This window comes from Lytechinus variegatus, chromosome 1 (assembly GCF_018143015.1).
Source record: "Lytechinus variegatus isolate NC3 chromosome 1, Lvar_3.0, whole genome shotgun sequence".
In the NCBI taxonomy this organism is placed as follows: domain Eukaryota; kingdom Metazoa; phylum Echinodermata; class Echinoidea; order Temnopleuroida; family Toxopneustidae; genus Lytechinus; species Lytechinus variegatus.
In genome coordinates this window covers 54,008,984-54,293,795 of record NC_054740.1, presented here as the reverse complement: position 1 = coordinate 54,293,795, position 284,812 = coordinate 54,008,984, and the positions used below count along the sequence as shown (strand labels likewise).

At 35.8% G+C, this 284,812-nt stretch overlaps 11 protein-coding genes and 1 non-coding gene across 16 annotated transcripts in view; 4 read left to right on the top strand and 8 right to left on the bottom strand.

Annotated features, from left to right (window-relative positions):
- LOC121431038 (regulating synaptic membrane exocytosis protein 2-like) overlaps positions 1–29,772 on the bottom strand; it is a 50,078-nt gene extending 20,306 nt beyond the window's left edge. Inside the window, exon 1 of the mRNA XM_041628505.1 lies at positions 29,567–29,772. Within this exon, the coding sequence (XP_041484439.1) occupies positions 29,567–29,772 (206 nt within the window). The remainder of the gene's footprint in view (positions 1–29,566) is intronic.
- A 12,679-nt stretch (positions 29,773–42,451) lies between these two features.
- LOC121417005 (protein piccolo-like) lies at positions 42,452–84,614 on the bottom strand. Of its 2 annotated transcripts, none has more exons than XM_041610553.1 (12): positions 84,380–84,614; positions 77,851–78,007; positions 55,213–56,358; positions 52,692–54,740; positions 51,958–52,119; positions 50,643–50,738; positions 49,774–49,884; positions 48,209–48,393; positions 47,226–47,371; positions 45,619–45,848; positions 44,041–44,176; positions 42,452–43,046 (listed from the first exon to the last, which is right to left on the bottom strand). In XM_041610553.1, the coding sequence occupies exons 2-12, from the start codon at positions 77,855–77,857 to the stop codon at positions 42,953–42,955; spliced, it is 4,362 nt and encodes a 1,453-aa protein (XP_041466487.1). In that variant the 5' UTR covers positions 77,858–78,007; positions 84,380–84,614; the 3' UTR covers positions 42,452–42,952. The 2 variants fall into 2 exon arrangements, with proteins under 2 accessions (XP_041466487.1, XP_041466480.1); XM_041610546.1 differs by lacking the exon at positions 84,380–84,614 and adding an exon at positions 84,123–84,367.
- An 8,559-nt stretch (positions 84,615–93,173) lies between these two features.
- LOC121406476 lies at positions 93,174–95,916 on the top strand. Its single transcript, XM_041597487.1, has 3 exons — positions 93,174–93,260; positions 94,154–94,293; positions 95,494–95,916. Exons 1-3 carry the CDS (start codon positions 93,206–93,208, stop codon positions 95,740–95,742), a joined length of 444 nt encoding a protein of 147 aa, XP_041453421.1. The 5' UTR covers positions 93,174–93,205; the 3' UTR covers positions 95,743–95,916.
- Positions 95,917–97,248: 1,332 nt separating this feature from the next.
- On the top strand, positions 97,249–112,782 carry LOC121406475 (G-protein coupled receptor GRL101-like). Its single transcript, XM_041597486.1, has 14 exons — positions 97,249–97,381; positions 98,278–98,388; positions 99,031–99,199; positions 100,778–100,849; positions 101,770–101,841; positions 102,538–102,609; positions 103,336–103,407; positions 104,075–104,149; positions 105,833–105,907; positions 106,652–106,723; positions 107,214–107,291; positions 108,654–108,919; positions 110,835–111,150; positions 111,861–112,782. Exons 1-14 carry the CDS (start codon positions 97,303–97,305, stop codon positions 112,327–112,329), a joined length of 1,998 nt encoding a protein of 665 aa, XP_041453420.1. The 5' UTR covers positions 97,249–97,302; the 3' UTR covers positions 112,330–112,782.
- LOC121406645 lies at positions 108,005–108,124 on the bottom strand. The gene has a single exon (XR_005968842.1). It is a non-coding gene; the product is annotated as a U5 spliceosomal RNA (small nuclear RNA).
- A 4,500-nt stretch (positions 112,783–117,282) lies between the features above and the next one.
- On the top strand, positions 117,283–190,335 carry LOC121416977 (myosin-IIIb-like). Of its 2 annotated transcripts, XM_041610523.1 has the most exons (26): positions 117,283–117,707; positions 128,160–128,628; positions 130,152–130,217; positions 131,398–131,625; positions 134,156–134,270; positions 134,931–135,078; positions 135,794–136,029; positions 136,522–136,593; positions 137,142–137,280; positions 137,957–138,182; positions 139,081–139,254; positions 141,437–141,561; positions 142,880–142,999; positions 144,162–144,240; positions 147,692–147,897; positions 148,630–148,741; positions 161,526–161,786; positions 176,342–176,617; positions 178,942–179,052; positions 180,300–180,454; positions 180,981–181,212; positions 182,507–182,702; positions 184,216–184,292; positions 185,290–185,449; positions 186,278–186,451; positions 187,402–190,335. In XM_041610523.1, the coding sequence occupies exons 2-26, from the start codon at positions 128,515–128,517 to the stop codon at positions 187,569–187,571; spliced, it is 3,972 nt and encodes a 1,323-aa protein (XP_041466457.1). In that variant the 5' UTR covers positions 117,283–117,707; positions 128,160–128,514; the 3' UTR covers positions 187,572–190,335. The 2 variants fall into 2 exon arrangements, with proteins under 2 accessions (XP_041466457.1, XP_041466461.1); XM_041610527.1 differs by lacking the exon at positions 178,942–179,052 and having other exon boundaries at positions 117,284–117,707.
- Positions 131,632–133,588, bottom strand: LOC121416995 (heparan sulfate glucosamine 3-O-sulfotransferase 1-like). The gene has a single exon (XM_041610538.1). The coding sequence runs from the start codon at positions 133,006–133,008 to the stop codon at positions 131,749–131,751; it is 1,260 nt and encodes a 419-aa protein (XP_041466472.1). The 5' UTR covers positions 133,009–133,588; the 3' UTR covers positions 131,632–131,748.
- Positions 190,336–194,661: 4,326 nt separating the features above from the next.
- On the bottom strand, positions 194,662–218,686 carry LOC121416969 (RCC1-like G exchanging factor-like protein). The gene is made up of 12 exons (XM_041610511.1): positions 218,627–218,686; positions 213,336–213,818; positions 211,268–211,397; positions 207,656–207,784; positions 206,237–206,303; positions 205,126–205,177; positions 204,782–204,866; positions 203,711–203,821; positions 201,796–201,954; positions 198,826–198,999; positions 198,080–198,165; positions 194,662–194,999 (listed from the first exon to the last, which is right to left on the bottom strand). Exons 2-12 carry the CDS (start codon positions 213,774–213,776, stop codon positions 194,922–194,924), a joined length of 1,512 nt encoding a protein of 503 aa, XP_041466445.1. The 5' UTR covers positions 213,777–213,818; positions 218,627–218,686; the 3' UTR covers positions 194,662–194,921.
- A 3,324-nt stretch (positions 218,687–222,010) lies between these two features.
- On the bottom strand, positions 222,011–222,526 carry LOC121416961 (histone H4). Its single transcript, XM_041610499.1, has one exon. The coding sequence runs from the start codon at positions 222,499–222,501 to the stop codon at positions 222,190–222,192; it is 312 nt and encodes a 103-aa protein (XP_041466433.1). The 5' UTR covers positions 222,502–222,526; the 3' UTR covers positions 222,011–222,189.
- Positions 222,527–223,319: 793 nt separating this feature from the next.
- LOC121406474 (histone H3, embryonic) lies at positions 223,320–224,003 on the top strand. Its single transcript, XM_041597485.1, has one exon. It carries the CDS (start codon positions 223,478–223,480, stop codon positions 223,886–223,888), a length of 411 nt encoding a protein of 136 aa, XP_041453419.1. The 5' UTR covers positions 223,320–223,477; the 3' UTR covers positions 223,889–224,003.
- Positions 224,004–230,208: 6,205 nt separating this feature from the next.
- On the bottom strand, positions 230,209–257,085 carry LOC121416932. 3 transcript variants are annotated; one of them, XR_005970280.1, is made up of 10 exons: positions 256,664–257,085; positions 246,158–246,267; positions 242,616–242,741; positions 241,602–241,740; positions 240,561–240,727; positions 236,182–236,314; positions 234,579–235,215; positions 233,631–234,095; positions 231,584–231,922; positions 230,209–231,102 (listed from the first exon to the last, which is right to left on the bottom strand). XR_005970280.1 is itself a non-coding variant. In XM_041610467.1 (9 exons), the coding sequence occupies exons 1-9, from the start codon at positions 256,674–256,676 to the stop codon at positions 231,715–231,717; spliced, it is 1,998 nt and encodes a 665-aa protein (XP_041466401.1). In that variant the 5' UTR covers positions 256,677–257,085; the 3' UTR covers positions 230,209–231,714. The 3 variants fall into 3 exon arrangements, 2 of the variants coding, with proteins under 2 accessions (XP_041466401.1, XP_041466410.1); XM_041610467.1 differs by having other exon boundaries at positions 230,209–231,922; XM_041610476.1 differs by having other exon boundaries at positions 230,209–231,922; positions 236,188–236,314; positions 256,664–257,084.
- A 5,673-nt stretch (positions 257,086–262,758) lies between these two features.
- On the bottom strand, positions 262,759–279,215 carry LOC121416953. The gene is made up of 2 exons (XM_041610487.1): positions 278,621–279,215; positions 262,759–263,833 (listed from the first exon to the last, which is right to left on the bottom strand). Exons 1-2 carry the CDS (start codon positions 278,896–278,898, stop codon positions 263,152–263,154), a joined length of 960 nt encoding a protein of 319 aa, XP_041466421.1. The 5' UTR covers positions 278,899–279,215; the 3' UTR covers positions 262,759–263,151.
- Positions 279,216–284,812: the final 5,597 nt, after the last annotated feature.

Genomic DNA, 284,812 nt, shown 5'->3' with positions numbered 1-284,812 from the left:
AGTTTACCTATGGAGATCCAATTAGGGCACAATCTCTATCAGTACACTTCAATTTATAAACTCTTATGACACTAAAATCATTTAGAACTTTCTTAGAATGATACCACAAATATTTTCTTTATTATGAAAGGAAAGGGAATCAAAATATTGAACGTAAGAAATATACAATATAAGCAGAATTGTTAGCTTTTGGCTTCCCATAATTTGAGACCAGACTTAAACCATGGTTTACATTAAACCTGACTTCAGAAGACGGACCATCATGTCTATCTCTTACCATTCTCTCTCTCTCTGCCTCTCTTTCTCTTATACCTCCTCTCTCCTTGTTCCCTTGTGTTTTCTTCTTGTACTGTACCCCCTCTCTGACTCTCTTCCTCTCCATCTGTCTATCTATACCTTTCTCTTGTTCTCTCTCCCTCTCATCATTTCTCCTCCAACTGCATGTGCCTGTGGATTTTTTTTTACTTTTTACCTTTCTTGACACAACAACAGAAATGCATCTCTTCCCCAAAGCTTTTAACAATATCACAAAATATATAACACATGAAAGCTTTGAAAACTATATTCTTATATACAGTTGTTAACTAAATCTTTTTAGCCCTCCCAGAAACAGTCTGGGGAAACAGTACAAGACCATTATGACGTACAATGCTGTGTTTATAGGGCAATCATTTTCAAAACAATCTGTACTTGAGGTTTTTTTGTAACTACGATAATGACATAGTCCAGGCTTGCAGACAGCATGCTGTGTCTATGGATATAAGTGGAGAAGGTCGGGCTGTAATCATTATGAAACCACAAAAAAGTGCATGCCCATCTTGCATCTGATGGGGCTTAGCAGCCCAATAACGATAACGCCTGACGCAGAAACAGTGCAGAGGATTTAGGTACCACTCACCCGTAAAAGATCTGAACGAATCATTACAAATGAAGAATATATGAACTAAATCATAATTCACATACTTGGCGCGCAAGATCGTCGTAAATAATGACCAAGAATGCAAATTGAATCTCATGAAATAAATTTCAAAACTGTCTGAAAACAGGACTGTTGCATGGTGTAAACCTTGAATTTACCTCGTATCAATCCACCATGAAAACATTCACATCATCTTATCTGAAAATGTATACACTAGTTTATATTTACTTTTAATTATATTCTTACAGTTAATATAATTTATTTATAATTCTCATTTGGTCTCATTTCATATATTTGTCTATTCTCATTTCATCTGCCATCAGATCAGTATTGATGACCTATTGGCCCCTAACTCTGGATGGTATTCATGGTGTAAATTTTAACACCAAGGCTGTGGTCCTTTTAGAACACTTAAGTGTTCTCATTTACACCACACTCTAGGGTGTTCCTTTATTAATTTGTTAAAAAGCTTGACATTCAAGAGCGAGCACTGAAATAAATAGGAAATCACTCTCACCTAGACTCATCACATACATCAAGTTAATAATGAGAATGATATCAAATGGCTATCATTTCGGCACACGAGATAGCTGTATCACACGAGCTCTGAAATAGCCCCTCTTTGCTGTATACTGAAATGAGCAATATTCCTGCCCATGGTACCCCTGCATAGCCCTCAAGGCCATTCAATATGATATAATTAACTCGCCTTACACCTAGAGCAAATGATGTGGAATCTAAAACCACTATCTGACACCAACAATATATTTCTTTTCAAGTAGTTATTGTCCTTTGATCAGGGCAAGTAACATCTTTTCTGTCTATAATATTAGTGCTTTCATATTTTCCAAGCATTATCTAAATGAAAACATACATTTTCTTTGTAAGATTTTTACCATTCTCAATTGCAGTGGTTTATATCTTGTACATGTTCCCACAGATTACTGAATGAAATGTTTAGATTCTGGAACACCACAGAACGAAGACTTTCTGAAATAATGAAAATAAGAGTGTACAGGGATTTTTTTATAGAACTTTCTAAGGCATTTGAATCACTTTATCATATCATTATTTCAAAGAAACCACACTCTAAAAACAAATCAGTCAAAAATGACTGGTTAACAGGGTCAGCTGGGAGCAACTGTTATTCTAGTCATATTTGACTATTTTCTAGTCATATTTTACTAGAAAAGAGTTATTTCTGACTAGAATATATGTCAGAAATGTGAATATCAGTGATTGCCATATCAGTTGCTCCCAGCTGACTACTGGTCTAGTCAATTTGACTGATTTGTTTTAAGAGTGCACAGTCTGTGGTGTCACAGGTATTTGTTTTAAATGGTTTATATCTCATATTTTGTTAAAGAAAGCAATATACTATTTTAATTCATTTTTATCCGATTCTAAATCAATTGAGACTGGCATGACACAGGGGTCAATTTTAGGGCCTTTATTCTTTATCATGTCTACCAATGATCTTGTGAATTCTTGGCACTACTTTAATTTCATTTGGTATGCTGATGATGACACTGCTATTCTTGCCTCAAAGAGTAATTTAATTAACTACATACAAATGTTCATTCTAATCTCTCAAAAATCGCAACACAAAACACAAGAATCTAAAGGTACAGATATATGAGATCTACGCAAACGCCATGTCGTCACCCAAGTCTGAAAGTGTCTTCCGTTTTGCCACAAGCAAGGTTGCATCAAAGAGAAAAGGGCAAGGACAAACTCCAACAGGGAGGGGCATGCAATGTTGCATTGTCAACTTACCCTATTTTCATGTAATATGAATAATGTAAATGATGAAACCATATATGTTCTAAGCAAATGATGGCCTTCAGTTAGGCAATTGTTGTAAAAGGATTGATGACATTTCCTTTCATTCATTTCTAATATTACATGTACATGTATGTATAATTTCAAGACTTTTTGTCATTGGTGTGTTGTAACAAATAGTGATGATTTGACTTTATACACAACCAGCTTTTATCAGCTACATGGCAGGCTATATAACATCTTTATTAATTATTTTGCATATATACCCAATCACATTTACAGTATGAGATCTATTACAATATATATTTTTATATGTTTACACAAAAAACCTTTGAATTCATGAATATGTTAGCTTTGCATTTTACCCCATTATTTTATATTTGCAAATAATGACATTTAATAATGCATAAATGCATAACGTTTCATTGAACTTTTAGAACATTTTATAACCAGTGTAAACAAAATATACAGATTCCATATCTAACAGTGCAAACACATAGAAACATCAAGTCTTCAAACTTGGCACATTATTTGTTTTAGAAAAAAAAATAGTTTCGTGCCCAAACTGATTCATGCGTACATGGGATCATGGTTTGGTTGTATTTTGTACAAGCACCGTGAGGACATTTATAATGTATACAAAACCACTTATCTTCTACACCATTAGCGATATTAGAGTCATTTTAAAACTCATTTTGTCATGCACAGTACATGAACAATTAATATGATACATGGTATCATTCTGTTTTATCTATCATAACTTAGTTTTCGATAATGGTAATGATTAGGATAATGATAGTAACATAACAATAATAATAATAATCATTATCATTTATATAATTAATTTTCACTATTATTATCATTATCATTATTTATTATTTATTTCTATTATTATTATAAGATAAAAAATAAAGCTTATCCTAATAATAATAACGAAAGGAATGACACAGTAAATGATTCTGATTAAATATTCAAGTCTCCATATTACAGAAACAGCTTTTATTCATATCTAGCTGACACTATTCATGTTCTAACTACTCAAACACAGCAAAAACTGTGGTGTTAACCGGTGTACATAGAGGACCACACCAGTTATTTTACACCGGTGTTAAATTGGTGGTGTTAGTGTTACACCTATAGGTGTTATTACAACACCTATGGTTGTTACATTTACACTCTTTGGTGTTATGTTCAATCTCTCGGGTGTTATTTTTACACCTCAGGGTGTGGTCCTCTATTAACACCAATTGGTGTCAGTTTTAACACCACAGTTTTTACAGTGAATATTCTACTAGACTAACAACATCCTTAAAGCGTGATTACAATTGTGAAATACTATATCATTTTTCAATCGACCTATCGGCTGGTTAGAACATGAACTGACCAATGGTTTCTTAAAACAAAATTGCATGCAAAATAAATAGGGATTTTCCTTAACCAACAGGCAGTTGATTCATATTCTAACCAACTGTGGGGTTGGTTAAAAACATTTCTGAGAGTGTACAATCTGTAGCATCATTTTCTTTTTTTAAACAATATTTAGTTTGTTGAACCGTGTCAGTGTGAACACTTTGACTTCATTATTACTATAAGATATGAATCATTGAGAGTCTGGTGGAGGGCATGGTGATGATGATGATGATGACGAGGCATGGGATCGCTCGCTGGCTTTCTACAACAGCGGCATGGGGACACCAAGTGAGTAATTAAGATCACTGATGAATAGGCAAAGGTCAGCAAAGACTCAATGGAGATATATAGCATTATAATTAAGACCTGAATTGTAGGCCTAGTCCCATCTCCATAGATATGAAATGGGCTCGGCCACACAGACCATCCAGCGCCTGTAAGATTAATCCGCCGAGAACTGCATTCTGAATTTCACATCGTACTTGATCAGGGAACACCCGTTTCCAGGAGCCAACGGGGCTAACAAATCACTTCCTCTCCTTTAAACCATCTGACCGACATGCTTGCTTGGATACCACGGAGAGACAAGATGATAAGGAAGGAAATAGTCAGGAGGAAGAGGAATAACATTTTATCCCGTATCACTGGTATCTCCACTCTAGTCTGCATGCACAGACCTTTGTATTTTTTTTTTGCAATTCGCATGGTTAATTTTCCAGAGTCTGAAGCAGTGAGACTAGATTCACTATGTACTCTGACATCACAGACAGATAATTTGGTATCTAGTCTTCAATTTAGACACGGTATAATTCAATAAAGTATCAAATACAAGTCTGTGTTTGCAGACTAGCACCACTCTCTGTTTGGTAGTACATTGTACATTGTTTCAAGCCCTCGGGCACTGGCACATACCTAACTACATTTCATGTCCCAATTGATTTACAAAATTGACATGCATGCACTAGCTGCTCTTAAATGAGAGGATATGAACATTTCAAACACAGTCTGACAGTGCATATCTTTGATATTAGATAAATCCTCACCCAACATTCAATACATTAACCTACTGAAACATAAGAGTACAAATTATTTGGTAAGAATGTATATGCTTTTCTAAGCTGATCTAATGAGGTGGTTTCAATAAAACTGTATAGGAATGATTGGGTCACAATACAAGTTATTCACAAAATGACACACTTCAACACCTTTCTGGCTACAAAGGTCTGAGAGGTGTTTCACAAAGATTTAACTATGAATAGAAGTCACAGTTAAATTCGTGCACTTTATTCATAGTGCATATCAATCTATTAAATTGCACGATAGGTATCAAGAGTGCGTTGGCGCTAAGCATGAATTCAAGCCACACTTTGTTAAATCTTTGTTAAACACTTCCAAGATCAGACTTTACTCTTCAATTCCATCCCCAACCATCTCCTTGAAAAAAAAAACCAAGAGGAGACAACGACGCCCATGGTAAGAACCTATTTTCCATGTATAGCTATCTTAGTTAGATGTTAACATGTTGATAGCTAGGACACTGATGGAACAGGTTTCATGAAACAAATAGCCAGTTTTTTTTCACTGACGATTGTTATAAGCTACTGAAATCCTTGCATATGATTGGCTGAGAGCAAATCAGTCAATAAAAATAACTGGCATAACTCCTCATGGAATACGCCTTAGGTTTACCAAGAGTTCAGGGTTAAGTCTGGGGTTTGAAAATTTGGTTAGCGTCTTCAAACGGGAAGATGATGTCACTGCAATGTGTACCCAGAACCCTACGACCCCTGCTACCACCGTCCATCCCTGATACACAATCCTCTGCAAATACAAGTCCGCTAACTTCAGGCGAGAGTGCCCATGCCTGCCTGTACTACCGGACCCCGATTCTTGACTGAAGAAAGGGCCCTTATCTTGCCTGTACTGTTTGCCGAGGTGAAATTGGACCCGTGATGAATAGAAAAAACAGTGCGGAGAGAAAGACTGTGTGCTTTGGCGATGCGGGCAGTGTATCGGGGGGCAGATGGCAGAAACAGGTGTAATCATTTCTACGAGATTAAAAGCAAAGTTACATGAGACGGGTTACACGTCCTTCGTCAACCTTCCCATACAGTATATATTGATAGATAAAGCTGTATGGGTCAACCGATCCAGTTCAGATTCAAAGAAAACATGACATCTGCACGTATTCATAGACCAGCTTGAATAAGTCTTAAATCAGTGGGCGTGCAGTGATCCGATGCTTCTCTCTTTCATCTTAAAGAGGGTTGCGGGTTTGCATCCCAGCCATGGGGTGTTTTCATTCGGCAAAAGATAAATCCATGTTATGCTGCTCTCAACCCAGGTGAGGTGAACGGGAACCCTGCCGGATTAATTACTTGAATGGGCTCAGTACTTGATTCGGTAGCTTGAGCATAAGCTGGGGTGGAAATCGCACTTTATATAAGTCCAGCTATCATTGTCATTATTATTGTAATCATTATGTGCCATACATAACATTTGACTATTACTTGCATCTTTGTATCCAATCAGTAAAAATAACCTGTAAGTATTTCAATCTGTCTAGAATCAATAAAACAACAGCATTCTTGAACCTCATAACCTATAAATTTGTACAAAGTGGACCTTACACCCATGAGCATAAAGAGTATACATACGACCAACATCATTTCAAAGTATCCAATATGCTTTCCCTCCATCGTTAGAAAGTGTAACTTATAATCCTGTGAAAAACAAACAAGGCACATGTGTGTATGAATGAACACAGTCATTACAAGGACTTAAGTATGTAGGTTACAATACCGCCCCCACCCCACCCTCACACCCCTCCACCCACAACAAGATGACCAACACTTTCGGCAACCGCAAAAGACAAGACTACCCTCGCTCTACTTGAGTAGCATGATCTATCCACATCAATTGCAAGAAGGCTGTTTGGGTAATAGAATACAGAGTTTTATCCTACATGTATGTCCCCGCTTTTTACAAACATCCTAATTAAGGTGCAAAACCTGTCTAGACATTTTAATAAGATATATTGTTAATTGCCTTGATATGTGCTTAATGAGGCCTTTTGACTCTTGCAGCAGATTTTTTTTGTTATTAAAGGTCTGATTTGACAGCATGATCTGCATCAAATTGGCAACATTATTCTTTTTGAGTTAAAAAACAAGATGATTACAATGCCCACCCTCTCTCTTATTTTGCATCTTTTCCATGATACTCCCCTTTCCCTCCCCCATTACCCGTCCTCCCTTCCCCTTTCATTCCATCTTCTCTTTCTATATACCCTCTCATCTCTCTTGCTCATTCTCTCTTTCTCACTCTCTCTTTCTTACACACTCTCTCTCTTTCTGTCACTCTGTATCCCCCTTTCTACAGTATATACTTCAACTCCTTTCTCATTAGTCTCTCCATCTGCCTCTCACCCTCCCCCACCCCCTCTATCTCTCCCTCTCTCTCCGACTCTTCCGCCCTCCCTCTTCCTCTCTCGCTGTCTTCCAAACTAACCACCTATTTCACTGGAGCATGCATTGCTATGAATACACATCCATCAATGAATATAATAAATTACAACCTGGAAGTCGACTGTATATCTGCTCCCCTCTCTCATATATATATATACAGACCACCCCTTGAGATACCGTTACGGTGCCCACTTTAATTAACATTCCCCTGACAGTCCCGCCTTCTGGGTTGAGGTCACCAACATGGCATGGCAGCTGAATTATCTCCCTCACCATTTCGGCCACTTTTCCCACAGATCTTATCCCTTCCCTCGTAGCTGCAGCGAGCAAATTAATAATATATATATATATATATATATATATATATATATATTCTATTTCAGAGGCAATGGGTGAACCCCCAAAAATGGTGGACCACGTCATACATCATGCAGGCTTTGTAAACTCAGTGGGCTTGTTGGCGAAAAATCAATGTTTCGTTCTAATTTTGTAAGCCATAAGATTGGATTCTATACTACAATAATGATTATGAATATATAATGTAGCATTGCATTTGCCACTTTACCATGTGATGATTATTTGCAATAGGGAGGTGAGGCCATGAAATTCCACCCACTTTGACGGATATATTTTATACATTGATATATAAATATATATATATATATATATATATATATATATATTGCCATGGTCAAGAATCCTGCTACTTAACATACTTTTTTATACACAAAGGGTGTTTACTAACTTGCAGTGATATTACTTCTTTATATTTCTTTATGCCAAAAGTTCACTATTGTGCACGCAAACTGTTTAAGGGCCCTTTTTGACAAATATGCGTGCCAGTTATGCCTCATGCCAAAAGGGAGGAACCATAAATACGCTTCAGTTACGGCCCTTCTGGCATAAATACGCTTCACTAAACGCATATATATGCCGAAAGGCCCTTAACACGTTTTTTGCTCATAGCATTAAAACTTATCAATTTTTTCCAAAAATACAATAAAATATCATGTAAAATGTAATAACTCAACATATATATTGAAATTGACCTCCAAAACGAAGTAATCATCATCACAACTTACTTCTTAAACAAGCCAAAAGTGTAAACACGATTGTCTCAGAATTACAAAATACGGTTAAGGCCCTTTTGGCGTAAGGCCGACGATATCATAACATGTTATTGTAATGAAGATAAATAAACAAATTACAGATTACAATAGAACATATATATAAATGAAAATGTGAAAGTCATTAAAAAGCAGACCTTATATTCATAATCGCCTATTGAAAATAAATTGGAGTAATCTTAATCATTGATAAAATAGAGTAGGGTAATTATGACCAGTGATGAAATAGAGCTAATTAAGTTTTTGATGAATATGAAAAAAAGGAAGTAATTAAATCTTAAAGACAGAAGAGAATATCATTCGTTGTAGACAATAAAAACCAGTTTCCAAATCTTACATGTAGATTCACTACATTTCGATACACTTAACTTATGTGATCATGATCCTTATCATGCATTTGCAGACGGAATTGCAGATTGGGAAGGGAAATGCAAATCCTTAAGAATTAGTCGATGTCATATTCCGAAACCTTTGCTTGGCTATTTATACCCACGGGAAGTGACAAGCCGTACTTGCATAGCAGCTCAACTGGAGGCACAAAATAAAGCATCTACATTTCTAATTAGCATAATGGGGGATTACAGCCCAGGCATACACTTTATCTAATTTAATTGCCCCATCCAATCTAATCAACAATAAAGGTCTCGTTTGCAGCGCTGACAGTATACCTTTCATAGTGCAATGTTCAAAACGTGTCTGAAAATCTATATTTCAGTCATAAAGTAATTAATAGTTTGAAGCCAAAAGGTGTCTTTTTGTTTTCAAAATCATGAGTTGATATTAATTTGGATGAGTTTGAACATGATGTTATCTCAGGTTTTACTTCATTGAGCTTGTTATGTATATTAATGACATCTCACAAGCTCTTGTTGTAAGCTACTGAATGGTGCCATTTGATTGGCTGAGAAATTTTTCTGTAAAACAAGGCTCAGAAGAGGACTGTAAATTATGAATTTTTGTTTTGTTTGTTTTAAATACCCATATATTTATTTCCCTATTTGGCTGTTTATGCACAAAAGGAAAAAAAATGAATTTAGTAACCTGTGCATGCAGAAAGAAACTTGTACAGCCATCACCCAAATTACGGACCTGTATACTTTCATTCTTACAAATTATGTAAAATAGAGTAAAACTCATGGAAATGAAAGCTGTCACGGTCATTCCTGCCAAATGAGAATATCATATAATGTGCTTCGAGTGTGAATCACAACAAAAAATATAGTTGATTGCCTCAAATGAAAAAACAAAACAAAACAAAAACCAGGACAAATTGAAGACAACGTGATCACCATTTAATGATATTTGTCTGAGAATTCTATTTATGCGCAAAAATGCAGGTGGAAGACGGATATTTTAACGAGAAATGTTAATAAAGAGATGAGGATGCTGCCTGTGTAACCTTGCAATTATAATTATACAAATGCATAAGTGGTAAGTCAAGGGAGATCGAGGAGGGATATTGATGTCTTTGGTGCATGCCAGCTAATTACATGTTCCTGTCTGAACTTCCGGGGGGAGAGAGGAAGAGAGAGCGGGGGATAGAGCGATCAACGATGGGGAGAGAGAGAGAGCGGGAAATGGAACGATGGATAGGAGAGGGAAGGGTAGCAGGAAGGAGGGGTATGACAGAGACATCTATATCTAGAGAGAGAGAGAGCGAGAGAGAAAGAAAGAGAGAAAGAAAGGAAGCAAAAGAGGGAGGCTGGAATTAGATATGGGAGACAGAGAGAGAGAGAAAGGGGAAGAGCTGGGAAGGGACGGGAAGATAGAAAGGGCAATACTTATGGGGTGTTGCAAGAAACGTGCGATCAATCGCAAGTCTATTTTTGGTCCCTAAATCGATCATATGTCTTGCAGTTAATTGCAAATTAGTGATTGATTGCTAATCTGCTCTTCGAAACAAGAAGTGTAATCCAATTTGCTACAGCTAACGTTGATCTATCAGTTGTAAAATTGCAAGCGAATATTTGCAATTGATCACAAATATTTTCTTGCAACACCCCCTTAGAAAGGGAAGATATACCAAGTAGAACAATGATATGACAAATACAGTCTAGAATTGTTCTTTCATAAATGGACTGCAGATTGGTATATGAAATATGTACAGGTTAAATTTGCCAGAGGTACATCTGATATATATTAGTACATATAAACATGTCGGAAAGAATCAATGAAAAGAGAATTAGTAAATTGATGGCACGAAGCAAAACAAAGCAAAAGAGTTAAGATAGATGGATGGAGAAGCGCATGGACTGAAATGGGCAAGGTAAACAAGCATGAGGGGAAAAGATATATAAATTATAAGAAAGAAACCATGTATACCATTAATAGCCATAATGGCGGTGGTGTATGTCTGTTGGTATAGCGACAGCTGGAGTGCTCAGGCATGCACACATTCAAATGGGATGATACTAATTAGGGTCTGTTTTGCATTCTCTCTCTCTGAATCGGACACCATAGTTCGACTCTTATTCGCAGCCACCTCTTACACTTTCAATCCCATCTTTGGTAGATGATGTTGCATTCTTAGAATCGAATGAGTGAGTCTTTGTGTGTCATCCCGTGGCAAATAAAATGAAATATTGACAAAATACAGAATGGTATACCTGAACTAGGGCATCTAATAATAAGTGCCTACTTGAAAAATGGAGTACTAAACAAAATCAGAGATTACATATCTCAGAAACTTCGTGTTGCAAATGTAAAACATTTTTTAGTTAACAAACTTTGAATCAAAAATCATTTAAACAAGTGGATATTGCGTTCAAAATAATTTTAAAACAATAGAAATGATCTGACCATTTTCATGTGGCAAAGCTGTTGCTTTGTGTTTTCTAATTCTATGGCAGAAAAGTCTAATTTTAATCTAAAAGTAGCATTCCTGCATTTTAGAAGGGTGGTGTTTGCAAAGATGTTCTTTCTTTATGATTTTTTTTCTTTAGAACTGTTGGAAATAAAACAAAATTCCCATCTAAGATGTCTTACAAGCATAATGCAAAGCATTCATCTTTTCAAGATAATTAAGAATTAATTACCTTTTTATCTCACATGTAGTTGTATATAAAAACAAAATTAAAATTTTATGGAACAAAAACTGATCCCTGTACAAACAGAAATGTGTAATTATCTATGTCAATAACAACATTGTACAATTACCAAAAAGTAAGTCACTTGATTGAATTTGAGCATATTTTTCAATTAACAAAACAGCTGAAGCAGAGGCATGTTTCTATTTTAATATGTACGTGTTTACACAGTGTAGGGCACACATCTGCAGAAGGTCGGTCGACCTTCATTCGGAGGGAAAATATCTAAGGCATGATTTCATTTTTTTACTGCCTTGCCTAGAATAATGATTGCTAACATCAGTCCTAAGTTAGTATTTTAAAATTGTGCATTAAAAAGATATCAATGTCAGAACACATATCTAAATTTCCAATAGATCAAATCAAAATGTTGATAATAATTATATCAGCTTAACATGCACACAAAAATTCAATATAGGTGGGTCTAAGTACAATACTCAAAAAGACCAGAAGTCTATCATACAAACACTTAGTCTCTGTCTGTCTATATAGATCTGTGTCGGTGGGTGTGTGTGAGTGTGTTCATCATAAGAACTTCATATTTCTATTTGTTTATTATTGTAGTCTTCTTTTTCATTTTCCTGAAATAACCCCTTTGTCCCCTCCCACCTTCGTCTTGATTGGTCCATCTTCTCTAATAATTCTCTCTCTACCCCTCGCCTTGTCAATTTTTATTTCCTTTTTGTATTTAAATATATTGTGGGCTTCTTTTTCATTTTTATTTTTCACACAATAACGGTACCCATTTTAATCCCCTCCCCCTCCCCTTGACGATTCCATTTTTCCCTAAAAACGCCCTCTCTTCCTCGTTCCTTTTCCTGGTTTATTTTTTACAGGATTCTTTTCCATAATACATTTATCCTGCCTGCCCCATGAATTTCAATTTATCTATCTTATGTTACAACTCTCTCCCTCTCATTTCCTCAATTTCTATTATTGGCTTTAATCACATGCTTCTTTTTCTTTTTCATTTTTCCACGGTATATACTTTACATATCCCATTTACCTTCCCTCCCCTCTTTTCGTATCAACATAGCTATTTTACCTAACAAATCTCTTTATCCATCCCGCTTCCTCGGTTTTTCTTCCTTTTACTTTAAAAATAAGCTTCTTTTTAATTTTCCTTACTATACCCCCCCTTTAACTCTCCCTGCCCCTTCTTCTCAACAACTCCTATCTATCAACTTACCCTCTCCCCCTTTCTCAGTTCTATATGAAAAACAAATCATTACCAATTTCTTTCATTTTTCATCAGCATGTACCCCTTTTTCATCAGTTAATACCCCTTTAACTCTCCCTTCTTCCTCCCTCTCTGATAATTTTATTCCTTCCCTTTCTCAGTTCTTTTATTCTTTTTTTTTTCATTACTGACTTTTTCCCATTTTCAATCAGTGCATATACTCCCTTAACTTTTCCTTTCCCCTTTTCCCATTTTACTATAATTCTTGGTTCTATTCCTTTTGCATATTTTTTCCTAAACTCCAACCCCCCCCCCTTTGCCTTCAACAATTCTACCCTATAACCACCAACCAACCAAACCAACCCCACCCCCACTGCCCCTTTCCTCTCAACAAATCCACCCTATAGCCACCAACCAAACAAACAAACCCAACCCCCACTGCACCCTTTCCTCTTAACAAATCCACCCTATATCCACCAACCAAACCAAACCAACCCCTGCTCCCTTTCCTCTTAACAAATCCACTCTATATCCACCAACCAAACCAACCCCCCCCCACTGCCCCCTTTCCTCTAAACAAATCCACCCTATATCCACCAACCAAACCAACCCCACCCCCACCCCCACTGCCCCCTTTCATCTAAACAAATCCACCCTATATCCACCAACCAAACCAACCCCACCCCCACTGCCCCCTTTCCTCTAAACAAATCCACCCTATATCCACCAACCAAACCAACCCCACCCCCACCCCCACTGCCCCCTTTCCTCTTAACAAATCCACCCTATATCCACCAACCAAACAAACCCCACCCCCACTGCCCCCTTTCCTCTAAACAAATCCACCCTATATCCACCAACCGAACCAACCCCACCCCACTACCCCCTTTCATCTAAACAAATCCACCCTATATCCACCAACCAAACCAACCCCACCCCCACTGCCCCCTTTCCTCTAAACAAATCCACCCTATATCTACCAACCAAACCAACCCCACCCCACTACCCCCTTTCATCTAAACAAATCCACCCTATATCCACCAACCGAACCAACCCCACCCCACTACCCCCTTTCCTCTCAACAAATCCACCCTATATCTACCAACCAAACCAACCCCACCCCACTACCCCCTTTCCTCTTAACAAATCCACCCTATAACCATCAACCGAACCAACCCCACCCCCAATGCCCCCTTTCCTCTCAACAAATCCACCCTATAACCACCAACCCCACCCACCCATTCCTTCCTGTCTTTATCTCTCGTCTCTGCCTTCGTCCCATTTCTTCAGGGTGTCCCCAAACATTACGGCCAGATCCATATTCAATTTGGCGATACTGCGGTGATGCAGGAGGGAACGGTCACTCAAGTGCAAAGAAAGAGGTCCAGATTAGATGAGTGCTTCCTCGGAGAAATACCACTTCACGAAATGGGTTTAAAGGGTCATGTTCACCGACATGAAAACCATGTGACATCTTCCGAATACTACACTCTATATTGCAGGGATTTGAAATAAATTCAGTTGGACTGTATCCAAATCAGGATTCAGTTTGAAACCTCCAAAAATTCATATCCAAATCTTGAGGGTTTTAATTATTTTTTTTTTGTGATTCAAAATTTTCAAGATTTAAAAATCAATCTTTAAGATTAAAACTAAATCCACAATTTGATTGCTCCATAACTAAAGTATATTTGGATTAATTTCAAATCCCTGCATTTTAGAGTGTAAATGATGATAAACAGAATGATAAATCAGCAAATGAAAGGCTAGAGGAGTGGCCTCATTTTACCAAATGTTACAACCAACCTTGCTTTATGCTGAATCCAACAAAAAAAGTTTTGGATCAAACCATTTAAAGTGGTAAATGCAACATTTGGAAAAGGTTGTCAATCCAACAACCTTTCAATTGCTGATGTAACATGTCTATTTTTTGTGCTTATTTTACAATTTTATTGATTAAAAGAAAAGAGTTAGCATGAATCTTGCCATCGTAGTTGTGTTGACCAAATATGAAGTTTTGTTGACATGATTTGATTAAACTTGGGCACACAATCAACTAATTGGTATTTTTTTAATGAAATGGGCGTTGTCTTAAAGTGTTCAGAATTTCAAATCATTACAGATCTCCAAGGGGAGAGTAATCTGACAATATTTCACTCAAGCAAGAAATGGACAGCTTAGAAACTATCAATTTTCTGCAAAACTAATTTTGAAGATACTTTACAAGAATAAGATTTCCAAGATAAAATCATGTTTAAAAAGCCCTTTATCAATTCATCCTAGAATATCCACTTTTATTAAAATCTTCAAGGAAAAGTGAAAATGAACATGCTTTAAATAATTACATGATGTAGTGGAGAGTATGGAATACAGGCCCACTTAACAGAACAATTAACTTTGTCAAAAGTAAAAAAAAATGAACATCTGACATAATTAAAGATAAACCATATCTTTTAATGGTGTATATGCAACAATATCTCACTTTATGACAAAATGGAAATAATTAGCTCCCTAAAAAGTGAAAAGTAATTGAGGTTTGCCATGCATCTTGCTTGAGATCCCCAAGTGGGCACAACATGTGCATGAGATGCTGCATTCTGCCTGCAATGCATACAAAGATTATATTTATTGGAAGAATTCTTAGTGGTTTAATCCCTGGTATGCTTAAGATTCAATATAGTGTATATCTTAAAGGGGAATGAAACCCTTGGAACAAATGGGTTTGTGTGGAAAGAGAAAAATCAAAGAATAAGATCAAAGAAAGTTTGAGAAAGATCAGACAAATAATGAGAAAGTTATATGAGCATTTGAATATTGCAATCACTAATGCTATGGAGATCCTGAACAATGGCAATGCAACAAGGATGTGTGATGTCACATGTGAACAACTTTCCCTTTAATGGACTATATAATCCCCCAAAATGTCTCTTTTTGCTCTTTCTTATGGTGATACAAACTCTTTATCCATAATATATTCTTTGAAAATCTGTATTACAAGCCCTCCTTTAGAAAGGATTAATGATCTACTGATAGATGTGATAAAAGAGGCATTTTAAGTGAAATATATACAAAAACAATGGGAAAGTTCTTCACATGTAATATCACACATTTTTGTTGCATTGCCAATGAGAGGATCTACATTAAAATAATGATTTAAACTTCAAATGCTCATAACTTTCTTATTATTCATTCATTTTTTTCTCAAACTTTCTTTGATCTGTTTCTTTGATTTTTCTGTTTTCACACAAGCTATCTTGTTCCAAAGGTTTCATTTTCCTTTAATACAAGAAAGTCTATTCAGTCTATGAAGGTAACGCGATTCATATTTGACCTGATAAGTATCAAGCATGATTACAACAGTGGAACACAGATTTTTTTATTTAATCATGGATAAAATTACTGCCTATAATCTTTTTATATGGAATAAGAAGATAAAGCAGAATATCACCTTGATAAGAACTGTGCCTCAAAAATATAGCTGAAAAAGTGTCCAAACCATGATAAACTCATCAAACATTAATCTGTCATGCATTTTCATAGAAAGTAACTGCCAAAATACAATAACACATTTTATTTTTAATCAACAAAAATACATTTTCCACATAGTGTAAATATATAATCTTCATAGGTAAGGAAAATATCCAAATTCTTTTGAAATGAATTTATAATAAAAAAACATGTTTCTAACATTCTGAACAATTTATGATGCTCAGATAAATACATGTACGCAAATAGAATAAAACATATACATATATTTTTTCTTTGGCACAGATTGGGATAAGGACGGAAACTAAAGTTTGTGTATGTCGGCCTGCTGTATGAATTTATGCAATAGACATGTTTGTAACCTTTTGAAAAATGTATAATGCTGAGATGCTGTGACCTTTATGGTGGGAGTTTGGTTAATGAATATTTTACTTCTCCCTTCTATCGACCAGCTTCCACTTGATGAGGAGTAATGATTTATGTCTCATCGAATATAATCAATTGGACACTTTATAGACACCGACCAATCCTCCTTTGAAATATACTGAAGATAGTGGTTTGGGGTTTTTTGTGAATTTTCAACGTCAATTTCGTTAACATGATTAATGAATGAAAATTAACGTTATTGTGAAATTTTCCATACTTCATTTTAAAAGGATAAAGGAAAAAAAGATGATTGTATCTGTAATACCATAGAAGAGAGATGGACCATGGTGACAATATTATGACTGATTGCCAATTAAATTGAGAAAAAGAAATAAAAGAAGAACTTTGTAGTTTTCCATCATGATTATTTTAAACTGTAATGCAGAATGGAATCGTAATTGTTATGTAGAAAGAAGGGATTTTTGTTTCATGAATTGGAACAGTTTAATCTCTCTTGATTTTCCTTCAAAGTGTTATTCTGATGAGACCCAATATATCGCAGTTTGATATTTTGCAAAAAGACATATTAATCGCTATAAAATATTACCACGTGCATTTGTCTTTATTTCATTGTATTTTGTCAATCCTAAGGGTCAATAAAATACATATTTAAAAAAAAATAATATATAAAGATTTAAATTACTGGACAAATTATTCATCAAATTTTAATATATGTATTTCTTTTGAAATAATCATGGCATGTAACCCTGTTCATCGAAAATGAAAGGGAGTTTGGCTAAGTACCTGGGTAAATTGAACTTTCTCTATTTGATTATGAAATAGAGACGATATATCTAAAATATCAGTACGGAAAACATTATTGAATAAATTGTTATTGTTAATCCACTTTTTGTAACTCATGTCTAGCATGTATACTACACACATTAGGTTCAATATCCTTCATTCTAACAACCCCAATCTTTACATGAACTTATCAATTATTAGCTTTATAGTTTTACAAGAGCTTTTGGAAAATATTGACAAGTGCCATTAATATAATGAAAATAGACCAGGAATGCAGTCTGTATTTTTTCCAACTCCAACATCCTTTGTATTTTGTCAACAGATAATGACATGTTTTCGTTTAGCATATATGAATTATTTCTGATTCATCACACATAGTACTTTAGTATTCTCTTTATACAACTTTATAAGATTTCATTTCATTTGATAAACAAGAGAGACAAGAGAGACTACTGCAAGAGTGAAAGAGAAAAAAAAGACGATAGGCCTACGTCATGCGGTTTAGTGGTTACAGAGATATCCCATACTTTAATTGTTCACTTTGAAAAAAAAAATCATCAGTGGTTTTATATTTTCCATCCCTTCCAGTGCTGTGTGACAACTTTCTCTATGTTGGAAATATGTTCATTCAATTACATTCATATGGACATTATAATAAATGATAAATATCTAAATTCAAGCATCTATTCAGTGTGAAGACTCGTTAAAAGCCAGAAGCTTGACAAGCTTATACCTAGAATTGATGATTTAATTCCTCTTATTTTTTTCTTATTTTTTTCATTTATTTTTTTACCACTTGTGGGTGGAACACCCTATCAGCACATGCTGTTTTTCGTAGGGGTCCATACACACAACAATAAAAATGTACAATATACAATCAAACATGGTAATGACAAAATCTTATGACATAAATCACAAGTCAGATAACGACACACTATACAACAAACAAAAGCTACAGATATAAACATTATTCTTCCACCATATCCTATAGTCAGATAGAACCCAATTTGCTCAACTAAAAAATGACCATGGCTATACTTCAAACAGACATTCCATCCTTTAACGTTATACGAGCCAACGAGGAGTACCCACCAGACGAGGAGTATATATATATATGTATATGACAGTAAGCGCTGGCTCCGAAATTTGGCATCTAATTAGGAAGAGCTGCATATTTAATGGAAGACATGCATGGCCAGAGTATGGCTTCCCTCTTGTATACAGATTACTCTAGGGTTGACAGCCCGGTTTTTCGACCACCGGCTCAGCCGCTCAATAACGCCATGCAGCGCCTTGTCGGATATATACATGACTGTGCGAGTGTGAGCCTGTGTGTGTGTCAATTCCATGTACATGTAAGTGTGTAAAACCTAGCTAGGGTGGTTGAGTGTGTGTATGGGTGTGTATGGATGGATGGGTGGGTGGGTGTCCTCTTCTACAGCATATACATACATGAAGAGGAGCAAGCTAAAAACTGCATCCACTTTGCGAATCCATCCATCTCAAATTTACATGTAAAATGACAACTTTCTTAGGAAGTGACCATACATGTATAAAATTGTTAAGTCTTAACCCCCAACATATATAATTTGTTGGAAAAGTAAGAGATGACATTAAAATTTCAAATTGAAAGCATACAAATGATTGTAGTTTTTCCCCATTAATGCTTTTACATCCATGTTCCAATAATGCTCTAGAAAATAATGCAGTTTTTGACAGAAAATATTAAAGAAATCAGACTTGCATGCAATGAAAAATTCATAGTTCCAAATAACTAATTTCTTAAATTAGTTCTAGATTTGTAATGACTGAAGCCACAAACAAGTAATCCATCTAATAGCAAATTACATTCTACGTCAATAAAAACATTATTCCCATGCAGTTTAATATTACCAAATTAAGAAATTCATTGAGGCATAAAATAATGATGATAATAGCAATAATAAAATAATAATAATAATAAAATAATAACAATAATAATAATCATAATAGTAATAAAATAATGATAACAATTAATAGTAATAATAATAATAATTTGATTTATATAACGCTTTTTGCCAGAGGATAAAACAAACATGCAACTTTTATTGCCCTGGCTTTAGCTTGAGCTATGACTTTATGAACAGCGCTCGATCGGTGCATTTAAGCTATGACTTTATGAACAGCGCTCGATCAGTGCATTTCAAGGTATTTATCCTACTGGGTACCCATTATATGCACCTGGGTTGAGTGAGGCTGAAGAGAATAACTGGGTCACAACGATTATCAAACTGGGAATGCAAGAAAGTCACTGTGAAATAAACTAGTGACCTTATAGCAAGTTTTCTGCTAATGAAAAGATGTAGCTCTGATTTTTGGTAAACTAACTAAGATATCATCTTTAACTACATTAGAAAATAGTACCCACATTATGCACCCAAAGCTACACCCACATAATTATGCACCCACACACTAAACTATATCTAATACTTAAAATTGATTTTTTATAATACATCAGCTGAAACATTTCTGCGAGAACATTATGATAAATAATAACACACATTAAGAATGAATAATGACAAATTTCACATTCGTTAATGTTGAAGTATAAGTGACATTCATAATCATTCTTAAAACCGATTTAACAATTTGTTTTGCATCAACCATCCTTCTTTATCAGGGCTTTCTGATTCTATATGGATCGAGACTGAATGAATAAATAATGTGTGTGGGCTGGTGCTGTATCTTCAAAGTGTACATATAATCCTGCTTAAATAATTAAGGTTTCTTCTACCTATCTGAATAAAAAAGGGGGAAATAAAGTTATGTAAATATTGTAATCAATCTTGGATGGCAAGTTTTTTTTCCATTTTTTTTAAGCTTTAAGAAAGGGAATCTTGGAGATTACAGGTGCTATTTTGAATTTTCCTGCCCACACATTTCTTTTTTTTTCCATTCATTAAAAATACTCCCCCGTAGTCAATTAAATAGATGAAACCACACTGAAAGGGTTAACATTGGTAAGGGTCAAAATTAACATGACTGAAACAGGCTATAATTTTCAAAATTTTTAGGACAAGGATATTTTTCCATAGGGCACTATATTACAGCACAGATAGGGAAAAATGAAAAAAAGGAAACAAATGGGGAAATTTTTTTTAAAGGGCACTCAGAAAATTCTGAGGCAAATGAGTGGGGGCATCATGGTCAGTAATGCATCATTGGGTGTGGTCTTTTAAAGCCTTTGGATAGTCCTGCAGATGTATTGTTCTAAGGGCCTTTTCACATGTGAATCTTGAATCATCATTGTAATGATGATTGCAATTCGTCTTTAGAATCGTCAGACCTTTCACACGCTCACTCGAAAACTGTAATTTGAGTGAAACTGAACTGGAATTCACCTCCGGAGTAAAATTTGTGATTGTGATTAGCGTTTGTGATTCTAATCATGTTCTGGTTTGGTTTCACACGTGCTAAAAATTCGTCATTAGCTTATTTTTCACTGGAATCATCATTCAAATTACATTGTTTTTTTTTCCGTGTGAAAGGGCAGAAATTTTAGATGAATGACTGTAGGATGTACAACCACAGGTGCCATGTATCTTACAATTCAAATTAACAAACCTTAAACATGTCAATTTATTTGTAACGGATATATCTACATCAAGTTTATATCCAGTGCAATTTAACATGTGCGACAGGTGCATACTGCCACAATCTGCTGCTTAATAATGGAATTTCACCTTTGGTATATATATATATTTGTATTCTCTTATGACAAATAATCATTTATCATTATTTTATGTTTAAAAATCATATTTTGTGAATACGAAAGAAAATAGATGTTTAATTTGAATGGGAGATAGATTGATTGAATGAATGAATTAATAAATGAATGAACTAATCAATTAATTAATTAATAAGTACACAAACGACTTCAAATGTACTTTACTGCACATAAAATTTTAAAAGGCAAATCAAAATGGCATTTGGGGCATCAGAAATAAAACTGTGTATATTTATTCATTGAAAATTTCGTTAAAATTGTGGACATTTCATTAAAAAAAGTTTTCAACTTCCCTGTGGTTTCTTCATAAATTTTCAAATGTCAACTGTTACAAGCAATTTGTAACATTCGTATTCTTTAATAAGAAAAATGTTCATAAAGTAGATGTATGTCATGTATAATTAATAAAATTTGTGTTTTTAGTTAGACGAGTGTTTTTAAGTGATTTTATTTCATTCTGTTCTACACTGTAGGTCCTGACCTAATTATTATAACTGACTGCAATTGACAATTATCTTTCGATCGAGGGTATTTGAATTCCAGTTCATCGTGGCTTAGCCGTGAACCAGAATAGCCTGGTGGTTGAGTCGCTGCCCGGAAAGCAGTAGATGGCAGGTTCGAATCCCTCTGGTTCCAATTTTTTCTGACTTATGATCTTATGATTTTCATTACAGATCGAGCATACTGATCTTAAACAAATAGGAGTAATGCCGAAAATTTGTTAAACAAATTATTATAATTTCCTCCTATAAAAAGCCTCTTAATTTACAAACTTTACTTGTTATTACAAAACCATTTCAGTTATTCAATTCCTTGCTGCAGCATTTCAATCCAGAACCTTCATAATACAAAATAGAAAGCACTTGAAACCTAATTTCGGGGAACCTACATATTGAGGAACTTATAAATAACTCCACACACCCCCTCAAATCTTAAAGGACAAGTCCACCCCAACAAAAACTTGATTTGAATAAAAAGAGAAAAATTCAACAAGCATAACACTAAAAATTTCATCAAAATCGGATGTAAAATAAGAAAGTTATGGCATTTTAAAGTTTTGCTTATTTTCAACAAAATAGTTATATGAACGAGCCAGTTACATCAAAATGAGAGAGTTGATGACATCACTCACTATTTCTTCTGTATTTTATTATATGAAATATGAATTTTTTTATTTTCTCGTCATTGTCATGTGAAATGAAGTTTCATTCCTCCCTGAACACATGGAATTCCAATATTTTAACATTTTGTGCTTCAGGCAAGGAGGTCCTAATCATCAAATTCGTAAAAATTGACATATTGTATAATTCAAACAATAAAAAACAAAAGAAATAGTGAGTGAGTGACATCATCGACTCTCTCATTTGGATGTAACTGGCTCGTTCATATAACTATTTTGTTAAAAATAAGCGAAACTTTGAAATGTCATAACTTTCTTATTTAACATCCGATTTTGATGAAATTTTCAGCATTGTGCTTGTCTGATTTTACTCTATTGATCCAAATCAACATTTTTCTGAGGTGGACTTGACCTTTAAGGAACTGGGAGAGCATTGAATATGACGACTGAATATCCCCATGCCAGCCGATGTAATTAGAAATAGATACGCTCTGTAATCTACCCAAAGGGAATCCTTGGTGGAACTGAATCCAAAATTGAACAAACAAAATAAATGAACATCATATATTACTACCAAATTGGTACGACAGACAGACAGACAAGGATTACAAATTTTTGGATTGCAGATGTTTTTCAGACTAATGGTAGAATCCTACACATTTGAGGGAAATTGTACTCAGCTGATTGAAATTAACTTAAACATAGCACTTGCAGCCAATTAATCTAAATCTATATAAGAAAATGTTACAAAAATGAGAGGCAAATTAGTATTATGGAAAACAAAACACATAAATTTGATGAAAAATTGGTAAATTTCAAAAGAATTCTTGTCATTTTGTAATAAGATTTCCAGACCTTGATATGTATATCTGTTTAATGTAAACATATTTTCATGATGAATGTGCAGTGTTGCTGCTGCATTTGTTGGCGGCAGAACGGATGGGTGTAGGTTATGGCCACTCTAGGGTCGGTTGCCTTTTGTTTGAAATGCCCTGTAGGCCTATACTTTGTTCAAAATTGTGCTATGTGTGTATGATATGCTTGGTAATATGTAAATTATATCATTGTTAAAATGTTTATGCAAACATATGCCCTGTCAGAGGGAAATAAAAAAAAAATTAGTCTAAATCCTGAATTCTCTGATAGAAAACAAAACTTTTAATTCTTTTTTTTTGTTAGCATAGTTTTCTATTTCAAAGAACTAAACAAAAAATTGAAGAAATCAGGATTTCATACAATGTATTCCTCAAGGGTAAATTGTATACTGTATATTGTCAAGTTAGTTATAGTTTTAGTATAATATCATTTTCATTCATCACTGGACCAACAAGTACTGCACTAATTCTCTACATTCACTTCATTGTTGTATTCTGATTTTTTGTTGTTCTATTGTCAGGTCATATATAGATGAAAGACAGCTGTTTACTCATCTTCATACTTAGTACATCTATTCTAATAGATATATTAATTAATCAATATTCTTTTTTTATGAGTAAGAGATCAAGCCAACATTTATGAAAATTTTCCATTATTATTGAAAATGCAGACATTAGTCCTGACAAACAAAAATCTATATTTAATTGTCATATCTACCTACAGGATGATTCTTAGAATTACCCCTGTTAGGGTTAAGCCATATATATATTATGTAAATAAAAATAACTATAAACATATATCTTGTCTATGAATACTGCTCTTAGTATGGGCATCGCTACATAGACCCTATTTTATTGTTTTCATAAATTAATATTTTTAGGCCTCAGTTCAAAAGAAGATGTACATTCTCACTTTCTATTTACCAGTTTTATCTGACTTCAAATGACCTTGAAAATTGACCACAACCAATTCCATCCCCAGAACAAAGAAATTACAATGTGGAATGTCATATTGATCGGGGGGTTTACACTGTGGATAACCACAACAAAGAAAAGGGTTGCTCTGACTTTGCCTCCTACACTCCTTAAAGGGGAATAAAATCTTTGGAACAAGTTGGCTTGTGTGGGAAGAGAAAAATCAAAGAATAAGATCAAAGAAATTTTGAGAAAAATCAGACAAATATTGAGAAATTATGAGCATTTGAATATTGCGATCACTAATGCTATGGAGATCCACCAATTGACAATGTGACAAAGATGTGTTATGTCACATGTGAATAACTTTCCCTGTGAGGGACTATAAAATACCCCTGAAATATCCCTTTTTGCTCTTTCTTAAAGTGATGCAAACTCTTTATCCATAACGTAATAGAACTTTAAAACAAAGTATTACATGCCCTCTTATTGAAAGAATACATGATCTACTGATATATGTGATAAAAAAGTCAGTTTAAGTGAAAAATAAAGAAAAGTAATGGGAAAGTTGTTCAGAAGTGACATCACACATCTTGGTCGCATTGCGAACTGAAGGATCTACATTATGATAATGATCTAAACTTCAAATGCTCATAAATTTCTTATTATTTATTCAATTTTTTCTCAAACTTTTGTTGATTTTTTATTTTAATTTTGTGTTTTAATACCTGTAGCCTATCCTGTTTCAGGGGTTTCATTTTCCTTTTATCAATTTGGAACTGTGTTTTGCATATTTGGAATAAAATCTCAACTTCTCTCTCACCCTCTCTCTGGGCTTGAATTTTTATATATTTAGCTGGGTAAGGCCACTTTTATCATAGGGCACAAATCTTCAAGGTCTCAGACAGGGTACCATAACTGCAAGATTCAAAAGGTATACGTTTACATTGCTGATGTAGCCTTGATAATATGCAGGCCTTGTCAGAGCATCCACACACACACCCGCCAACCCAAACCTAACATTAAGAAACACGTAGTTACTTACTCTTTTCATTATTTTTACTAATAAATGAACTAACTTGGTTTGATATTCGATATCCAGTGAATCCTTTCTATCAACCCTCTTTAACATTTTTTTGTCTTCAAATATTAAGACTGTTGAATACCTTGCTTGTAGCACCAACCTTGATCAGGTGTCTATAGTCTCACAAAATCTAATTCTTTACTGTTTCACTCAATCCGTACATGTTTTACTACAAAGGTATCCAACATTTCAAATTCAATTCAATCACATGTGTGTAGCCGTCAAAAAATATCCAAAACACCAAAGCTAAACTTGTATTATCTGATATAAAATTTCTTTCTCTGTTTAATTCTGATTATATATAAAGATGGTGAAATGAATATATACATACATGTATAGATCTATGCCTTCAACACTACAGTGTGTTAATACAAACCCTACAATGGAGCCGGAGACCCCTTAAACCCTTCATTGATTGATTGATTTTTGTTACATCATTGTCCTCATAGAAAACTGCCTTTAAAAACATGTGTGCCATTCTCTACCACAGACCGGTGTAATAACGGCCCACTAATTAACACACGGTCATCCATCCAGAGAGTGGGGGAAGAGATGTAATGACAAAAGTTACCAGTTATTATAATCACTAACTGAATGAAATGGCCAGAGCTGTGTAAAATGGGTTAGGCTTTGTTTTGTTAGTTTCAGCTCTTTGGATATAAGAATATTGGATCTTGATATTTATCACAGAATGCCAAATTTATTTTCAGTACAGAATTAAGTTATTGGCAATAAAATATGATAAGCATCACCACTGCTAAATTTACTGCAACCTATATCACTCTTCTATGTCTAGCCCGGTATTAGACAGAAGAATGATAAAGGTAGAAGTATCACATGTAGTAACAATGGAAGAAGGAGTTGTTGCAGCTGGTAACAGTACAAGCACATCACATAGTAGTTGTAAAGGTGTGATATAATACACGAGATTTAAATACACGACATGTATAATGAAAGCATGAGTAGTATAGAGAGTAGTATAGCAACATTTGTAGAAGCAGAAGTAGTTGCTTTTGTTGTAACTGTGTATACTACTACTAATGATAATCATAGTATAGTAGTAGTAGTAGCAGTAGCAGTAGCAACGTAGAAGTATTGAAAGTATTCGTAGTAGTAGTAGTAGTAATAGTAATAGTAATAGTATTAGCATTAGCACTAGCAGTTGTATAAGTATTAGTAGTAGTAGAATTAGTAGTATTAGTAGTAGTAGTAGTATAGTAGTAGTTGAAGGAATAGGAGTAGTAGTAGTAAGGAGTAGTAGTCATTGTGGTAGAAGTATTAGTAGTAGTAGCAGTAATGACAGCATATTAGTAGTAGTAGTAGTAGTAGTAGTAGTAGTAGTAGAAGTAGTACTAGTAATAGAAGTAGAAAAAGAAGTAGTAGTAGTGGCAATGGGTAGTAGTCATAGACGGAATAGAAGTAAGAGTAGTATTAGTAGCAGAAGTAGTACTAGTAGTAGTAAGAGTAGTAGTGGCAATAGTAGCAGTAGTAGTAGAAATAAAACTAGTAGTAGCAGTAGTAGTAGCAGTAGTAGTAGTAGTAGTAGTAGTAGTAGTAGTAGTCGTAGTAGTAGTAGAAGACGTATGTAGTAGTAGTAATACTAGAAGTAATACTAGTAGACAAAGTAGTAGTAGTAGTAGATGTAATTATAGTAGTAGTAGTAGAAGTAAGAGCTGCCGCAGTAGTAGTACTAGTGGTTGTATCATTAATATTAGTAGTAGTAGTAGTAGTGTTAAAAACACATGTGCATGTTTAATATGTCATCTTCCCAAATTCTCTCTCTGAAGGAATAGGAGTAGTACAACTCTAAAAAATGAAGTGCTAATTTAGCTCTTTAAAGAGCGTGTATAGTGACTGATATGCACTTCGGAGTGCTGATTTGTCTAGTTCAAATTTGAACTAGACAAATCAGCACTCCAAAGTGCAGTCACTAAACACGCTCTTTAAGAGCTGAATTAGCACTTCATTTTTTAGAGTGTAGTATTAAGGAGTAGTAGTCATTGTGGTAGAAGTATTAGTAGTAGTAGCAGTAATGACAGAATAGTAGTAGTAGTAGTAGTAGTAATGTTGTAGAAGTAGAAAAAAAGTAGTAGTAGTGGTAATGGGTAGTAGTCATAGAAGTAATAGAAGTAAGAGTAGTAGTAGTAGCAGAAGTAGTAGTAGTAGTCATAGTAGTAGTAGTAGTAGTTGTGGTAGTAGTAGTGGCAATAGTAGCCGTAGTAGAAGTAAAAGTAGTAGTAGTAGCAGTAGTAGTAGTAGTAGTAGTAGTAGTAGTAGTAGTAGTAGTAGTAGTAGTAGTAGTAGTAGTAGACGTTTGTAGTAGTAGTAGTAATACTAGTAGAAGTAGTAGTAATACTAGTAGACAAAGTAGTAGTAGTAGTAGACATGATTGTAGTAGTAGTAGAAGTAAGAGCTGCCATAGTAATAGAAGTAAGAGCTGCTGTAGTAGTAGTACCAGTGGTTGTATCATTAATATTAGTAGTAGTAGTATAGTAGTAGTAGTAGAAGTAAGAGCTGCCATAGTAGTAGTAGTACTAGTGGTTGTATCATTAATAGTAGTAGTAGTAGTTGTTGTTGTAGTAGTGTTAAAAACACATGTGCACGTTTAATATGTCTTCTTCCCAAATTCTCTCTCTGAAGGAATAGGAGTAGTAGTAGTAAGGGGTAGTAGTCATTGTGGTAGAAGTATTAGTAGTAGTAGCAGTAATGAAAGTATAGTAGTGTTAGCAGTAGTAGTAGTAGTAGTAGTAATGTTGTAGAAGTAGAAAAGAAGAAGTAGTAGTGGTAATGGTTAGTAGTCATATAAGTAATAGAAGTAAGAGTAGTAGTAGTAGTAGTATAGTAGTAGCAGAACTAGTATTAGTAGTAGTCGTAGTCATAGTAGTAGTAGTAGTGTCAATATTAGTAGTAGCAGACGTATGTAGTAGTAGTAATATTAGTAGACGAAGTAGTAGTAGTAGTAGTAGAAGTAGTAGACATAATTGTAGTAGTAGTAGAAGAGCTGTCGTAGTAGTAGTACTAGTGGTTGTATTATTAATATTAGTAGTAGTATAGTAGAAGTAGTAGTAGTAGTAGTATAGTAGTAGTAGTAGTAGTAGTAGTATATTAGTAGTAGTAGTAGTTGTTGTAGTAGCAGTAGTAGTAGTAGTAGTAGTAGTAGTAGTAGCAGCAGCAGCAGCAGTAGTAGTAGTAGTAGTAGTAGTAGTAGTAGTAGTAGTAGAAGTAGTAGAAGTAGTAGTAGTAGTTGTTGATGTTGTTGTAAGATAATAATAATTGTAAGAATATCATGATTAAGGCATGTTGGATATGAATCTTTTGAAAAAGATATACATGTTCATGTACTTTATATAGCATGATTATATAAATCATATATGGTTTGATGGATGAAATTCCTGAGTAAAATATTAATGGTAGTCATCCAACACATCTACAAAATATGGCTATAGTATATAACAAACACTCATAAAGTGATGTCTGACAATCATTATGAAAATGAATAATCAAGTTCATAATGTTTATCAATATATGTCAATAATCAAAATGTTAAGATTCCTGGTACAATATATGGTTTATAGAAACAGCCAACATTCTGCAGGTCGATCTGGATGTCCACTAATATTCAAATATTGAAAGGGAGATGTTCAGGCATAAATTCAATGCATGGCTGAAAGCTGGTCCTACTAACATAAAATTGTTATTGTACACATTGCAAGCTTAGCGATTGTACAATAACTGAATATTGATCGGGAAAAGATGCGGTGATCCATATATTAGCATTCCCTCCGCTTCCATACACGCAAGAATGTATTGCACTCATTCTTGCCTCCCATGCAACGCTGTACAATGAATGGATGCACTCGCGCCGCGTTGTATATGCAGAACTACTGGACGGCATCCTAGTTCCTACCAGTTTGATGGCGCGCCAGTTGATATAACGAATGGAAAACGAACGACAAAAAAATCACCGCTTTGTACATGAATTGCATTTCCATTGATAAATTATTCAATTAGGTTTTAAATGAGTTTGGATAACAGCATGTCAAGCCTTATCTTACACTTCCAAGCTTTTTTTTTTAGACAGTTTCGCCAAAATGCACGCGCGAGTGTGATGCGGGTTAACTTCATAATGGGTGCAGAACAAGTGGTCGTAAATAAGTTGAACATCATATTACATCTTACCGAATTAGTTTGGCTTCTTTCTCCTCCTCGTTCTTCTGCCTGTCTAAAACAGCCAAAATTTGCTGCCTTTCCTCTTCTGTTAGATGACTTAAATCCAGATCGGGTAAAACCGGTGCTGATGGGGCGGCAGGCATCGTTGGACCGGGCGGGGATGGTCCCGGTGTAGGGGCGGCAGCGGGCTTGCTCATAGATTGCGGAGAAGCCATTTTTGCCGCACAATTCGCTGTCCCTGTCAGCCAAAACGGCTATATAAGTGTCCCCTATTATCACTTGAATCCTCGTCAATGCTTTATCCGTTCCATGCTTGATTTATTGCCATTTTCAGCCGATACATCTGGCACAGCATAGCAGGGCACTCTCGCCCTTCACCATTCATCTTCAGTAGACGAAAAAAGACATTCACTCGATCGTACCAACTAGTTACGCACACATCGTGCATACGATCAGCATTAGAGCCCACGCATTCTTTTCTTCTGGACGCCGACGCACACACAGAGAGAGCGAGCTCTCATTTCGATTCCTCTTCTCACTGAAATATTCATAAATTCGGTGTTCATGTTCATCAATAATTCATCACGTGTTCGCGTGTTGCCAATTAAGTTTGGACGCGTACATTCTACTCGCAGGGGTAACAGCCCCAACGCTTTCGAGGGGATTTGATATTGGCAGAATGACAGGTGTCCGTTTTATACATATATTTAGGAAAAAGACAATTATTAAAATCGTATTGACATTTATGTTGCATTTTTTGGGGCTCATGGTCGGCTTACATTTGATTTCAATCTACACGTTTTAAATCAAACCAAAATATATTGTTCAATTTTGTTTTTGAAGGCTTGAAGGCTTTTTATTTATTATTGTAACAGAATAATTGTTCATGATGAAGCTCAAATATTTGAAGGGGATCCAAATGTATTCATGCTAGCTGCAATTATTTTTCATTTTTATTTTCAAGCTGAGTCGAATAACTTATCCTCAACTAATATCAATGAAAATAAAACTTGGATATAGTCGGATCCAGGGCAGTCGAATTGTCCCCCCCCCCATCCCCCTTATTGATGACACCCCCAAGAAGGGAGAGAGAAAATGAAAAAAGAGGGGTAGAAAAAAAAAGAAAAAATAGTAGGAAGAATGTTTTTTGTTTAATAAGGTGAGGGGTAGAAAGGGAATAGTCAATCGCTCACATCATCAATATTAATATTCGCTCACGCTTCGCTCTCACATTGACTGTTTAATGAGATGTATATCATGTTCAATGTGATTAAATGGCGCTCAACATATCCCGGTTTTGAAAAAAAAAATAACATCCTGTTTTTTGTTTATATTTTGAAGTTAATATACAAGAAAACAAAAACAATACGCTCGCACATCAATCGAAGTTCATTATTTGTTTATTTATTACGTCCTGTGCATAATTCCCAATAAAATGTCGTGTTTTCAAGTCTCAATATAATTTTTATTTTCAAGCTGAGTCGAATTGTTTCTACCTCATAACTTATCCTAAACTAAGAACAATGAAAATTAAACTTGGATATGGCCGGATCCACGCCCCCCCCCCCCTCCTATTGACCGCACCCCCCAAAAGAGAGAGGGAATATGGAAAAAGGAGGGGAGAAAAAATAAGAAAAATAACAGAATTTTTTTTTTGATAAGGCGAGGGGTAGATAGGGAAATAGTCAATCTCTCATATCATCAATATTAATATTCGCTAACGCTTCGCGCTTACATTGACTGTTTAATGAGATACATATCTTGTTCAAGGTGACTAGATGGCGCTCAACATCTCCTGGTTTTGAAATCAAGAAGAAAAAGAATTAATATCTTGTTTTTTTTTGTATTTTGAAGTCAATATGCAAAACAAAAACAATATGCGTTTTGTTTGTTTGTTTTTTGTTTCTTCGTCCTGCATGGTCATAATTCTCAATAAAATGTCGTGTTTTCAGGTCTCAATATGAGAAATTCGTAGCTCGCACTCGCATCATTTAAATCGTGAGCTACCTACCCTCTTCATGATTTCTTAAAGAAAGTTATGAAAAATGCATCTGTTAGATTGTCGAAAATGATAAGCTTGTGCTGCATGCTCGCATTTTGATTTGTGAAATAAAGATCCTTTTGATGAATTCTTATAGAAAGTTACCCCTTTTTTTCATTTAAGTAAACTCTCGCATTCATTGTATAGTTACATAAACCTATATGCATCTTGTACATGATTTAAAAAAGGTCTACTGATCAATATGACACAGATCCTGTTCATGGATTTCTTACAAAATAGTCCGTGCAAGGTTATTCTTTTTTTTACGATTATTGAAATAAAATGATTCCAGTATCTAAATCTAAAAAATAAAAACAGCTCGCACTCTACGCTTGCATTATCTATGGTGACCTTAGAGGATACAAAAACCTACTTTACCATTTCACAGACGATCTGAATTTAGACATACTCAACTGTCTCAACACCCATCAGACATGAATATTTTTTGTGGAATATATATGCGGCGGCAGATCCAACCTTCGCCAATGGAGGGGGGGGGGGGGGGTGGCAGGCGGATTTTTTTTCCCGCCACATTTTCCCTGATCGGCCGCTCAAAGTAGATATGTGTTTGTTTAAAGGGGTAGTCCTAATAGTCACTTCTAAGCTTTATTTTTTTATAAATCAACATAAATATATAATAATCTCATAAGCCTTGTTTAAGCGGAGGGAATGCTAATATATGGATCACCGCATCTTTATTCACGAACTACTAGTATTCTTTTTTTCCCCAAGTATTTTGTCCTAAAATTTAAACATTTTGGGCAATGTTTGTGATCCTAAACGAAATGTGTATTCCACTGAATAATTCCTGCGAGCGCGAGCAGCAATATTTTTAATATATGTTTTGATTTGATAAAAAAATCTGTTATTGGCCTCTTGCAGTTAACCATGAAGAAGTTACATATTTCAACAATCAAATAATGCAAGCGCGAAGCGCGAGCAAAAATTTCTAATATTCGTTTTGATCTGATCAAAGTAAGTTAAAAAAAAAAAAGAAAGATCTGTTAACGGCTGCTTCCAGTGAACCATGTAGACGTTTGAGCCCCCCCCCCCCGAAAAGAAAAGAAATTAAAAAAGAGATGGTTGAAATATGATAAAATTATTATTGTTTCCTCATTGCGCAACTAGTGGTGGTCGTAGTGGTGATAGCACTTACTCCAAGCCCGTACGAGCTATTTCAACTTGGTTCTCCCAGGAAAAAAAAATGCGTTAAAATGGGTCGACATTTTCGTCCTCGAAAAATTGACAAAAAAAGTTTATCAACGCCCAGAACAGTCAATATCAATCTTGCTTATTCTTTATTAACCTTTTCCAAGGGGAGTGATGAACTACAATTTGCTTTTACGCAGAATTTGCGATAAGTATGGGACAAAAACCTTATGAAATGTACAAGGGACGTTTTGAAATTAATCTATCAGTAAATAGCGTTATAAGATCTCTCTTTGCTATTCCGATTGGGACAACAAAGGACATTGTTTGGTTAAAGGTTAAGAGGATGATTGATGATGTTAATTACGAAATAAACACTCAATCCTAAATTTTTGAAGAGGACTTACGTCATACCAACCTTTCTGACTATATCGGGTGTCTAGAAAACGGAAACCAAACTCTAATGCATTGTCATGAGAAAATGTGAAATCAGTGACAAGAATTCCATTATATTTTTGAAAACAAAACTACATGTAATAAGAATTTCAATGATACCTGTATGAAGTCTTTATGACCATGGATCACGAAACTTGTTCCTTTGAAAAATCACTGCAAAATTCAAACACTAAACAAATTCAACTGATATTTATGATAGAATATGAAATTTGTATGTTTTTTAATATATATAACCTTACACAGTTCAGATCAGGGTATATGCGTGTGTCTCTGTGTATGTATAGGGGGGGGGGTTATAACTTGTATTATCTACATTAGGTGTGGTGGTCAACAGAGGGGCATGGGAGTGCAGTCCATAAGCATGACAGCCCATTGACGTGACTTTGATTTCAATATAACTTTTCAAATTTTTGAAACATTGGTCATAATTCATAAATGAAAAGCAAAAATACAAATCATATTGGGCGATGCGACTGTCATTTCAAAGCCATCTATAGGCCACAATTTTACAATGAAATTATTGAAATGCAAGCCTTATTTCAAATAACCAGAACTTTGTTATTTCTAGACCATTTTCTGTAATTGAGGTATCAAATTAAAGAGCAGATATTGAACTTTTTAAAAATGTGGTATTCTTTTTGAAACCAAGATACAGCCCGCCAGATGACTTTTTGGTATCCCCCCTTCAAATTATTTTTCCTCACGCATGCGTGAATAAGATATAATGTAAGTAATTTCAGATGAAATAGGGGAGTCTAAGCTTTACAATGGTAGGTCATTTGCCTATTGTATTTGTGATTAAGTTATGATAAATCATCGATAAATCTCGTTTTTGTTTTTTGTGGGACGCATTGTAGTTAGGGTCCCTTTCTTCACAAACAAACTGTTTTTATTTCTTTTTGGGCTAAAGACATTTTCGTAGAAATTCAAAAGAAGTATTTTTCAACACACACAAATTTTTTTTTTCTCCTCCTTTCTTCTTCCGTCTTCTTCTCTGTCTTCTTCTTCCTTCTTTTTTTCTTCATTCTTCTCCCTTCTTCTGTTTCTTCCTTCTTCTTCTCCTCCTTCACCTTCCCACTAGATTCCTCCTCAAATAGTTCAGTGTTTCTTGTCACGCTATGGACGTTTAAGATCTACCAAAGATCTAAAGATGAATGGAAACACTGTTGCGATTTACGCCCTCTGCCGGTAAAAACCATATATTTCACTCAAGACAACACCCGCCATGCATTTACTTGCAGATCTTGTATTAACAATGGGTTCTAAGGACATCGTAGAAATATTCTAAGCTGGAATTTTCAATGAATAATTACATTATATTCTCATGAATGCCATGCAATGCCATCAATGCCACTCTTTAATCAGAGCTTTCTCTTGAAATATACCCCATAACCAACGATGTAAGGGAATCTCAAATTGAATAATGATTTTGATAGAAGTAGAAAATATTTTCTGGATATGGCTTCATCAAATTAATAAGAACGATATATAGATGAATGTAAAAATTAACCGAAGAATAATAAAACAAGAATCATTAAATATGACTTTGTTCAACATCAACTTGCTTCTACAAGACAATGAAAACAAACAATATCACTGAAACAGACCAATACTGCATAATCATAAATGTATCATTTATTCATCCCTCTGCGTCACCCTTTTTTCTCCACATATAATAAAGCCATTATATAAGATATATTTCTACTCAAAGAACTACATACACTACACATAGAATCAGAGAATGCACATGAAATAGGCTACTCTACCACAAAAGTATTGCAGATAAGATTAAGATTGAGTTAGTCAATGATATATATATCCTGGCAAGCACAATTATAATATTTTTTTGTGTGTTTGCCATAATTGCATATAGAGAAAACATAATGAAAATCAACAAAAAGCGTGTAAAGATACCAGTGGTGGACCGTGACCCGGAGGAGACAAAGCATGGGGGGCACTGTATTGTTTATGAACAATGCTGTGCCCCTCCCATGCTTTGTCTCCTCCGGGTCACGGTCCGCCACTGAAAGATAAAATAGGTCCTTGTACTGTTACACATGGGATGCATCCGTGCCCCATCTATATATATACTTGTGACTGTTAAATGTTAATGCTTGCGACTATTAGATGAATGTATTACTGTGTATCTATCAAAACATATATGCTAAACTGTTTGGCCCCTGGAGTAAAATGGAAGAAATATCAAGAAGAAAAAGTGGAGATTTAAGAAATATCATTATCAAATGAAAAAAAAATTGTAGACAGACACAGAAGAAGAATAAGAAGGAGAATGAAAACAGATATGTATGCCAAGATGAACATAATACCAAGTATAACAAAGCTGAAGAAACAAAAAACATTGACACATAGTAACTATAAACTCTGAATATAATGATTACAGTCTAATACTAACACTAACATTAGAGTGTGTAACAATGAGCATAATAAACTAAGGAGTATATAGTAAACAAAGAAATGCAACTGTTAACTCAGAAAGACAAACTAAAATTCCATAATAATCCATGATTATGAAATCATGGAAAAAAGTGACCGGAAAAACTAACTCATTTAAAAGCTTTTCATGTATGAATGTACACAATTTCTTTGCAAAGTTTATAAAAAATATATATATATCTAAAAAGACGGAAACAAAATGATATATTTCCAAGTTATATGATATAATATACAAGATATAATACTAGAGTAAATGTGAATAAGGCATGAACAGCATTAATGTAAATAGGAACTGCTATAAACATTTGATTATCAAAAAGATGAATTGAGTCTTTTATCATAGCTTTAGCTCACAAATGATTCTTTAATAACTTTTATGCTCAATAACCATTGTTGCATATTATGCTTGTTGTCTGGAACTCAATATATCCATTAGGTTATAACTGTCTTATAATAATAATAATACCACATAATAACAATAATAATAACAATATTGAAACCAATATAATAATAAACTAAATTCAAGCTTACATATCAAATTAATTTATTAAAGTGTGAAGTTAATAATAATTAAATTCTTGCTTTAATTATCAAAACTTCACATTTGATATTTATCATATTTTCATCAACACATTTAAAGCTTACATTACATTCAATACTTTTATGTTTATGCTTTTTTCCCTTTGCTCATTATTGCAACATTAATGTAGCATCTACACTATGCCTTCATTAGTACGGCAATACTTCCAAAAGTAACATAGAATATACGATACTGATTCATGTGTTTAAACCAGATGGATTCTTGACTATGTACAATCGAAATTCACATCTCCCTCATTGAAATTTGAAATACTAAGTATATTGCACCTTAACTTCAAAATAAAAATCTGATGAGATCATCACTCCCTTAGCTATTCATGAACAAACATGGATTCTAAAACGGACGTTCTAGCTAATGTGACCAGCCGTGATCTACATGACTTTTGACCTTCTGACTATGAATCAGATGAAATCTTTAACATATTTAATCCCCTATCCATCAAAGGGGCCTTCATTTATTATAAGGATAAGCAATTTTCATAGGCATATGCATGAACTCTGTGACCTTTGACCTCGACCTCATCAATCCTATTTTGGTCACATCATTGTCATTCCCATATGCAAATAGAGGTAACTCCGCCCAAGTCAATTTTTTTTTTTTGGGGGGGGGGAACCACTGAAATCTGTTCAACTTGGGAAAAATTTAACTTATAAGAGGTACGTATCATATGTTTTGAATAATGTTCATTTAAGACCAAATTATACCACCTATTATTTACCATGATATCCTTTAAGGTATTCATTATGATTTTCCTTCATGTTGACACATTCTTTTCTATATGCAATGATTTGTTTTTCGAATTTTTGTTCTTATATGATTTTCTTGATATGTTTGACTGGCAGAGATTGCAATTGACTTATTTCATTTTATTATTACTATCTTTTATTTATTTTATATATATATATATATATATATATATATATATATATGTTTGTAATTCTATGTGTTTTACGTTATGCAGGCCCCCTTGTAAAACAGTATTTAAATTACTGTTGAGATAAAACTAAATAAATAAATAAATTAATCAATAAATCTTGTTTAAAGGACAAGTCCACTCCAACAAAAAGTTGATTTGAATAAAAAGAGAAAAGTCCAACAAACATAACACTGGAAATTTCATCAAAATCGGATGTAGAATAAGAAAATGATGACATTTTAAAGTTTTGATTAATTTAAAAAGACAGTTATATGCACATCCCGGCTGGTTTGCAAATGAGGAGACTATGACATCATCTACTCACTATTTCTTTTGTATTTTATTACATTAAATATTCTAATTTTCTCCTCATTGTCAATCAAGTGAAACAATAATTCCTCCCTGAACATATGGAATTAGCATTGTAAAATAATGAAATATTGTATAATTCAAACCAAAAAAATCAAAAGAAATAGAGAGTGAGGGACATCATCGACTGTCTGATTTGCATGTCACTGAGTTGTGCATATCACTGTTTTTTTTTTAAATAAGCCAAACTTTAAAATGTCATTACTTTCTTATTTTACATCCGAATTTGATGAAATTTTCAGCATTATGCTAGTTTGATTTTTCTCTATTAATTCAAATCAACATTTTCCTGTGGTGGACTTGACCTTTAAAAATAGTTTTTACTTAGGCGATTATTTGACTTATGGAAGGTTGATTTTAATAGGCAGAGTTACCTGTAGGAGCTAAGGATGAAGTTGATCTGTTTCACAATACTTTAGTTATGGTGAGAATAAGATAAATCTATTTGCTCTAATCACCCGACATTTAACTCAGATAACTGTCACTCCCGTAAGGGTATACAAAGCACCACATTTGCACTAGATCTGTAACACAATTCTTCCATTCTTGCGAGAATGAAAACAGGATGGACAGACGATGACCAAAGGACATACTGCCTCCTGCAGCCACCTATGGTGAGAGGAGGCATGAAATTCAAAATTGAAAATGGATTTGAAATATGACAATACTAATTATACTATACAAATCATGCATCACACAAGTACTGATATCATTTGAATACAAATACATGGAGATAGTAAAATTGTTCTTTAGTGAAGTACACATAACTCTCTGAAGATCAAATTCATAAATACATTTAAAGGTGATACCAATCATTATTAGTACTACAGGGTAACATTTTACAATATTTATAAGATTATTTTGTTTATTGATAATTAGTCTGGCTTGCTGCTTAGGGTAACTCCATGAAGTATGTCCACTTATAGGACCCCCTAGAAGTGGAGCCTCCCTAAAATGATTTGTCCATTTTTGTGGCTTCACCTGGAAAGATGTATTGCTCTCAAACTATCGTGGCTTGACCAGTACATGAAGTGATATTCAAATGGAGAAAGATGATGGGGGGGTGTATGGAAAGTTTTTTTTTCAAAGAATTACCTTTCAAATAGTAAGTCCACCCCAACAAACAATTGATTTGATCAAAAAAGAAAAAAATCCAACAAACATAACACTGAAAATTTCACCACAATCAAATGTAAAATAAGAGAGTTATGACAATTCACAGTTTCGTTAATTTTACAAAACAGTTATAAGCACATCCTGGTCGGTATGCAAATAAAGGGGCTCAGTATTTATTTTGTATATCATTATATGAAATATAAAATATTCACATTTTCTCCTAAATTTCATGTGAAACAAAGTATTATTCCTCCATGAACATATCTAATTACCACTTTTATAACATTTTATGGTTTAGTTAAGTTGGTCCTTGTTATATCTGGAAAAATTGACAGATTACATAATTCAAACAATAAAAAAACAAAAGAAATAGTAAGTTGGGGACATCATCAACTCTCTCATTTGCATGTGACTGAGTTGTGCATATACCTGTTTTATGAAAAATAAGCGAGACTTTGATACGTCATAACTTTGTTATTTTACATCCTATTTTGATGACATTTGTATCATCATGAATGTTTGATTTTTTTTCTCCATTTATTCAAATCAACATTTTCCTGGGTTGGACATGACCTTTAAAACATTAAGAATGGCAAAATACTGAAACAACAAAATAAATTATGGCAGCCTTGTCAATTTGGTTAAGAAGCAAGGAAAATGTGAAATACACAATAGATTTCTTCTCTTCAATCTACGGTCACTAACATCGGATGACCTGATGACCTTCAATTCATCATACAAAATTGCAAAGAAAATGATACGATGGCCTGTATAATGAACTACAGTCAAAGTCAAACCATGCACTATTATGGCAAGCTATAAGTGTCAAATGTTTTACTACACTGTATGCTTATTGCCAGTTCCCATATCTTAATAATTTTAAAAACTTACAATTCAAAAATGGTTTGTTAATTCTTTGAGTGACATACTTAAAAGAATTATTGAGTAATGGAGATTTGCATAATCATATTTGTCCTTCAATTAAGCAACAACTTTAGACTATGATTTACATTGAACCATAGTTCAGAATATTGGTCGATTGAACTGAACATAGAATATAGCGTATTCCATGAGAAACACATGGGCCCGATTTTACAAAGGTGGTTTTGAAAACCCACGGTTGAGTCCATGGTTTATGCAGATTTCCTGTATAAATTACACTTATTTTATTGTGTATATTTAAAAATGTCAAATGCTGATGCATGCTTTTGTCCCAGTGCGCCAAATTAATGCATGTTGCTGTGGTTATTTTATTAATGAGTCCACTTTTCAAACAGTGGACTCATGAATAAAACAACGTATCTAACCATGGTAACAGGCGTCAATTCTGCGCACTGTGACAAACGCGCGCATCAGCATTGGACATTTTTTATACAAGCGCCCGATACGCGCTAAATTAAGCGTAATTTATACAGGAAATCTGCATAAACCATGGGTTTTCAAAACCACCTTTGTGAATTCGGGCCATGATGGTTCAAATACAAATCTCTGAGACCTTACTTTGGAAGTCTGTGACAAAAAATAAACCCCTAAGTACATTTCCTCATGTGACACTTAAAAAATAGTAGCCTCTACTAGGTGTACCTTTACAGCCTCATATACACACACACAGGCTTCTTCTAAGAGGTCCTGGCTCATTTATATTCACTCTGTATGTTCTTGATTGTAATGTTTGCCAAATAAACTGAACTAAATTGAATAGCTTCTGCACTGACTTGTACAACAGTCAGATCAATAAGTGCACTTTTTGTAAATATCTTGAGAACATAACTATAAATAATCAATATTAAAAAAAAATAAAAACTTCATAACAACAGTCAGACCAACACATGTAGTGAATGAAGATATCCTGAAAACATAATCAATCATTCACATTGATAAATGATAACATTTTTTCAATAGTTACCCCAGAATATAAGAGAAATAAAACAAATAATGCATAGTAATAATCATCCGAGTACTGATTTATTTAGTGTCAGGAAGCAAACACATATTCAACTCTGTGTATTTCATTAAATATTATTTTTCTTATTATCAATAAGGCACTTTTAACCTCACAAACTATCCAGCCACCAATTAGCATAAGGCAGTCATAAAAATGTTCAAAATTATAGATAAAGGTGCATTTCATGTCTATCATTTAGCTCACACAATGACATGCTTATGGGTAAAGACAGTGTAAAATAATCACCGTTGGTGAAGATGATGGGCAGACTATCACTTACGAGGCAAGCCAGATATAGCTATTTTTCCAAAGCAAAACTGGGAGAGATATCAAGTATATCCAGCTTGAAGAGAAAGTGATAGTTTGCCTCCTCACCTGTAATCAAGAGGTGATTACATGCTTTATATTCCGCATCGAGAACCACTACAAATAAGAAACTGATACCAATATGTCTCTGTATGAATTTATTTTTAAAATCAAGGTTTGCTTTGGAAAAAAGATCCATCGAGACGATTATGTGTGTGCGTAAACTGCACAAGCATCAGAGATCTTGCTCCAACAAGATTTATTGTGACCTCGCAAAGGAATTTTACCATCACAACAAAACAATCCAGGGGCAATGCACTTTTTTGGCGCGCATGTACACTGCATGCGCCCATCTAGGGGTCGGTTGCAGAAAGAGAGTTGCGTTTAAACGCAAGTCCCAAATGCACGCTGTTGATTGGTTGAAAATCAAGTTGCGCATGATTTTTAGAGTTGCGATTGATTGCAACTCTTTCTCCAACGGGCCCTAGATCTTGCACGATCGTCTCTGCAGGTGATGGACCCAAAAAATGGAATAGCAAAATTTGCGCATACTCCAACTAATTCAGAAAGCGTTATGATCCTATGGGCTGAAAAAGATCAGCAAAAACAAAAAGGCTCATCACTACAAGTGATGAGTGATAGGGAAACTACCTTTTATCATGTGACCGACTTTTGACCAATCCTATAGCAAGATTCTGAGTACATGGAATATAAAGAAGTATAATACCATACATTGTAATTATCAGTCTGTGTACAGAACAGGTTCTATGCATTGTCTTTTTATTGCATTTTTTATATATCTTTCTGCACCATTTAATTTAATAGCCCATTGAATAGATATAGTGTCAAGTTAAATTAATTCCAGGATAATGAAATAATGACTCCTTTTGTATTTGTTGAATAAGCATTGAGGTGTTGTACCTCAGTGGATAAGTCTCCAGACTTTGAACCACAAAGTCCGGGGTTCGATCCCCACCACAGCACTTGCTTCCTTTGGCAAGGTGTAAATCTACATTTGCCACTCTCCACCCAGGGCTATTTCATGAGTACCCGGTAGAAAGAAATTAATTGAATGCTCGAAATGTCCGATCAGGGTAGCCATGCTTAAGCCAGGGTAATATTATGCTGCAATTAGCCTGAGAAACATTGTATTAAGTGCTACATAGATGTTGCATATTATTATCATTATCATTATTTAGCCGGAATTAATTCCTTAAACATCAAAGACACAACTGAGCATAGGAATATATAATCAACATAAACTCCTTTTATCATTAAAACTATGGCTCTGATTAGTACCCCTCTAAAATAATACATTTACATGTTTATTCATGTAAAATTGGAAAATAATCTCTGCATAATACTTATTATCATGTAAATGCACTTGTCTAAGTTCAACAAGCTTTTCCATTATAAGAAAGCAATATAAAAGGAATTACAAAACTAATAAGTTATTAAATGAGAGGCTATATTAACCAAGATTCAACATTTTGGAAACTTGTATTTTTTTTGTCACCATATAATAGATTTTGATTCTCGACCTTTGACCTTCTAAAAGTAAGTTATGAATGCAAGAATGATAAATGATACTAACATACAAGTAAACCTGATGATTATTAATCATGATGGCACTTTGTTAGCAAAAATCATTCACTGTACCAAAGTGCAATGATCTGATTTATGAATACATTTGTGGCTAAAATTCTGCATCCTTATGATAGTCATTTTCAAGGCAAGAAACAATTATAACAAAAAATCCTGTTCTGTGACCCAATTTTTGTTATCGATACTCACTGAAATTTAGTGTCCCCCTACTGAATATGGTCACAACACAAAAAGCTGATGCCATGTTGTTTCATAACCTTTTTTTCTTACAAGTCTCCGCAGCTTATAAAGCCAAATTGGCAACATCTGTGGTTCTCCAGTTATGCAACATTTTGTGTATACATGTCCGGTCCCCAAATTGCTCAAGAATGTGATTTCATTTACAAATCCTCATTGAGGATGTTGTAATGAAGCTGAACGCTGACGACTCTCTGGTCTCATATATACATCTCCGTTCCATCATCATCCCCGTCTTCAGGATTATTGGTGGAAATCCAACGTCCGATGGAGGACGCAAGGGCAGCTACCCATCTATCATGGAGAAGTGAAAAAAAATTAATTGATGCGATATTCACATCATTCTCAAAATACATTCTATACAACATTTTCTCTTTAACTGAATTTATTGACCACACAATTAGAGAGTCATTTGCACTTTCATCAATTGAGAGCCCAAAATAGACCTAAAGGTATAATATCCTGATTATATGAGGATAATCATGACAATGATGGTGATGCTGATAACAAGGGTGATGATGGTGATTGTGATGATGATGAAGGTGGTGATGATGATGATGGTGATGGTGATGATGGTGATGATGATGGTGATGATGGTGATGATGATAATGATGAAGGTGGTGATGGTGATGATGATGATGGTGATGATGATGGTGATGATTGTGATGATGATTGTGATGATGATGGTGGTGGTGATGATGCTGAAGATGACGAGGAGTATAATGATGGTGATGATGAGTAGGAACATGGATAGGAGGATCATGATGGCATCGAGGTGATTTTATGGTGTTGATGCAATGGCAGTGTTGAAGACGGACAGTAAACCTGCCCGAAACATTGAGTTTTCCCATCTGCTCCAGCTCTACAACTCCACTTGCCAACTCAAGCCTGCCTTCTCTAACCTCTCTATCTCAAGCCAGCCTATTACTCAAGCTTTACTATTCTTTCTGGTTTATTGTCCTTTTAAGGACTGCACTCATATCTGGAAAGATAATCTACTTTCTAACCTCCACTTTGTCCATTTTCCTTAGTCCTTTCCAGGACTTTACACATGGTGTACCGTAACACTTCTGCGATTATGATGAAGATGATAATTGGTGACAAACATTATGATGATAATGATGAAGGTGATCTTGATAACAATAAAGATGATTACTGAGATGAAAGATGATTATCATGATAGAAATTGACTAAGAAAACATAATCACGATATCAAGGTTACAAGCAAAATTTGCTTTAAAAAAATCCTGATTCAAATAAATCTCCTTTATAGTGACTTCAGAATTACCTTTTCCGATCCGTGTCATGATCAGCAAAGAAGTAGAATTCTCGAAGCTCCTCGTCGGGTGGTTTGAGGATGAAGGCAAACTTCTTACCCTTCAGCTCTGTCTCTTGAAGGCTGTAACCATGGAGATGGACCACACCTAGTATGAAAATGATTCACATTAGGAAGAAATATAAACACAAGGTCTGTTAAGGGTCTGGACTTATGGAGCACTGCAAAAAAATTAACTTAAATCACGATTCAAGTGATTATATTTTCTTAATAATAGAGTATTGGTCAACTTTTAACATTATATTATTCAAGATTCAAGATTGTTTTATTGGTCGTTGTACGCATACAAAAAAATTTGGTTTCCAGAGGCTTTAACAATTGGAATACATAAAGATGAAAGTACAATTATATCACAACAATATTGAAAACTTTAAATGAAAAAAAAAGTTATTAACTTTCTGGGATTACTTTAATACCCTAAACATTAAAAATGCATGTGGATGATGATGATAGGTATGTATGCTGCTATAACATCCCCACATCCTAGCATATGCAGAATATAGTCATCAGTAAATTCAAAACACAACAAATGTAGAAGAAATAGTATACATAATATAACACTTGTATAAGACAATGGCGAAAGTTAGAGATGAGAAGATAACTGAAGAGAAAGAAGAAGAAGAAGGATAAGGAGGAGAGGAAGAGGAGGAGGAGGAGGAAGAGGAAGGGTAGGAAGAAGAAGTTGTACATTTGAGTTGTATAATTGTATAGAATTCGGAATAAAGGAGTCCTGATAAAGTGAAAGACGAGTGTAGGGTGGACACAACCAATATTTGTTGTGCCTGCATAATAGAAGCAAAACATTGCCACTGCTTATCTGATGGCAGCAGTAGCAGTGTCATTACTATCGCTGTTGACATCAAAATCTTCCTAATATCCTGATTTTTAAAATAGAGTCCTATTTCATAAGATCTGGACATAAAAGTTTTCAAGTCTCACGGGCCACGTGGCATGACAACTCCAATGTCTTTTGAGGTTTCAAACTTAGTACCGTGTCAATTGTCTTAGCCGTGTCCTTTAGCAGAAATTCTGCTATTAGGCAAATTTTCATAGCGGCTTTCCTGAAAGGCCGCTTGCAGGACTCCCTTGCAAAAGACAAGGCACTGACTTTTGATAAGGTATCTTAAATTATATTTTGGCAAAAGTTCCATTTTTGATGATTCATATCAATTATACTTCATAGCTAATAGCATATCCTTGCTGGGCTCTCAAAGACTTGTACCTCAAAATATAAGAAAATTGAGGGCAGCTCAAAGAAAGCTAAATGTCAGAAATATGGCAATGGAGACAACCTTAAATTATCTGAAAACAGTCTTCTAATTCCCGTAGAAAACTCATTCTAGGCAAAGAAGGTTGTCAGCTTATGTCATTACTCTAAAATCACGCTTTTTCTAAGTTTTCCTCAAATTTTTCCAGATTTAAACAGCCAAGCACCTAAACTTAACCCTGACAGATACCTAGCAGTGCCAAAGCTAAAGAGACTGAATAGTTATGTTTGGTCTGAGAACTGTGCTGTGACTTTGTAAATACCTTGTGCTTCCAACGCGTTCATCTCCTTGAAGTAATAGAGACAGGCATCTTTGAGGACGCAGTAGCGTCTCCGAGGATTCTTCATCTTGCCGTTCCACTTGGTAAGATACCCAGTGCACTCTGGGTCCTTTATGGACAGGGCCGGTATACTAACGTTGTGGGTACTGATATCGAGCCAGACGTCTGTCTTGTGGTTCGGGTTGGCTGCATCGTTGATCGCTTTGCCCCAACTGAGAGAAAGACATGAAGAATGAAAGGGGTCATGGGGTAATTCCTAACAAAATCAGATAAGTTAAACAATAAAATATAAACCAAAATCTGATGTAGAGTTAAAAAGATGACATTTCCTATCAAAATTTGAAAATTTTAACATAAAAATTCATCAAAATCTGATGTAAAGTTAAAACGAAGATAACATTTTGAATTTGTTATCCCTTCACAAAACATATATGCACAACTTGGTTGATATACAAAAGAAAAAAATTGCCGACATCAAACACAACTTATTTCTTTTTTTAAACTTTATGTCATATAAATGTATATCGACGAGAAACTTTTATAAGTTATAACCATTACTTATATCTTTACTTAGGTAATTCACATGTTGACCAAAATCTACAAGAAAGATACAATGCTTTGAATGTTATTTACAAAAAGCTTTAGGGATTTTCCCTTTTGTGGCAAACTGGAATTACCCATAGATGCAGTATGTCCACAAGTTAAACATTTCACCACTTGTAGAGTTTAAACATATTTACTTCTAAGAACTGTGCAAATAAAATGGGAGTACATTACAGATTATCAAACATCAGCTCATTGACTGATTGAAGCAGGGCAGGTAGACAAAATAGATAAAAATGATAAGAGAGAGTGGGAGAGAGGGAAAACAGAAATAGAGAGAGGAAAAATATAGAAGAACAGAGAGAATGTGGACAAAAAGGGAAGAGAGAATGTGAGAGATATAAAGGACTAGAGGAGACAGACAGATAAAGACAGAGAAAGAGGCAGAGAGAGAAGGGGGGGGAATATATAATCATACATAGGTTTTTAAGCATAGATCAAACAATTGATACCAAGGTTCTAATTCCATTTATTACATCAGAAGCGACAAATTGAACTTTACAATTGGAAGTTCAAAATCATTTACAATACAAAAAACTTCTGGGTCATGTCACACAAAGGTTAGTGATGAAAGTGTACGAATGATTTTCACATTTAATTGTACACTGTAGTCAATGCAATCAATTATAGTAAAATGTTCTATGATCATTGCTATTAGCTTTGTATTGCAGGCCCAAGGTAGTCTGCTGTGCAAACCCTTCACTCGAGTTAAGGGTCTGAATGTGCAACCTACTCGTGCCTTGTGTACTGAAGGCCCTCTCGCTCAGAACAGCATGTTTTGTATGCTAGTCTTTGCGTGGAGACACACTTGCTGATCAAAATTTCAATCAGGGTCTGTACCTGCAGACTAGGCCCCACGAGTGATTATAATCAATGGGAAATTCATGTTAACTTTTTCTTTGTCATGAATATCAAGATCTATACCTTCTTGAATTTCTCAGAAATTATGATGAACAATTTACAATGATGAACAATGAACAATTTACCTGCTCCTTTCTTCCTCATTGGAGGTGTAGAAGACATATGTCCTGGCGCCCTCTTTGGTTAATTTGAAAGAGAACTGCTTGCCAGCGTCCCTCGCCTTTGTTACTGTGTAGTTCTGTAGTACTATCGCTCCCTGGGGTAGGATATCCTACAACAGAGCATCCAAATATGAGAAAATGAATACGTGATTCATGCCTGTGTATATCACATCCGTACAATTGCGGGAGCATCGTGAATTTGATTCTTATATCTACCACGGAGTCACAGAAAATATTGCTACATATTTTGATGATGAAAAATGTGCACCATAAATCACATGTGTCTTGAGAGGAACAAATGTTGAGCGCAAGATGAAATCTATAATCTGATATACATGGGCAAAATCTATAATAAAAAAGTATGAAAAACCATTAATATGAAAAATCCCAGGCATGGAAGATGACAAAATTTGAAGGATGAAAATATCAAAATCACTGTTTACAGTTGTCTCACAAAGTAAGGAATCTCAGAGAAGGGAATGAATTTCTTAAAATTGTCATCATCGTCATCCTCGTCATCCTCATCATCATCAATCCAAAGTTTTAAAATCCAAAATTCTCCCTGTGAACTGGGGTAGCCGGGTTCATTAAATTTTAATAGCCTCTGGAGGTCAGCATATTTGGTTCATGACAAACAATATTTTGTGGTCATTTCAGACATCTTTTTTTTTCAATTTACTTGCAATATCAGTGCCAAAAATCTTGGCTTTCATTAAATGAAAGGTCAAAGGAGGTCACCAAAGGTCACGTTGGAGGTCATTCAATTGAACAAAGACTCACATCTTCGGTCTTGTAGTAGTAAATATTTTGTGGTCATTTTAGAAGGTTTATTTCACAATTTAGTAACACGTAATCTGAGCCAAACATTGTCTTGGCTTTCATAAATCAAAGGTCAAAAGAGGTCACCAAAGGTCAAGAGGAGGTCCATCGATCCAACAGAGACTCACATCTTCAGTCTTGTAGTAGTACAGGCAGTGGTCATGTTTCAGAACGAACCATCGTTTCCTCCATTGTTTGATCATACCGGTGCTTGCTAGCTTGTGCATGTATCCACTCATGATCGTCTGATCACTGCGGAGGTTGAGACTGTGGCATACCATAGTCCCGACAACAAGCACCAAGGGCTCAGGAGCTGCAACATTCAAGAAAATCATAAATGATACCATAATTAGCATCCTCCTCAAATTTGGACATTTCTACACCAATGTGAGGGCCGAACCTGACCCTAATTACTGCACCTTGGGCACTCTGCAGAGTGGATTTGACGCATTACAAATCACATTTATTATTATTATTATTATTATTATCATTACACGTTCAAGCAACGAGCACCAATGACTCAAGCCTCTCTCACCTCTCCAACACATACCAGCCTTCTACTCAAGCCTCTCATCTTGCCTACTACTTAAAGGTCAAGTCCACCTCAGAGAAATGTTAATTTGAATCAATATAGAAAAATTAGAACAGCATAATGCTGAAAATTTTATCAAATTTGGACGTAAAATAAGAAAGGTATGACATCTGAAAGTTTCACTTACTTTCACGAAATAGATGTACAGTTTAGTCGCATGCAAATGAGAAAATCGATGATGTCCCTCACTCACCATTTCTTCTGGTTTTTATTGTTTGAATTATACAATATATCAATTTTTACGAAATTGACAATAAGGACCAACTTAACTGAGCCATAAGATGTTTAACAATGGTAATTCTACATGTTCAGGGAGTTTATGAAACTTTGTATCATAGGTAAATAAGGAGAAAATGAGAATATTTTATGTTTCATATAATAAAATACAAAAGAAACAATGAGTGAGTGATGTCATCAGTTCCCTCATTTGCATACTGACAAGGATGTGCATATAACTATTTTGTGAAATTAAGCAAAACTTACAAATATCATAACTTTCTTATTTTACATCTGATTTTGAAGAAATTTTCATTGTTACGCTTGTTGGATTTTCTCTTTCTATTCAAAACAACTTTTTGTTGGGGTGGATTTGTCCTTTAAGCTTTTTCACTCATTTCTGGTTTACAGTCCCTTTAAGGACTACACTCACTTCTGGAAGATACTCTTCTTCTAACGTCCACCCTCTTACCTCTCTATTTCACGTCTACCCCAATCCACATTTCTTACTCCTTTCTAGGACTCTACACATGGTGTATTGTAAACCACTATCGCCACTGTTCCAACCACCATGCAAACCTCCAAACATCGTCCAACTACAGGCAACTCTGTCTGTAAAAGTAAAATTTACTGGAAATTTGTGGCAACGGGTAAAATCACATATTTTTCATTATCCAACCCCCCAAAATATGCATCAGATCACATACTGCGCACAAGAGAAGCTTGAAAGGACATGCATGTACATGTATTTTCTTTCTTGGCTTTTCTTTATTCTTACTCTTCCAATACCTAGGGACATGCAAGATCTTTTATGTGCGATGTGCTACAAAAGAACCAAGTATTATTATCATTATTATGGGGATAAAGGTAATCACTACAACATACCTTCAGTGGCTAGCTTGACCACTTCTGAATGGCGTACTTGTCTCACATCTTGACCGTTGATTTTCAGGACCATGTCTCCGATCTTCAACCCGGCTTTCTCCGCTGGACCACCTGAAAGACACGGAAAATATTCATTTAGTGTTTGATCGTCAACCATTCGGGGAGCATTTCATAAAACAAATATACAGAGAGCGATTTTCTCTGACAACCGTTATACACTCCTGTGGTCTATGATTCTCGTCTTTCAATCAGAGGGACGTGGGTTCAAATCCAGGGCATGTCATGTTTTCCTTCAGCAAGAATTTACCCAAATTGTGCTGCACTTAACCCCGGTTAGGTGAATGGGTACCAGGCGGGTGTTTCATAAAGCTGTTCATAAGAGCGACTTTAAGAATGACTGGTGATCCTTTCTTATGGTAAATGATATTCATCATTAATGTTCATTGGTGATTATTTAGCCCATAAGAAAGGTTCACCAGTCATTCTTAAATAGTCGCTCTTAATTACGAACAGCTTTATGAAACAGGCCCCTGGTAGGAAGAAATTCCTCAAAAGCTTGAGACCTTGGCAATAATAATAATAACATGGCCTGCTGTGAGAACGGTTTATGGAACTGCTGTAAAGGTCAAGTAGTTTCCACCGACTTATTTCTTATGAGCCAATTGCATGCAAAGATTTCATTAGCTTATAAACATTGGGTCGGTGAAAATCGCATGAAATGTACATGACAAAATAAATCTCACCTTCTCAATGAGTGGTGTGTCATGAAGTGTTATTCTTGGGCACCAAAGTCGATTTGTTATCACAAGAACAAGCCACGATTTTCAGCTATGAAATACATGACCTTTAAATAGTGAGCAGTACTTTACCTGGGTCTAAGTTCGTTATAACCACTGGTTTGCTCTTCTGTATCCTCAAGCCATAGGTTCCATCCTGTCGGTGAAGTTGTATTGTCCGTTCTCGACCTATAGGAACAGAAAAAATAAAGTTTGGCAATATAAGTTTGTCTGGTATCTTACAAACCATGTTTTAGTTTGTATATTCGGCCTGTAATTGATAAATGATAAGCATTCAATGCGAGTTTCCTAATCTGTACCAGCCACAAAGAAACGTTAGCACTAACAATTTGCTGATAGATGCCCTATTACAACTGGTAATGTCGCAGTGATGTCACAGCAATGCGTTATTTACGTCTTGGATCAACGTTTCACACCACAATCTGAACGATGTGACTGGACATACTATATTAGTGCTTTGTTAACCTTAAAGCATTTCTGTGCGGCTGATACAGGACTCCATAACACAGAGCTTAGAGAATGATTATAGAAAAAAATTTACAATTGATTACATTGAACACAATATACACTCGTCATTTAAATCAATCATAGTATCAATAGTTAAGTTTTGTAGTATACGACAATGATGTGGTAATTTATTTTACAAGGTGGCAGCGGTGGGATAAATAATCACACAATTGAAATGACCAGTGCCTCAAAACAGAAAAAAAGACTGATTAGAGAAAGTCATTGACTGTGCATCATGCACATTCTAGCAATTTGAAAAAAAAAATCATTCCTCAATCAATTTGTATTAAATCTTGAGTGAGAAAATAGAATGAAACATGAGGAAAAATATACACTTTATTGACAGGAGAGAGTAGGAAGAAAACACTTTCAAGAAACTTCCATCAAATTTGGTTGAAGAAGAGAAATTCATGAGAGTTTAAAAAGTCTCAATTTACTTTCTCTGGCAATCCTCAGACAATTTTCCTTCATCGTGGCAAATTTCTAAATTCATGTCTTGTATTTTTTGTCAACTCAACCTAAATTGTGTCCTTACAAACGGATAGTTGCATGGCTTAATCTGTCACTTTGCAGCAACATTACCGATTAGAAGATCGACTTTAAAAGGAAATAGAAAAAATTTAAATCTTTCATTTATTTCTCATTTCATCACCAATTTTAATGGAAATCATGTTATTTTATCTATGTTCTTGAATAATTGCATATAAAAAGATCTATGAAAGAAATTTACAAACAACATTAAAAACAACAAAGCCAGGGTCATAATATCTAAGTCCTTTGGAAGCACATATGGACATTTTTGTGATATGCACTATACAAGAACAGTGTTATTACCATTAAAATGTGAGCAAAGGAAGGGTGAATAATCAAAAGAACTCACTTATTCTTGACAACCGGACAAAGTCTTCAGAACCCTTCCTTCTCTGGATCCGATGAGGGCGCTCACCAAAGCTGGACTTGTACTCTTGCTCCGAGGCTGTAGTAGCCAAGGATGACTGCGAAAGATGGCTGACAGTGTCCTTAGCTTCAGCTGCCTCATCATCTAAATTTAATCGATTAGTTAAAATCAACTTTTTCAGTGATGAAATAATATTAGAAACTTATGATGAAGGAAAAAAAAAGTACAGGGGTACCTGCATCCCATTCTAATGAATAAAAGGTGTATTCTCTAGCATGGATCAGATTGAAGGTGAATATTAATAGTCCATTGACGTGGGACATTTATACCAATTGTGAAAACAACTTGTGGGGATCTTTTCATAAAACAAATGGTTACTTATTTTCAGTGATAATTGTAATAGGCTCCTGAAATCCTTCCATCTGATTGGCTCAAAATAAATTAGTCTTTGAAAACCTCAGGATATTTGCTTCGTGAAACATTCCTCTGATTTGTAATGTGATAATTGAAATTGCAAATGAAGAATAACCACGACTCGAGGAAATATTTGGATGTAATATTAATGTTTCAAGATATCATCACAATTCCACACCAACAATGACAAAATACTATACCTAATTTCTACAGTTTTTCTCAATCTAATACTCCACTGAGCCACAGAATTGTACAGAGAAGGTCTGTATAACTTAAAGGCAAGCAATGAAAATGTGACGTACCATTTTCTGGATCAGGTTGTGTGATCATTCTGATCTCCTTCTCAGTCTCTCTATATTTCCAGTCTTTCTTTTTGTAGCTCTCATCATAAATGTCGATCTTGTCATACATATTCCTAGTGTCGTCATCATCATCATCTTCATCATCCTCCTCACAGTCATCCTGACTTGAATCGAGGCTTGTGTTTTCTTGGGCGCTGGGTTGGCATGGGACCAAGGATGAAGAGCTGCTTGTTGTCGAGGAATCCCCCTCTACACGGGTGAATTCTGGAACCAGAGGTTCTGGCATTGTTGTGACGGCAACGGTCACTGCGGCCACTTCAGACCAGGGCTTGTTGAGAGCGTGTTCTGAAGGCTGTGACAGGAACTCTGTACTGTCACTTAGAGGTTCTGACTCGGTGATACTAATGGTGATAGACTGATTTTCACTAAGTGTGGTGAGGGTGTCTGTGGGTCCTGACATAAGGGTTGAACTGTCAGCAAGGACATCTGCTGAGGGACTTTCTTTCTTTTGTGCTGCATCTCCCACTGGCTCGATGGTAGCAAAGTGACGGAATTGTTGGTCATTGTTCCCTTGTTGCAAGGTCCTCACCTCTTGAGAACCGTCTGCTGAGGAGGTTAGGGAGGCCTGATCTGCAAAAGCTGTTTGTGTACACATGGAGGTTGATGGCATACCACCTATGAACACTTCTTCTTCTCCATCAGAATCAACACGAGTCACAATAGCTCCTGCTCCTACACCATTGACCGTATGATCCTCTCTGAATGAGTCACTGGTTGCATCAATGGCAGCCTCTTCATCATCATTGATGATGGAAGTGTTCTGATCGTCGTCACTTTGCGAGGATAGACTCCCGACCCGATGACTTAGACTGATCTTTGGTCGAGATGGTACAGGCAAAGAAACTCTTGGAGAGGGCATAGGTCTTACTGTATCTTCACCTTCTAAAGGGCCAGTGGAGACATCTGAAGTAGTAGATGCTCTCCCAACTTCAAGTTCTTCAGGCGTCGCCCCAGGACGCATCCTTGGGGGCTTGGATGGTCTGTCTTCATCAGAACTGGCACCTAGCTCCTCTTTACAAGCTGCAGCCGATTCATCATGAACATCTTCAATCACATTATTTTCTTCAGTCACTTCTTTCTTACCCTTCTTTTGATCCTTTTTAGGTTTTTTCTTGTGGTCTTTGCTTTTAGAATTTTCAGGAACACTCTTCTCCTGTCCGGCGCCTTCATACTGCTCATGGAATTCTCCTGAGGAATACTTCAGCACTCCAGGCTTCTTCTTCCTTGATAGTGAAAATACCCGCTTACCCATCTCATCAAATTCTTCCTCACTATTTTCTCCTCCAGAAGACAATTCTCGTCCAAGTGACCCTTCGACTTCTTCTCTTTTTTGATGTGTCTGATTTTCTTGCGTTTTCACTTCCTCAATTTCAGAAATACCTTCTGGCTCCCTGACTTCTAATTCTTCAGGGTAGGAAACAGGTATATCCTGAGCAGTTAATCCAACATGTTCATCTACCTTAGTCACATCAACATCTACCTGCACTTTCAATGGATCCTCAGTATTTTCTGTGGTGTCTTTGTCCTTTTCACTGGCTACAGGGTCTTCAACCTGACCTACTACAACAACAGAATTTGATGCAGACTGTTCCTCATTACATTCTTGAGAAATGTTATTCCCATTGTCAGAAACAATCTGGTCACTGTGCTTTGCTTCAATTTCATTCTCAATCTCACTTTTGTCTTGGACACCAGCTTTCAGTGACACAAGGACAATGTCTTCATTGTTCTCTGCAATGTGTCCTTCCCGTTCTTGCAGATCTGCAAAAACACTGAAGCGGTTGTTCTGTTCTTTCAAATGATCTTCATCATCAGGTCCAGTGCTATGTTTATGAAGCCTTGCTTCTTCTGCTTCTTCGTCTTCCTCCGGGATGTCCGGCTGGATCTCAAAGACACCGCATTCGTCCTCACTGTCTGAACCAAGACGGCTACTTCCCTGGCTGCGGACAGAGTTGGAAGATCTGTGGCTCTTAAAGGAACTGCCAGTGTCTATGGTAGATGAAAAAAAAAGAAACATACCAGCAGTAAAAACATTCATTCTTGATCCATGTATATGAACTCCCAAGAACAGGGAGTTGTTTGTTATTGCAGGAAAGGAGCTGTTCTACATTAATTTAGGTATATTTTACCAAACGATCATTAGTAGTAACATGTAGTCCAATTGTTTTGGTTCTTTAAAATAATTACTGATGGCAATATGTCTCATGGATGAATCTTTGGTTTTAAAATGTTTGTAACATATTCACAAACAAATCTGCAGTCCGTGATTGGCACTCTTTTTATCAAGTCATTATTTATTGATGAAAAATACTCAGGTGACCAAGAGTTTCATGGGCTATCAACTTACATGACATTATTTTCAAACATCTTCATCTTCTCTTCTGTAAGTGATTGATTTTCAGAATACATTTCATACATGTACAGGAAACATCAACTTGTAGAACCAGAAGATTATACTTACTTAATAAATCATACGAGTCTATAGATGATGCTTCAGAATTTACACTTGACAGAGATTTTCTAGGGGCAGGAACAGGAGGCTTTGGCAATTTTATAGGTTCATCCTTCCCTGAGGAAGCTCCACTTTCCACAAATGCATCATCATCATCATCATCATGCCGAGATGCAGGATCTGTTGAACTACTTTCCTGTTCTACGTCGGACGTAGGAACAGAGTTGGCAGTGATTTCGGATGAGGCATTCGCATTACAAGTGCTGTCTTGCACAGCTCCCAACTCTCTGTCAGCAACTCCTGATGATTCACTGGGTTGGGCTTTAGGAATATCAGCAGTCTCTAAGCTACTATCTGCAGAAGAACTGTCATTTTTGATACCATCATTGTAATGAGGCGATGGAAATTGTGAAGAGTCTTCGAAAATATCAGAGACATTAATGGGTAAATTGGAAGGGTCTGCAGCAGTACTGTCTATAGAATTACTCTGTGAATTCTCACAATGCTGTGGTTCCTCTGTAACATGGCTTTGTAAGCTAGCAGCATTTGAGTTTCTTAATACCTCACTAGTGAATTGAATACTTTGGTCAGCACCAGCTGGAATGTCTTTCCTTTCTTCAACAGGAATAGATATATTGTCTATATTTTTCTCCGGTACATTGTCTGATTCTGCTTTCTCAGTCTCATCTTTTGGTGGAATCCCTGAGGCAGCTTTACTGACAGCAGCTTCACTGACAGGGTCCCCAGAAGTATTAGTAGTACTGTTTCTCTCGGATATCGCCTCACTTGTTTTGGAACTTTCTTCAAGGTCCAAAGACTGTTGTGGTGAGGCAATCCAAGTTTTGCTCTTGACGAGAGGCTTTGGTTTGGGCTTAGATGCTACAGGAGGCGGAATTCCACCATTGGTCACCACAGGAGTTGTTCCAGGAGAAGTTCTCGGATTGGGCCTTGTTGATATCGCAGCAGAAGGTTTGGGGGAAGTGACTGGAGGCTGGCTAGGTTTGGGCTTTTGGGCGACTGGTGGTGGTGGTTTAGGACTTGTGGTTGGTTTGACTGTTGGGACAAGTATAGCATCGCTTGTTGATCGTCTTGGCAGTTTGGGCTTAGCAAGAGGCTTGGGAGCGGGCTTTGGAGGAGGGGTAACAACTCCTGCCCCTGAAAAAAATAAGGAACAAGGAAAATAAAGAGGTTTGAGCTTCGTGATTATTTACATTCAGATAAAAAAATAGGAAATTCAATTTCATACATATCACATTTGCAGGATGGTCAAAAAAAGGCATTTCACATTTCAGAGCCAAAAACTATCAGATACATTTTGATAGTCTAGATAAAAATAAGGACTGAAGTAATTTTCTGCACTCTCACACAAAACTTTCGTTTAATTCCTTACATAAAAAAAGCAAAAGTGATCAACTCAAATTGTGATGTGTTAAATGTTAATAACCTTACATCTTGATCAACTAAACCAATTAAAATGTCATAATTTGTATGTCTATCAATGATCCCAAATTCCAAGGTAATGTCATATAGACGGTGCTTATGGGACCTCATAAGCTCGAATCAAAATTCAAAACACAAACATAAATCACTCTAAACTGAATCAGGGATCAAGTAACCCTCTGTCCAATGCTGTTTCTCCTTCACTTCAGGCCTAGCCAGAGTGCAGTTTGACCCAGGAATTTTAGGTCAACTTCAACACTGTTGTTAAAATTAAAAGATACACAAAATTGATTTTCAATACAAGTGTACAAAGTAAAAGGAAAGACTACCACGGGCAGCACATAGTTATGGCATAAATAGATGGAAGTAGGCCAACACAATGACGTCATAGAATGATTCAAATCACCATTTAGTTCAAGTGACCTTTTCTGAATGTGACTCTGCAGAAACTTCTCTCCAAACACCCCCTTTTCCTTGTTTCATGTTTGTGATTCAAAATATGTTTATTTTACTTTTTTGACTAAATATGCAGAAACATTCAGTGTTTCCAATCATGATTCTAGGGCAAAAAGTGGTGCAAAGACGTACCCCAAGTTACTCAAAGGAAAGTTTCTTGTAAGAATACCAGAAAAATAGAATATATTTGTGAAGGTTTGAGGAATATTCATTAAAACATTAAGTTGTTTTAATTAGAATTTAAGGTTTTATTAAAATTTGTGACAGCATATACGAAAAAAAAAATGTTTCAGGAGTGGGTGTGATTTTTTTTTTTTATAATACCAAAGAAGGTACAAGAAAAAAAAAATCGAATTTTATTTAAAACGTAACATTACATCGATTATTTCACATGATATATCAAGAAACTACTCACATATGACGTCACAAATAAAAATAAATACATTCTAATAACTGTTTAACCTTTGATGGATTTTTTTCATTTTGTTTTTTCTGCTTCATGTATTTTTACAACAAACTTTTTGTTCTGGTGAACTTCCCTTTAAGTTTTAATCCTACGTCTGCTTTCTATGATCTCTGCAAGCACAAAAACCTACATGTAGGCCTATATTGTAAAGCTACATGTAGTCCCTCATTATTATTGTCAATGTCAGTAGTATAGTTCTTTATCAAACAATCACACGCTGGACTAATCAAAACAAGGTTACATTAAGACAACAGTCCACATCTTTTCTTAAAGGTCACATGAACCAAAGGACAAGGGTGACAAAGGGAATTTTCACCCAAACAGAGAGCTTTCTTTAGCTAGTTAAGTAGACCGTTGTTTAATTACAAATAATTCAAATACATTGTTTTAGATCCTGAACAATTGCAAGTAGCTGGAATTTAGTACATTTTTCTCAAATCCATAATTGATCATTTGACATAATTGCATAATTATAAAAATCAAATACTACATACTAGTATTACTGCATAAGCACTAATCCAAATCTCAGACATATATAATATGACAACAGGATATCCCTTTAAAGAATATTTTTATCATGTCAAAGCACTAAATACTACAAGTGCATACAGTACTTGAACTAGGATATGAATTAAGAACTTGTATCAAAGCTATTTATATTAGATTGAACAAGCTATGCCAGGAATTCAGCAACGCAACATTGTGGCCTCACCCAAACAAATCCTAAATGAAACCGAACGGAAAATAAATGAGTTGACTTCCTTCATTCTTGATATACAGGGGAAGTACAATATAATTAAAAAAAAAAAAATATGTTGTTGGATTCAGAAACACATTTAATGATTTCGTGATTTACAGACCGAAACTTCCTCCCGTTCATGAGTAAACATTGAATCATTGACATTTATTGATCACTTGTAAACATGACATTCAATGTTAAAGCCATTTGGTGAAGGAATGAATTTATATGTATAACCATTTTATAAGTTCTTCAACAGATATCAATATCCTACACAATATATCTGGGAAGAAGGGTGTGTTTATGCTTCTTCTTCAACTTAGGCAAAATGAGCATTCTGAAAAGAACATCATAAATAAATGTACCCTTCTACACACTATTTATGCATATTCTACAATAAACTGGAATCACAATCACACTTATTATAACGACATTTGAACATGTTGAGAATAGAATTAAAGATGCACTTATTGTTCCCCAGAAACACCATGATATAACTATAAGAAGTTATTCCATGAGAAAAAGGTTTCTCTTGTTTTTTTCTCATTGAATTGGTGATTATATGATGTTTTTAATATTTCTTTAAGTACAATTTTTGTCATGGATTGGCCTCACACAAGGTTTCTTCCTTTTGGCCATTGCCTTCCTCACTTTCTTTAAATTTGATATTCATTGTATTCACAATGTCTAATTTTTTAATGTATTTTTATCTTGATCTCTTGAGGAGAAATAAAGGAAACTTGAAAATAAAACAAAATTTCATGAGTAGAAAAAAAAACTTAAGTCCCATGTCATGTAACTGTAAAGTCTAAATGGCATGTGGATTTCTTTTTCAATTTCAATCTTTATGATAACAAAATTGCATTTGGGCTATTCCACGGTTACTCACGTTACATTTGGAGACACCTTGACTCATACTTGGACCTGTAACTCCATTATTATTGATAGGAACTTAACATCTTCTTATCACAACAAAGTACACAGTCTGACTATCCTTTGTATAAAAACAAAACTTGGGAAATTTTATTATGCTCCTGGCAAATCTTTGGAATGTGTCGGTTACTCACGTTACATGATTTGGACATGCATTAAATGAAAAGTCGGCATAAGTGAAAAGTCTCCTCATGCAAGGCTTTTATGAAAGTTGATTATATCCATTTCAAAGAAGTATATTAGGGAGACAAACTTTGTATATAATTAAAAAAATAAAGAACACATGGTTTTTACTTGGGGTGCAGATAATGTGGTTACTCACGTTACGGTTACTCACGTTACATTTTGTCCATATATGGTTAACAACACACATCTCATTAAAAATTCAATAATGTGTGTAAAATTCATTGCTAAGAACATCAAAAAGAGATTTTATACCAAAAATTGGAACAATTGGAGCTTTATTAGGGTGTAGGAGGGAAAGTATGATTTCGCTTACTAATTATGCATAAATTAGCATAATTGCTTAGTACCAATTTGCATGAAATAAATTACTGTATAGTATTGTAGATTATGTCCAAGACAACCTGCACGCAAATTTTCGGCGTGATCGTGCGGCCAATGGCCGAGATCTCAAGAAGGGCCTGGGAGGCCCCCCACCCCCCCCCCCCCCCCCGGGGCCATATCAACTCCCAAAATACCCCGGTCTAGATAGGGTTACAGGTATAAAGGGCATTCAATGTGTTGTTCGAACACTCGGAAGTTTGGTTAATCAAAACCAAGCCTTACTAATGCACTCTCGCATTGTGAATACTTCTACTAATATTCATTTTTTTGTGTGATTGTATGACTACTGATATTTTGATTAACAAAGAGTCACATCAAAGAGGTGTACCCTCATTTTGCTTTTAATTAATCAAAAATAACTTCACAACTCACCATGAGACTTAAAACTTGACATCCCACAGAAAATGTTACCGAACTGAATAATTTTTACTGGTTACTCACATTACATGATGGTTACTCACGTTACAAAGTTACTCACGTTACAGTTTTTCTTCATCATTTTTTAAAAAAAATTGTACTTTTTAATGATTTTGATAGTCATCACTGTGTCAAAGATAGTTTGAAGGAAGAGAATTTGAAATCCCACCAAATAACTGTGAAGAATTTTTCTCTCAGAAAACAAAGTCATTTTTTTCGGTTACTCACGTTACATCACCTCAACAGGTTGCAATATTCAGTTTTGAATGAGTACTACAAATTTACTTGAAAAGCTGTTGTGTATTTTAAGTAATTTGACCCTTCTAAACTTCAGAAATATATAAAGTGGTATGTTGTTGCAATAACAAAATGGTAATAAGGCATATTTCATTTTTCACTATTTTTCTTGTATTTTGGTACAAAATGGAAGACACAACTTTTGACAATTTTTTCCAAAGTATACATATGAAAATAAACTTTTTATTTCTTGTTCCTGAAACTATCATGTATGAAGGACTTAAAGTATTAAAAAATTCAAGAAAATATTGAATTTGAATTTTTAAGCTCATGTCCACCAACCTGTGGAATTGCCCATTTAATAGAATATATTACATTGGGTTTTGGCAAGCATGATTTCATAGAATCAAAATTGAATACATATAACTATTTTTTCATGGATTTTAAGCTTAAAGAGAAATTCCAGTAGTTGCAGTTAACACTGATTTCATGAGAAAGTCTGTAAAACAAGGCTTAATTGCAAGTATATCATCGAGGATCTAGATCTGGTACAGTTACATTAACTGGACTTTGTGAAATCTTGAAATCTACGCTGAAAAATGTTCACACCGAAAATCCCCAACACAGATAAGCGCACGTGGGACAATGTATAATTATTGCTCAGGGCGTCGGGCCCGACGCCCTACCCGAATCCCGTGCTTATTTGCTGATTTCTCAGCAATTACACAATTTCTTCCAGAATCCTTTGGCACATGCGTTTTATTTATACAAACAGACACTTTAGTGGTCATTTCATTGGATTCTGTACGAACTCATTTTGATATCGTTACCAAAACTAGCATTTACCTTTAACCTTCATCAATTCCAGGGGTGTTTCATAAAGCTGTTCGTAAGATACAAGTGACTTTACGCCTGACTGGTGATCCTTTCTTGTGCTATGTGATATCCCTATGTAATTGTGTTTTGACGTAAGAACATGTTCCAGTCGTGCGCAACTTTTCGAACAGCTTTATGAAACACCCACCAGGATTACTAGCATGATGTCAGGAATAACATCCCCTAAATAATAGGATTTTTTCCAAAAATAGAACAACTTATCCTTACAAACCTATAGAAATGACATATACCTCCCCTTTTCAATTATTCTCCATTACCAAGTATTTGAATAGTGTATTATAAAGCAGACAATCATGTTTCAGTAAGCTCTATGAGATCATCATACATGAAGATTACTGTAAAGCAGGAACTGTTCAAAGTTCACTTTAAATTTGGATTTGTAAATATGCTCTGAAAGAATATGGTTTGCAGAGCAGAGTAAACTTTGTTGCATGATAACTAACTTTGCAACCATGGCAATAATGAATCCACATTTCACATCAAATCTTTTTAAAAGCAAATGATTGTGATGATAATGATAATGGTGGTTGTATTAAATGAGGATTATGGTAGTGATGGTGGTGAAGTTGGTGGTGGTGGAGGAGGTTGATCAAGCTGTGGTGGAGGGGGTTGAGGTGGTGAGGTTGGTGGTGGTGGTGGGGGTTGAGGTGGTGGTGTGGTGAGGTTGGTGATGGTGGTGGGATGGGGGAGGTGGTGGTGGTAATGGTGAGGTTGGTGGGGTTGGGGTGGTGGTGGTGGGGTGGTGGTGGTGAGGTGGGTTGTGATTGATGGTGGTGGTAGTGGGTTGTCATGGTGATGGTTGTGGTAATGGTGAGGTTGGTGGTGTTGGTGGCTGGGTTGGTGGTGATGATGATGGTGGTGGGGTGGAGGTGATGGACTGGTGGTGGTGGAGGTATTTGTATTGGTGATGATGATGATAACAACACTAGTACTACTATAACACATAACTACTACTACTACTACTACTAATAACTACTACTACTACTACTACTACTACTACTACTACTACTACTACTACTACTACTACTACTACTACTACTACTACTACTACTACTACTACTACTACTACTACTACTACTACTACTACTACTACTACTACTACATTTACTACTACATGTACTACTAATACTACTACATGTACTACTACTACTACTACTACTAGTAGTAGTACTACTAGTCTACTACTACTACTTAACTTTTTTCCTTTGATAATAGTGGTCAGATTAGACTTGTATTGAAGGCCCATCTAGCATGAAAAATAAAAAAATAGTATATTTAAGGTACTTGCATCAATATCACCTTGTTGATTGAATTTCAACCAGGGTCTGTAGCAGCAGACTAGGTGAGTCATCTATCTTCACATTATTTTTCTAATGACATCACTATTCCAACTTTATATTGACCTATCAGGTCAAGTCAAAGGTCAAAGTTTCATTCCAATCCCACTCAGGTGATCATCTATCTACCTGATGATATATGTGGGCAGCATAGGACCTTGTACCACTTTACCACCCTTACCATCAATTATCAAACATGTCAGCTCATTGACTTGATTTTATTTTATTTGTTTTATTCATATTGGTCACAAAATACATAATTTTTTTAATTGATAAAAACAATGATAATATGTAGTATTGGGGATGAATCACATGATATTGTACGTAAAGTGTACTAAAATGTTTTTATTTTTATCATTTTAAATAACACTCCAGAATTTTGAGTGGCTGTTAAATAGTTTCCTCAAGACAATCAACCTCATATACAATGTAGAGGGGCCATCTATTCTAACTAACTTCAATATTTTTCTTGATGTTGCAATACTAGTCAAGGAGCAGTGAGATGACTTGAATATCACCTGCCTACATGTGTAACTGGATCAATTTAAAAGGTCAAGTCCACCCCAAAAAATGTTGATTCAAATAAAAAGAGAAAGATGAAACTAGCATAATACTGAAAATTTCATCAAAATCGGATGTGAAATATTAAAAGAAAGTTATGACATTTTAAATTTTCGCTCATTTTCACAAATCAGTGATATCCACAACTCACTGACATGCAAATCAGACAGACAATGATGTCCCTCACTCATTATTGTTTGAATTATACAAATTTCATTTTTACAGATTTGACAATAAGCCAACTTGACTGAACCATATAGTATCAAGCAATGCTAATTCCACATGTTTTGAAGGAATTAATCATCGTCTCACTTGATATTTGACAATGAGGAGAAAAGTATATATTTCACATTTCATATAATAAAATATAAAAGAAATAGTGAGTGGATGATGTCATCGGTCTCCTCATTTGCATACCAACCAGCATGTGCATATACATGTACATGTAACTGTTTTGTGAAACTAAGCGAAACTTTAAAATGTCCCAACTTATTTTACATCCGATTCTGATTAAATTTGCAGTGTTATGCTTGTTGAAGTTTTCCCTAATTATTAAAATCAACCTTTTTGGGGGGTGGACTTGTCCTTAAAAATTACAAGACAGCAGCAGATTCACAACTCTCACTGGAAACATGGATCCTACTAGTAGGATGCATGCTGGAAAGTAGGAAATATGTCCCATAAAGCAGAATGTGAACTAGAATTATACATGTAGGTCCAAGTCAATCCTTCAGTTGTCTTCTCCTAATTGAGTGTGAAGCATGAAATAGGTTCAGAAATGCCAGGGTCATTCATGGCCTTATCTTCAACACCAAGAAGTATTGGATTTCTCTCAAGTCCTGCATCAGTTATTAACTGGGTTTAATTCTAATTCGTCTAATGCCAATTCATCCAATTGCCAACTTGTCTACTATCATTTGGTCTACCATCAGTTCATCCACTCACCAATATGGTCTACTTTCATTTAGTCTTTTGCCATTCCGTCTAATAACCAGTTGGTCCAATAACCATTTAGTCCATATACCATTTGGTCTAATTGGACTAAATGTTTAATTGTGCAAAATGAATGAAAGTGAAATGGATATTAGACCAACTGGTTATGAGACGAAATGGTCAGATAAAATGGTGATTAGACAAAGTGATGACTGGACCAAATGGTTGTTAGACAAAATGTTGATGGACGAAATGGCATTAGACTAAATGAAATTAGACCATGTGGTGAGTGGATGAGTTACAGTAGTAGCAGACGAATTGGCAATTTACTATTTACAATTAACTGCAGTCTACTCATCTGCGATAAAGGCCAAGCCCATCCAAACAAATTGTTGTTTTCAACAAAATTAGACAAGTATAATGCTAAAAATGTCACCAAAATTGGAAATAAAATGAGAAATGTATAATTTGAGAATTTATTTGGCCTTAGAAACAGACATTTGTCTGCTGTCAAAGCTTAAAACTGTAGTGTTGTCTAAAACTTCATCCTTAGGCAAAAGGAGAGGTTCTGAGTCAGAAACAATTTTCGAAATGTAATTAGGCTAACATGACCTCCCTTGGATGTGGAGACATCAATACTCGACTCTTACAAGTCAGGTGACGAAATCCACCTGACAAATATATTACACAAACATCCACATCAAAGGAGGTGGTTTCAGACCGCCTCAAAGTTTGTCAGTTCCAGGTATTCTCTGATCGGGAAATTTACCCCAATCAGAAAATACCAGGTATTTTGGTAATGTGAAAGCAAACTACGCGTAATTTCCCCGAAAGAAAATACCCGCTATATAGTAGGTACTTGGCGAATTTACGAAAACTTTCGCGGCGATTTTTCCAAGGTCGCAGGTATTTTGGCAATGTGAAAGCAATTTACGGGAACTTTGAGCCCAGCGTGTCATTGGGCGCGGTGCCGTGGGTGGCTGCTGGGCTAGTGATTTTGAATCTCGCACCTTGCCTGCTTATTAGATCATACTGCGCATGCTCGTAACTTCAGGAACTTATCCCAAAGGGTATATGTTTCGGGGTGGTGTGAATGCAGGAATAATAATTAATGGGTATTTTTTAGCCTAAAAAAATTTCTCGTAATTTAACGGGGATTCTTATGATTGAGGCAGTTTGAAACCACCTATTGATAGTACATGTACCGGTAGTTATATTTGTGGAAATGAAAGTCAGTCTTTGCACACAGATTATTTCAAGGGGGGGGGGGGTTCACCCTGACAGAAAGTGTATTACAAATATAGCTGAAAAAATGATTTAAAAAAGTTGGTGAAGGTTTCAGGAAAATAAATCAAAGATTTAGAAAGTTATTAGAATCTACATTTTTTGATCTGTAATGTCATGTATAAGAAGCTGCCCTACATGTACATGTATTTGTTATGTAATATAAAATGCATAATTTAATTTAATGGTTCATGATGACTCATTTTTAAAATGTATTTTTTTCAGGAGCAGGTGAGAAATAATTTGTCTATTGATATAATGAAGGTAAAAATCTTTTCCAATTTTATGAGAAAACATTTTATTGATTTTTTTAAATACCACTCAACAGGTGACGTCACAAATAAAAAAAGTAAAATTCCAATAACTTTTTCTTTGATGGATTTTCCTCAAACCTTAACCAATATTTTTTATAATTTCTTCTGCTATTTTCACAATAAACTTTTGATATTTAATGAAGAATTTTCTTTCTTTTATACTTACATAAATTTAAATATTACAGTGTAATTCATTTAATAAAATGTGAAAGAAATATGCTAATGAGTCAACTTTCTCATTATACCACCAATACATGATCTGTGCAAGCTTGAGCATCATGAGCAAAGTGTGACAAGCATCAATCTGTAGCTGTTCTTGTACTTGAAGTGTTACATTGTATTTCAAGTCCTTGAAGTTTGTTTTCTCTTCATCTTAACAGCCGTCTTGTGACATGTTTACAACTACAGGTCTTCAAGAAATGAAGGCCTTAGAGGTTTGTTTACTTTACGTGAAGTCCTAAGGGTTGTCTGCACCAGCCCGAGTTTTCAAATTAGGGCGCTATTTCTGATCCAGCAAATTATCCGATCTGAACAATCTCGAGATTATTTGTAAAGGAGACGCAACTATTGCGCTACTTCGCAGGATTAATTTCGAGATTGCAATCCCAAGTCAACTTCGGATTATTTGCAAAATAGCACTCTATTTTACGAATTATCCAACTAATTCGCAGATGCAGACGCACTCGGGATTTTTTTATCTACAGCGTCAGACCATAATACATTGATGCCTCGTTCGATCAGCAGGAATCACTCTTCTTGCGATGGTGGAGACGGGGTTTCTTGAATCTCGAGATTAATCGCGAAGAGGGCCGATCGGGCTAAAATCTCGAGATTGAGCAAACTCGGGCTGGTGCAGCACCACCTCTAAAGGAGAAATACACCATGATGCATAACATAGTCGACAATAATCTGACAAAGATTCACAGTTTATGGATTTAGTGTTTAGATTGTGTGACGTCATAAGCAGCTCTCTTGTGTGTTATGTGATATGAACTCCATAAAATGCCATTTTCTCCAAAAATTACAAAAAAATTGTGCATTCATTTCTCAATGATATAATCAAGAAATCATGTATACATATGAAATGTTTCCAGTCATAAACCATGAAAAAAATAAATCCATGGAATTTATATTTCCATAGCCACAGGGGAGCTGCGATATATCACAAATTCAAACCTTGAAAAATGAATAACTCTCTTATTCTTTGATCGATTTTCATCAAACCTACACAAATTTTCCCTTAAAATTTCCTGCCTTTAAATGACACATAATTGTTGTCAGAGTGAAGTGGCAAGTTTTCCAACATTCTCACTCACAGCTGGAAAAGTATTTCTTTTACGTTTATTCCCACATGAGGGGAGGATCCTATATCCTAAATTTAGTTTGAATCAGAGTCTGACCATGACTCCAGCTCCATGGTCTGTATGATGAACAAAACAGACAACAAACAATAGGTCATTGCCAGCTGAAAGAGGTGGATATTTTAAAGTCATATACATGTAATCTAAAGTCATCAATTCAAATGCTTTGCATAAGGCATTAGCTGCAGATTCCTTTTGTCTTTTAGTTTTAGAAAGCATCAATAGCAGTGCTGTTTTTTTAACCTACCTATGTGATTTTCATCCCTGAATTGATTAGGCCTAAATCATTTTTGGGGGTGAGCTATAAAAAGGAATTCATGTCTTTTTGTGCCCCCCTCTAAATGCAAACATGTAATCCTGATTGTGCTTGAGATTCTTTAATGTAGTTGTACCCAATGTAAATGATTGAAGTAATAAAAATAAATAGCATTTATGAGGCGCCTGATTTATCCAGTTTTCTATTCAATGGTGCACTATACATAACCCCTGCTGTAGCCCCACCTGCTCAAGGTGCTTGGTGCATTCCAGGAATTAATCCTGCCGAGTACCCATTCACCTCACCTGGGTTGAGTGCAGCAATGTGGATAAATTTCTTGCTGGAGGAAAACACGCCATGGATGAGATTCGAACCCACGTCCCTCTCATTGAAAGACAAGATTCATAACCACTAGACCAAGACGGCCATACAAGTCCCGGTAAATACACTTGTCATATTATTAGCAGGCCTACATAAATTCTGACTACCAGGGGAGCATTTCATCAATATTTTTTTCCGACAAGTTGTCAGATCTGACATCTTTCCTAGACTCTGATTGGCTGAGAGGCATTGTTACTATGGTAACTGTTGGAAAATATGGGACTTGTCATCAGATAAAACGTCCGACAAGTGAAGTCCTTTCATGAAATGCTCCCTAGGTTCTGACATTTCACTCACAGCATGTCATTAAATACTACCATAACAGGGGCGCAGGTAAATACCAGTGTTTTCGTATGATACATTTTGGAACCCATGCATAAGTTGTTTAAAGCAACTTTTAATCCTGGCGGGGTGCACAGTCCAGATAAATGGCATGTAATGCTACAAGTTATAGAGGATATACATTTCAATCTTTGCCTCATATAAACATTGGCCAGCAAAATAAGCCTATAATCTGTAATATGCTTTTCACACTGCATTTCCTTAACCACATACTATCTTTTTTTTTTTTGGGGGGGGGTTCACACTTTCTTTCTCAACCCCATACTATTTGCGTACCCCGGGTTAACGCCTTAACCCCGGACTATCGCAGAGCTCATGAATATTGATGATTTTGCCACACAGAGTGTGGTTAACGTGCAATTTCAACTTCTGTGATTGGCTAATGCTTAGCCCCACTCTTCCTTAGCCCGGTTTCGTTTCACCATGTTTTCACACTGCATCTCTTAGCAGCACAATTGTGGTGCTACTGCTTGCATCGCAATTTAATAGCCAGCTAACCCTGCTTTTTGGCAGGGCAAGACAGTACTGTACTATTTACCGTCATGTGCTAGCCCACTTTGCTAAAACGTACAGTAGTGTAAAAACGAAATGGGCTAAGCTTACCCCAGGAAATTATGTGCAGTGTGAAAAGCACATAATTTTACAAAAAAGGAATCACACACACACAGAGTAAGTATGGCTGAATACCAACCAGTAAACAAATTCTTTACACTGTGAGGGGCAAGCAGTTCTTTTCACAAATGAATTAGTTGACACTAAGCAATACATAATAGTAATTCAATCTTTATATCATTGGTAATGTTGAATAAGACACAAATGAATAACAAGACCCTTCGGTGTAGAACCCACTGCATGTGTAAATGGTACATTGTAAAAATGTAAAGAGTATGCCTGAATAGTAATAGAAATATTGACATTCCCTTCAAACCATTAAACAATACAATGGTAACTAATGCAATGAGTATTAAACCCAACTTACCAAAATGACATTTTTTTTGTTTACAGATAAACAAGAATACAATATAGGCCTACCCACTGTTGATACTAGTAGGCCCATGTGGTTTATGTGGTATTATGCTATAATATGATAAACACTTGATTTGCATTTAGTACCTACTATTCCAGGGCCTTGATTTAGAAAAGTTAAGTTTAATACAGGACAGAATGTAGGATTGAGATCTATGTACTGTAATTATACATTTGTATGAAACATGGCCCAGATCTATTTTAAAAAATACAATTTTATGGAATTCAAGCTATAGTGTTTGACTGGATTAAGGATTTCTTAAATGAAAGACAATTTTATTTGTAAATTATAATGTTGTTCACTGGAACAGGGGCGGATCCAAGATTTTCCAAAAGGGGAGGGGGGCAAATTTTCGGAAGAAAATTTTGACAAGACAAAAACAAAGGTTTTCAACCACCAATAAAGGATATTTCGGTTTTACTCGGATGGTCCAGGCTGAAAATATTCATATCCTAATACATTGAGTAGAATTCACTGAGCAAAATGCAGAAAATTTCACCAAAATCAGATAACAAATAATAAAGTTATTGAAGTTTAAAGTTTAGCAATATTTTGTGAAAACATTTGTCATGAATATTCATTAGGTGCGCAGAGGATGTCACATCTCCACTTTCCGTTTTCTTATGTTATTACATAAAATCATAATTTTTTCATTATTTCATACTTGTGTGAATAATATGTCTCCCTTATAATGAAATAAGTTGCAGCAATAAATATTTTAATGCACTAAATCAGTTGTCAATCCAATTTTTCTAGTTCTTGGAGGAAAAAATTGAATAAACCTAATTTATAATAAAATACAAAAGAACAAGTGGAGATGTGACATCATCAGCCCGCCTATTGAATATTCATGACGACTATTTTCACAAAATATTGCTTAACTTTAAATTCAATAACTTTGTTATTTGTTATCCAATTTTGATGAAATTTTCGGCATTTTGCTCAGTGAATTCTACTCTATGTATTAAGATATAAATATTTTCGGCCTGGACCATGCAAGACAAAACAAACAAAAAAAGGTCTTCAATTTCAAAAGAGGGGGCATACCTCGGTTTTAATGCCATTTTTACATTGCAAATTTTAATTTTGCTTCTCAAAGGGGGGGGGGGCACAAGCCCCCTGGATCCACGCCTGCACTGGAACCATTGGACAGCAGTGGTCTGGCCCAACCGGCGCAGAAGATTTGTGACCAACACTCATGAAAAACAGTGCTTCTGTCCACCACTACTTTCAAATGAAAATTATTTCATAACTACTAATCTCCTTGCAAAGAGGAATTGCACTTGCATTCATTTCCATCTTTATTCGTGTTATATTTGCATCATTTACATTAATATTTGATAAATATTGTTATCATTGTTATCAGATTGTTATTACATTGATATTCCTTCACCTTTTGCTTTAACTCAGCCTGAAAAACATTGAAATGCCATGAAATAGTGACCACCACTAATATGGGTCTACATTAAGCTAGAACCATGGACCTTCTAGGTCGCTTGGACACTGCACATAATTGTCAGAAGAACTTCCAGTTCTGAATGTGAATGTGCATGCACATGGAGGTATTCCATCAAAACAGCGCTTGTTTTCCAATGACTGTCAAGGAATGTGAACTTTACAGTGGAAGGCTACAAAGCATGAAAATTTGTTTGTGTTTCTAAGGTCAAAGACAATATAGGACAATTCCCACAAGGCTTCAGTGAGTCAGGGCTATTGGCTGTGTATTCTCACTCTCCTTCATCAATTTAATTTATGATCTAACATTACTTTAATAATAATAATGATAAAAATAATAATATTTCAAAACAACTTTCAATTTTACCAAGGGTAGCCACTGCTTAATCATTGCTCTTCTCTATGCATTTTCAAAATTCCACGCCTTGACTTAATACAAGAAAGCAGAAGATTCCATTTTCCACTCTTTTGTACTCAGCCAGGGATTGAACCCACGACCTCCCATTCTTGAGGCAGGCGCTTTACCACTGATCCAATACTGTTTAAATTGTTTTCACCTCCAAATTTCATAAAGCCTGAAACTAAATTCATAAATAAAATTTAATAAAACACACTGGCAGATCTATATTTTAAAAATTTTCTGGAAGATCAATACTACAATTAAAGGAAAGGACCGTTTTCCTCAATAGGAAATTTTTACAAAAGGTGGTGCTGCACCAGCCCGAGTTTGCTCAATCTCGAGATTACAGCCCAATCGGCCCTTTTCACGATTAATCTCGAGATTCAAGAAACCCCGTCTCCACCATCGCAAGAGGAGCGATTCCTGCTCGGGAGAGGCATTGATGCATTATGGTCTGACGCCGTGAATAAATAATCCCAAGTGCGCCTGCATCTGAGAATTAGCGGGATAATTTGTAAAATAACTCGCTATTTTGCAAATAATCCCAAGTTGACTTGGGATTGCAATCTCGAGATTAATCTTACAAACTAGTTCCTCCAACATGTGATTAAAAGAACTGGGAAATTCCAAGCAAAAGTGGATATTTTCCAAAAAATTATATTGGCTTTATTTCAAATCTGGATCAATTTTTTTTAATCAAAACTCATATTGGCAATAAAAGGGGTACATAATTAGCAACAATTTTTTTTCTTACACATCTCCTCATAGGAAAATCCAAACCATACAAAAAATTCTATATATGGGACTACATAAATTGTTATTTACTTAATTTCAATTTAACAGAAAACTAAATTGCTTGTTTTGGATAATCTAATGGTCATCATTTTACACCCTATCAAAAGAAAATTTTAAAATATAAGTTCATTTTATGTTGCCTGTGTGTGAATATTTCAGATGTCACTCCGTAACCGGGTATGGGTTTATGTTTTAAGTTGTAAATAATGAAAAAATACACAATTTTTTAATGTACTGCAGCATATTAAAGCTAGAGCAATGTAGAATATAATCAATAACTCAACATTGTGATAGCCATTTAAAGTTGACAGAGTTTGAGCAATATATTTTCACCTCAAATATGCATGTCCACTTTACGTCACTCCGTAAACATGTTTATGAATATTCCTATCTCATTAATTCAGTGGATCAAAATAACAAATGTCATCATTTTGAAAAGTGGGTTTCAGCAACTACTGTCAGGTACCATTTCTTTGCAAATAACTATTTAAATATGGGTGATATCTTTGTTTGAATGCTAAAAACTTGTTTCTGAATGTCACTCCGTAACCGTGGAACTGTTTTATAAAAATCACGATTATTAAATCTTTCCCACAATAGAAGTTTCCCTTTAAGTAGCATTAAAAATGGCTATAGAAACCAATTCGGCTCAGTAATCACTCCCATGGGTACTCAGTGTCACAGACAGAAAACCTTTGTACATATATACATATTTCTAAAAACATAAATCATTGAATTCTTTATGATCAACATATCACTGAAAATAAAGGGGAATGAGATAAATGGTGAATTAAAATACAAGAGGAGCTACTTGAAATGTCGGACCACAAAGTGAGGTACTTCGAAAAGTTATTGGTCCATAATTTCAGCTTTAAAAAAAAATAATTTTGATTTATGAAAATGGTATCTGAGCATTTAATAATAAAGTATATTTTAATGAATCAAATGAAACTCTTTAAGAGATTACTTTAGATGAATTTAGAAACACTGATCATGAAAGAATCATGTTCTGGAATTAAGAAAAGAAGTTGTCAAATATGGGCAAAAATGCAAATACCATGGATCTATTCCAAGATCAAATTTGTATACTTTAGATTAGAATGCAATATGCCATATACATGTAGAATGCCCATATTGGGATGTGTATTTTGGAATGTAGGCCTAAAGATCACAAGAATCCCCATTAAATTTCGAGAACTTCTTCAGGCTAAATAATACCCATTATTTCACATTGGTCTGAAAGATACCTTTCCGGATAAGTTCCTAATTACGATCATGCGCAGTATGGTCCGATAAACAAGCAAGGCACAAGATTTAAAATCACTAGCTCAGCAGCCACCCACCGCGCCTGCATCCAACTACATGTACACGCTAGGCTAGCAAAAGTTCCCGTAATTTACTTTCACACTGCCAAAATACCTGTAACCTTCGAAATATCTGTAATTTTAACAAGTATAGGCCTACCTACTATTTAACAGGTATTTTCTTTAAGGGAGATTACGCGTAATTTGCTTTCACACGGACAAAATTACCTGGTAGGCCTACTTTCTAATCGGGGTAAATTTCTGGATCAGAAAATACCTGGAACTGAGAATTTTGAGGCGGTCTGAAACCACTTGGTGTTAATGTTTATAAGACCATGGAGGTAAACTTTTATCTCCATCTTTATGATAGTGAATCTTTGCCATTGATAAAATCTAGAATACATGTGTTCTCTCTGCTGTAAAAACATTGTGCAAGCCTGCAAAGGTAACGCAATCATGCCCAAACAAATGCAGCGAGAACGACATCTTTGAATTGCTTTGACACTTATAAACATCTTTTTCATCCATGATTATCCCAATTCAACCGAGTCTGATTGCGACCAAAATTGAAGACCAATGCTACTATATCGGCAATTACCTTCCATCATGGAGGTATGTTGATAGCTGGTTAAATTTACTGTCAAATTTACATGTATCACTGGTTAAGCTTTTAAAGTGCAATAATTGTAATGATATGGCTGAACTTAAGTTCTTGAAATTACCAAATGCAATATGCATTATTTTGAGAAGGGAATAGTTATAGTGAGAACAAAGTTATGGTCTTTATACAGAGATTTCACAGGCACGTAGCCAGGGAGGGGGGTGCCCCCCACAAAAAAAAAGAGGAAAAGGAGAAAAAGAAAAAGCGAAAGGAGAAAAGGGAAGACAGGTGTAGCTTTGTTGTTTTTTTCTCTCTTTTTTTGTCAAAAGAATAAAAAACGGATTAAAACGAAACCTTAATCTTCTCTCTTCATACAAAACACCCTGAAACCATAATTAAACATCAGTTCATCTACAGAATTGCTAGGAGCAGGGAATCATTAGTGAGATAATTTACTGAGATTCCCTTCTTGGATAAATTCATCACTCTCATAAACAGGCTATATACCCAGTTGTTGTGTGTCTGGACGATCAATTTTGGAAAGTCATTTGGAAAAATTTACAAGCGAAGTTTCATCAATTTTTAGTACAAAATGTTAGGAAATATTATAAAGAACAAAATAGAAAATTATTACAAGTATTGAATTCATATATTTAGAGTATTAAATCCAAAGACAAAAAAGAAGGCTTCAAAAGGATAAATGTCCGGGCACCCGACCCCCATCCTACCAACTGCACACTAGCTATGGTGGATATCTTTATGAAGGATAGGAGTCAGTCATATACATGTATGCTTGGGCTATTATACTCCCACAAAATATGTCATCAGGATAGAGGCCAGGCGGGTGTTTCATAAAGCTGTTCGTAAGATACAAATGACTTTATGCACATGCAATTGGAGATCCTTTCTTGTGCTTAGTGATAAATATCCCTATGTAATTGAAGTAGGACCTAAGAACATATTCAAGTCGTGCGTAAAGTTGGTGTAACTTTACGCCAACAGCTTTATGAAACACCCACCAGGGTGCTGTTTCATATAGCTGTTCGTAAGTTAAGAGCGACTTTAAGAATGACTGGTGATCTTTTTTTATGCGCTAAACCATCGCCAATTCAATATACCATTTACCACAAGAAAGGATCACCAGTCGTACTCCAAGTCGCTCTTAACTTACGGACATCACCCACCAGGGCCAACATACTTACAGAAAATGAAAATAATCCCAGAAATCCTTCAACCAGCCCTCAACTCATACCCATCTCACAAAGCATAAAATCCACAATAAAATCTGCACAGCATGCAGCAATCATGGCAATGGCAGACAATATCTCACAAGGCCCTTCGGTAGCAGCACTTGCACTTGTGCTGAAGTCAAGTCAACTCACTGCCGTTTGCAGTGGGACTGCTGAAGTGTAGGAGGCGGAGGAGTGATGACTGGGTTTTCAATCTGGTCATCAACTCTGAGCCTAGGATCATCACATATAGTCTCTTATTTCAGACCTCTCTGACTGTAGTCTACGTTCCACTCTTCTTCAGAAAGGGGGTGATCCTTCCATGTTACATGTAGTACAGTACAGCGAGCTGGTTTGGAGATTGCCAATTGGTCAACGGTCCACTGACTTTGTCTATTTCATCCTACATGTACATGGTTTAATCTACATAACACTTCCCTGGTTTAATCCTACTGTGTCTAAAACCTGTTTATCTACTGTACTTTAATATTGAGTGGCCCGTAGCCGCCCGTATTCTGAACTCAGGTTTAAATTAAACCCTAGTATAAAGTTGTGGTTTAACTATGGGGAGTCAATTGGAGCACAAATCCCCAACAGTACACATTCAATCTACATGTATTAACTCATATGACACCCAAATTGTTCAAAATTGTCGGGAATGATAACTGAAGTATTTTTCTTCATTATGAAAGCAAAAGGAAACAAAAGACTAAACATAAAGGGATATAATAATAATATAGGTTATTTATATTGCGCACATATCCAACTTGTTAGGTGCTCAAGGCGCTCCTATATTACCCGGCTAAGATAGGCGTTCATAGCGCACACAGCTTTTTAAGGAATTACTTCCTACCGGTACCCATTTACCTCACCTGGGTTGAGTGCAGCACAGTGTGGATCAGTTTCTTGCTGAAGGAAATTACGCCATGGTTACAATATAAACAGATTTTTTGAACTTTTGGCTCCCCATAATCTTAGCACAGAGTTAGACTGTGATCTAAATTAAACCTGACTTCAGAATACGGGCCATTTTGTCGAATTTCCACTCAAGTTAAAGGACCCATTTGACCTAATATCCATTTGGTCACATCGACTTACGCGGTACAGCGCAGTAATGTGTCAACTTCATTCCGAGCAATACTGTACATTCTATTCCATTTTTTTTAAAGGGGGGGGGGGGGGGAGTAGATGAACTGTTTTATTAACCAAATCTTCATTTGGCATAAGGCTATATGAGAATGAGGCTAACAATGGTAAATGGACCTGGACCAAGTTAACCAAACAGCAAATCGCCCATCACAAAGAGACCAATTGTGAAATTTATATAGCCTAGGTCTTTGGTTTTAACATAGGCCTAACCTAACCCCCCCCCAAAAAATATATATATATATATTATTAAGACCCCTGCTACACCGGATTTCCTAAGTAGTCTTGGGGTACCCGGAGACCAGTCTCGGGAGGCTTCTATTCCAGTGTAAACGCAAGAACCTACCCGAGACCCCTTCTGAGCTAACTTATATCGGACCACCTCGCGATGTGTTTCGAGACCAGTCTCGGGGCGCCCCATGACTGCTTTGGATTCAGTGTAATAAAATGCAAACCTGCACGAGACTGGTCCGAGACAGGTTTGCTTGATGTGCTATCATGGACCAATTATCCAAACAAACACAGCGTGCACTTGGCGCCCTGGCAAACCTTTTTTGACAGCTTTCTCAGGGCGCCCCGAGGACCCCCCCCCCCCCCGCAAAATTGAGAATTCATGGCATCCTTTTCTGTTATTTATATTTATGGGAGGAGAAAGATACATATCCATCTAAATGAGTCTGACTTCTTAGACTATAAATTAAAAACAAAATGCACTGAGACAAAGACAGAGAGAGAGGGAAAAAAGGAGAGATAAAGAGTGATAGAAAGGCATAGGCAAAGACAGAGTGTGCGTGACAGAGAGATAGATGAGACCTTTCGTTTTCTTTGACGTGCCATGTGGACGTACGAGATTAAGGAATTTTGGGAGCACTGCGCATGCGCGAAGTAATCTGTGACGAGCCTTCTCGTCCACTGACCAAATCTGTGACTCGTATTTGAGGGTTTTGACGTTCGGTGTCATAGTGCTCGAACGAGCGCTAGTTCGTACATGATGACGTCATCCCAGCTTGGCAAAAATGAATGAAGCTGCATCAACACTCGAGTTTCGTTGATTCAGCAGGGCTGGTAAACTGCAAATTACTGCTTGTTACCAGCTTTTCCATTACATTTAGCGTGTCCTGTTTTCAGACACTACATATATCCGATAGGTAACTGATGTTTTATTTCCAAACAACCGTGTTTTTCGGCTTTTTGCGCAAGAGTGCAAATGTTGCACCCACAGTCGCCCCACTGGTTCGTAGCGTGATGCTACGCCTGATTCTCCGGCCAAGCATCGGCCCACGGCCCGCTCGCTATCACGCTGGTATATGCTGTGGCGTGGTACGGGTACGTCGACTTAAATCGAAACTGTTTTCATCAATGTACGAACGTGATACTGAACGAGCGGTGTCACCACTTCCGGTGAACTAGGAATACGTTGCAGTCGCAGACAATCGAAATCTCTCTAGTGACAGCGGGTGGATAAGATGAAATTCAACACCAGTTTTTGGAATAGGATACTCCTCCACTGTTGAGGTAAAGGGGGCGTGGCTTGACCTTATTTTTCACCTGGCAAGGACCACCCATATATTGAGGAGAGGGGCGTTTGACTACCATACAACAGTACCCCCCCCCTTGGCCAGAAAAATAGGATAATTTTGGGAAAATATGATACATATATATATATACATATTTCAAATAGATATAAATGTAGAATTTCATTGCCATTTTTATCATTTTCATACATATCAATACTAATACACATGTAGTCATGATTTTTGATAACTCACCATTCATGTTGGTTTGTTTTCCTGTGTGATTCCAAGTAGAATATTGGTGATATTGAAACTATTCGTTGTCATCACAAGCATACAAACATCATAATACATATATTTCCATCTGTTGTTTATCATGCATCCAATGACTAGACATGTTTACTGCAAGTATCTGGAAAAGAAATATAACACATGGAGAAGCAAATTATTGCAAAGAGGTTGGATATGACATTAGAGTTTACTAGGAATTCTAATTTTTTTTTTCTTTCTAATCTTGTGACATCAAATGCAAACAGCTGCCCTGTATGTCAATATGAATTCCCATGAATAATAGTAAACAATGACTAAAGTTGTTTTTTTTCCTAAAAAATGAATGTATAGAATTGTGTCTCACAATATAATGAATGTACAGGTAAAATTGTCCCCAATTTTTTTTCTGAGAAAGTCACATTTCAATGAAACATTTACCGGTGAGCTGTTTTGCAATCTTTTCTTGACCTGTCTCATTATTCTGTGTTTAAAACTCACTTGACATCAGGGTTAAAGGGATGGTCCGGGCTGAAAATATTTAGATCTAAATAGAGTAGAATTCACAAAGCAAAATGATGAAAATTTCATTAGAATTGGATAATAAATAACAAAGTTATTGAATTTTAAAGTTTATCAATGTTTTGTGAAAACAGTTATATGCACATTGTCATGAATAATCATTAGGTGGGCTGATGTCATATCCCCACTTTCCTTTTTCTTATGTTATTACATGAAATCATAATTGTTTCATTTTTTAATACATGTTTAAAGGAAAATGCTAGTTTTGGTAACGATATCAAAATTAGTTCGTACAGAATCCAATGACATGACCACCAAAGTGTCTGTTTGTATAAATAAAGCATATGTGCCAAAGGATTTTGGAAGAAATTGCGTAATTGCTGAGAAATCAGCAAGTAAGCACAGGATTCGGGTAGAGCGTCAGGCCCGACATTTAAAGCAATAATTATACACTGTCTCACGTGCGCTTATCTGTGTTGGGGTTCTTCAGTCTGAACATTATTCAGCGTAGATTTCAAGATTTCACAAAGTTCGGTTTATGTAACTGTACCAGATCTAGATCCTCGATGATATACTATTAAAGGGGAAGTTCACCCTGACAAAAAGTTTATTGTAAAAATAGCAGAAAAAATCATAAAAAGTATTGTTGAAGGTTTGAAAAAAATCATCAAATGATTAAAAAGTTATTAGAATTTCAATTATTTGATTTGTGACGTCATATGCGAGCAGCATTCCTACATAGCGAATGGTAAAAAGTTAATGAAATGTTATTTTCTCCGAAAATTGAAAATGGTTTTCACTGCACCTTTTATATATCAATAGACAAATCATTTCACACCCGATCATGAATAGAAAACAAAATTCAGTCATCAGGAACCATACAAAATTTGAAATTCATGCATTTTATATTACATAACACATGGGGCAGCTGCTCGTTTATGACGTCACAAATCAAATACTTTGAACTCTAGTAACTTTCTTACTCTTTAACGGATTTTCCTCAAACCTTCACCAATATTTTGTACTATTTTTTCTGCTATTTTTACAAAAAAGTTTTCTTCAGGGTGAACTTCCCCTTTAAGCCTAGATTTACAGACTTTCTCACGAAATCAGTGTTTACTGCAACTACTGGAATTTTTCTTTAAATGACGTGTCTCCATTATTATGATGAAATAAGTTGGAGCAATAAAAAACTAATGCACTTCCCTCAGTTGTCAATCCAGTTGTTTTAGTTCTTGGTAAAAAAATTTTGAATACACCTAATTTCATATAATGGAATACCCAAGAACAGTGGGGATATGACATCATCAGCCTACCTAATGAATATTCATGAAGACATGACTAGAACTGTTTTAGCAGAATAATGCCAATCTTTAAAATTCAATAACTTCATTATTTGTCATCCGATTTTGATGAAATTTTCAGCATTTTGCTTTGTGAAATTTACTCTATTTATTTAGATATAAATATTTCCAGTCTGGACCATCCCTTTAACTTTCCCTTAATCTTTACAAAAAGTCAGAATTGAGGCACTGTGCTCTAACTATCTCAACAAAAGAAATATTCTCAAAACTGAAATAAACCAACCATTTGTAGACTTGAAGTGAAATGCTATTCTAAAACTTGATAAAATAAAAGAAAATCCTTGAACTTTTGAATAGGTTTCCTCATAATAAAGGATTGATAAACTGGTTTTAGCAGTAGTACCTTATTCCTTCTTTAATATACAATTTTGGGTGACTCATCAACTATTGTATGATTACAGTATGTTAACAAAGAGAATTAATTTCTCTTCAATGATAGCCCATAAAAGGCTTTACTATATGGACTACATGTATCCAGCTCATTGCATTTGTAGTTTTGTACTGTTCAAACATAAAAAATACTACAAACAATCAAAGGATTATATGTCAATTTACAAAAACAGGAATACCATGTTTTTGGAGCACAGACAAAAAGATTTTGAGGTGACAAGAAACTATTAATAAACAAAGTCTTGAAAAAATGTGTTCCTCAAGAGGGGGCGGCAGTATCAGTATACAATTACGAGCTATAAGAAAACATCCTGTTTCTACAAACATTCAAACAAAACATGTTTAGAATTGACTACAAGCACGATGATCATGATTTATTAATAGGCATTTCATAAACTCTGCACTGCTTATCACGATAACTTTGAAATATTCAGGAAGCAAAAGAGGAATTGAAGGAATAAATAATGGAATTTGTACAACTTAGCAAAATTTATTATCACAATCCCATAGAACAAGGTTACAGACAACAGACACATGTACAACCTACTTTACTAATGACATTTAAAAAAAACCAGTAAATCTGAACAAACAAAAGAATCTTCAAAGATTAATGACAAGCCTCCTCTGCTTTATAACTTTATTTCCTTTTTTTATAGCTTAGTCTGAATGGTTCTAGTTAAGTTGCTAGAATTTAAATTCATTCCCTGATTTAATGTACCAGTACTGAAGTGAATATTATGTTTATGACTGTACTTTGTTTGAATGACAGTCCTGTAAATATTTTACTTTGTAATGTTTGTTTGTAATTTTTGTGAGGAAAATAAATTCATAAATGAATAAATCTAAAATCTAAATCCAATTCAACTGATGGATACAAACATTGCATACATGTACATGTATTGCTATGGCCCAAATCTTTTTTGTTTATAAAATAATAGCTGCATATTGTATCAACTAATGAAACCATATATAGTACGAGATAATGTATGTACTGTACATAATAAGTGATAAATTTAGTCAACCACAAACCGCAAAAACTTGACAAAACAAATACAAATCTACAAACTGGCAATGAACTGGCACAAACCAAACATTAAAGATGGGCTACTGTCATCGCTTAAAGGGGAAGCTCACCTTTAATAAAAGTACATGTATGTTGTAAAATTATATAATGAAATACATTGGTGGAGGTTTAAGGGAAACCCATCAAAGATAAAGCAAGTTATTAAAATTTTGACTTTTTTATTTGTGACATCATATACAAGCAGCTGCCCCATATATTATGTGATATAAATGCATAAATTTCAATTTTGATTCATGATGATTTATTCACCTTTTAGGGGCCAGTGTGAAATAATTTGTCTGTTGATAAGCTGAAGTTACAATAATTTCTCATTTTCTGAGAAAATTACTTACATTTCACTGATTTTTTTTTCTACTACACGATATGATGGTGAAGCTGCTCAGATATGGCCACGTACATTCATGAGTGGATACCATGCGCGACCAAAAAAACATGTAAAAAGGATGTCTTTTTCAAGATAGGGCACGTTAAGTGCGTAATGTGATAAAGGTGTCAAAAACACTAAAATATTGAAAAAAGGGTATCTATTTCACTCGGAAAAATACAAGTGTTTAGGGTCAAATATGCGGGGATGATAAATCAAAATCAAAATGTTTTGTAAAACACTACGTGTTTAGAGTCCAATTTGCACGAGGTGTGGAAGGTGGGGGTGGGGCCGTACTAAACCAAAATAATGGTGTCTAAAGTATAACTGACGGACGTGTGACAAAACAATAAAATATCTCTGTACTTGTTTAGGGGTTCATTTCAGGGAATACTTGCTAAGAGTATCGTTTTGGTTCCAATACTTTTTTCAGAATATGGAAAATACATTGCTGTACTTGTTTAGGGGCTCAGTTCTGAGAATACTTGCCAATAGTATAGTTTCCAATACTGACCTTGTTAAGGGTAGGGTTTCACACACCAATACTTGTTAAGGGGTGCATTTTCAGAATATGGAAAATGCGTGTTTAGGGTGCTTTTCAAGACCCTGTGGTCGTGCATGGTATCCACCCATCAATGGAAGTGCCCCCCCCCCCCCGGGTGAGCCCCATGAAACAAAGTTTATTGAATATTGTATCAACCGATATTTATAACATGGCAGAACTTGAGCACTTTAAATATACTTTCTGGTAGGGTTTACTTACTTTTGAGCACCACTCTACATATGTGCAGTGTATTGGTTAAGAAAATATGCTAATGGCAGATTTTGTCAATAAATTGATAAAGCAACATCCTGAATTAGAGCTAAGTCTGTTTCCCTACTGAATTACTGATATAATCATCCTCCCATTGTTCAGCACAAAATGGTTGCGATTACCATCCCAGTTATAAATAAACTCATTTCCAGGCTACAAATTGACTTGAAAATAAAATGAAAACCAATTTAAAAAAAAAGGCAGATCTAACAATCATCTTCATATTTTGACAAATGACATGTTTCAATTTCATTTCAAAGTACCAGGCCTGTATTAAAGACTGGTTACACATTACATGCAAAACAAAAGCCAAACTGACAGAATAGGCTATTGGATTAATGCGAATAAAAGACAGTAATATACATGTACATGTATGATCAATGTTCATCAGGCTTGGCTGATAAACAAGGACAAGAAAAATACTTGTGTGTTGTTGTAACTTGTTATTAATGTTGCTTCAACAAGCTTGTGCACCAAATGATGCACAGATAATTAAATTTGAACAGATGAACAAAAATCAAGACAGAAACACTGAAAATTTCATCAAAATCGGATAAGGAAATAAGGAATAAAATAGTTATGACATTCAAGATTTGTATTATTCCAGTGAACAGTTCTATGCATGTCTTCATGAATATTCAATTAGCAATTAAACTGATGTTGCCATATCCCCACTTGTTCTTTTTTTTTTCTATTACATAAAATTATGTCAAATTCAAATTCCAATCCTTCAAGAACTAAAGCAATTGGTTTGACAATCAATTTAAAGCATTAGATATTTATTGCTGCAACTTCTGGCATACATGTATTTATACACAAATGTATAAAACAATATGATATCATGTAGGAAAAGGAAAGTGGGGATGTGACAACAACAGACCACCTAATAATTGTTCATGACATATGCATATAACTGTTTTCACAAACTATTGCCAAACTTGAAAATTAAAAAACTTTTGTTATTTGTTCTTAGATTTTGATGAAATTTTTTGGCATTTAATTTGCTTGTTGAATTTTACTTTATTTATTCAGATGTTATTTTCAACCCAGAATACCCATGTAACGATGTCTGGCATTTTTGCAAGGGCAGAAATCTCTCCCCAATGGTAGGGGGACAAGGGACTGGAAAAGTTTGACAAGCAAAAAAAAAGCAAAAGAACCCCAAAGTTTATCACCCCAAATGTAAGGTTGTTTTGACCGAAAGAAATTTTACGAGCAAAAAAAAATGATTATCACCCAAAAAGAAAGGTCATCTCGTCAAAAATACATGTTTATTTCAATTTTGAATGATGTATTTCTTTCCACCATGAAACACCAAAGATAGTAGGGGAGATATTTGATAGGCCCCCCCCCCTACTATTTTGAGTAGGGGACACATCCCCCCCTGTGATTCCTGCCCATGCATATGTGTAAAATCGCACATTATCCTATTACATTAATCAATATATTAGGCCTATATACCTTTCATGAAACAGTAAGCATCACTTTTTTGCCACTAGCAATGCCATGGGAGTTTAATCAATAAAGAGACAAAATGATTTCCATTTCAGATCAACAAAAAGATAGTATAAAACAGTGCAGAGCATCCATTCACAAATCTCTTACCATACCAGCCATAATAGTATACATTACAATATAAAAATGATTAACCCGAAAGAGAAATAGCTATAAATAGATGGCATTGGCTAAATACAGAAGAGGCCTACAGTCAAAACTACTTACTTTTAATTGTGAAAAGGTCTGGTACAGCCACGATTTGCCACTTTGGCATCCATTTCTAGTTTTGTAGCTTTACTCACTGCACAGGATTCATGTTTAATTGTCCTAAAAATAAAACTCTACCACTTCCGTAATAGCTAAGAATTTCGAGAAAATGCACATTTCGTCTGCCAACTAAAACTGCACGCAATGAATGTATTTATCATCACTGTATCTGCACAAAGTGCAGCGCAGTAGCACAATCAAAGTACAGAACTTACTCATCGCAAGCTTCAATGCACATCAAAATTAGTTTCACAATACTTCGAACTCTTTTCAATGGGACTTGCGTGGCGTTATTGTAGTCCACGAGCACTTCGCTCCGACAAAAAAAAAACACGCCCTATTGTAGCCACTGTGATTATTTTACCATTTATGGTATCAAAAACCAACAATGTACTTGGTTCGAAGTTCTTTCGAAGGGAGGCTTCGAACTCATATAAAGTTGATCTTTGGAATCGAGCTTTTGCGAGATAATTAGGTGTTCGTAGACTCCAACCAGGTTAATCACTAAATTAAGAGTGATCACAGCGATGAATTCCTGTTAATAAGATCAAACAAATACCTGTTGGTAAAGTCTAATTTTCTGCGGACAGGGAAATCCCCTCCCACTTCCAGCTTAAAGCACGGTCTTGAGAAGAGCAGGAGAGAAACCCAGTGATAAACATCCGGGAGCGGGTTGGGCTCAATTTTAAGGTAATTGATCAATTACATAATTAATTACATTTTTAAGTAATTGTATTTGAAAAAAAAGTAATTGACTTCAATTAATCTACTGTCAATTACTTTTAATTACATTCAATTACTTACTTTACAATAAACTTACTTTATGATTTGATTTCATGACCCTTTTCATGTCAACTGCTTCAGCATCAGAGAGAGTAACAGGCAGAATCCGTGCTCTTTAACGTAACCCTTCATATTGTCAGTTTCTCTGTAAATTATGTTGAAACAAGTTGTAGTACAGAATAAAGCTTGGTTTCAGTTATGACTTTTCTAGAAAGTAATTGTAATTGACAAAATTAATTAGTAATTGTAATTGAAAAAAAATAATTGAAAAGTAATTATAATTAAACATTTCTTTAATTACGTAATTGTAATTGAATGAAGTAGTTGAGCCCAAGTTCCGGGAGAGCACTTAACACTATCATTATCATACATGATGGTTACATAACACCATTAGGTCTTTTCGGTGAAACATTTCAGTGCCTCCAGAGATAAAACACAAATTTCCCGATACTGAATCTAAAATTTCCTGAAATTCATTTCATTTTCAAATTAGATTTTTAAAAACAAAATTCGGACATTATCAAATCAAGTCTAAACTTGGTCCAAGTGACCAAAATCAAGGAATTTAACCTTTTTTTTGGTTGAATGCACTTTTTAAAATAGCATCAAAAGATATTTCTTGAGCTACGTACACTGTTAAAGAATATTAGAAATTTTACAAAGAAAAATCGTTAATTTACAGGATGTTTACCTTTTAAAGGTCAAGTCCACCTCAGAAAAATGTTGATTTGAATCAATAGAGAAAAATGAGACAAGCACAATACTGAAAATTTCATCAAAATCAAACGTAAAATAAGAAAGTTATGACATTTCAAAGTCTCGCTTATTTTTAACAAAATTATGAACAAGCCAATTACATCCAAATGAGAGAGTCGATGATGTCACTCGCTCACTATTTCTTTTGTTTTTTATCGTTTGAATTATAAACTATTTCAATTTTTACTAATTTTACGATAAGGACCCCCTTGCCCGAAGCACAAAATGTTAAAATAATAGAATGCCACGTCGTGTTCAGGAGGAATGAAACTTCATTTCACATGACAATGACCAGAAAATAAAAATATTTCATATAATAAAATACAAAAGAAATAGTGAATGAGGGATGTCACAGTTACTCATTTGCATACCGACCGAGGTGTGCATACTGTTTTGTGAAATGAAGCGAAATTTTAAAATGCCACCCATAACTTTCTTATTTTTTGATGAAATTTTCAGTGTAATGCTTGTTGAATATTTCTCTTTTTATTCAAATCAAGTTTTTGTTGGGGTGGACTTGTCCTTTAAAAACAGACGACTCAATGATTTAACAAACCAAACGTATTTATGCAGTGATGTAACGTAGAATTACAAGTTATAATGTAAAACAAAGCAAAATAATTTGTAAAATTACCAACGAACTATATCGTGTTTTTACGTTGATTGCAGTGCATCCATAGTGTTCGTATTTGTAAATTATCGGCGTTGTGGCGTTACGACATGCGCCTGTAATCCAAGCTGTGGGGAAGTTATAAATTGATGCAGCAGAGGCTCGAGGTTCGAGCTCTGGTCACGTCTTTCGGATGGTGACGTTAAAGGTCGGTCCCAGACGTAAATAATCATATCTGATTGATACACGTCTGACAAAACTCAAATACACACACACACATTATCGGCGATTTTCATGTAAATTGAATATTAAATGGTGGGTTTTTTTAACAGTTTATTATCCATTTTTTTGTGTGCATTTTTACAGCCCATCGTAATTTAACAGTTCATTTTGTTGTGAGTATTGAATGCTGTTTTTTTTATTTATTTTTAATTTTTTTACAGTTTTACTTTTAACAGTGTACTTGTATGAGGCAAACAAGTCTGTAAACATTTCATGAATTACTGTAGTTGCAATATTCTGATTTCCTGGAATTTCCTGGATTCTTTCATTTTCCGAAAATTACCTGAAAATTCCGGATTTCCTGAAATTCGGGAAATTTTTCTTCAAATTGGAAACACTGCATCATTTAGTCAGGGTGGTGGGTGGGGCCGGGGGGGGGGTGTCCAGATGAAATGGTGGTACATTATCTTTGAACTATTGGGCATATTTGCACCTCGATCGTCCCACATCCCCAGGCTCGCCCCCAAATCCCCTCCTCATTCTAACTAATGTAATATACCCGAGTTTTTTTAAACATTAATTTTAGGAGAGTGTATAACATCGTTCAAATTTTAATGTGAAGATTTATCACTAAAAAATATCGGGAAAAATTTTTTTTACCACCACGAGGGTAATTGGTGTCCAACCAATTTTGACCGGCATTGTTTTACCCAATGTGGGAAGCACATTGTCCAGTAAGGTTAAAAAAAATAAGCAGCAATTACTTTAGAATGGGCAAAATTTTCATGGATAAAATAAAAATGCCCAATGTTGGTTGGACACAATGATTACCCTCGTGAAGCACTTTTACTCAATTTTTTAAAGAGTTATATAGGGTAGTCCGATCTGAAAATAAATAGATCTAAAAGAATAGAGTAAAATTCACCGTGGAAAATGCTGAAAATAAAGTTATTGAATTTTGAAGTTTATAGGCAACATTGGGGGAAAAATGGTTATTATGAACATTGTCATGAATATCCAATAGGTGGTGTGGTGATTTCAGGGCCACACTTTTCATTTCTTTATGATTCTATTGGAGTGTTGCAAGAAATTTACGATCAATTGCAAGTCGAAGTTTAGTCCCACAATTAATCATAAGTCTTATGATTAATTGCAAATTTACAATTGATCGCTGGTCTCTATCGTCTATCATCAAATGTAAATTGATTTGTTTTTGTTAAGATGTATCTCTCTTGTAAATTTGTGACTTAAATTTGCAATTAATTATAAATATTTTTTGCAACGACCCCTTATAATGGACCTTATGTTATTTCTAAATTTGTTTAATTTACGATTTATTAAAGTAATGACAATCATAGGCCTATAAAAAAACATAATCATAAAGTAATTCAAAAGCACATTACTGTATAACCTACACTGTTAGAAAATTTATCCCTAGAATAAAAAAAAGTTCCTGCAGCAGAGTCTCGAAAACATTTGTAATCTTACAGGAAATTTGTATTTGGTGTATGGAACCTTACACATTTCCTTTAATAAAACACCATCCCCCTTTTAAACAGACCTGTTCTGTTAAATTGCAGAAAAATTCCTGTTTTATCATTTACAGAATGATTCTGTTATCAGAGTTATATTGCTTTCTGCAAAATCTTTTTTTCTGTAAAATCAGGGTTTTTCGAAAGTGAGTTATACAACTAGCTTGATTTGAATAGCTATATTAATGGCCTAACCATTACGTTAATCTCTGGTCATATATGCCCTCTGGTCATATATGGTCTAGATTGTCCTACTTTGCTTTTAATTACATACGATTAAGATTACTGTAAATTTTTCCCAAGGGACTTACCATTACAAGCTTTGCTTTTTAAGAAGTCCCTCATTTTTTATTTTCATCAAAATGTGTTTGGAAAAAAAAGAATTATATATATATATATACTCCGACTATTTCCTACGAATTTGTTCATAAATTATTGAAGTATTCTTATTACACTTATTATGTTATGTACATTTAAACATACGTATATATATTTTTGTTATGTTTATTATCAGAAAATGGAAATGAAATAAACCAAAATGAAACTGAAATGCCAATCACTGAAATCATGTCTTTTCATGAATCCCATCGTACTTGCCTCTTTTCAAAATTGTGATATTTTAGACAAAAAAAATCAGATTTCCACTGAATTTTGACTCGGAAATTGTTCAACTCGCAGCTGCTGTTACTTTCATTTCGAGCCGAATATACTGCGGAATCCGGTTCACTTATACTCCAAATAAAGTTTACATTTACACGCGTGACGCCATTCCTAGAAGTCAAAGTTACTCCTCAGACCAAGAAGACTGTTACGATTTCATTATGCCCCGAAACAGCGCGGCCATTTATTCTTGATTGTAATAGGATTGTTTCAATCCATAGGGGGAGGGGGGGGGGATTGGATTATATAATATATATATATATATATATATATATATGTGTGTGTGTGTGTGTGCTTTATAGGCTTGTGTGTGTGTGTGTAAAGCTTTACATGTACAACAGCTTTTTGGCAACTCTTTTTTATTTAAATATTGTAAAGAAATGGATGAAGAGAACAATGGTAGGCGTAGGCTTAAATCAAGGTTCCCCAGAGCTATCTACCCTTCGGAAAAATTGGTGATGCCGAAAAAATGTCTCTGCCGGGAATCGAACCCGGGCCCCCAGCTTTGAACGCCGGTGCCTTATATATATATATATATATATATATATATATATATATATATACACATATACATACATATAATTTCGAGTCATGATATTTTGTCATTGTCGCTTTCAATAGGGAGTTTTTGCAAGCACTATACGCATGCTTGCAGACGCTTTCTGGAACGTAGAGAATCTATTGTCAAAGGCCCTTCATGACAAAGAGGTCTTTGTCGAAAATCGCATCAAAACAGCAGTGTCGTCCTGGTGGGTGTTTCATAAAGCTGTTCGTAAGTTAAGAGCGACTTTAAGAACGACTGGTGATCTCTTCATGCGGTGAGCGTAAGAAAGGATCACCAGTCGTTCTTAAAGTCGCTCTTAACTTACGAACACCTTTATGAAACGGCACCCTGGGCTCTGGACAAACGACATAACTGCAATTTTTCGTCGGCTCCGAATTTTAGGACGATCTGCTGTCCCGGTGCACCAAGTTTTCGACAAAGACCTCTAAGCTGTTCATTGTGATTTGACAGACATTTTTGATAGATTTACTACTTTGCAGAAACCGCCCCCTTGCGATTACAAAAACTTGCTATTGTCACAACAACCAAAGACGGTGATCCAATTAAAGCACTTTGTCGAGTGTTTCTTGTAATTGCTTTTATCAATCCTCCAATTTCAGAGCTCCTTACAGGCAAATTAAATCCTGTGTGTAGTTAATGAGACCGGTACTCATAACATTTTCAATTATGAAACGAAGTCGAGAGAGCAAAATGTAATTGAATTGTATACAACTACCCCATGGTAGAATCACTCATACTATTTGTCAAGGAATTAACCGTGCTTTTTTCTGACTATTGATATAAGTGCCGAAATAAAGAGTATGGAATTGATGAGTTTTTCTATCTAACAGATTCACTCCCAGCCTTTGGCGGCACGTTGGAGCGTATAAGTACAAGGGAGAGTGCACTAACAGTTTGCAACAGAAAAAAAAAATACCGGCAAGAAAAATAATAATTATAATAATCGCCACTTTGTGTATATATAGCGCTTTTCCCAGAATGGCTCAAAGCGCTTTACAGCATATTATTATTAACTAGCACATCAATGATGTAGAGCTCATCCGGCATCTCGCAACAAAATTTAACACAATTTTAATTCCAGCCCAGTTGACACTGTAGAGTGAATTATATTGGTGACATAAATTGAGGATATAGAATTGAAATTGATGAAGAAATGACATAAAAGCATTTTTTGTGATCTATAAATAAATTTGATATGAATTAAGTATTAATAATTATCGAGTCAAAGTTTCTTAACTCTGTGTAGAACCTTGGTGAACTTAATGTAGCTCTCAGACAAAGTCATGTCAGATGGAACAAAAATAATCAAAATAAATAAATAAGCCATTTTTGTGGGTTTTGAAAATATATGAATGAATTATAATATATTAGCATATTTAATGAGTTTCAAAATTTTATGTTGAAATTTTATATCACCACCTCCAGCCATCATATACAGCAAACAAAATTGAAATTGATCAACAAATGAAGAAGATTTTTTTGTGAATTATGTATAAATCTTGCATAAATTTGAATAAATAATTTTTCAGACAAAATTTTGTGTACAAGTTTGGTGAACCTCATAAAGTTCTACAAGATACAAGAAAAAAAATCGAAATCGGTCAACAAATAAAGAAGAAGAAACATTTTATGTTAATTTTTTAAAATATGCACAAATTAATTTCGCATAAATTAGCATAAAAATTGTTCTGGTCAAAATTTCGAAATTCTGTATAGAAGTTTGGTGAACCTCTACCAGATGGAAGCAAACAATTCAAAATCGGCCAACAAATAAAGAAGAAGAAGTATTTTTTGTGAATTTTGAAAAATGCCCATAAATTAGCATAATTAATGAATTTCAAACTTCTATGTAGAAATTTTGAATCCCCCACCTAGCGCTACATATAAAGCAAACAAAATTGAAATCGGCGAAGTAGTAGCATTTTGAAATTGTGGACGGACGACAGACGACGGACGCCACGCCACGGCATAAGCTCATCTTGCCCATCTTGGCCGGATGAGCTATAAAAATGGTGAGGAAAGTGGAAAGCGAAAGAGAGAGGGAGAGAGAGGGAGAGAGGGGGGGGGGGGGTGTAGGGTGAGAAATGAGGGGAATTATAGAAAGAGGAAGAGGGAAGGGTGTATGGTACACATTCGACATGTTCAAATTCATTCAAACATAACATTCTCCACTTGACAAAAATAAACGAAAATCAATTACAAAGCGAAACATATTATAATTATGAGAGTCGAGTATTATGACAGTATGACAAGGGGCCCGTTGCCTAAAACTTTTTACCTGAGAAAACTCAGGTTGTTTTTACCGGAGTTTTTTTCCTGTGTTAAAGTCCTTAAAGTCAATGGCAGAAATCAGACTAACCTTATTTTTCAGTTTTTACCAAAGTTTTCTCAGGTAAAAAGTTTTATGCAACAGGCCCAAGGAAGATCGCAATTTTTACTTGTCTCAAGGCATGTATATATTCATCAAGCACATTATACTCCAATTGTTTAGGTTGAAGTAGTGATTGTTTAGTCTCAAATAACAAAGAAAATCTGAAATAACAAAGAAATTAGTTATATTACAAGATTAATATAGTGATTAAATTCAATATCGGCATAAGGAGACAACAAGGGAGAGGAGAATACATAATAGAAATTTTGTCTGTTTCGGCATCTAAAAAATTGAAGGATTAGTAATGGTTAAATGCAATAAAAGATAAAATCATAGATTTTAAAAGAAAACGGAGAACTGCTCTAAAAATGAAAGAGAATGCGAAATTTATTTTTCTCACACAATTGACACTGACGAGGAGTGTTACGTTTCTTTTTAAAAATTTGAGAATCGGAAGCTCCGATTTATATATACATACATACATACATGTACACACACATACATACATACATGCATACATACATACATACATATATATATATATTATATGTATATATTGTGTGTGTATTAGATGCATTAATGATAAGAATGCTTTAAAGGTCAATTAAGTCCATCCTAATAGTCACCATGGCAATGGTTATTTTGACCAATCTTTTATAGAGTGTACTCTGAAAAGAAAGAGTCAAAAGTTAATATCCAATGTGCTAGTGAATAGCCTACATTGTCTAACCAACAAAAATAATTGTCAAAATCAACCAGTTTATAGTTAGAATCACATTTCTGTGGTTATAATTTACCGGAATGGTTGATATTTGACATTTTTATCGGTCGGACCATGGACCTACTGCTAGGTCCATGGTCAGTGATGGTCGGACACAATACTCAACAGCAGAATGCTCACTTTTAACCATGTTGACCAGTCCTTTTTGAGGGTATATAGAAAGCAAACATTTTGATCATGTAACCCAACTTGATACAAAACCTATTTGTAAGCTTTACTCTACCTTTCTCAAAAGAGTGAATATACTATTGGCGTCAAATGTAACCCCCCAAAAAAAAAATCAAGAAGAAGAAGAAAAAGTAGCAATTAAAAAAATCCATTACGGCAAAGAAACACATAATTAGAATTTACAAAACATATTTTTTTCGCAGAAATACGGCTCCTTATTGATGTCTTTGCATTAATATGTTTTCGTTCTTGAAATCAATTTCTTTTGTATTTTCCGACAAGATGATGGAAAGAGGAAAATAATGGTCATCAATCTGTCAAGCATCCTTAATCATTCCTGAATATTTTCTCAAGACCTTCGGTGGATTAACTTTGTTTCAATATTCTTTTCTTCCCTGAATATTTGATTTTCTTCATCGAATAACTTTCCCATTTTCACCGGTGATAAGAATTTGATATAAGCAAGGTTTTACATTATTCTTACAAAGAGACAAAATGCTTTATAACGGAAATACAGAGTGCTTTTAGTCATTTGCCTACCGAAGGCGGAGAGGAATCATTGCGTGTGATTCATAATAAGTTTGTGATGCAGTATGGGGAGGTCTGTACTTGGACTGGCAAGTTGTGTCTTATGGGTAATTTCAGTGGGTAAGCTATAAATTTGTTTTTTCTTTCGAAACTTTTTCGTATAATATCAAATTTCCTTTTCTCAATTTTTGTGTGGATCTTTTCGGGCTTATTGTCCCAAGCCCTCATTTATACGTCAGTGTGTCTTAGTTTGTATATGTATATGTATATGTATATACATATATATATATATATATATATATATATAGAAGGCCTATAGCATACTAAAGATGGGGTTGACCCACACCTGCATGGGTCCTGTTATGATAACAAATGCACGATTTCTACAAGAATCAGCCAATTAAATTCAAGGATTTCAGTAGCTTTTAACTGCGATCGCAAATTTATCATTATAACAAGTGTAATGAAACGGAATCCTGATGTCATTGGGGAGTTTTCGCAAGTAATTCACAGGCTCTTTCTGGAACGTAGAGAATCTATTGTCAAAAGCCCTTCATGAAAAAAACAGCCTTTGTCGAAAATCGGTGATTCAAAGCTGCAGCAGTTTCGTCCGTGGGCCTGTTGCATATAACTTTATACCTGAGAAAACTCTGGTAAAAAAACTGAAAACTAAGCTTAGTCTGATTTCTGCAAATGACTTTAACACAGGGCAAAAACAACCCGAGTTTTCTCAGGTAAAAAGTTTTATGCAACGGGCCCGTGACTCTGGAAAAAACTACATTATTTTCAAGTTTTCATCAGCTCCAAATCTTAGGACGATCAGCTGTCCTGATTCACCAATTTTCGACAAAGACCTCTCAGCTATATTCATTGTGGTTTGACGGGTATTTTCAATTCATTTACTATGTTATAGAATCCGTCCTCGATGCAACTGCAAAAACTCGCTAATTCCGAGTTGAAATGACTTCCTCAGATATTGCTGTTCACATTTTTTTTAAATCCGTGTTTTATAGGACTCGTCAAGGGCGAATGCGATGATTTCCACGCCGGTTTCCACGACTACTTCTCAACCTTGGTGTCACCCGACTATCCGGACCCCTACCCACCGGCCACCCGACGACAATGGCATCTTGAAATTCCAGAAGGTGTTCAGGTAATAATAAATGGTTTTCAGTGATATGACCACATTGATGACGCAATCTTTCCCCTTTTTGAATCTGGTCAATATCGGCTTACAAAATCAAGACAGCTAAGACATTTTCAATTTTCACCTATTTTCATTAAAAAAAAAACCGGTGATGGGCACATCTTGTGAATAAGGGAGCCGATCGTAATATAAAACAGTGTATCGTTCGTGTTTTGTTATTTGAAATAACTAATATTTCAATTTTCTACCAAATATGATAAAAAAAACACCCTAGTTTGTTTTATCATGACATTGACATAGTCATCATTTCTTAGTTTACACATTTTAAATAACATAAATGAAATAATGAATGTATATGACATCGTCAGCTCTTTTATTCGCATTAGGCTATAGGACGCAGATAATTTTATAATTATGACTCTTTTGTGGAACTATGTGAAATTTACAATTGTCATGATTTTAATATCTTACATCTGATTTCGACCTGTTCGATGAAATTCCAAGTGATATTCACTTTTACATTGTTTTCTATACAATCAAACCTGATGTATTATTGGCCACCTGTGTATAGCGGCCACCTGTTTATAGTGGACACTTTAAATTTCCCCGCAGGAAATTTATGTGTTTTAGGCTCTATCTATATCGGCCACCTGTCTATATAATGCTGCCAGTGGCCACTTATTTTGCGTCACTTGGTCAATATCCCACCCTCTATAGTGGCCACTAAATATCAGCTTCAACGAAACTTATGGCTCTGACAGTATTATATATAGTTGAATTGCTATTTCTTGCGCATGAAGCCGCAGCTAAACATGAAACTTACTCTTAAAATAATGATCATATACAACCAGCCCAAGTATTTGATATTTTGAAATAGATACATGTATGCAATATCATATTTAAATAATACTTAACTCATTAAAAATGCATATCAGTATAATCAGTACATTGTACAGTATATACAGTTTATGGTAAATTCAAAATGGTTGCCAACCTGTCTATAGTGGCCACTTTTGTCGTTTCTCTTCGGAAGCTACTATACACAGTTTTGACTGTATTTACTTAACTCAACTTATTGTTGGGGGTTGGGGTGGACTTGACCTTTGAAAATAGGTCTATTTGGTCGAGTAAAGTCAACATAACAGGAGATGCGATTTACACCCATCTATCCACATGTTAGAATAATTTCCCTTTCATCCCTAAAAGGCCCTAATTCGCATAAACGCTCTGGAGATCGAAAGAACGTGGGACTACTTGAGGCTGGAACACACCCACCAGACTGCACACGGCACCAATATTACTCGCTTCCCATTGGTCAGCGGTAATGTGACGTCAATGTTACTCCCGCAGGGAAACGTGATGTTAGACTTTTGCAGTGACGAGTTTGAGAATTTCGAGGGCTTCTCTTTTGATGTGCGCACGCGTGAGAGGAATGGCAAGTGTATAATACTTTAAAAACCAATCAGAATTATTCTCAGTTGTTCTTTTTGCCCTTTCCTTTTGCCCCCCTCTCTCTCTCTCTGACGTATCAGTTATAGAGGAGTTTTAGGGGGCTGTTTTTTGTGTTGACATTACATTCTTTGTTCGATAATTGTATTGTATTTTTCTTTCACCATTTGTAGAAAAAAGTCATTTGATGTTTAACCGATTCAACCCCAAAATAATTAAAAATTTGTCAGCTATCTTTTTTTTCTCCAAGTTTCCCCCTCATCTTATTTTATTCACTCATCTTCCTCCTCTTATTTCCATTTCCTTTTCTTTTCTCTTTTACCTTCTTTTTCTACTTTTTTTCTTTTTCCTCTTCTTTCCCCCTTTTTAGCTCCGCCAATGGGGGGGGGCGGGCCTCGGCCCGCTGGATCCGCCTATGCGCTCTTCTATAGTCTGATAAAGGAGAACATTACATCCAAAACTCAACAGGCGGTCAACCCTCTTTAAAATTCATTTACCCCCCTCCCTCTCTGTCTGTCTGTCTTTCTCTTTTTCAAATGTCTGTCACGCTATCATCTCTTCACGCATTTACAGCCCCCTTACGAAGATAAAAAAAGGTATTTTTACATCTTAAACAACAAATAAGACAGCAGCTCTGTTAGTATTCAATATTATCAAAACAGTAAAAAAAAAGACAATTATACAATTAAAAGTTTCATAAAACTGCACGGAGATGTTAAAAAGTATTGTTAGGAATATTATAATACTGATTTTTAATTATAATTCTTATTATATTGTTGGCTGTGCTTGAGTCCAATCTTTTCTCTCTTTTTAGCTTTCAGTTATATTTCAAAACACTTTTCGACGTAAGTTGTGAGCAGCAAGTGGAAAAGAAACTCTTGGTTCAGTTTATTCAGCTGTCTTAAGCATTTATGCAACAATGTTCTTTTCGCAAAAAAATAGCATGTTCATGTTAACATAATACTTTGTCGTTTTTTTCCTTTATTAATCATGCATTCATTAATAACTCTGCATGTTCGAAATCAGCGTTAATGGAAACGACATTCTACAAGCTTCCTTTTTATTGTTTTGATTTAGAATAACTCATCGCGCCATGATTGTGTTGTACAAAAATTATGGTTGGATTTATTTTGTGCTTGCAAATATTGTTGATATAGAAATAAGCCTTAAATCTTGAAAACTTTAATATCAATAATAATTATAATAATAATAATATGTCCATTTATATAGCGCAGTTACTTTGTGCATATACTCAACTGCGCTTTGGTATCATTACCCCGGTTGTAGCTGAGTCGCCATAAAAGTGTTCAAGGTAAGATCCTACCGGGCACCCATTCACCTCACCTGGGTCGAGTGCAGCACAATGTGGGTAAATTTCTTGCCGAAGGAAATTACGCTATGGCTGGGATTCGAATCAACGACCCTCTGTTTCAAAGTCCAGAGACTAATCCATTTGGGCCACAACGCTCCACTTTATAAACTATACATACCTTCTCATTTATTTTAGATTCTTTTGACCTAAGTTGTTACGAGCCCGACGTCGAGACCTTCGCCTGTGCTTCGGGAATGCAGTTCATACACGCCATCGCACGATGTGATAGTATTGTTGACTGCCATGATCACTCCGATGAGATTGGCTGCGGAGGTGAGCAAGATTAAGGGAGTAGGTGGGGAGGGGGGAGGACGAGGTCCTGTCCCCCCTAATTTTTTTGTTCATAACCTTTTTTTTTATTGTCAAAAAATTTGCTGGACCCCCCTATGGTTGATAACCATTTTTTTTTTGCTTGTCAATTTTGTTTCCTATATATAAGTACCCCCTAAATTGAGGCGGACCCCCTAAATTTTTGTGGTCCCCCCTAAGATATTTGTTGATAACTTTTTTTTTGCTTGTCAATTTTTTTCAACTGTGTCTTTCCCAAAATTTTAGGTGGACCCCCCTAATTTTGGGGGGCTTCCGCTGCCAATAGGGGCTCAGATTTAAAAAAAAGGGAGGGATGTGCAGCCCCAAAACTAAAACCATACTCTTAAGAACTGAATTAAATGTTGCAATGGAATGAGAGGCTAAAGGAGGAGATGGCCCTGTGGAACGCTGGGGCTTAGGAACGGGGTCGGGGGCAATGAAAAGGGTGAAAATTATAATTTTTTATGCTTGGGAACTAATGGCAAGGGGCATAACGGTGGTCTGAAGGGTGTCGTTGTTTTAATCTGCATTGTGTCAAGGTATTTTGAGATGGAGGCAATGCAATGTTTATTTCTCCTTCTTTCTTTACCTCCCCCTTTTCCTTTTTAGTTATTTTTTTATCACTTGAAAATCACAGGGGGTGTGGGCGATGGCCCCTTTCCCCGTATGATTGGCTCCTAATCATAAAGTGTAGGCATATTAAATGTAGGGTGGATAATCCTCTTGTGAAAATGCGAACGAATATCAGCATTCTCTTTACTTTATTATTTCACTTTTTGCCATTCCTATCTCTACCTCTTTTTAAGATTTGTTTAAAAATATTAATTTCGAACTGTTTTTCTTCTTATTTTTTCATTCAGAATGTCCCCCGGGAACATCCCAATGTGAAGGAACTGATATATGCATCTATTCTAAATATCTTTGTGATGGAGTGAATGACTGCCCGCTTGAAGATGACGAGAACTGTATAGGTATGTCATACACAGAGGTATGATACGGGGAAACGAAGCAAGCGAGTAAACAAAACATTTCAATTCAACAATTATTTCTTATTAATAGATCAAGTACAATTTTCCACTCTAGAAAGTGGGACACAATTATATTATAGGAATAAAATGGGGTCAAATAAACGCCACATATTCGAGGGAATTTTGTGTATATAGATTATGATATATGTAAATGTTACAATTTTACTAAAAATACACGTTGAGGCTATTTTCGTAAGTCTTTGAGCACCACAATCTAGTATACGTCAACGAACTCTGGAATAGCTGGACCGTTTTCTGTTACCTGTTTATTTAGTTGTTTACTGATATATTGATTTCATTTATTTTATTCATTACATTTTTTTTCTTGATCAATCTTTTCGTTTATTCAGTCGTTATTTGTCTGTGTATGAATAACCGCACACTAATCATATTGTTTATTTACTTATTTATCTTTTTTTTATTTATTTACTTACTTACTTAATTATCTATTCATTTTTTTCATCTTTTTAACTATTTATTTGTTTATTTACTTATTTATCTATTTGTTTGTTTATTCATTTATCATCTAATAAGTTAAGGGGTATGTATGAAGAAATATAAAATACTAATTGGCTCCCCGTGTAGATTCAAGGTGCCCGGACGGGTGTATCTGTGGGGAGGGCCCTTACGCCCATTTCTTTGGGCCTAGCCGGGCCTTCTGCGCCGCACCGGGTTATCTCCCATACTGGACCAATGGGACCACCACATGGAATCAGCAATACGCCATGAACACCACTCTCAGAACTGTTATTATGTGAGTATAATTATTGTTTGCAATGGCGTAGTCGGCACTGGGAGCATAATACTGGGAATATAATACTACATTATGTAGTTTATCTAGCTATTCATGACTTATGTGTTTGATTATTATAATGATATTGATCTCTATGGAAATGATAACTGTTAAATGGTAATGATTATAATAATATAGCATAATAATACATGTAGTGATGATATTTTTATGTATAGTGACAATAATGATATAATCTATAATAATACAATTTACAGTGCTCTATGCCTTATTTTCCGTATGTCAGATGTCTTACATTAGCCTTAAAATTATATTTTATAAACATAATTCCAAATTTATTTCTTAATGTGAACCTTCCACTGTGCGATTTTATTTTATATCACAATCTCATCCTTCACAACTTATAGATTTGTTTATTGAATTTAGTGCATGTATTTCAGTTATCATTACCATATTATAGCTTTTATTTATAAATATCTTTGGAATTTATTTTGTAACGTGCTCTCATCTATAATTACCTTGTAAGTCCAATATACAAACATCAATTAATTAATTGTTACTTTATATTATTTTACTATTTCATTTCACTTATGTAACTATGAAATTTATGTTTACATTGTTAACTTTGTTTGTATCAGTCTCCAGACTGTTTTAACAAGGAAGTATTTAGTACAATAAACCGAAATGAATGAATGAATGAAAACATGTCATTTTCCTGACGCATAATAATATGTACAAAAGAAAAAAGAAATTGAAAGCACTTAGCGACCCCCTTCCATCCGTACTAATTTTCACTGGTGTAGTAGCCAGGGGCGATAGAGGAATCCATATTCAAAAAAAAGAAAAGGTATCTTGAGGTTCCAGAAAGAGTGCCTTATTCCATACCATATTTGTGTTCAATGAGGGAAATAGCAAAGTTTATCACTCGGTCGATACGCTCACTTACGACGCTCCCGCGGAAACTTACAATTGTTCATCCATTGCAGTATTGAAAGTCAAAAACGCATTTATGAAAATATAAAAAAAAATCTTGGTCGGTAGCTATGCTCTCTCGCGCATTGTAATGTCTTATTGCTGACCTACCGTATATACATTGTGTAAATATGAATTAAAACTTTCACTACAGAAAACATCATTCTTGCTCGATTGCTACGCTCCCTCGCAAACACATGGGCACATTCTCCCCTTCCTAGCAACGCCTACGTTTGTAGTTTAGAAATCCACCAGTCACGTAATATCCCCATGAATTGGGGGTCCTATCTCATTACATTTTGTGGGTTTGAAAGATGAAGTTTCACTGGTAAAATAACACATTCTCTTGTTCGGTCGCCATGAGTCCCTCGGATAATATCTACTGCAACAGACCTTCATCCGAGTTCACCCTACCTTGCAAGAAAGATACAGTGGGTGCTTACAATAGCAATGTTTACGATCAGCCAATCAGATTGAATAATTTCTGTAGCTTTAAACAGTTATTACAAACTTCTTATTATAACACGTATAACACCCCTGGATCCATATCATACATACGACAAGAAAATTTGCTGCATCACTCTCATGTCTGTTACATTGTTTTTATAGAGACCTTCATGACATTCCCATCGGGCACCTCGATCCAGGGAGTTTCAATGGAGCAACAAATCTGAATACCCTGTAAGTATGTCAAAGAGAGAGGAAGAGAGAATGTGAGAAGGGTGGAAGGGGGAAGGGAAGGAGATGAAGAAGGATGGAAGGGGGAAGGGAAGGAGATGAAGAAGGAGGAGAAGAACAAATAAGATGAAGAGGAAGAGAATACCTAGAAAAAGAGGAAAGAGGAGTGAAAAAAAAAGAAATGTAAAGAAAAAGTCAGAGGAAAGGACAGAAATACACTGCCAGACTCACTGAAACAGACAAGATTCCCTCCTCCCTTTTAAAAGGTATTAAGAATTTACTACTTAACGGATACTCACTGAATTAAATGAAGATATATTCTTGTCTTTGTCAAATGAAACACATACCTTTTAAGACAGAAAAAAAAAACACGATATGAAACATGAAAACAAATTGTAAGGATCATGTGTTTCTTTCCCTCCCATGCCCCCCCCCCTTTCCACTCCGCACCTGCACTCGTATTACCTGTATACAGGAATTGTTAAATGTAATTTGCAATTGAATTCCAGGGTTGCCACAAAGTCAAGCTAATCTTTTAGTGGCAACCCCTGCAACTTTTTCATATCTTGGTCACGGAAATTACGACCTTGTTCACATTCTTATTATTGTTAAATGTTTTGTTCTGTATTATGTATTTTCTGTGTTACTTTTTATACAATATTTATTTATAAAAAGTTGCAGAAACAATAAATGAAATGAATGAAATAATAAAAAAGAGGAGAAGAGAAAGGGAGAGAGAGAGTGAGAGATAGTAAATATAAGAAATACAGAGAGTGGGGAAGGTCTAATACGGAAGCAATCTATCTTTCATTAAATTTCTGTGTGAACATGTTAAATAATTTTTGAAGTTTTAACTCGTTTCCCCCCTCTTCCCCGCTCTCTCCCCTTCTTTCTACCTCTCCCATTCTCTCTTTGGTCTATAGTGACCTGACTAATTGTGATATTGACCACCTTCCTTCAGGCGTATTTGATGGTGCTCCTCGTCTTTACAAATTGTAAGTCGACTTATTTTCTTTCTCAACCCTCCTTATAAAAATCAGTGGCTGCATTAAAAAAAGATAATTAGTATCAGTTATTACACTGTAAAAACTGTGGTGTTGAAACTGACACCAATTGGTGTTAATAGAGAACCACACCCCGAGGTGTTAAAATTACACCCTAAAGATTGAACATAACACCAAAGAGTGTAAATGTAACAACCGAAGGTGTAAAACTAACACCACCAATTTAACACCAGTGTAAAATAACTGGTGTGGTCCTCAATGTACACCGGTTAACACCACAGTTTTTGCTGTGTAGTGATTAGGAATATGCCTATTTTAAAAAGTCAACAAAAATATATTTTTTACTATTTATGTTTAAAAATTATTATGTAAACCTGTCGTCACTATAATTTTGTTTTTTATATAAACTATATTTTCTATCTTATTTCCTTTTGCTGGTGTTTTTCTCTGTTATTTTAATTACAAAACTCGTTCCATGACATCTGTGTGAACCAACACGGGTTGCTGTTATTGTATTTTCGATATTTTTTTAATTTCTAATTTGAGAGAATTCATTTATTGTAAATATAATGCACATGATCATGCAGAACTAAGTAGTTTACTTTCACATTTTTGTAACACATTTGCGTAGCCCTTCTAGAAATGATAATTAAAATAAAGTTATAATTATTCATTACGTTATAACAGGTATATTCGATATAACAAGTTGAGATATTTGGAGAAAGGGACGTTTCGCGGTCTCTACAACCTTTATCTCCTGTGAGTATTAACCCTTTACCCCTATTGTTGAAAAATTAAAGGAGATCTTATTTTATCATACATTTAACTGCATGGTTTTATGATCAAGTTGCCATCTTGTTGTTTTTGTATTTTTTTTAATTATTATTATTTATTTTTTTGGGGGGGATGTATTTATAAGAATATTTCTAACAGGAGACTGTACCCTACAATCTCCACTTTTTAGCTGTTTCCTCCATTCCAAACCTGTTTCAACCAAATTTAGAAATCAGGTATATACTGATTATATCAAGATGCACGAAGCAAAATATTATGCTGTATACTTGGTGGAATGGGAAATAAAAGAAATGAAATATATATGAATATATGAAAAAAATATATATTACAAAAGAACAAAGAGAGAAAAACGCGCGTAAATGAGGAGGCTCGATATGGAGTATCGCGCAAAATTAATGAAAGTTAAGAGCCAGCGAAGCAAGCGAGCAATAGTTTTGATATTTTTATTACATTATATAAATCCAAGTTTGTGATAGACTTTGACATAATGTTCAGAAACTAAAATTTCTGTACGCCAATCAAATTTGAATAAATATGTATCAACTGCTAATCAATTAAAATATCTTGATTTCAATAGCCTTAACGGTTTACTGCAGATAATATATATTTCAATGAAAAAAAATAATTGTTTATTTTTGCAGTCAATCAATATTCAGGATTTTTAAAGATATTCATGATTATCTTCAATAGCTTCGCAGAGTTCAACTTTTTGACGCAATTTGACGATGGCTGTTTTGAAGGACTGACCAATCTATTTTTCATGTAAGTAGATCCTCGGGTTGAAATCATTTTGAATCATTTTCGGTGCAGTAGTAAACTAACCCTCCTATTCCAAGATTGAAAGAGCGCCATCTATGTTAACAGTCATACTGTTTCTGGATATGGTTCATTTGGAAAGATGTGAAAGATTATGTTCCTGATGACGAGCCCACTCTCCCCAACAAAAAATTGCTATGACCTTTGAACTTTCGCGGGAAGCACTTTTCTTTTTTCAAAAAATTTGGCAAGCGAAACAACAATCACAACGTTAAAAAAAGGACGGTTGGAGGAGTAAGGCTCACTCACATCCCTGCCCGATCTGCACCTTGGGATTAGATCAGTTGCTGTCATGGGGGGGGGGACGTCTTACAATGAATAACAACTGATCCGATCAATCGCAACTATGGATGGCCAGCCAACGTGAACATCTACTATTCGTGTTTGTTCAAAATATTTTCCAGGTATGAGGTGTATTTATATACATTCATTGTTTTCTTGGAAATTCACGGTGCTTCTCTGTTTACAAAGGACATTATGCAAATTTCCCGTATAAAAAAATCATGACACTGATAGATTTCCATAGAGTTACGATTGATTGGATCAATCCTTACTCTTTGTAAGACGGGGCCCTGGTGTGATAATGATGTATCGTGTTTGATTATATTTTCAGAGATCTTGAGAAGAATGGAATAACTGATTTCCGTCCTGGTACGTTTCGCGATCTCGGGGGCTCTCTCGAAAGATTGTAAGTATCACTCTCTTTTCCAAAATAAATGCAAAAAATCTACTTTCCTGACGCAACCAGGCTATGGAACGCTCTTCCACAGGTCGCCGTCTCATGTCCCTCTCTTCCAAGTTTCAAAAGAGAGGTACAGAAAATCCAGCTCCGTTAACTTTCTACGGATGTCTTTTTAGCTGCACACTCTTGAGTTCATTTTAGACCCCTTATTTGAGACACTTTACATACATTGCACCTGCACAACAGTCCCGGGGGGGGGGGGGGCACTCGACCAAAAAAGTGGTGGGGGTGTGCCGCGGGCGAGACAAAAAACGGGGGCTTTGGAGCGGGCTTACTGTAAAGAGGAGGGTCCTCGGAACGGGCTTCGGAACGACAAATGTTTGTGAAAACGGGGGCCCTTGGAACGAATCGCCAGCGAGTGAGTGCGTATGCATTTATGGAACGGTCATGCGTGCATGATGCAGCTAGCGCGGCCTTAGCCGGGGGAGCTCTGGTGCCGCTTTTTACCCAAATAACCATGCGATCGGAGCGGCGTAACGAAAACATGCGAAGCTTTGGAGCGGATTTCTCTCTCTTTTTTCTCGATAAGAAGAAAATGCTATGCCTTGGAGCGGCTTTCTTTGTTCTTTTTCTCAACAAGGCAAGAATGCTATGCCTCGGAACGGAAATTTGAGTGTGAAAATGGGGGTCCCCTCCGCGGCACATACCTAGTCTGCAGGCACAGACCCTGATTGGAACTTTGATAAACAAGTGTGCCTCCATGCGAAGACTAGCACATACAAAACTTGCCTTCAGTACACAAGGCATGAGTATAGGCTGCACAATCAGACCCTTATTTCGAGTGAAGGGTTTGCCCAGCAGACTAGCACATACCCACTATGCATTATATACTGAGTGCCCCCCCCCCCCGGGACAACAGTACGACAATACGCCAGACGGTGGCCTGTACTTATAGAGAAGAAGAAGAAATGGACAAGAGACTGACATGAGTATACGAATACAATGTAATGTAACGTGTCGGGCTATAATGTAAAGCATTCGTAATGTACCAATCATTCAGCAGTCATGATTAAAAAGTCATATACCCTTAATATCACGTTCACAATGTGACATTACTGATATCAAAGTTATAATGCTACACCCATAATTGTTTATGTATAAATGATGGGCCTTGATAAATATCAAAATGTCATGAAACATTGTGTAATATTCATATAGCGTGAATAACATTTGTAATGTAAGATGAATAAAATACGTTTCACGCTTTGTCAGATATTAGAAGTATGGTCCGGGCTGAAAATATTTATATCAAAATAAATATAGTAAAATTCACAAAGCAAAATACTGAAAAATTTCATCGAAATCGGATAACAAATAAATTAAGATATTTAAAAGTAATTTATTTTTCAATTCCTAGAATAATTACCTTTTTAGCCGTTACACATTCTCGAATCTATTCATTCATGACGAACCGGAAACCTCTCCCCATTCTTTACTACTTGACTAAAGATTCATGGGCATATTTCCAGGAATTGATCCCGGGAATAGATTTAATACAACAGAATTCATAAATGGAAAAGAAAAAAAAAACACTTTTTGTTTCAAAAATTATGTAATACTTTACGTCCATAACCACTTTTATGAAAAATATATTTTCATGATTTACACTGGTTTCTTTTTATTTGAAAGGATAATAACTCGTAATAACCTCACATCGATCAACTCATCGCTGTTTTATGGGTTGGAAGACTCATTACTTAGAGTGTGAGTATAACATTTCTTTTTCAAAATTATTTCAAGTCATATGTCATATTTGAATCATGTTACTGACGACTACCATTGTCGGCGTCGATGATTTTAAATGAAAGGTGGTGGTGGGGGGGGGGTGCTTCCAACCTTGGAAATGAATGGAGGGCAAAGCTTCCAACTGTGGGAGGGGCATACCACCCAAGTTACCTTCATTTGACCCTGATACTGCCAACAATAGTGAATGCATTACGAGCATAGGCGACGGAAGCGGTAGGGGGGACGGTCCCCCCTAAATTTTTAGTTGATAACCTTTTTTTTTTGCTCGTCAATTTTTTTTCCTGCGTCCCCCTTAAAATCTGGCTTGTCCCCCCCTAAAATTCAGGTTGATGAACTTTTTTTTTGCTTTTAAATTTCAAATTTAAACTAGAAAATCAACACTCGTAGTGCAGTCACTAAACACCACAAGTGCTAAATTAGCACTCATTTTTTACAGTGTGTATTCCTTATTTCCTTCTATTTTTCTATGTTTTTAATGAATTACAAACAAAGTCGAATTCATAATTTTAAAAGTCCCCATTGTATATTTTGATTGCCTGAAATATTAGAACTGCCTAATCTGTTTCTGATAATTAATCTGTAACGAGTATAAGGTCAAGGTCAACGTGCATGGGGTTTCTTCAATTGATATTAATGGCCATGCATCCCCGTTTGCTGTATTTATTAAAGAATTCAAAATATTTTTTTTGTTTCTATATATAGGAACATGGATAATAATGAACTAAAGTACATAGAGCCAGGGACCTTCCAGAATATGACATCTCTGCAAGATATGTAAGTATAAAGGGATATGAAAATAAGGACAAATCATAATTTACCTCATTAAAATACCGAATATAAATTTATTAGAGTTGGGAGGATGAACTTAAAACCGTGAAACGATTACGTCATGGTGTTGGGTAAGGCTATTCCCCAAGTTTGTTAAAAGAGCCCCCCCCTTGATATGCGCCTGTCCGTCTCTTTGTCTCTCTCTCTCTCCAACGAATTTCCAAAAGCAATGGTCCATCATCAAGATCTTTTTGTGAAATAACCCCTTTCTTCTACGAACATGCCGAATTTTCACTTTTCCCGCAGTTTTCATATAATATTGCCATTTTTTTTTACATAATACATGTATAATGTTAGTGTATAGCGAGTCTTTATATGACATGCATGGACCTCCATATCAAAACACGTTTAACTCATATCGTCGGCTTGGATAATCAATATTCCATACTTCATCAAAATTAAGATAATCCAACATTTTTTTTTCATCTCATTTTAGCGTACTGGCTTCTCTTAGCACGAAACCATGGACCTTATATCCCGAAGTCTTTGAGGGTCTCTCCCAATTGAAGTCACTGTGAGTAGTTGTTATTTTTTTATTACCCTTTTGCTCTTTTTGTTATCATTTTACCGCAAAACAGGGAAAACTGAACGGGGAGACATAATAATGATAATAATAACAATAATGATGATGATGATGATCATAATAGTAGCGATAATAATAGTAATAATAATAATAATGATAGTATTATTAATCATAATCATCATCATCATCATCATCATCAAAAACATCATCATCATCGTCATAATAATGACCAAAATAATAATGATAATAACAATAATGATAATATTAATAATGCTAATAATATTATTAATAATAATAATATAGCATTCATGAGGCGCACTGTAATATTACCCTGGCTTCAGCTCCAGCTGCTAAAGGCGCTCGAAGCATTTAAGGATTTATTCCTGCGGGGTAGTACCCATTCACCTCACCTTCGTTGAGTGCAGCACAATGTGGGTAAGTTTTTTGCTGAAGGAAATCACGCCATGACTAGGATTCGACCCCACGACCCTCTGTTTGAAAGGCGAGAGTCAGCACCATTAGGCAACGATGCATTGACACCAAATAAAAAATAATAAGAAGGAAATTTTTATGAATAGTATATGTAGTGCACGATTACACAAACTAAACCGCCCCAAGAATCAAAATTAATTTATGTCCAGGACGTAATCATGTGAAGTGACTGCTGTGGTGTTGTGTGCTTACTTTACATGTGTGGAGAGCAAGGCTCGCCAATGAAGGCGAGCCTGAGAAAAATATTTATAGACTCATCAATGTGTTCCTCTGCACGGAAATCTTTAGTAAAAGGCGAAAGATTTATGCGTATTGCAGAGAAACCAGAGTGCATAAATTATTAAGCCACAAACATATTGTAAAGAATATATACTTAAAATATGTTGGTTGATCTAATCAAAATTCATATTTATATTAATAATGTAGATGTATACAAAATACAAGGACGCTATTTTATTTTAGAAAAAAATATTTTATAACAAATATTGACAAAAAATTATTATTAGATTCAAAACTCATAAAAATAACAGATAAATTGAAGCAAAGGCGCTCACAAAAAGAGAAAAATATGAATCGATTACAAAAAATTGTGATCGATTCAATATGTTTCCAGTTTGTATACAAGTAGTTTGATTAATCACAATAGTGTTTGTTTTGACAATTGTCTTATTCATTATGTATTTCTAATACCTCCAGTGTAATAATTCATTGAAGTTTAGAAACAATGGTGTATATCTCGGAGAGGGTGTTGTGGTTGGAGGGGAGGAAATGGTACTGATAATTTACGCAAGAATGCTAATTTGATTAATATAATAATTGGCTATCATTTCATCATCCCTTATCATTTCACTAAATATCTAGCCATGTCAACGATCCGAGACTGTGCTGCCTAGCCCCAGCAGAGACCGAATGCGTCCTCCGGATCCCGCCCCACCCCCTCTTCACTTGCAGGAAGACATTCCTCCAAAACACAACCATCAAATTCTTCATCTGGTTCTTGGGTGTTAGCGCCCTCATCGGTAACTTCCTGGTCATTGTTATGCGTCTCAACAGCAAGCCAGCAACTCCAGTAGCCCACATACAGTCCATGTTCATTACCAATCTAGCTGCTTCAGATTTCTTGATGGGTAAAGGTTTTTTTGTGTATTTTTTAAAATTTATTTTTTATTAATTAACTAATTAAATAATTCATTCTTTTTTAGTCAAGTATTCATTTTTCATCAATTATTTAATAAAGTAATTAGTTAATCAATTATTTTAATAATTTATTCATTTACTTATTCATTATATTCATCTATCTATTTATTTTTCATAAGGAATAGAAGTTGCACAGTTCTATCATAAACGACATTTACTAACTTAAAGATAATGAAACAGAGCATTTTTGTCTCGCCTGCATATCAGAGGCGACGCTTTTCCGACGGCGGCGGCGACAGGGTAGCTTTGTCATCTTTCCACAGCGACCCTGTGCGCATAACATATTTATTTATTTATTTTTTATTGAGTAGTTTTTATTGACAACTTCAATTCATATACAAAATAAAATATATATATAACAAATAGAACTTTGATGTCTTTACAGATACCTAGACAACTCATAAATTTAACATAGTTTGTTCGTTACAATAAAACACAATGTCAGACATCTTCCAATACATAATTATAAATGACATTGATGATAATTATTATGCATCAATTTTCTACAGAAAATTCCAACATATTGATTTTTTTTTCAGTGTCAAATAAAAAACATAAGAGATTTTCCAAATACAAAATAAATAAATCATTAATAAAACCTAAACGAATTGAAGCCATCAGCATATATATATATTTTAACCCATCACCTCGGCCTCTTCACCCAAATAAATTCAAACTCAAACACAAACTCAGCCCTGGTCCTTACTCCCCCCCGACCCTCCCTTAAACACCCCCATCTCCTATCCGTTGGAGAACTGGCTCTGGGCTCCAATACATATTTAAGTTTTCCCATTTAGAGAAATGGATTGTAAGAGTCCCCCTCTTTGTTGCTATCATGAATAATCGATCGGCACAAAATGAATCCATATACAAAGGAACTAACCCAATAGAATTAGGAAGCAAATTATCTCTTAAAATCTAAACTATAAAATATTTTAGAAGGAGATACCTCGAGACATGGGGACTTTAAGGAACGCAATATAAAAATTACCTGAAAGTACAACTTGAGTGAAACTTTTTGGGGCTACCGTCCAACATCCTATCCTTTCTCCAGTGATGCGAATCACCACATCCCCAGACTTCAGAAACTTATCTTTTGGCAGCATTGACGGTTGAGAAAGCAGTATTTGAACCCGAAGATCATTCATCAAAGAATGCCGATGAATAAAAGTTTTGTGATTGCCGACACCAGATTTGGGCTGGACCTCGAGAAGGCCAGCTACACTGTCAAAAAACCTTGATTTTACAGAAAAAAATAAGATTTTGCAGAAAGCAATTACAGAATCATTCTGTAAATTCATATAACATGAATTTTTGTGCAATTTAATAGAACAGGTCTGTTTAAAAAGGGGAAAATTGAGTTTTCTTTAAGGAAATGTATAAGGTTCCATACACCAAATGCCAATTTCCTGTAAGATTACGCAATCTGGTAAGATTTCAGGTGCTCGAGACTGCTGCAGGAACTTCTTTATTTTACGGATAAATTTTCTAAGTGTAGTAGAAGATTTTAATAGATCATTGTGTTCAGTACTTCAACATGACTATAATGATAATTCTTATTCACCCACGGTAGCCACTTCAGCTTGTATGAACTTTTCTCCCAGCAAGACTTGCATAACATAATGTTATTATTACCATTCTCTATTATAAATTATCGAGCGTCTGAAAAGACGGTCACAATTATGGCGGCCATACGGCAAGTCGAAAACAGTCGCCAGCTCCATAATATAGTGGGGTTTGAATGGAAATGAAAAAAACGGCTGTTATCGACTCGCCGTGTACGGCCGCCGTAGAGCAAATGTGACCGAGGTCTAACGTAACTTGATTATGTTCCATTTTAACCAGGTGTGTACATGGTGTTCCTGGCCATAATGGACATCTACATCGGGGAGTCGTACTTCTGGCAGGGCCTATCAACAGAGTGGCGGTCGAGCGCGTTATGTCAGTTCGCCGGCTTCATCTCCATCTTCAGCAGCGAGGCATCGGTCTTCCTCCTAACCCTGATCAGTGTTGACCGGTTCATCTGCATCCTGTTTCCCTTCTCCACCAAGCGATTGACGGTTACTTCTGCTCGTATGGCCATTGTTGGTATCTGGTGTTTCGCCCTCATGCTCAGTCTGACAGGCGTGCTCCTCAACAACCTCTACCCCGATGCTTACAGGTACACACAGGGGGCCCATTTCATAAAACTTGTTATAATTACAAATTTGCAATAACAGGTTTAAGCTTCTGAAATAATTCAATTCGATTGGCTGATATGGATAACCTGTTGTAGAAATTGAGCATTATTTTGTGATTGCAACAAGTCTTGAAACGGAACCATCATGGAGAGAGAATTCCTTGATTTATCGTCCTTATGTTATTTCAGGTTTGCCATTCTAGCTCATGACGCAATGTCCTTGTTCATGCGCAGTAAGGTTGATTTCCCCAAATCAGAAGGGCCTGTGTCTTCATGGAGAAACCTGAAAAATCCCAGTGATCAAAATCAAATCCATATTTTACTATTCGAAATAGCCATGAAATGAAATACACCGAAAATTTGCATTGCGCAATATTGATCATGGGCCCGGCAACCGCTGTGCAGCGCCAGATCGACGATGCTCTATCCCTCTAATCGTAGAACGCCAAACAGGGTAGCAGTAATTTCCATCTCTTAAACGTCTTTTGGTCTGACCATGGACCTGATAGGTCCATGGTCTGACGCGGCCGTAGTTTGAACTCCCGACCTCCCGGTTGTGAGGGGGATGCTCTACCAACTGAGCCACCGCACATCTTGCGATCTGATTGGTCCTCGACCGGTCTGCAGACCAAGCGATTTGGGCTTATCTATTTCTAAGTATTATGTTTCTTTCTTCACTTTACAAAATGCAGTTTGAGTGACGTCTGCGTGGGCCTGCCATTCATCCGCAAATCGACCAACCTCCAGGCCTCCCAAGACGATCGGACCACCAACACCTACCAGACCGTCACCTACTTCACCGAAGCCACGTCGTCGATCTCCACATGGCAGTTCTCCATTGCCCTCTTCCTCGGCATCAACTTCATGAGTTTCCTAGTCATCCTCTGCACCTACATCGCCATCTTCATCAAGGTCCGTTTCACTAGGGCCGAGGCCGGCAAGACCAACCAGAGGTCGCACGACGTCAAGATGGCCATCCGGATGTTCCTGATTGTCGGGACGGACTTCTGCTGCTGGATGCCCATCATCATCCTAGGTATCCTGGTCCAGACCGTTGGGGTGGAGGTGACCCCGGACATTTACGCTTGGCTTGTCGTATTCGTCCTCCCAATCAACTCTTCTCTCAACCCATACCTCTACACCATCGTTCACTCTGTCTAAAGGAAGCATCCTGACAACATTTTAGTGAATGGCATATGTGAAATCACACGGCAGAGGAGAGGGGGAGGGGTAGGGCGACTGTATCTGGAGCGAATGGATGTCGATTAGGAACGAGTAAGGGTAAAGGGGGATGTATCTCCATTTTCACCAGTGATGAACAATCAGTATTCTGTCTGTTCAAATGCTGGTGTCTGCCTTATGAAACTGGGTCAAGCCGTCAAACCGTCAAGGTGTCTTATTATGTTATTATACCTCTCGTGACTGCCGATTTGCGTAACTTTCTTTCTTTATTTCTTTCTTTCTTTTTTTCATTTATTTATTTATTTATTTATTCATTCATTCATTCACGTTTTATTTAAAAGACAGGGTTGTCTCATTCAAGCCAAATGGCTTGCTTTACAAGGGACCCTGTCCAAATGTACATAAATAATAAATATGACATAAACAGGAATACAGTGAATGAAAATAAATAAAGACAAATGTTTTCATAAAAAAATAAATGAAATGAGTATAACACAAGGAAAATAATATATAACCACAAAGACACAGCATGATGGGTAATAGTAATATCAATAATGATAGTAATAATGATGATAATAATAGTGATAATAATTATGATAATATTACCCAGTATGTCCATGTATATAGCGCATATACAGTGCGTATCAAAAAAAAAGTTTACACTTTGAAAAGCCCTGGGTATTAAAAAATATACATGCTGGTATTTTTTTCACATATAATCTTGCCTTTTGGTCTCATCTATCCAATGAAAGTAAAAGTTTTGAAAGAATGATACACTTGAGTGTGCACTGTCTATTTTTGTAAAGCTCGCAGAAATCTATTTGCGCAGAAATGCATGTTTTCACGCTGTGTCCAGGGGAAAGGGCAAAATCAAACTTACCCTGCGATATATTTCTCATACATTTCCCTCGCACTTTAGTCAATTGAAATAAAATTGATACATTCAAGCATTTTTTAATATTTTGCCACCCAAATTGAAATTTCAACACTTAGTAAGCACAACCTTTACCCTTTTTTGCCATCTAGATCTGAGGACATAACTGAATCTGAACAAAAGTTTATATTAGACATCTCCAGCATTTTTTCACTAAGTTTTTATCATTTAAAGTGGTTTACATGTCATTTTTCATTTAATACTAATAATACTTGTTTCTCCACACTTTTCCCAAGCTTGACATTGATTAACAAAATGAAAATAAAGCCTCAGTCGTTTCATGTAAATCCCAGCTCAATGTAAAGCAAATATCGTCACGATCATGACGATGGCATTGGTGTGTGGGGGAATGGGGTGGGGCGCAATGCACTCTTCATAGTGTTTTGGGCAATGAAACAAGTCAAAAACCTAAAAGATATCTTCAAATTGATTTTATTAGCCAAATTCAACATGTTTTCATGATTAAGGTCTACTTTTATTTGCATAACTATATATTTTAAAGTTCTGCGCAAATCATTTTTCACTAACTTTTCAAAAGTAAGTGGTGCTCACTCAAGCGGAAATATTTTTTGACAGTTATATCGTCATTTGCTTAAATGGATCTGTACCAATGCTTAAATGTGGTAAAATCTTCAGGATATGAAAAATTTATAATTTTACAGGATTTTTTTCTAAGATTAAACTTTTTTTTTTGATACGCACTGTATAGTGCATATGCGCTTTCATACTTGGTATCATATTATTATTACCCCGGCTGTAGCTGAGCCGCCATATTAATAGGCGTTAAAGCTTTCAAGGAATAAATCCTACCGGGTATACCCATTCACCTCATCTTGGTCGAGTGCAGCACAAGGTGGATAAATTTCTTACCGGAGGAATTTACGCCATGGCTGGGATTCAAACCCACGATCCTCTGTTTCAAGGTCCAAAAATCATTACAAGTATTAAAAAACGAAAAAAAGGGAACATGATAAGACAGTGGTCGTTATGGTTACATAGAAAATTTGTTCAATGGGTCTCTCGTTTATTGTCAAAATCAAGAATTCCCGATCTTGACTTAGTAAAAATGGATTCGCTTATTAATGTTTTATAATGTCTATAATTTGTACTTTTAGCTGCTGAAAACAGAAATACGGAAAGTTACTAAAAGTCCAGCTACAAGCGATCAATTTTACGAACTAAAACTAGTAATGCACTTCGACAATTACGAGTGTAGCTTGCCTTATTAAATAGCGTTTGTAAATTAACAACACCATACTACACTTGATTATACACTATTATTACTAGCCATGATATCGTTGTAAATTTCTACACAGAATTAGCACTTAACACACATCTTTAAGAAACTGAGGAAGAAAATTGTATAATCCTAACTCAAAATGGCAATGCGTCATTGAGAATCTTGAAGAATTTGGTTGATTTGATTCTTTTATCTTATTTGATGGATAAAAAGGTAACTCTGGCAAATGATACGTATATATATTCATTTCCTATTCTTCTGATTCTTTTTTTCTACTTTTTTAATTTTCCAAATTGCACACATTGGTACCTGTTCATTATAAAGCAGTTGTAGCATTTATATATAACGTATATGATAAAAGAGCACTGTCGACAAATGCCTCGCGTATGGGCATAGGTGCCTTGGCAGGGGATTGAACCCTGGACTCTCATGTCCAAAGTCAGGCGCCCATAGGCGCCCATGCCCGGCCACGACACCTCACAGTTAGTCTGCTGGGCAAACCCTTCACTCGACTAAAGGGTCTGAATTGCAGCCTATTCATGCCTTGTGTACTGAAGGCCCTCTCGCCTGAATTGAAACAGCAAGTTTTGAATGTGCTAGTCTTTGCGTGGAGACACACTTGTTGATCAATGTTTCAATCAGGGTCTGTGCCTGCAGACTACCTCACAGTAAGTACCTTTTTAGACACCATGGATTGTATATATATATATATATATATATATATATATATATATACGTACACTTGTCGCCAGTGTTTATGACCTTTCGTTGTCTTATTGATTAGTGAGATTTGTTGTATTTGCCGGGACAAGAATCTGGAGACTTTTAATCTCTCCCTTTAAAATTGATGTTATGCTGAATTCGTAATCTTGTTATACTTGCTGTTGGTTTATACAATTTATAAGAATATTTTAATAGAAGGTTGCGTTCTAAAAGTTTGTTTTTTAGAAGACTTGTCCATTCACAACCTGTTTATGTGATAATCTTATTAGGCCTATATATCGTACGTAAGAAAACTATGTTTTATTGCTTATTATACCAAAGTGTTCGAAAAACATAAATGTAATCATATTGTAATGTAATGAAAGATATATTTGATAATGATTTACGAAGCACTTGAAATAATGTATAAGATTCGAAATTATGATTTCCGTATTAACTTCATTCATACTGATCAAAAACGTAATCAGATCTATGGACATTCATTGTTATGATAATCATGAATTCCTTTCTCAAGATAAAAACGTTATAGTTGTTAAAATGTGCATAATTCGCTCTTAAAATGTAACCATTCCTATTAAATTTCATGTGAAATAAATCACTCGTATCCGTGCACTACATTTGTGATCTTTGTTTATCCCATACTTGCAACAGTTTACTCATTGAAACACGGTATAGATTGAAGAAAATAATCGCTTTTTAATGGTAAATATCTACCCTCTTGTTAATGCATATTTTTCAGTGATTTGGTAATAAAGCTCGTTTGGTGTCACATTATTTTGATTTGCTGATTTGGAGTTGATTATCGTGAATATTTGTGGTTATAACTTTTACGAAATAATGTTTAATCAAACTGCTAAAATATGACAGAGTGATTAGAAATAATTAAGCATGGGAATGACTTCATATACGCTCTTGTCGTGGAATTTTGAAGTAGGTTAGTGTCAATTCAGGTATATGTGCACCTTCATGTAAGATCATACAGGCATGAAGAAATGATGTCATTTGTCATTAATAATTTCATAATGACTAGTGATCCTTGCTCTCCAATATGAATAGTGACCCGTCCACCCGATTACGAATAACAACACTTGTGAATATAGTCTACATGACATGTAGTTTCGAATTCCATATGAAATAAACTGGACGTAATACATGAGCCGTTGATTATAAAAATCCAACATGTAATATTTTACAAGAAAAAAATGAAGAATAAATTATTTGATATACAATAACTAGTCTTTGATATCGAAAGCCCCCTACACACATAGAAGTTTTGACAATAAATCAGAAATATATATTCAGTGAACATAAATTCACTTGCAGAAAAACGGATTGTCATTGTAAGCAAACATGCTTGAGAATATGACAAACCGAAAATATAGATGATATAGGGCCTATGAAACATAATCAATTTGAATGAGCAGATAATAAGATATTGAAAGAAAAAAGTTATGATGATGTAATCATGACGAAAACGACGACGATGATAATCATGGAAATGATGGTGATGCTGCTGCAGGAATGATGATGTTGATTAAGATACTGATGATGATGATACTGATGATGATGATAATGATACTGATCATGATGATGATGATGATACTGATGACGAAGGGCTGTCTTATACAAATGCATTTTGAATAGAAGTAGGCATGCAGTCATACTGGTAGATATTTTTAATTAGTTTTATGTAACAGCCATTGCAAGAAAGGATAAGTTATAATTTCAAAGTCTGCGAACGACCGCAATTAAAGTTGGAGCTTCTCTTGCTTAGCCTTGCTTTCTCGTTTTTGTTTATTATAACGTTTACAATAATCCTCTACTGTCTTGTTTCTTCAGCAAAGTCTATATTTGGTACGAGAGTCCTCTAAGTCTGCAAAAAACGAAGTATACTCCACCCAGTTTGTTGACCCGTCTTCTACTGGGTTCGGTAGCTCGAAACAAATATTATGACGTAAATAAAAAAGACACGAAAATAAACCAACCTTAACCCATACAACGCAGAACAATACATGTTCGGAAATATACAACTGGATACCGTCTGGTGCGAAACGTCATCACACGCACCGGTGCACTTTGAATCAGCTATCGACATTTCCGCATTTAGGATCCACACAAAAGGTGGTCCTGTGGGTTTACTATTATTGACAAACTCGGTTTACAGTCCCACCAGTACACATTTGTGATGTTTGACGCTGAATTGATAGTTTTGGACTACTGTATGTGTTGAAGTTTATTCATTATATAACCATGATGATTAATTAACATGATTTCATGGATTTGATCTTTGATTTGAAGTTTGATAGTGTATTTGTCGACACCCAATGTGGCTCTGTATGGCGCCACGAATAAGGGAGCAAGGAAGATTCTTGGAGCTGGCTTGTTCCTAGACGCCAACCTAATGTTAACATAATCTGGAGACTTTAAGAAAGGAAAACTGATATATTGTTCCGTTGTAAGGTAAGTTCATTGAATATTTAGTTAGAATTTTGGACAGTCGAGATGCTAAGAATGGCCAAATGCACACAACTAAATTGTTGATACTAAATGCAAAATAATTATGATAACGCGCATCCTTTTGTGGAAGAGTACAAAATAATACAGATATATTTTTGTTTCTAATAGATTTTGATTATCTTTTCAGTTGAATTTCCATATAAGTGTTTGTCACTCAAGATGACTTTACTTCATAACTTTCTTTGATTTTCAGTTCCTTTTGAATAAACTCACAATATTTGAAAAGAAATAGCATAGGACTTATTTGAACCCTAAAGAATTTTCTTCAGTTCGCAAACTTGATTAAGGGATATGTATGCGTTTAAGGGGGGGGGGGTGTATATTCTCTAACTGCATAAGAATTAATCTTGTCCCTAATCAAACTCTCAGAGTGAGACAAGGGACAAGTCATTCTGGAGTGGAATTTGCTTCTTTTGAGAGTAGATTATAGCTCCTTCTGGAGTGAAAATGTAAAAAAAAAAATATAGGTCTACACATTTCACCTCAGAAGGAGCTATAATGAAGGACCTGTCCCTTGTCTCACTCTGATAGGAGTGTGATTAGGGGCCAGACGTGATCTTTTGCATATTTTTTCAATCTTTATCTCGCAAAATAGGATGAAAATACAAAGAAACATCAAATAATGTGATTAGATAATAAAACAAATTGCATTTAGAGTGTAGATTTATTCATTTACGACATTTAACCTGATTATACTCTGAACTTTGTTCAAGTTTGTAATATGTACATAGTTGTAAATTAAATTTGGTTATGTGAATGTGATGAAGAAACTACAAGAAAAATAAAACTGCAAGATCACTCCATCGAATGAATGATTGAATTCATCACATTAGTCACCTTGCACAAAAACCAGGATAACCCTCCAAATCTCTGACGTGAAAACGTCCGTTTTTGTGTGACCCTGTCTCGTAGAGGCGTATCTATTCTTCTCCTATTTGCATCAAAAGTCAACCCTTTTGTTAAAATTTCCATCGCTATTTTTCGAAGGACAGCAAGGGACAATAGAGTTACGGCCTGCGACCGAGCTCGAAATAGAAGCTACATGGATATTCAAATAAAGACGATGAAATAGTGCGTTCGGCACGCCAGTTCATGACTGTATTTTCATTTTGAGTTTTCGTCCCTTCAACATTTTCAACATGATTATGTCCAAAGTCCATACAAATAATTATTGATTGGTCCAAGATAGGTGCAATATAAAACATTAGAACTTGATATGCCCTATACTGTAGATATTAAGTGAAATAATAATAATAATAATATAGCATTTAATACGCTCTATATCTCTTTCCTAGCAATCCCTCTGAATACAGTATGATACCTGCTTGCATAATTAGTGAGTCTTATAATGGTTGAAAAGGTCAATCCTAGATTTATTTTTATTTTTTTTTCAAGCAGGTGGGGCAGATAATTATCAAGTCGTTCGTATTCATCTATTGACGTAGTTTTCTAGCTGCCCGCATATATCATTACGATGTTTCTTTCGTCGAGTTTCAAATCCTTTTTTACTCCGTGCCGTACATCCGATCTCAATTTCTTTTTTTTAATTATTTATTTATTTACCACTTGTGGGATGGAACACCCTATCAGCACATGCTGTTTTTTGTAGAGGTCCATACACACAACAATAAAAATGTACAATAAACAATCAAACATGATAATGACAAAAACACAAAATCATATGACATAAATCATAAGAACATACAATAAAAGGCGAAATAAACAAAGTACAATATGATATAAGCAAAATATATATAAAAACAATAGGGGGACTAAAAGTAAGGAATAAATGAAAAACAATAGAGAAATAACTTAAAGATAACCTAAACTCAAGCAGGTGCTAAGGGATTGGCACAATCTTCTCATGATTCAGGGTTAAAGGGATGGCCCAGGCTTGTGATATTTATATCTCAATAAATAGAGTAACTTCATTGAGCAAAAGGCTGAAAATTTGATCGAAATCGGATGACAAATAACAAAGTTATTGAATTTTAAAGATCGGTGAAACAGTTCTAGGTATATCTTCATGAATATTCATTGGATGGGCTGATGATGTCATATCCCCACTTGTTCTTTTGTATTCTATTAAATGAAATCAGGTTTATTCAAAATTGTACTACCAAGAACTAAAACAATTGGATTGGCAACATATTAAGTACATTAGTTATTTATTGCCGCAATTTATTTCATTATAATGGAGACACATCACTTACACATGGATGAAAAAATGAAACATTTATAATTTCATGTAATAACATAAGAAAAAGGAAAGTGTGGTCCACTGGTTAGAGCACTGGACTCATAATCGCAAGGTTGTGAGTTCGAATCCCTACTCAGCCATTGTCTCCGCTTTGATAAAAAGGTCCGAGAGTGATATCTGTCGTCTATATTATGGTCAGCCACTATGACTGATTAACCTAGACGTACAATGTTTCCTAGGTAATTGGTTACATACCAGCTTCGTGTTTACCAGCAAAACGCTAGCTGTCCTGCCGAGTTCCATACGGGAGTTACCATAACAGAAACAGAAACAGGATGTGAAATCATCAGCCCTCCTAACAAATATTCATGACAATGTGCATGTTACTGTTTTCACAAAATATTGATATACTTGAATTTTAAATAAATTTGTTATTTGTTATCCGATTTTGATGAAATTTTCAGCACTTTGCCCTGTGAATTTTACTCTATTTATTTAGACAAATATTTTCAGCCCGGACCATCCCTTTAATCTCTATGTATCTTTAGCGAACAGAATATGTATCAAAATACACAATAAAACACATAAACATGTACAAAAGAGATTTTTGAAGATACACAAACATGGAGATATCCACGTACTTTTGCATTTTAACGCATATGGGTCTACATGTATGACTATTACAAGGTAATTGATCTTTACGCAATTAATTATAATTATAATTGTCATTGTATTTGAAATTTTGAAAGACAAAGTAATTGTAAGTGTAATTGAAAAAAGTAATTGTGCCCAACCCTTTTCATAGGTCAGTATAGACTGCAAAACACCGGTGTCGATTTAACAGCAGCCCGGAATCTGTATATGTCCACACCAGAGAGGTGTTAAACAACACCAGTTTGGTGTTGGTCCAACACCAGATAGGTGTTTATACAACAGCAATTAGTATTAAAACAGCACCGGTTTGATTCCAAACTGGTGTTGTTTCAATACTTCTCTGGTGTGGACATGTATAGATTCCGGGCTGGAGTTTATGCAGTGCACTAATCAACACCCCAATTATAAGAAGGTCTCATTACACCACTGATATTCTTTAGATTAGATTCTATTCACACAAGTCATATAGACATCAATAATACGGATACGTAACTTGGTGTTAACGGTGCCTATACACAGCAAAAAATGTGGTGTTAACCGGTATAGGCCTACATAGAGGACCACACCAGTTATTTACACCAGTGTTAAATTGCCAGTGTTAGTTTAACACCTATACGTGTTATTAAAACACCTTTGGTTGTTACATTATTTTACACTCTTTGGTATTGTATTCAATCTCTAGGGTGCAATTTTGACACCTGAGGGTGTGAACCTATAGAGACATAAAATGGCGTCAGTTTTAACACCACAGTTTTTTTTACTGTATATAGGCCCTACACGAGTAATATAATTTTAAAAATCTAAATTTACGTGCGGTTGCCATCATTAAAGCTAGTAATCCTGAAATTTACACAATGTTTGTAGCTCCTTAAAAAATAAGCTTTATTCAATGCTTCAAAAGTAGATAAAACGAACCAAACAAAAAAAAGCTTATAATTATTGTTCATTGTACTGCAATTTGTCTTATTTTGAAGTCCTCTCCGAAAAGACCTCTATTAAAAACAATGCACCGAACAAGTTTTTAAGTCCTCTTGAAAACATGTATGGTTGAATATTAGAAATGTTTTATCAGTTTAAGAAACTTTTATTTAGTATTCAGTTTTTATACTACAAAAACTCCGGTGTTGATTTAACACCGGCCTTGAATCTATATGTCCACACCAGAGAAGTATTGAAGCAACACCAGTTTAGAATCAAACCGACAGTGTTTTAATACTAATTGGTGTTGTATATACACCTATCTGGTGTTAGACCTAATGGAAACTGATGTTGTTTAACACTTCTCTGGTATGGACATATATAGATTCTGGGCTGGTGTTAAATTCAACACCAGAGTTTTTGCAGTGTATAAATGTAATCATTTTTTACTCCATGATGAAATAAACATTAATATACACTGCCTGATTCGTAGAAAGCCGGACTCTGCTTATTGATAATTTCCTTATCATGTTAATGATTTACCTATGCATACACGAAATGTTGACCGAGTTTGTTTGAGAAAAGGCGGATAAAACATACGAGTATATATTTACCTACCATTTTGATTACTGCAGTCTGGTTGTGTACAGTAGTGAAAAAAACCTAGACAATAAAAAACTGCTACTGAATAGTCATATTTATTGTTTAATCCTTTTTGTATTTAGCATTTTGCTTATTGCAATCATGTTTGTGTAAAATGATTATGTCTCATTAAGCGAAAATCGAGAATATACAGTATAAATGCTACCAAATTGGCAATCCACCTGCAAAAAATTCTATTCTGCATGTTTAGAGTAGATCAATTATGTATGAGTTGATAAGAGATTCTGAATAGCTCTATGAGGACTCTACCAAGAGCGGATCCAGGATTTTCCAAGGGGGGGGGGGGGGGGGAGGGCAAGCAAATAAAAAAAGTTATCAACTAAAAAATAAGGACATTTCGCCCACGAAAAAATTGACAAGCAAATAAAAAAAAGGGGAGGGGCACGGGCCGACTGTGCCCCTCCCCCTGGATCCACTAGTTGACTGTATGATATATCGCTTGAGGAGGACATTATTGCAGCCACATCCACGTAAAACATTCAATAATTATTTTAGTCATTTCATAACAACTGTTCAAGATAGGCCATGCATGGAACTACGGCCGGTCTCAGAGTCACTTGACCCTGATTTAAAACCAAGTAAATTGTAGTCATAAACTCGTTATCCTTTATTTAAAAAAAAAAAGGGGGGGGGGGGTAAGATAATACGTAGTAATTCAGAGAACAGCCAATTGAAAGTTATGTAATAGAAATTCAACGCTGAACACAGCCGGTGTATATATGTATATACTCATTGAATAGGCGATTTGATTATCAGCTCCACATTTTATTTTATCATTATTTTTATCATCTTTATTATTATTATGATCATCATAATCTTCATTATTACTATTTTTATCGTTATCATTGATACTATTATCATTATTAGTATCATTATTATTACAATTGTTGTTTTAATTGTTATTATTATGCTCTATTGAATAAATTATTTTTTTCTATATTATTATCATCATTAACTTAAAGCCCGAGGCAGAAATTACTTTGTTCCAGAGACAAGAACAATATCAAAGGATCGTACATCTACAATGCCTAATCATATTTTGTGGATAAAGAGATATAAAGATACGGTGGTCATGTAGAATCTGATAGATCAATATTTCATTCTAACAACGGTTTAAATGACCAAAACAATTTGATTGACTGATTTCGAAGACTGTCTATATTTGCCGTGAGAACAATGATGATATACATCAAGAACATAATGTGATAGATATAAAAATTTAACAATGGTTCATCGGGACCCCGTTTCACATAAGACCCATAACTGTTGTAACTTAGACATCATGTTACATAATCATGGTAATGGGGCTCAACACCCGATCAAAATCATTAAATTAATATTATCTTCACCTATTTACAATATAGAATGGCAAAATTACAATTAATTTTTTAAAGCCTTTATAAAATGGGCACCAGCAGATGCATATCCTAACCAAACTAGAATATCGTCTGTAGAACCTAAATATAGAATAGTGAATGATTATGCATTATTAATGAAGATTCAAGACAAAAGTAAAATGTTGATAATACATCATTAATGAAGATTCAAGACAAAAGTGAAATGTTGAAATTCCTGTAAAACTTCATCAGAAACCAAAAATCTAGTTTAGGCCTATCTGGGGGCCCGTTTCGGAAAGAGTTGCGATCAGGGGAGCGTTTCATGAAAGGACTTGTCGGACGTTTTATCCGACAAGTCCTGTTTTATCCGACAGTTACTATAGTAACAGTGCCTCTCAGCCAATCAGAATCCAGGAAAGTTGTCATATTTGACAACTTGTCGGATGAAAATATTGATGAAATGCCCCCCAAATGCAACTCAAAAAATCTTGCGCAACTTGATTTTCAGCCAATGAAGCACCCGTGTTCGGAACTTGCGCTTGATTATGTTGACTTGCATTTAAACGCAACGCTTTTTGCAAAAGGCCCCCTGGAATTAAAGGATGCATGAAAACGAAATAATCAATTTCAAGCTGTTTCAATAAAAAGGCAACTGTCATATATCATTTATGACACGTGTTATTGTTGAATCAGCCATAGAGACAATTTTATCTCTCTCCAACCTGTCAGACTTTGCTCAAAGATTTCAGAGTCCACCTGCACGATGAATTAATCTTGATAGGCTTATTTACTCTTCATCTATCACAAATATTAAGTCACTCCACAAACACGATTGGTATTAGCAGGGGTAATCCCCACAACAACATTTTGACCACAGCATATTTCATACAGGTAATCAGATAATTTATCAATGATGATGATGTTTATGAAAGGTTTTCTTTCTCTTATATGCAATTTGCGAAACCATTGTCAGACAGTATTTAAGTGTTTTTGAAGAATACATGTACTGTATGAGAACTAGGCATCAACTTTTGGTTTCATAATTATGCGAGCGAAAACATGCAATGAGTTTATTTTCAGACGTATAGATCCAAAACAATGAAACGCTTTAGAGCCTTAATTTTTTAAGGACGCGGAATAAAATAAGCCTAATAAAATATTTGAACTCAGCCCAAGCCCTGCAGTAAATTTAAGTCTGCAAGTCTTCACATCAAAATAATTTTTGTATAAACATTAAGCGAAACGACAAGACAACAATCGGTGAGGTGATTAGTTAATATTTTTGGTAAAGGTGCACTATTTCTGCAAATTTCAGTGCAAGGTAGCGTAGCGAGCTAACCAAAACAAAATCAATACATCTCAGCAAAGAATTTATTCCGTTATTATAACAATCTGTGTTGTAGTTTTGGACAAATTTCACAAGTGAGATTGGGGTCCGTTGCAGATAGAGTTGCGTTTAAACGCAAGTCAAAAAATCAATCGCAAGTCCCGAATGCGCTGTGTTGATTGGTTGAAAATCAAGTTACGCATGATTTTTAGAATTGTGTACTGTCCACAACCAATTGTGTCGTCTTTTTGGAATCTGTATATACAAATGCAGTACAGTTTACACCAATTCACGAAACGCTGAGAATGATGCGCATATTTCCCCATTGTGTCTTTTCTATTCTTCGAATATGAAACATTCCTGGATTTATATCAATAGAGTATATTGTTGAGTATCCATCCATATCGAATGCCCTTGTGCTGTGTGAGAATCTGCACTCTTTTTATAGAATGCGATCACGGTGAAGGAGTTCCCCTCCATGTTTATTATATAGAGAACCATGGTGTGTTTCGATTTAAGAAAAAAAAATGGTAAAAAAGAAATTAAATTGAGAGAAATCGAAGAATCGGTATGATATCATATGTTTAAACGCAACTCTATCTGCAACGGACCCCAATCTCACTTGTGAAATTTGTCCAAAACTACAACACAGATTGTTATAATAACGGAATAAACTCAAACCCTTTTCCATTTTTTATTTATTTTTTTTTATTGTAAATTTCATTCAGTTTAATCAATGTTGAGTAATAAATTTTCTACATAACTATTGTATGATTTTGTGAATTTATATTGGTTATAAAATAATGGTTAATTTTTGTTATTGAATTTATCCATTGTATATGATTATGTTAATACCATGAGTATTTGTACGATGATTTGTATTGAACTGAATGATTAATAAATACTATTACAAAACAAAAATATGTTTTGAATTCAGCAGCTCGCATTGTTTCTCTGTCAAATAAACACGATCACATCACTCCACCATTGGTTGCCCATAAATGACAGCATAGTTTTCAAAATTCTACTTTTGGTTTATCACATCACCAATGAATCCGCACCCGATTACAAGTCTCTTATATACATGTACATCACTATCAACTTGCACGCACACTGCGATCATCTACATGGTCTAACAAATCCTGGCGCGATCGAACCTTTGCTCTGTGGCAATCACTACCACAGGAGCTGAAGAACTCAAACTCTCCAACATCCTTCAAGGGCAACTTAAAATTGCATTTGTTCACCAGCAGGTACTAGGTTTGAAGACAGACATTTTCCTAGTTTGTAATTTACCTTTATTGTACTTCTCTTCGTCCTATTTACTTTTATGTTTTGCTCTCTTCTAAGCATCTTGAGTATTTAATCAAAATGGAAAAGACGCTATATAAATCATATGTATTATTATTCTTATTTTGAACCAGGAAAAGAATACAGTGTAGTAAATTGATATAATGATAACATTGGGTTTGTTTATTTTCTGTAGGTAATTCATTTTACTTCTTTAAGTACTGTACAAACTGGAAGCATCAGTAAAAATCCTGCATGCACTTTGAATAAACACAATATACTAATTACAACGAAATTATATTTCCAAGCCAATCCTTAGGATCGAAATATTGTCCTGAATGCGCTTTGATATATTGAGAAAATTGGAAATTGAATTCATTGTTATAATATAATTTAGAAGGGGTAAAAGATAACCCGTTGAATTATCTGACCCGGTTTTCAACCGAAACTATCGCTCCATCCAAACATCCATCGAATTAGATGTCTGTATTATATTTTATTATTATTTAGTGGTAAGGGATCCTTTTTGTTAATCGTGTAAACATAACTTAGGAGAAAAATATTAGGCCGATATGAAGTGATTGGAGCTTAGGACACACATTGAGATCTGCAGATAATTTCAAAGTTTTATTTCCCCCCTTTTTTCAGTACTGTATCATACAATTTTGGACCATCTTTGAAAGCTTTGATAGCTCACAGTGTTACCAGCTTATATGAAGATTACACATTAACAAAATATGGATGTTTTCCCTCATAAAAAGTATGTTAAGAAGAAATTAGTGTCAAATTAAACTGATTAAATATGATTTATTACTGTAGAGCCATTAAGATGCACACAACATCCTGGTTCTGTGCATTGTATTAAACGAAACCCGTTCAGAAATGTTCATGTGTGTTAATAGATGGTAGATTTGAAGTGATGCACAATTTCATGTACGAGATTTTGATTTTGTTGCTGTTTATCTACAGTACATGAGATAGGTGGTGACATCTTACACACTTAAAATGTTCGGAAACATACTGGCCACTGTGTTGGGTAAACTATGTTGGTAAAAAATAGATATATTCTCGGCAATTATTATCCAATCCCTTTTTTGTTGATAGTCTTGTTCCTCATCATTTTCCCCTCCATGTACTTGAAAATTCACGGAGGAGTGGCGATCATGACTCTGGATGGTGCGTCAGACAGAGTGCGTGTTTATTAAAGGTCAAGTCCCCCTCAGAAAATGTTGATTTGAATCAATAGAGAAAAATTAGACAAGCACAATGCTGAAAATGTCATCAAAATCTGATGTAAAATAAGAAAGTTATGACATTTCAAAGTTTCGCTTATTTTTAACAAAATAGTTATGAACGAGCCAGTTACATCCAAATGAGCGAGTCGATGATGTCACTCACTCACGATTTCTTTAGTTTTTTATTGTTTGAATTATACAATATTTCAATTTTTACGAATTGACGATTAGGACCTCCTTGCCTGAAGCACAAAATGTTAAAATAATGGAATTTCACGTGTTCAGGGAGGAATGAAACTTCATGTCACATGACAATGACGAGAAAATAAAAATCTTCCATATTTCATATAATAAAATACAAAAGAAATAGTGAGTGAATGATGTCATCAGTTCCTCATTTGCATACCGACCGAGGTGTGCACATAACTGTTTTGTGAAATGAAGCGAAACTTTAAAATGCCATAACTTTCTTATTTTACATTCGATTTTGATGAAATTTTTAGTGTTATGCTTGTTGAATTTTTCTCTTTTTATTCAAATCAAGTTTTTGTTGGGGTGGACTTGTCCTTTAATTAAGGTTGATCTTTCATGTCTACGTTGAAGGTCATAGAGCTTTAGATTTTTTTTGAAATATAATTATACCGATTTGGACAGGTAAATGCTAGAATTTTAGAATTAAAAGCTGTACAGAAATATGTTAACAGTTGATATAATTTCTTACCATTTATTAACGTTGATATCTCTTTTTCTCCACTTTCAAATATCTTTCAGGTCAATATTGGTTTTGGCAAGTGCATCGAGTAAGGCATATCCAGGAAATTGTTTTCGATTTAAAAATATTGTTTTTGGAGTTACATGGATAAGCTGAAAGAAGGACCAATCTGATTCTGTGACCGATCGATTCATTATGTGCATTTGGTGCTCTGAACACAAGTGCATCTTAACTATCTGCGCGCTCAACTGATCCTGAATGGATGATAATGACAATTATTTTAAAAGTTTCTTTTAATCTTGATTTCCCTATTCCACCATTCGTAACATAAGATATATAACCTGAAAAGTTCATACGAAATTCAGGACGCAACACTTTTCCGTCGGAAACTAATTACTTCACAATTACTTCACCATGCCTCGCGGGATGAATCTAGAATCTGCAGACGACCTCGCCTCCCTGGAGTCACTTAATGAGGACAATATGCTAGAGGCTCTTTGTCGGCGGTATGAAAAGGATAAGATTTATGTAAGTGGTAATTACTATATCATTGTAGCCCTTATATTTCCGTTTGTTAGGTTTTTCGAATCTATGGCCATGGCGACGAACAATATTATCAAATGTGTGATGATCTCTTTAATCATCTTCGTCATTATCACCCGTCACCATCATCATCATCTTTATCATCATCATCATAATCAACCTCATGATCATCGTCATAATCCTCATCAGTGTGACAAAGTGTGACTACCACCATCACCACCACCACCACCACCATCAGCATAATCATCATCATTATTAACATCATCATATCATCATCACCGTCATCATCAACAGCAACAACATCATCATCTTCATCATCATCATTATCATCATCATTATCATCATTATCATCGTCATCATTATCAATATCACCATCACCACCATTATCATCAGTATTATCTTCACTATCATTATCCTCATCATCATCATCGTCATCAACATCATCATCATCATCATCATCATCATCATCATCATCATCAACATCATCACCGTCATCATCGTCATCATCATCATCGCCATCATCATCATGCATCATCATCATCAACATAATCATCAATATTACATACTGCCACCTACAGAATCACCACGATCACGACCACCATCATTAACATCATCATTACCATCATCCTCATCACAGTCATAACATCAACAACACCATCATAGCCACAACCACCACCAACACCACCCCCACCAGCAACAACTTCACTACTGCCAAGACCATTACATCATTTCCTTGAATTAATGCTATCAATATCTAAACTGATCGACATCGTCACTGCCATGAACCGCATTGCGATCTTGATTGTAGCTAACACAATTAATATCATCGCAGAGAATATAGGGCTGTGGTTTCACAATAGCTCTAACTAGCCTATAAACGTTTGCGTCACACAGATATTGTTCACTGATCATAATATGCTAAACCTCTATAATCTCTTTCTTAAATTTTCTTATCAACTATTTAGTTCATCGTGTGTTTACCAGACAACAAAAAATAGCGTATTCAAACTGGACTCCAATTTCTGACGTTCACTTATTAGTACTAACTAGTTTAATGGTGACCTCGTTACTGGTAACCCAGAAAAAAATCTATAAATTTATATCACATAGCAATCTGGCCAATCAACGAGGAGTTAAAATTGCTGCCCTGACGTGAAATCTAATGCTGATGTGAACATGTTCTGAGTAAAAATGTCATGCTTTCGGCGGAAATGGTCAAATTCAATGATTTTAATTAATTGAAATACATCCTGCAAGTCGCAGTGAATATTTTCATGTTAAGATCCCGGAAAAATTCCCTCGACACTACCTACTTTCCTTAAATTTAAAAACTCTAGTAAAACACATTGATTTGATGATTTCCATTGTGGTTCTGCAATAACCATAAAGACGTTTAAGAAACACCATCCAAGATGAATTTCATATTTGTGCGAATCATAAATACAATTCCTTGAAAGAACATCTTATGAAAGACTTCTGCACATCTTATACTTTTTAATTCACTACAGACGTATATTGGTGACATCTTGATAGCTGTGAATCCTTACAAGCCCCTAGGGATCTACTCTTATGAGGTAAAGTAGAATACGTATATATAGTTGGATGATGTTTCATTAGGGTGTGTTTATGCTTCCATTGCGAGGACAGAATCAGCAATTTCAAACGTCGATTCAAAACGCCGATCGTAAACGTGGTTCTGGGAGTGCTGTTTATGCTTAACTTTTTAGAGCAAATCATGATCTCCAGCTGGCTTCGCATCGTAAAGCGAGGTCAAATTGGGCGCGCCTTTTTTTCGAAAGTTTTTTTTTCCGATTGTTTTATTACGTAGAGATTACATGGAGCAATACGACTGTATTTGCCCGCGGATTTTCATCTGACCGGAAGCATGTACCAAATGAGGTCATTTAAACACGTTTACGATCGTGGTTCTGTTTATACTTCCCCAGAAAGCATGATTCTGGTCAAACGACGTTTACAAACGCACCTTTTTGTGGGTTTACGATCGGCGTTTTGAAACAGCGTTTAAATGAAAGTTAGCATGGACGCAACCGTTTTTTTTACTAATCACGTTTGGAAACGCTGATTCTGGCCTGAAAAGTGGAAGCATAAACACGGCCTTAGCTGCGTTAAGTTACACACGACCTTAAAAACGACTGAAACACGTTCTTCGGTACGAAGTCAGATAGACATGAATATTAAAAAAAAGGAAGAAAAAAACAACAACACAACCTCTCCTGTTCCTGGATGTATTCAACAGTACGTCTTGTTGTATGGACCACGACGTTGATGACCCCATACAGTTTCAAGGTACCATGGTACACGTTTCCATGATTTAGCTTATGAATAATGTCAAATCAGGGGGCCCTTTCATAAAGCTGTTCGTAAGTTAAGAGCGACTATATGAACGACTGCATGGTGATCCTTTCTTACGCGCTAAACCGTCGCTGATGAATATATCATTTACCACATGAAAGGATCACCAATCGTTCTTAAAGTGCTCTTAACTTACGAACAGCTTTATGAAACACCCACCTGTTTTAATGGATACCTATATAAAAATGGGGCCACCTGTCTACAAAGATCTCCAGTTTGGTTGTTTGGTTTAGTTATCAACTGAAACTCATACTATGGGAATCGGTCCACAAATACCACTTCTGCTCATAAAGTCTGCTTCTCTTTTTCATTGAGTTTATTCTCTATATATCGGTTTTCACTGTATACGTCTTTCATTAATTTCCTTCTCGCCCCATCTAGACGTCACTTTCTTACTCCGACCTCAAATACAGACAGTCCCTGGCGCCACATGTTTTCGCTGTAGCCGACAAAGCATATAGCTCCATGAGAAGAACAGGCATCAGGCAATGCAGCGTCATCAGCGGTGAGAGTGGCGCGGGAAAAACAGAGACCGCCAAGTACGTCATCGGGCACATCATCAGCCACTGTAACAGCAAGAAGAACAATTTACAGGAAAAGATCCTGCAGGTTTGTGAATACACTGGGAAATTCAATTACACATTCCATTAGCTTAAGGGATAACTCCTTAATATTTGTATCTCCGGGAATCTTTCATCGTGTCGTCTCTTGCACAAACACTTTTGATAATTACTATTTAAAAATCCAAGAAAAGTTCAAGCCAAGTTGTTCATTAAGTGCTCTATTATAGGGTCGATAAAAGTCATGAAGTTTTCTCAAAAACCTCTCTGGTACTTTGGGGTGAGGGCGTCCTTTCCCCGGGATCATACACCTTTTATCTGGTCTTTCTGGCACGTTCGCACAGTAGAACCCCTTTGTATCGTTCTTGACAAAATGTGATCGTTTGTAAAACTTTGGCAAGCCAAGGAATCGTTCTGCTTCCAGCATTGTTGGGTAAGGGTCCTTCGCAAATGCATCACCGTCGATGAACATTAATTGGTCTTTCCGGTATACGTCAAGAAATTTATTAATGCGGTCGATATACATCCCCTGTAAAATGAGCTTTGATTTCATGATGTCCCCATCAGGCTGCAGTATGGTTTTTTCCAAGGTATCCCGAATCCTGTATATCCTATACATAATATCAAAAGGTCGATCTTTGGGAGCGTTTGAATGCGCTACCAGGTGGGCATAATCTGATATCAGCCTATCCACAGGATCGCGTAGGAGCAAGAAAAACTTGACACTAGACGGTAGGTATGGCTTGAGGAACAACAGGAAGTTATAATAGAAGAAACCCGGATTTTCTGTCATGGTTAACTGGTATGGACTGCTCAAACGCATACGTTGGATCCAACTTGCGACAGAAGTGTTAGTGGCATTTTCTCTGGGAAACCTCGTCTCGCCAGTCATGGAGACGGCTGGGTGGAGATCAAGGAAGGTACTCAGAGTCCCGGTTCCGCATTTCTTGACCCCGATGACCAAAGCGACAGGCAATCTCTTTCGGCAGTGTCTCTTTTCCTGCAAGCTTGTCGAAATCGCCGATCGTTTCTCGCTGTAGGTGTAGCAGCAATCAGCTTTTGTGGCCCATGCTGGATCTGTATGATTGATGCGACCAAGAATGGTCTCAATGCTGTCCATCGTTTCAAGATCATGTCTCTGTGAATGTGAGGTGTATCGTTGGTTTGCAACATCTTTTCTTCCGTCAGCAGTTGGCATGATCCTATCTGATCCTGGCGTCATCAAGTTCTGTCCTCCAGTTCGACCCTGGTCATCAACAGCAAAAGCACTATGATCTTCGCCTGTTGAAGACATTCCCTCTTGTATATGCTGTCTATGCAATATAAGAGAATGAAGGTAGTTCGTAGAACCTGATCTGTCTCCAAACAGAATAAATAAACTTGCCAATGAGGCTAGCAACAAGGCAACCAAACTTGGTCTCTCCATGATCATGATATGATATGTCGAGGTTTATTTGAAAACAGCATACAGAAGCACCCGGTTCACAGTTGTCACTCATTTCATATACCTGTGCACTTATGTTCTGAGGTCTCGATTTCCTCGATGGGCCAAGAAGTTTGTGAAAGTGGGTTTGCTTGTTGATTTACGTCAGCAATATCAGTCCTATATTCGGACTATTTGGATAATGTTCAAATATTTGGGAAATCTGTTGGCATTTGTCTTGAGAAACAAACACGTTCTGATTGATCGTCGCAATTTGCGGAAAATCAATAACATGAGTTAGCTCAATCAGGTTTATGATAAGTATGCCTAAATAAAAAAAAGACATAAACCTATGATACTTTTAGATATTTCCTCTCGACCAATGAAATCACATCATTTTAGTATCTTGTAATTTTCTATCTGCATAATTCATAATTTATATAGACAAGGCATTATATAGCACAAAACTACTTCACCAGTCTTAAATTTATGATTTATGTGATATTGTCATTTTTGTATGGCAATATTAAAACTTAATCTCAGCAATAACAGCATCAACAGAAAAACAACAACAACAAAATCACTACTACTACTACTACTACAAAAAATACGACGTAGTACTTCTGCTACTACTTCTACCACTACTACTACTACGACTTTATTAATACTGCTAATATTACTACTACTACTACTACTACTACTACTACTACTACTACTACTACTACTACTACTACACTACCACTACTGCTACTACCACTACCACTACTACTACTACTACTATACTACTACTACTACTACTACCACTACTAATACTGTTACTACTACTACCACCACTACTATTACTACTAAAACTACTACTACTTCTACTACTACTAATAATAATACCACTACTACTTCCACTATAACAACAACAACAACAACTATTACTACTACCACTCCTACCACTACTACTACTATTTCTACTACTACTTCTACTACTACTACTACTACTTCTACTACTACTTCTACTACTACTATTACTACTACTACTACTACTATTACTACTACTACTATTACTACTACTATTCTTACTACTACTTTTTCTACTATTACTATACTACCACCCTTACAATTGTCATTACTAGTACCACCAGTTTTCTTTATCTGCATGATGTAGGTAAACCCGTTGCTTGAGGCGTTTGGGAACGCTCGAACGGTAATGAATGACAACTCAAGTCGATTTGGTAAATTCCTTGAACTTCAATTCACCGAAGACTGCCAAGTAGTAGGAGGTAAATAATATATATATATTTTTGTATTTCTTCAAAAAGATAGAAATCAGGGCCCATCTTACAAACAGTTGTAACTCAAACTGCGATTGATCTCAAATTCTTATATCTTACTTACACAAAGATCAACCGAGATATGAGTTTAATTTAATTCTATCGCATCATGAAATGATTATAAAAGTAAAGCGAATATTAACTTGTTACAAGAAGCAAAACTTTCCAAATTTAATGAACTTGGAGACGAAATAATTTTGACTTAAAAGCGTGTACAATTCAAAATCTCTGCAGTCTCGTTTAGAACGGACAATCATCCAATATCCCATGTATATCGTTTTATTATTCTTGCCCATTTAACAGATTAAAAATAATCGATAAAGAGATCAGATTACAACCAAAAGTCTGTGGATCTTTTCAAACATCATTTCATTATTAGCATTAGTATTTCCATCTATATTCCATTTTTATGTAAAAAAATAGTTATTGTAACGTTCCCATAAAGACAGCTCCCATGGTAACAGGACTCAGCAGCCAATCACAATAAAGGTTTCCAGGGTAGTTACAGTAATTGCAAAGCAGTATCACAGTTCTAAGTCTTTGAAAGTCTATGAAACGGAAATGATTTTATCATATAGGTGCATAATAATATCACTGTCTTATATGCAGCCAAAATCGACACATACCTGCTTGAGAAGTCTCGTGTGGTATCGCAAGGAGAGGGTGAAAGAAACTTCCATGTCTTCTATTATCTGTTTGCTGGATTAACGGAACAGCAGCTCTTGAGTATATTGCTTTCACCCCCTGAAAACCACAGGTATGCGCACCTTCTAATGATGATGGTGTGAACTTTGAATACAAGATCTAAAAAAAAATATGTTTGAACACGTCAGAAATTCATGACAGAGACGAGTACGACAGGATTTATTAAGGAACATGCGGATGGTATTCTGATCGGGGGCGGATCCAGGATTTTCAAAAGGGGGGGGGGGCATTTTTCAGAGGAAAAGTTTTGACGAGCAAAAAAAAAGGTCTTCGCTTTTAATGAGGGGGTGGGGGCTGTTTTATTTAATGCTGTTTTAACGGCATTTTTACATTACAAATTTTAATTTTGCTTCTCAAGGGGGGGGGGGGGGGGGCACGGGCCGGCTATGCCCCCTGGATCTGCCAGTGATTATGATAGTCATGGTTCAGTTAAACATGGGTTATCTCAGGCCAGCAATTTTATGGAATGTCAGCTGTAAAGTCATTCACCAATTAAAATCATATTTATCCTGCTGCAAAAGTCGTTAAACAACATAATGACTCGTAAAATGGAAAGAAAGGGAAAATATAAAAAGAATTAATTGCTACCTTATAATTGCCACGAATATGGAAGAAAACGTGTTATGATAATAAGTGCACAGTTTATGTAACGAATTTCGGTCAATCAGGTTGAAGGAATTCAGTAGCTTTTAACTGTTATTGCAAATTTGTTATAATACAAAGTTTTATGAAACTGACCCCGATCATGTGACCCAATCCCCTGATAGGACTTTAATGGGGCATGGAGTGCAGCGCATCTACACGAGCGAAGCCGAATTCATGCACAGTCAGAGGGCATTTGACGAGCTCCAGGATATCATGGAGCTCGTGGGCTTCACCCAAGAGGACATCTGGATGATCTACCGTCTCCTCTCGGCCGTCATCCAAATCGCCGACATCGAGTTCGATGTCGATGAGGAGACGGGCGGCTCCTACATCGTCGACGAATACATCCTCAAAGTTGGTAAGACATCTGAAACCAGAGGCGCAAAGATTTTTTTTCGAGGGGTGCAAAAAGCACGATAAGATGCAAAATCTTTCAACAATCGTTGCGAGAGAGCGAAAATGTTGGCAGTTTTTAAAATCAAAAAGCTTTTAACTTTATTTTAAGGGGAAAGTCGAATTTTATTATCACTCTTGTTGTCTCTTTTTTTATTTTGTTTAGACTTCTCTTTTCGATTTGCATACCCTTCTTATTTCTTCCCTTCCCCCTTTTTCCTCTTTTCAAAAATTGAAGCGAGGGGGGGGGGGGCGCCCTTTTTCTTCTCGAGTCGCACCTTTACATGACAAACAGATCGCAAAGATGAATAAACGCCTTCTTAAAATTTTCCATTACTTATTTTTTATGAAAAAATGAATATGTAAGGGATTATGACGTTCTTAGTCTCAAAACGGAGAATATACTTACCATATCACTGCTTAAATGTTCGATCTCGATTTATCTTACTTTTAACAGTCGCCACGTTACTTGGTGTTGACCCGTCAGCCTTGGCTACAGCGCTCATATCAAACATCGTAGAAGCTAGGGGTAAGTCTTAACGCTTTAGCTCATATTCTAAGGTTTGGTTTAGCGTAAACCGAGGTCTAAATCTGTGAGAAATTATGGGAAGCCAACTGTGTTATTTAAAAAAATTGTCTTCACATGATTCGAACACATGTATTTTCTAATGCTTACTGTGATTTTTCTTCATTCATTAACCTTGAAGACAAATGTAGTAATACTTGCTTACTCTTATGCCCAAGTTTTATGAATCAGATCCGTAAACTTTCTAAGTTATGATGACATTTCAAAAACTTAAACTTAGGTTAAGATTTCGATATTGACTCCCCCAACATGATCTAAGTTGAACAACTTTGTTTTTCTTGAGTTAGGTTAAAAAACTTTCTAAATTATGTTGTCATATAAAAAAACTTAACCTTCGGTTAAATTTTGATGTTGACGCTGCCGCCACCGTCGCCGGAAAAGCGGCGCCTATCTCACTCTGCTATGCAGGTAAGACATAAAACCAAATATCGCACTACCAATAAAGTAAATTTCTTAAAGTCATTCTACGTCACCACTGTCGTCATTCTTAGGAGAACAGATCGTGACTTTGAAGAATGTCGGACAGGCGAACGATGGTCGGGATGCCCTCGCGAAAGCTCTCTACAGCAAGCTCTTTAACTGGATCGTCAACCAAATCAACTCCCTTATCGCCCCTGATGCCGATTGCCCGTACGTAAACATGACATTGATTGATTCTCAATTTTCTTATGCTGTTTTGTTATAATTGATTTGTTGTCATCAACGAACGTCAAGGGCGCCAACATTTTATCGGTGTTGCTGCCTGTTATACGTTCGTGTTGTCATCTGAAATAGGATTAGAGAAACATCTATTGAGTATGACAAGTATTCCTCTAAACTTGGCCCTCATTCCTCTTACATGACCCATATAAAAGTGGCCAAAGACATTATTTAGCAAAAAAAACCACAACAAAACAATTGCATAACCTGTTTACATTCAATACTTAATTCACCATGCTGATGTGTTTTTTATTTGTGTGTGTCATAGTGTGCTTTATAATAAAAATCCTTTCGTTGTTTTAAGAGAGTGAGTGCTCGGGATATGCATTATATGTATTTTCTATGTGTTCCAAACATGGCGTAAGTAAAAGTAAGCATATTATTATATGTTTTTTGGTTCAAAATAAACTTTTTTTGTTGAAAATAATAAGGTGAAATCACATTTCAGACATGGTAAGTATTTGTGGAAAGAAAAATATATCTAGTCCCTCAATCTTTTCTGTATGAATATATTCGCTGTTCTCGGTAATATATTACGTCTAATTTACGGTGGCATAAGATATATTTGTTTTTGATAAAAAATACTTTTAAACAACATTCTTTAAAGTGGGAGCAAGGGCTACGAGATCGGCATCCTTGACATATATGGCTTTGAGAGCTTCGAGAAGAACAGTTTCGAGCAGCTATGTATCAACCTCACCAACGAGCAGCTCCAGTACTACTTCAACCAGCGGATCTTTGCCTGGGAACTGGCCGAGTACTCTGGGGAGGGTATCCCCAAGCAGTCCATTACCTACCAAGACAATATGCCTGTTCTGGACCTCTTTATGGCGGTAAGGAAAGGTCCTAGTTGATTTGGTACTTATGTTTGTTATATAAGCTACCGAAATCATTGCATCTCGGATTGGCTGATACCAGATTTGTCAGTGAAATTCAGTCACCGACTATTTTGTTTAATGAAACTCTGCCCAGGCCTCGATCATATTATGACACAATGATATAAACAAAAACAACAGTCAACAACAATTTTTTTTCGATAATCCGATCCAAAGCAACGATAATAAAGGCGTGATATTCAAAAGAAGGATTAATTTTCTGCTAACAATATGAAATGAGTTCTCCGTCTCTTAGATTCGACTTGAATTTGAAAGAATGGACGGGATATACTTTTCTTCCTCTTCTTCTTCTTCCTCTTCTTCCTTTTCTTCTTCTTTTTCTTCTCCTCCTCCCTCTTGTTCTTCTTGGTCTTGATCTTGTTCTTTATGTCTGTTCCCTTTTTTGTGCATCTGCTTTTCATTTTCTCCTTTTTCTCTTCTTCTTGGACCCTCCCCTATAAGTGGTTCGATTTGTCACTTAACTGCATCTATATCCAAGTCTTCTTGTAACCATGGCAACGTGACGTGTTAATACACATTCCATGGAATATGCATGATTCAATTCAATTGTTTTATTTTCCACTTTCAATTTCAATTTCATATTTACAATAAAATATTGTGATACAATTGTGAAATAATATAATCATATTTGAAGTATATACAAAAATTGATAACATTATAACATTCTATAGACAATTATCAAATTGAAATATAAATAATTGAAAGGGAAAAAATGAACAACGAAAAAACATAGATAAAAAGAAAAGAGAATTTACATTCATATATAAATTTTCTTACAAAAAATAATATTTTAGCCGTCACTCGGAACTTTTTTTTATTTCTTTTTAATATCTAGAAGCCGCTCGGTCTACTTTCCCTACTGGACGAGGAATCTAGGTTCCCTAAAGGAAGTGACATCACTCTGGTTGGCAAGTTCTCGTCCAATCACAGCAAGAATAAGAACTTCCTCATGCAGAAAAAGAACAAGGGAAACACGACCATCTTCGGCGTGAAGCACTATGCGAAAGAGGTAAGATTGTTACTAATTTTCATTTGTCAATTATTCGTCAAGCTCTTCTTGAATAAAAAAGTACTGCAAATCTTCCTTTTGATGTCGGTTGAAAAGAAAAGAACTTCAAATAAGTTGATAAAACCACACACAAAGCCAGAGCACTTTACTAAAGTGTGAAAGTAGAAGAGGTATATTAACAACAATGCTTAATGGCATTATTTTGTACACCTTAAATACAGTGTTCATCTTGCTTGTCACAAGTTAATTTACTGTAAAAGCACCGTTTAAAATGTAAGCGCTAATTCAAGCCCTTCTCTCAACAACAAATTGTTTATCGTTTTTAAAATATATTAAAGTATAAACAATTTTTTTTCTAAGTTTAGAGAATTATTCAAACAGTAACGGGTATAGCGACAAGCTAAAACAACTTGCTTGAAATGTCAAACACCGTTTTTACAGTGAAAAAAAGGGATCGTAAGCTCTATTCGAACTGAAAATAATTCGATCGTGGAACCAGCATACTTAGATTTGAATGTTACCTACCACTAGGAGTAGCCACTTTCTGATCCAAAGAGACAATTGATTCTCTTCATTAAAAGGCACATCCATTTCCATTCCTCTCTGGTTTGATTTCTTATTGTTCTCAGTGGCGTAGACAGGTCCTTAGACCTGGGGGGGGGGGGATGATCCCTAGCTGGGTCATACTTTATATATATATATATATTATATATATTTATATATACACATGGGCCAAAGCAGACGAGTTAAAGATAACAAAATAACACGATCTGCCTCATGGATTATCTCGTGTGTCTTTTAATCACTTTGCTTTCAGCAATAAACAGGGCATCCAGTAATAAACAAACTTCCTTGCACATTTTTCATGGCAGTAATCTTTTGTTTGATTAATGACAATGAGTAAAGATGATCATAAGAGAAATGTCATTTGTCGGATGTCTAGTTATCATCTTGGTCATGACAGTCCTGCTAAACATGATCTGGAATAACTAGTATTTCTTATTTTACTAGTATAGTAGTATACTCTTTTAAAAGTAGCGATATTGTTAATGATCAAACGAATGAATCAACAACTAAAGGAATAAACAAATAAACAGCCAAATAACTAAAAAAATATCAATTACAATTATAGTAATAGGGGTAAAATAAAAAAAAGCTCAACATTATATTTCTTATCCACGTGCAGATATGCGGACACTAAAATGATAAGCACACTCTGTTTAAAATTACCATGATTACAAAGGCTTGATTGAATTAAGTATGGAAATGAAATAAACCTCACCGGGTTGTCGGAAGTAAACTGTATAGATAGTAACTTGTTATAATTTCGATTCATTTCTTATTATGTACCTTGTTATGATGATTATGATAAAAACATAGGTAAGGAAATGTAACAGTTTATAACCTTCAAACCTAGAAGACTGCGCACGTACAGAAATCACTGGTATAAGTAATTCCAAAATACATTGCGCCTCGACTTACTTCTTCTTGAAACTGGAAGACGTTTATTTTCACCCAATATAGTTATGCAAAACAGTTCTTAACAGTAAAGGATTATTTCATTCCAAAATCATTCATTTACTAATTCGCTCCTTAGAGACTGAAAATTTTCACCTTTCCTTTGCAAAGTAGGGGTTGAGGACATGGCCAGCAGGGAAAAGGGTCAGTGTATGTGTATAGGTAATTTCTTATTAATTCGTTTGAACAGTGTTAATGTGTTATGAAAGCAATTGCTCTGAAAGGGAGTGATTAAGCGACACTTTCTTAAATCTGTAATGAAATATTTTGAACTTATCTCCTTTGCAAATACATAATTATTATAAGGAAATGTACTTGGTGAAACTCTGAATAACGATCCTTAAATGTATACGACGACGCAAGACAGTTGTTATTACTTAAAACTTGCAAGTTGTAAATGCATATAAGATGATTGACTCTGAATAAAAGTCCAATTTTGATCATGTTTGTCATTGCTGTACGTTATGATTATTACTGCTATTATTATTGATTGATTTTAACTAGCATTCATTGCTTTATTACTGTATAGTTTTGCTTCTCCCCCACAGAAACCTGGGGGGATGATTGTACACACCATCCCCCCACCTAAAATTCTGGGGGGGGGGGATGCATCCCCCCATCCCCCCCGCTATCTACGCCCCTGATTGTTCTCTTTCAAATCTAGATCTGGTACGACTCAACAGGATTTCTGGAGAAGAACCGCGATACATTCAGTTCTGTCCTGTCCGAATGCTTGTCAAAGTCCGAGAATGGTCTCGTCAAATTCCTCTTTGTCCAACAACAACAGAAGTGAGATTCTGTCTAAATATTTAGATATGATATTGTTTATAATTACATTGTTATTTGAAATGTTTAACCTTGGACTTAAATTTTTGTGTATCTCAATCAATTGATCTATTTATCAATAAATTAAATGAATAACCAATGGAATAAAAAATGTGATTACTTCAAAGGATAATAAAATTCACAAATTATGAAATTTTCTTGACTGGATTAGAAAGGACACAATTTTAACATGTATTGCTTTACAGCATTCATTCCAGCAACCGGAAATAGTGTGCATTATTATAAGTTATTTTATTCATGCTGTTATTTTTTGTTTACTTTGTTTATTGTCTCACCTGCATAGTAGAGCGAGACTATAGGCGCCGCTTTTCCGACGGCGGCGGCGGCGTCAACATTAAATCTTAACCTAAGGTTAAGTTTTTGAAATGACATCATAACTTAGAGAGTATATAGACCTAGTTCATGAAACTAGGCTATAAGGTTAATCAAGTATTACTAAGGATTCTGCTTGAGTTTCATGTCACATGACCAAGGTAAAAGGTCATTTAGGGTCAATGAACTTAGACCATGTTGGGGGAATCAACATCAAAATCTTAACCTAAGGTTAAGTTTTTGAAATGTCATCATAACTTAGAAAATATATGGACCTAGTTCATGAAACTTGGACATAAGGTTAATAAAATATAACTAGACATTCTGCCTGAGTTTCACGTCACATGATTAAGGTCAAAGGTCATTTAGGGTCAATGGCCAAATGAACTTTGGCCAAAGTGGGGGTTTTGTTGAATTACCATCATAACATTGAAAGTTTATTGATCAGACTTGTGAAACTTGGACATAAGAGTAATCAAGTATCACTGAATATCCTGTGCGAGTTTCAGGTCACATGATCAAGGTCAAGGGTCATGTAAGGTCAATGAACTTTGGCCACATTGGGGGTATTTGTTGAATTACCATCATATCTCTGTAAGTGTATTGGTATATTTCATTAGACATGGAAATAAGAGTAACCAAGTATCACTGAACATCTTGTGCGAGTTATAGTAGTTTTCAAAGTCAGCACTGCTGCTATATTGAATCGCGTGATGCATTCCACTTGTTTTTTTTAAAATACTTTATTTATAGAATACAACCTGAATTCCTGTTTATTATTTTTTCATAATTTTTATTCATCATCTATCTTGTATAGTTCCTTTCCGTCATTCTGTATCAAAACCCATTTGGCTAAGTCATGTAGAATGTGTAGAACCTCTGTTGCTAGATAGCAATTATTAGAGTTCGAAAACAACTTTACTTTGTTTTGTGATTATTTTTATGACAGTGGTGCCGGCACACCATTCAGGAATCAGAAAGATATATTAATGTGTAAACCGCCCCCTACGATCTCGGTCAACCCAGCTGTGAGCCTGTCCAGGGAAGCAGCGAGGAAATTACAAAAACAGTAAGGCCTATTTCTTTATTTGACCGATATATATTAATTAAAATCAGTATTGTTTCTCTTCTTGACTGTTGTTTTCCCTCTGTTTCTCTTTTGTAAGTGCATGATTCGTATTTGATTATGTGATACATGCGCTACGTAAGAACGATTTTTTTAAAGGGATGGTCCGGGCTGAAAATATTTATATTTATATAAACAAAGTAAAATTCACAGAGCAAAATGCTTAAGATATTTATCAAAATCGGAAAACAAATAATGAAGTTATTGATTTTTAAGTCTATCAATATTTTGTGAAAGCATTTATATGCACGTCGTCATGAATATTAATTAGGTGGGCTGATGATATCATATCCCCACATTCCCCTTTCATATATTATTACATGAAATCATAAAATGTTTCATTATTTTCTACATGTGTAAATGATGTGTCTCCATTATGTAAAATAAGTTGCGGCAATAGATTACTAATGCACTTAATCAGTTGTCAATCCAATTGTTTTAGTTCTAGGTAGAAAATATTTGAATAAACCTAATTTCATATGATAAAATATAAAGTGGTGATATGATATCATCAGCCCACCTAATGAATATTCATAAAGACTTGCCTAGAACTGTGTCACCGGAATAATGCAAAACTTTAAAATTCAATAACTTCGTTATTTGTTATCCAATTTTGATCAAATTTTCACCATTTTGCTTTGTGAATTTTACTGTATTTATTGGGATATAACTATCTTAAGTCTGGACCATCCCTTTAATTTTTTTTTATTCTTTATTGAAATGAACATCAAAAATTACATTATTTACAAATGAATTACATGATTAAAACATAAAATCATGGAACATAAAATGAATGAAACAAGTCAGATTATATTTAAACAACAAGTTGAAGATGGTTTTTAATGTTGTCATTGTCCACTCCCTACTCCTTGCCCCCTCCTTCATTTCTTCCAGGCACCGCATAATGATAATCTATTTCAAAGTAAAATACACCCCCCCCCAAAAAAAATCGGTTACTGCTTTTATGACTTAAATCTCCGCAAGACGTTCATGATAATTCATAATTAGGAGTCGTTCTTGACAGTGGTTAGCATTGAAGGAGCAATGTTGGGGAAGAGCATTTATCCCCTTTTTATATACACTTCATTTTTGTTTTCATCTTTAGAATGAAACAGGAGAAAGCAGCCAGGGCAAAAGCAGCAAAGTCGAGGAACCAAACACCTACCGTGGGATCACAGTTTAAGGTAAACAAGTATTAGTTAAATTATATCTCAATCCAAAGAAAATGGAAAAAAAAGTTCAGAGAGCGCGAGAGAGAAATCCCACAAAATCAACCTTTAAAAAAAATATTGCATGATCAAGGAGCTATGTAATAAATAGATTTATATTTAGAATATTCTGTTGTTCTCGCTATTCAGGCAAGCACGACTTTTTTTTAAACCAACCCCGTCACATTATGGAATGATCATTTCAGAAGTTTGGCAGTTGTTGTGATATCTATATATTACCAGTTTCTTTGAAAATAAATAATTCGATTGAAGAGATCTGTTCGTTCATGCCATAATATCAATCAGTTCTCTGAAGCTTAAGATCGGTGTCATAATTGTACCCCTTTTAAAGTCACGGTGATAATTGGGTTTGAATGGACGCCAATTTAAAGTGGAATTAGTGCGGTTTGTATTGAGTAGGATCTACGGCACTCGGCCAAATAGTAATAAAATTTTCAAAGAATTCAACTTAGAGAAACAACAATGAACTTACCATATTTTTTGACAGTCATGTTTAATCTACCCTTTGTAACGTAGGAAAGAAAGTCCCGGATATAGTCACTGCCATGTATACTTTAAATGGTATTAACATTGGAATCTTCATAAGAGAACAGTTCTTGTATAGAATTGTCTTAAATGACATCAGTTTTCTATAACACAAAGCTTGGCAATCATCATACACTGTAAAAACTGTGGTGTTGAAACTGACACCAGTTGGTGTTAATAAAGGACCACACCCTGAGGTATTAAAATTACACCCTCGAGATTTAACATAACACCAAATACAGTAAATGTAACAACCAAAGGTATTGTAATAACACCTATAGGTGTTAAACTAACACTGTCAATTTAACACCGGTGTAAAATGACTGGTGTGGTCCTTTATGTACACCGGTTAACACTACAGATTTTGCTGTGTATAAGAACATCTTTGCCATTGGTTGCATTGACTTTCATGTACAATCAATCATGAAAATCAAGTTTTCGCTAACCTTTGTGTTACCGGACCCAGATGAGGCATAGGAGACGAACGTCCTCTATAAGGAGCGAAAAAAAGAAAGAGGAGAAAGAAAAATCGAAGAAGAACTAATAAGAAAGAAAATATCATCAAAAAAGTGGTCTTGGTCGTGTAATGCTAATATGTAATGCTCATGACATTGGAGGGGAGAAATGGCGCGTTACCGGTGAGTCGACTTGCCCCGATTATGGCGCCGCCCCTGCGTTACATCTGGGCCCCGTCTTACAAACAGTTATACGATTGATCCAATCAATCGTAACTCTAAGGAAATCTTCAGTGTCATAATTTTTTCTACATGGAATTTGCAAAATGTTCTTTCTGAACAAAGGAGATCACACCAAATTGTCTAGGAATCAATGAATTTATGGATATACATTCATATCTAGATTGATCGGATCAATCGCAACTGTTGTAAGACGGAGCCCAGGGGTCCGTCGCAGAAAGAGTTGCGATCACACACAACGTGCTTTTCTAACCCATGATATGAGTGTATTAGGGACTAGTGCTTGATTTTTATTTTTAAATTGCGTGTAAACGCAACTGTCTGTGTAACGAGTCTCCGGGCTTGTCTTTTCGTCATTATATCTGCACAACAGTTTAATTCCGATGAGATTGAATATCATTTGGGTCCCGTAACACAAAGGTTAGAGATTAATCGTATTCTTGATGTTCACAATTAATTGTACATTGTAATCAATAAAATCAATCGTAAAAAAATGTTTCACGGTGATTGCTAAGATTTGTGTTATGCGGGGTCCTGATCATATTTCTTCAAAACATTTAAAATGAAACAATTCATTGTGAACTTTGTTAAGCGGAAAGCGTATCACAACACACTAACCTGTGATTTCCAAGGAAAAGTAAGGGAAGGAGGGGGATTAATTGGTGACCTCAATTAAAGTGATTCGATTGTTTCCTGTTGGTTTGGAATTGCTTTGGATAAGCGATGACTATGGGTGAATATGATCAGGGCATTTTCGGGTTAATGCTTATACAGTCACACCAACGAAACCGACTCAAAACCGACCGCTAGTATATGTCATTGGTAATATTGCAATAGATTCGATAGGTCTGAATTCGGTTTCACCCAATATGACTGTGCCATTTCTCTATGATCACGTGACTCAAGCCTAACGTCTATCGTTTTGAGGAAGTAAACAACGTGAAACGAAAGATGACAGTTGTTTGAAAATGTCCAAATATCGGAAGTTAGGGATTGAATTTTTAATCGTGGGTAACAAACAAATACCGTTTTGTTGACAACCATGCAAGCAGAGCTTGTTTTTTCGTCGTTGAATTAATAATCTTCGAGAGTTGACGCCCTTTTTTGGTCATAAACGCCAGAGAAAATAATTGTCCTAATTGTGTTGGTACAATGGAGCTCATAATGGCACTAGACTCAAGACTTGAACTTGAAAACGTGAAAAGAGAGCTTATATCTTTGTATTTTCAAAGAAAATACGCACATTAAATCTTTATAAAAAAAAAATCCTTTTTCATTATAGCCTCCACCCTGATGCTTCACGATTCCTTTGCGATACTATTTTTTGCCTTGTAGCCGCCTCTTGTTGTCTGCATTCATACGTGCCAAACCTACAGTAGAATTCAAACTACTAGTAATTTAATATTTTTAAGTGCAAGAATCAACATCTTTTTACGACCCCCTTTCTGAATACTGATCAATAATTTCTAGTTGCCACTACTTTATAATGATTGGGTAATACACATTTTTCCTTCCTGTTAGCATAGAACCTGTTCCTCTGGGTGCATTTCTCTCACCTCGAATGCCCTACAAAGCGACGGGCAATCAGAAGATGAATATTATATCATGTTTTACGCAGGATGTAAAGGTGATTGTCCGAGGTCTGTCCTTCCTTTCTTCGAATCAGGGATATCGGTCAACAAACTTTATTCTGTAAACAAATTTCATAACATCAGCGTTTGGGCATGCGTGCGCATAATAATCATAAGTGTAATGTTGTATGGAATTAGCGGGTGCGTATAATAAGCAGTGTCATTTCAATCTAAACATAATCATAGCAGTAATCGAATAGAGATATAAATGTAAATCAACTTGGTTTCTCTGGCAAATGTCGATATTAGCTTTGAGTTTGACAGCGACGCACCATTAGTACACTTTAAATCGGTTACATCTATTCACTATCGATTTAAACCATCACAGAGTTTTTATTGTAATGTGTTTCAAACTGATTACCAAAGAGATTTATTCTATTTCCAGTCCTCAAAAATCACCAGCTATTCATAGTTTTTCGCAGTAGTATGAATTTCATGACGAACATTTTTCTAGACATGCTGATGCCAATGCTAATGTTAAGTCACTAAAGAATGAAAAAGCATGCATTTTATGATTATGTCCCAACTTTTAACCTTTGTGTTGCGTAATTTCAGGATTCGTTGACGAATTTGATGGAAAAGCTTCTCTCTGCCGACGCACAATTCATCCGCTGTATTAAACCGAACTCGTTCAGCCGACACGACCATTTCGACCACGAGTTGGTTCTCCGACAGCTTCGGTACACAGGCGTGCTCGAGACTATCCGGATCCGAAAGAGCGGATACCCGACACGGCTTCTGTTCCCGGATTTTCAGCATCGGTATGTCGACTATTTGGGTGTTTCCATATGAATTATCCATTCAATAAATTGTTATAAAAAACAAAACATGTAATGCTAACATAACATTCATTTAATTTGACTGCAATATTTTATCAGTCAAATCAATTCAAAGTCACTGTCAGACAAAACCTATTAGGCCTATATACCGTTTGGCTGTAAAAACTCAATTTGCATCTAGCAAGTCTGCTAGAGGTATTGGTTTATGTCGCTTTCACTTTTTTGGATTTCAAAACAATTTTTTTTTAATAAAAAAAGTGCACACTAAGTTACCAATAATGCATATAGCATTTCAATTTAATTGAAAGCAAGACAAAAGAGCATTGTACATTAGGTGCTTTGCTCACGGGCATAGGCGCCGCGGCCGTGATCGAACCCCGGACTTTCTATGTGTAGCCAGGCGCCTTAGACCACTCGGCCACGGCACCTCACAAATGTAGTAACCAATCGATCGATCGATCAATCAATCAATAAATCAATCAAACTCTGAATCAATCGATCAACCAATCAATCAATCAATCAATCAACCAATCATGAAACTCGTAAATATATATTTTATTTGAAGTTTGTTTGAATACAGCTCTATTTTGTATCCTGTAATGCGGATCTTGAACAAGTTTGTAAATGTAAAAGTTATTATTTTTATTACATAACTTTATTATTTCAACTGTTGAGATCTTAGATCTGTATCATTCCCAATATCTTATCGGCTAGGTACAAGTTCATTGGTTTCCCGATGACAGCAGACATCGATCCGCATCCCAAGAAGTGCAAACAAATCTTGGAGGCTGTGGGTTGCACCAACTACCACATAGGAAAAACAAAAGTAAGTGTTTGCCCTTTTCAATTTGTTTACACTTTTTACATGTGCTGAAGACAGTACACCGCAAAGCTAAGGTGTTGATCGGTGTACATAGAAGACTACACCAGTCATTTACTTCGGTGTTAAATTTCAACACCAATGGATGTTATAACAACGCCTTTGGTAGTTACTTTAACATTGTTTGGTGTTATGTTGTAAGTTAACGGTACAATTTTAACACCTAAAGGTGGTGTTAAGTTTTACCACCTCAGTTTGTATCTAGTGTACAGTTGTAAAGGACTGGAAGGTCAGTTGGTAGAGAAATTGTTAAGTTGATCCGAACCAAGTTCTATTTACTAATGCCCCTTTTTTTATAGGTCCTTACTACAATGTTTCTATGAGAGGATACGACCCTCCATATCCTTTAATCAAACCAACATTCGTGCTTTTGTAAATTCTGGTTAAGAAAATCAACGATCAAATTGACCAATCAACCTACCCGTCGTCAAATAAGGTCTCTGTGAAGATGTCTTCAAAATGATATGGGCCAATTCCATAAAATAATAAACCTTTTGTACGTCCAACCCCCATTTTTTCTCAAGTCTTACTTCGCTTCACAAGCTGAACAAGTTATGGCCCATTGCGAACTTTACAGAGTGTCAAAAGAGCAAGAAATCAGAGACAGAAAATTAAGGTCCCAATAGGGGTCGGACGTACATATTTTATGGAATTGCCCTATGGTAAAGGTTGTACAATTATTTGAAAGGAGAAAGATGGGAATAGCAATGATAGGAAATCGGAGACATACCGATCGTCAAGGTGAAGGCCGGGAAATAAAGTTCTATAAGGAATCAACAACTCTATAACTCAGTTACGATTACCATCATCTTATGCATCCTCAGTAATTTTCGTAAGACAAGGACTATAAGAAAGTCTTGATTTAGCTCTTCCAGATCTTTGTATGAACGTGATGACTGCATGGAAGGATGTACCCTCGAATTTATCTCGCCACCATCTTCTTGTCCAGATAGTTCTGTTGTCATGGTTGCTATGACCGTGTAAATCATTCTTGAGGCATTTCTGGCAAACGTGATGCCGGAGACATTTTTACACTTTATTGGCAGTTTTGGGGGATTAACTGTGCTTGGGAGGACTGTGTGAATGTGTGCGAGTGCGCGTGTGTACGTGTGGGTACGCGCCTGTATAGTTTGTCCAGGAAAGTGGGAGTTCCCTGGTTGGTCCAAGGAAGGATAACATGGACCTCGAAAGACTGGCTATTGTTCTCGAAATTCTAACAATAAGAGGCGTGAGTTTTTGCGTGTGTGGGCGAGAGAGGTAGGGTGAGGGAGGATGCGGGTATGAGTGGTTGTGTGTGTGTGTATGCGTGTTTGTAATTTCAAGAGAATAAACGCTTGAATATTTTCATGGAGTATGAGAATGGTTTTACAAAAAGGGAAACTTCATGAAAATAAACATGAGTCATTTTTTATTTTCAATTTTTTATATATTCCCTCTCTCTTTACTTGTCGACTGAAAGGTATCCGTATGTATATAATATACAATGGTACTATATTTGAAATTGAAATTGTGTCCAGCTGATACATGAAGTAGTCACGTGCAGATCGAGGATGAAGATAAAAGTGAAAGCGATTCCTTTATTTTTTTTCTTTAAGAAATGTCCAGTGAGATCATGTTATCGTCCATGTATTCTTTAAATCTCAGATTCTCCGTCTAGAAATAAAATAACTAGACTACTTTTAGAAGTGTCTCTTAGTGTTCGGCCTAGTTGCGTTAACACTACATATTTCTAGCCATCGAAGAAACATATTACGAGACCGTTGTCTTGTAGGCTTACAAGAGGGAACTCTCTCCCGGGAGCGCTCCGACGGCGATCGGCAGGATCAGTGTTTGAGTCGATGACACGATTTCATCAAGCGAAACGTGTTTGTGGTCATGGGCCATGACTAGTCACATCAGAAACACAAACATTGATCTAAATCGGTCATTCGCATTCCTCGAAAAGACCTGGGATGTTCGACTTAATGACAACTTCCCAGGCGGTCATCAAGTTTTAGGAATGAAAAACATCCATGTTGTTTGTAGCCAAGGCGACACTTCCTTGCCGCCAGTAAGTTGCTATGGTGTCAGTGTCATCACGATACCGTCCGACTCTCACCTGTGCTGTACGCAACGTGACGTCACAATAATGGGCCATCATTTTGTCGTCATCCATGAGATCTTCTTCAGAAGATATCAACTGATTAATCTACCCACTTCAAGAAATAAATGCGGTGTATTGATTGGTACTCTTTCCTTTCATTTTTCAATACCCATAACGTCCCGAGGTGACTGCTGCGCTTCTCCCCTTCACACGCATACCCTATTTACACCTTAACAATAGTAATAATGATAATAAGAATAGGCATTGCATGGCGCCGTCTATCTAGAAACAATCTATTCCGATGCGCATTGTTTTGATTATTATAATTATTATTACTCCAGCTTTAGCTCGAGCTGCTTTTCAGCACTCGTGCATTCAAGGAATTAACCCTGCCGGGTACCCATTCATCTCACCTGGGTCGAGTGCAGCACAGTATGGATAAATTAATTAGCTTCTTTCTTAGTCTCAAAGGATAAAGACGGACTTAATTATACACACGCACATAATTTGTTCAATTCATATACACACCCACGCTCATCCACTCACACACACGCGCAATTACACGCGCCGTATATTTCTCCCATCTCCCACTGACTGCAGGCTAGTTGTTTTTAATGTTGCAGACATCATGAGTTAAATTTGTAATGCCAATAAATTAATAAAGTTTTCAAAAATCATACTTCTACTTTGTTCTATAGACTTTATCGCTTTGATATTGTGTTTCTCACTGAGTTATGAATGTCTATAGTTTATACAACAAAAATCTCGTAAAAGAGGTAGGGCAAAGAAGAAAATATCAAGTTTTGTGATGATGCACTCGATTTTGTCATAGGAGTATCTCTCGCAAATAAAAAGTACATCGAATTCAGAGTTTAAATGATATCATCTCAAATCCTGAGTCAGGATATTTAAATTCAACCGAATCAAACTTGATGACTGAATTATTCCACAGGGCATACAGCAATTTGTGTTCGGCTATGAATTCGTGTTTCCTACCCCGCCTAGACCAGTCGCCGCTTAGTAGCTTCAGCAGGACACTTGTCTATTATCAAGACTCCCGAATCTTCCCCCACTGAAGAAACAAACACAGTTTGAAATTGATGGGACTAACGAGCGTCCCCTTACCGTGATTTTAATCATGATGATAACAGTGATTAATAAAAACGGCTGTACATCTTGGAAAGCATCCAAGGCGATAGGCATCCTCTTGTTTTCATCACGTGTTCCTCATTGGAATAGGTTTAACGGTCTACTTATGGCTCTTAATCAAGCCCTGGATCTGTCTTGGCGGAAAGTTGAGTTCCAAAAGAGAAGCACAATCTGGTATAGGAGAGGGTATCTCGTTATAGTCGTAATAATTTGGTCCAGATCCAAGTTAGGCTAGGGACATCCTGGAGGCTAAGACAGGTGACGCCCACGTGTTGAGTCTGACCTGGTCCTTATCTTGGGATGTCATCAGACCTAGGATTCTTGGTCTAGTGGTTACCTTATGCCTTTTGCTTTGTTGACCATTGCATCTAGTTGTTTTTCTCATAGCACCAGGATATGTGATACGATCCACCACCCACTCATTTTGAAGAACCACCATCATGGTGGATGCATGGCCCCATTTCATATATTGTCGGATTGTGAGAGACTGGGACTTATTACAGTGGACGAAGATCTACCGTGAAACTATGACTTTGATTGACGGAGATACCCAAGCTGTTACCATTGTATCTGTGGTAAACTGAAAATTACATACACATAGTGATGCCATCATATAACATGCCAAACGATAACGATGATGGTGTGGAAGAGGTTCATCGTGGTGAAGGATTGAGTAGAATAACCAGTTGTCTCACGATGTATCAAACGTAGTAGGAAAGCGACGTTTGATACATCGTGAGACAACTGGTTATTTCTTCTACTCGATAACGATGATCTTTGGAATTGTAGGTCGTGTCGGGTCGTGTGGTCTAGTGGTTATATCATTTGACTCATAATCGCAACGTTGTGAGTTCGAATCCCCACTCTGACATTGTCCCAACTTTGATAAAATGGCCCGAGAGTAATATCTGTCGTTTATAAGGTCAGTCACTATGACTGATTAAACTATGCACACAAAAATTTTCTTAGGTAATCGGTTATGTACCAGCTTGGCGTTTACCAATTTCAGCTGTCCTTCCGAGTTCCTATGGGAGTTTACCATAAAAAAGAAACAGATCATCATTCAAAATGGAAAGAAAGAATTACCTAGAGTCGGATACACAATGAAGTCCCCAAATATTTTGAATTGTCATCCGGGCCTGTCGAATTATCAGCTTTTCTTGACATCCATCATAATGAAATATAGATTTAACTGCACTTCTAATGGTAGGAGAAATGATAGTTTTGTTTTATGCGGTTGAAAAAACATGTTTCTATTCCTCACAGAAGTGAAAGATTTTACCAACCTTTCGGTTGAAGTAACTCCCTACCTTAGAAACTTGGCAAAGCTGCTTCCGCCGCATCAACGCCAAGCAGGTATATAAACAATGTTACATAGGAAACATTTTTCTTTTTTAAGTTATGCAGTCAGCATACAGGCTGACTTTGTAGACAATAGAAATTACTCCCGGGACATTTTGCTAAGTTGGAGATCCCGGGACATTTTTGCTAAGTTGGGGATAATGGCCGAACAGGGATTCGAACTCATAGTCTCACAATCATGAGTCCAATACTCTTACCACGATACCACACGATCGACTTTCCTTGAACTAGAGCACAATGTTCTGAAAAAGGTATATTACGGTCTAATCCCTCCAAATTCTCTTGCTCGTTTCACCCGACAAAAGCTGCTTCTCGAATGTCACTTATCTCCTTCATGATCAGCTCATGAAGGATACCATGGTGAGTCAACTTTGTTCAGCCTTCCATCCCTGATTTCCCGCCTTTTTATCTCGTTTGACCTTCACACGTCTGCTATAGGATGACGAATAAATGTTAGAGATTATAAATCACTCCAATCCATTTCAAAATAGAAATGTGATTACATTATATGGCTTGCACATCTATGAAGATTATTACGACCCAACTCTTTTACTCACTTCTTGCAAATTTACCTTCATTATTTACAAGCATGCCGATACAGAAGAAACAATATAGACGTACCTGGACCCGTGGAGCTTTATCACATTTTATCACAGTTCCAGGGATGACGTCGTAACCAAGAGGAGTTGATATGTCGGGCAACAGTAGTCGATTTTTAAGCATGCTCTATACAGTGCGTCCCACAAAAAACGAAACCGAGATTTATCGATGATTTATCATAACTTAATCACAAATACAATAGACAAATGACCTACCATTTTAAAGCTTACAATCTCCTCTTTCATCACGCATGAGTGAGCAAAAACAATTTGAAAAGGAGAGTCCATAAAGTCACTTGGCGGGCCGTATCTGGGTTTTAAAAAGAGAACCACATTTTTAAAAAGTTCAATATCTGCTCTTTAATTTGATACCTCAATTACAGAAAATGGTCAAGGAATAACAAAGTTCTGGTTATTTGAAATAAGGCTTGAATTTCAATAATTTCATAAAATGAAGAGGTTTTACAGGCTAGCGTTCAAACTCACTCGACACTCCGTTTTGTTGACGATCAGCCATGCATTAACTCTCTTGTTACCGTGCGATAGCTTCTGTGGGAAGCTGGTGAAAACACGTTTATTTAATGAAATTATGGAAATACAAGCATTGTTTCGAGGGATCATAACTTTTTTACTTCTTGACCATTTTTTGTGATTTTTTTTATCCAACAATTTTGTTGCCCCAAGCAGATGAAGCAAGCTGTTTTGTGTTCAGATACCACATCTTTTTGTTTTAGTACAAACTTAGCCTCCCTGTTATCTGCTCTCTCAGTGGATTCGTTTATCGACGGGGGGAAGGGGGGGGGGCAATTCAGATGACTTTATTCGCACTTCATGTAAAATTTAGCTCAAAATGTCTTAATGTTTTTGTTTCGTCAAGTTCAAAAAATCTAACATGAATATGCTACAAAATCTATGCGATAATTGTTTTTTTTTTAATTGATTTTGTCATAAAAGAGGGTCGCTATACAACAATGCCTGACTGCCATTGTTCGTTAATATTCGAACTTTTGTCCATCAATGCCACGGATCTCGACGTTTCATCAAAATAAAGTAATATTTAGAAAGGTGCAGTATTCAAGGTTCCACCGTACCTTTGCTTCGTGTATTATCTGTTGTCGGCTCGGAAATCTGGGGACCTTAATATTGATCGTGTTTCAAGATTAAAGATGATTGATTTTGTTCAAAATTATTGGCGGATACAAGAAGGGAAATCTGATTTATGTTTCCAGAAATAAAGTTCCTCTCCCGGCCTGATTGGTCCGAACTACTGAACTTATTGACTGCACGGGTCAATAAAGGCACCATTATGAAATTCGTTATCATTTCCTGCTATTTTTTTCATATTTTGGTATTAATACCTGTTGGTTGTTTTTGTTTGTTAACTATTTTTGTTCTGAAAAAAAAAATAATTTCTTTATGTAGTGCTTTTCTTGAAGAGATTATAGCGATTATAGCAATTTAAACTCTGGTTTTGGGTTTATATTCTTGATCTTAACATAATAATCAGAAAATATTGTACTTCAACCCTTTCCCTTTTAAAAAATTTATTTTCTTCCCCCTTTCTTGGCTCTTGAAACTTTTGGGGTCACGGGGTCCTTTATCTATGCACTAGTGTTTTGACACCCGAACTCTTTTTTTCTGCTTTCTTGCAAAAAAATGCGTTTTATGTGCAAAGTATTGTGACTATTGTCGTCTATCATTTATTCTAATGTAAAAATTGCCGTCTTTTATTCATTATTCAATTTATATTTATGACGCATGAAGTGTCCCGCATTGTACATAAAATAATTTCTCACATGACCCATTTAGTGAAATAAACAGCATGAATACGTATGCCAATCTGGATAATGTTGGTTCTCATTATTGCGCTTGCCAGAAATATAGGGAAATTCGATTATGACATCTGGTTTTGAATTTGAGCGTTATACGTTTTTAAGTGATTTATAAAATAAATATCTTGTCTCCCCTAAAAAATAATCACATCTGTAGAGCACAATGTTTGAATGAAACTATTACCCAGCAATGTTATACAATTTTTAATGACGTATACGGATTTAAATGATACTTTCGTTTCTTAATTTTATCTTATATCCGTGCGGATGATCTTCGTCTTCAACTAATGACTGTTCTCAATTGAGTTGCTTTACATTTTTGATAAGTGCCATTAAGACGAGTTGAAAATGAAAAGGGGGAACATCATTGTGTTACTTGATACCTCGGAAATTAATTGCATTATGCCAATGCCTTCCAATCCCTTGAATGCACTGAGCGCTGGAAGGCAGCTCGAGCTAAAGACGGGGTAATAATGATAATCCGCCTCGGAAAAGATATTTTCTAGATATATAGATGACGGTATATAGATGCCTATTATTGTTGTTGTTACTATTATTATAATTATTAGTGTTGTCATTATTATTATTATTATTGATGGCGTTGTTGTTATTATTATCATCAGTATTCATTCTCTACATTTATTTTTCCTACATTTCGTTCTCGGATGCAAACTTTATTCCACCATAACTAGCTCATAGTTCAAGTTCGGGTTGACAATCTATCTACTAAAAATATGACATTACGTGTTGCTTCAGGACTCGGGGGTAAACCTAAACAACTGGAGGGTGTGTTTCAAAATGCAAGAGATTTCACATTCGTGCCTCTCACGGTGAACTCTACAGAGAGGAATGACACGACTGAGGAGCTAGTCCAACCTAGTTGTGATAACGCTTTGCTAAGTGCATCCCTCAATAGTTTACAAACTGGCGCCAAAAATAGCCGATGACGCCATCGATTGACTTTGCATTTTTCGAAGGCATGCAGTACGAGGAAGGATGGTGTAGGGAAAGTAGAGTTTACTCTCGGGAGGGATCCCAGTTTCTTTTTGCTGGGGATTGCTTTATCCAGTTTTCCGCCCGACCGTGGGAGACCCGTGAAGTATTCCCTGGTTGAATTAGAGTCTTGTCAAGATTGATTCAGTCGGGTTCTTGCAGCGCCTAGGGACCGCACCTCCTTCTTGTTGTTGGACACGTAGGTCTATTGATACCCTATTCAGATAGTCAAAGTCCAGTACTTCAGAACTGAAGAGTTTCTAGATACCTTGAACTCCCCCACACACCCGCGTACTAAGTTACCCCACACCCCAAGCACTCACACCCCTGACAAAAACACACACACACATCCACGCACATCAACACACAGGATTCCGGCAAGCGAGACGGGACGAAAAATAATCTTTTGAGCTGGTCAGTGTCATCCGAATCCTCTCAGTGAAAATTAAAACCATGGGATGCAAAATAGTACAGTATTGTCTGACATACAGTTTAATTTTCGAGTGTGCATAGGGCCAAAGTTTCCCAGTTGTCAGTATCCCCTCCTTCACCTATACACCTTCCATTCAATGCCCTTCCTTAAAGTGTTGAGCAATCCCTTCTTGTCATTGTGACCTACAAAAGCATCCCCGCTTTGGAAAATCCCCATTTTTCCCTTCTGCTTTGTTCTTCCGAACCTAAACTATTGCCGGTGTCAGCATGAATGTGTTCCAAGTTCATTTGTCTTTGCCGATGGGCATTTATGATTTACTTATGATATCAAGCTTATTCGTCCAAGCCTACACAATCTCGAACATGTTGAACCGTTCAGATCATGAAGATTGTGCAGGTCTTTCTTTTAACTATCATGATGATTGAACATGGCCCGAAAAGCTGTGGAGAAATGAAATTATGTATGTATATTAGGGAATTAGCCGGATAGATAATGATTCCCTTCAAAGTATATAGACTTTATAATAAATAAATATATCTATTTTGAAGCACGAGAACCGGCTACATGCATAATGTCATTATTAGAACACAGGTTCTTATTCTTATCTTTCTTGTCTTCTTTTCTTTTCTACTTGTTAGTGATGTTCTTCTCCTCCTTAATTCATTTAGCTGTTACAAGTATCCCTTTCTTCGTTGCCTTGCATATTCTCTACTCTCGTCCCTCATGTCCCGCTTCCACTACCCCTCTTGATCTTTTTTAATTGTTTCTCCCACAGACAACCATCTATTTCTTTTGACCCCTCTCCCCTTTATGATCCTTTCATAAATGGTTGATGACATGGTTGCGGAAATATATTAATCAGCTATTGTTTTGCTATCATGCTGTTCATAGGGCAGTGAGGATGATCGTGCTGTAGTACACAGTCATGGGGCCATTCTGACGTACATCGGAAAAAAAATATTTATTAAATAAACATGTTGATATATTCGCAGATTATAATTCACTAACTCTTCAACGTCTCGGGATGTAATTGATAAAAATCCTCAAAAATTAATGTGATCCCAGTGAAAATATATGGGAACCATTCGTCTGCCTATAGATCTTCGAGACATGTGTTCCCAATGAAAAGGGCTCATATTGATGGATCTATACACAAAGCTTCTGCTTTCCTGAAATACAGTTGCCTAATTTCGATGTCTCTGCATGGAATACAATCATATTATCTAGATATATGGAATAAAGAACTAGTATAGTGGCCCTGAAGGGATATCGCAAATAGACCAAATCGCGAATATTCACGACGAAATTGGTTTATAGTTAGATAATAGTACAGTGCTCATCAATTTTTTGAAATAAATGAAAGCATTGGTGAGATATCGCTTATTTTAAATCAGTGCTTATGAAATGGTCAGAAGAATACCTGAAGGTATGTATAGCTGTCTTGGCAGTTTCAAAGTCTCTATACGATAATATTAATAATAATGACATCATATTCACACAGGGTAGCCACTTCGGTTCCGAAAACACTTTTCATCCCATGTTGGCCCTGCTTAACCAGTTAATGTTATTATTTTCCCGGAATTAGCTCTTTTTAAGTAAAATATGTTCAATTTCGAGTCACTTAAGAACGGTCTCCAAGGGCCCTCTGGGAGAACAGTTTTTGGAACTGAAGTGGCTACCCTGGATAAATATACCGTTAATAATACTATCATTATCATTAAAATATTTTTCTATTTTTTTAAATTTATTTTATATATATATATTTTTTAGTTTTTACCTATAACAACGTGCCCGAGAAGAGATAGTCCGGACCTTTCGCACTTCCGAGGAGGAAACTCTAACGCACCAATTCCTTTGAAAATGCGAGTCAAATCACAATTGATAGCCGAGAGGCTTTTGTCGAAAGTTGATGGACCGGGACAGCATCGGAATCTCTTGACTCTGGATAACGACATCATTTTGCGGCAAATCTTCGGATGATCTGCTGTCCCATTCTACCTATCGACTTTCGACAAAAGCCTCATTGTGATTTTAGTTGCATTTTCAAAGGAATCGATGCGTTGTAGAGAGTTTCCGCGTAGTAAAAGCGAAAACTACCTAGTTTGTTGACCAACAGCACTCTTTTACGAAATCATTATTGGACTTGGGAAGTCAAAATTATTTTTTTCTATGGTATGGAACACAGCTGGTCATTCTTGGCCAGGTGTCAATACCCAAGAGAAAACGGCTGCTGAACCACACTCTGCTTGTATGACTTGACGTTTATTGTTTGCGATCACTTTCTCTCCAAAACTTTTCTTGAGGCATCTTGAAGGCGAAGGGAAATTAAGCAGGAACATTAAATGTCATTCGATTATTGGAACGGCAAGTCCAAGGTTTTTAGGGTATCCCGGAAAAATAAATATCCATAATGTAATAAAGTTATCCTTGAAAGCTTTATTTTAAGAAAAAGGAATTGGTTAGTTCACGGTCGAGGCAAGTAAGGGGGTGTTCCGAATACCACAAGTGCCAAGGGAGCTGAGGTCTATGCTTTGTTACCTAGTGATTATGGAAGTAATATTTATTGTCTTGAAAGTTATAGCCTAATAGGAAAAACCAGAGGAGTTCCGTCTTGCATAGCCATGATGCAGGGAAAATCATATTTTTATATATGTTCTTTTGTATGATAGCTTCATTTAACCATTATAAACAAACTCTGTGCCAACATTACTCCGATTCTTTGAAACACAAACAAATAATGCGTGCATTAATTATTATGATGAAGTAAAACAGAGGTAGGTCAGCTCCAATCGTTCTTTGTATCCTTCGAATTCCAACGGCTCGTTCATATAACTTTTTATAAATTAAACATTTTCAGTAACAGTTTAAAGCTACCGAGGTCCTTAAATCATGAAAGAAACAGTGTTTTTGTATATCATAATAAGTCTTTATCAAACGGTATCCAGAATTGTTTTTTTTTAATAAAGTCTTCTGAGGTATGTTATTTAAACTGAAAATTAATAAAATTAGAAACGTTACAATAGCACGTCGATTAATAGTTTTATCTTCAATAAAAAGAACCCTGTGGAGGGTAAAAAATGAAAAAAATAGACTTTGTACTAAATGACCATTCACCAAATTATTGTCAGATGTGTGTCGATTGCGTCAGTGCATGCCCTTGTCGTTGACCGGTCCGATTTCCGATCCTTATAAGGTATATAGACGAGGATACGTCATACTTCCCCCACCCCCTCCCAGCAAACACACCTGTGATCTACCCTAGCAACCGGAGGTTACGTGGGACGTAGCATGTGTTCATATTTTCGATGTCTTACTGTAAACTTGTCGCCATGGATGAGTCATTTTCGGTGTTTAGAAGGACAAATTTTCTTACACTAGTAAATTTATGTTTCGTTTAGTATTCTAAGACCAATCCTTGAAAAAAACTGACCCACAAATACTTTTCTTTGGTCCCGTTTTCTTACCGCTTTTTCCTTGAAAACTTTATGATATCTATCAAAGATCAAGTCCACTCTTTGCAACAACAAGTTTATTTAAAATGATAGTAAAAAAATCAAAATAAGCATAATATTTAGCACGTGAGAATGTGATCAATCACGAATGGAAAATAAGATATTTTACAAGTTTTCTTTAATCTCACAAAACAGTTATATGCCCAGCTATGGGCAAAAATCTTTTGTATTTATCATTATGAAACAACCATTTTGCTATGAGTAGGTAAACATTTTCGTCGTTATTGTAATTTATCTTATTCTCTACAAAATTGATATATTTCATACTGCATATAGTAGGATACAAAACAGAGGAAGGGTGTGTGACGTCATGTGAAATAAAACCTTTTCATTAGTTAACATGCGAATTTGATGAAATTTTCAGTGTTTGCTTATAATATAAAAATTAACTTACTGTAAGTTGGAATTGACCACTAATTACATTAATAAAATACACCATACATTTGATTAATTTCCTGTTTTGAAAAAAAAAATACTTTGAATATCTAGACGAAACAATATATTCTTAATGCTTTTATCTGGAAAGTAAATATAACGATTTAAACATTTAAATATGCGATTAAGACACCATCATTTTGATAATCAATTTAAGATTTTTCATTGAGTTGTTGTTGTTGTTGGTCTTTCCTTTATTATACGTTTGTCTGTTTCTTTCATTAACACTTGAACCTGCATAAGCTCATAAAATAGTCAGATTCGCATTTCAGCGTTTGCCATAAAATTATAACAAAGCTATTCATTTATTTACCACCCTTATTTCTTTTTAGGTTTTTCTGAAGTACTGGCATACAGAAAAGTTGGACACCCGGATGGATCAGCTTTTCGCTCAGGTGGTCACGTGTCAGCGCGTTGCTAGGGGGCGTGCCGCTCGCCGTCGTTACGCCATCCTCCGAGATAGAGTACTGCGAGACCTCGCCGACACGGCATCATTCTTCGGCGAGATCGAGAGAAGAGCAGAACGAAGTCACGCAGCCATGGTCAAGTTAGATAGACAAGACAAGGAGAGGTTCGATAAGAAGAAGAGACAGGTAAGTCGAATATACCTTGAACTAAATTTGTATTTTTATATAGTCTAGTTTAGAGAAAAGTATTATATTCTGCCTCATTTATTTCGATCGTATCCATCTTTGATTGCTTGAAATTTATTTTCTGTCTGAATTGAAGACTTGCTCTCGAAGTCGCTTGCTTTTAGTTATAATGTTTTCATATTATTGAAACCTCTTTTTAAATATCAGTGTAGTTTTGTTATATCTTCTTCTGATAAGTGTGCGTATTTATCTTTATTTGATAAAGCGCAAAGTTTAATTGAATATTTAATTAGTATCGTATATTACGTATACAAATTCTTTTTTTTAATTTAAAGTGTTTTTGTTTGAGTGCTTAGTGTTAATTTCATTATAGAGATAATTTTGAGAGAAACAATGCATGAATGAAATGTCGATCACGCTCATCTATTTTTTCTTTCATTTAATAGATATATAAGTTTATGTCTTGGTAAAATACCAAGGTACTTTTCGTTAAAAAATATCCTTGTGTTTGTTGTCTATGCACATTCTTTTCATAGATATTCATACATATCAATATAATAACTTTAGAAGATACTTCCACGTTACGTACAGTATACAACTTTGCAAAATTCTCTTGATTTTATTGCCATCATGGCACTTATTCCAGGAAATTTGTATTAAAAATGTTCATAAAGTTTTAAGACAGAAGCTGAAAATGTTCTTATTTGATTGATAACATAGTTATAACTCAGGCATTGTTTTTTTTTTTTCGGGTTGTCAAGGCCTTCTTTGTTGTTAATTTGACGTTGAAATGTCTGATAATTATCATGTCGATGACACAGTCCCACGCATTGATTCTGTCGCTGGATTCCGTAACAGGTGTAATCGTGGGAGCGTGTATATTCAAAGCATGAAGAGATTTCGCATGAATCACGCATCTGACACCCACACAAACCGGCTCCCTCTTTAGGATGACGTTTAAAGGCAAATAGAGTCACACAATATCAGGCAAATGATATAGACCTACAAAAAATATATAGCTTTACGATGAAGTAAAACGTAAGAAGGCATCACTGGAGATTTATTGGGGTGTTGTCATGGCTGCCGTTTCACCGAATTTTTCACAAAAGTTATTTTCTTTGTTGAAATATTCATTTGATTGTATTTTTTCAACGGTATTAATTTCAATGATTTTTTTTACTCTGCAAAAACTCGAACGACTTAATGCGAATGCAAAAAGAGTTGCTACAATCTTTCAAGCAAATAAAATGAGGCTTCTAATTCAATTTCTCTCCAATCTTTAATTCATTATCATCCTTAATATAAATAAACGTAATTAATATTCCAAGTCGCTCGATTTGAATCTATAAATGTTCTAGAGTCTCTAAACATTGACGAGCATTAAATTTTGAAGGCCTCGCACCCGCCGCACCGGCTTACGAGCAAGGCAAGATTGAGAATCCGCAAAGACGGAAATTCATACAGTGAAAGGCAACGTATGATTTTGAGATTATAGAGATATTAAAGTATAGCCGAAAGACTGCTGGGAAAAGTCCTTGGAACTTTCAGAATAGCAACATTAAGAGTCTTATAGCCCTGTGAGTCAGATTTAATTCGAATGTAAAATATAGTTGGTAAATTAAGTCATAGACGCGCCAATAAAGTGGCCATTAATCATTATCTGAACAGATTTTGAGGCCTTGGTTTTTTTTAATCTGAGTTTGATTATGTTTTTGGTTCAAAATGTCTTGAATCTTTGTGAAATATTTATAGATTGTATATTTGAAAATGTGCATGTCAACTTTCGTCGAAGTGTAGGTGCCGACTGTACTGACGAGTCTTTCTAATCAACTAAAAACTTACAAGATTATAACTATTACAAACTCCCTTCATTTTCTTCATGTTTTGATGAGAGTGTTTATATAATAATAGGGTCTATTAAATTGCTTTAACAATGATAGTGGCTACCGACCCACGCCGGTTTCCAAACAACTACATTAAAATTTACATTACCTATATGAAACAGGGAGGGTGGGATGGGCACTTTCCTTGCATGGGTATACAAGGAATTACTGATTTACCCCTTTTTTCGGGGGGGGGGGGGGGCTAAAAGCTATCCCAAAACGCGGGATATGTTTTTTTTTCAACTTTATTCTTAACCTTATTTAAAATGATTTGTTAGGAATTTTATGTGTATACACATAAAATTTGTATACAAATAAAATTCCTAACAAAAATGATTTGTTAGGAATTTTATGTGTATACACATAAAATTCCTAACAAATCATTTTTTTAACGATTATCCCTACTGAATCTCGTGCTACACTCCCCGTTCCTTCTACCTTTATTAAAGTCTTAAAGTCTTCATCTGATTATATTAGATTAATTTGGATAAATCATTGGTACATAATTTAATCTTAGAAAGTACAGCGCTTGGCGCCATTTTGACGAACTTCCTGTAAGATTTCAGGATCATGTCGTAGAAATTCCGATTGAGGTACGGTAAAGTTTGAACATTGCAACAAACAACAAGGACAACATTTTTTAAAAGGATAAGATGTATCACAAATCGGGTCCCCATCTTTCATCACATGCGTAGATAGCTTGCCATGCAATGACATGCCCATGCTGTGCCTTTCCTAGCGCCCTTAATTCAATATCCTTGCGAAAATTCGCTTAAAGGTAGTGGAAATTTGGAAATTCAAAATGAAAATTGAGAAAAAGTTCCAGAGGTATTTTGTATACCTTACAGCGCTAGAGACGATGAATAAAGAACTTAAAAATTGAGATGAGTTTTAATGAAATGCTTTCAAAGAAAACATTTTAAGAGATGAAGAAACAAAACGATGTAGAATTGTTAAGTGATACAAATACCATTGAAACCTATGCAAAACAAAATAAAATCATATACCGATGTCTGTTTAGGCAATAGGCAGTAAAGCTTGAACGTCTTCAAAAGCTAAGGAGTCTATATTCCCTTATCATATTTCAAAATATATTCGTCTTAAAATATTGTATATCTTATGAAAATGTTAGTCTTGTTCAATTTCTACCCTTAATGATGTCGGACAAAGGTGAAGGAAACGTTTTTTGACGTTTGGAGATCACGCATAATATTAAACGGCTTATAGTGAAATGCTTCATTCAAACGAAATGAAAGATCAGAGGAAATATACATGACTGCTAATAATGTTTGATTATCTTGAATAGTTGCTTTCGAAAGCTATTTTTCGATTGTCTTTGGCCCGCGCTATTAGTCTGGTAGTCTTAAAATAGCCCAACACATGAATTAATTTCATTTCATGTGCTACTTTGATAACTATCACGGAAACCACTCTCATCGTGGGCGAACGAATATTCTTGATAATTTTATCTGGCGCCGTTTATTTTCTTTGTTCCATTACAACTCCCCTTTGTATTGTTACCTCAAATCACAATCTGTGAACTTTTGATGAAGCTAGCAACGAGTATATTTAGTATTAAATCAACAACAAACATCAAATGGTGTGTTATGTCTATCAATGTGATTTATTTCATCGTGATATGAAACCAAATGGTTAGAGTGAAAAATATCATGTTTTAATGATAGTGAAACACATTTATTAATTGAAAATCTTAATTTGTTTAAACATATATAGACCTATTACCCTGTGGTGTAAATGTGGCCCTATAGCTGGTAAGATTAACTCCTTGTAAAGTTAATTCAGACTGCTTAGTATAAAGTCAATCATATTAGCATTGAAAGTTTGGAAGTGATATAGTTCAGGAATAATTTATATATAAATATCGATATCACGGACGTTTCAATATTTGCCTTGTTCAAAAATTAGCAAGGGCTTAAAATGAATATAAATGTAAAGACGTGTCTGCCAAGTCCAATCCAATCACATACTTTCCCCGTTAATACATTCCATAAAAGTATTAATGTCACTGACACTATTCTAATTCATACCTCATTGGATGAAAATATACCGCAGTAACAGCGCGTGAGTCTGGAATTTCCCTTCCATCCACGATTTTTCTTCCGAAATGTGACATTTCAAAGCAGCTTTCATGAAGATAATGACGTATTCGTCCCATTCGTAGAGTATAAACCGCAGGACCGAGATTCTATATTTGTATTCTTTGATTTACAACCACGCCCCTGGATATTTCCAGGGTCGCGAATTTCATTTGCAATTTTTTCTGAAAATAGATATTGCAATTTTGCTTCAGTTATCTTAATGTTATACGAATAGAATTTGTGTTATTTCGCTTGATATCTTGATTGGTTAGCCGCATTGACCTTATAATTTTTATTTCTAGAAAATAGAACCTTCGCATATTATCAAGAAAAAGGAAACATAATTTTCAAGAAAATAAAAAGTCGAAGGTAATATCAGTCGGAATATCAGAACGAAAAAGACTAGTTCTTAAGAATGCCCCATTTTTGCATCAAAATTTCTTGCAAAATTTCTCTGTGATTTGACGTCATGTAGAGTCAACTTTAATAAATCACCCCAAACTCTTGGTAATTAAACTTTCGATGTCAATTTATGGGTAAATCTCGAAACTGGGTCAGAGTGTGAAACGCGTGACGAGAGAAGCAAAAATTGATGTTAATAAACCAGAATCTACCGGCCTGTTAACAGGTCAATAGCAGGTGCTAGAGGAATCTGTCAGTCATAATTTGATAAAAAAAATAATACAAGATGACGAGATTATAAGGGAACATTACCTTTTAACTTGAATCAAGAACTTCATTGGAACTACTGCTTTTTAATAATCTTATTGAATGAATTAAGCCTATAATAACCGATACTGCATATCAATGTTATGTTTAATTGTTATTCGCGATCCAATGTTCTCTTTCCAAAATAACGAAATTGATACTCATTTTGTTCCTATACAGTGCGTATCAAAGAAAAGTTTACACTTAGAAAAAATCCTGTAAAATTATACATTTAGAATATTCTGAAGATTTTTCCACATTTTAACATTGGTACAGATCCATGTAATCAAATGACGATATAAATGCCGAAAAATATTTCCGCTTGAGTGAGCACCACTTACTTTTGAAAAGCTGGTGAAAAATTATTTGCGCAGAACTGTGAAATAGTAATGCAAGTAAAAGTAGACCTCAATCGTAAAGAACACGTGGAATTTAGCTAGTAAAATCGATTTGAAGATATCTTTGACCTTTTTTTAACTTGTTTCCTTTCCCAAAACCCTCCGAAGAGTGCATTGCGCCCCACCCCACTCCCCCACACACCGAGGCCATCGTGACGATATTTGCTTTACACTGAGCTGTGAATTACATGAAATAACTTAGGCTTGATTTTCATTGTGTTAATCATTTTCAAGCTTGGGAAAAGTGTGGAGAAGCAAGTATTAAATGAAAAATGAAATGTAAACCAACTTTAAATTATAAAAACTTAGTGAAAAAAATGCTAAAGATGTCTGATATTAACTTTTCTTCAGATTCAATTATGTCCTCAGATCCAGCAGGCACAAAAATGGTAGAGGTTGTGCTTTTTAAGTGTTGACAAATTTCAATTTGGGTGGAAAATTGTTACAAAATGGTTGAATGTATCCATTTTATTTCAATTGACTGAAAGTGCAAGGGAAATGTATGAGAAATGTTTCGCAAGGTAAGTTTGATTTCCCCCTTTCTCCTTGACACAGCGTGAAAACGAGCATTTCTGCACAAAGAGATTTCTGCGAGCTTTACAAAAATGGACAGTGCTCACTCAAGTGTAACATTCTGTAAAAACTTTTACTTTCATTGGATAGATGAGACCCTAACCCAAGATTATATGTCAAAAAATTACCCACATGTTGTATATTTTTTGATTCCCAGAGCTTTTTCAAAGTGTAAACTTTTTTTTGATACGCACTGTATAGGCAAATGATTAGTAAATGTCAGTTGAAGTGTGTCTTCTGTAATTACTTATCTGACACTTAAATCTGGAATTCATTGTTTTTATGTTGTTCTGGGTATTCGCTTGGATTTCCGTGCATTTTAAAGTTCATTTAGAATACCTCTTGGTCAATGAAGTTATGACTAAGACGTTTGGGAAGGGCATGTCAGATGTTTCGAGTGAAAATTGACATGGGGGCTTGCACCTGTATCCGTGCGTATAGACTTTTTTTCACATTTTGCTCGTTGGTGGGCATCAGTACTTTCTTGGTGGAAACATTAACGATGAACTTAACTTTCGATGAAACCACAGGTACAGGTGTTCAGCATGTAATTTTGGGATGAAGACATAGAGAAATTGATGGGGAAGAGGGGTAGGGGGAGGGAGGGGGGGGGGTGGTAGACTTGAGGTACAGTCCCCGAACTGCAGTCAACAAGTGGGTCTTGAAACAAGTCTGCAAGTTTTTTTCTGTATATAAGCATTCAGCGCGCAAGTTGCAGTCAGTGCCTTTAGGCTGCGAATTCAGACATTTTGTCCCAAGCGAAAGGGTTTACTCAGCATAACTAGGGAGAGGAGTGGAATGAATCGGGAAGGGGAGAGGAGAGAAGGAAGGGATGGGTAGGGTTGAAGATAATGAGAAAGGGAAGGAGAGAGAGAGAGAGAGGGGGAGAGAGAAGAGAAGAGAAGAAAAGAGAAGAAAAGAAAAGAGAAGAGAGGACAAGGGGTGTAAAGAGACAGTACGTTACAATTTTTTGAGAATATAATAGAAGATATTAAGTGGGGAGGGAGGGAGGGAGTGATTGAGCCCTCCTCAATCGATGTTAAGGGAGTTCAACTTCAGGAACTTACCCGTTCCGCTTGATAAGCTCCCGGCCTGTTGATGGCACTGCAAGATTTGGTAACGACCCTGTCCCCTTGTGATTTGCAGCCCTCCCATCTAAACTCTTCACCCGGACAATGTTCGACGCTGTATTGATATCGCAAGAACACCACTGAAGCAATTGTTTTTCTTTGATGAAATCCAATGTCGGGGTAAATGCGAGGAGACAAAATTGCATTGCATCCACGTGGGAGGAATATGGGGAAGTCGAATTGTAATGAAGTAGGTCGAGGAGATGATAGGTTTGAAGCCACGTTAAGAAAAAAAATCGACCCTGAAAAGTGAGAATGAACTGTCACTGCTTAAAACAAAAGCAACAGAGCTGTTCTAACGTTTTGTATAAAAATTGATGTTTGAACAGATTTTAACTTCTACAGTAATTCATGCTGGGTGACATCAAATCTGAATATCTTTTCTGGATGTTTAGGTGCCGTGACCGAGTGGTCTCAGGCGCCTCACTATAGACATTTGAAAGTTCGGGGTTCGGCTACGGTACCTTTTCCCTTGAGCAAGGCATTTAATCGACAGTGCTCTCCTACCGGCATTCAAATAAATTGAATTGCGAATTGCTATATAAATGCATTCTTGGTATCTATAGGTGTGCACTTTTTTTTATGTGGATAAAAGTTTGAAAACATTGATCATAATAAGCTTGCAAATAAACATTAATACAAGTTATTAGGTTTTTTACAATCTGAAATTTGAAATTCCAACCCCTTGTTATCTACAGACCTTATCGTCACAATCTTACTATCATATAAGGCAGATGTGATTCTTCAAAGTCTTTTTGTGAGCAAGTGTGATCCAAACGTATTGTTTTAGACCCGAGACATTCCAACCATTTAAGCAGAGAAGAAGAAAAAAGAACCATTTTATAACCATTTACCCCAAACGCTTTCCAGGGCATTCCCATGCACACAGCTAGATCGTGTTGAGTGCATTCTAAAAAGGATAACCCTTCTTTCCTTGTTTCACTTTACACACGAAACAAGACTAAAACATGACTAAAAGAGAGAAAATATAGGAGGGGCGGGACAGTATGAGGTCATTCTCCTCATTTCATGTCACACTTTCTCTTGCTTTGGTCATGAAGTAAGCGAGATAAAGCAAATTTGAAAAGGATAGTGATAACAATTTCGTATATATTGATAAAAAGTAATTACTGTGAAAGTTGATGCATCGAGCTAAACTCCATACCATGACCAATGACACATTAACATGTCTGAATACAAGCGGTGATCGGGGTTGGATGGGGCGGGTTTGCTACCCTCTGGAATCTTGAATTTTCGTACATCAGCGAATGGGGGAGGGGCTCGTCTCGTCCCCCTCCTCGAGTCCTCTGCAGTCGTTGCGAATATTAGAGACTTTTAGGAGTAGTGAACGAGAACGTCGTAGCAGTCCCCTGATCGCTCGAGTCAACGTCGTCGTCTGCCCTCGTTCACTACAGATCGGATGACTTTAGATTTCACTCGACTTGTACGTGTACGTACGCGTCCACTTGAAACAGCGCGATAACCAGCGGGTCATGACACGCTGCCCGACCCGGAAGATCTGGGCGTACCATCGCCTGGCGACCCGGTCGGGTGATGCGAAGGTGCAACTTGTGCACACTTGCCCTTTCACTTGCTTTGATTCCTTTTTACGCGAGTTAGGATATATATCGATATAAATTTTGGAGATCAGAAAGCAATTTCAAATATGATAAACATAATGCATCGTACAACTTACATTAATTTTGTGAAAAAGTCACTGAAAACTGTGTTTTAAAAGGGAAAGGTTGAAGTTCATGCTGAGCTTGAGCGGTTAAATGACGTCACTCACGTGCACGTCGACTATGATTTAGGAGAACCGCAAAATGGATGTGGCGAGGTTCTCGATTCTGATAGTGGACGTGTGTGAGGACCTGAGGCATATGGAACGCTAAAAAATGACGTCATCTCGTACCAGTTGACTATGTCGACGTGCATTTCTAAAAGTGCTCATTATCAACATATGGCCGCGCATGAATTTGTAGTGCAAACTCGCAAAAGTGGTGAAGATTGAATAATATGAAAGCCTTTTGAAGTGCAACTATATCATTTTATCGAAACATTATTGCAATTTTCTCTCGGATACTTAGAGTTGGCACGAGTCTAATGTGGCAATTTTGGTTCGGTCAAGCAGGCAGCCAACCAGCCGGCCGGCATACTTTATTGTGTGGTGAGTCGACATCATCAAATTTTTCAGAATCATCAAATCCCTCTGAATGAGATTTTTAAGCTAAAATCATGAAGCAGCACTATGCCTTTTATCAACAAAATATCATCCTTAGGGTGTCGTGGTCGAGTGATCTAAGGCTCTTGACGACAAAAAGGGGTAAGGGTTTCATTCCCAAGACAAACCTTGGGTTAGGTCTTTTTTTTAAATCTTACATCAAATAAATGAAAGTACTTTATTATTGGTATCAATGTCAGCTCGTAGGAAAAAGGAAAAGAATCTAAGTTTGCAACTCTCCATCTTAAAAAAACAACAACCTGGGATAGGACCCGCAATCAAGGCCCATTGCACTGCAAAAATATCGATGTTGGTATTACCACACTAGAGAAGTGCTGAAATAGGTGCATGAAAAACAGTGTCCATTCGGTGCTATAGGTTAATATTGAGCTTGTGTTGTTTCGATTTAAACACTTATCTGGTAAGGCCATGGACAGAATACGGTGTCAATAGGACTTTTTTCAGTGTAGAAGTAGAAGTATCACTAAATGGAAAAAAATTACCTCAAAGCATGCCCTAACTGTCAGGAAAATATATGGCAAGTTCAAAGATAGAAGATCAACCAGAGCTCTGGGGTGGTCATCGTGCTCCTAGCGACCATGACGGTGGAAGAAAGGAGGCGAGGGTTCATGGTTTATTGATTTTTATATTAATCCATCGGAAATTGGCCCGATTTCCCGCGCAAATTACCCCAAAGCGCGCCCAGGGAGAGGGGAGTGTAGATAACTCGCAACCTGCCAGTCCTCGGCTCTGCGGTCGCCATCAAATTTTGTCTTTGTCATTTATGACCACAGTTCCCACGCTGCAACTTCCAAACATTGGTATACTTGTAAATGGCGACCAGAAGTTGTGGATTTGTTGTGAAACTCTTCGGTCATGGTATTTTGGGGATAGAGAGTTGTTCGTCATCACGAAAGACATAGAAGTGAGAGTAGTGGGTTGGTGTAAAACCGACACCTCGAATTAATTGAAGCCACCTCCTTTTACTGGGCGGTGGATGCATGTTGGAGTAATTATGGCCGGCTTTTACCGAATGGCGTCATTGACCTATACTCCAACATGCCCCAAAATGTGAATTGATTCAAAGTTTCTTAATTTACAATTTGGTACTTCGTTACGAAGCGTTTCACTGTGAAGCATAGTACTGCATGAGTAGATGCATCTTCTAAAATTATTTTTAAATGATAAAACCATTGTGTGTGTTCGTCTTTCATGATTATGTTAGAATCTTTTCGCATTAAGGTTTCTGAAAAAAATCGATTTGTTTTACATCAATAGAAAAAGTAAGGAACTGTATATTCAATCTGTTTCGGTTTGACGAGTGATAAATCCTCCAAAATTAATGTAAATATGAAGACTGACTTGTAATAGAGGAATTGAAGACAATATAGATGGTGTACTTGACTACTCTAGTTTGAAGTTGCCTCACATTATGATTTTGTTTTTAATAATACTATGATGAGTCTGATTACTTACAGGGCTAAACATTATGTTTCTTCTTTATCACCGCACCCTAAGATAGGATTTTATAAATTATTAACAAACAGGATATCCTCTTCAACAACATAAGTGCGACCAAATGTTCTGCTCTTATATGTTGCTCCGGCAGCTGCTAAACCTCAACACTATAAGCTATCATACCTTAAAATATTCCTCAACCTTACCCGCCATTGCACCGACCCCATCAAAACTATCTTGGCGTCGTGCCAAATTGTGAAGCCACACATTTCCGATGTTACTCAAGCTAGTAAATTTCTATAATTTTCCTCTCACAAATTGTAATTTTTGTATGCCTTTGACTAAATTTAGCTAAAGTTATGACGTCAATATTTGACCTGCGTGTTGTCGGGGTTCGGGTCCATCTCTGTCTTGACTGTCAACAGCCGTATCACTGATTAAACAGTCTTGTTTTGAGCTGGTATAGAATGACAGGACCTTGATTAGCCCCAGGTGATCCCTTAACTTGCCCCGGTGCCACAACTACCCCTCCGAGAGACACGATGCTCGTTCCCTCGATTCATTTATAGCAGCAGAGTTTTTTTTTTTTTTCTTCTTCCTTATCGCCCAGTTCATCTTTGCGGCTACCATAAAGCAGAAAGTTACCGCTAAAAACGTATTCTTCGTTGTTTTTGTTTTTTGTTGCTGCTCTTTTATCTCTTCCCGCTTTATAATTGGTGCTGATATTTTTGTAAGAAATATGAAAAAAATTTCTAAATTCCCAGGGTTCAAAAAATCTTCATGTAATAAAAAAGAATAAAAAAGAACGAATGCTGCATCAAATGATGGTGTTTTTAATAAGCTGCATGTGAAATTAAAAACATGGTTTTCTTTAGTGATCATGAAAAGAAGTTACAAAATGGATCTTAAAAGATAACGATAATTGCTCACGTGCACACGTGATAATGCATTATGACTTTTATTATAAACGCGTTAATTCACGTGGATACTCATAAAAACACACACCCAAAATAAACGGAGCAAAATTAAACAACATTTTCCGCTCAGGACTTTATTCAATAAACTTTTACCGTGCACTCGGCGATGCTTCGGGCAAGTTAGAACTGTTCCATATAATAGTGCCTCGTGATTGCAATTCTAATGTCATCGCAGATGATGTACATCTATTATTTTATCAATTTAAGTCAATATAGATAATAGTTATATAAATGTGGGAGATAAATAGTGTGAATAAAATTAATAGCTACCATCCATAGCTTTGTCATAGATGATTTTTAAAGTCTGGTACATTAATCCGGTCTCATTTTACACCCTTTTATGATTTTCACAAGATGGTCGACGCTTGACACGAAACTGATGGCAATACATGACGACATGACGATTAGCTGTTACGGCTTTCTTCTCGGGCCGGCGAAATTTGTCCCAAATTTCCGATTTGAAACCAATCACAGTAGATTCAGATCAATAAATTTGCTTTAAATGTCTGTTCTTTATACCTCAAAAGATAAGTGGTGACGCGGCGACCTAAATATATTTTCTTATAACATTCGATAGTTTCAAGCACGTTGATAGGTATGAGAAAACGCAATGGTAATAGTGTTCCTTGATGGTGGTTTCGGATTAAAGTAGGAGACAAAGATTAGAAATAGATCGAGATCCGTTTGAAATATAGGACACAATCATTATACAGGTCATCTTTCCATATCAGGACAGGTGGACTGTGAGTGAACTTGCCGTCACCTTATTTGGCGCGAAAAATTATTTGCTGTGTTGAATGTGAGCACGGGGATGGATCAAGTCATATGTGGTATCAAAATAAATAATAAGTTACTTTTGGCGTAAGTGATTAATCAATCTTCATCGTGAGGCATATGTATAGCTTTTAAAAGGAGAACCAAAGGAAATGATGCTGAACTTATCCGAATCTATATATACCCACAAAAGGATAAAATGCGATTGAAGTCATTTTTATTGTGCCTTGAATTAGTCCAGTGCCGTGGTGTTCAAAAGTAAAGAAAATTCGATTAATAATAGCAATAATAATAATGATATACAGTGCAGAGATTACACTCTAAAAATGAAGTGCTAATTTAGCTCTTAAAGTTCAAATTTGAACTAGACAAATCAGCACTCCGAAGTGCAGTCACTATACACGCTCTTTAAGAGCTAAATTAGCACTTCATTTTTTAGAGTGTATGTGCATAATATTCCTCTGCTCCGTAAGAGCTCCTGAAATGCTTGGGGAAAAAATAAAGAAAAAATGGGAAAAAGTTTATTATATTTATTGTATAAAATTATTATTTCTTTAAATCGGACTTGCATATAGAATCAATGGTCTATGGATCCGCAATGAACGAAGAAGAAAGTAAAGGGATGGAATTGACCTATTTGAAGCTTAGGATCATGTGTCATCAATAATCGTATTCATAGAAGATGTTATTATGACGTCAAAAGATGAAATTGAGTATGGTCCATAGAGATGGCCCAAATTAGACCTGGAATCAAGTGGTCAAGGATTTTTTGTTTCGGTTTGAGGTCAAAATGAGATCATAATACTATCTGAAGACGACATTGCTCCAGTGGAGAGGGAATAAAAAGTAATATCAGTGGGGGTATTTTTAGAACATAGAGATGACGTTGGACTGTTCCTGGTGTGAAAATTGATTATAGATGACCGGCCGGATGGCAAGTGGTCACTTTGTTTTGTTATATGACGTCATCTTGCACGATGATGTCATATAACTGACACCAATTGGTGTTGATAGAGGACCACACCCTGAGGTGTTAAAATTACACCCTAGAGATTAAACATAACACTAAAGAGTGTAAATGTAACAACAAAAGGTGTTGTAATAATACCTATAGGTGTAAAACTAACACCACCAATTTAACACCGGTGCAAAATAAATGTGTGGTCCTCTATGTACACTGGTTAACACCACAGTTTTTGCTGTGTGGATCCATTTATAACTACGAATATGTGCCTTATGGTATGCAGCATGAGAGAAACATAAATAGGGGGAATACCAATCATTATTCAATACAGTTTCTTTCATTTTCTCAGCTATCACTTATTCATTCATCGCTTCTTTCTTTCTGCTTCTCTATCGTGATAATCATCTTTCCATTTCACTTTTTCTTTTTTCCTATCCTTCTTTCTTCCTTAACTCTTCCCTTGTTTAATCATGTTTTGTTTCATGAAATTCCTTTTATTGATAATTCCCAATTAACATTATTTTTTTCATTATCCTACAAAACCTGTATGCTTGTAATGAAAAAATGGATTAAAGATTTATTTATATATATATATATATTTAGATAAAAAATGAATATAATATAAGTCAAGTGTTATCATCTATGATGTCAAAACGGCAACTCGCATCGATGAGCGCTTGTTTTCAGTAATGAAAAATGACTGGTGGTTGATCAGTCATAATAACTCATCATCATGATACTAAGACAGTGGGTTTCGTGGGTGGGTGAAGATGGCAACATATTTTTTTGAGATTGAAGATGACACAACCTTGACGTCACATTCACAGAACTTCAGCTTCCGAATATTAAGCGGCTTCCCGGCAGAAAGCCGCGCAGCTAGGATAATGGTCTAGTCATAATGAATGTCCTAATTAAGAACTCCTTTTACAAACAAATGAGGCGAATTCCACGATTTCCTTTTGGGATGATTATTCTAATTGGTATTTTCCAGTTCCAAGTTCAGTTTATATCTTTCAAGTAATATATAAATTATGTTCTCCAGAGGTATCATCATACGGTGTAATTTGTGTTCAGGGGAATTCAGAAGACGGCCTTGTAAGTGAAAGTGATGGCCCATATTGCTGATAGTAATCCAAAATTTTCGGTATGATCAAACGTTTAGAATCATTTACATTTCGTAAATACAAAATGATACTTAATAGTACCCGTCCAATAATAATTGTTTTATAATAATGATAATAATATTGGTGCATGTATATCCCCCTCGCTCTCTCTCTCTCGTTAAAACGATAATGGTAAGTCTTGACTTTTTGTTATTTTCAGTTTCATGTTCTGACGTGTTATTTCTGTTATCTTAACTTTCTTTACAGATGATTCTGGGAGAGTTGCGGGTTCGAACCGATATCCGACAGAAGCAGATCCAGCAGGAAAATCGCCCGCCCTCATCGGCGGCACAGCGACCAACCAGTCCCAATGGGAACTACCCCCAGAATGGCAACGGAGGGTTACACCCCAACCACGCCCACCAAAGGAGGGCTGGACCACCTGTATCGCAGAAACCACTTGGGTATGGTGCTATCGGAGCTATGAACGGGGCTCGAACCGATAGGTCACAGATACCGACCAGCAAGCCGCAGGTGGATGATGTAAGTCTGAAAAGAACATTTTTCTTTTTTTTTCAACCTTTCATCCTAAGCTATCATGCAATAATTCAAGTAGTCAACGACTTATGAATCCCATTGGATCATTTAGTAATTTTGGCGTTATCCTTCCAACGTCGGCCGTGATTTATACTGTTCGAAAAAAATATCTTTTTAAAATCCTTTACATGAAAAAATACTTAAAATAATTTTCCAGTATAGAATATGTGTTTTAGAAAGTAAAAAAAAAAAAAAAACACTGATGCCTTTTTCGGACCGTTCACACTCATATCTAGAGAAAGAGAGAGGGGTGGGGTGGGGGTCTATTCTAGGTGGAGGAGATCAGAAAAATATATTATGGAAGCTTAATGCAGTCAAAGTATTCCTACGCCTAAGCGTTTTAATATGTCTTTATAAAAAATAAACGCTAAATGAAACAGAACAAGCAAGGAGAGAGAAAGAAAGAGAAAGAAATATATAGGGGGTGCTATATATAAATTTGCACTATTTTTCATAACAACATTGTTCATATAATATTAAAGATTTGTCATGTTTTGTATAATGCTAATGATAATCGTTGGATATTTGTTTTATGTAAAACTCCGCAATAGTATTCATTGCTGTGCTATCATAATTAAAAACTTGTACACCCTCGCACGCTGATATAAATGTTATTATTCTTTGACAATAGCATATTGTTTGATTTCGTTCTTGCATGTAAATCATCTTAATTCTAATTGTAGCTTTATGCATGCACTCAAAATTCAGTTGTAACTTTTAGTATTTCATCCCTTTTTTATTAACATACTTCGCACATTTCTCATACTCACTGTTACACTATTGTCGACTAACCCCCCAAATTAGTGCGTAAATAGGAACCGGCAAAAAAGAAAAAAGAAAAAAAAACAGTCCTAGGCGTGCATGACTGTGAAAAGAAAAGAAAAAAATGGGACGAAAGAGCCCAGAGCTGAAGATGACTGAGTTAATGTCTGGACAGGGTATATTTCTTAACTGCGTTACGAATTTAATTCGTAGCTACTTAGTTGAAAAAAGAAAAAGAATAATAGCGAAAGAAAGGGATATCGCTAAGAAATTGAATCTCGAAAAGCAAAAGAAATAGTTTATTACTATCATTTATATCCTCTTACTAACACATGACATGCCACGTGATGTTAATGTATGGGTGGTCTTTAGGAAGCAATCAAGCATTGATTTAGATTTCATAAATCTGCACGGAATTGTTCAATTTTCGTTCAGCATTAATTTTCAGCAATACCAATTTTCACTATACCAATTTTCACTATACCACATGAAGAGGATCTAATTATTCTGTCTCCGAAAAAAAAATCGACACGCACCACAAAATATGGGTAAAACAACTTGTTGCCAGGGCTGGGGTCACCTGCCTCTGTGAATCCGCACTTGCTTTAATTAGAAATAATTCATTTATTTCTCTTTGAATGGCACATTTTCATCACTCTTCTTGACTAACATCACTGCTCCCAAACTATGTATTTTGACTATTTTCATGATTATTATTTTGTTTTGCATGTTTAGAGAAATAGCCATGAAAACCGGGATGTGGTATACTAATGAAAGAATATCAATAATATATGTCAGCCTTGCATAATCATATACTATAGACAGAGATTAATCATATACGATACCTTGCCACACATCTTTTAGTTAAATAAGAGTTACGCCTATCATGCCTATATTAAGAAAAATAAAACAATGCAAATGAATAGGACCTACATTCATGCACATATAGGCAAAAATCCTACTTTATTTCGCTCTTTATAGTGGCTAGTTCGATAACACGTTTTCTTATACTTTAAACTTATATGTTCTACCATAATAAGAATTCTTGAATGATATTCAATAAAATTATTGTCTTCTTAAAACGATGAAAGTATTGCTGGGCAAATATAACAAGTGCATGGGAAATACGCACCACACAAAAGTAAAATAATGTTACGTAATTTTATCGAAACTATCTTGTGCGTGCTTTCGCCAGCTATCAAGTTTTGTTTTAGATGTACCGTACTTATGATTTCCTTAAACTATCACTTTCTCGGCTTCGCTGACGAAAGATAATATATACTTCGCCTCGGAAATATCACTTACTCCCAGCTGCACACCATAAACTATCGGCAATTAGACCTTATCGCTTCATCACTTTAAAGATCGCTGAAAAGCTAATATGAGCATATAGATTTCTCATACACTGCAGCATTAACCAGTTATCAAATAGTAATAATAATCAAAAACAAATTCCAGCGATGAGAATTTATATAGTAACAGCTGTTGCCTGACATATCAACATGCAGACGGAACGCGGAAGACATGCTGGCGAGAAGCATGTTCATTGGCAGTGGTCTCGGCCGAAAGAGGAACCAGTTGAACCAAAGGCTATCCAAGGAAAATTCATTCTTGGAGAGGTGAAAAAAATAGTAGTTAATAGACCTTTAAGACTCCCGATATGATTTTTTTGGTCATAGAAAGGACTTATATAAAATCAACACGAAAACAATAAATTAGTTAATTTACACAAATATGATAAAACAAATGTACACAATACTTTTACATGTGTTATCTAATGATAAAACAAACCTGCAATCTATTTTGATGAAGAACCCGCTCAACAACAATACCGTTTCAATATATTTCCGATGTTATATACTGTAATTCTCATTATCTTGGATTTGTTCGTTTAAAACGTTATCAAATGCCCCAATTCAATAAAATCAACACATGAATATATGTATTTTTGTCTATTGTTTAGGGGCAATTTGTTTAACGACAGGGCAGTACCGGGGCGAGATAGAATAGCACAGCGGTTGAAAGCTTATAACTCGCCAATGGTTCATCAATAATTTATATCATTCATACTTTTTAGACATGTATATTTATACGATTCGATCATAAGGGTTATTGTCATAATGGGATTGTATTGCCAGCCACTAATATTAAACATGTCAGAGATCGCTCTATAAACTCTGCCATTATACGTTGTTACCAAAGTGGCATGTTAAGATATCCGTTCTTCATAATATCTTTTAAAACTTATTCGCCCTTCTCTCATTTTTATCCCACCATGAGTGAATCATTGCATGTTTCATGTTCATTCCCTTAATATATATTTCGAATGTGATAAATATAATTATATAGAAACGTGTTTTTGCCATCTCATTTTACATGCATGTCATCATTCTCACATGTCTATAATTTTACAAATTTTGCCATTTTCTTTTTCAAACAATATCTTCACTGTTATGAGCATTATACATAGACAAGGGTTTACTCCAACTTTGAAATGGTACAATATTTCAAATAAATTCATGTCTTCCCCTTTCAAGGAAGAGATGGTATGAGAGCTACAATCATCAATAAAAGTTTTACCCTTTCCTAAGAAAAACACCTTGCTTTGTCTTATATTTGCCCTTTGAAAAAGTTATATGACAACTCAGATTATCATGGGTCTTTTTTTTAGGCTAAACTTGAAAATTGCAAACAAAATATAGGAAGAAAATGTAATTAAATTATTGAAAAATCGAAGGGGGAGAGGTCGCCTCTGCCCCTTGTAGCTTCACCACCGAGTCATAACACGTAAAATGAAGATGTCAAGGAAGATGGATACAAACTATTCTAATTGTCTAATTGTATAATTGTCATTGTTCTCAATCAGGAGATCATCAATGAGTTGACGTACCATATGCACGAGATCGGACCGGAGGCGTGGTGCAAAGTCTTCTTCATGGAGAAGCGATGTCGGTTATCTGAATACCAAATCAAGTCGCCAGCCATGATCATCGACGGTTACGCTTACCAACATCCGGGAAGGTACGCGCATAATTTATCTTGTGTTCTTTCCTTTTATTTTCATTTGTTTTCATCCATTTTTCATTTCTTTTGATTTTTCCGTTTTAATTCTTTTCTTTTTGTTTCTTTTCCTTTTTTAATTTGGTTTTGCTTTTATTTTCTTGACTTTTCTTTTCGTTTCCTTTCTTTTTTTCTTTTCTTTTCTTTTCTTTTCTTTTCTTTTCTATTCTATTCTATTCTTTTCTTTTCTATTCTATTTTTTTTCTATTCTTTTCTTTTTTTAGTTTATTTTGTTTTTTGTTTTTTAAATCTTTTTTCTAGCACTAAATCACAACTATTCGAATAAATTGTTTTTTGTTTCTTTCCATTTGATCTTTCCCTTCCTTTTCTTTTCTGTTCTTTTCTTTTCTTCATCCTTTTTCGTTTTTTTTTTCTTTTCTTCTTTTTCATGAATATATATTTTTTCTAGCACTAACACACAACTTTACGAGAAAAATTAAAAACATATAATGTTAGTGATACCAGGTTTTCCTTTTTATTTTTGTAGACTTGGTTTCGGGGCGTTGGCGAACCCACTACGGGATCCTGAAACCAAGAAGGTACGTGAACACATCGGCAAAGGCGTTCAGTTAGAGATCGATAGTGAGGGAAACGTCTGGGCCACGAGACTAGGCAAGAATGAGGTATTCGTCAAGGGGTGCTTTGAACCCGAAAACCACTGCATCTCGGCGGAAGTAGTTAAAAACATGGGACGCCTACCACAAAACCAAGCTATGAAAGTAAGATTTTTGCTCTCATTCTGGTAGTTTAATGGTATTTGTATCCCTCTTTTAAGGCATCGAAATAAAAAAGAATGATTCTCTTAGCAAAAAATGAAGTTTGAAAATGACTCAATGTAAAGAGCTTGACCCTGAATATAGTCACAAATTTTTATGGAAGAGTAAAATATCAAATATATCTATATTGATCTGTATTGTACACTGTGAGGTGGATGCATTTGCTCTGAATATCATAATAGCCAAGATCTGCATTATTCAAAGATGATCATTTTACTGAGGAAAATGTCGATAAACAACTTTTAACAAATAACTTACGAACTATATCCAATTATAATAGTATTTATTTGTGCATGTATCTCTCTTGTCTAAAGGCATATATACACACACAGATTTTTAAAATCTCATTATATAGAGTATAAGACTCATACAGAAAATCCACAAAACCTATAAGAGATCAAAATTTACCGCAATAATATTCACTGATAACCTTTCAAGTCAAATTTCCGGGATTTAATTTGACAAGTAATTTAATTATACTGCCCCATTTTCCTGCATAGCCTTTCCTGATTTTTGTCCAGGCCAAATTACCGCTTGCTATAGGCACATCAAATTATGAACAAACAAAAATGAAGAAAGCCAAGTGGAAGCTAGAAAGACAGTCGGAAAACAAACGCCTTTCTGAAGATCAAAGCTTGTTTTTCAGCAAAAGGGCAATTCCATAAAATAAATATATTTTTTGTGTACGTCTCATCCTCAGTTGTTTTCATTCTTACATTACTTATGATAAAGGGATAATTCATACTGAGAATAATACGATTTGAACAGATAAAAAAAATCAGACAAACAATATTCTGAAAATTTAATTAAAATCGGACAAGGAATAACAAAGCTATGCTAAAAGAAATAGGAAAGTGGGCATGTGACATCATCAGCCCATCTAATGAATATTCATGACGGAGTGCGTAATAATTATTTTCACAAAATATTGCTAAAATTTAAAATGCAATAACTTCGTTATTTGTTGTCAGATTTTGATGAAATTTTCAGCATTTTGCTATGTGAATTTTACTCTATTTATTTAGATGATATATAAATATTCTTAACCTGGAATACCCCTTCAATGAATTGCATCCGAACAGCTTAAGCCGTGATAATTTGAGAATAACTACAACTATATGAGCTATAAAACGGAGATTGTAATTTCAGGAGGGGATGGACCTAAGTGTATACGTTATGGAACAGCTCAAAGTAAAATGAAATTATATTCATGAAATTATTTCTTTCTCGCAATCAGGTATTTGACATCGTTGAATACAAGGCTCAACTCGCCATCGAAGCAAAGAAAGGCGACGGTCAAATCGATCACCATCGGTTGAAGAAACTCAGCATCGTCTCGCTGAGTTTCGTCAAAGATAAAGTTGAAGATTTTAACACACCTTGTTGGATTTCATTGGTCGTCCTCCCCGCCATCAGAATGGACAATCCCAAAGGTGAGTCGGGGAAACATGAAGGTGGGCCATTCCATTTTGGTTTAATGGGGGATGTATTTCCTATTAATCTGTAAAGCGTTCGTCGTTCCGAAAGTATCAAGCGCTGATTATATAAAAGTGGATTATAATCATTAGTTTAATTAATTTTGCCCAATATTTGTTTCTTTTTTTCTCTCTCCCAAATCAACCCTCCTCAACAAACAAGGGTGGAGCATATATCAATAATAAGTTTTTCCTTTTCTTTTATAGAAGGATTTTTAGTCAAATAAAATATGAAAACTATTCATTTTCAACTATATGGTAAAGCAAATGTGTTTGAAACCGTTCTACATGTGTGCCATTATGTAATGATAAAACAATTATTTCTTTTTAAGAAGGACCTGCTCAATTTCACAATCACATTTCAATATATTGTTAACAGAACTAATAAAGTTATGTTTATAATCATTATCACCAAAATGTAATTGTTTTCAAATGGCATATGATACATTTTAAGACAAGTGCTAACTGACTCATCTTAAGAGGAAATTGTGCCATGAACTCCTTTTAAAAATATGTCACGCTCCTCCTCATACTTTTAGCAGCAGCCTTATGTTTCGTGATGTGCTTACTTTACTTTCGTGGCTATTACTTATCTACAGTGGTTTTTAAGAAGATAAATCCGGAAGCCACATAATTAGTGCGCCTCCTATCGGTTAACCGTTGTCAATTAAGGCCTCTTCCTCTCTAGCTCTCAATACAAGAAGTATATCACTCGGTACCTGTCTCTACCTGTAAGACTGTTAGAAAGTAAAATTAGACGCAGCATTTGTGAAGACGATAAAGATGATATCACTTTGACACCTGCATTGATTGAGATACAAACGTGTTCCGTATTTAATCTTGAACTTTCACTTTATGATCCTTGTTTTAATTTAGAATGTTCTGTTTGATTATTTTTCTAATCCAGAATGTTCATCATTCTCATCCTCGTCTTGGCTTTTTACGCTATAAATCATTACATCATAGCTTATATATTTATAAACATCATAATTCTTCTGCTGTGGATATAAACTCATTTCCCCATTTTGTGTTCTGTTTGGTATATTGATCAAGCGATCATTTTCTCTTAATTGTGAACAAAGTTAGATCTATAAAATTTTGTATTATTTATTCTCAGTTCTTAACGTAAGTGATTGCCACAAGAATTGAATTATTATTACAAAATAATCTAACCATTCAGGGTTAGCTTTTTAATGTAGTCAATTCTCATTTTGGGGAAAAAAACCTGATAACTGTAAAATGACAAATTTTGGATATTAGAAATAAATGAAAATAGGAGATGGACGATAGACGATGAATTTTGAAACGCAAGCTGACTAGAGTCGTAAATAATATTCATCACGGCATGGTTCCATGCCCATTCTAAATAAATAGAAATATAATTTCTTAAGCATGATTTACAAAGTTTTTGATTGTTGTTTATCATTATTGTTGTTGTTATTGTTATTAGCATTATTATTTCTTATTACAGTTCTAAGAGATGTTGGCCGATTCTTGAAAGCGTTCCGTACAGCAGCACAGATTGAAGCAACGCTGATGGGTAGAGAGGTAAATAGTACATATAATGATGATGATGGTGGTGGTGGTGGTGGTGATGATGATGGTTATGATGATGATGGTGATGATGATGGTGATGATGATGGTGTTGATGATGATGGTGATGATGATGATGATGGTGATGATGTTGGTGATGATGATGATGATGGTGATGATGATGATGATGGTGATGATGATGGTGATGGTGATGATGATGGTGATGGTAATGGTTTTGATGATGATGATGATCATGATGATGATGATGATGATGGTGATGATGATGGTGATGATGATGATGATGGTGATGATGATGATGATGGTGATGGTGATGATGATGGTGATGGTAATGGTTTTGATGATGATGATGATCATGATGATGATGATGATGATGGTGATGATGATGATGGTGTTGATGATGATGATGGTGATGATGTTGGTGATGATGATGATGATGATGATGATGGTGATAATGATGATGATGGTGATGGTGATGATGATGGTGATGATGATGATGATGATGGTGATGATGATGATGATTTTTTTTTTCTTTTTCAAAGAAAGTCTTTATTCAATATTTCTCCACAACGCATATAAACAAATGCAAAATGTATGTGATACATCAAATTCAATATCATACATATACACAATACATAATTTAAATAAGCTCGATGTGCCTCGATTCATCAAGATATACAATAAACTTATTTTGTTGCATGTGCATAGTTCGTTCTATCTCATGCTGATGATGATGATGATGGTGATGATGTTGGTGATGGTGGTGATGGTGATGATGATGGGGAGGAAGAGGGGGATATTGATGCTCAAGAGATTGAATGAGGAGAAAGTCCAAGAGATGGAGAGATGGAGGAAAAGGAGAAGTGAGAGCAGAAAGGAAGAGAAAGTCATTGTGATGATGATAATGACCCTCAGGACAATGATAATCATTTTGCCTTCTATCACCGTCTTTCTGCAACTCAACCCATCTCTCTTTTAATGTCTTAATTTGCAGTCAAGTCGAAAGTGGGCCAGAGTCAACAAAAGACGCTCAAACTATGACAAGGAGGATAAAAAAGATGGCAGAAGAGCAAGGGTAGAGGCGATGCAGCAGGCCAAAGCTGAGAACAAACCATACCACTATAGCTGGGAAGCAACTGATGATGAAGATATCGGTAGGTAAAGACGAAGGTGATGGTGATAGTGGGGATAATGATGTTACAAAGAGAAACTTCAGGGCGTCCAGGGGAGCGTTTCATGAAAGCACTTGTCGGACATTTTATCCGACAAGTACCAGTTTATCCGACAGTTACCATAGGAAGAGTGCCTCTCAGCCAATCGGAATCAAGGAAAGATGTCAGATCTGACAACTTGTCGGATGAAAATATTGATGAAATGCTCCCCAGGTTGCCATCACTTACTATTAAGTTGTCACTCTCTGACAACTGCATCTAAACCAATGTAAATCAACGTTCCTACTGAAACTGTCATTTTTATGAAAATGGATATTGCCGTTTCAAGTATGATAATATAAAAAAGGCCAAGATGACATAAGTTTCATAACATTTCAAAAACTGAACCTTAAACATTTTCAATGTTGATTACGCCGCTTCCGTTGCGGCCGTCAAAAAAGTGGTACTGTACCTAGAGTCTTTCTCTGCTATGCAGATGAGACCAAAAAAGAAGAAAATGGAATAGTCAAATCTTTTTTATATACCCCGCCCAGTAGTTGATATATTTGTGAACTGGAAATCAATGAACATAAAGACTTTAGTGATCAAGGTGAAGAAAGACAGATAAAAGAAAGACACACAGAAAGAAGGATGGAAGTGAAAAAGGATTAAAAAAAAGAAGGAAAATAGTAATAAATCAATCAAGATATAAAGATTTGAAAGAGAGAAAAAAAAAGAGAAATAAAAAGGTAAAATCCCTGTAGATAATAGGAAATGAGAAAATCAAATATTACTTTTATTATTGATTATTGATTTTTTTCTTGCATCTAGGCATATCTAACCTGAATATGTCAGGTGTGGACCATGGCGGCCGAAGCTCGGGGTACAGTGAAACAGGGTCCATCTATTATAACAGTGAAGCAGGGGATTCCCCAGGCTATGGAGTGTATGGGGGAAGAGCAAGTAGGAGGAGGGTTTTCAGGGCAGTATCTATCAGGAATGCTGGTAAGTTTGTTGGTCAACCATCCATCCATCTATCAATTCATCCATGTATCCATCCATCAATTCATCCATATATCCATCCATCAATTCATCCATATATCCATCCATCAATTCATCCATATATCCATCCATCCACCCATCTATCCGTCAATTCATCCATCCATTAATTATCCATCCATCTATCTGTCCATCCATCCATTCACTCGTTCATGCATGCATTCATTAATTATCCATCCATCCATCAGTCCATCCATCCATCCATCTATCAATTCATCCATATATCCATCCATCAATTCATCCATGTATCGATCCATCCACCCATCTATCCATCAATTCATCCATCCATTAATTATCCATCCATCCATCCATCCATCTGTCCATCCATTCACTCATTCATGCATGCATTCATTAATTATCCATCCATCGATCAGTCCATCCATCCATCCATCTTGTCCATCCATTCATCCATCCATCCATCCAACCAACCATCCATCCATCTGTCCATCCATCCATCTATTCATCCATTCATCTATCCATCCATCCATCCATCCATCCATATATCCACCAATCCATTCATCTATTCATCCATCCATTCATATATTCATCCATACATCCATCTATTATCTAGTGATGTATTTTAATTTGTTTATGAATATCATGAGCTGTGTTGCCAATTTCAGTTAAAATCCACAAAATGCACTTAAATGCATTATAAGCTTCAAATAAAAGTTCTTTGTACAAGGATTTTCAAATGAAGCACACACTGTCAATAAGAATGTTATTTTAACAAGAGAAAAAGAAAACAAACATCTAGAAGAAAAGTTTAAAAGGTAAATTAGACATTATTCAAAGAATTTTTCCCTTCTCTTTTCTGTTAACATCCCACCCTTTCCAGCAATTAATAGTTTAATTCATATTTAATTCATTTTTTCTTCTCATTTCTAAAACTCTAGATGCTTTCAAGCAACGCAACCTGCGATCATCCTATGAGCGCGATTTCGAAGCCATGGACGACGATGGCCCGGTCACGTCCAACTCCAGCGGTTACGACTTGGAAAACAAGAGGCAATGGGCACGTGTCAAACTCATCAAGAAGGAACGAAGAATGAGTGAAGAAAATTAAATCTCATCCAGTTAGTATTCAAAATAGATAGAGAAATTTCAATGATGTAGCTAGCGATTTAAATGTTTATTATATGAAGATGTATGAAAAACAAACTGCTTGTGGTTTGAGAAGAAGTCGGATGGTAAATTTGGAAAAGAGTATGATTACTGTTACATGTAGTTTTGATGATTTGGACAGTGTTTGAGTGAATACCATCCCATTACCATTACTTTGGTATTGAAAGATGTCTTGTATTCGTACTTAAACTGTGATGTAGGATCGACAAGTCTAACTTGCTTGATACTGGTCTGGATCATCTGTTCGTATTTTTCTGTGACTAACTTTGAGTAATTTATCTTATAGATATAGATGGGAGTTAGGAAACAAGTGTTGGTCCGATTGAAATTAGGTTTTTTGGTGAAGAATCGCTGTTAACCATGGCATATTTTTAGTCATTTTAAGCAAATAATCATAAGAGGCCAAATTTACAGTTGATCAACAAACAATTATCATTATTTTCTTTTTACAGCAGGCCTTACCAATATCTTATGAAGTTCATACTGAATGGGTTATCTAAATGAAGTTTGTCCAAATAAATTTTTTAACATTCTATAAATTATTAAGTGCATATAATGTCTTTGACAAATTTACCTCACTTTTCCGATTAAGAGGGCTGAATTTAGACCGGTTGCAACGTGTCACACTGAACAATTGTTAATTACAGTATATTATCATGATACACATTTTATCAGCATATTTGTAGAATATGTTGATAAGAAGAATATATGTGTGAATGAAATTTCATGGAAAGCAATTTTACTTTCAATCAGCTAACCATGGAATACAAGTATATAATATCTGAGAGCAGGGAACAGAACATAATCACAACTTGTAATTCCCACATACAAACATACAAATTGTGTACAACTTCTCGATTTCACCAAGATTAAAAAATGTAATACACAAATGAGGCGAATTTCATGATTATTTCACATCAATTGGTTTAATTTGAGAACACTTATGCAGTGGCTGCATACATAAAATCACAAGATACTATTTGTTTAAAATGTCATCTTTTCCCAATTTACAAAAATAGATCTTGCATACTCAAAGATAAAACAACATATATATATTCACTTTATTACAGCATTCCAGTAAGGGCACAATGGACAATAGTTTATTACTTATACAATCGCACCATATTTCAGGTCATTCAATATGATTGACTAAAACACAATTTCCTAATACTCAATATGTTGGGTCGAAAGGGGTCTAAGACCTTGATCATAAATGGTTATCAGTAAAATAGTCAAAAACCTCTGTAAACCACAAAAATCCTGCTTGTAATTAGATGCGGCCAATTAAAACATAATACTCGTAAAATGACCCACTGATATGCATAAACATTCAGAATATCATGTAATGATTATAAAACCAACTTTTAATTTATGCAACAAAACAGATGGCATTGCATACCAACATTTTTTAAAGGGAAATAACAGGTGCAATCGATAGTGACACGAAACTCACTGATGTCCCAACTGCAGTTATTCATGTAAAAATGCTTTCATTGAATGAAAATGACAGATGATGGATGACTTATATAAAATCAAGACCACCAAATACAAAGTATATACATTTAGATTTCTTTATAAACAAACAGTATCATAACATTTTCAGCTGAACATGGGAAAATAAAAAAAAATAATTACTGTATTAAGTTATTCGTATAATACTAAGTTTTCATTTTGTTTTACAAAATGGAACATATGATGATGAGTAAATTTAATAGAGAGCTAATGGCAATTGTTTCAGCATATGAAGTGCCTTTACATGAATTATATTTGTGATTCCTTACATATATGCCTTTAGTGTTAATAGATGGTACTTAAACTTAGCGAGACTGGTTACACCCGCCATGCAGTCATGACTGGCCAATCATATTCTTGTTCAAATTTGAATGAAGTGGTTTGACCAATCAGATGATTGCTGGGGGTGGGGCTTCCATTATGACATCACAAATGTATAGATATATATTTTTGTTATCTAAAATTTCATGTTGAAATTATTGTTTATTTTACAATACAAAGTGTACTGTATGGTGTATACATCATTTTCTTGCTATTTATAGAATTGTAGTTATACAATCAAAACTTGTATTGCATTTCATTTGAAAAACATAATCCATTTCATTTCAATTCAGTTCAACTTTTATTTCAATCCAACATCATTTCTTATTTTTCTATCAATCTGTATGAAACTAATTACATGCCTTATGCACAGCGACGTTTATGTTTATACAGAAGCACTATATATAAAGATTTATATTCAAACGGTTTTAATTACAGTAAAATATTTGTGAATTTTTGACTGAGAGATTGTATATGTTTGTTTGAAATATTCCCAGTACTATGACATTTGATATGTAAACATGTTTATTCAGAGAGAAAAGAGAATACTAGTCCGAAATGTAATATGACTGAAAAGGTCAGGTATTCAAATAATTAATTTTCACATACAGTAGTTTCTGGTTATAGTTTTAGTTGTTTGATAATATATGTATAGTTCATTAACCCATTTACTACTGGAACCAAGTGGCTCCTGTGCAAAGCCAATAGGATTTACAAGATTCAGAAGACAAAGGGTTAAGTACGAAGTAGATAACTTCGCTGCATTTTGAACACCCATCTTTTACCTGTTACATGATATTGATATTGGTGAACATCTCAACTTGTCATGTATATTGACATGTACATATAATGCATCAAGAGTTTTATTTTCATCATTTGAGAAAAAAAGTATTGTTTTGGAAGACAAGCTAGGTATGTGTAGCTGGTCAAGATGAAATTTGAATTATAAGAGTCAAGAGCCAACTATGTCTTAGAAAATATTAGTGATAATAGAAACAACTAATTTATAGTAAATAATTGTAGTGAGAATATGGGAAGAAATCTATACTATACTATATTATATAGTAACAAAAAAATGAAAGAAATGGAAGATATTCTTATTTTGTATAAGTAAATGAAAGAATAAAATGTTTTGATAAACAAGTAAGAAGTGTTGTAAATTGAGTATTTACAAATAAAATGTGAGGTTAATCAATTGAGAGATTTGTGAGGAAGTCAATGATTTATACTCTGATGGATATGCAGGATAGAAAGAGATGGAGAAACAGGGTCCCGTAACACAAAGGTTAGCGATTGATTGTACGCTTGAATTCTACGATTGATTGTACATTGTAGCCAATGCAATCAATCCTAGAAAAATGTTCTACGATCATTGCTAAGCTTTGTGTTATAAGCCACAGGTTGGGAAAGGAGAACAATGTGAAGAAAAGTAGGGAATGGCTGGTGAGGGGGTGGGGTGGGGAGAAATTGATGAAGGTGGGGGTGGGGAACTTTCTAGAATGTTGGAAGTACAAATATCAGATGAACCAAAGTGTAAATCAAAGAAGATGAAAAACAAGAATAAAATGAAAGGTAGTAAGTGAGATAGAAATAAAAAAGAAGATGAAGGTGGGAGAGAGAGAGGGAAAAAAGAGGGAGAGAGGAAATAATAAAGAGGGAACATTAATCAGAATAGGTATTTCAGATTAAAAAGTGTGGCATGCATTCCTTCATCCCCCATAGAAAAAGAATTCAAATATCAACTGTAGAACCGTTGTCAACATGTTAATCTCCTTTTCACCTATTTGAAAAGATCTAATTTTAAGTCAACAATGAACATGAAGGAGGCGCGATAGCTCAGTCGGTAGAGCGGGGGATTCGTATTCCGGTGACCCGGGTTCGATTCCCACTTGGTGCGCTAGTGCCCTTTGGTAAGGCATTAATCCTCAGTACCAGGTCCTTCGGAGAGGACCTTATGCCGTTGGTCCTCTGGTTGCTTGCTTACAAGCATTCATGCTTTCTTAGCAGTCAGGTAAAAAATCACCACCACCAATGAACATAAAAAATTAACTTCAGTCGAGTTGAAACATAAGCATGCAACTAAACACTTTCTACTAATGATTTGGTTAGAGCATTTGAGAATGGTACAAAACAAATCTGGATTGAAGATTAAAAAAAAAAAAAAACCCAACATTTTCTATTGCAGCTGATGGGCAATTATGGAATACATATGTTCCACTTTTCTCATAGGCATGCATTTTGTAAAAAAAGAAAGAAAACATAAACATGTGATATTTCACCTTTTTCTTCAGTAAGAAATACAATCATTCAATGCACCAATGAGTTTCAATTAAAATATCTTATGAAATGTAAAACTTAGGATGGTCCGCTGCATAAAATCAAATTGCACAAATTCAAAACAACATCCCCCAAATCTGCTGCTGTTACATATATATATATATATATATATATATATATATATATCAAAGGGAATACTAAGCTCTAAGGTATTTTCTTTCCCTAGAAAATGATCAAGATCATCAAACCTATATACTCCGGGGAAACTTGATGGTGGTCTTCATGGATAGTGGTTGGTTTGATACAAATTCAACTGAAAAAAATAGATCCATCACACTAAAACAAGTAAAACTACATTCAAAAATGTAAGATGTATTATACAATGATATATTTAAAGTGGATTAATGCAAGCATTTATCAGAATTGTGAAAGTATTAAAAAAGATGGCTGGGAAATAAAATTTACAGTATATTAAGTAGCATGCTCAATAAATCCCTCACCAGCCTCCATGCAGCATTACAAATTTTAAAGTAGAAGAAAATTGACATAAAATTCTTCACATTAAAGTTGCACACTTTATACATAAACATATGCCTGTTCATATTCATCAGGAATAAGACTTTATCTGGAAAAAAATATCATATTGAATGAATCTATATATGCAGGATAGATGTGCACTCTCAATGTAACTTAAAGTGCATTTATAACTAATAACACATCAACCATAGGGCCCGATAACACGGAGGATTGCAATCAATTACTAGAAAGCAATGACCAATCAGGATTGTGTTTGCATGTGCATTCTGCTCAAACACTGACCAGGAACCAATCAGATGTTCTTACACATAACCAAAAGGTTACACCATGTACTCTTTATACTGATAGAATAGACTATAATACCATAATAAGATGACAATAGTTTTGTTTCAAACATGTTAAAAAGCATTTCATGCAAATATATATTATTTTATTCTTAAGCCATCCATTACCAAAACAACACGAACAAAATTGTATACTTCATAAATCATGTGTAATTCTACTAAAAACAAAGCTCCTTTATTTTAACATTGGCTTAATGAACAAATGAGATAATAAAATACTTGGGTCATACTCACACATGTACTTCTGCACCAACCAAATTCAAATTCCAAGACATATATCATCTGTAATTTTCTGAAGTTCAAGGATGGAGGAATTTACTTTATAATAAAGCACTTGTGATAAATGCTTGATGTGCTACGATGTTTATCAGGGGGAAAATTACAATGGGGCTCAAACTGATTTTGCCCCCCCATGCTGAAAAAAGTCCTGGAAACCCCTATTCATTGCAATATTTAAAATGATCTAATACTTCGGCAGTAAGTTGTGGAAAGTAATCCCCCAAAATATATATTTTTTCCTGATATTTCAATTTTTTGTTTGGGCTACTCTAGCCACAATCTCAGTTTCTTTTCTTTAAAGAAGAGCTCTACCCTGACATAAGATCAGCTTTTAATAACAAAAGCAGAACAAAATTAGAGAAAATACCAATGAAGGTATCAAAAGAAGACTAGTAAAGTTATGAATTTGAAGGCAAATGTTGTGGCATCACAAGCGAGCAGCTGCCCCATACGTGATGTAATATAAATCAAATAATTTTCAGTTATATTATTTAATAATTCAAGATCACTATAAAATATTGTATCAGGTGATATATTAAAATGCAAATGTTGAAGTAATTTCTTTATTTTCTTTTTAAAGAAAATTGTATCTCATAGAATTAATGTTACTTGACATTATGGGAGAACTGTTGGTATGTGACTAAGAAAAAATATACTAAATATCAAGATAAACTGGTGGATCTTCACCGATACCCCACTGATCTGTGTCTCTAAATTTTCTGATTTTAGTCCAACTTGATGTTTGGATGAATTTTCCCTATAAGAGGGGTCTTTCAACCATTCATGTAAAAGTTTCTCACACCAGTAACATCAATTTGGCATCATCACTGCCATTACCGATGCAAGCAAAAGTTGAAATACATCATGTTTGCTTCAAGATCTTTGGTAATCTTTCCTGACTAGGTTGCTCAAGTTTCTGGCTGTGAGGAGGTAGCACAAGTAAAATTGAATTGAATACACAAGATAATTAATTTCATTAATTTGGAGTTGTGTCCAAATGCACATGAAACAGGCCCCTTGCACCAGGTGAAGTACTGTATCGTTGATGGTTTTTCTCTTCAACTGGCAGTTATGGTAAGACCACACTGAGATATTCAAGTAAACAATTGGTTCCAAGGAAGAACCCTCAACAGCACTGATTCTATCCCAAGAATCATGTTTTTTTGTTGAAACATTGACCAAACAAACAAAAGGGAAATTCTGTGAATTTTTATCTCTGACCCCCCCCCTTACATGGGAGCTTCCTGAAATGATATGTCTCTGTTTATTTCTTTTTATAATTTTATCAGAAGTAAAGTAAAACTTGAAAAAAATGGGGATCAGACTTTAAAAAACGCTAATCAATTTATGGAAATGCCATTTGCATTCATTAAACAATTGCTGTAAATTGTAAAAAAATGCATATTATCAAATACCGTCTACCCACTTGCAATTATGAGAAACATTGTATCAAAATGTTACATATTATCATTTTCATTATCAATAATGAGATGTGATTCTGATTCTTGAAAAGTGTAATGGTCAGGGGTGAAATCCAGACAAATTGATGAATCCTAGCTGAACCATTCCATGGAAGCATCTATTACAGTAGGTTGAAAGGAGATACATGATGGGCCATCATGTTACATATAAACTTACGATAGTTGAAATAGTTGAAAGTCCTTGTGATCTCTCCCATGGATTTGAATGGCTCCAGAGCCATTACCGTTGTAATTCAGAAAATCGCAAAGGGGCCACAGAACACTCTTTCCCAGTTCACCGAGAGTGGAGAGGATGGATCCACATGATTGCCTATTCTCAATTCCTGTGCAGCTGGCAAAAGGGCATTAACTCAATTGCACGAAATGTACACAAAATATACCTGTACAGTATGCGAGATAGTTAATGACCTTCTGCCTGACCTGCATGAATGGAAATTGACGTAAGCATTAATCCTAACGCCCTTCTGACAGCGAGGTGACGACATGTAATCAATTGCTTTGCCATGGAGCCAAGGATCATTCCAGCATGGGCAGTTGATATCAGATGTCCTTTGTGACAAGTGCTATACTGTGATCCACCGAACAAGCCATGTGGGTGACTTGACCAGGGAGAGAGACCTGAAAAGATAGATGAAATGTTTGACAGAACATGATAAGATAGGGGTAGGCAAGTAACAGTTGAAGCCTAAGAATAAGAATGACCTATTTGCATATTTGAGTTCGTGAGAAGAAGAGAACATTTTCTTTTACAAAGATGTGTAAAACGCTCTTTGGTCGAGAAACATTATTAAAGATAAACACCAGTTGTTGTAACAATCTCAAAATGAGTTTGAACAGAATCACATACAAGTGGAATGCCTCTGGCCGTCTCACCTGCATCACGCGATTCAAAATAGCAGCAGTGCTGACTTTGAAAACTACTATAACTCGCACAAGATGTTCAGTGATGGTTGGTAACTCTTATTTCCACGTTTTATGAACTAGGCCAATACACTTACAGAGATAGGATGGTAATTCAACAAATACCCCCAATGTGGCCAAAGTTCATTGACCTTAAATGACCTTTGACCTTGATCATTTGACCTGAAACTTGCACAGGATGTTCAGTGATACTTGATTACTATTATGTCCAAGTTTCAAGAATCAGATTAAAAAACTTTTAAAGTTTTGGTTGTCATTCAACAGATACCCCCAAATCGGCCAAAGTTCATTGACCCTAAATGACTTTTGACCTTGGTCATGTGACGTGAAACTCATGCAGGATGTTTGATGATACTTGATTAACCTTATGTCCTAGTTTAATGAACTAGGTCCATATATTTTCTAAGTTATGATGACATTTCAAAAACTTAACCTCAGGTTAAGATTTTGATGTTGATTCCCCCAACATGGTCTAAGTTCATTGACCCTAAATGACCTTTGACCTTGGTCATGTGACATGAAACTCTAGTAGGATGTTCAGTAATACTTGATTAACCTTATGGCCAAGTTTCATGAACTAGGTCCATATACTTTCTAAGTTATGATGTCATTTCAAAAGTTTGAGTTTGACGCCGCCGTCGGAAAAGCAGCGCCTATAGTCTCACTCTGCTACGCAGGTGAGACAAAAATTATCACCCTAGTGATTGTATGGATAAAACAAATATGTGCCAAATGATTCTGAAAGAAAATGTGTAATTGCCACCAGTAGAGGATTGTCTTTAAACTTTAATTTGGAATACGACTTACAATGAAAGGATGCCAATTTGATTGGCCTCAATGGTCCTCTCATTGGGCATGGAGAATTTTTTGTGCATTTTTTCATGTTTAATGTAACATACAAGTGTGCCCTTATGAAAAATGGCCTTGACCCCAAAATATCAAACTATAAGGCCTGCACCTATTCACTTAATTACAAAATTTTTTTTTCTTATATCAACATATAATTATCTTTAAACTTCATTCAGTAATGCATCTTACTTTGAGAAAGAGAAAAAAAATCTAGCCCCCACCTTTTTACTACCGTATCAAGAATAACGGTACATATACAGACCTGCCAACATTTGAAAATGGAAAAAAGGAGTCCACGAATCGCGCGGAAAGCCGAACTCCCAACGTCAAGGGGCCCGCCTTGTGGGGTCCAGGGGCAAGGCCCCGACAGGGGTGCAAGGGGGCAGAGCCCCCTTGAAGCTGGAGGACATTTAGGAAATTTCACCTTAAAAACAAGCCTTCTGGAGCCCTTCTTGAGCTTTTTATGCCTTGTCCTTTCTCTGGAGCCTTTCATAAGTGGCTTTTTTGGCACCATGTATTACCTCTCTTGAGTAAGTACAAGTATGGCATAGTTTCTTTCTACTCTCCATAGCCAATTTATGTACCATCAGAGAACTTAATGTTCTTGTGCTCAGGCTTGCTCTCTGCTTAGTTTTGTTCTTTACCGCGATGGAAAATACTCTTTCACAGTCACTGTTGCTATGAAAAATTAGCAGAACTGCTTTCATTGTTTTGCATAGGATTAGGAGGGAGTCTCTGTGTGCCTTTAACAGACTAAAAAAAAATACAGCAGGGGTCTAAAAGTTTGCAAGAATCGGCACTGAAACGGCAGACTTGTAAAATCCAAAGCATTTAGCTCACTAAGCACAAAGCACATATAAAAATATCAGGACAAAATATTTGTTTAAAATGTTACCGTTTCTAAACCCTCAGCTAGCGAAACAATCCATTTCCCACACGGTATTCCAGAACGGTAGTTAGCGGAGGCACGCAAGCGCTGCGCTGCATCGTATGCATAGAGTTACATTCGCACTACACGCGCTATGAATCCTCGCGATCGCGGGCGAACTGTCCAATGTCAATACACACGATCGCTGTCGGATAAATAGCGCGCTGGCCGTGGCTTGTTGCGCTTCGTATATGCACACACGGAGCACAGGCCCATCACGCGTTCTTATCCATTGAACTCTGAACTCCACGTACGCGCACGTAGTGCATGCGTTTAATAAACGTTACGCAAGGTATATAGGTACGATCCGACACACGTGCGTACATACGTAAATGTAACATTGAGAGGACTCAGAGAGAGAGAGAGAGAGAAAGAGAGCCGTAGGCAGACGGAAAGTGCGTCATTTCCCAAAGAAAAAAGAAAATCATCTGAAATACAAAGAAAACGGAGTTCTCGGCTTTTGGGCCGCTATAAATTCTGAAAAATGGAGAAACTCCGGAAAACCCGGAGAAGTTGGCAGGCCTGCATATATATATTTTTTTTCAAACTTAATTGCCTATACTTGGAGATAAGAGGCAAAATTGCCCCTCCAACACTTCTTAACCTTATCAACAATATTCTTTTTTCCTACTAGCAAAGAATTATCTTAAGCTTCTATTATGAATGCCTCTTACATAGCTGTCAACCCTTACACACAAGAAAAGGGTATAAAATACTAAGACTTCTCCAGAAATAGGAACATTTTTACATTATCTGTTCAATAATATGGAAAATTTAGCTGGGCTGTCTCGGCGCTCACGCATTCAAGGAATTAATCCTGCTTGGTACCCATTCACCTCACCTGGGTCGAGTGCAGCACATTGTGGATAAATTAATTGCTGAAGGAAAACTTTGAGAGGAATATAAATATGGCACCACCACCATTCTCTTCACTATATTAAGAATACCCTTTTTTCAGTTAAAGAATCATCTGAAAATTTTAATTGGTAAAATGACTTACTTTGAGAGGAAAGTACTGGCTGTGGAGCTGACCAAGACCGAGACATCCCGATCCATTGGTTCCCCATGTATACAGGTCACCTTTATCTAGAAGAAAAACAGTCATCGATCAACATGATGGTAATGAATTAAAACTACAACTATGAGAGTGTAAATGAACACAAATGAAAATGGCAAAAGGCACCTATACTTTTATACAGATGAGGTACACAAAATGAAAAAAAAAAAAATATAATTAGCTGAAATCAACTAAAAGGCTGTACTCTCACAACCCTGAATTATCGTTTGTCAGGTTGACTGTCGGTTATCTCATGATGGTAATCGAGTCACTTTGAATGATGAGTCTTCTCACTCCATTAAGATTATTCTAAAGATTCACTCCTCTTATCATCTCATCACCTTATTCAGTTTACAGCAATGTTTTTAAAGAATCCAACTAGTTTCATTAATTAGTTTTCTGTCCCACTTTGTTATATTTGCAAAGTATTGCTGGACTAAATCTGTGTGACTTTTCGTAAGATACCCACACACAAAACTCCTAGTATTTTACATATTTTAGTCATAGCCATTCCTGGTCGATTTTGCTCAAACATACATGTATGTAACTGGTATTTAAAATTGTGGATTAACGCCAATACATGTACATGTATAATGCAGTCACCTTCATTCTAGCTGGGGGGAAAAAATAATTAACCATCCAAGGGGCCTCAGCTCTCATTACCAAACAAGAAATTTAATTGAACTCACTTGTGACTGCAGCAAAGTAGTGAAGACCACACCAGACCTTGGTCACGGCTACATCCGTCTTCATGCGTGATTTACCAAATAAAGACATGTCTATACACTCAGGAACAGCCGTGTCTGTTAACTTGGGGCCTCTACCTAAAAAGCCATAGCCCCAAACCCATACCTCTCCAGATTCTAATACAGACGGAAAGAAAAAAAAAATCATTTGATATATACATATCATCAAATTTATTCAGGAAAGAAGATAGAACACTCCCTTGCTAAAATGGGAAATTTACACAGATTCAAGGATAATCCAATGCAAAATATGAATGACTAATTAGTAATATATATTTTCATTGCTGACTACCAAAGCAATGGGGACATCACAAATCATAATTTGGTAAAATATGTAGAGGGAAAAAACTCTGGCTCTTATTATTAACGAAGATTAACACACCCCATTCAAAACACACCATCAATGATAAATCGATAGGAAACAGTCATTTAGCAATATTAATCCATACATATCAAGCTTTGTGATTAGATAAAAAGACAGAGACTTGAAATTTGTGAAATTTGATGGGCTGTAATAACTGCCAAATAACTGAAAGATAAATCAACAGAAAATAATATGCGATTTCTGAGCTCTGAGGTATAAGCATATGGGGATTTAATTGAAAATCTACATTGTGGTAAATGAACACTAGCCAGCAGAATTATTCAACATGTAAATTTAGTTATTTACCAGCAGAACTAAAAAACAATAATACATTTACGATTTGTGGTTGAAAAGACAATTTGCATTGACTTTGTACACTAAATCATGTTTTTAAAGCAATTGTTAGTCTTGACATGCACTTACAAAATGTTGCATAATTTCCAAAGTGTGTACCCGGGTGTCGCAAATTTGGTCTCAAAAGATGCGCAAGACTTGAAAGTAAAAGGTCAGCAAGCGGCGCTGTCAAAAAATTTATGAGGTGGAATTATTATTGCGCATATCGTCAAGGGGGGGGGCCGGGCCCTCAGAGGTCCCCCCCTCCGCCTAGATCAAGCCCACAAAGCAATAGAATATCTGTAAAGCATTTTATAGAGACCTCATTTAAATTTGTCTTTCTTGGTGGCAACACTGAATAGGCCCTTTTGCCTAAGCTGTCCCCATATTCATGAAATTGTTGTTTGTGAATAGATATATTGACATGTTTGTGACAGTACAGTGTGTTTAAAAAAAAGGTAATCCAAATCTCTGGCTGATATTCAAATCTTATTTAATTTTGTGTAATAATTATGTATGAATATTAAAGAGAAACTCATCAGCTTTCTATTGATACCTAATTTGTACCATTTGTGTCACACATGACCAAATTAATTGATGTTGAAAACAACAGGTGCAGATACCACTTTTTGAAAGCTTGATGAAAGGGGAGAGGCTGATGTAAATACTTTCATCGATTCCTAAGCAGGCAACAATCTTTGATTGTACCCTTTTTCTACCAAAGGAGTGTAAATGGACTTGCAGATGATTAACAAGGAGATCGTACCACTGTTGGAACAACATTTTGAGAGACAGGTTTGAGGAGTGTACAGGCATATTTAGTGGATTCAGAACGGCACTCCTGCCCATCGTTCAAACATCGTTTGAGATAACCTCTTCAGACATTGAGTTGTTGCCCTCAACCGTGACATAGAATGGCCACCAAAATCACCTTTCCTCACTCACGCCCTGTTATTATTTCTTTTTTGGAACACTTAAAAAGCAAGGTGTTTGCAACTTCCCCCAAGATTTTGATAACTTGCAGGGCCAAATTTGACATGAGGTGGATGCTTTGCGCAGTGATCAGGAAATGGTGAGACGAGATGTCCAAGATAACCTTCCATGCTGTTGGCTTTGTGTGCAAAGGAGAGGAGGACACGTTGACTGTGTTTGTAAATAAGACATTAACCTTTCAATCATCATTTGATGATTGGTGTATAGGAATGCCTTGACACTTCATTTCAGATATTACTTTGAAAATGTGAAAAACACTTTATTATATCAAGCGCACATTTCTACCCACTTTACCAAAACTTGGAAAAGTGGCCTCTGCACCTGTTGTCTTCAACATCAATTAATTTGGTCATGCGAGACACAAATGGTACAAATAAGGCATCAATGGAAAGCTGATGAGTTTCTCTTCAATATCCATGCAGAATCATTTTACAAAATTAAATATCATTGGAATATCAGCCCTCTACTATATTTGGATTACCTTTTTTTCTGAAATGTACTGTATATTCAATGTATGGATGATGTGCATGAATGAATCCTTGATTTATGAAGTGATGGAGTGCTACATAACTAAAGCTATTATTATAATTAATATTTCAACTAGATGTTGGTCACATTTTGGACATGTCTGCTTTTTGCATCGGGCTGTGATATCATGCTGAATTGTGAAAATGGTTCATAAGTTGAAACTAATAACTGTGAATCCTTCCTTCACTTTATGGATTCAAGATTTAAAAATAATGAGGTCCATTGTAGTAGATACCAGTAGCTTGAGGGATTCCAAGGAACCTATTAAAAAAGGTGGACTTGAGGCACGAAACATGTGCATTCCCATGGCAACAAGACCACTTGACATGAAATGGTTCTAGAAACCAATTCAGGAGATGGTGATGAGAATGCTAGCAAAACAATCTTCTAAACTATCAAAGAAATATACTGAGAACGGGTTCAGACACCCTATTTTCTTGTCTTGAGTTTGATATATACATGTAATTTGGTTGATGTTACACATGTGTTTCATTCATCAAGAAACCAACACTTAAAATTTGAATAAAAAATGAATAATTCTGCTGGCAAGTATATGCACAGTTAAACCTGCCTTGGTGGCCACCTAAATTGTCTCCTGACTGGAAGTAATTTATTCATATAAAACATCATTTATGCTCTTCATATCCTTGCTTTAATATTAAAATCATAAACTGAGCATACAATGTAAAGCTCACCATTTGTTAAGGCACATATCGTCCCTCCCGTGGCAGCACTGGTAATCTTCCCTATTCCTTTGAATGGTAGATGCCTAGGTACATAGACTTGGGTATCTTCTGTCACGCATTTGAGTTGATTGTACTCGGAGTTCCCCCATCCAAACAATTCTCCTTTATCTGATCAATACAAATTCAATAAGAAATCATGAATCAAACAGTATAAATTCAAGAAGAAATCATGAATCAAATGGTAAAAAAAATCAAGAAATAATGAATCAAACATCAACAACCTCTAATAATTGATGGAAAGCCAACATAAATGTGTTGAAATTGTTCGGAAAAAAAGTAAGTGTCTTATATTCAATGTAGCTCACTGGGTTGAAAACGACTACAAATACCACTAAATCTTTTCAAATCAAATAGATTTGCTTTTACTTTACCCTCATATTTTACTTCTTTGTTATGATATATGCAAAATTCACTTGGAACTACTTTGGTTATCATAATACTCTGTATATTATTTATTTCTATTGCACTAATGCAGGCGAAATATGAAATACACTGGAACTTACGAATAGGTGCTTTTGCACATTACATTACAAAAGTCAGTGGAAATGAATAAGTTGTATATTATATCATTCTTTGTGGTTGAAGAAAATTACAAAATGTTTTCAATCTTTATTCACATAAATATCAATATCATGCTTGTAAAGGAAATTATATTTTTATTAAGTGTTATTCAACACAAATGTTTTGAAAAATCTTCTAAAATGCTATAAATGTGATTATCATCATTTATACATAACAAGTGAAATGCCTCTGGCCGTCTCACCTGCATCATGCGATTCAACATAGCAGCAGTGCTGACTTTGAAAACTACTATAACTCGCACAAGATGTTCAGTGATACTTGGTTACTCTTATTTCCACGTTTTATGAATTAGACCAATACACTTACAGAGATAGGATGGTAATTCAACAAATACCCCCAAAGCGGCCAAAGTTCATTGATCTCACATGACCTTTGACCTTGATCATGTGACCTGAAACTTGCACAAGATATTCAGTGATACTTGATTACTCTTAGGTCCAAGTTTCAAAAGTCAGATCAATAAACTTGCAAAGTTATGATAGTAATTCAACAGATACCCCAATTATGGCCAAAGTTCATTGACCTTTGACCCTGGTCATGTGACCTAAAATGCGCACAGGATGTTCAGTGATACTTGATTACTCTTATGTCCAAGTTTTATGAACTAGACCAACACACTTTCAAAGTTATGATGGTAATTCAACAAATACCCCCAATTCGGCCAAAGTTCATTGACCCTAAATGACCTTTGACCTTGATCATGTGACCTGAAACTTGCACAGGATGTTCAGTGATACTTGATTACTATTATGTCTAAGTTTCATGAATCAGATCCAAAAACTTTTAAAGTTTTGATTGTAATTCAACAGATACCCCCAAATTGGCCAAAGTTCATTGACCCTAAATGACCTTTGACCTTGGTCATGTGACGTGAAACTCATGCAGGATATTTGGTGATACTTGATTAACCTTATGTTCAAGTTTAATGAACTAGGTCCATATATTTTCTAAGTTATGATGACATTTCAAAAACTTAACCTCAGGTTAAGATTTTGATATTGATTCCCCCAACATGGCCTAAGTTCATTGACCCTAAATGACCTTTGACCTTGGTCATGTGACATGAAACTCTAATAGGATGTTCAGTAATACTTGATTAACCTTATGGCCAAGTTTCATGAACTAGGTCCATATGCTTTCTAAGTTATGATGTCATTTCAAAAACTTAACCTCAGGTTAAGATTTGATGTTGACGCCGCCGCCGTCGGAAAAGCGGCGCCTATAGTCTCACTCTGCTATGCAGGTGAGACAAAAAGCACTGCCAAAGATTGATTATGCTTACCTGAAATGGCAAGACAGCAATCTGCAAGGGTATTGATTTGAGTAATATGTTCATCCTTTATATCTCCTTCTAGTCTTTGTGGGGTACTAGTGTCCTCATAATGCCCGAGACCTGAATAAAAAATGCAATGGAATATCATGGATCTAGCATTCATCAATAATATTTGTAATAATTCTTATTTACCCGGGTTAGCTGCTGCAGCTCTTATGAACTGGTCTCCCAGTAAGACCTGCATAACATAATGTTGTATGTACCCTTCTCAATTCTTTCTTAGCAGTGGGCACCTGACTAATGCTGTTATCAGCAAGAAAATTCTCTGTTGACACATCGCTAAAAATATCTATAGCAAAGTCAATAATTATCAACAAAAGAATATGATCAATAAACATGTTTTATACATTGATTAGCGATGTCGCAATACTCGCGCAGTCGCGCTGGTCAAAATTCGCATCTGCCACTGCACCAATATCAGATTTAAAAAATGTCATAACATCTTTTAACAAACATATTTAGCATGAATACATCCTCACCTTTCACACATAATTAGCATTATTTTAGGGATGGATGAAATTTACCAAAAATTTTGGGGCTTTTTGGACATTTTCTGAGTAGTCAACTATTTTTGCCTATCCGCCATTTTGATATCGTGCTGTAACATCTTTGAACGTAGAGGGCAGCAAAACACAGTAAGGTCGTGTGCTGCCTTCTAGCTATATCCACCTATATGGTTAGTATTTTTTTTGGGGGGAGGGGGTTGCTAAACAGAGCTTGCACTTAATTGTGAATATTTTCAATACCTTCAAGTGATGGAGTCGAGTGCAGTTACGATGACTGGATTGTCATGATTGCAGTGAAGTGAGATCATGCTTTTTGGCTAGTACAGTAAGTATTCGCATTTTCTTGAAATTTTGGAGTAATTTCTGTAGCTGTTCTGTGCATTTTGAGGAAAAATAGGTTTTCCGAGATTTTCCGTTTGAAAAGGCACTTTCACAAGGCCATGTCTGCAATCCTTCATTTACAATTTTTAAGGGTGGAGACAAATTGTGAAATTAATACTGGTTGGTATCTTACCTGTTTGGCCATCAGCTCCCCATCCACAACTGTATACATGCCCATCTTCAGTCAGAAACAGACTATGATCATGACCACAACACACCTACATGTAAAGATAAATTGTAGATCATATTAGACACAATACATGGAATCTTGACCAAGTGCAGTCTGAATTGATGCTTCCGCCGATGCTACCAGATCTGCAATATGTAGTGAATATTAATTTATTTCTTGGTATTTTTTAGACAAATGAATCACTAAAATGGGGATAGAAGTACATAGAAAAATCATTTCAAACAAAAATATTCAAGTAAAACAGCCATTGATACACTTTGATGAAATAACTGTGAATGTGAACTTACCTGTTTTATTTTACCATCTATTCCTTCAATCTTATGGATGACTTTATTAGAACTGAAAAAAAAGGATGAAATTGAACTTATTCACTGACTCATTGATAGAGCACAGCAATGTATACAACTAAAACCAAATGCACAACTATGCTTAAGGGCATTTAAACAGTTTGAACAGTTAATCTGTTGACTACTGTTATTCAGGGCAATCAGTTACCAGTAGGCAATTGGTCAAAAAGCACAAGGCAACAACTGCTTAATCAGAGATATGACACAATGAAAAGGTGAAGAGCATACAAATTAATAACTTTATGATCATTATCATTTTCATGATTTGATATTGATCATTAATGATAACTATTGACAATGTTATACACTAAATAAATTGTATTAGTGGGCTGTTCCTTAACTCTGCACATTAACTCTTTGCCCGCTTTGTTCAACTAGAATCACATACAGCAGACTGCAAAGTTCGACTAAAGTCACATTCGATTCACAATGCACACAGAGTGCATTAAGTCTGTTGTGCGTACACACATACACAAAAGTGGTGTGTGCATCACGTTAAAACAATAGACCAATCAAAAGCTTTTGTGAGTTGAATTAGCACAGCTCACGCAAAATCCCATCAAGGTTGCACCTTGAAATTAATGTGGCGCAGGAATAATTCTGTCCATGGCGGGCAAAGAGCTAAATAACAAAATATTCTACAGCGGCTAGAATATGGAAAGCCATAGGGGTTCGTAATCATTCTGATATTAGTTTAAGTAATATATATGTTAATGAAGATTCTTACAGTGTATGTTCTGTCACAATTAAAATAGAATGATGTGAAATTCAGTGAAATCTGCATAATACACTTCACATCATATGGGAGAAATGTATACATAAGCGGGTGGACTTTATAAACAGGTTCATTTAATACATGTCTTACTGCAGAGTACTACTAGTATTCTAGGAATACCATTGCAGTCTTTAAAGAGAGGTGGTACTTGTATGCTATGAAAGCGGGTTCGACTCTATTCAAATTTCATATTTGGCATTTCTTATGCCAGTCATTCATTAAACTGTTTGAAACTAAAGATCAGCTTTATGAAACACGTGTGATGTTAGCGTTTACCTATAATCTTCATGGGGTATAATAGGCCTTCCACACTGACCATGAGAATTATTGCCAAGACTGTATACTGCAATAGAAAAGGAAAGTCAATCCAAATAAAAACACTAGTAATAAAACCATGATCACTCGTCAATGCATTGAAATTTGCAAAATAACAAAATCATATGTTCTTCTTTATTTCCAACATACTATATATATAAAATACTGTCCTTATGCTATTCATCAGAAATCTTTATTGATGTACTTACAACCTTTTTTCATCCTGGAAGATGAGCAAATGATATCTCCCACAAAAACATAAGTTTCATAAAGGTGTTTGTAAAATGTACGCATGGCGTTTACATGAGACTGATGACCGTTTCTTGTACAAATATGGCACAGTCACATCTCCCCTACGGCAGCCGTATGACATGTAAAAAACAGCCATTTTAACCTTTTTCGTACCAGCTACATATATGTGGTTTGAATAAAAATGATTATATAGATCCTTGTCCTTTGATTGGCTGTTTGATGATGATCATTCAGGCCATTTTACAATGACGTCATCATCCATGCAATTTTGGATCCATACATTTCCATTGAACGCGCGCGCAACAGACCACTAGCACTGGCCTACACTTAAACTTTTGGGTCTACAGTAAGCGTGTTTGTATGTATGCGGCAATCAACAGACCGCATTCGCACTGAATGCACTTTTGTATTCAAATTTGTAAATGCCAAATGACAAGGATCTACTTTATAAAACAAATAATTCATCCATGCAATGGACAGAATACTTCATGAAGTGAAAGGTGAAATGAATGATAAATTCAATTCGGCTACGCCTCATTTTTTGAATGGATCATTTCATCTTTCACCTCATGAAGTACATGAATGAACATTTACTACTTGTATAGTAAAAGAGGGACATGCTGCTCCCATGACCCACCATTTCAGACCTGTTTTTCAGTTCTCTTGATATACTTTGAATGACAAAGATCAGTTCATGAGCCGCCCAGCCCCACTCGCAAGACCCCCCCTCTCCCTTTACGAGACATCTCAGTTCCCCAGCCCTGCCAAAATTGTCAAGCGTGAGCACCGCATGCGAGATATACACGTACTGCCCGGCTTCGCAACTCCTTACATACAACTATTAGCCGCTCCATGCATGGCTAACGCATGCACAGCGCTATGGTGCAACGTATCTATAGTGCCGCGATCCTGTTCCGTAGACCCTGTTTTCTACATCTTGCGGTACATATTTAGTTCCCTAGACCCCATACTGAACCCTTTTAGTCAGTTCCTTAGACCCCTATTTCAGAGTTTTGTGAGGCACACCCCTATCAAAAAATAATTTGAGTCCCCCCCCCGTTCCCTATATAGCTGACCTAGCACCTAAGATCATATGAATTACGTGAAAGTATTTATTTATGTACTTACCACCTTCTTCATCTGTAAGGATAAGGGAGTGAGATCTGCCACAGGATACCTGAGAAACTCTTGTCTTCCGTGGCTTCTTCAGAGGTAGTGTGATTTCAGTTGGTGATATGATGGTATGCATTCCCTCAACTAGCAAATAAGCAGGTGCAACCAAAAAAAAGAGAATACAAATTTAGAGGGCAGAAAAGAGTTGGCCTTATAGACTGTGGGATGGACAAGGAAAATGTCTCTAGTTTTTCATTTCCGTGGGGCGGCAAATACAACCACGGTTCTTGGACATGAAAATATGTAAAATATTATGAGTGAATACATGCACAATGTTGCCATCGGTAAATTCTGCTCCTGACCTCAAAATTAAAATAATAATATGCAAAATCGTACCATTGATTCGACTGGAAATTCCGCCATTCACCCCGTGTGTTAAGGACTTCCGTGAACGCGCGCAAGCGTGCACAATGCATGTAACCTCGTTCGCGTTTTATTTTTTTTTATTCGCTGTACATGATACGTTATATACAGAATATACGATGGTGGATAAGATGTCGTCGTCTTCGTCGTGTTTTGACAGCGAAAATGACGATTTATCACTAGCAAATATATGCTACATGCACGTCTTACCCAAGGAAAGAGGGCCAGTAAATTCCTTTCAAGTAAAGAGCTAGAACAAATTTAAGCCTTTGCTGCATTCGTTGATGTAGACTACCTGGGACTTCAGAATAAAAATAGCTATTCGTGCAGCAGAGAAGTTTGCGATTGACTTGCATGCAACCCGGTCCATCCCAGGGAGCAGTGGCTTAACAGTGCAGGGGGGGGGCAAGCTATCCCCCTGGCGGAGTTCACCGGGAACTTAAAGGGGAAAAAAGAAAAGGGGGAGAATGAAAGGGGAAAAAAGAAAAGGGGGAGAATGAAAGGGAAAGGGGAAAAAGAGGAACTGAAAAAGGAAAGAAAGAAGAACAGATAGATTGTCATGAAAAGGTGATTTTATTTTTTTTTAAATAAGCATGCAAAATCATAAACAAAATCTTGTTTACCGTGGCGTAGAGACCAAGAAAAAAAAGGAAAAGGAAAGAGAGAAGGGTGAAAAATATGTTGTCTTTAACATTATGTCAAAATCTGAAATTGGATTTTTGTAATAAAAATTTAAAATTTTTTGCTCACTTGCATTGTTTTTTTTTACCCGATACACCATATCGCCCCTCAAAATGTTGCCTCATGACACCATTGCCTGCCCCCCCTTTGAGAAACAAAATACTAAAATTTGTAATGTAAATATGCCATTAAAACAAAGGTGTGCCCCCTCTTTTGAAATTGAAGACCCTTTTTTCGTGTACGAAATATACTTCATTTGTGGGTGAAAACCTTTATTTAATTTTTTTTTTGCTTGTCAATTGGTTGAAAAACTTTTTTTTTTTTTTTGGGGGGGGGGGGGCTGGTCGAAACTTTCCTCTGAAAAATTAGCCCCCTTTTGGAAAATCATGGATCTGCCCCTGATAAGACCGGAGATTTTTTTGCTCTCCCCTCCTGCATGGCCACCGACCCGTAACGCTCCTGCCCATCCCGACCAGCATTGCAGCAAGAACCGAATGGATCAAACTAACGTTATATATGTAACGCGTTACATCTTGCTCAGAGCCAGGTCAAACATCGTTCGTATCACCAGCATTCCAGCAATCAAGCTATCGAAGGTGTAAAAGATACAGAGGATGATTTTGAGATGGTGATCCTTGTTATAGCGATCTTTGTCCATGCCAAAATTGTTTCACTTTGTGCTTTTGCATTTCATTCTCTGCAAAAGTGAAGCAGTACAAGCTTTGATGATTTTTGTATAGGTCTAGATTTCTTAATTAAATCGATACATAATGTGACTCATGTCATGACTTACTTCACCGCCACATTTACAAGCCTATGAATAGAAGACAAAGTAAGTCATGAGTCACATTATTCATCGACTCAATTAAGAAATCTAGATGTAGACCTATACAAAAATCAAACTAAAGTTTGCACCGCTTCACTTTTGCAGAGAGTGAAATGCAAGAGCACAAAGTGAAAACAAATTACCTTCGATCGCTTGATTGCTCAATACTGGTGATATACGAACGATGTTTGACCTGGCTCTGGGCAAGATTTAAAGCCTACATCAAACATCTATATTTATTTTGATCCATTCGGATCTTGCTGAAATGCTGGTCGGACGTCGGGCTGGTCTGCCGGGGCTGGGCTGCATGCAAGTCAATCGCAAACTTCTCTGCTGCACGAATAGCTATTTTTATTCTGAAGTCCCAGGTAGTCTACATCAACGAATGCAGCAAAGGCTTAAACTTGTTCTAGCTCTTTACTTGAAAGGAATTTACTGGCCCTCTTTCCTTGGGTAAGATGTGCATGTAGCATATATTTGCTAGTGATAAATCGTCATTTTCGCTGTCAAAACACGACGAAGACGACGACATCTTATCCGCCATCGTACATTCTGTATTATAACGTATATCATGTACAGCGAATAAAAAAAAATAAAACGCGAACGAGGTTACATGCATTGTGCACGCTTGTGTGCGTTCACGGAAGTCCTTAACACACGGGGTGAATGGCGGAATTTCCAGTCGAATCAATGGTACGATTTTGCATATTATTATTTTAATTTTGAGGTCAGGAGCAGAATTTACCGATGGCAACATTGTGCATGTATTCACTCATAATATTTTACATATTTTCATGTCCAAGAACCGTGGTTGTATTTGCCGCCCCACGGAAAGTCACAATTTTAGCGACCATCCCACAGTCTATGAGTAGGAAACACAATTACCAGTAAATCCTAGCTCAAAATTTACATGCACAAGGAAAAGGGAGCATTGTGGCTCAGTGAAACAGAGGGTCGTGGGTTCGAATCCCAGCCATGGAGTAATTTCCTTCAGCAAGAAATTTATCCACATTGTGCTGCACTCAACCAAGGTGAGGTGAATGAGTACCCGGCAGGATTAATTCCTTGAATGCATGAGCGCTGAAAGGCAGCCAGGGTAATAATAATAATAACTTCGCTCCTCGGAATAGAATATTTCTAGATAGATGGTGCTATATAATGCCTAGATTATTATTGTTAAAATGGGAAATAGTTGGAAATGCATGGATATACTATAAAATATGCCTCTTGAATATTTTCATGGTACTCCATGTACATCTTTAAGTACTTCCCAGCATTTGCAAATTTTTCCCAGTATTTCCCACCTGGGCGGGAAATCACTGGGAAACTTCCATCCTTCCGGCTGAAATTCAAAGATCGTTTCATGTAACAGTTTCATTTCAATTGGATATCCATACTATAGTTAAACCACAACTTCAAGATCATATTCTGAATTAAAGTTAAACCTGGGCTCAGGACATGGGATAATGTCATCAAGCAAAAATATCGGATAACTCCCCATCTCTGAATAGATTTATTTATGATATACTTTTATATGTCTATATTGAAATTTGTTTGTATCACTAAAAGTTACTTTTACCTGTTTATTGATGATTTTGTTTGAAATGTTAACTTTTGCAATTCGGCTTTTGCTGCATAGAAAGTAATTTTAATAAATCATTTTGAATTGAATGAATTGAATTGACTTTTCTTCTTACCACTTGTCATAGCTTTGGGATGATATCCAATCTGGGAGTTTGTATTGATGCCCATCCCCCAGACCTTACTGGTATCCTGTGTATGGCTGCCAATCAGTGAAAACCCATATCCACAAGATGCTGTCGTGATCTGCCCAAGAGAGGAAAAAGATGACATTAAAAAAAAAAATTCAAATACACAAAAAGTCCATTGCGATGAGATGAATTACAATATGATATTCCACAAGAAATATGAAACAATTCTAGATTGGCAGATAATAATTTGGGTTATCTACATGTATTTTCTGGTCAAAAGAGAAAAGCTCTCAACAATGTTCTGTAGTCCTGTGGAAAAAATCTGCTACACAAATCATTTTTTCTGTTCATCTTTAAAACGTGTAGAGCACATTGATTCCAATGTGATAACTGGGAAAATTATTCCCTGATTGGTGGAATATGGTTCACAAGAAGCAAGCTGTATGTCATTTTCACTGACAAGTGCCAATTGTGGTGGAGGCATAAACATAAGATCATTCATATTCATATATTTCTTTAATATTCAAATAACTCTAAACCAAAATGTCTATTATTTATAAAACAATATACAAATAGCGAATAGGCATGAGTGCGATGGTGCGAGATTTCACATGAGCGTTTCTTTCTTTCACCGAATGCGAAATCTCGCACCAATGCACGTATAAGAATGTTCGCTATTTGTGTTGTACAACGCCTCGGAGTTTAGCAAATTCATGAAAAAACAAAGTTTTTCTGCAGTAATCTATGAAAAGGGAGCAAAAATATGGAAAGCGAAAAGCAAAATCCCACACTCAAGCGCACATGACCTTGAGCAGCATTGCGCATTTAGCCAGCAGGCTATACACGTATTGCACCTGCATTTTTACTGAGCGCAATGAATTGAATCGTATTGTGACGTCACCTCCTAAAGCCGTGCAACGGTACATTTTGGATGGTACATCTATTGTGCAACGATACAAATGTTTGACATTCAGCCTCCCATTTGCTCGCGTACAACAAGCTAAGTAGGCGTTGTACAATATAAAAAAAACCTGAGTAGTAATTGTAATAATATTGAGTTTTAGAAAGGTAAGATTCCATAACATGAGAAATTTGCTCCAGAGACACTTGCTCGTACACATGAAACCAAATCCTAACCGTAAACCTAACCCTAATCCTGGGCCCCATCTTACAAAGAGTTACGATTGGGGGGATTGATCCTATCAATTGTAACTCTATGGGAATCCATGTGTCATAATTTTTTTCTGCAGGAAATGTGCATAATGTCTATTGTAAACAAAGGAGAACAAAGCGGTCTGTCAAGAAATCAATGAATTTATGGAATTACATTCATATCTAGACATTTTTTTTTTAACAAACATGCATTTTATATGTTGACTTTGCTGGCTTTCCATAGTTATGATTTATCGGATCAATTGCAAGTCTTTGTAAGACGGGCCCAAAATCCTAATACAATCCTAAACCCAAAACCCTTTAAAAGCCCTATCAAGAACCTTGTGTCTTCTGATATTTTAAAACAGAGAAAAATATACAAATTTTGGGGTCCATCTCACAAAGAGCTGGCATAAAACAATACATTTGAATAAAACCTGAATTGCAATTGATCTAAATTAATCTGTATAGTTAAGTGGTAAGATTTTTAGATCTATCACACTTTGAGTTTGATTTGAACCTACAGGGCAATTCCATAAAATATGTACATCCGACCCCCTATGTGTGGGACTTTCACGAAATTCTCTGTCGTTGATTTCTTGTCCTTTTGTTAGTATGTAATGCTCACAAATGACCAAGACAATGGTCAATCTATGAAGTAAAGTAAAATTTGAGAAAAATGGGGGTTGGATGTACAAAAAGGTTGATTATTTTATGGAATTGCCCTACATGTGTACTTATCACAACTCGTTGTAAGACCGATGAGTGTTTCATAAAGCTGTTCATAAGTTACGAGTGACTTTAGGATCAACTGGTGATCCTTTCTTGCGTTAATGCTCCAAAATTAAGAACAGTTTTATGAGACACCCACTTGGCCATAATGAAAAAAAAAGAGACTGACCTTCTCATTGAACTTGAGCTTGTAAGGGATAGCCTGAAACTTCTTTGGTTTCCTGATGGGATTCTTGCCATGGCTTGGGAAGAAGTAGGATGGGACACCTAGTGCTCCGGTGTACGTGAAACCCCACACATAAACACTCGTATACCTCTTCCTGTGCTTCCCGACCATCTGCACCACATCATCGGCATACATCCCTGTTTCATTTTTCACCATGGACTTTGGAAAGTCGTAGTTCTGGTCCTGTCCCGTGGCATGTGTTGCATAGGTTCTTGACTGACCGGGATTTGTGGTAGCATTGTCCCTGCATAAGGTGTTTGAAGTTGTTGCCTGCAAAGACCGGTGCTGCAGGTGGGACAGTGGAGGAGTACAGGATGCCCTTGGCAACACAAAGCAACTGTAACTTGCCCGCTGAAGTAGAGGAGAGACTTGAGTCAAAGACATCTTTGACTTATCGACTCAATGCATATTTTGGTGAAGATAATTCTGAAAATTAAATGGTGCAAAAGGAAGAATGCAGGAACAGTGTAAACTAATCACATATATTTTTTTTTCTTCAGCAGGGAACATGTGGATGGTTAAAAGACAATTGCAACCCAACACAAAGTTGATTTGATTAAAAGGAGAAAAGTCAAACAAGCATAACACTAAAAATGTCATCAAAATCGGATGTATAATAAGAAAGATACACCATTTAAAAACAGTTAAGCCTATAAAAATATGCACATCACTTCAGAATGCAAATGAGGGCTGAGGGGACTGATAACGTCACCCACTCACTTTTTTCTTGTTTGTAGTCCTGTGTTTCAGCTATGTGTATTGTGCCAAAATTATACTACACTGTCTAACTCTACAGAGCCCATTGGGAGTATTTGGCTGAACTTCATTCAAAATTCATTTGATTATTATGCGCTATTTTTGTCAAGATCTGAAAAAAATCATACAGTTTGATGAAGTAGTTTCAATATATGAAATATATTGAGATCTCTCAACGAAACGGCTTATTCGGCCATCAGTATCGTGGTATAAGTGGGTGCTGGTGCGTGTCGCGGTGTAAAGGGGGGGGGGGAGGAGGAGGAAGAAGAATAAAAAATTAAAGAAAAGAGGGAAGGCAAATGAAAAAAATATCAAAATTAATTAAATAAATTAAAGACAAGTTAAAGTGATGAACTAGGCCGAGTCTAGTCTATCTAAGGTCTAAGTAGGTAGGGCAACAAGAAAAAATGAAACAGCATTTCTACTAAAAAACATTACCTTAATATATATTCTTTATCAGCTAAATTATCACAGACACTGCTCAAAACATACCTCAAAATTTCATAAACAGTAAAAAATAAGGCATAAATACTCCATAAAATGTGCTGGTAAATGCATGTAGGATATTGGTCCATCCCTTTATGCTATACTGTGTGGGCTAGTGGCTAAAATTAGGCATTGTAATACCGTGTTTACATAGTGACACAGCTCAGGGGTTCGACACGCGAGCCATGCTCAACACGGCAATTTTATGCTGTGTAAACGCGATCAGTGTGATCCGCGAGCCGTGTCGAACACGGCTTTTTTGATGCGTCAAAATCGTAGGTTTCAACCCGCGAGCCGAGTCAGACTCAGCAATTTTTTCGTGTGTAAACAGAAAGCTGTGTCGAACTCTCTTGACCAGGTCGCTGCGCGCGCTTTCACTTTTGGCATTGTTGTTGTTCGCACAGACAAGATTTGATTCCGGCGGTGAATTTCCCGCGTTTAATTTGCGACGTCATAATTCTTCTTCCGTTCGAGATCCGCGAGCCGTGTTGAACTCGCCTTTTTATATGTACGTATAAACGCGATCTCTGATCCCTTCTTCGCAGTGTTCAACCCGGCTCGCGGATTCAACACCCGAGCTGAGTCAATGTGTAAACACGGTAAAAGTCTTTTTAATATGCCGACCTTGACTGTGTGAGCCTCTGAGAGGAGCCATGGAAACATGCAGAGATGCCAAGTTCAAAGACCAGCTATGTGTGAGATTTTCTGTGAATCTGAGTGAGATCACAATCATTGTGTACAATGTATATGGGGATAGGCTGTGATAGTTGTGTGAGACAGAGATTTGAGGGGATGAACAAGAGTCCAAAATGCTTGAGTCTCACGCATAATGCGTGAGACTTGGTAGCTCTGAACATGCCACATCAATAGAATAATCAACTTGTGCTGCCAGAAAATGTGAAGATGCTGCTAAGTTGGTCTACATTGTTAACTCAAAATATAGAAAATTTGAGGTAAACTCACCTATTGACTTTTTGGACACAGGTCTACAGCAAAAATATAGTGCCACTGATTAGCCTAGATCTAGGTCTAAGGATAGCTACTACCATGGGCGCTAGATCATGCTGTCGGGCATGTGCACAAATAGTCAATGCGCGAGTTGGCCAAGTGTTTTAACTGTTCTTGCATATTTTGAGGGGTTTGTTTATTTATGTTCAGCGGTATCTTCACACTTTCTGTTAGCCGAGTTGATGGTCTATCAATGTAACATGTTTCCACTGCTCCTACGGGAAGCTAAACACGGTCCCATGGCAGTATAAAGCCTATTTTTGGCCACTAGCCTACACTGTACAGTAATGAGTGTACAGTGAGGTACCATTTCTTCTATGTATTTTTTGCCACACAAAGTGATAATAAATGTATTTTGCTACTTTTTCAAGATTTCTAGGGAATTTCTGTAAGTTTTAAGTAATTATTATGTTTCAGGAATTGAAGATTATTTGATGTATTTTTTTGATGACAAATTATGAGCTTTCAATATTGTGTAGTCCTACCTAGGGCTAGACTGATTGTTGATGGTGTAAAATAATGCAGAATTCAAATTTGATTCCAATGTTCCTCCCCGGACCACGCTAATACTTCAGACATCACTGTTTATCACCAGGAGCTGGACATAAAGGAACAGAAGATCCTGCATCCAGAACAGAACCTTATCAACTTTATTAAAGCCTATGTTATGTATGTACTATTGAAGGACAAGTCCACCTAACAAAAAAATGATTTAAATAAAAAGAGAAAAATCTAACAAGCATAACACTGAAAATTCATCAAAATCAGATATAAAATAAGAAAATTATGACTTCTTCAAATTTTGCTTAATTTCATAAAACATTTGTATGCACATCCTCGTCGGTATGCAAATGAGAAGACTTATGACGTCATCCACTATTTCTTTTGTATTTTATTATACGAAATATAAAATATTCTCATTTTCTCCTCATTGTCAGGTGAAACAATTAATTCCACCATGATCATGTTGAATTAGCATCATTTAATACCATATGGTTCACTCAATTTAGTCCTTATTGTCAAATCTGTAAATAATGAAATATTATATAATTCAAATGGTAAAGAACAAAAGAAAAAGTGAGTGTGGGACATCATCGACCATCACAGAGTTGTATGATGGGGGGACCTACAGCTACGCACTTTGTTTTCAAATGATAAAAACTGTGCCAATTTCAATATTTGAACAAATCATCTTTCACTAATTTGTTGCAAATATTCTAAAGATCATTAAAGGTCAAGTCTACCTCAGAAAAATGTTGATTTGAATCAATAGAGAAAAATCAGACAAACAGAATGCTGAAAATTTCATCAAAATCGGATGTAAAATAAGAAAGTTACGACATTTCAAAGTTTCGCTTATTTTCAACAAAATAGTTATATGAACGAGCCAGTTACATCCAAATGAGAGAGTTGATGATGTCACTCACTATTTCTTTTGTTTTTTATTGTTTGAATTATACAATATTTCAATTTTTACGAATTTGACAATTAGGACCTCCTTGCCTGAAGCACAAAATGTTAAAATAATGGAATTCCACGTGTTTAAGGAGTAATGAAACTTCATTTTACATGACAATGACGAGAAAATCAAAATATTTCATATAATAAAATACAAAAGAAATAGTGAGTGATGTCATCAACTCTCTCATTTGGATGTAACTGGCTCGTTCATATAACTATTTTGTTGAAAATAAGCGAAACTTTAAAATGCCATAACTTTCTTATTTTACATCGATTTTGATGAAATTTTCAGTTTTGTGCTTGTTGAATTTTTCTCTTTTTATTCAAATCAAGTTTTTGTTGGGGTGGACTTGTCCTTTAACCAAGAAGAAAATATCACAGAACTCACTAATACGAAAATCCCGCTGTGTTTTCCGAACACCTCTTGATGTCACCGTCTGATGTAGAAGGGGTCCTAAAGCTACGCGCACTTGATTTATCATGCAAAAAAAAAATTGTATTTCCTGTGCCTCAATTTCTAAAATATGTTCACATTATTATAGGATATATGAAATTAAAGTGACTTCATTTGCAAAATTCAAAACAGCCATTGGTTTTCTCTGCATTTAGAGATTTATTGCAGCCTCTGTTGAACAAAAATGAATAGGAATTGTTCGTCACTCTGCAGTCACAGTTCCACACACACAGAGTGCGCATTTGCCATTGAAAACTGCATGCGCGATGAGTGGTGCGTAGCTTTAGGACCCCCTACCAATACATTATCACTGTTTTGTGAAAACAAGTGAAACTTTAGTTTAAATGTCATAACTTTCTTATTTTACATGGATCCGATTTTGATGAAATTTTCAGCATTATGCTAGTTTGATTTTTCTCTTTCTCTATTTATTTAAATCAATATTTTTCTGGGGTGAACTTGACCTTTAAGTTTAATTCAAGTTTAAGCCCAGACCCAGTCCAAGATTAATATCTGTTTTCTCATAATTCTGACTGTTCTTTCCTCTCTCTTCCCCTTCTTTATTTTCCTTATTCTGCCCTCTCTTTCCTCCCATTTTCCTTCTCTTTTCTGCCTCTCTCTCTTTCTCCCTTATGAGCAAATGAAGATGAAGAAAAATTACAAAAAATGTGTGGTCCCACAAGTTGTTTCCTGTGTTAAACACCGATTTGAGAGCATCGCAGTCGCAAGTTTCACAGCAGTACCAAAAATGTGCTCAACCCCGATATTTTGCCCCTGTGCAATTCGAATTACTCTATCACGAAATTCTGATGACCACATTAAAGTTGTACGCACGAGAATTGCGTACTGTGCAGTACTAAATGGCTTCCCGCGACCCCGAGAACTTCCGTTGGCGTTCCTGCAAACATTTTAACTTCTAGTACCTGAAGCTGAACTTTTAAGTTCTAACTTCTTTTCTTCTGTTTTAATTTTTGGTTATTAAGGTTTTCGTTTCATACAAATGGTTCGTCCTGACCTGACCACAATTCCCATAAATGCAAAAAACAAACAACAAAACCCAACAACTTACGATTTTGTACATCACCCACACCGCTACCAGCTCGAGAGTTCAGAATCCCCATGCGATATCTAATTACCGTATTTTTTGTTGCGCGAAGCAGCAATCGCAATGCAATGTCTAAAATTCATACCAATTCATATCATGTCAGTAAAAAAATGGTAAATTCTTCATAAGGCGAATGATTATTTGAATCAACTAATGCACTTCGATTTTTTCCGGATCAAATTACAGCGGAAATAATCGATGTCCCGACCAATGCATCTCTATATGGCGGGCTCTATGCCTGTATGGTCCCAACATCCCCAGACCCCTGCCACACCCCACCACACCCGTCCCCTTAATTCCCCCTTTATACCAGCCACTCCCCAAGCAACTCAGAATCCTTATTGGCAATTACCCGATTACACGATTTCCTGACAGAACAAGTGTATGTAAATTTAAAAAGAAGAGGAAAAAGAAAAGGGAAAAGACCAAGAATCGGCAAATTAAGCCATGAATCCCCGGCCCTCGATCCAGCCCCGCCCCCCCAAAAGAAAAATCAATCAATCAATAAATAAAGGATTTATACGATCACCCTATCACAGCTTTACATGGGGTTATTTTAGAAGGGATTATGAGCCCCAGCCTGTGAACAATTTACAGAGGATTTTATTTGGTGAAGAGTTTTACATGAACGGTAATGCATTTTGTAACAGTCACGGTGGGTTTGAAAAAATAAAAAGTGGGGTGTGAAAATAACAATTAAGTCTATAAACAGGCTGAAAGTCAAGTGGTTCAAGTGCATGGCGCAACCCGGTATGGCAACATATATGAGCTTCAAGAAGCTTCAACAGATGAACTTCAATGGCTTCAACAGATCCTGAACTGAAAAGGACTGAAACCCAACGCAAATGAGTAAAAATAACAGTCCTAGATTTAGATTTATTCATTTTCCGTTCACAAAGCCGGGTCACAAAGCACAACAAAATCAAACAATACCGTACTACATCAATCAAAATCAGTCATATATACATATCGCATATTTGGAGAAATAATGTGCAAACCAAGAAGAAAAAACATGCCGCTTTCGACACAAATCGAGGAATAAGCATTATTACCGAACAGCATGCATAGATTAAGAAGAAAAAATATCTGCTTAAAGGGATCGATGCTTCGGGCAGAAAACATCTACATCTAAATAAATGAAGTAAAATTCACAAAGCACAATACTGAAAGTTTCATGAAAATCGGATTAAAAATAACTTCCCTTCCTTTTGTCATCATACATGAAATCATAATTGTTTCATTTTTTTTCACACATGTGTGAGTAATATGTCTCCTTGATAATGAAATAAGTTAGTTGCAGTAATATATCTCATGCACTAAATCAGTTCAATCCAATTTTTAAGTTCTTGGTAAAAAAAATAATAAACCGAATTTCCTATAACAAAATACAAAAGAATAAGTGGGGATATGACATCAATTTGCTCATTGAATATTCATGATGACATGCCTCGAATTGTTTCCCCGGAATAATGCAAATCTTTAAAATGCCATAACTTTTTTTCATTCCTTGTCCGATATTAATCAAATTTTAAAGTTTTGTTTGTTTGATTTTTCTCTATCTGTTTACATCATATTATTTTCAGCTATATTGCTATAACAGTTGAAAACTGATGAAATCCTTAATCTGATTGGCTGATAGTGAATTTGTTAGAGAAATTTTAAATTTGTTATTATGACAATACTCGATATGAAACGGAACCCTGCAGTTTTAACAATTAAGCCTGAAAAGTTCAGAAAAACAATTGAAAATATATTGGTAAAGGTTGGGGGGAATTCTATCAAAGAAGTCAGGGTCATATATACTTTTATAATATAGAATAAAGCATTAATTTCATTTTTTTTAATTGGCTCCTAATCATGCTGGTGATGACCCATTTTATTGTTTGATTGCAGGAGCGGGTGATCCCACGATTTTTTTTTATCATACTGAATGAACAATTCATTTTCATTTTTTCTCAGAAAATGGCATTTCATTGATTAACAAAATTAAGCCTGAAAAGTTCAGAAAAACAATTGAAAATATATTGGTAAAGGTTGGGGGGAATTCTATCAAAGAAGTCAGGGTCATATATACTTTTATAATATAGAATAAAGCATTAATTTCATTTTTTTTAATTGGCTCCTAATCATGCTGGTGATGACCCATTTTATTGTTTGATTGCAGGAGCGGGTGATCCCACGATTTTTATTTATCATACTGAATGAACAATTCATTTTCATTTTTTCTCAGAAAATGGCATTTCATTGATTAAAAAAACATCATGATATGTAGGAAAGCTTTTCGCATAATTATGTTGTAAAAAAAATCTAACTATTATAATCTTTGGTGGATTTGCCTCAAAGCTTCACCTATATCTTTGAATAACTTAAAATAAAATTAGTTACATCAATTTTTTGTAGGCCTGTTAGGATTCTGGCATTTAAAAAAAAATTATCACATCTATATTCTAACTGTAAATTAAGTGATTCATTTCGAATCGATTTTGAAAAAGTGTTCAGTCGAGTGGTTCAGTTTTTATACAAAATAAAAATGTTGGCGAAGGTTAGGGGAAAATCCATCAAAGAATAGAGTTATTAGAATTGTAATCATTTGATTTGTGACGTCATATGCGAGCAGCTTTTTTTACATAACGTATGGCAAAAACTCAATGAAAAATAATTTTATCAGAAAGTTTAATGGTTTTTAATGTACTGTACTTTGCAGTATATCAATACACAAACCATTTCACACCCGCTCCTGAAAAGAAAGTTTAAAAAATGCAATTTATGCATTTTACATTACATGGGGCAGCTGCTCGTTTATGACGTCACAAATCTTGAAATTCTAATAACTTTCTTAATCTTTAATGGATTTTCCTCAAACCTTCACCAATATTATTTTTTAAAAACTATTTTCTGGGTGAACTTCCCCTTTAACTTAGAAAGTTACAAGAGTTAGTTCATCCCAGTGCATCGATCCTGGGGGGAAGCACAGTCTACCTCTATCTAGAACTAGAATAGAAAAAATTCTACAACCAAACACCATTTGGATTAGGCCTAATGCATTTGTTTCCCCTTTTTCTTTGAATGGAGCTTTCAGCTTCATTTTTTTTATTCCATGATTTAGACATTTTTTGCCTCTTCGAAATTTGTCAGCGGCTCTCGTTAGTTATATTTTGTTACTGCTCATTACCACTAGATAGTAGAAATTTGGGCCTAGATCTTTCTTTACGGCTATACTACTAGATCTATATTATTACTATTAGGCTAGGCCTTCATGTATTTTGCAATTCGTTTTTTTTTTCGGGGGGATCTTCCAAGTTCCAGCCCTCCCCGCGTCCTATAACTAAGTACCTATAGTCGCCTGGAGCTGGTCCTATTTATTATTTAAATGGTAGGCCTAGTGATGTTCATTAACTTTGTTCTACTTTGAGGTGAATTTAAATTAGCTAATTGTGTTTTTCTTTAGAGAAAATCTTGCATCTTTCTTGATTTTTGGTGGCTCTAAAAAGAGCCGTTTTGAAGGTGATGGTAAGAAGTGATCCTTCTTAACCTCCGAATCCGTAGAGAGTACGTCCCTGCCTCTTCAGGGCGTAGACAACGTCCATGGCGGTGACGGTCTTCCTCTTTGCGTGCTCGCAGTAGGTGACAGCATCACGGATGACATTCTCAAGGAAAACCTTGAGGACACCACGGGTCTCTTCGTAGATGAGGCCGCTGATACGCTTGACACCACCACGGCGAGCAAGACGACGGATGGCTGGCTTGGTGATTCCCTGGATGTTATCACGCAAGACTTTGCGATGACGCTTGGCGCCTCCTTTTCCGAGTCCCTTTCCTCCTTTGCCACGTCCAGACATGATGATTTGAGTTCAGAAGTAATTCTGTGTCGCTTGTGTTATTTCTCGAGTATATATAACATACATGCGGACGTAAGTGTAATTAACAATTTTAATATTGAAAAAGTGAGCCACCTACGACAGCTAATAGTTATCCAGAAATATTCGGATACGAAATTTGCATACACTTTTTTCAACAATATTCCTATTTCCATCCAATGCTTGTATTTGAAAGAGTATATTTTCATATGAAACACTGTAAGTAGTACTATTACATTGCTTAGGGTGTATTTTAGGTGTATAATTTCGATAAAAGGAATTTTTGGGGCATTTTGTCTTCACCAAGATCTTCATGAAGGATCGTCCGTACCTTATGAATATTCATCAGTTCTCCCGACCCTCAAAATGTGAGGTAATGTGTTTGTATTCGCAGCATATTTGGATAAGAAAATAAAAATATCATCTTTTAGGAAATAGCTTTACACCTTTGTTGATTTTTCATAACCATTTTTCTGGCATATGATGATGTAATCTTTAAAAACACCTGGAAAAACACCAATATACCAACGACTGAAACGCCGGTGAGAAAATGAATGATTCATTCTTACATCGGCCGCCAAGCGGTTACTGTATTAATCCAACGCTCATGTTCTTTCTCTTAAAACGGGATATCCATCAAACATTTATTAATGAAACATTAGCATTACACGACAAAATACTATTTGGCAGTGAAATAAAGCAATTTAGAGCGATAATATTTCGTAATGTAAAATTCTTTGATATTTTCATTATTTTATCATGGCCCGACTAGGATCGAAAAATTATGAATATGCATTAGGACGTTGTAGATTATCCAATCAGATATAGCGCTTTTCGCTAGAAACAACCAATCAGTAACTGTCAGGCATTGACCAATCACAATTCACGCAATTTTGATATAAATACGAAGCGGGCGTTTTGAAATGCCAGTTGATATATTATCTACATCACAGAAAGAATGGCACGTACCAAGCAGACCGCTCGCAAGTCCACAGGAGGAAAGGCTCCTCGCAAGCAGCTGGCCACCAAGGCAGCTCGCAAGTCCGCCCCAGCTACCGGCGGAGTCAAGAAGCCCCATCGCTACAGGCCAGGAACCGTTGCTCTTCGTGAGATTCGTCGCTACCAGAAGAGCACCGAGCTTCTCATCCGCAAGCTCCCCTTCCAGCGTCTGGTCCGTGAGATCGCTCAGGACTTCAAGACCGAGCTCCGCTTCCAGAGCTCCGCCGTCATGGCCCTCCAGGAGGCCAGCGAAGCTTACTTGGTCGGTCTCTTCGAGGACACCAACCTGTGCGCCATCCACGCCAAGCGTGTCACCATCATGCCAAAGGACATCCAGCTTGCCCGCCGTATCCGTGGCGAGCGTGCTTAATTTGTCGGCTTGACAGTATTAAACGGCTCTTTTTAGAGCCACCATATTTTCAAGAAAGAACAAACTGAACTCTATGAAAGAATAACAGAAAATCCCTGGAAATCACCCCCCTCCATCATGTCCCTGATTCTACACTACAGTAAAATGGGTGAGCAGTATTACTATTGGGCAACATAGGTTAAAGGGGAATGAAACCTTTGGAATAAGTAGGCTTGTGTCGAAGCAGAAAAATCAAAGAATAACAAAATTTGAGAGAAATCAGACAAATAATGGAAAGTTCTGAGCATTTAAATATTGCAATCACTAATGCTATGGAGATCCACTGGCAATGCAACAAGGATGTGTGATGTCACATATTTGAACAAAATTCCCTTTGATGGACTATAAAATACCCTCAAAATGTTTCTGCTTTTTCTTGTGAAACGATACAAACTCTTTATCCATGATGTATTATTTAAAAAAATCTGGATTACATGCCCTCCTGTAGAAAGAACACATGATCTACTGATAGATTTGAAAAAAGAGGCTTTAAGTGAATTACATACTAAAGTAATGGGGAGAGTTGTTCACAAGTGACATCACACATCTTTCTTGCATTGCCAATTTGAGGATCTGCATAGCATTAGTGATCGCAATATTCAAATGCTCATTACTTTCTCATTTGTCCGATTTTTTTCAAACTTTCGTTGATCTGTTTCTTTGATTTTTCTGTTTTCACACAAGCTATCTTGTAAAGGTTTCATTCTCATTTAATTCTGAGAATTAGTTTCTTTCCTTGGCCCCCGCCAAGAAAATCATTCCTCTCTATAATGACATGAGGGTGCTTATTTTAATATCAGAAAATAAAGGAAGAACATGATCAACTGACATTCGTTACAATATAAATATTATTTGTGAAATAAAAAGAAACCCCAATTAGGTGTGCAGACGAGCCCCCCCCCCTTCATACAGTTTGACAGGGCCAGTCCATATCGGGGGCAAGAGCCCTTGCTAAAATGGGTTTTGATCAACAAAGGCAACTTTTATAAACCAGCCAGATGCATGCATTTTGGGGCATTACCGGTACTTTGTTTAGGCCTAACATGGTTTCACTATCCATATTGCCAATCATGGGTTAGACTAGATCTAGTCTACTTCACCAAATTCGCATGTAAACTATAAGAAAAGGAAAGAATTTTTCTTGGGGGGAGGGGGGGAACAATCTTCTTTGTATATTTGCGTCGCTGTGTTGCATAAAATAGTGTTTTATTCTCGTGTGATAATATAGATCTAGGCCTACCAGCTATTTTTTAGGGGCCATCTTTTTTTCCACATTGGGGCAATTGGAGTCTGATTGAAAACTATATCCTTCAATTGTATGTAGATCTAGATTATGTGAAAACTGACCCTTTTAAATGGCATCTTTCAATAATATGGAATTCCAAATACAAACAAAATAAACAAATTTACAAATAAGTCAATACAATACTAGAGTCAGAGTCCATGTCAAATTTATTCAGCTGCATTCGCAATGCATTGTTAAATGAATAAACCAATTCTAGAATATATACATGTATACAGCTACAGGTTTTACATAGATAATTATGTACATATTTCCAATCTATTTCAGCTCTCAACTTGGTATATATGTATTACTCAGCGCAGTAGGGTAGGAATTATTTGAAACAAGAAAATTACGGCAGAAATGAAATCAGAAATGTATCTAGTCTAATATCCTTATTTTTAATCGAGAGCATGCAGAAAACTGTTACCAAGAGGCACAACCAGGATTTTTTTTAATAACTTTTTTTTTTTGGGGGGGGGGCAAATTGAGGGCAACTAAGGGCATATTACTAAACCTTTCTTTTCTTCGACCCTCAATGTTGATATTTTATTTATTATTTTTTTTTTTTTGGGGGGGGCAATTGTTCCAGCAAATACCACCCTAAACCACCCCTCCCAGCTAGGCCACTGTCGCTTTCCTGGCATTTTTGTAAATATAATGAGATTCTATCTTTATCTGATCAAAGTGATTAAGCCAGTGTAAGCATACACATAGTTCATTCCAATTTATTGTAAAGATTTAAAAAAAGTATACATGTTTCAAGCCAATTCAAGATGATAAAACATAACAGTGTCAAAAACTAGTACATAGCAATGGTCATTCAGTGTTCAATAAATGTGATCTATCCCCTAACCCACCCAACATCCGACCAGGTAGTAAGTAATTCATCATGATCATTTGGCAAGAATTGACTAATATACATACACCAGAGGTTTTCTATCTACATGTATGCAACAGTAGTGTTGTATCTTCTTATCATACCAAGGAAACACTTCAAATTACAGCTTTAAAAAATAATAGGAACTGCAAGGCACAGATAAACAGCCGGAAGAAATAAGGCAATATTAAACAAATAATGCACATTATGGACAGTAATGGTAATAATAACACACACAAGATAGATTTAGAAGTTTATGTCTCATGGCGCTTAGACCGTTTCACAGGTAACGAGTGTGGGTAATCACTCTAATGCCCTTGCAAAACGATGTGCATCATTTGTTTTACAAGATAACGATGTGGATCCTTGTATAATTTCATAAACCATTCTCATATCAAAACCATGACTGGCCAATATAATAGAACCAGTCATTAGCAAATTTGCCTGTTGGCTAAAGTAAACGACTGATCACATGACAGGTTTCAGCCAATCATTTGATCAGGATCCATATCAGCATTTTACTAAACAGCAATTGAAACTGCAACAATTGATCAGTGATTAAACTGAATAAGCAAACACCCCAACACCTATTTCTTATTATTTGACTGAATAAATATCACAGAATTTCACACTGTATAGATATAGTCTGCAAGTAAAGACTCAAGTTTGACCAATTATCCTGGTGGGGTCACTCAATATGACTTGGGACCGCATGACCGTTACCAAAATCGCGGGAAAAGGGGTCAATTTCACAGAACACTCCTCGAAGGAGTGAAAATAGGGGTGCTGACCGTCCTTGATCTGATGGAAATAGGGGTCAGGAAAAAGGGGAGAACGATCACGGGAAGTAAAATCTGTCGCCGAGTCACCAGCCGCAGAGGGCACGCTCATCATACTCTGTATCTTTATGTTGACAACTCAGCATTTATTTTTACAAAGAATTCTACTTTTCTTATTTTTCAAGAAAAATAAAGTTCTTTTGGATTTAAATATTGTATCAGAATGACATGGCTCTTGGTCATCTTTAAGGACTGAGCACTCTGACGCCTGTGTTGCAATTTCCTCTAATGAGGAAAGGGTATAAATGCCCTGTCCTTGAAATATGGTAAATAGGGGTAAGTTTGCGAAATGGGCTAAAGTGTCCTTACAATCTTATAATTAGGGGTGTTTCAAGGTACCATTTTACCGCAATTTTGTCCTTGTTTTGCGTGAAAATAGGGGGGTAAATTTCACAAAATGTCCTTGAAATTGACTGCAATAGGGGGTTACTTGCATTTGTGGTAACAGTCATACGCGTCCCCCTCTGCGGGTGAGTGACCCCACCGGGCCAATTATACCATGTCTAGAGTGAAGACTATAGACTCCAAACTATCTCAGCTAAAGTACACAGTGAATCTAGTCTCATATTTCAGACTTCACATTACGTACTATGTGAATAATGAAAACCAAAGGTCTGTGCCTGCATGTAGACTAGTATAGACAGGGGTGCAGGGTCATTCCATCTGGATTCACCCAGTGATTGCTCCCGACCGTCTCAGAATTCGTTTTTAATTGGTACACATAAAATTCACCATTTTGATGTTCAGCAATATATATCATATATATATATATATATATATATATATATATATATATATATATATATATATATATATATATATATATGTATATATATTCTTGTTAGTAAAGTGTTTACTTTTATCATCAAATTGGGTGAATTGGCATGGAATGACCCTGCATTGGAATTCATTGAGCAATCAAAATATTAAATGTTAATTGAAAAAGTACTGACTTGCATTGCAATTTGTTTAAGAAATTTTGAAACAAAAGTCGTCGTTACACTAAAATCATTGAAAATAAGACTTAAAAACAAGCCATTTATGAACACCACTTGGATATCCTAAGCCCCAGAAAAAAAGTAATGACATTTAAGTCATATCAAAGACATCCATAAAGTAACTTAAGTGTCATACAATAAATAAATTATTACATATAGTAATAAATAATTCATTTCTTATTAAAATAGTTCTAAGGTGTAAAAGTTTTTTTGAAACAAAAGTCAAGGTGATGAAAATAATTCATATATGTATCTAAGAAATGCTACATGTAGATATGAACACCATGAATAAATGTCCAATATCATTCATAATTGGCTGGCAATATTGTAATTTCATCTTACATGTACATGTTTATTTAGAAATTTTGATAGAATAAATAAAAGAAATATGCTATAAGTTACAGAATATTTTCAGTATGTTTTCAGCTTTCGTAGTGAATACTAAATATCATATTTGATAAAATTTTGCAGCAAATCTGTCCAATAAATATAATGTCAGACTTATATCTCTTTAAAAAAGACAGAATATATCTATCCAATTTTTATCTAATATAGAATATATTACTGTTCATATGCTTTGCATACAGTAATGATGCTTCTGTAGTCAAACTCATGTCTACTACCTGAAAGACTATTTCAAAAAATGCTGATTCAATTTTCATAAATAATGTTTTCTTTAACTAGAATTTCATGACTAAAAAGCATATAAAAAAGACATCTCTCTCTCTCTCTCAAAAAAAGAGAACCATAAACATAAAGTTACACAATTGAGAGGTAACTCTTTGCATATTCATGTCATATAAAGAGCCACACACAAAAAATATGTGGTACAATTTTGAAACAGACTTTGAAAACAGTGTTTGCATAGCATCTCTATTATAAAATCTTGCATATTATTCAACTGTCATGTCACAAATGTCTAATTTCAGAGGCAGTGAGGCACTATCAAAATACTAAATCAAATACAATATTATATGTACAACTCGTGCATGTCATAATACATGCACCAATAATGTTCATTATCATGAAAGGCCTACAGGTTTAACTCTTTTTCCTATTAAAGGCATATAAGTCAGCACAGTCTGCGAGTAAAAACTGCAAAATTAAAGAAATATTTGACCGAACGAAGAATCCCAAGGGCATAGAAGAATACAACTGTTATCAATATAACTAACAGCAGGGTTGGCCTGAGTGGGTAAAAGTGGTGGTCAATACCAGAAAATTATGGTAAATACCGCCTTCATAATTTTTCAAAGGAAAATGGGAAATAGTTGGAAATGTAGGAGAATATTATACTAACAAAATATATTTCTTGAAAATTTGCAGGTACTACCCTGGGCCCCATCTTACAAAGAGTTGCGATTGATCTGATCAACCGAAATGATGGAAAGACAGCAATGTTTACGTATAAAATGCATTTTTGTTCAAAAATTTTTCTAGATATGAATGTATATCCATATAAATTCATTGATTTTTTGACAATTTGGTGTGTTCTCCTTTGTTTACAAACGACATTTTGCAAATTTCCTGCAGAAAAAAAATTATGACACTGATGGATTTCCATAGAGTTATGATTGATTGGATCAATCGTAACTCTTTGTAAGACAGGGCCCCTGTGTTACTCATGCACATTCCATCATTTACCTGTACCTCCCTGTACATTTGAAGTACTTTATAGCAATGACAAATATCCGCAGTAATTCCCACCTGGGTGGGATATTACACCTAAAAGTTGCTATGATAGCAAGTCTTGTTACCATGGCAACAGTGAATATCCTGCTTTTTGATATTCCAGCAAGAGTTGCTAGCATAGCAACTTTTTATGAAATGGGGCCCTAGAAAAACTTTGCCTGAGAAACATTCATTTTATTCAGGTACACCAACTGATGACGGCTAAAAGTGGGTTTAGGTGACCACTTTTCATCCAAATGGGCGAGGTCTACTTCCCAGTGTGCAGTGATATCAATTTATAAAATGCCCCTCTGTCCATTCCTCTTGAGATAGAGAGCTTAATACTGAAGTCTCTGGGAGTTACTGTAAAAGCGATTTAAAAACACGCAAACTTACGAGAATCTATGTAAATGCAAGTTTTGAATCGCAGTTCAATTGCGTGTATCGTTTTGGCAAAGAGATTGCATAATTTGACCTACAGAGGGCGGCATTTAAGCAAGCAAGCTTGAGCTCCAAAATCATATGCAATGCGAGAATTTGTTCCAATTAAAGCAATGCGATCATTTTTTTTCAGTTTCAGATCGGTATTTAAATTATGATTTTGGTTGAAATATAAATTGCTTTTGCTGTTTGATTGGTGAGTGTTAAGATCTGTTCAGAAGACGTTGGGTCAATCGCCCATGTTTGTTGATTGATCCCATGCACTTTGATAGCCATAATCCCCCCGGTCCTTACCCGGTGCTCGGCCGTCCATACCAGACCAGCAGCTAGCACCTCCGTTTTGCCTTCCCCGATGTCCGCCCCGCAAAGAAAAGTTGCGCTAAATGTCACAAAAGCTCATGATTAGATCAAAACAACGCTGAATTATGCCGCTTTAGAGCTAGAATTATGATCAGAAAATATGATTATGTTGCTGAAATGTTGATTAAAACCATTTACAGATGGGCAAGAAGGAAGGGACTTTGTGATCATGGAGTGTGCAGCGCAAATTTAAGAACCCGCGAATGTGTTTTGAAGCCGCTAAGTACGAAAAAAACTAATCGCGCAAAAATAACAGCGTTTACAGTAGACTGCAGATTTGGGCCAAACAAGAAGATTTAGGGCATCCAATTGGGCATGGATTTCATCTTAGTAACATCAATTTGAAGATCACTTTCAAGGGAACATCCTTTGATGACTATGGTTGTTAGGTGCTGGTGGAAACCTGGAACCTCTAATTGGTAGTGGCTTCTAAAGTAGCAACGTCACATTCCTCGGAATGCCCTCCACTGGGAGACGGCTAAAGTAGGTGCCGGGCGGAACCTGGAACCTCCACTTGTTAGTGGCTTCCAGAGTAGCAACGTCACATTCCTCGGAATGCCCTCCACTGGGAGACGGCTTAAGTAGGTGTCGGGCGGAACCTGGAGCCTCCACTTGTTAGTGGCTTCCAGAGTAGCAACGTCACATTCCTCGGAATGCCCTCCACTGGGAGACGGCTAAAGTAGGTGCCGGGCGGAACCTGGAACCTCCACTTTTCCAGAGTAGCAACGTCACATTCCTCGGAATGCCCTCCACTGGGAGACGGCTAAAGTAGGTGCCGGGCGGAACCTGGAACCTCCACTTGTTAGTGGCTTCCAGAGTAGCAACGTCACATTCATTGGAATGCCCACCACTAGGAGACGGCTAAAGTAGGTGCCGGGCGGAATCTGGAACCTCCACTTGTTAGTGGCTTCCAGAGTAGCAACGTCACATTCCTTGGAATGCCCTCCACTGGGAGACGGCTTAACTAGGTGATGGGTGGAACCTGGACCCTCCACTTGTTAGTGGCTTCCAGAGCAGCAACGTCACATTCCTCGGAATGCCCTCCACTGGGAGACGGCTAAAGTAGGTGCCGGGCGGAACCTGGAACCTCCACTTGTTAGTGGCTTCCAGAGTAGCAACGTCACATTCATTGGAATGCCCACCACTAGGAGACGGCTAAAGTAGGTGCCGGGCGGAATCTGGAACCTCCACTTGTTAGTGGCTTCCAGAGTAGCAACGTCACATTCCTTGGAATGCCCTCCACTGGGAGACGGCTAAAGTAGGTGTCGGGTGGAACCTGGAACATCCAATTAGACGTGACTTCCAGATCAACATCATCACATTCCTGAGAATGCCCCTCCATGCATGCCTCCAGAGATAGAGAGCTTACTGAAGTCACTGGGAGATGGCTTGGAAGGAACTGGACCGCGAAGGGATCCTACGACCGGGCGTGGCCTTCTACCGTACCCCTGCGGAGGCCTGGTATGGTTGGAGGTAGCTTCATTGGATAGTCCTGATGGGTTGTTCAGTGAGAAGGGAGTTGTGCTGCAATATATTACAGGAAGAAAAAAAGAGAGAAACATCAGAATGTTGTACTTCTATCTTTGTTGTTATAAAATTGAAAGCCAACAAACAAACGACTATCGCTGTATGCAGGGGAGGGGGGGGGGGTGGTTTTTCACAAAGTTCACCAAAAGGATGCACAAAGTCCTTCAACTCTAACTTGAAAATACAAAAGTGCCCCATGACAAGCTTGGTTGCCTCGTTCTGAAACTTTGTACAAATATTACCCCCCCAAAAAAAAAAAAATTCTGTGTACGGCCATGTATGGTATCTATTCCTGAGATGCCATCACAAATTCTATAGATAGAATGAGGTACCTGTTTTCCATGGTAACGTATACTCTACAAATAATAAAAAAAATTGAAATTCAGGTGACCATGCTTTGTCAAAACTCTTGGGAACAAAGAAATCTGTTTTGCCTACTCTGGTCTAATATAACGATTCAAGTGAGGCAATTATTTAACTTATGGGCCCTGTCTTACAAAGAGTTGCAATTGATCTGATCAACCTCAACTATGGAAAGCCAACAACAACATATATATCATCTAGAAATATTTCTTGATGTGCTGTATATAGCATGTTTTACTGTAAAAACAAATTGCTATGTCTATCCATCACCATTTCTGCACTTCATGACACTCTTTCCAGTGGCTCACTTTATTCATCATCCCAGTATAGCTTCCTGTATGAGTTGCCACAGGGATTACTCCATCAAATATATCAAGCATCAAGTATATTCAAACATTCATTTTTTCCCCACTAGAATTCAGCTTGCTTCTCTTGTTTGAAGGATATTGTGCAAATTTCCTGAAGAGAAAATTATGACATTGATGGATTTCCAAACAGTTGAGGTTGATAGGATCAATCATAACTCTTTGTGTAAGACGGGCCCTGGAACGTCAAATCATGCAGAGTCTATTGTAATCTGAATAATTCGCAAACTAAATGAATGGAGGAAAGTACAGAAAATATGACCATACTGTAAACATGTTAGATAATCTACTTGATGACTGAAAACATGAAGGTTATCAACTCATCTCACTGTTTCCTTTATATCATTATTAAAGGTCAAGTCCACCTCAGAAAATAGTTGATTTGAATCAATAGAGAAAAATCAGACAAGCACAATGCTGAAAATTTCATCAAAATCGGATGTAAAATAAGAAAGTTATGACATTTCAAAGTTTCGCTTATTTTTAACAAAATAGTTGTATGAACGAGCCAGTTACATCCAAATGAGAGAGTCGATGATGTCACTCACTCACTATTTTTGTTTTTTAATGTTTGAATTATACAATATTTCAATTTTGACAAATTTGACAATTAGGACCTCCTTGCCTGAAGCACAAAATGTTAAAACAATGGAATTCCACGTGTTCAGGGAGGAATGAAACTTCATTTCACATGAAAATGACGAGAAAATAAATATATTTCATATAATAAAATACAAAAGAAATAGTGAGTGAGTGGTGTCATCAGTTCCTCATTTGCATACCGACCGAGATGTGCATATGACTGTTTTGTGAAATGAAGCGAAACTTTAAAATGCCATAACTTTCTTATTTTACATCCGATTTTGATGAAATTTTCAGTGTTATGCTTGTTGAATTTTTCTCTTTTTATTCAAATTAAGTTTTTGTTGGGGTGGACTTGTCCTTTAAAATCATCTCCTTCTCTGAATTCATCCTACCTATTAAATGACGAGTGATCCGTTCTCCCAAAGGAATCCTGATAGGAGGTCATCATAGAGGATGGCGGGAGATGCGATGGCGAAGCATTCAATGCCGAGCTTCTCTGTAGCCCCGTGCTCATGGGTGTGAGGTCGGGTATTCCTCCACCCTCATGTCCTCCTTGGTTGCCATAGTGACCCATCCCACCATAGTTCGGAAGGGGATGGGTTGGATGCCTGGACTGCATCATCTCCTCGATATGGTTGCCGGGTGTGGCCAGCATCACATCATCCCCATAGTTCTTCTTCAACACTGACATAAGATCCTGGTGTCTTGATAGTAATTGTTCATCAAAGCTATTTGGCATGGCATTGTGGGAGGCATACACTGACTGTGAGGGTGCTTCGTAGTCAGCAGGCCCTCCGACATCATCGGGTCCCGGTAAAGTATCACCAAATGTTTTAACTTGGACATTATCAGCGAATCTGTTTTACAAAAAATTGAAGTGGAGAAGGAATTCAAATTAGTATACTCCAACTTCAAATTTAAGGGACTTTTTTTTACAATAAATGTCAAAGTTAGCATTTATGTACCTAAAGAGGATAAAAAAAGAATGCTTCTGTCAAAAAATGCATAAAATGAGAGCACATGCATTGATTTGCCAACTTTTTGCTTTCCCAAGAATTGCTCCAGGAGGAGGGGAAGGGGCACACACCCCTGCCCTTGAGGACCATTTTTTCTTAAATCAGAAATGAATTTGACAGGAAAGTGCATCTGATGGTGGTAAGGTGGTGACATTTGACCTATGTTTTAAACATTTTTTTACATGCCCCCCTTCCTTTGAGAACCATGTTTGTATTGTCTTATCAGAAATTAATTTGACTGGAAAATGCATCTTACTGTGGTGATGTGGTGACACTTAACATTGTTTTTCTTTTTAACTGAAACCATGTGTAAGATGTTCTTACCTGACATTGCCCTTGGGTTTTCCCGACTTGATCAATCTTGACCTCCTGATGTGTCCATTGGGAAGTCTTGCTGCTTTTGGAGGTGACCTGCTGCTGCTGGTCTTCAAGGCTTGCTGCCATGGCGGTAATGAGTTGAGGCTTGCCTGAGGAATAGGCGGAGGGGATATCTGGGCAGGACCCATGATCTGAGATGGTGAGGAGTGCTGGTGAGGGCTAGATGAGGACAGGGGCTGTATTGTTGTCAGTTCTTGAGAAGGAGATGGTAGCTTTTGTGGCAACGTGGGTGCCTGCCATGACGGATGCTGTGTTGCTGGAGGTAACGACCGCAACGGGGAATGTTTCATGGATGCTGTCTGGGGCAACAGAGATGCGGACGGCTGTGAGGATGACTGAAAACGAGGAGAGGTGGACGGATGCGACAAGAGTGATGACGACTCTCTGGAAAACTGCTTGAACCCTGGAGAAGTCCGTTGGTTTGGCAATGTTTGTTGCCGCGGTGAAGGCTGTTGCCTTGGTGATGATTGTTGTCTTGGTGACAATGATATGAGAGATGTTGAACTCCTGCGGGAGGATTGCCGAGGGGAAGCTATTTTTCTTCTGGGCGAGGTTGAATTCCGTCTGGCAGTAACTGTTGAAGCTGAATGAAAGCAACAGAGAATTCTAAGTTTCTAATGCACACAAAATAGCACTATTATGATCTCAAAATACCACTGACATTAAATCACATTTAGAGCATCCAAATAATCTTGCACAAGGACCCTCTAAAACCTTATCAATTTACTCTTTTCTTTAAAATTGCACCCCTGTCCCCATTTCTCAATTACTAAATATGTAAAAAGTGTAGGTAAACTAATATCATCTGTTAGAAATTTATGGCACAAGCTAAGACAATATAGGGACAGTAATTTTCCATTTCCAATCAATACGCAATGAGTAGCGATGTCAAAATGCTCATGCTGGTCAAAATTTGTATCTGCCACTGTACTTACAACGTTTTAAAATGGATTTTAATTGAAGAGATTCAAGTACAAAAACTATTCAAAGAAACATAATCAACATGAATACTTTTTCACTTCACCTTTCATATTACTAGCATTATTTTATGGTTGAATGAGATTTAATGCTGATTTGGGGACATTTTTGGACATCGTTTTGAGCAGTCGAAGACTTTCGCCTATCCGCCATTTTGACTTTGTTGACTACCATGATCATGATATTATGACCGAATGCAAAGGGCACCAACACACGGCTTTGTTTCTGCCTTTACGTGGACGTGAGCGTAAACTAATTTTGATACAATCAAGCAATGGAGGGGCTCGAGTGCAGACACAATGTGTGGATTGTTATGATTGTTGTAGCAAAGTGAGATTGTGTTTTTTCCAGTTGATATTCAAATTTCATTGAGGATTTGTGAGTAATTTCTGTTGCTATTCTGCGCATTTTTAATATGTTTTCTGTCATTTTCTGTTTGAAAAGGCTATTCCCGTTTCAAATGACCAATTCCATGGATCACGTTCATTTTCCGCAATCGCGGAGAATCCCTGTCCCTAGATAAGCGTCATTTGACTTAAGGTCGACTGATTCAGTGTCTACTATATTTTACCTTTACCTTGTTGATCAGGACCACTGCCCCCAAACGCTGCAGAGTAGACCTTGACCCCTTCATCATTGCCATCGCCCTGGGCATAGGCATAAGGGTTGGTAGAAGGTTTCCGTCTCACTACAATGTTATCATACTGCAATATGGAGTGAAGCAATAGGAACTTTCATTCAAGATAAACTCTGGTAATCGCAAAAACCACAAGAAAACAAGGCAAAAGCGATTTTGTGTCTCGCCCACTTATGAAAATAACCAGAAATATTGTGATTTGCGAGGGCACGCAACAGATTTGTATAGAAACTTTATTGTGAAATGACTGGGATAGAATAACACTTGTCATAAAAGCCTTGCACGTAAACTTTAATGTTGACCTGAAAATGACCTTTGACCTTACCTTGTGACCTCCGACTGCAGCATAACATGCAGGTCGCCTAAGTACATCTACCATCCAAGTTTTGCTGAAAAGTGACTTACAGTTGCAAAATTAGGTGTCATAAGAGAGTCTTGCATGTAAACTTTAACGTTGACCTGAAAATGACCTTTGACCTTACCATGTGACCTCCGACTGCAGCCTAACATGCAGGACCCCAAGTCCATCTACCATCCAAGATTGGTTGAAAAGTGACTTACGGTTGCAGAGTTAGGTGTCATAAGAGAGTCTTGCATGTAAACTTTAACATTGACCTGAAAATGACCTTTGACCTTACCATGTGACCTCCGACTGCAGCCTAACATGCAGGACCCCAAGTCCATCTACCATCCAAGATTGGTTGAAAAGTGACTTACAGTTGCGGAGTTAGGTGTCATAAGAGAGTCTTTAACTTTAAACTTTAACGTTGACCTGAAAATGACCTTTGACCTTACCATGTGACCGCCAACTGCGACTTATGGTTGTGGAGTTATGTGTCATTATAATTTTGTGACGGACAGACGACAGATGACATTTAGATCCCTAAGTCTCGCCTTCACCTCTAGTGGGCGAGACAATAAAATGTTCACAGAATTGAACAAAATAAAACAAAACATAAATAAATGATTTCTGCCAAACGATTTTTCAGGAAAATGTATAAAAACAATAATAATAGTAAGTTCTTCTATAACGCATAACACATTATGAATAATGCCTCTAAGTGCTTCCAAAGGACTTGAATATTAATACCCCGGCTGTAGCTCAAGCAGCCTTTCCAGCGCTCAGTATTTCAAGGAAAAAATTCCTGCCAGGTACACATTCACCTCACCTGGGTTGAGTGCAGCACAATGTGGATAAATTTCTTGCTGAAGGAAACTATGCAATGGCTGGGATTTTAACCCATGACCCTATGTTTCAAAGTCTGGAGACTAATCCAATGGGCCACAACGCTCCACATAAATCGAGAAGATCAGAAAATTTACTGCAAAATGCCTATCTGTTCAGAGTGTGATATCCCACATGTTATTTCCTGTGGTAGCTACACCAAGTTTGAAAAGCTTGTAATAATTCATGAATATAATTTTGAGCAATTCTGTAATATTTTGCATAAGCATGCTAGTACAAGAAAAATACCTTGGGGTTGCTTTCAGCCATTTCCTTTTGATATTAGATTTCTATACTTGAACTCAAACTTAGTTTTAAAGGGGAATCCTACACAAATAATGACCAAAAAAAAAATCAAGAAAAAACAAGAGTAAGAGATGCAGACCTAAGAAGTTCTCACAGAATTGGATAAAGTAAACCATACGATGATTAATTGAACAATAATAAATTGCTTTTATGCAACCCTTTGTAACATTGAATGTGAGCATTCAGTGTTACAATCGCTTTTTGATAGAATATACAACTAGTGTGTCTACTATTTGGTCTCGTTTCCAATTAACCCATGAACCAAATTGTATTTATCCAGTTTGGCTATGTACTCATTCTGTAGATATGATTTAGTCTAAATGGTTAGATAACTTAGATGTTCACTGTTATTGAACAAAACTTTCATTTGACACATTGCTAAATAACTAGTAGAAACAAGTCAATATTAGACCTTTTGGGCATAAAGCTAATTTAGAATTAGACTTAATGGGTTTTAGACCAAGTGTAGTGTAGACCAAATGGCAATAAGACCACATTGGTATTAGACCAAATAAGTTTAGTCCATGTGGTATAAGACTGAGAAGTAGACCGAATGCTTGCAGACCAACCTAGAGAATATAAACCAAGCCTTAATAATTGAAAATATTAAACAGGACCAAATGGCAATAAGACCACACTGATATTGACCAAATAAGTTCAGTCCATGTGGTATATTAGACTAAGAAGTAGACCAAACGATTGCACGCCAACCAAGTGAATTATCATAACACTCAGGCTTGAAAATATTAAGCTGGACAATGTAATCTTTGAGTAATCAAACATTGAAGATTTTGAGTACCATAGTTACTGGCAAATATTTGCTTGGTGTCAACTACTATATCTTTCATTACATTATATATCATTCTCGTCTGTCAATAATTGCCCAAACTCTTTGGAACTGCCTATTATTTACAGGTTTCCAATACAATTGTAAGAATGAATATACTTTGTTCACACTAGCTGTTAAGTGTACGTTCAAGGCATGCGTTCAGAAGTGTGTAGAAGATACTCCTTTCTTTTATATTCTAAAATTGTGATAAGTGATTACACTAAATTTCTAAAAATCCTACTATTATCACTAAACTCCTGCCCTTTGAGAAATAATTTGAATAATTTTAGATGAAAGAGGAGATTCTAAGCTTTCCAATGGTAGGTCACTTGTCTATTGTATTTGTGATTAAGTTATGATAAATCTCGGTTTCATTTTTTCTGGGACGCACTGTATATATCACTTTCTGTAAGCAAAAGATGAAAATAGGAATTATTGTTACTACACGTAACTATCCCTTAATCATTGCAAAAATCCTATTACCATGGGTTGTATCAAATAATTATTATCTCACAGAAATCCAGACCAATATGAGGGAAGAGATATATTAAACGTAAAGGAAACCAAAATACAAGGAGGAAATCTATCTTGTCAGAAAGAATAAAATGAGAGGAGCAATCTAAAACTTGTTTTATCAAAAATCGGTGAGAGAATAAGCGAGTTATGGAAGTTTAAAACTCTTGTTGTACTTTTTATGGGGATCCTCAAATCGGCAAACATGCTTCAAAATGGCTGATTTTCTGGACAACTCTCCATTTGTTTTGTACACAAATTTTCCTCATTATCTTTTGAGCTGCATCTTGCCTCCTCTGAGCACAACATATGTCATGGGAAAATATAATTCACACCACATATGTCAAGGTAAGGAGGAAATATTGTGAAATATGTAAAATAAAGGGGAAAATCTGAAAAAATTGTGTACATAAACAAATTGAGAGTTGTCCTTAAAATCAGCTATTTTGAAGCATGTTTGCCAATTTGAGGACACCCATAGAAAGTACAATGTAGACTTTTTAAATGTCCATAACTTGCTTATTTCATAACCGATTTTGATGAAACTTGTTTGAAATTGTTCCTCTCATTGATTCTCATCTTGGGTTTTGGTTTCCTTAAAGTGAATAAACTCAAAGACCCGTATTCTGAACCTGGGTTTGAATTAAACCCTGGTTTAAAGTTGTGGTTTACCTATGGGGAGCCAATTGGAGCACAAATCCCTAACAGTACACATTCAATTTATTCACTGATATGACACCAAAATTGTTTGCAATTGTCTGGGAATGATAACTAAAGTATTATTCTTCATTATGAAAGCAAAAGGAAACAAAATAGTAAACATAAGAAATATAGCCTACAATACAAACAGAAATTTTGAATTTTTGGCTTCCCATAATTTTAGCACAGAGTTAGACCATGGTCTAAGTTTAACCTGACTTCAGAATACGGTCCATAAAATCAGATTCATGCTCCTATTTCTCCACCTTCACCCTTTTTTTCTGATTTTTGGGGGTGTAAATTTGACATCCTAATTAATACAAGATATAGATATTACATCTTGACAACAAAAACATAGATTTTACTTGTTTTCTTCTAGCCGGGTGTGTATAATAGAAATGTAGAGCCCCCCCCCACCCCGCAAGACTTGAAAAAGGGATTCAGAGAAAAGCTATATGAAAGCTGGTTTTAAAATAAATGATACAGGATTTACGTAGTGCCCATACCAACTTTGTTAAAGTTATATAATTTATATATTATATAATGTATTTTATGTTAAACTTATATTACCCTGGCTAAGCGAGTCTACCAATTCAGGTGCTCATAGCTTTTTGAGAAATTACTTCCTGCCGGCACCCATTTACCTCACCTGGGTTGAGTGCAGCAATGCACAATATGGGTAAATTTCTTGTGGAAGAACATGTTCCCTGTACAGAATCCAAATGAAATACAATCACTTACGGCTTTTCTTATGGCCACCTTACTCCCATGCACATCAGCCGCGGCTCTCTTGTTGAGTGGCTTGACGGGCGAACCAAAGGTATTGGTTCTCTCGCCACAGAAGTTGATGTGTCTGGCTGCCGCAGTTTGGTTGAAGCGACGCCCACAATGAGGACATTGGATGTAGTCTGGATGATAAAAACACAAAGATCAAATTTCTGAATCTCATTGGGTTTTACACTGTGTATTCATTGGAGGGTCCTTGAGGATCGGGTGGTCTAGTGGTTAGAGAACTGGGCTCCGTTTCATAAAGCTGTTCGTAAGATAAGAGCGACTTTAAGAACGACTGGTGAACCTTTCTTATGCGCTTAACCATCGCCAATATATATACCATTTACCACAAGAAAGGATCACCAGTCGTTCTTAAAGTCGCTCTTAACTTACGAACAGCTTTATGAAACACCCACCAGGACTCCTAACTGAAAGGTTGTGGGTTCAAATCCCAGCTATGGCATTATTCACACTTTAACCCCCCCCAAAAAAAGGCCTGTAATTCTTGTATCAAAAATCATCAGTCACTCTGACTATTTAACCTAGGCATAAGGAAATTCATATAAGTTATTGGTATACCAGCTTGGCGTTGATGTGGCGAAAAGCTGCTTTTCCTTCCTACGGGAGTTACCTCAACAGAAATTTAACCAGTTCTTGTGATATCAAGGTACATATAATTTTATATAAGAGTGATAGGGTTTTATTTACTCAGGATACATGTAGCTGCATCAGCTGTGAGACTTGTTCGGCCGGGGGGGGGGGGGGGGCACTTCCATTGACGAGTGGATACCATGCGCAACCATGGGGTCTCGAAAAGCACCCTTTACAAGTATTTTCCATATTCTGAAAATGAACCCATTTTTTTTTCATCATGTACACAAAGGAAAATCCGATTAAATGATCTCTTTTGGCAAAGGACGCTAAAGGGATCTGGAAAAACCATAGTTCTGTAGGTACGGTTGAAAACTCTTTGAGAATAATTCCATTCAGACAATGAAGTTATACACTTGCCTGGATTGATAGATGGAGGCGGCGGAGGAGGGAGGGGCTTCCCTGTATTAATGGCATGCTGGGCCCGTCTTGCTGACCTAATGGCATTCACAAAATCTGCATGATTTTGTCTCCAGTTTGTCTTCTTGATCCCTTGTTTCTGTACGAGATTCATAAATACAGATAATCTAGAATATAACATGGTATCACCACATTTATTATTGGATATGACATTAAATGTCAATTCTAAAAAATTGTTTTTAGAACTGTATTCCATGTATATTTTCTATCTGAAATTATGCTTCATCAATTAATGTGTTTAAGGCTTGGGATAGAGGCACCAATCCAAATGAAAAGTGGTTTACAAGCACATCAGAACTGTTGCATAAGATAAAGAAAATATCAAAGAAACAGAAAGGAGAAAGTTTGAACAAAATTGGCAACACAATGCAAAATGTTCAAAGAGTTGTAATCACAATATCTAAGGTCACAAATTGGCAGCAAATGTATTATGTCACTGTGATGTAGGGGATGGACCATTCCTCCCTTTGCTCCAATAATGACTCTAAAATGTCATCTTTTTTCAAAATTTTCATTCAAAATGATAATTTTCTTTATGGAGACATAAAACCATATCGTCATGTTGGTGCAAGAACGCTCTTAGCAAAATATTTTCATGCACTGCATTGTTGCAAAAACGCCCTTACGCAATGTACGTTGCTAAGATCGTTTTGCACCCATGCAATACGTGGAAATGAGGTGTTAAGGGCATTCTTGCACCAACATGACGATATATGTTATGTGATCTTTGATTACTATCCTTAGGAAACAGATGCTTAGAAAAGAAATCCACAATTCTGTGAAATCCCAGGACTTAAACCCTTACAGTGGACAGACTAATTTGTCACAAAAAGTGATGCTCATTTTTTCTCAGGCCATGACTGGCTTAGAACTGAAATTTTCTTCTATCAAATAGAAAACCGTGATGCTTTATACTCTCAATGAATGGACATACATTTTGCATCAATAACTTACCTTTATTTTATCTGGTCTGACAATTTTTGTGATTGATATTCCAGTTCCTGCTATTCTCTGTCTTCCCGACTCAAACACTCTCCTTTTAGAGTTGAACACTTTGGCACATATTGGTAAATGCCTCGCCTGAAAAACAGGAAAAACAAGAAACAAGACAGAGAAAAAAAATTGAGAATACAAAGTGAAAGCGATTTTGTGTCTCGCCCACTTATGAAAATAACCAGATATATCGTGATTTGTGAGGGCACGCAACAGGATGGTATCAAAACTTCATTGTGAAATGTGAGATGGAATAACGCTTGTCATAAAAGCCTTGCATGTACATTTTAATGTTGACCTGAAGATGACCTTTGACCTTTTCATGTGACCTCAGACTGCAGCACATGATGCACGTCCCCCAAGTCCATCTACCATCCGAGTTTTGTTGAAAAGTAACTTCCGGTTGCGCAGTCAGGTGTCATACGAAAGTTTTGCATGTAAACTTTAACGTTGACTTGAAAATGACCTTTGATCTTACCATGTGACCTCCGACTGCAGCCCAACATGCAGGTTCCCCAAGTCCATCTACCATCCAAGTTTGGTTGAAAATTGACTTACGGTTGCAGAGTTAAATGTAGGTGTCATAAGAGAGTCTTGCATGTAAACTTTAACGTTGACCTGAAAATGACCTTTGACCTTACCATGTGACCTCCAACTGCAGCAGGTCTCCCAAGTCCAACTACCATCCAAGTTTGGTTGAAAAGCCACTTACGGTTGCGGAGTTAGGTGTCATAAGAGAGTCTTGCAAGTAAACTTTAAAGTTGACCTGAAAATAGCCTTTGACCTTACCATGCGACCTCCAACTGCAGCATAACATGCAGGTCCCCAAAGTCCATCTACCATCTAAGTTTGGTTGAAAAGTGACATACCGTAGCGGAGTTAGGTGTCATAAGAGAGTCTTGCATGTAAACTTTAACATTGACCTAAAAATGACCTTTGACCTCACCATGTGACCTCCGACTGAAGCATAATATGCAGGTCCCCCATGTCCATCTACCATCCAAGTTTGATTGAAAAGTGACATACGGTTGCGGAGTTAGGTGTCATAAGAGAGTCTTGCATGTAAACTTTAACGTTGACCTGAAAATGACCTTTGACCTTACCATGTGACCTCAGACTGCAGCATAACATGCAGTCCATCTACCATCCAAGTTTGCTTGAAAAGTGACTTATGGTTGTGGAGTTATGTGTCACTATAACATTTGGATCCCTAAGTCTCGCCTTCACCTCTGGCGGGCGAGACAAAAAAACAAGTGGTATGCCTTTGACATTGAAAACTACTCTCACTCGCACAAGATGTTCAGTGATACATGGTTACTCTTATGTCCACTTTTTATGAACTAGACCAATAAACTTACAGAGATATGATGGTTATTCAACAAAAAACCCCAACATGGCCAAAGTTCATTGACCTTACATGACCTTTGGCCTTGATCATGTGACCTGAAACTCGCACAGGATGTTCAGTGATACTTGATTAATCTTATGTACAAGTTTCATGAATCAGATCCATAAACTTTCAAAGTTATGATGGTAATTCAACAGATACCCCCGATTCGGCCAAAGTTCGTTGACCCTAAATGACCTTTGACCTTAATCATGAGACCTGAAACTTGCACAAAATGTTCAGTGATGCTTGATTACTATTATGTCCAAGTTTCATGAATCAGATCCATAAACTTTTAAAGTTATGATGGGAATTCAACAGATATCCCCAATTCGGCCAAAGTTCATTGACCCTAAATGACCTTTGACCTTGGTCATGTGACGTGAAACTCATGCAGGATGTTCAGTGATACTTGATTAACCTTATGTCCAAGTTTCATGGACTAGGTCCATATATTTTCTAAGTTATGATGACATTTCAAAAACTTAACCTCAGGTTAAGATTTTGATGTTGATTCCTCCAACATGGTCTAAGTTCATTGACCCTAAATGACCTTTGACCTTGGTCATGTGACATGAAACTCTAATAGGATGTTCAGTAATACTTGATTAACCTTATGGCCAATTTTTATTAACTAGGTCTTTATACTTTCTAAGTTATGACGTCATTTCAAAAACTTAAGCTCAGGTTAAGATTTGATGTTGACGCCGCCGTCGCCGTCGGAAAAGCGGCGCCCATAGTCTCACTCTGCTTCGCAGGTGAGACAAAAAATGATTTATGAATACACTTCGCATAAATTAGCATTAATAATTTTCTACTGAAAATTTCAAAATTCTGTGTAGAAGTGTGGTGGGCCTCATGAAGTTCTACCAGATGGAAAAAAAATCAAAATCAGTCAACAAATAAAGAAGAGGCATTTTCGGTGATTTCTGAATAAATTTCGCACAAGTAATTTTCTACTGAAAATTTCAAACTTCTGTGTAAAAGTATGGTAAACCTCATAAAGTTCTACAAGATGAAGAAGAAAAAAAGTAAAAATCGATATGAATAAATTAATTTCGCATAAATTAGCAGAAAAATTGTTTTAGTCAAAATTTCTAAATTCTGTGAAGATTGGTGAACCTCATGAAGCTCTACAGATGGAAGAAAAAAAATCAAAATCGGTCAACAAATAAAGAAGCATTTTATGTGAATCTTTAAAAATATGCATAAATTAATTTCACATAAATTAGCATAAAAATTGTTCTAGTCAAACTTATAAAACTCTGTGCAGAAGATCAGTGAACCTCATGAAGCTCTACCAGATGGAAGAAAAAAAGATCAAAATCGGTCAACAAATAAAGAAGAAGAATTATTTTATGTGAATTTTTAAAAATATGCATATATTAATTTTGCATAAATTAGCATAAAAATTGTTCTGGTCAAAATTTCAAAATTCTGTGTAAACTTTTGGTAAATCTCATGAAGCTCTACCAGATGGAAGCAAAAAAATCAAAATCCGTCAACAAATTAAAAAGAAGAAGCATATTTGTGAATTTCGAAAAATGCCCCAAGATTAGCATATTTAATGAATTTCAAAATTCTGTGTAGTAGTTTTGAATCCCCAACCAAGTGCTATCATATAAAGCAAACAGAATTTAAATCGGACTTGAAATGGCGAAGTAGTCGCACAGACGACGGACGCCACGGCATAAGCTCATCTTGCCCTTCAGGCCAGATGAGCTAAAAAAAAAAGAAAATTAAATATTGAGATAACTAATACTATGGATATACCACAATTGATAATGCAAAGTGTGATGTAACACATGAGCAACTACCCCATTACTTTTGTACATATTTCACTTGGTTGTCTCTTAAATCTGTAGCCCAGGTATTCTTTTATCGGAGGACCCATAATGCAGTTTTCACAATTTAAACGTAGTACAAACTATGTTTTGGGGTATTTTTGCCCATCAAATAGGAAAGTCATAGATGAGACATCGAGGGTAAACTTACTTTAGAATCCTGATAAATATTAAGGAAAAGGTTCAGAAGCATTTCAGAGATCATGATTTTTTTTATATCACCGCTATGAAATAGTAGAATATAAATTTCAGACTGGATTGGAAAGTCTTACCAAAACATCTGGCAGGAATGTTCTTCCACATGTATGACATGGCTCAAGACCGGCTTGAGGTGAGTTTGATGAAGGGGATGCATCAAGGCCTCTTCTCTTCCTCATGGAACCTATCATTTGAAAACAATTACAAAAGTGAATAAAAAAATATTATTCAAACATCAAATTATCAGATTTAAGTCGATCATGGCTCTTTACTAAATGGGTACATATGGATGCTTCTGAACGCAGGCTGAAGCCTCTGTATTCATTCAGAATCAGATCCAAATTCCGTCTCCTAGCTTTTAAGTTGGCTGAATGATGGATCATGTCCTTGTGGGTCAATGTCAACATTTGTATTTCACTGTGTCCCATTCCAAAAATATCAGGTCCATTCTCAAAGGACTCTGGGTGCATTAAGTAAATCATTATCAAGACTAATTCCAAAGTGTTCCTATTTTTAAGGTTTCTCAGTGACCGACCTTGGGATAAAAAGACATTCGTTATTACATCTGGTACCTAGGGCTAGGTAGGCCCATGCACGTGAGTAACCCAGATCTGGCACCACCTCCTGGTCATATCTGTGACATAAGTTGAACATTACAATCATATGTTCTCATGCAAGGTACAGTACCATGTCAATTTAGGGAGCTTAAGTTGAGTCAATCATTGCTTAAAATGTGTCTTTCCCTCGAGCACCAATTTTAAGTGGCCCTTCTTTGTAAATTTTCTGGTGGTGCATGAATATGTTTCTTTAATTAAGGACTCCATCTACATACTCCAATTGTGGTCTAATCAAGGCTTATATAGGAGTAGAAGGATCTTTTTACTTGTGAAGTAAATGTGAGATTCATTAGCCTAAAATGGCTATATTGGTTTAAAGGGTCTTTGACTGAAAGTGTTGGTCAAAAGCGTAAAAGTTGAAACTAAGCTTTAAAGTCAATAATCACTCCAAAATCTTTACTTACAACTTAGCCTGAATGTATTTTCATTTGTGGCTGCGCCATTTTGCATTACTTTTGAGAAGATGGCAGTGTTGACATCAGTGAATTTTTCTTAAAAACAATGATTTAAATTTTATAAAAAATGAAGGTGATTTAAACAGCCTGTGCACTGATCTACCTAGATCAACTTTCGCCAATAGATTGATGCTTCACATTCGTCGCTTGAGGAGAAGTTAAGTGATCTGACAAATCGTCTGCAGAGCCAAAATGGTCGAATATCTGACCTTTCTAATCAGGTAACCGCTTGTCAGCATGCCATGGAGGAAAAGTGCAGTCGTCTGTCCAGTCAGATTGAACATCATGACGGAGAGTTGCTTGAAATTCAAAGTAAATTATCAACATGTCAGAAGAAGATCACTGATTTACATAAGGAGAGAGAGCAGGATGTTGAGGAAATTAGGTGTCTCAAGAAGAAAGCCAACGACGCGGAGCAATACTCGCGTAGAAATACAGTGCGTATATTCGGTGTGCAGGAAACAGAAGGAGAAAGTACTGATCAAATAGTGATACGCATTGCTAAAGATGTAGGGGTAGATCTACCACTCTCTGCAATTGATCGCAGCCACCGTGTGAATCGACAAAGACCACCACCTGAAGGAATCCGTCCAAAACCACGACCCATCATCGTCAAATTGGTATCCTACAAACATCGTCAAGACCTGTTGAGAAATCGTAAACAACTGAAATCGAAAAACACAGGAATCAGCATCTATGAAGATCTGACAGATACCAACCGGCGTCTGCTTTGGCAAGCACAAACTGAAGCAAGAAAACCAGAATGTAAAATCTCAAAAGCATGGTCAATGGATGGAAGGATCCTTGTGTCTGTCAAAACAAATGGCAAAGAGTCAAAGAAACAAATCAACTCAAAGAGAGACTTGGACAGACTGTAAAGGGTAAACATTCCATGAATGTGTATACAAACATGGTAAACATGGTCAGCTGTAGTAGTAATTATTTTCTCCAAGTGAGCACTCACTGGCTACTATTAACTTTAATTAGTAAATTTTAACTTGTCTTTTAATCGCATTATATTTTGATTTATTGTAATAAATTTTGTAGTTCTTTGCTTGTTTTTTTTTAATTTTGATTTTATGTGTGTGTGTTTTGTGATTTCTTTCTTTTAGTTTATTTTCCCAATGTCTTTTTTTGACGTATTAAATAATTCAAACCGTAGTGATGAGTATAGATCTAATCTGAATAGATTACATGAATATTTAACCCCTGCTGGTTCTGAAGATAACATACCTTTGCCACCAGAAACATACTATTCTGTTAGTGAATTTAATAATCATCTCCAATCTACATTTACAAAGGCTCGGCTAGAAAACAGCTTATCTTGTATGCATTTCAATTGTCGCAGTTTATCCCACAACTTTGATAATTTAACTACATATTTGTCATCTCTAGATTTTCAGCCAACTATTGTTGGTGTAACCGAAACATGGTTTAAGCAGTATACATTACAAAGCCTTTATAATCTTCAAAATTACTCTTTTGTTAGCAATGCACGTACTATTCGAAGAGGAGGTGGTGTTGGGCTATATGTAAAAAGCAATTTGCAGTATAGACAACGCCAAGATCTAGAGGTTAATGATTTATTTGTTGAAAGCACTTTTATAGAATTATCTATGTGCAATAAATCAATTGTATTAGGTATAATTTATAGACCACCAGGCCAGTCCATTCCAGATTTTTTGACATATTTAGAAAAGACTTTAAATATTGTAAATTCTGAACATAAAGTGTTTTATCTATTTGGTGATTTTAACTTGGACTTGCTTAAAGTTGGCACTGTGCATTACATTAATATGTATTTGGATTTGCTGTTGTCATTTTCCATGTCACCTCTAATATCTTATCCAACTCGTGTTACAAGTACTTCTATTTCTTTGATTGATAATATTTTCACAAATGCTACTTGCCATATATCATCAGGTATTCTTGTAAATGACATTAGTGACCATTTTACTATTTATTGTATTTGTGACCTTAAATGTTCTCAAAAAGAAAATGGATGCTTTCAATCACGAGATATATCTGATGTAAATATCAATAAATTCATTGAACGTATAAGCACTTTCAATTGGTCCTTATCTTTAAATGATCCAAACATTTGCTATAATGATTTTATAAATAAATTTTCTATATTGTATGAAAAAGAATTTCCAATCAAGAAAACAAAGTTTAAAACAAAAAGAAAAGATAAACCATGGATTACGCAAGAAATTCGTAATCTGATTAAGAAAAAATCTCGTTTATATAAACTTTATTTAAAAAATCCTTCAAATTATCGGATAAAGGTATACAAAAAAATGCGGAATCTTCTAACCAATAAAATTAAATCTCGTAAAATTGAATATTATAAAGATCAGTTTAACTGTGCCAAAGGCAATATGAAGAAAACATGGAATGTGATCAATACAGCCATGGGTAAAGAACATAAAGGCGTTTATATACGCAAAGTTATTGTTGACGGAGATGAAGTTACAGATTCAAACTTGTTCCCTGATATTTTGAATAACTATTTTGTAAACATTGGATTCAAGTTAAATAGTAGTTTTGCAAACTCACCTAGTCAAGATGTCACCACTCATATTAAGGGTAATGACAAGTCAATGTATTGTAATCCAATAACCATAGGTGAAATTATTGAAATAGTAAAAAATTTTAAAAACAAGTCAAATGTGGGCCATGATGGTATTGATATGAGAGTGATAAAAAAAAGTATTTATTTTTTGTGTCAACCTTTATGTGCAATATTCAATGCCTGCCTTGAGTCAGGGATTTTTCCGACACAAATGAAAATTGGTCGGGTTATTCCCATTTTTAAAGGTGGTTGCCCTGAAATACTTACAAACTATCGCCCAATTTCCATTTTACCTGTTTTTTCAAAGATTTTTGAGAAATGTATATATGTTAGATTACTGAATTTTATCAATGAGTGCAATATTATTAGTCCGAACCAACATGGATTTCGGGTGGGGTATTCCACATCTTCAGCATTACTTGATTTTATTCAAAGTATTACTAGTGTTATTGAAATGAAAGGTGTATCAATTGGCTTATTTTTGGATTTACAGAAAGCGTTTGACACACTTGATCATAGAATACTCATGAAAAAATTATTCAAATATGGAATAAGGGGGAAAATTTGGGATCTTTTAAACAACTATTTAAGTCATAGACAACAATTTGTAACTTTAAATAGTCAACAATCAAATTATAAGGACTTAAGGTGTGGAGTACCCCAAGGTTCTATCCTCGGGCCCCTTTTATTTACTTTGTATATAAATGATCTGTGCAATGTATCTTCGAAATTGAAATATATTTTATTTGCCGACGATACTAATATTTTTATGTCACATGATAATATTGATGTTCTGCAAGTGCAATTTAATAATGAATTAAAAAAGGTGACTTCTTGGTTGACCATTAATAAATTATCTGTAAATATTTCTAAAACACAGTATATGGTTTTTACAAATAAAAAAATATGCATTGACAATCTGCAGGTGCAATTAGCAAATTTTAGTGTAGCAAAGGCATCGCAAGTCAAATTTCTTGGTATTATAATTGATAGTAAGTTGCTATGGGTTCCTCATATTGATTTGATTTGTAATAGAATTTCCAAAATCATAGGCATTTTGTACAGATTACGCAATTTTCCAATTACTGTTTTACGAAATATTTATCACGCACTTGTTGCACCTTTTTTAAGTTACGGTATTCTTGCCTGGGGCAGTGCTTCTTATTCACACCTGGATAGAATTTTTAAACTTCAAAAACGTGCAATAAGAATTGTTAATCATTCGTCTTTTTATGCTCATACAGAACCAATTTTTAAGTCTCAGAGGATTTTGAAATTTTATGACTTTTACAATCATGAGACTGCAATTTTTATGTACAAGTGTTATAAATATTTTTTACCTCAGTCAATATGTAATTATTTTGTTTTAAATTGTAATGTACATAATTATACAACCAGGGGCAATAATGATTTTCATATACCTAAAGTAAGAACAAAATTATTTCAAAACTCAATTTTTTATAGGGGACCATTAATTTGGAATACTTTATCAAAGGATCTTAAGGATAGTTGCTCTCTTAATGTTTTTAGGAGAAATTGTAAATATAAAATCATCACTACTTATTCATTTTTTACTTAATTATTATTCTGATTGTTTGTTTGGGTTAGTTAGGTAATTCTTTCCCCTTTTCTACTTTAATTGTTCAAATAATGTATTTTATTTGGGTCGGCCGTACATAAGGTTAACTTCTTTTTGGCTGCTACCCTTTCAGTATAATATTTTATTTATATCCATGTCTGATTTATTTAATGTTTGTACTATATTTGTATTGTTTTTATACTGAGAAAAATAAATTGAATTGAATTGAATTATATTTATTTCTTTTTGTCTTGTCTTTCCGCTAATTCCCACAATCATTTTATTGATTATTATGGCATATGAACATCAAGATTGACTTGACCTGAAATTTGCTGGGACCGGCAGGTGCAATACACGAGGGGGGGGGTTAACTTGTCCTGGTTTGCTTTTCAATCTCTTTAAATTGGAAGACTTTTCATGAAATAACTAAGCTAGAAGTTCAACTTAGAGCATTTTCCTTTCTTTTACTTTTATCCAATGATGCTGTAGGACTATGCCTGTTCATCAGTCCAAGGGAATAAACTGTATGCTCCAAATAGTTGCAAGACAGAAAATCCACTACTCAAAGTCATGCACAAAAGCAATATGCTTCCAGTGAGATAATTAAGACCATCTAATTTCATTCATTTCTTTTTGTTTTGATTGTCATATTTTTCCGAGGGATTTCACTTTTCTTGGTTTGCTTTGCAATCACTTTAAACTTTGAAGAGTTTTCATGAAACAAAATTAAATATAATAGTTGCATGAGGCAAACTTGACAGAAAATTCCATTATTCGAAGTCATACACAAAAACAACATCCTTCCACTTTCCAGTGATATTTTCCCCATGACTAAAAAGGGAAGTTCACCCTGACAATTAAAGTTTGCGTGCTGTCGCCAAGCGGAAGACAAAAAAATCAAGATGGCGACGTAAACACGGCTGTAAGCTCTTCCCATCTTTTCATAACAAATCTCTTGTTTTTTTAATGAATTCTTCTTTAAAAATGAAATCAATATCAAAGAAATGTTGGAAATGAAGTTGGACCCCATGTACGTGTTTTAGGGCTAGATCTTTTAGAGGAAAAGTAGAATTCTCGGGGGCGAAAGTTTCTGGTTTTGTACCCGTATGTGGGGAAATATAGGCAAGGGTCCCAGGGGTTAGTGGGGAGTGACCATACGTACAGTATATGACTTTCACTCCCCAAAACGCCCCAGGCTACACTGTGTGTAGAGTGTAGAGCTGCCATCTTGGATTTAAAAAATACTTGCATCTGCTGATAGATATCAGGAATCGCAAAATATTTGTTTTAATCAATAGATATCATATAAATTACTTTATATTTATCAACCGAAACAAATATTTTACAAATCGTGATATTAATCGGCAATTGCAAGTATTTTTAAAATCTAGGTTGCAGCTCTGCACACGTGTGGTATCTAGGTATCGATAACAAAAGAAAGCAAAATGGTGACTTTAACAGACAGGGTAAGTGAATGCTCTTGCTCTTAACTTTTTTTCAATTTTACTACTATTCATTTAATGAAAATTAGATATTATAAAAATGGGGGTAGATTTAAACATAAAACTTGCCCATGTACAGGTGTACACACTCATTCAATAAACAAGGTTATATATAACCTTGTTCTCAGTTGTATCTCCATGTGTGGCAAAATAAGGGTGGCAATGTTTGGCTTATTTTCTCTTTTTCTTTGGGACAAATGCTTAATTTTTTTACACTGACAGCTTCCATTACACTTATTTCTTATACAACTTGGCTCTTATTTAAATTTGACTCTTTGAATAATTTTTTTCTGAATTAAAAATAGAGATCCAAAAATGAAAATTTTCATGCCATATTACTTTCCACCAATAGAGGGCGTACATAAAAATATGCCAAAAATTCAAGTTTTTGAGCGCTCTGGTGAATACAAAAATTATTGTCAAGTTACTAATAAAAATAAATTGCAACTGTATTGAAATAGTAATTTTGGTCACAAAAGTGATATTTTAATGATTTTTTAAAGTGTGTGCTCTGTACAACATTAGCATGGCATAGTCTAGACCAAAAGCTTCAGTCTCTGTATTTTGGTTGTTCCGCTGAACTACGTTTGCTCCACTCACCATACATAGACTGAAGAGGTTGGGGGTCCGTGGCTACAGACAACGTATAGTGAACTAGCATTTTATAGATCGCGATTTAAAACTGTTTTTTGAGCGAAATTTACAGTTTAATTACCAGGGAAATATAAATAACTTAAGTAATTGCATACCTTGGACCGGCGTTATTGAAAAAAAATCCACTGGATGATTGAGAAATCTGTCATCTAATACCCTTTTCATAAACCTATCCTCCAATTAGCCGCCTAAGAGTAATGCGGATAATTCAATAAAAATTGCGTTCATAAACTCCGAAAATAAGCCGCATTATTTTTACGAGCGCCCGTCCTGAAAAAGGGGGATAATCGCCATGACAACTGGACACGCCCCCTCCGATGCGGTTGTGTTGGAAAAGGGTGACCTTGTGACCGCACCATGGCAATTATCCGCATAATTTGGAAATGCGTTCATAAACTCAAAATCTTGTCCCGATGCTGCTATTATGCGGATAATAGCAGCATCAGAGTAATGCGGATAACTCTTGTCCTCCTCCAATTTTACGACCAAATTATGCTGCTATTAGCCGCCTAATTCATTTTAATGGGGTTTATGAAAGGGGTATTAGACATTTTCTCCTGTCCCGACGGTTTTTCTTGCAAGTTGCCATCTTGAATGACGTCATTATCGTTGTCTCGATATATCGCGATTATAACTATTATCGTTTGTCTTCGTGAGTGTATCGTATCGTATTATTGCCTTGTAGGTGTGCTGGTGGAATGCAACATCGATATCACATTCGTATATTGTTGACGCCCTCTCCGTTCGTTTGTAAATATTTCACAGTTTGGCTGCCTTAATTTGGATCGATTAGATGTGCTTTTCCCTACTAAACATCGGTAAAGTATAATTTTCATGCATTTTCATCTATATCGTTTAAAGTATTTTAAAATTGAATAATTAAATATTTTTAATTTGTAGTTTACATATCCTTAAATTGTAACCTCGATGTGTTATATAACCTCAAACTTTGGACTCTGGTCGGACAAAAGTGCTGGTGTTATAACAAATGGGAGCCCACACGGACACTTTACCGTCGGTGAATGGGGATTACAGTAAAATGTCAGAAATTGTTGAATAAATCCCCAGAAACGACGGTTATTCCTGTCTAGCCATAGTCCTACTAATAGATTCCCCACAGGCAGGGTGGTAGCAGTGAACAAGTGGTTGAACCGTACATAACTTTGGGCAAAAAACAAAAAATGAAATTGGTGATTTAGGTCTAGGTTCACCACGGGTAATCCTTACCTCTACAGCCAGGCATGGGAAGCAAGGCCAGGGGCCCGTTTCTCAACACCTGGACAAGTTAGTCATATCTTTATCCACAAACCACGGAGTTAGTTCCAGTCTTACTAAACCTGTTTCAGGAAAGGCTTCCTAACTAAAATACCTTGATATCGATACTATCGGTAAAAAGAGCAGACGAGACGTAGCCTTACAAAATAGCATAATTTTCAAAAAGAAAAATTATGACAAAATTGCAAATATTGTGATGAATTGGGTATTACATCTTTTAAAAATAATAGCAAAGGTAAATCATGCATCATACATACTTGGACTATGAAGACTGGGGCATTCAATTGCTGAAAAATGGAATAATGAATAATGTATTTCATGACTATCACACTAGGACGTTGAGATGGGTACCCCCGGAATATCCAGTTTTAATAGTTTACGAAAGTAAACCATAACGGTTTTATTTGTAAAATTATGATAATTATACAATGTTTTACGATTCCAAACATCATCGAAATATAGTTTAACTTTTTTATATATAAATCTTTGATACCAATCTTACAATTTGACAAATTATATACATAAATTAGAGATTAGAATCATCCAAAATATCTATAGGGTCTGAAAACGACAAATACAAGTCCAGTTATGGATGGCCTGAAGTGGTAGAATTATTATCGATTAAATTATTTCACTATTTCAAAATAAATGGTTTTGTGGCGTTTTACCAACAGTTTTCATAGTTAATTTGTATTACAATGATCATTGAATGCATTATCCCACTTGTTTTGGGATGTAATTTCAACCTCTATGATTGATTACGTAAGATTATAATTTTTCAAATTTCTCGGCACTTTTGCATGCCATAGTCTACCTAGCCTGGAGGCATTCTTAGGTAAAAATCATAGTACTATTCGTACCTTTACCCCCTAACGCCTGGCCTAGTTACGTGACGCTTATAGAGGGCGGCAAAATCAAGTGCTAAAATGTCCCGCTTCAACCACTGAACTAGGGGGGTGTTTCATCAATATTGTCGCGCGACTGACATTTGTCACGTGACAATATTGATGAAACACCCCCCTAGTTCAGTGGTTGAAGCGGGACATTTTAGCACTTGATTTTGCCGCCCTCTATAAGCGTCACGTAACTAGGTTGCATTAACAATGGATCCAAGATGGCGAAGACAACAAATGTGAGTAAACTCTCTTCTACTTTTATTTCTTCATCCCATTTCTGCCATTTCTTTCAATTTCAGTAAATTCTATATTAACCAATCTTTGCTAACCGATATTTTTACCCATGTACAGAAGTGTTAACGTCAGATTCAAATTATAAGGCGCTGTTTGGTGCATTTGTATAGTTGCATTTTCCTTTCCGATGTACGGCCCTATAGGGCCAAGCGCCAGGCGTTAGGGGGTAAAGGTACGAATAGTACTATGATTTTTACCCCAGAACGCCTCCAGAGTCCAGGCTAAGTCTACCCACGTGATGCCACTACGTCACTAAGAAAGAAGTTATGACAGGTTCGGAGGTGTCATAATTATTTAGTGAGGTTTTTGTACCCGATCTTGGTAAAGAGGGCTTCGTGAAACAGTTAGCAAACAAGTAGCTCACTATCTCCGATTTAGTCAAGAAGTTAGACTTATGACACCGACAGTGTTGAGAAACGGGTCCCAGGCGTTTAACGCCGTTACTAGGCTTTTTAGGGGAGTAACCCTACGTAGGTAGAAGGCGTCCCCAGACGCCTCCAGCCAGGCTAAACACACACACAAATACATATACGTAAATATTCATATCTGAATGACACGCGCCTCAAAACCCAAGCTAACAACAACAACATACGTCATGATAATGATCAACGACCAAAACTTTTAAACACAACACATATTCGCACATATGGGTATGGGGATAACATTTCCACAGCACTCGACAGGGTGATACAATTACAAACACATAATAAAAACACAATTCAACAAATGTTACCTGGTCGTGACATGCTTGAATCAATAATTTCTAAGCGTATGCACACTGGGATGTCACCTTTGGATCATTATCAGGTCCATAATGAGATCATTTATCGCTCTTTAAAATCGCGTAACAAAATTGATGCCCAGCCGTTGCGTAGGAAGATCGTTTAATGGCAACGCATATTTGCGCATGCTCAGTTCAATTAAAACCTCAAACCTCCGAGGCTAGGCGAGCGCGAGGAGGATGACCATCATTTGCCTCGCCCTTGATGACATCGATTTCACTGATTTGCGAAGTCCATTTGTTGTACTCATTTGCTCGTAATATGATCGGGAAATCGATTTGGTGAATGGCCTGGTTTGAATGAATGTGGCATTTGAGAAATGAAAAACCACCATGCCGACCGCCATTCACACAAAAGGCAATATTTTGTGACTAGACTAAGGGTCGAATTCAGGGGGGGTTGGGGGGTCATCAATTTTTTTTAATTATTCGAGACTGTTCTCAGGTGCTTCCTCTGCATTTCTGCAAGAGAGCAAATTTCCAGAATATAGGATATTTCATGGTGTCCAATGTAACCTATAAACGTGCCTATATGAAATGGCAACTAAGAGTAAAAAAAAAAATTGAACATTCTGGCTCTGGGCAATTATGTTTGTTATCCTGAAAAAGATGTGTATGCAACTAAATAATTACTACGAACGCGAAGCGCGAGTAGAAATTTTTAATACACGTTTTTAACTGATCGAAAAGGTACCTGTAGCTGCTTGCAATTAGCACTGAAGACGTTACATAATTTCAACAATCAAATAAGGTGAGCGCGAAGCGCCAGCTGAATTTTTTGTTACATTTCTTCATAAAGAATGGACAATTTTTGTAATCGTGACCAGAATAACTAAACAAATGATGCGAGCGGAAAAATATTGAGATTTAGTCCTTAAAACGGGACACTCCCTTTATGTTTTGTAAATCATGAAAAGGATGAGTATAATAGGGGATTTTCCTACATAACAATGCGAGCATAAAGCACGAGTAGACATTTTTTTTTTTGATATTGTGATCTGAAACTGGAAACTTACACATGTATGAATACACGAAACATTTATGATTTTATGTAATAACATACATGTATTAAAGGGAAGTTCACCCTGAAGAAAACTTTGTTGTAAAAATAGCAGAAAAAATAGTAAAAAATATTGGTGAAGATTTGAGGAAAATCCGTTTAAGAGTAAGAAAGTTATTAGAGTTCAAAGTTTTGGATTTGTGACGTCATAAACGAGCAGCTGCCCCATGTGTTGTGTAATATAAAATGCAAGAATTTCCAATTTTGTATGGTTCCTAATGACTTAATTTTGTTTTTCATTCATGATCGGGTGTGAAATGATTGGTCTATTGATATAAAAAAGGAACAGTGAAAACAATTTTCAATTTTTTGAGAAAATGACATTTCATTGATTTTTTACCATTCGCTATGTAGTAATGCTGCTCGCATATGACGTCACAAATCAAATAATTGAAATTCTAATAACTTTTTAATTATTTGATGAATTTTTCTCAAACCTTCGGCAATATTTTTTATTATTTTTTCTGCTATTTTTACAATAAACTTTTTGTCAGGGTGAACTTCCCCTTTAAGAAAAAGGAAAGTGCGGATGTGACATCATCAGCCCACCTCATGAATATTTATGAGATGTGCATAATGAGTGTTTTCACAAAATATTGATAAACTTTAATAACTTCGTTATTTTAGTTATCCGATTTCGATGAAATTTTCAGCATTTTGCTTTGTGAAGTTTACTATATTTATTTAGATATAAATATTTTCAGTCCAGACCATCCTTTTAATAAAGAGCTGAACATTTTCATCATTATTACTTTGAGTTTTGACATAGGAACGGCAAATCCTTAAAAGGGTGGTCCAGGCTGAAAATATTTATATCTTAATACACAGAGTAGAATTCACTGAGCAAAACGCCGAAAATTTCATCAAAATCGGATAACAAATAATAAAGTTGTTAAAGTTTAAATTTTCGCAATATTTTGTGAAAACAGTCGTCATGAATATTCATCATAGGCGAGCTGATGATGTCACATCTCCACTTTCCGTTTTCTTATGTTATTACATAAAATCATATTTTTTCATTATTTCATACTTGTGTGAATAATATGTCTCCCTTATAATGAAATAAGTTGCAGCAATAAATATCTAATGCACTAAATCAGTTTTCAATCCAATTGTTTTAGTTCTTGGAGGAAAAATTTGAATAAACCTAATTTCATATAATAAAATACAAAAGAACAAGTGGAGATGTGACATCATCAGCCCACCTAATGAATATTCATGACGACTGTTTTTACAAAATATTACTAAACTTTAAAATTCAATAACTTTGCTATTTGTTGTCCGATTTTGACGAAATTTTCGGCATTTTGCTTAGTGAATTCTACCCTATATATAAGCTATAATTACGTTCAGCCTGGACCACCCCTTTAAGACATGTCATCATATGAAAATGATGTCTATCTTCATATTCCTATACTATAAGTGCGAGATGAAACGAAAGAGATAATCTAATTATTAGATTAATATCTCATTCATCAATTCTAAAATGACGCAAAATCTGATTATATAAATGGCCTGAAAACTGGACATTTCAAGCACTTTCGTAATTTAGGATGCATGAGTCAATATATACTTTAGCAATTAATGCGAGGGCAAATCGCGTGCCGAAGTTTTTGATATACGGTCATGCCAGAAATGGGGATTTATTTTAGTTGTTTAATCAATATTGAGACACATAACTCGCCAATCAAAATGCGAGCGTGCAGCGCCAGCTGATACGTTTTGACAATCAGACCTAATAAGGGATATTTTGATAACTTCATGGAATACACGAAGATAAAAGGTACCTGATAAATTTGCGAGCGCGCAGCGAAAGTGTCAATATTCAGACCATAAAACTGACATTTTTACAAAGCACTTTTTAAAGATAGATTTGTAAATCAAACAAAATAAAGAAAGTTCGATTTCCGAGGTGTATTATGTCTTGTATATTGACTTCCAAACTTGATAATTAAGCTCCATATTGAACAAGATATGTAAATCATCTAACAGACAATGCGAGCGCGAAGAGCGAGCGAAAACTTTATATAGTGACATGAAAGATTCGTTTTATTTTCCAATTAGTCTTCCCCTTATCTTATTTTATTCACTCATCTTCCTCCTCTTCTTTTTTCTCCTCTCATATCTCTCCATTTTTTCTTTATTTCCTTTATTTTCGTCGCTCCGCCACAATAAGGGGGGGGGGGGCCTCGGGCACCCCCCTGTGACCCGCCTATGGCTTTACACATATCTAGGCACACCCATTCCACACTCTTATTAACCACGCCATTTTTCACAGATCTAGCCAAACCTGACCCTCACACTCTGATTAACCACACCATTTCACACAAATTTAGACACACCCATTCCACACTCTCACACCATATACACACTCAGGTTAACCACACCATTTTACACAGATCTATAGGCACACCCATTCCACACTCTCACGCCATCTTACACACTCTGATTAATCATGTCGCTTTACACAGATCTATATAGGCACACCCATTCCACACCATTACACACACTCTGATTAACCGCACCGCTTTACACAGATCTAGGCAAACCTAACCCTCACACACTGATTAACCACACCGCCTTTTATAGATCTAGGCGCACCCCAGTCAGACTGCAGGTCCCAAGAAAGTGGCTTCTTTCATCCAAGTGATATTCATGACTTGAGTTGTTTTGCATATTTAATGAGCTTGATGCGGACCAAAACACCTCTTTTCATTCGGTCATTGCTGCTCTAATTGTGCATCGAATTTCATGAATTTGGTACCATTGTAAAGAAGAAGAATCATTCTTTCAGGTCATGTGTTTGGATTTATGCAAAGATTTTGTAATATTGGTTAAAATTTTGATCTAAAATATGCTACAAAATAAATATTTTCACCTGACAAAAGCTGCTATTTTCACACTTTATTTATGTTTGAGCCCAAATGATTTTTATATCATGATAAAGCTGAATATGTATGCTTTGAAATGATATAGGTTTCAAAATAAGAATTGGTTTAATCGGGTCAAGATCACACTTTTCATTTGCCAAGTACATAAAGCAGTTTGAAAACAAGAATACTGCACTCTGATTGGTCAAAGAGACCACCCAGTGGCAAATTCCAACGGTTCCAGTGCCTGGGTTCGTGGGAAGGTCACACTTCCCATGTGGTAATCTCCTCAAATACCCCGCGCCTGTTGTTCTGTGAACCTTATCCAGCCAATCAGGACTCTGGATTTCATGCAAGTACAAAATTTCAGAAATCTCGTCTTGTACCTTGATGGGAAAAGTGTGATCTTGACCCGATTAAAAGGTGCACCATATCAAGAGTGGCATTGTGAGAAAGTACAGAAGTTCAGCTTTATGGTGATATAGATATCATTGAGGCTCAAAATAAAAAGTTTTGCACAATTTGCAAAAGAAAACAGAGGAAGAAAATTCAGTTTTGAGGCACACTTTCAGGCCAGAAATTTACTTATTTAACAAAATATTGTATCCAAAATAAATGACCAATATAAAAGAGTAACTTTTACTCTATCTGATGGTGCAATAATATTTCATTTAACTTTAGGTTAAAACAGGTAAATTCTGAGAGAAAGAAAATCTCACGAATCACGAGATTTTGCAAGGAGGAGGATTCAGCCACGAGATGATTTGGATGAATCTGGCCTGTTTGCTCATTAGCATAGGGACCTGCGGTCTGACTGACCCATTCCACACTCTCACACCATATGCACAATCTAATTTTCCACACCACTTTACACAGATCTATAAGCACACTCATTCCATACCCTCTTACCATCACACAATCATGCACTCTGATTACTCACACAGCTTTACACAAATCTATGCAAACCTGACCCTCACACTCTGATTCCACCGCTTCACACATATCTAGTCACACCCATTCCACTCTCTCACACCATTATACACACTCTGATTAATCACACCGCTTTACACAGATCTATAAGCACACCCATGCATTCCACACTCTCACGCCTGGTTCTTAGATGAAATAGTGAGTGGACGAATTGGCAGTTCATGGAGCTATTAATAGTGGACGAACCGATGGTAGGCCAAATGATAGTAGACGAGTTGGCAATTGGACGAACTGGCAATAGACGAATTGGAAATAAACAAATACAACATGAAGCAAAGTTGTATTAGTTGTAACCGACATTATGATTGTTTTTTTTACTATAGTAGCCGTCAAGGGAGCCGTCCACTAAAATTTGAATAAGTAATCTGGTTAAGAGTAAATTTACACGATTTTTGTTCTTTATCTAATTTTTAGTCAATTTAAAAAGCGCGTTGTAACACCTTGTTATTGCATTATGTGCATTTAAAGAGAACGGGATGGATACATAAATAGAGAGAGAGAGGGGGTGGGGGGGGGGGGGTCAGACAGAGAATGATGACAAAACATGTACATGGATGTACACAAATTCTCAGTGTGATAGCGAATACTGCAGAGTGAAAAGATTATTTATTTTCTAGCTATTGACTAGCAAAGTATATGAAAAATAATATTGCTAGCTAAATATGGACAATTAATATACACATCTAATTTGCAAAAATATAATAAGCAAGACTGTTTCCGTTTAGCATGCAGCATATATGTATTTTTCTAAAGATATAGTATAAGCAGGTAATTTCTAAATGTGGTTGAAATATTTCTTTCTTCATATTGCATGGTCCATGCATGCTTGACACCCATTTCTCTTGTTGATGTTTTTTTTATTGAGCCCCTGTTCCTTAGTATTTTTTTTTATTTTGATCCGAGGTATTATCACTTTATTGTGTACCTTAATCAAAGCTTGAAGCTTGAGCCAATCATTCTCATGCGTTCTAAATTGTTGACATATTTAAAGAAACGGCATAGTGATTTATTTATTCATTTTAAAGCGGCCACAATATTTTAGAAGATATATGATTCTCTAGTTGTAATTCACATTTTACCATTTACTAAAACTTTAGACAGGCTGTTCGACTTTTCTTATTCTTTTCTCAAGTTTTCCACTGAATACAGTTAATACTTCATGGTTGATATGTTTGGTGGTCTCTGGAATATTAAGTTGGCTCCCAGAAACTTTTTTGCACCACTTTCTAGTAAGAACTATAGGCCTACTTGTTGCTATTCTTTTCACCTATAGATAATGTGGGTCGACAGAACTTCACTGCTTAAATAAGAAAAATCATCATTATAATTATCAGGATTTAAGCAAAATACCTTCACAATATTGACACAAATAGCCCTCAAAAGTGACTAGTGTATTCTCTAAATCATTCCTTTTCTACAGCCAGTCAACATTTATTAATATGGTCATGTGATCGATCCCAGGCAGTCATTTGATTAGTATCTTATAGAGAATAAAATAAATGCCAATTTTTTTTATTGAGTTAAGGTATCAGTCTGGTTTTGTACATCTTGTTGTAATACGGCATAGACAATTCTGCTATCTCCCTGACGTCGTTGGGCAGATCATCAAAAGATGGAACTGGAGGTGGAGCCAGAAAGTGAGAAGTATGGAATGCGTTGTGGCAGAAGATCCGGATGAACTCGAATTCCTTGACTGGCATGAAGGCACACTTCCAGTTATCCGTGATATCCGGGTTAGCATCCCATGAAAGAAGACTATCGTTGTACTGTATTCCAACTGCCTTGCAGTACTTGGAAAGCACCGCAGCCGGATCAGCAAGTAAATCGTCACTCTCCACAACAACAGGGTCCGGATCAAGGTTGTCTAGGACGTAGACCCACAGATCGTGAAGCTCTTTGTAGAGCAAACCAGAGATCTTATATTTCTCGGGCACATCGTATCTGATGTCGAAATCTTCCAAACTTTTAGTGAGCTTCTTCCCGGTTCCGTCGCCTACATCTCTCAGAATGGAGTGGATGACCTTCTTCCAGGAGCTGAAGACCTTGGCTGGGTGACGCAGAAAGAAGGAGTGCTTGTAGTTGCTGGATTTATCTGGAAGGAACCGGTAGTGCTTACTATCCATGGACTGCGACACGCCCTTATAAAAGATGGCCTTTTTGTTTGGATCCGGGTTATCGAGCATTGATTTGATCACTGGGTACCTACAAAATGAACACACAAAAAATGCAACTCATGTAAATGGCAGATAATGATTGTATTTTTGTTTAGGATTTAAAGACCTTTCTGAACGTCCTTAAAAACAAAGTTCATGATGAGATCGTGTGAATATATAGGAATCTGAGAATTAGCGATGATAAATCAATAGACAAAAGTATAAAGGTAATATAGCTAGAGTCTTCTCTGAGTAACTAAAACGAGTTATCATGCACGCATCGCATGAAAGTAAAAACATTAATCTAAAGAAAGGATATACCACAGAGTCACTTGGCAGTATCCAAACAAACAAAAACACGCGTCTGAAATGTTCCATATGTATTGATAATTATTTTGCAATATATCAAAGAAAATTATGTTGGAATAAAGTTCCAGTTTCTTAAAGGGGTACTCCGGGCTGAACGTATTTATATCTAAATAAAATTAGAACGAATCCCACAGAGCGAAATTAATGCAGAAAATTTCATTAAGATCTGATAACAAATAACGAAGTTATTGAGCTTAGCAATATTTTGTGAAAACATTTATACGCACGTCATTGTGAATATTCATCAGGTGAGCTGATGATGTCACATCCCCACTTTCCTTTTCATTATCGATACTAGTATCTCTCTTATAATGAAATAAGTTCCACAATGAAGGTCTAATGCACTAAATGTCAATTCATTTTTTTAGTTCTTGGAGGAAAAACATTGAACATAATTTCATATAATAAAATACAAAAGAAACAAGTGGGATATGACATCATCAATTTGCTCATTGAACATTCATGAAGACATGCCTATATACCAGAATAATTCAGAACTTTAATTTGAAGTTTTGAATTAATCTGGTGAAATGTCATAACTTTTTTATTCGTTGTCCGAATTCGATAGAATTTTCAGTGTTCAGTTTTCCCTTTTTTCATCTGTTCAAATCATATTACCTTTAACCTGGAGTACCCCTTCAAACTAATGCTTGATTCATCACTACTTTTCACGGACCGCATAACGAATCTATCGCAGTAACAAAATACATCATGCAGTGGTCAACAAAACGGATCATTTAGTAGGCCTACATGGTCCGACAGCTCGCCGTCAACGTCTCCATTTAAAGGGAGAGTTGATCCTGACGACAATTTTGTTGTTAAAGTACCAGAAAAATAATAAAAATATTGATGAAATTTTTAGGAAATCCATCAAAGATTAAGCAAGCCATTATATTTTTTTGCTTTCATTTTTCTCTATTTGATGCAGGAGAAGGTGTGACCTGTATACGATACTCAAAGTAATATTTTGAACTTGTTTGAGAAAATGATATTTCATTAATTTTTTAAACATAAAATTATGATAAAGCTACTCGTGTTATTATGACGTCACAAATACAAAAAAAAGAGATTTTGATAGCTCTTTAATTCTTCGATGGGTTTGCTCACCACTATTTTTCTATCATTCCTTTCTTACTATTTTTCAATAAACTTTTCGTTTGGGTGAAATTCCCCTTTAGGTAAAAACGAACCAATAGCCCCATCTCGAGTCCTGAACTATTCATACCAGGCCAGTTTCCTGACCCATAATGCTAGTGTAGTATAGTAATATAGACCCACTTGAATGATAACACGCTAATTAAACTATTCAATACATACCACAAAAATTATTTTTCCATGCAGGTAGCAAAACAATTACGTTTCTTATCAAAACATTTTAGTTTCTCTATACAAATACAATTATTATTGGTCAATTTACTCTCTGAAATATTCGTAAATGTCTGAAATGGTCCGGGCTGAAAATATTTATATCTAAATAAATATGGTAAAATTCACACAGCAAAATGTTGAAAATTTCATCAAAATCTGATGACAAATAATAAAGTTATTGAATTGTAAAGTTTATCAATATTATTGTTTACACAGCTTTATGCACATCGTCATGAATATTCATTTGGTACGCTGATGATATCACATCCCCACTTTCCTTTTTTTATGTTATTACATGAAATTACTATGCGTAAATGATGTGTCTCCATCAGGATGAAATAAGTTGCGACAATAAAAATAACTCACTTAATCAGTTGTCAATCCAATTGTTTAGTTCTTGGTAGAAAAAAATTGAATAAACCTAATTTCATATAAAAAATAAAATACAAATGAACAAAAGGGGATATGACATCATCAGCCCGCCTAATGAATATTCATAAAGACATGCCTAGAGCTGTTTCACCGGAATAATGAAAATATTTCGTTATTTTGTCATCTGATTTTGATTAAATTTTCAGCATTTTGCTTTGTGAATTTTACACTTTTTATTGAGATATAACACATGCAGTCGATGAGAGACCACACACAGGTCCCCTTTTAATAATAGCACATATCAGAACTAGCTACAAAGATTATACATCCTGATTTTTAATTTTTTTAGACCATTGTGGCTATAAGAATGACTTTAATATCATATACCCCCAAAAAACACATAATATAAAAAATAAAGAAAAATAATTATGTAATGGGATAAGGATCGAGTCCAAGGCGACCAGTAGAGTTTCATCTGAAAAAAAAATCTGTGACGAAGGACGGTCCTGCATGCAAATTAGGTCCATAGTTTGCTGTGCAATATACGTATATGACTTACGTCTATACTGAAGGTCCCTCTCCTTCAGATTGAAAGAGTCTAATCAGGGTCAGTGCCTGCAGACCTAGGGTAGTCTACAAATGTAGACCCACATCTGCAGTGTGTGTACCTCAGCTGATTCAACGAGTCTGCATAGCAGACTAGGTCTACTGAGGCTGCAGAAGTGGGTCTACAACTTCTTTGAGCCACATCCACGAAACGTGGATGTGAGGCGGAGCTTGCTGAAACCCTCCGTTGCCAGTAGATACCATGATTGACAGCAGATTTGTGGAAGTAGGGGCAAGAGAGGGATTAGGATCCAGCTGTTATGACCATTTCTTATCTTGTGGAATGTATACAAGTAGGGCCATTCTCTTTCACATTCTGGGCTTGCTACATGTATATAGGTCCATGGTTATACCATAGAGCTATTAATAGCTCTATGGTTATACATAACATACATGGGTAGATACATATGTGTTATACTTTGAAATATCAAGGAGTGAGATGATATCTCCTTGGAAATATCTGCTATAACACTCCATGCAGAGAGGAACGTGTATACAGAATATGAATATGTAGAAGATCACCACCGTCATGTAATTGGGCCTAATAAGTGACATAAAAATAAACATTGCCCTTTCTTTCTTTTCCTTTCTTTCTTCTTTTTCGTTTTCCTTTTTTTCCCTTTGATTCTTCTTGATTTTTTCTTTTCCTCTTTCTTTCTTCTCTTCTGTTTTCTTTCTTTTTTTCTCTTCTTCTTTTCCTGTGACCCCCTTACTTTCTTTTTCTTTCTTTCTTTCTTTCTTTCTTTCTAAAACTTTTCAATTTTTTTCTCTTTCTCTCTCTTTTACTCTTTCATTCTTTCCTTTCCTTCTTTCTTATTTTTATTTTCGTTTTATCTTTCACTTGCTCTCTCATTCTTCTTCCCTTCCTTAAATATCCTGTTTTTAAATGATGTATCTTTATAATTTCTACATTATAATGGAACCGATTGATTAATGTACAGAACCGTTTTCTATACTGGACCTACCAATAAAAAATGCTAGCGCAGAGCGCTAGCTCATATGCCTACTTTTTCAAAATCAAACACCTCAGAAGGGATATTGTGAAACTTTAATGTAATACACAAAGACAATATGTACAGTACTTGACAAATTACATAATGCGAACGCACAGCGAAAGCTGAAAATGTTGATATTCACACCATAAAACGGACATTTTACAAAGCACTTATGAAAAAAAATCATTTGTACAACAATTAATGAAAGCTCGATGTCCGAACTGAAATAAGATATGTATCTCATCGAACAGGCAATGTCAGCGCGAAGCGGGAGCGAAAATTTTACATATTTTTGTTATTTTCCCGGAGTTCCCCTGACCTTATCTTATTCTCTTGTCTTTCTTCTCTTTTTTATCTTCTTCCTCTCTTCTCCCTTCTTTTTCTTTTTTATTTCCGCCTTTTTCCTTCTTTTAGTTCTGCCAATATAAGGGGGCGGACACTTCGGGCCCACCCTGGATCCGCCTATGAAATGATATAAATAGCATACACTACAGCCAATATAACCGGTAAGCACATATTTAACAAACAACAAAAATCTGACCTACTTTCCACAATTCAAATCCAACAAATTAATATTTGGAAACGAAATAATTATCCTTCAAACCAATGGGGCACATACATGTAAGCAATTTGCACTAGTAAACAGGTAATTAAAAAACATCAAGGCATATACATGTAGCTCCCGGGCATAACTATATGCAACTTTCACATCTTTGGCATCGACATTGCATGTGTTGACAAAGCTAATTGTTTTCATATTCAGTTCATTCAGCAGGATTGGCTGATTTAAATCACTATGATGATTATTTTTTCAAATCATTGCTTTAAAGGTCATATCCACCCCAGAAAAAAGTTTAATTGAATAAAAATAGAGAAAATCAAAGAATAACGCTGGAAACTACATCAAAATTGACTGTAAAATAGGATAGTAATAAAACATCTTAAAGTTTCGCTTATTTTTCACAAACCGGTGGGTGTTTAATACGATTGGTGATCCTTTCTTGTGGTAAATAGTATATATATTGGCGATGATTTATCGCGTAAGAGAGGATCATTAGTCGTTCTTAAAGGTCAAGTCCACCTCAGAAAAATGTTGATTTGAATCAACAGAGAAAAATCAGACAAGCACAATGCTAAAGATTTCATCAAAATCGGATGTAAAATAAGAAAGTTATTACATTTCAAAGTTTCGCTTATTTTTAACAAAATAGTTACATGAACGAGCCAGTGTTACATCCAAATGAGAGAGTCGATGATGTCACTCACTTACTATTTCTTTTGTTTTTTATTGTTTGAATTATACAATATTTCAATTTTTACGAATTTGATGATTGGGACCTCCTTGCCTGAAGCACAAAATGTTAGAATAATGGAATTCCATGTGTTCAGGGAGGAATGAAACTTCATTTCACATGACAATGACGAGAAAATCAAAATATTTCATATTTCAAACAATAAAAAAAAAGAAATAGTGAGTGAGTGACATCATCGAATCTCTCATTTGGATGTTACTGGCTCTTTCATATAACTGTTTTGTTAAAAATAAGCGAAACTTTGAAATGTCATAATTTTCTTGTTTTATATCCGATTTTGATGAAATTTTTAGTGTTATGATTGTTGAATTTTTCTCTTTGTATTCAAATCAAGTTTTTGTTGGGGTGGATATGTCCTTTAAAATCGCCCTTAACTTATTAACAGCTTTATGAAAAGGCCCTTAGTTATATGGACAATTCAGTGATATGGAAATCATAGAGTCGATGATGTCACTCACTCACTATTTCTTTTGTATTTGTACTGTTTGAATAATACAACATTTAAATTTTTAAGAATGTAAAAAATAGTTTATCATTTTATTCTTTTATATGTCTTATTCAAATAAATAGGCCGACACAGTAGTATAAGGGAACCCGTTTTCTTATTTTTTGCAAAACTTCTAACAACTGCCAAATACTGCAGGTATTCAAGTTTTATTGTGAAAGAAATCATTTAAATCAACTTGCAAGTTTGTCAAAAATTTGCCAGCAAATGCTTTGAAATAGTCCAATAGTTCCAACTATGGCTCAAAGAAGAACTTAAAGGAATTGTCCAGGCTGGAGAAATTTATATCTCACTGACTGATAGAGTAAAATTCAAAATGCTGAAAATGTGATCAAAATCGCATAACAAAGAACAAAGTTATTGAATTTTAAAGATTTCTTTTCCATCTTTCCGGTGAAACTAGGCATGTCTTCATGAATATCCATTAGTTGGGCTGATGGTGGCATATCTCCACTTGTTCTTTTTATCATAATTATATGATATTAGGTTTATTAAGAAAAGAATTTACCAAGAACTAAAAAAATTGATTTGAGAACTAATTAAGTACATTAGTTATTTATTGCCGCAACTTATTTCATCATAATGGAGACACATTATTTACACATGTATGAAAAAATGAAATAATTATGATTTCGTGTTATAAGAAAAAGGAAAGATGGGATGTGACATCATTAACCCACCAAATGAATATTCATGACGATGTAAATATAACTGTTTTCACAAAATACTGATAAAGTTTAAAATACAATAACCTCGTTATTTGTCATCAAATTTTTGTGAAATTTTCATCATTTTACTCTATTTATCTAGACGTGAATATTTTCAGCCTGGTCCATTTCTTTAAGTTTGAATGCAGTCGGTCAAAGTTTTGCAAGCCAATGCTTTGAAACAGTTGTTCCAATTTGGCTCAAAGAACAACTTGGGGTTGAAACAAACAAAAGATAAGTGCAGTTTTCTTTAACATTATGATCTTCAATCATGGGCTTGATAATAAGATTTAAAAAATGTTTCTCTTTGGAGAATTTGAATCTCTGAGTCATGGAATTCTTCCAAATAAACTGATTCTCATTAAATGTTCAGAGTTTTAAAATGAACACCAACTTTGCAGCATTAGCTGTACCAAGACAGTTCCTTTGAACCAATCAGTAGAAGCTCTCGACATTCACTTTAGACACAGCAGAAAATGTCAGCCTATTCATGGCTTTAATAATATTTTCTGTAAATTATATTTTGACTGGATTTGATTATGAAATATAGTTAAGAATATTCTTAGTGGTGAAATGTATGATCTTAAAATTGATGTCAGTGTAAAGGGTTAAATTTTGGGTGTTTGCGCTTTGTTTTAAAAAAAATCTGTTAGAAAAAATCATATTAAAATTAAAAAAATCTTATTTAAATCAAATAAATCCGATTTAAGTTTATATAAAAAAATGCCAACATTGTCATTCAGCATACTTATTGGTTTGAATTGAAAGTACCAGATTTGTCACATACATAACTGTACGTCTTTACCACTGGTATTATGGCTGGCATAAAAGCACTTTCAATACAAAGGTGAACGAATGTTGCTGGGCATGACAACTTAAATGATGCTGATTAAGGCTAATTAATATCAAACCGAGCTGTAAACATAACAGTAAAACAGGTTGAATACAGTAGCATGCATGGAGAAGTGAATATACATACAAGGTCCCAGGTCCAATCAACAAACTGTGGTTAGAAGTTAATTCCAAACAGGAACAAAATAATAATAAATAAATAATAACAAAATAATAAAAGCTATCCTGTTTGATTTAAAGTATGATAGTTTACAAACTACAATCTTGAAATTTAAGATTTTCATTTTGTAAACTATCTATTATTCAAGTTCTGAACTCTATGGTGTTTTTGAGTTGGATAATATTTCGAGTTTAAGTACCATTATGATACATGTTTTAAGGAATACTGGTTTAATTTACTAACTTAAGCGTAGTTTGCTTCATAAAAATCTGATAACTTTATACCATTCCATGATTCGCTCTTATTTAAAATATTGCAATACCAATGTAACCTCATATGAATTTGGACTCAATATTCAAAATTCAAAAGAAACTTAAGAATAATTACCAATTTCCATTACCTAGCACCATCCGCGCATTTATTTAAAGGACAAGTCCACCTCAAGAAAAACTTGATTTGAACAAAATGAGAAAATTTCAACAAGCATAACACTGAAAATTTCATCAAACTTGGATGTAAAATAAGAAAGTTATGGCATTTTAAAGTTTCGCTTCATTTCACAAAACAGTTATATGCACATCTCTACGGTCGGTATGAAAATGAGGAACTGATGACATCACTCACTATTTCTTTTGTATTTTATTATATGAAATACGAAATATTTTCATTTTCTTGTCATTTTCATGTGAAATGAAGTTTCATTCCTCCCTGAACACGTAGAATTCCATTATTTTAACATTTTGTGCTTCAGGCAAGGATGTCATAATCGTCAAATTCGTAAAAATTGAAATATTCTATAATTCAAACAATAAAAAACAAAAGAAATAGCGAATGAGTGACATCATTGACTCTCTCATTTGGATGTAACTGGCTCGTTCATATAACTATTTTGTTAAAAATAAGCGAAACTTTGAAATGTCATAACTTTCTTATTTTACATCCGATTTTGATCATAATTTTCAACATTGTGCTTGTCTGATTTTTCTCCATTGATCCAAATCAACATTTTTCTGAGGTGGACTTGACCTTTAAAGGACAAGTCCACCCGAACAAAAAGGTTGATTTGAATAAAAAGAGAAAAATCCAACAAGCATAACACTGAAAATTTCATCAAAATCGGATGTAAAATAAGAGAGTCTTGACATTTCAAAGTTTCGCTTAATTTAAATTATGTGCACATCCTAGCTGGTATGCAAATGAAGAGACTATGACGTCATCCACTCACTATTTATTTTAGCGAATGAGTGACATCATTGACTCTCTCATTTGGATGTAACTGGCTCGTTCATATAACTATTTTGTTAGAAATAAGCGAAACTTTGAAATGTCATAACTTTCTTATTTTACATTCGTTTTTGATGAAATTTTTTGCACTATATGCTAGTTTGATTTTTCAGTATTTATTCAAGTCAGCATTTTCCCATTTTCCTGGGGTGGTCTTGAACTTTATAAGAAACTGTCCTTATGATATTAATAAGATAGAACTCACAATATTTATGTATACGTACAAGCAGAGGTTGCTACCCATGTAGAGTTTTCAGATCTTTTTTTCAATACAGTAATCAAGTTCATAACCATAATGCCCGTTCTTCCAATAAATTTCATTTATGGTCTATCAGGTCTAGTCACGAAGCTGGGTTATGTAGGTCCCAAACAATGGAATGAGATTCCCCAAATAATAACTAATTCACAATTTTTATCTCCCTTTAGAAAACAGTATACAAATTTTCTAGGAAATGATTATTAATTCTCGCAGTTGATATCGATGCATACTTGTACTGTATAGACCCCTCAACTCGTGTTCTTTGTAATGTGTTGTTGTTTTTTCCTCCCTTTTCCTGCACTAATTATTATAATGATATGACATTTTGTTTTGCATTAATGTTGTGTTTTTTACTATGTTCTGGTGATCCAGCCTCACAGGTTTCTTATTACCTTCATTGGAAGCCACGGAATTTATTTTTATTATCTAATCGCATTATTTGATGTTTCCTTGTATTTTTATACTATTTGTGAAATAAAGATTGAATTGAATTGAATGAGTTAGATATGATGAAAAGTGTTTGATAATGATAATACCATAATAGAGCTATCCACTACCATGCATACACAATATGTATTGGTTTGGGCAATGGAGCCATACATGCAGCTGCTCAGTGGAATGTCATATGTAAACACTTTCTGATGGCCTGAGCCAGGGTATTATATAATAACCCTGCTCGTGGCTCTGTGGTTAAAGTAGGGGATTATCTATACTCCTCAGGGGTCCTAAAATTTGGTTGATAGACAGATGAAGTTATCCAATGAAAGCTCTCTGAAATTTTGGGTGGGTGGGACTTATTTTGACCGTGGGAACAAGATTTCCAAAGAAGAAGCAGACTCTGAAATGGCTCGCTTCGCTCACCCTTTCAGGCAGGTTTGCTTCGCAAACCAGTAGCAGATCCCACCTCACGAGCCATTCAGAGTCTGCATAGCAGACTAGACCCAGGGTGCGTTTATTCGACACTTTTTTACCCTAGAATCATGATTAGAATCATGATTCAAATCACGATTCTGCAGAATCACGATTGCGTTTGGGGTGCGTTTATTCGACACTTTTTTACCCTAGAATCATGATTAGAATCATGATTCAAATCACGATTCTGCAGAATCACGATTGCGTTTAGTCGAAAGTGGAAATAAACGTCTTTCAAATCACAAACATGAAACACGGAAAAAGGGGCGTTTGGAAAGACGTTTCTGTAGAATCACGAACGAAAAGGGTCGTATAAACGATATCGTGATTTGAATCATGATTCTATGACGTCATTGTGTCGTGCTTCTTCCGGGTTCGACTCAAAGGCGCGCGCTGTGTTTCGTGCAGGTTGATTTTCGTGTAGCAGATTGCCAGTGTACTAGTACCGGTATATGCCAATTGTCATGTGCATTTAGGAATTATCATTCTGTGTATTGTACCCCGGGGTTGTACTGTAGCGTCATTTGTATATTTCACTCAGGGTGACCAGATTTCACAAAATGAAATACGGGACAATTGACAAACGAAGATCAACAAAGAAGCCCACACAAAGTGTGGGCTTCTGAGAATCCATATAGTATAATAATAAGACTTTTGAAAAAATATAAAGAATTAGAAGGGAAGGTGAACGAAAGAATGAAGGAGAGAAAGAAAAGAGATGATTGGGAAGGAAAGAAAATAAAGGAAAACAGAAAAAATAACAGAAAGTTAGAATAAAACGATGAAAGAAATAATAAGAGATAAAAAAGGTTTCCGTCATTCTTTGAAATGAATATAGAAAGAAAGAAAGGAAGGAAGGGAAGATTAATAAATGTCTCGCAAAATAAAGGAGACAATTAAAGGGGGAAAGGTGAGAAAAAGAAGGAGGAAAGAAAGAATGAATGAAGGAAATAAACATGTTTCCTTCATTCTTTGAAAGAAAGAAACAAAAGAAAGAAAATAAAAATAAGGGAAAAGAATAAGAAGGGAAAAATGAAGAAAGGAATAAAGAATGGAAGGGAAGAATGAAGGGGAAGAGAACGAAAAAATAGAAAATAATGGAAGCAGAGAAAGAACGAAAAGAAACAGGAGACGAAGAGAGAAGGAAGCCAAGGTAATTATAAGGAAAGAAAGAATGAAGGAAATAAAAAAGTACATTGGATAAAGAAGGAAAGAAAGAAAAATGAACAGAGAGAGAGAGAGAGAGAGAAAAGAAAATGTCGAGGAAAGAAAGATAGGAAATAAAGATAGATGGAACAAAAAAGGGCAAGCAGAAAGGATAGGGTATATATAAAATAAAGAAAAGGGAAAAGTTCAAACTTCAAGTAAACAAAAAATCCAATCATCTAATAAAAATCATAACTTTATTTGGTGTTTTTTTAAATGTATTTTTTAAATTTTAAACATAAAATGTTTTAGAAATGAATAAAATTTCAAAGTGAAACATAGTGTCAAACTTAAAAATTAGATGAAACATCGCGGCATCGTGCACACCAAGACTCAAAACGAAAGCTGAAACAACTAGATCTATGAAAAGCCAATAACATTTTCCTCCGATTACATCTCCAAATCATTAAACTGAGAATCCATAGTATAATTATAAGAATTTCCCGCCAATTTTGTGATTATTTTGGTGGAAAAACTGTTTATCATGTGAGGTGTTTGCACCATTGAGAATTTGCTTCGATCCTCCATGCCTAGCTAGTAGCCTGCCACACACAGGCAGGAGGCCAGTTCGTTTGCAATGTATTAGCAAGAAATCATCGCAGAACTTGCAAAAGTTTACAGTTATCGATTTAATTGTTGTCCCTGCTTCGTCAGCTGTTGGTTATTTAATGAAAATTCGTCACTTTTCAATGTATTAGCTACATTTTGTTCAATATTCTGAAATACGGGACAATCCCGGGAAATACGGGACGTCTGGTCACCCTGATTTCACTGTTTTCATCAATCATGTCTTCAAGTTCCAAAGGCACAAATTGGACTGACGACGAACTCAGGGCTCTGCTTGTGCTTTGGGCTCAGCCTGAAGCACAAGCATCCCTTACCGGGATTCACAGAAATATAAGACGATCTACGAGTCCCTTTCAGCGGCGCTTGCAAGGGAGGGATTTCAACGGAGATGTGGCACCGCCTGTCGAGACAAAATTAACAGAATTCGTGCCCAGTACTACGGCTACCGAACACCATTTTTGATGAACCGACAAGATTGAATACAAGTAAACAAAAACAATACGAGGTACAATACACGGAATTCTGGAAGTAAAAGATTTATTTTTCGGAAGCCGAGTTGCACTTGCACAAACGATCGCGCGTTAGCTCCGGTGGCAGCAAAAATCTAGCAGCCGACGTGAAGTTAGAAACACGCGCGAAAATGTTGACCTATACTTCCTGGGTCAAACTGCGCACTGTGATGCGCACTGGATCGGCCCGAATTCAGGGAGAAACAGCGTTAGAAAGATGGTCGTATAAACGCTGATTCTGTCGGATCGTGATTCATGTTGCTGTTTTGAATCATGATTCAAATTGTGATTCAAATCATGATTCTGGGTCGAGGTCGCATAAACGCAGCCTTAGTCGAAAGTGGAAATAAACGTCTTTCAAATCACAAACATGAAACACGGAAAAAGGGGCGTTTGGAAAGACGTTTCTGTAGAATCACGAACGAAAAGGGTCGTATAAACGATATCGTGATTTGAATCATGATTCTATGACGTCATTGTGTCGTGCTTCTTCCGGGTTCGACTCAAAGGCGCGCGCTGTGTTTCGTGCAGGTTAATTTTCGTGTAGCAGATTGCCAGTGTACTAGTACCGGTATATGCCAATTGTCATGTGCATTTAGGAATTATCATTCTGTGTATTGTACCCCGGGGTTGTACTGTAGCGTCATTTGTATATTTCACTCAGGGTGACCAGATTTCACAAAATGAAATACGGGACAATTGACAAACGAAGATCAACAAAGAAGCCCACACAAAGTGTGGGCTTCTGAGAATCCATAGGTTATTATAAGACTTTTGAAAAAAATATAAAGAATTAGAAGGGAAGGTGAACGAAAGAATGAAGGAGAGAAAGAAAAGAGATGATTGGGAAGGAAAGAAAATAAAGGAAAACAGAAAAAATAACAGAAAGTTAGAATAAAAGGATGAAAGAAATAATAAAAGAGATAAAAAAAGGTTTCCGTCATTGTTTGAAATGAATATAGAAAGAAAGGAAGGAAGGGAAGATTAATAAATGTCTCGCAAAATAAAGGAGACAATTATTAAAGGGGGGAAAGGTGAGAAAAAGAAGGAGGAAAGAAAGAATGAAGGAAATAAACATGTTTTCTTCATTCTTTGAAAGAAAGAAACAAAAGAAAGAAAATAAAAATAAGGGAAAAGAATAAAAAGGGAAAAATGAAGAAAGGAATAAAGAATGGAAGGGAAGAATGAAGGGGAAGAGAACGAAAAAATAGAAAATAATGGAAGGAGAGAAAGAACGAAAAGAAACAGGAGACGAAGAGAGAAGGAAGCCAAGGTAATTATAAGGAAAGAAAGAATGAAGGAAATAAAAAGTATATTGGATAAAGAAGGAAAGAAAGAAAAATGCACAGAGAGAGAGGGAGAGAGAGAGAGAAAAGAAAATGTCGAGGAAAGAAAGATAGTTCAAACTTCAAGTAAACAAAAAATCCAATCATCTAATGAAAATCATAACTTTATTTGGTGTTTTTTAAAATGTATTTTTAAAATTTTAAACATAAAATGTTTTAGAAATGAATAAAATTTCAAAGTGAAACATATTGTCAAACTTAAAAATTAGATGAAACATCGCGGCATCGTGCACACCAAGACTCAAAACGAAAGCTGAAACAACTAGATCTATGAAAAGTCAATAACATTTTCCTCCGATTACATCTCCAAATCATTAAACTGAGAATCCACAGTATAATTATAAGAATTTCCCGCCGATTTTGTGATTATATTTGGTGGAAAAACTGTTTATCATGTGAGGTGTTTGCACCATTGAGAATTTGCTTCGATCCTCCATGCCTAGCTAGTAGCCTGCCACACACAGGCAGGAGGCCAGTTCGTTTGCAATGTATTAGCAAGAAATCATCGCAGAACTTGCAAAAGTTTACAGTTATCGATTTAATTGTTGTCCCTGCTTCGTCAGCTGTTGGTTATTTAATGAAAATTCGTCACTTTTAAATGTATTAACTACATTTTGTTCAATATTCTGAAATACGGGACAATCCCAGGAAATACGGGACGTCTGGTCACCCTGATTTCACTGTTTTCATCAATCATGTCTTCAAGTTCCAAGGCACAAATTGGACTGACGACGAACTCAGGGCTCTGCTTGTGCTTTGGGCTCAGCCTGAAGCACAAGCATCCCTTACCGGGATTCACAGAAATATAAGACGATCTACGAGTCCCTTTCAGCGGTGCTTGCGAGGGAGGGATTTCAACGGAGATGTGGCACCGCCTGTCGAGACAAAATTAACAGAATTCGTGCCCAGTACTACGGCTACCGAACACCATTTTTGATGAACCGACAAGATTGAATACAAGTAAACAAAAACAATACGAGGTACAATACACGGAATTCTGGAAGTAAAAGATTTATTTTTCGGAAGCCGAGTTGCACTTGCACAAACGATCGCGCGTTAGCTCCGGTGGCAGCAAAAATCTAGCAGCCGACGTGAAGTTAGAAACACGCGCGAAAATGTTGACCTATACTTCCTGGGTCAAACTGCGCACTGTGATGCGCACTGGATCGGCCCGAATTCAGGGAGAAACAGCGTTAGAAAGATGGTCGTATAAACGCTGATTCTGTCGGATCGTGATTCATGTTGCTGTTTTGAATCATGATTCAAATCGTGATTCCAATCATGATTCTGGGTTGAGGTCGCATAAACGCAGCCTAATTGGCCCCTGGTACATCCTTGATCAGGTATACTCTGGAAGTTAACCCCTGGGGATTAACCCTCTATGCTATGTCCCACTGTCCGCGATAGCTTACAGGAAATTGACCTTTTTTAACCCCGGGAGTTGTTAGGTCCCTAATCACGCTATGCAACGATGGAATTGGATATATTTTACAATAACAAACTCACTTGAGCATGTCTAGCTTGACTCGGTTATCGCATTTTTCCTCGCAGATCATCTCGGCCGCCTTAACCCAGTCCGCCTCGTCGATGTTCCCAGCGTCATGATCGACTACCTTGCCTATGGTACCCAGGTCGATCTCGGCCTCGTAAGCAAAATAGTAGGTGTCGAAGAAGACGTCGATGTCGGGAACGAAGCTCAAGCACTTGCAAAATACGGATGATATTGACCTGGGCGTACACCACATCATAACACGGGCCTGCTGTTCTGAAGTTAAACTCGCCATGTTTAGGAGCGTTTTGACATGCAGCGCTCAACAATATATTTTGGATCGATTTATAATGGAATGTCACCGGGTATATATTCCCCGCCGCATACAGTCAAGCACGACCCGCTGTGATCTCACGAAGTGGACTGTTGTGTGCGTGCACGTCGAAACTTCATTACACAATGCATATATCGTTTGTGGATAAAAAGAACAAATATTGAATCTTAGATATGGGTGCTATCACCCAGTCCCTCTATCCTTATGGTGTCTACAATCTCTGTCTTTCGCTCTCCCTCGATCGGCTTCCCTAACCCGGCCGCATCCCCACCTACACTGATCTCAGGCCACTCAGTCTCTGTCTGACACCCGGGAGAGGGGAGGGGGGGGGGGGGGGGTCAAAGCAAGAAAAAGGGCACATTATGTCAAAATGGGGATTTTGGTGCAAACGGATATTTTCACCATGAGATTTCTGATTGACAATTAAGATATTACCGTAGGCTCTTCCACGAGAGAAACTTCAAATTTGAGTAATAATGTTTGTAAATCCCCGCGGGGCCCCGGCCGGTGCATGTAATTATCACTCTTTTTTTTTTTGGGGGGGGGCAATTGGTGCTATATAGGCCTATATCTATATACTGCTGAAAGGGCATCCTTGCGGAGATATTGCGAGTGCAAAGGCTATATAGCTCACTTTTGGACTTCTTTCATCTAAAGAAATTAACCATTCCGAGCATGAAACTATAACGCGAGCGCGAGCAGAAATTTCATGACCAGAACAAGAAAAGGAGCCCGTGAATGACGTATATATATAGTGAAAATTACGATATCTCATCAATGGAATATAATGCGATCTGCTGTGCAAACCATTCACTCGGGGTCTGAATTGCAGCCTACTCATGCCTTGTGTGTATACTGAAGGCCCTCTCTAACAGCAAGTTTTGGATGTGCTAGTCGATCTTCGGAAGACACACTTGCCAGCTAGTTTCAAAGGGGTTTCAATCAGGGTCTGTGCATGCAGACTAGAATGGGGGGGGGGGTATGTGCCCCCTTGCCCTCGGTTCCACTGCCCCTGCTGCCGGCCCTGCTGTTTGACCTGACCCATAGAGTTAAATACGTACTTATATAACTCTATGACCTGACCTCCATTTTCCCAGGTAACAGATATTCTGGCCGTTGGTTAATTTCATTTTTTTTCATGGCTTGGTGCATGGGTCCCATATATGCCCCACATATGGAAACTAATAATGATAGATTGATAGAATAAAATGAATAAAACTGTGAAATAAATAATGAAACAAGTTTAAAAAAATGAAAAATAATAATTTTCATAATAAAACCATATACTGATTCTAACCAATACCTTGGAAATGTATGTATTATTTACTAATATTTGTAATATAAAATTTTTATTCAACATAGATTGTGTTTTTTTTAAGTCGGGCTCATTTCCTCCAGAAAATATGTTTGGACCAAGAATCAGTTTCAAGAACGAGCAGGACCCCCCCCAAAAAAAAAATGAAATAAATAAATACAAAATAAAAAAGGGCGATGTTCTTGTTGTTGTTGAATAATGATGGCGCTCTTCAATCTCTCCATATTATAAGCGCCAGTCGCTTTCGACGTCGTCGGCAAAGGAAAGTCCATTGTGAAGTCAAACCATAGTGATATATTAAAGGACAAATCCACCCCAACAAAACTTGATTTAAATAAAAAGAGAAAAATTCAACAAGCATAACACTGAAAATATTATCAAAATCGGATGTAAAATAAGAAAGTTATGACATTTTAAAGTTTCGCTTCATTTCACAAAACAGTTTATGCACATCTCGGTCGGTATGCAAATGAGGGAACTGATGACATCACTCACTTACTATTTCTTTTGTATTTTATTATATGAAATATGAAATATTTTTTATTTTCACGTCATTTTCATGTGAAATGAAGTTTCATTCCTTCCTGAACACGTGGAATTCCATTATTTTAATATTTTGTGCTTCAGGCAAGGAGGTCCTAATCCCCCTATCAAATTCGTAAAAATTGTAATATTGTATAATTCAAACAATAAAAAACAAAAGAAATAGTGAGTGAGTGACATCATCGACTCTCTCATTTGGATGTAACTGGCTCGTTCATCTAACTATTTTGTTAAAAATAAGCGAAACTTTGAAATGTCATAACTTTCTTATTTTACATCTGATTTTGATGAAACTTTTAGCATTGTGCTTTTCTGATTTTTCTCTATTGATTCAAATCAACATTTTTCTGAGTTGGACTTGACCTTTAATGATAGTGTAGTGTAATGATAGATTAGTCGCCCATGCACCCATATTAGTAGGTCCTACGAAAATTATATATCTTTGCCGAATAGAAATTTAATACTGGTAACGCTCGTGCAATATTTTTTCGTGGAAAAGGGCCGGGGGGGCACTTCCATCACGAGTGGATCAGTGTTGTAGTCAAGGCTCAAACCTTCAAGGCCAAGGCCAAGGCTTCAAAACCCAAGGCTGAGACCAAGGCATGGAAACCCAAGGCCAAGGCCAAGGCCTGAAAACCTCAAGGCCAAGGCCAAGGCATTTCAATTGTACAATATATGGAACAAAAAATAGACAACAATGCTTAGGCGGCAGACATGACACATGGGACCAAATGTATAAAAGGTGTGAGCGAGCAAAATTGTTGACCCTTGTACATTTAAAACGAAAATAATTTCATGATAGATCATGTAGATTTAGACATAAAATTAAAATAAATATATAGTTACCTTTGTGCATTTAACTATTTTTCTAGGCGATTCACATTGCAATAATTATTATTACCAAGGTGATCTGATCCTGGCATGCCCATTCTCAACAAATGTCTTTCTTCTCTACCTGAGACAGGGGAGGCAGAATGTATTTTTTTTTTTTTTGGGGGGGGAGGTCAAAGCCAAGTATAAGTCAAAATGAGAATTCGGTGCAAACAGATATTTTCAAAATGAGATTATCAACTGTGTGAAGAAGTTGTGTGTTTTGTGGAAATTAAGTTCAGCAAAGCTTTTTTAAATGATTTCTAATTGATAAGACAGATATTTTGATTTAGGCTTTAATTTCCCGCTATAGAAAGCATAGCGAGCAAGTGGTTTTGAAAAAAAAAAATCAATTTTGAAGTTGTAAAACTCGATTTTGGGTCAATTATGGTGCTAATCACTGTTAAAAGGGCATCCTTGCGAGATGTTGTAATAAGATGTAATAAGAAATGAAATTTAAATATTTCGAGCTGTTTTTGTAATCATGAAAAAGGTGTGCATCTTACTAAACAAATTAACGCGAGCACAAAACACAAGCTGAAATTTTTACTGAACAGAAAAGGAAGCTGTTCTGGACTGCATTTAGTGACTCTTAAATAGGATACATAACTCACCAATCAAATAATGCGAGCGCAAAGCGGGAGCTAAAAAATTGTAATATTCCGACCTAAAAACTAGACATTCTAAGCATTTTTTTGTGTAAATTGAATGCGAACCTTACTTAACGATAATTTATGCAAGCACAATCAAAAATTTGTTAATTTTGAAATCTAAAATTTTGCTCTGTATGCCATGCTTGGCCCCTCAAAATTTTTGGCTCATCATGCCATTGATGCCATAGCCCATTTGAAAATGACAAAATTGAAGTTTGTGTTCAAGTTTACCGAATCTTTTCAGAATATCATTAAGACTTAAAACATTCTTGTTGATCAAAGAAAATAATACAAGGAAAACATAATGAAATAGAAATCAACCTTGTTATCATTCTTTAGAGTAAGCTATTTTTAAAGTATGAAAATTGTTGTCAAAATTGCAGTCAGATCTGTTAGAATTATTCCTGTCATAAAATCACTGTAATCAGTGGCGTACCGCATTGGGGGGCACCAGCAAAAACTTGGAATCGCCTAGTGAGCGCGTGAAGCACGCCCAGTTGCCAGGTATACTGACCTAATAGAGATATTTTTATAAGGACAGTGCCAATAAACGGACATGTATCTTACTACTCAAATAATGCGAGCGCGAAGCGCGAGATTAAAATTTTTGATATTCAAACCAAAAAAGGGACATTACACTCAATCTTTTGTAATCATGATACGTACCTGTCTCGCTAAATAATGCGAGCGCGAAGCGCGAACTGAAATTTTTATAAATATTGACCCCAAACAGGAAGATTTTAAGGACTATATTTTAGGAATCTTTTATCTATTAAGATTATACACATCTCACCATAGTCATCTAATGGGAGTGCCAATAAGTGCTTGCTGATTTTGTTAGAATTACATCTAAACATGCACATAAAGCACTTGTAATCATGATTAACATACCCATCTCACTAATCAAATCGTGCAAGCGCGAAGGAAATTCAGACCTGAAGAGGGGCATTTTAAGGCTTGTTTGTAGGAATTCAAGAAGACCTTACGTAGTTCACTAACCAAATGATGCGAGCGCAACGCGCGAGCTGAAAATTTTTGATATTCAGATCAGAAAACAGAAAAAGGGACATTTTAAGGACTCATTCTAGGAATTGATGGAGAGCAGACATCTTTCACCAATCCACTACTGCGAACGTAAGCACGGACAGGAAATGTTTTATATTAAGACCTTAAAATGGGACAATCACTTAAAGTATTCATGAAAAAGAAGCATACTATTGTACATGTAAAACAATAACTCGAAGTGCGAGGAAATATATTTGGTAGTTTGGTGTATATTGACTTGAAAACGGGAGGTTTTAGTATAACAGGATTATATATCTTGGTAAACAGACAATGGGAGCACCAGGAACAATGAAGACATATGCCCTGAGCAAATTATCTTTCATTTATATAAAAAACATGTTTCTTATGTAATGTAACATAACATAATTATAACATTATAATGAACAATAATGTCTTCTTTCCCACTACGTTTCTCTTCCTTTCTCCCTTTCTCCCTCTTTTCCTCCTTTTTTTAGTCAGCCGATGGGGGGGGGGCACGTACCCCCATGCCCCCCTGTAGTTACGCCACTGACTATAATCCTAATCATAATTATTATCATTATTATTGATATTGTCATTATCCTTATTAGTCATGATTACATCATATTACCAATAAGTAATATTAATTTTCATCACTTCTCTTTGTTACATAATTATGTGATGATAATTGCAATTGATGGCACTGCTAAGTACACTTACTGCTTCTGCTGCTGCTACTGCTGACTGGTAGTATTTAGTGTCATTAGATATACAGAACAATTGAAACATGAATAATTACTTATATAAAACAAATGAAAGTACAAAATACAAAATGCCTTGAAAATGCCTTGAAATTTCAAGGCTCAAAATCCTCAAGGCCAAGGCCCTCTCAAGGCCAAGGCTTTGAAAAAATAGGCCTTAAGGCGCCTTTAGGCCAAGGCCGACCATCAAGGCACTACAACACTGGAGTGGATACGATGCGCGACCATGCATGGGGTCTCGAAAAGCACCCTAAACACGTAATTTCCATGTTCTGAACATGCACCCCTTAACAAGTATTGGCGTTTGAAACCCTACCCTTAACAAGTATTGGAAACAAAACGATACTCTTGGCAAATATTCCCTAAAAATGATCCCCTAAACAAGTACAGTTCATGAATAGCCTGTTTTTAAGTCTTATTTTCAATGATTTTATAGTACCGACGACTTTTAGTTCAAAATTTCTTAAACAAATTGCAATGCAAGTCAGTATTTTTTCAATTAACATTTATTATTTTGATTGCTCAATGAATTCCAATGCACCCCTGTCTATACTAGTCTGCATTCAGGCACAGGCCTTCGGTTTTCGTTATTCACATAGTACGTAATGTGAAGTCTGAAATATGAGACTAGATTCACTGTGTACTTTAGCTGAGATAGTTTGGAGTCTATAGTCTTCACTCTAGACATGGTATAATTGGTCAAACTTGAG

Bases quoted from the DNA above. Each gene is read 5' to 3' on its own strand.
- LOC121417005 (XM_041610553.1), bottom strand. The intron at 49,885-50,642 runs GTAAAGTACTGC...CGTGTCTTTCAG, and splicing joins TATAACGAACTTAGACCCAG to GTGGTCCAGCGGAGAAAGCC. The intron at 47,372-48,208 runs GTGAGTCTCTGT...GCTCTGTTGTAG, and splicing joins ACTACTACAAGACTGAAGAT to GATATCCTACCCCAGGGAGC.
- LOC121406476 (XM_041597487.1), top strand. From the start codon at position 93,206: ATGGGGAGGTCTGTACTTGGACTGGCAAGTTGTGTCTTATGGGTAATT. The intron at 93,261-94,153 runs GTAAGCTATAAA...CGTGTTTTATAG, and splicing joins CTTATGGGTAATTTCAGTGG to GACTCGTCAAGGGCGAATGC. The intron at 94,294-95,493 runs GTAATAATAAAT...CATCCCTAAAAG, and splicing joins AAATTCCAGAAGGTGTTCAG to GCCCTAATTCGCATAAACGC.
- LOC121406475 (XM_041597486.1), top strand. From the start codon at position 97,303: ATGCAGTTCATACACGCCATCGCACGATGTGATAGTATTGTTGACTGC. The intron at 105,908-106,651 runs GTGAGTATAACA...TTCTATATATAG, and splicing joins GAAGACTCATTACTTAGAGT to GAACATGGATAATAATGAAC. The intron at 106,724-107,213 runs GTAAGTATAAAG...ATCTCATTTTAG, and splicing joins ATGACATCTCTGCAAGATAT to CGTACTGGCTTCTCTTAGCA.
- LOC121416977 (XM_041610523.1), top strand. From the start codon at position 128,515: ATGCCTCGCGGGATGAATCTAGAATCTGCAGACGACCTCGCCTCCCTG. The intron at 128,629-130,151 runs GTAAGTGGTAAT...AATTCACTACAG, and splicing joins ATGAAAAGGATAAGATTTAT to ACGTATATTGGTGACATCTT. The intron at 176,618-178,941 runs GTAAGTCTGAAA...ATCAACATGCAG, and splicing joins GCAAGCCGCAGGTGGATGAT to ACGGAACGCGGAAGACATGC.
- LOC121416995 (XM_041610538.1), bottom strand. From the start codon at position 133,008: ATGATCATGGAGAGACCAAGTTTGGTTGCCTTGTTGCTAGCCTCATTG.
- LOC121416969 (XM_041610511.1), bottom strand. From the start codon at position 213,776: ATGTCTTTGACTCAAGTCTCTCCTCTACTTCAGCGGGCAAGTTACAGT. The intron at 206,304-207,655 runs GTAAGTACATAA...TTTCTATTGCAG, and splicing joins CCTTACAGATGAAGAAGGTG to TATACAGTCTTGGCAATAAT. The intron at 199,000-201,795 runs GTGAGCTTTACA...CGTCTGTATTAG, and splicing joins GATATGTGCCTTAACAAATG to AATCTGGAGAGGTATGGGTT.
- LOC121416961 (XM_041610499.1), bottom strand. From the start codon at position 222,501: ATGTCTGGACGTGGCAAAGGAGGAAAGGGACTCGGAAAAGGAGGCGCC.
- LOC121406474 (XM_041597485.1), top strand. From the start codon at position 223,478: ATGGCACGTACCAAGCAGACCGCTCGCAAGTCCACAGGAGGAAAGGCT.
- LOC121416932 (XM_041610467.1), bottom strand. The intron at 242,742-246,157 runs GTAAGACTTTCC...CCTGTTTTTCAG, and splicing joins CATTCCTGCCAGATGTTTTG to GCGAGGCATTTACCAATATG. The intron at 241,741-242,615 runs GTAAGTTATTGA...AATCTCGTACAG, and splicing joins TCAGACCAGATAAAATAAAG to AAACAAGGGATCAAGAAGAC.
- LOC121416953 (XM_041610487.1), bottom strand. From the start codon at position 278,898: ATGGCGAGTTTAACTTCAGAACAGCAGGCCCGTGTTATGATGTGGTGT. The intron at 263,834-278,620 runs GTGAGTTTGTTA...TTCATTTTGTAG, and splicing joins GTCAAGCTAGACATGCTCAA to GTACCCAGTGATCAAATCAA.